Source organism: Spodoptera frugiperda, chromosome 7 (assembly GCF_023101765.2).
Source record: "Spodoptera frugiperda isolate SF20-4 chromosome 7, AGI-APGP_CSIRO_Sfru_2.0, whole genome shotgun sequence".
NCBI lineage: Eukaryota > Metazoa > Arthropoda > Insecta > Lepidoptera > Noctuidae > Spodoptera > Spodoptera frugiperda.
The window spans coordinates 11,294,128-11,582,485 of record NC_064218.1 but is presented as its reverse complement, the minus strand read 5'-3'; the positions used below and the strand labels follow the sequence as shown (position 1 = coordinate 11,582,485).

The following is a 288,358-nucleotide window of genomic DNA, read 5'->3' as shown; positions in this document are numbered from 1 at the left end:
TTTTTTAAACGTTGTATTTTCTCCTGTTTCGTGGTTGCATTTACAAACATACAATTTCACATAAACAAGACACCAAGTCATCCGCGACACGTTACACGGCAGCCAGTTGCCTAGTCACCGCGCCACCGCGCAGTCAAAGTCATATGATACCTTAAATTGAGGTTATCATAATAACCGGGAGATCAATTTTAACCTACTTTAAAAAAATAGATAGTGATTAGACCTCAGATAAACTGACTTATGAGTGAGTTTAGCGTTGTTTCACGTCGGTTTTCTGTGAGGCCGTGGTCGAGCCGGCCCATTCATGCTAAAGCATTGCTCTCTCACACTAAGACTGTACATTGTAACTCAAGTAAACCATCTTAATCAACTTAACCTAATAAAAATACCAATTTTATTGCAGTATAAACTAACAGTATTTAATTAAGTTAAATAACTGAACTAACGCATTTAAACCTCACTTGTTTAATGTATTTGTAAACGAAGTAATAAATCTTATAAGCAACGCAATAAGGCAGCAACTTGTCACCAACACGACTTCGAACCGATAGTAGTAATGCTATTAATAGCTTGCCAAGCCTCGAGGTATATTGGTCGTCTATACAACCATGGGGGAATTCCTTGAGAGGGAAAAAGTGTTAGCAATTTATATTCATTGCACTACTTTAAAGGCTCGTCCTTTTTAAACATTTTGTAGTTTTTTTAGTTTTCTAGTTACTACTAGCTATTTCCGCATGGTTTCACCAACTCTGTTCTTATTGATCGTGGCGTGATGATTGACCTATGACCTTTCTTGATAAAAGCGCTATCCAACACAAAAAGATATATACAAATCGGACGAGTAGTTCCGAAGATTAGCGCGTTCAATCAAACAAACAGACTCTTCAGCTTTATATATTAGTATATAGATTACTTTAATCTTTTACCCAAAAATTAACGCAAAAGTTATTTAGAAGATTTTTGACAGATTAGGTTTAAAGTTATAAGCCGGTAAACGGGTAGACCGATCACCTGATGGTAATCAATTGCAGCCGCCCATAGTCACTCGAAACACCACACAAGTGCATTGTCGGTCTTTTGGGGAATAGAATTTTAAGGGTTGTTAAGGGAGGGACACAACGAAATACAACGCAAGCGTTGTTTTACGTCAGTTTTCGGTGAGGTCGTGGTATCACTCCGGTCGAGCTGGCTCATCCAAGTCAGGTCCTGTCCTGTCTGTATGCCAAATTTAATCAAAATTCTTTTAGTATTTTCAGCGTATTAACTACTTTTAGTTATAATTTTATTTGTTTATGACGGTAAAATATTTTATTTAATCATTTTCAGTAATCCACTGTCAGAAGCTAATCCATAATTATTATAATTGCATTTAATTATGCATTATGTAAAATAAAATCGTAACTAATATTTGATTTAGGCATTTACCTTCCCTATTTTGTAACAATCGAATGTTATGTATACACTTATTTCTGCCTAACATATTTTTTCCTGTTTTTCTATTGTTCTATATAAAACAGATAGGTAAAACAAAGCACGGAAATTTAAATAAAATTAATTTTATAAACCAAATAATATTGCAATACAACTAGTGAAACTCCTTGCCGGAGTCTGTGTTTCCTGATAACCTGGGTGTCTTCAAGGCCCGAGTGAATAGGTTGCTTATGGGCAGACGTGCTACATCGTAGGCCACATCGTCGCTTACCAGGCGAGATAGTGGCCAAACATCGTCTCATGAAATATAAAAAAAGACACATGCTTCGGCACGAATGGGTTGGCTCGGCCGGAGAGAAACCGTTGTGTGACTGAGGTTACTGGAGGCTCAGTTACCCCCCTTCTCAATTACCGTTAAATTCTTAACCTCCAAAAGGTCGGCAAGACATTGTAACGTCTCTGGTATTTCGGGTGTCCATGTGCGGCGGGGATTGCTTACCATCAGGTGATTCATCTACTCGTTTACCGGCTTATACCATAAAAAAAATATTTCTTCAATAAATAAAAGGTTGATTGTTATTTTCTTATTGAACAAAAACAGAAGCCGTATCGTTCTTACAACATATATTGATCCATCGCGTCATTTGTATATGGTACGAAGAAAAACGTACGTATAAGAAAAACAGTTGAGTACTTCCTCTGTTTTTTCTTCGTAATATACTATTTCTTTGTATTTGACAACCGGTTTTCTTAAGTTTTCTTTCGTCTCAGCTATTATCCGATAAACAAAGAACTAAGATTAAATTTCAACTACTTCATTTATATTTATATTGCTGTAATTACTTTAAAGAAAGAATCCTAAAGACCATCACAGATAGAGCCCAGTAGGGCTAATGCCTGATCCCGTTTTACCGGGGCTCCGGCTCGAAAATCAGGAGTAGGAACTTTTGGTTGGGTGACCAGCTGCTGTATAACGTGTCGGGGGTTGTGAATGACCATTATTAGCCAGGAGTCAAGAATTTTGGTGGTGTTTCGCCCCCGTGCCTTGGCAAGCAGCCGTTGGTCCTGCGGCTGTGTTATGTTGTTACCAAATTTTACTTATAAGATACAGTCTATAGATTTGTTTCGTTAATCGTTAATCGAGGTTAAGTAAAGTAATTTTATTTTGTCCCTTACTTTTATGATTACTAAATCAACAAGCCAATCGTATCAATTTTGACAGACACTATTCGGAAGCAACTATTATAAACCTCTTTCATATTTCCTACAGCAAAGATATGTATATAGTCAGTTGCGAATTTACGACGACGTGTAATGTATTTATCTAAAAATATCATAAAACAGTATTACCAACTAAAACATGAAATGCGGTCCTTTGACCGACATTTGTATCATAAAGGATCGAATATATTTGTGAGAACGAACCACTAAATAAATATCATTCAATCTTCGTTCAAAGTTTATACGAAGTCGGAAGTTGTGTTGCGTCGTTGGAATAACATATAATACATCTTTATTTATTACGTTATTTTGGAACTAAGTTACTAAGCTGTTATACTATTTCGGTGTGTACCTAAATGATGCTGTTTTATGCAAGATCATTCAACATCATCATCATCATCAGCCTATAAATGGCCACTGCTGACCAAAGGCCTCTTCTCACATGCAGAAGGTTTGAGCATTAATCACCACGCTTGTTTCAATTCTGGTTGGCAATTTCCAACTTACAATTGGAAATTATAAGTATATCATACAGAAAACCGACATGGAATAACACTCGTGTTGTGTTTCGTTGGTGAGTGAGGTTATCGGAGGCCCAATTACCCTCCTCCCCAATCTTCCAAGCCCAGATTCCCCAACAACCCTTAAATTCCTAACCCTAATTCCTGGTGTTTCGGATGTACATGGACAGTGGCGATTACTTACCATTAGGTGATCCGTCTGCTCGTTTACCGGCTTAAACCTTAAAAAAACAAATTCAATTTTCAGGGTAACAGTATGACTACTTACCGAAAATTATTTTTAATCACTGCGCTTATACTTGGTAAACTACACAATGTAAAGTTTCATAAAGATGAAACAAAATGTAAAGTTATGTATGTGTGTTGGTTCTGCCCAACGGTCACAAAACTTGCCACTTACAAAGTTGATTTTCTTTCCACTCAAAAAACTTCCAGTTTCCCTCAAATAAAATGTCGCTACGTAATCAAACACTTGTATAACTAAAATATAAGAATATACCTTTTTGTGTAAACAGCGGCGTAGACTTAAAAGAAACGATTTTATTATATTTAATGGATCGAGTCGGTCGGTGGTCGGTATCACTCATGGTGGTAAGCGATGATGTGGCCTATAATGGACCATGTCTGCCCATAAGTGTTGTGACAAATTGACAGATAAAATTATAGATACACGTGGAAGAGTCATTAAAAAATGAATTCATATTTGTAAATAGGCTACAAAGGAGCAACATTACACATCAAAATTATAGTAACATAAAATATCAGTTATAATAAATAGAAAAAAAGAACAACGTGACGCCTTTTATCCCCGAAGGGGTAGGCAGAGGTGCACATTACGGCATGTAATGCCGCTATACAATGCACACCCACTTTTCACCATTTGTTTATAAGTCCCATGTAATAGGGGGTGAGCCTATTGCCATATACCGGACACAATTCCAGACTCCACTCCGTGCTACTACCGAGAAATTTTCGAAAAACCGAAAAAAGCCCAGTAATACTTTGCCCGACACGGGAATCGAACCCGAGACCCCTTGCCCGGTAGTCACAATTGCGACCACTCGTCCAACGAGGCAGGCAGTATAATAAATAGAAGATGTTTTAAATCATAAATGCGAACATAACATACCGCTCATTTTCATAAAAAGAAAAACCTGTAACACAGAATTTTGTGACAGACAGACAACAGAGTTGTCAGTACCCTTAGACAGCTGAAAACACAAACAACTTGGCAATATTGTAACATAATCCATCTTTATTTGTCTCCGGCCAAGTGATCTATGGTTGACGCGGGGAACATTATTAACACAAAGGAGTTTCATTTAGTTGATGAGGTTGTACTGTTGTTGGTTTATACGTACATACATATCGTCACGCCTTTAATCCCCGAAGGGGTAGGCAGAGGTGCACAATATGGCATTGCAATGTACACCTACTTTTCACAATTGATGTTTGCAAGTCTTATGTAATAGGTGGTGAGCCTATTGCCATATACCGGGCACATTTCCAGACTCCGTGCTACCACTGAGAAATTTTCGAAAAACCGAAAAAAGCCCAGTAATACTTCGCCCGACCCGGGAATCGAACCCGAGACCCCTTGCCCGGCAGTCGAACTTGCAACCACTCGGCCAACGAGGCAGTCTAGTCAGTGGTATATACGTATATTGTCAACGATTCGGTTCTGATAGCGTTTAGACGCGTTTGATATCTCTTTGCCAATGCAAGGCGATATCGTTAATCCATAATAGACCGTAAAAGAACTACGAGTAAGTATTATGATAAATTTCTTTTAAAATTTCAGCATGTATTTGATAATGAAGCTATGTCATTATTTATTTTTATCTATTTAACTTTATTAACTAGCAAACCTCGTACATACAGTAAGCTGCTCATCGTCGCCGCGTAAGTGCATGCTGCTCATAATGAAGAGTCCCTCTGTGACTCGAAACTAGTAGAGCTTTTCTCTATTAATGTACGTGAGTATACCGTGATGTTTAGTCAATTTAGTATGTCTCATGATAGTTATTATAAAAATAGACCTGCTTTAACTTAACTCAAACTGTGAAATACAAAACAAGCATTAGTTCACAGCGGTTTTCTGTTAGCTTGTAGTATAAGTCCAGTTAAAGCATGTTCCGAATATTGATATCCAGCTATATGGTGCCTCTTGATCCAGATAGACTACAGATTCTAAGATCTTTAGGAAAAAAATCTTAATTGGAATATTTCTTTTGATTAATTTAAAATAAACCAATTATTTCCAGGGGAATATGTAAAGTTACATAAAAACAATAAAATTGTTCAGATGAAATAATTTTATTCTATTTAAATACGGTATATATTTTGGTGAAATAATGTAAATTACATAAGAATACTTCACACAAAAATAAGTTTGTGATATAACATAATATCAATGAGTAAATGAGTTGCATATAAAACAAATGTTTAGAGAGACAATTTTACATTCATAAAATTTGCTATCATTATATAGATTGATATACAAATTTAGTAAAAAAAAAGTTATTCAATTATTCATACAATATTAGTTATATTGGTCCATTTAATTTTCGCAGAAGAAAGCGAGTTTGTAGTAACAGTGAACATCGTCCATTCCCCCTTCTTTCAACAAACTACCACACTTTTGATAGGCAGGGCTGTCCGGTTGCTGCCTTCCCCACCAGGTCGAGCTCCAGTTAACGTATGGCGGATACCTACCATAAATAGTTTTCCACCCATATGAGGTCAACTGGAGTCCGATAAAAGCTTGAGCATTCAATCCGTGCGACGGGTTCACAACAGGGCCAGAACGCGCCCACAACGCCAACATTTCCTAGGGAGAAACAAAAGGTTTAGTAAAATTTATAAAATGTCACTGTAGTTGATCATGTTTATAGGGTAAGGCTCTTTTGAGGGGGGAAATCATCCAATGACTTCTCCCGCCTTGGACGAGGCGAGAGGGAGTGTCAGACTCTTACTGACTAAAAACCACCCCATTTCTACTCCTGCTTTTCGAGCCGGAGCCCCGGTAAACCCGCTAGGTAGTCCGCAGCTCCGGATCAGGCATCTGTCCTACTGGGCCCCATGTGTGGTGGTCTGATGTCTCATTGAGGCGCGCGCAGAACGCGACTAGCCACTCCTCAAAGAGGGGACTTACCGCTGCAACGACAGCGAGCCCAATAGGGTAAGGCTAGCATCATACATATTGGGTAATCCTTAATAACTTTTTGAAGATTCGAGATTGAAATAGTTGCAACGTAATCGACACTTTACAGCGTTTTGCGTTCTAATTGGTTGGTTAATTGAAGCTGGCCAATCAGAAAGCCGAACGTCTTAAATGTGTCGATCGTGTTGACGTAAAACAAAGTGCTCGCACTAGGTTTTCTGATGTGAAAAAATAAAAAAATCTGTTTTCGGGATTGTCCCACCTTACATTTAGTTTACTAATAGAAAACTTCGATTCACTCATTTGTTTTTGAATAAAAATAAACTAAAAATAATAAATACTCACATTCTCTACCTCCTTGGAGGTTACGACAGCAAGATTTCCACCTTCCTGTTTGCAAATGTAACTGGCTTCATCGAAGGTGGCTGGATAACGATGGAATGTATATCTTGGTACATGTTCTGGCATCTCGTCGTTTAAACCCAGAACCACGGGCAAAAGCATTAAAAAAATATATTTATTCATTTTTGTTAAATAATATTTTCAAATAACACTCAAGCTTGACTGACTGATGGCTTGGCACTATGTGAACTGCTCAGGTTGTATGGCTTTATATAGGGTTTATAATCTGGATGACTACATCATTGTCAGATGTACTTACATACAATAGGCAAAATATCACAATAACCGATAAAGTATTTATAGATTATCCGTGTTCTAATGTACTTATGCATTGTATGTGAGGAAAATATATTATGAGGACAAAAATAATTTGGTTGTAAGTATTATTATAAAATGAAAAATAATCACTATCAGACTCCCACTCAAAATTCGAAAATCCGGAGTAGCCCAGCAATCCTTTGCCCGGTAATCGAACCCGAGACCCCCTGTCTGGCAGTCGCAGTTCCTACCCACTCGGCAAACGAGGCAGCCATCATTTTATTATTTCTATTGTAATTTGATTCTTTTGTTTTATTTAAATATTCTTCTTTTACCTACAACTTCAATTCACCTGACATTTATTTCTGTATATTTAGAACTGATAAATTACAGGTAAATTCCATTGTATATTATTGTAAATGTATAAATAAAATATTCTATTGTCATTAACATAATATAAAATTATGTACTTGTAACATAATAACTAATATAGAGACATTGTACGGGTCCTAACAATATCACGCTCAACTCTAACCTGCATCTTTCTATTTATCACACACTCACAACTAAAATTTTTCGAAAAAAATCTCAGTAGTAGCACGGAGTCTGAAATTGTGTCCAGTATATGGCAATAGGCTCACCCCCTATTACATGGGACTTATAACACAAATAGTGAAAAGTGGGTGTACATTGTATAGCGCCATTACGTGTCGTTATAAGCACCTCTGCCTACCCCTTCGGAGATAAAAGGCGTGACGTTGGTGTTGCTTTTTTCATAACTAACCTAACAAGACAGACACAATCGTATTTCTTTAAAAAAAAAACGTTGCCCCACATTAGGATTTTCTCCTGTGTCGTGGGTGCGTTTACAAACATACAAGTTCACATGCACATCACACCCAGACCCGAAACAATAATTTGTGGATCACACAAAGAGTTGCTCCGTGCGGGAATCGAATCCGCAACCCGTTGCGCGGCAGCCAGTTGCCCAGCCACCGCACCAACCGTGCAGTCAAATCACAGTATATCAGTATTTATATCACTAAGTACAATACTTTTACCACATTGCCTATTTGCTCTGTATACCATCGAGATCTCGTTTCAGCTACCCAAAGAGAGAGAAAAAAAGTGTGTCACAGCTAAAAAAAAACATGATTTATAGAATCAGATTGCACGTAAAATATCAAAAGGGAACATTTTCCTGTTTATTTTTTATAAGAGGTTGTTTCAACTGTGGGTGCTTTTAATTTGAATTTTTGTTTATGTTGAATCATTTCTTTTTCATAATCAGCCCGTAACTGTAGCATTGGGTAAAGATTTTTGACACGGAGAAGGAATGAGTATTAATCACCATGATTGCTCAAGGCAAACTAGCGATTTGATACTTGCAATTATGCGAAATTCATCAAAATAATAAAAAAAGGTATCGTTAAATCCCCGATTCCCCAACCACTTTGGTGTTCACCAATTAGTAAGCCTCAAAAGGCCGGCAACGAACTTGTAACGCCTCTGGTGTTTCGGGTGTCCATGGGCGCCGCCGATTGCTTACCATCAGGTTATCCGTCTGCTCGTTTACCTTTCATTATCATTATTACAGATTTTTCCTGTATGGTGAGTGCGTAATTTCAAATTCACATCAAATCAGGAACCACAATAGTTTCTTGGTAGTAATTATTGTCCTTAGGTGACAATTGAACTCACGACACGTTGCACAGTAAATCGCTTAGCTACTGAACCTTATGTTGAAAACCAATTAATCAAGATCCAATAAGGTTTTTTCTGATCCAAAATCAGTTCTAAGACTTCATGCCTACGATCACCGTCTTAATTCAGAACTTTTTTCAACGAAATAAATAAATCAATGAATTTCTCATAAGAAAGTCAGCAACGATATTTTCAGAACCCGGATAAAATTGAGATATAGACATGCTAAAATAAAACGTGATCCCATTCGAACTAAATGAGACGATACTTTTTCAATGTCCCAAATACATTGCGTGTTTGGTACTGACTTTTACACTTCGCGTCCCTTGTAACTGCGCAATGAATGTTGAAATTTAAGAGTCATTACCCGACTGCGCCAGAAGGAGGGTTATGTTTTTCGAGTGTATGTATGTATGTATGTATGTATGTATGTATGTATGTATGTATGTATGTATGTATGTATGTATAATTGTTTGGCACGCTCTACAGCCTAAACGGCTTGATGGATTTTGACTTGAGAGGTGTCGTTAGATTCGTATTTACTGTGAGAGTGACACTGGGTATATCAAAATAATAAAAAAACAAAATGGCGGATTTTTGGCGAAAAATTCGAATATTTCTCACTCTCTAGCCTAAACGACTTGATGGATTTTAACTTGAGAGGTGTCGTTAGATTCGTATTTACTGTGAGAGTGACACTGAATATATCAAAATAATAAAAAAAACAAAATGGCGGATGTTTGGCGCCAAATTCGAATATTTCTCACTCTCTAGCCTGGATGGATTTCCGCTTGATAGGGGTCGTTTGATTCGTATTGACTGTGAGAGTGACACTAGATACATCAAAATACAAAAATAATAAAACTAAAAAAAATTAAATAAAAAAGGTAATTTAAAAAACTAAAAAACCCGACTGCGTTTCTTTATAATATTAAAATGAAAAAACCCTAAAACAAGAAAGTCATCGTAAAATTTAAGCAGTCGGGACCCATTCTACAAAGCCATACGCATGTACCCATATTGAGAATGGGTCCCGACTGCTTAAATTTTACGATGACTTTCTTGTTTTAGGGTTTTTTCATTTTAATATTATAAAGAAACGCAGTCGGGTTTTTTAGTTTTTTAAATTACCTTTTTTATGTTTTAGTGTTGTTTACTGGTACTGGATGGCCTAAAAAGAAATGTATCGTTTAGTATTCAGTTCGTTCTACAGAAATACTCAGTGCTTATAATATTCGATGAAAACAGAAATCTTCCATTACAGCTCTATTTATTAGGGTTACAAGTTATAGAAAGCTTGCGAATAAAATTATCATGATGTCATTACTAGAATAGTCAAGCTGTTTTTAATTCTTGGATGGACTCGTATCAGATGTCTTGATGTCGATTTTCTTTTGTGAAAATGCTGCTGTAATTATTTATCATTAGTATTTTTTTAAAAAATAGTATATTATTTTGATCGACTTGGCAGGGGATGGGGCACTGCAGTGCCTACAGATTTTCATAGTTATTAACCGATTTCAAAACAAGGACGTTCTTAGTTTAACCTGTATGTATACATGTTGTGCGCGATTATTTCGCGTTTGGCTCAAATGATTTTGATGCGGTTTTTAAGATATAATTTTTCAGACTTAGGCGAAGGTTTTAGAGATGACTTAAAAATAGAAGGGGTAAAGAAATATGTAAAAACGTTTTCTCAATGAGTTTTGTCTGTCAAATAAACTTAACATGACGTCAGAAATAAATGGTTGGTTCTGATATTTATTGCATCTCGGTCTACGTATTCAAGAGATAATAAGCGGTTTGTACATTTTTACAACTATTTATTTCTTCAGAAGAACCTAATTATTACACCTAGATTATTTTCTACCTCTAGGGCCGTAACGTTTAATTAACAGAATAAAAACAATAGGTAATTGGACACTTTCATAACTTACACCAATCTCAATCCGAAACTTACCTTTCAACCAAAAAAATAAATAAATAATAAAAAACAAGCGGACATATTGGTCGTTAAAGCCTCGCATTTGCAATCAGACTTGAGGATCAGCGCCCAAAATCCACTAAAAAAGTACTTGTTACTTCGTTTTTATAAAACAAACTTAAATATACAGCCACCAAACCCAATATTCCCTTCGAAACCTTCGTGCTACAATTTAGTTTAACTGCAAATGGATTTGTAAGTTGTTTACGATTGACAAACTTCACTTTACCACTGAGCTAAACGAAAACCAACCTTAACTTAAGGGCAGAGTGTTTATAACAGTGGCATTTAAAAATTTGTATATCTGGATGACAATAGTACCAATCGAGACAATTCATGAATAAATGTATGAATAGATTTGGAATAGTTTTTGAATAAGAACGTCCGAGTGGCCTTTTTTCGCTATGAATATTGTTTGTAAAGTGATTTATGAATTCTTTCATTGATGCCTTTGGGTGCCCATTTTTATTTGGCATGTGGGGGTATGTGGGTCAGGGGTGTTCCAAGATTGATGTGGGAGCCTCCGAACGCCTGAGTAACTGTCGGCATGGTAATCATGGGGATTTTATTGTGTGTAATGGTGAGACTGGCGTTAAGGATATGGTACGGTTTTGCGATTGCGATTCGGTGGAATGGAAATGTTCTCTCAATTCGCATTTTTTGAAGAATGATTTTTATGTTTTTGGTTATGTTTTGGTGTGTTGCTTGAGTGAAGTTGAGTGTGTATGGGTTGGGATTGAGAGCTGAGTTGTTTGCTTTTTTTATATGGCGATTGGTTAATGTAGATTTAAAAGTGCTTTTAATGCGTTAATGTATAACTTCACATAAATAAGTATATTGTTTGAACTAGCAAACGTCTGTATCTACTACTCTACTCTACTCTACCTAGTGATGGACAGACTATTATTTAATTCTTTATTTGTTGACATTTCAAAAGTACTTATTTATAGTTAAATTGGAATAAATATATAATTTAACTTTGACTCGTAATCACCTCAAACTAAAAACATTAAATAGAAATAACATCCACACGTCTCTAGATGTCAAATTAGCAGAGAAATAAGTAGCTACGAGTACATGTATCTCTACAAAGCTATTGAAATAAACTTGTAAAAAGTTAGTTACTATGTAAGATCATCAGACACATAGGCTCAACGTGTTAGCACTTATTTTGATCTTTATTTAACTTTCTAAGAACTTATTAATGAGAAAAGTATTATAAAGAGTTTTTTTATCGAGTTTTTTATGTCGTTATATATATTCGAAATATAAACTTCTCATGTACTCATGTTCGTACATTGTTAAAAACTTTAGTAGCTATTTACAATTTATTTTGGATTTCTTCCTCTTTCTTACTTAGTTAGTGAAGTTACCAGAACGAGTGGGTGAATGATCGCCCACTCAATTAATTATTATGTTATCGGCTCACTCACGTAACTGTCTGACAAGGAACTCGACTAGTTTTAAAATATGCTCGAGACTTATAGCAGCATTCTGCGACACACGAAACTAGTCGAGATCCTCGTCCAACAGATACATGAGTATACCGATAACATTATAATTAATTTAGAAGGTCTCAAGAAAGTTATAATAAAATTACTCACCCACTCGTTCGAATCAAACCTAAGTAGGTATTATTTACAGTTTAAGTGTAGGTAATATTATTAGATATTTCAATTATCTGCTTTGGAATAGTTATTTTTCGTACATCATTGACAAAGAAACAAAATACCGTAATAAGGGTGTGTGTTTTCCACCAGAGATGTGCAATTGTGCAATGCAACTATGATACGAAGATGTAATAGTTAAGCTGTGAAACTGTGTGACAGTTTTCACTGATACTAAACTATATAGCTGTGCGAGGAAGATGTGCAGCTCAAGTATGCGATCGAGTACGCATCCATAGTCCGCATCTTACCATATACAAATATAGCTTGACTGAGTCCTTTTCCATCAGTGCTAAGCTATGTGTACCAATGAATATGATTGATGGAAGTCACAGCCACATCAACGTTACATAGCACGTCTCAGATGGAAAAGCACCCTAACAGTTACACAGTCAAAGTCAAAGTACAAACTTAAATTAAATAAACTGAACTAAAGTATATCTAACTAAATTATGATCTAAAATATTCACAATAAAATATCAATTAAAACACGTATCTCTAAACTTCATAATTATAAATTAATTTTAATGAACTGTTCGTTCTTGTTATCAATTCGAAATAAAGTCGGAGTCGAAATAAGATCGGGACTGTTCATCAAAAACATGTACTTCAGTCGACATAGTCGAAAACTTTGTAACACGTAATGAGGTGCTATGTTGCTGAAAGATATGAAAATCAGTCCTGTTATGTTAACACTAAGTAAATGCACTGAAGTGATTAATATTATTTTAACTTTTTAAATAAAAGTGTAGATCACTTTGAAATGAATAAGTGTGAAGTGAAGCCTCTACTAAATGACAGACAGACTCTTTTTTTTTATTTGATATTGATTTGCCTTGACATGACTTGACTGATTGTAGTATCACATCGTGAGAATTATTTTTGTCTCAAAAAGTGTTTCTCTTATTCTCAGTAATTTTTTTGGGTTCAGTGTAATTCAATGTAAATCTGTTTCTCTATTTACATGATAAAAGGAAGCGTTCCCTTCATGAGATTTCAGACATAATATGTTCAAAGAAATTAATTTAAAAAACATATTCAATTAAGTCAATTATAACCTGATTGTTAACCTGACTGATTCCACAGTAATTTATGTAAAACCACTGCTTTCGTAATGAAACCGTGACACAGGTATATTTCGTGTGATAATATCGTAGGTACCAACAGAAAAGTTACAACAGCCGGCTAGGGATGGCCTATATTCCACTTTAAAACAAATGTACGTAATTTAAAACTCTCTGGGGACCCATGAACAGTGTTGGACCTATTGCTAAAGTGCATAGTACGTGTAAGATGAAAATTGTGATCTATAGAGCTATTATGGGCTAGTATACTTTATATATGGACCTATATCTAGTTTTTGACGAATATAAAAGGTATTTTTAAGGGGGAAAATCATCTAATGACTTCTCCCGCCTTAGGTGAGGCGAGAGGGAGTGTCAGACTCTTACTGACTAAAAACCACCCCGTTCCTACTTTTGCCCTTCGAGCCAGATCCCCTGTAGACCCGCTAAGTAGTCCGCAGCTCCGGATCAGGCAAATATTAAAAAAGGTATAGGTTTTACTTAAAGTATTCCACAATGACGTCGTTTTAACCTTCAAAAAGGGCCCATTTTTGAAAAAAAACATTTTTTGTTAAATTAATCTTAACTAGTTTAGTCCAGCTATAGATTTGACTGCAAGACGCTGTTTTTTCTCGACTGTGATTGTTCAACTGATTAAAATAAATTGTGAGAGGGTTATTCTTCTTTTTTTTTTAACCAGAATATGATTGGTTTTGTTAGCTTTGGTTGGGTATTTTGGTAAAAATAAAATGTTATGTTGGGTTTGTTACCTATTCTATTGATCATCTTGAAAAGTTTAAAAGGTTATAGGAACTATTACAGTAAGATTAAAACTGTCTAATAAGACCCGCCTTCATAGTCTTGAATCTAAAGTAATACCTAAAACAGTGGCTATATAGGTAGCACGCCGACCCACTTACCTTTATTTCCACGTCACGACCTTGAACAGTATTTTTGTACACGGTGCCCTACAAGCCCTGTTTACCTCTAAAATGTTACAAAAGGACTCAAGTACATAATATGTTGTACATATATTATTATTATTCATAATATAATTATGAAAATCTAACAATTAATATTCGTTCAGTCTATAATATCAGTATCGTTGTTCGTGTGACACAGGGGAAGTTGCAAATGCGACTGCCGAGCATGAGACATAAGGGTTTGATGACCAAGTCAGACAATGAATTAGTAGAAGCTTTATCAGTTTTTAGAATATTTGTCAGTAGTAGCATGGAATATGGAATTGTGCTTGGTAAGTATATGGCAATATACCAGTTCCTATTACACGAGAGTTGGATAATGAAAGTATATTGTGTTAACAATGTATATTAAGTGGTTGAATTTCGACCAATGGGCGACCACTAGTACTAATAAGTACGTGTACAGTATAATGTATACTATATTATATGTATAATTATGTACGTGGTATTCATGTACAATTATTGTGCACCTCTGTTAACCTGTAGAGGTTAAAGGCGTGACAATATAAAAAAATGTTCTCCGTTGGCAACCCTACGGCCGTGCGAGGCCGTAATAAAACTTCAATACGTAATGAGATTTTCGCTCGCTGCGTACATACAGCAAGATTTTAATTTTGTTGTTCTTCGATTAAAGATAATATGAGTACGCTTTGTGCCAAAGCTTTTGGTTAAAACATTAGTGGCCTTATATTGGAACATGGTTTATTTGATCGGGTGCTCTCATTTTGTCCTTGTTTTCTTGTGAAGTGTATTAAATATTTCTTAAAAATGGTTAGGTGCCTACTATGTGAGTAGGCAGGTATTTGGTATACCTTTTTTTTTTTGAGGGGGATAAATCATCCAATGACTTTTCCCACCTTGGTCGAAGGAGAGTGAGTGTCAGTCAAACTTTTACTGACTAAAAACCATCCCGATGCTACAAGGGGCCAAGTTGCCCGTCGGGACAAGTTATAAAACTTCCTCCTAGTTTTCTAATCGGTAAAAATATTTATTTCAAATAGAACTATGTATACAGAAACATAATTATAATTGTGGTGACTATAAGATGACAGATCCCCAAATTAGCGCTAAACGTTATTACACAGTTTCATAAAAATTTACGGTTACATCAAACTAAAATTTTTACCCTCAAAACCACCAAAAAAAAAACAGTTGACAGCCTATAAAATAAAAAACATAAACAACAATTCACATAAACGAAGGCAAATGGAATATTTCACCTGTGAAGCAAAAGGCTGAATGTAACTGTTGAACAAACAAGCGGCCAAACAAATTCTGGGCTATTTGTACGCCTGGGGCGATGCCAACTTGGCTTGATCTAGCTGAAGATTCCCAAAATTTATGTCCACACACATTTCTTCTGGATCCAGGCTAAAAGTTCACCATCTCAGTAATAAAATGATAAAACTGTCGCGACCAACTTTTATTTGGGGAGCATCAAATTGGTCTGTGAAGTATAATTTTTTTTACGTCCTTATTAAGAGTTTAAAGGGTATAAAAATGTTTGACTTTATAGTCGATTCTCGTCTGTTATGAAAATGTTATGCGAATCGATCTTTTTACGATGAAATTTATTTTATCTTCTGCAGTGTTGACTGGTTGTGACACGTTTTAGTGTAAGTGCATTTTGGTCTGAAATACTGCAAACTTATCGCCGACATTTTTGGATGTAACATTGCAGTATTTTTTATATGGTCTTATCAAATTTACAGCAAATATATATTTAAAAGCATAATTTGATAACATGGTAGTGAAGAGTGAATATATACATAAAATGTGTTAATATATAACCCGTCAAACTTCGTACCAAACATTCTGTTGTCACCTTTTAAAGCTTCCCTGAACTTACACAAATAATTCAAGACCAAAATAAGCTAAATCGATTCAGCCGTTCTTGAGTTCTACCGACACTAACAAACATTCATACAATTCATTACAAAGTCGTCACAATTATAAAGACCGTGATAAACACTACGTAGTTAATCTTTCTTAAAAATATTTTTTAAACTAAGAATTATACGAACGAAATTTATGCGTAGGGAATACTTATCAGTTAAAATAATCCAAGTTTATTAATATTAGTATTAAAACGCCAACCTAATGTATTTTTATTAAGATAACTTAAATTATTTTGGTCAAAATATCCAAATTAAAATTCACGATGAACTTGGAGAATGAAGATATAAACACAATCTGACTGTCTGAACAAATAAATCTTCAAATTAACTCCGATGCGAAATTTTCGGTGAAAACTATTTTCATTTGTAAGATTTATGGTCCAATCTCTGGTGGCTAAGTTTTATAACTGGTTTGCAACAGTTTCTATTTATTTTTGTAAAGAAATTCGTTGTTCTTAGTATTTGTAGTTGTCTTAAAAAATATATTGTTATGAAATTTTAAATTAGGTACTGTCATTGGTCAGATGATATCGTTCCTATGTATATATTTATGTAAAATTCTGCTAAACTCTTCTGTGAATACAAAATTAACAAAAAGAAAAATTTTTTTCACAAAAATATTAATACTCTCATATTCTCTAGTTTCAATTTCAGTAATCGAAGTTATGAAAGCTGGATTACCATATTAAGTAAATCACTTAAATCTTGAAAAAGAAAAATAAGTTAAGAAAAAATTCTATACAAAAAGTTAATTCGCTAAGACTTTGTCAAGCTAATATTTGATAACTTAACAATAAGTTGGAAAAACTCGACATTTTAGAAGTCGGTCGACTAAATTTCGTAGCGCTACGGATTTCGTAGAGCGTCTACGAAGTTGCTACGCCGTAGTTTTTAATTTCTTTTAGTGTGATATGGAATATTTAGGATTTTATATTCTCAGTAGTATTATAAGGGCTCTTTCAATTTAGAAATTTTGTGTCGTACGAATGTCGTGCAGTCAAGTTTACCGAAATTTTGTGTCGTACGAATGTCGTACGTTTACCGTGCTGCTGGTTACAACCCGCTGTCGTGCTATATTTGCTGGTCGGCTAGTATGAGTCTCAAGTATGTATTTGGAATTTACCAATAGAAATTATTTATCATTACAAATTATATGCTTTTATTACGCGAATAATAAAACCTCTGCGGTATGTGTGGCAACAAAAAATGAAATGATTTAACTTTTATATTGGCCATATTTTTACAATAAAAATTTATTACATATTTTAACAGAATGAATTTTGTATCGAAATATCTTATAGCTTGTAAATATTTGGGATACAGGGTGTGTGCTCGACGTAACTAAGTACAATTTGGGGCACATGCGCTTGACCACCAATAAGTTTATATTTGCTTGCAAATGATGGGATCCGCTCCCTAGTGCCTCATGACCTTGAATTGACGAATGAAACAAAGTGGTGGGTAGCGTCGGCGCAAGTGCCTAAATAACATCAAATGCACCAATGACTAAGGAATTATTACAAGATTGCGTTCTTAAGCTGCGACTCTTTTCTATTAGATGAGACTATTTATGGAATATGGATTGATGTTTTTGCTGGGTTCAAGTAATGATCAATCGGATCTGTCCCTCACTGTACATTCCATAGCCACATTGTGTACCTAATACATCAGGGGTGGTAAGAATCAATAGGTTTTTACATGAATCAATATAAGTAGGTTCTTTGGTTTTTTGTCTAAGAAATTACAAACTTTTACAGAACGTTGCCCCATACAAGGATTTTCTCCTGTGTCATGGATGCATTAACAAACATACTTTTTCACATACACATGACACCCAGACCCGAAACAGCAATTGTGGATCACACAAAGAGTTGCTCCGTGCGGGAATCGAATCCGCTTGACGTGAAGCGGCAGCCGATTGCTCAGTCACCGCGCTAACCCGTGCAGTCAATTTATCCTTACATTGTATTCTTTGGAGACAATAAAATAATAAAAGTATAAAAAGATATGACACTATGGTATTTAAATCGTTTTTTGAATACCGTAGCGTAGATACGACTCTATAATGACTTGTATAATATTCCGATCTTTACCCTTATCTACAGTTCTAACAAAAACAACTTTTAATATTATTTTCTTCATATCCAGGACACAATGTAAAAATATTTTTATATACACACTAGCTTTCCGCCCGCGGTTTCGCACGCGCCTTTTTAAGGAGTTGGGGGCAGATTTGAATAAACACATTTGCATTTGATTTTTGGTTAGTTACAAATAATCCACATACTGATATTAATTATTCATTTTATCTTGAAAATTACGAAATTTGCCATATAAACTTCCACCCACCAATTTAAGAATTGGACCCCCAATTCTTAAGTTTTGAAATATCTCTCTATCTTCTTCTCTACATTATTCTTTATTTGTTTTGGCTGAACTTGAGTTTCGGCATTTCTTCTCAAAGTAGTCCGATAGGAAATGCCGGCTTCATTCAGTTATTTTAGACTATTATATTATATATTTGCAAAAATAAATGTCATTCATCATTTAGACAAAAGTAGCAAATGTAGGAGAGTGCTCCACCCCTATCTAACTTAACAAAAAAAAAAAAATTCTCCATCGTCCATGGGCGACGCTGATCGCTTATCATCAGGTGATCCGTATGCTCGTTTGCCCCTATTCCATAAAAAAATCATATAACCAAACAAACACACTTTCCCATTTATAATATTAGTACGGATTCCGAAAGAGTTTTAAGTGCAGAGCGTATAAAAGTAAAAAATACGTTGCGAGCACAGCTTATACATATTTAATCCTTCATAAAAGATACCGAACAAAGAATGTTTAAGTACGAATTTACACAAATTACGTTTAATGCCCTTTGTATGTAAAATGTTGCTCATCAATATAATTTTCCATAACAAGAATGAGGATAATGTGTTTTATTTTCGTCACTCATTTTGAGTTTAACTATAACAGGATATAATAATATTTATTTCACAGGGAAAAAAATATGTTAAATATATCAAATTAATTGTTTGCAGAAAGTACTTAGTTCCGATTTTGATATTATTATAACGGGTGTCCCAATAAGAACGCAAGATTTAAATTTGGCGGCATTCATTGTTTGACATTTGAACAAGTGTTATTTTTTGTTAGTATAAGGTACGAGGTTAGTAAAAATGGAGCGCTACACGATTAAAAATGAGCCAGGTCAAGCGCAAACAGTCAATCATGGTGTTCGGTATCGTAAAATGATAACCAGTCTTTTTGTACCTCGAATTGAAGAAATGGATTTGGAAGGCATGTGGTTTCCACAAGATGGCGCCACATGTCATACAACCAGAGAAACAATTGAATTGCTGCATCAGTCATGTCCCGGTCGTGTTATTTTACGTTTTGGAGACCAGAATTGGCCGCCTAGATCATGTGATTTATCACCATTAGACTTTTTTCTTTGGGGTTTCTTAAAGTCGATGGTTTATGCGAATAAGCCGACGACGACTCAAGCCTTAAAAAGGAAATTGGACTATTAAAAAATATATAAAATAGAATAGTGACTTTGGTTAGTTTTTCCCGCTGTTACAGGTCCTACCCCGTATATGATAGCGTTCACGATTTTCTTTATTAAATATGTGCGTATTATATATAATTTAAATCTTGCGTTCTTGTCATGACAGATATTAATCTATTTTTCCTGCAAAATTTTCCTCTAAGTAAATTCCGTCGCAACTACCAATTGAGTTTAGCAAATTAGACAATACAGATAAAATAAAACTAAAAGCAATATTTTTGGCTTCGATGCCGATAGTAGGTCAAGTCCCAAGCATTAATAAACAAAAAAAAAACGATGTACAGTTTTGATTTTCCTACAATGTATCAAGGTATAAACTACACAACTAACAATGATTAAACAAGTATTATTTAACCAACTGCAGATATTTATAAAATAAAAGAACAATAATAAGGAAAATATTCAGTGTAGCTCGTGAATAATTTTTATTCAATTCACAGCCGTGCCACCCCTGCGCAGCACGCATGCGGATTCCGCTCGTAATATATAAATGCAGCGATTGTGAACTCACTCTCAAGTCAGCTGAATGCAATAAAACATAGCGTGTACTACGTAACTGCGTTCGTATCGGGTTTGATATTTTATATTGACTTTTTTCCGCTCGTATAGTTAGAAAGAATTATTATTCTTTGAAGTCAGCTAAATCAATAAACACATAATGTACACGTAACCGTGTTCGTATCGGGTAATTGATATGTTTTCATAAATATACTTAGCTAAGAATAAATATTACATTGCATTTTTTCTATTGTTTAAGAAAAACAAGTTATGTAATTTAATGTGTAGTGGCAGCATTATGGACTATACATATACACTAGTCAACATTCCTAATCTTTTCGTAGGTATCGTATCGTAGATATGACCACAAGACTACGCATTTAACAGAAATCGGAAAACAGTGCTTTATGATCCAGCCAAACTATTTAAACTGTCAAAGTCACTAGTAAAGTCAAAAGTTAAATTCAACATCAAGGTTTTTGATAGTGAGCCAATAATGTTTCAGGTGAACTGGTGACAGATGAACTGTGATCTGCAACTAAACATTACTTTTTGTAAAAAGAGGTTGATGACGATGATATCAGGTGTAATGTTATGGTTGTAAAAAATATTTATGAATGTAACGCAAAATTATATTGTATGGTTCTTAAAATTTTCCTTACATACGTAAAAATCATTTCAGAACGTTTTCCTTTTACTGTCTGTACTTGTATTAACCCTTTGTTATTTTTTGCTTAGCTTAGCTCATTTTGCAAAAACAATTTCAATCCAAAAACCACTTAAAGATAGACCATTAGATGCCACACTTTTCTTTATAAAACGCTTACAGTGGCATCTCGTATGCAAATTAATATTTAGACGTTTTAGTTAGGTCCTCCTACTAAAAAGTTATTATATTTTGTATTAAAAAACTTTATTTTCTTTTCGCTTGTTTCATTAAAACTGAAACAATGAGACTCTTTAATAATGAGGTGAGCGAAACAAAGCTATTGAATGGGACCTTTTCTTTCAGACTTCTTTGCTAAACTGGCTTCTAGATTGTGCTGGCGTTTAATATTGTTTGAATTATATTGTGGTGTTATTTTGTATATAACAGTGAGTTTTTATTTGCTGGAAGTCATGGTGGAAGTGTTAAATTCATTTGTTATGTTATGTTAGTTATGAGTACTCTTGTGACGACACACGACGTCGAGAAGTCGCACGTAGACGATCGACGAGCAAAGCAATGGATGACGTTATATATCCTACATCGCATTGCACATATGAAGTTTACATGCGAATAAACATGGATAGAATATCCCAACCAATCCCAGTTGGGCAGTACCCATAAGACACGATCATTTCGCCTGGTCTAAGGATGCTCCTTTTCTTAGGGAACACTGTCATTGCAAATATTTTTGTATCTCTACACATTCCAGGCTCTCTACTAGTAAAGCATTTCCCCATCAAAAACACTAATACCTAATAATTTTACTCATATATTATTTTAAATAACAACTATGTTTCAAAACGTAAAACTTTACCGAGATTTCAATATCCCTTTCCAAAACCGACAATCAAAATCCAATCTTATGTCTCTCTACAAAAGATATACTATAAAAATCCACCATGAACTTTACGTCCTAAGTTAGGCCAACATCGTGAATAGTTGATGTTTCTATACATACGAAAGATCACTCCTTTATTACTCGGCGCTGAGAGGTTTTAGATTACGATCAATCGAGGTTAAGCTGCTGTTGTAGGGGATTGGAATTGGATGGGTCACTGCGTTTTGTGATCGCGATGTTGTAATAAGGCTTGTTCTATTCAAATTGTAGGGAAATGTATTTCTTTGTTAGGATTTTTTCAATTTAAAATTGTATTGTATATAAATACATTTTTCTTGCCAGTTTTTTTAAATACTTGGTGAATAGTGGTAATGTCACTGCTGACAAAGGTCTCTTCTCACACGGAGAAGGTTTGAGCATTAATCACCACGCTTGTTCAATGCAAGTTGACAATTTTAAACTACAAGAAAAAGTAGAGACAATATTTTAAAATTATTATTTACCAACATCCTTTACTGAAAACAGTATTAAAGTTACAGGGAACATTTTGCAGTACATCCACTGCGCTGTAACGTTAGCCACTGGACAAAGGGGCCCACAGGCTATAAATCAGATAGCATGCCACGACCACTTTAGATAATCCGTCACTTAGATTAATGTCTCCTGAGAGTTTTGTTATCTTTTATCTGAATACATATTTATGCTATGTAATATTATGGTTTGTTTTCCTTAAACAAGTGACCAGAGTGACTTGATGACTATGAAATAACTTGCTTCAAAAATGCTGGATTGAATGTCAAATGTTCGGTCCGTATTGCATGAAGGTTCAAAGTCAAAGTCAAAGCATTTATTTCAATTAATCCTAAATTAGGCACTTTTGAAACGTCAATTTGAATTGTCCGTCAGTCCGTCCGTCAGTGAAGCTAGGCGCTCGTTCCAAAGTGTTGCTTCGGTTATAACTGAGTCCCCCTATGTTATATGAGGTTTTTTATGTAAATTAATAAAATCCCGGTAAGTCTTTCACAAATCATTAGCAATTTTTAGGGTGAAATCATAAGCCTTTAAATGTATTGTAGGTACACGAAGATTTGGTAAGATATTTTTGAAATTCGGAAACATCAATAATACTTTTTACCCATTCATGGGCCAAATGTTTTTGTTCGTCGGTAGGCTTCATTGACAATCTAACAATAAAAAATTAAATATTTCATATTCTTAGATTTATTTTTAATGTTAAATATCTTGAAAAATTACAAAATATATAAAAGAATCAAAAGGAAAATTAATAATAGCGTGTTTTATTTAAAAAAAGAGAACATAATATATTAATTATTAATGAAAATTCTTAAAAAAGGCATTTACTTAAAAAACTAGTACTCTCTATTTGTTTTTTCTTTCAATAAATAAAATATCAAAGGGGCCATGTAATTGAATTCTCAAAAAAGATATGATCAAAAGAAAAGTTTTAATTAAAATTGACAGACATGTGTATCTACTCGTGGCTTGTATACATAATATATACGTTACTATAATAATATATATCTATGATATCTATGTGAAGTTTTAAATAAAGGCATTCCTTTTTTATCTTTTCAAATTGAATGCTTAATTTAAACGAGCTGAAATACCAGACTATAATCGTAATTTTTTCACATCCATGTACATTTTATTAATTAAGTTGAATATCAAAGAATAATGAGGTTCTCAGTTTGACCTGTAAGTATGTATGTTTGTGCGCAATTATCTTACGAACGGATTTTGATGCGGTTTTTAGCATAGTATTTTTTGGACTTAGAAAAGGGGTTTTAGGGATATTATCTGACTTAAAAAACATAGAAGCGGTAAAAAAAATAAGGAGTTTCCCTTTTACTAAAAAAAAATATATTTTTATCTAATTCACCCAACGTCTTAAGTTCGAAAGCTCTCATATTTTATTTAAGTCTCAAGAATCTATTTATAATAATAAAATCATCAACAAAAATGTTTCCTCTCCATAGTTAAGAACAAAAGGCGTAGTCAAAGAGATAGCTTCTAAACAGTATTAAATTTAATGAAAACACCAACTTGTGGCCCCGCCCCTACCATTGTTCAGTCAGGTGCAAGTTTCTGAGCACACTGAGTTCCGTATACCGTTGTATTAATTGTTTGTTCTTTGTTTGATTTATGTTTACGATAATATTGTTTGATATAGCATATTGTGTTTTGATTACACATAGTTGTTGCTAGAGAAACCTTCGAATGTTTAGAGGTTGTCTGGTGAACAAGTATTATTATTTTGTTTTAGTAAAATATGTACATGTACAAGTATTTGAGTAATGAATTTCATATAAACATAGACACTGACCAGAGGCCTCTTCTCACATGGAGAAGGTTTGAGCATTAATCACCACGCTCATTCAATGCGGGTTGGCGATTTCATACTTATATTTGGAAATTATAAGCCCAGGTCTCCACACAATATTTTCCTGTTTATCTGTGGTATCTAAATAATCTTAGAAAGTACGTACGTATAACTTGGAAAATATCACATTACCAACTGTACGGCCATTGGTGGGTTTCGAACCCGCACTGTCGTACATGAGAAGCGAGCGTCTTAAACCTTAGGGTCACTACGACTACTGACTGATTTATTTCGTGTTAAGGTTATTTATGACGTATGTATCTATCGCCAACTCAATATTCTTTCATAATATTGTTTGGCACATAATCTGTTAAAATATTTTGAGTTTCTTCACAAGCTTTCCGACAAAATAAAATCTGAAATAAATTGATGTTGATTCTTTTAAATAACAATCTTGTTTCTTGGTCTTGGACCAAAACCACTTGAGAACCCAAAAAACAAGACAACGGCTCTACTTCCATCAATGCGGTACTTTTTCGGCAAATTCGTGTAAAACAGGGGCCGAGACTCGGAAAGTTTGTTACGAGTTCTAGAGGTGTTCGCCATGTCTTAATACCCCGGGATTTTAAGGTGTTTTAAACGTACATTTAGAAACTCGAGTGATTTTTAATGAAAACCACCAGCTGATGTACTAAATATTATCGTTTCAAAAATGTTTCTGTTTTTTTCTCATTTTTTGTGCTTTTCTGTTGGTAAATATTTTAAAGTTAGGTTTGAGATTTTTTTTCGTAACTTAGTTTACAGGGCTTACTTAATAATTAATTAAAAATTTTGTAACGGTTGTTTTTTTCGATCGGCGTTTGGCCACTTTTTCGCCTGTAATCGGGTCTACGATGAAGCACTCTTGCCCATAAACAACCTCCATTCTTTGTTAATAAACCTAAAAATCATTTGGTTCTTGATCAACAACAAAAACAATAACACACTCTAAATACAAAGTCACCACATTCACCAAATCACACATTGACCTTGGAAAGCACAATTTAATCAAAAGGTCATACCGTATCTCATCCAAAATCCCTTTCATATAGATAAACGCAGCCCAATCAATCTTAGAGGCGACACAAACAGTTTTACGTTAAGCAGAATGGGAGGGTCCAACTAGAAGCTTAGTGAGGGTTCACTCATAAACAGAACGGCTTGTAATGCCAATCACAATTCGCAATAAAATTCCTCCGGCAATGAACTTGCCCTCATCCGTGTGGAGTACTATTGCTCATTGGTCGGGCTTTTTTGATTAAGCTGGAGACTACTACTAGTCAATATTTTCCCAATTATATTGGATGTAATAGGAGAACGGTTGAAGGTCGGTGTTTTCGCGTTATATATTGTTTTGACTTCCTCAATTATTATTGTTATTACTATGGAGGAGCTTGTTTGTATGTAGTTGACGTTGATATGTTGTTTTGTTGGTATTCGGAAGATGGTGAGCATCCCTTTATCCACTAGAGGGATACCAGATATGTAAATGTACAATAGTTGCGACGTAGCAATAATTGTATCGACTTTTAGTTTTTAATATTCATGGACATGACAGACATGCATCGCGTAATATCGGTTGCGTAACGTCAGAACAGACAAACGAATAGAAAAATACTTGACCGTTTACACTCAACCGATGATATGTTAGTGCGATCGATGATACGCTCGTACGCTTTTACGTCAGGTTTGAACCAACCCCATATCTGTCATTTTCGTGATTTCAAAGAACGATTGTATAACTATATTTTTATTAAATAAGGGTGAATAAAACAATTAATACTTATTAGTATTAGCCAGTCAGCTACAAAACATACATATATATACATAGCTACAAAAACAAAACAGTACTAAAAATAAAAATGAATAAAACAACGCAACATCAGAGAAACCCACATCCCATCACTTATCAGCCACTAAATCCAATTACCCGAGTCCTTCAAAGGTACATATAGACTCGAGTGTGTTATCATTCTGCAAGTCACCTTTTGAACTGAAATTCAGCCGAGTTCGTCCCTACCCAGATAGTAGCCCGCATCTTGTCCCAACTTGTCTTGATTTATTGTTCAGCTACGGCCTAGCTATTAATTTTGTCTACCTATTATCCTTATTTGACGCTCCCAATAGAGTTTGTTGAACATTTCCCGAAAAATAACTTCTCGACTTTGAAGTTTCGGTGTAGTTGTTTGAAAAATGATTTGTGACTACGGTGTAGTTATTGGGGTTTAGATTGAAGTAGAGTTCGATCGGTGAAAGGAAATTTTACTTAAATCTTCGTGTCAGTGGTATAAAAAATCGTCTGGTGTTCGGTATTCGATTTCTCTCCGATTGCCATCTATCATGCACATATTTCTTTTCTAAGCAAAAACAGTTGAGAGTTATCTACATTTTTAAAACTAACTACTAACTTAATTTTCAAAAGTTCAATACCAAAAAAGGCACTGTAAAGGCATTGCCTCTTTTCTGTACTTTGTCATATTGCTATAGTCCAAAAGAGTCACGCTTTGCACGCAAAATGTATTAAGGTCGCGCCATGCGTGCGGCACTGATGTCATAAATTTGAGCATCTGTGCGTATATTGCGTGTTACGGGAATAATATCGCATCATCATTATAAGACTATAAAAATCTGACTGAATACAAAAACTTTTATGGAGACCCCATTTACGAGTTAAAGGTCACGAGAAAATGTTCGAAAGGGTTAAGGAAGGGCTGGTAAAATGCTCTCTTTTATAATAAATTAATATTGCTTTTGTAACGCTGGTAAATAAACAGCTTTGTAGTTTTATAATCTTAATGTGTTTTACGTGGGAGAGCCATATACTTCGGCTCTAATGGGCCACGGCTGGAGTTATACTAAGGTCTCGTCGAAAACCAGATAGAAGCTAAGAAAAAGTAAGTAAATTACATAATTTTATTATTTGTTTATAAAGGACAACAGGTAATATAGTTGGTAGTATATAAGCACTACATATTCCTACTGAAATTTCGTCCTGTAGACCTGTGACAGGAAAAGTAATTAAGACATACGACATAGTGTGTAATAAAATACGGACATGATGCCATTGTGGACAATAACACTTATATAATAGTCAACTTCAAACTATTAATATAGCATATTGTCCTGTAGAGATTTGGCAATATAACTGCGCTGGCCCCAATCAGAAACAATTGAATAAAATCCCGCATCACAAAGCACTACACACCGCTTTTGCGTTTTCTATATTCATCAATCTTTTCATGCATGCTCGCCCGTTGTGGGTGCAATCTAGTCGTCTGTTCAACCCGAGTTAATATTTTTTTTTTTCACAAAGTACTGCATATAGAATAGGAAAAATGAACAGGCAGGTCGGTCGTTTTGTCCTTGGTGCATAATATCTTTTCGTGAACACCTACTGACACTTTTGTTCAATTAATGGTTAAAAGAAACCACGGCCGTAAAGAAAACCGACGTGAAACAACGCTTGCGTAATGTTTCGTTGTGTGAGTGAGGTTACCAGAGACCCCCACCCCAATCTTACCAATCCCCAATTCCCCAACAACCGTTGGCCCCAAAAGGCCGGCAATGCACTTGCCACCCCTTTGGTGTTTAAAGATAAAGGTTAATAAACCTAGTGCTAAATACTGGCTACAGATAAAAAAAAATAAATTGCTCTAAATCTATACCACATAAATATATATAGGGTGCTTTTAATTTTAAGAGAGTAAAACCTACATAAATTGAGTCCATTACCAGCGAACCTCCATTTCGCTTAATTTTAATAAATAACCTTACCTGCCCTAACCACGGTGTATAAACAGGTAACAAACCACGATCTTCTCCAATCCCATATAGCCGGGACCATGAATTTAATAATAATAAATTCTCACTTGTATGCAAATTCCAGCTCGTTACAAAATGGACGCTAAGCATGTTAAAATAGTTACATTCACAAAACACAACTCGTTAACGTGTTTCCTGTTTAGTTTGAACATGATGTATATTTATTAAAATTGCATTATTACCAAAGCTGAATATTTTTAATGATGCCATTTGTTTCGTGTTGTTATTGGACATTAATGTATGGTTGTAATTTTTATTTGTTAATAATTGTAAATTACCTACTGCCAGCCTCGTCGGTCGAGTGGTCACAAGTGCGACTGTTAGGCAAGAGGTCACGAGTTGGATTCGGTGCAATCGGCAAGGAGTCTGGCATTGTACCTAGTATATGGTATTAGGGTCACCCTCTATTACATAGGACTTATAACACAAATGGTGAAACGTACCGTAATGTGCACCTCTGCCTACTTCCCTTTGCAGATAAACGTGACGATACGATGTAAATAATAAAGAGCAATAACCTCTCATTGCGTATTTTATTTCCATACCGCATGAGTCGCAATGTAAATATTTCTTCACATGCAAATAAATATTGACTTTTTTGGAATGTATCTTTACCCAATATTACTATGGAAAAGTCAGATTTCATCAGATTTCCTAAACGGGGATATCTGGTGCTCTTTGGGAGGGAAAAGGGAAAGTCATACTTTAACACGAATGAGCCGGGTCGATTGGAGTGATATGACAGTCTCATAGAAAACTGACGTGAAACAATACCAGCGTTATGCTTCGTCGTCAAGCCGGTAACGCATATTTAACTCATTTAGTCCTGCAGTTGTTTATAAGTATTAACCCTTTATGCCACATTTATTACTCAAACACGACAAAGTGACTGAAGGGATTGAGATGAAATTTGGAACAGAGGTAGATCTGGAATAACACATAGGACACTTTCATCCCACTGTACCGCGCGTGAAAATTCTGGCAAATGCTATCAGTAAATAAAATACTACAAACATTATTAATTAACCAATAAACCCAAAATTCCATGGCAGTCCATTAACCAATTCATAAGAAATAACCTGTAATTTACATACATAATGGTTTTTACGGTGATTTCAATCCAGTGAAACCGAAGCATCACCACACAGCGTTTCATTAAAACAAGGACTTATTGGCGCAATAAACAATTTTAATTTTAATAAATTTAACTCTCAATGCTTTAGTGGTTTCGATTCGATGTGAAATTATAATTAAAACAAATTAATTTTATCTCTGTCAGTGGATAAATGATTGAATTCGTGTTTTAATTGTGTTATATCAGGTGCGTGTATTTAGAAAGTTGAGTAATTGAGAGGCAGTATTTGGAACATAAAATTAATGTCTATTTGGATTTATTATATGTTTTAATTGTTTAATACTGGGTTTTATTCAGGTTTTCGACAAATTCTCAATATTAGCTTAGAGTCTGAAATTGTTTCCAATATATGACTATAGGCTCACTCTGACTGCAGGTGCAATTGTAACTACCCTTTTCGTTATAAAAGGCGTGACGTTAAAAATCGTTTTCCTTACTTCCAACTATATTGTAAGCCAATTTGTATATACCATCTTATTAATCATCTTTGGCGTCATCAAAACCACCACCACAAAAGGTTTTTGAAACAAAAGATACAACTAAAATAATCGGCGAAAATTAAACTTAGTACAGACAGAAGCCTCAACTCTAAGCTAAAATATCTTTCTCAGCTTAGTGCAATATGAGTGCGAAATAAGGAATGCATTTCCACTATAACCAGCAGAGCGTGTGCACTAGTAATTTTTGTAGAGGAAACTTTTATGGAAATTGCTCCTCTAATACTTAGTAGCTGTTTTATACAGACGCAACATAATATCATGATCAGGTTTAGATTGCGGCAAGGAAATAACTACTATACTAGGTACGAGTATATAACAAATGTGCCGTAAGTTCGACTTTCATAGCGATGAACAGAGGCTTAAACGAATTTTTCTTAGAAAAATTATTAACTCCTGAGAGGCTAGAGAATTCTAAACTGCATACTGCTGAACATTTCGAAGACCAAAATACACAACCTTTTTTGAAGTCAGGGTAAACCTTCAAAATGAGCCTAGGTTTTTGGGAAAAAAGGGGAGGGAGTGTGGGATTTTTAACTTACTAAAGCTACCCCGATGGCCACCTTCATCACTTGTAAGGTGCATAGAGTAAAGCAGGTCTAAAAATAGGACATTTTTAGACTTGCTTTAGAGCTCCCGTAGTGCAACACCTGTTACTGCACAACCCTAAGTAGACTTGCGTTTCCCATGAGCCTCGCAGCTTAAGTTGCACGACAGCACGTGACCACTATACCTAAATTAACTAAAAACATCACGGTTTACTCACGTACATTCATGGAGAAAAGAGAAAAGCCACTTTCGAGTTACAGATGAACTCTTCACCACGGCAGTGTACGCAGATGCAGCGCCGTCGACGCATTTGCGCACACTGATTTTTTAGCTGATCTAGTATTGTCTCACGATAATTATTATAAAAATACTATATACCTAATCCGAGAATAGACCCCATTTTTTATTTATAGCCGTTTGCAACCACTAAACTAACGAAGCAACAATATTTTCATCAACCAAATAAACATGGCCACGGCAGATATTTTTATTGCTTCCCTACCCAAGCTTCATATGTGTAGCAATATTTTTTATTTTATTAACACAACGAAGGCTTGCATCGCATGTAATATTCATATTGTTGAAGATTCATACATTATCTGAATGCCATTCAATGCAGCTTGATTGCTTTCAGCTGGCAATAACTGGCCTGTTCAATAAATCATCAGACTTTGCTCGTAAAAAAAGAAAAATATGTACCTACCTATGTTGAAAGTAAATTATTGTTGACTTGTTTTTGAAAAGCATCTTTGTATTATGTTTCTGTGTCTTTTATTTTTGTTATCCTTCACTGCTGTAGAATAATAAGTCTTAAATTCAATCTTCTGTATATATTAAACTCTTCCGTCACTGAGTGATTGACTGACAGATAACGTATAGCCAAAACTACTGTACCTAGGAAGCTGAAACTTGGCATGTATGTTCCTTTAGGAGTGTAAGGGAGTATTAAGAGGATTTCTCTAAATTTACACGGGAACCGGAAAAATGTAAGTCATCTATTTATGCGTACGAAGTCGCTGGCAGAACCTAGTATATTATAAACTTTTAATTAGAATGTACAAACTCAGGTTACCTTGCGGTATTTTTCTTTACCGTATGTCACCCGTGTTTAAATAGTCTAAGAAAGTACATATAATTTGGAAAAAGTCAAATTGGTATTTGCCAGACTTCGCACCCCATACATGGGAATCGGTATCTTATGCCTCCGCCAAGACATTTAATATTAGTAATAGTATATTATTAGATACACTGACTCATGTAATTACATCTAAAGTCGTGGTGATCATTAGCATAATTGTATTGATGTTAATTGTGGTCAACTCTCGGGGCTAATTTTGGTCTGATCCTAAATTAGATCATTATATTTCATTATCTATTGCTAATCGCACTGTTTGTGGAATTTATGCTTTGGTTTTGGCAGTTGCGGTTTATCGTTTTATTTATTTAATTTGACTGGAGTATTGATTTAAGTTCATAAATAATATATCTAGCGTATTATACAATTGGTTATATTATTACATGGGACTTATATCACAAAAGGTAAAAGGTAGCCAGGTACCAATGTACAATGACATTGCGTGTCGTAATGTCTACCTCTACCTGCACCTTCGGGAATAAAAAGGCGTCACGAGATATACAATTGATTTTGATTCGCTACAAAATCAAACGTCGTGTTAGCGTTGACTTAAGACATACGTAAGACGTCCCGCTCCAATCTAGCAATTAAGTTGTTAATTTAAAAAGTTAACTTTAAATCATAATAATATATTTCATAGTGTGTGTATTAACACTATGAAAATAAAATTTCTTACAAAGATTAATATTTCACTTTTTTAAAGACTTTGTACGTAAATAAAATCTATAAAAAAGTCCATTATAAAATTATTTGTTCACTTCCCTGAAGAAAATCTCGAGTACCCAACTGATCATTTTGCTTGCACTACATTTTAATTAGAATTCCAATTAATCTCGATTTCTTTGCTCCTTGCGTTTCTCGCAGAAAGAGAAAGCAAATAAATTAGTTTCTGATAGTGCTACAATAAGTTTTATTTTTAAACGACACAAGATTTTATTAAAGGCTTTACTCTGTACTTATAAGTTTATAATGACCTCGGTGAGATCACACATATCCAAAAATGGCATACCTTCTTTCTTCAAAAAAATATGGAGGTTCTCCATTACTTATGCAGGTGGTTCCCTCTAAAGCAAAAAGTATTTTTGTATTAGGTAGGTTTTTTTTTATAATAACTATCGTGGGACATGCTAAATTAACTACCCACGCAGAGTAGGCTGCGCGACGTCGCCGCGACTGCGGACGCTGCTCATGATGAAATGATGGTTACGTAAAAAAAAATATGATGATTTATATTGATTATTAGAATTCATAATTACAAGCAATCAAATCCTCCAGCTTTGTAATATTACTATATTGTATAAACACAAGGTCTAGATTTTGAACCTCTAGCACTCTCTCATCTACTAAACTCAATAACCTAAATGCCAAAAAAACATATCTAGATACCTGCCTCGTTCCAGAAGAAAAAGTCAGAACATACTAACAATATTCATTGTTTAAACCATTTTTATATTTCCAAGACACTATAATCTCCATACCAGACATGTTCATATCATTTTATGTCCTGGAATTTAAATAAACATGTTAGTTTTATGGTTCTTTCTTGCACACCTGTACGGTCGTAGAACAGGTGTGTCTACCACACAATACAAATGCTATTTAGGCCATGAAAGTATACAGTAATGATAGTTTTATATGAATGAGATAAATATTGAACGGTATACTCAAGTTTTTTTTTGTTTCTGTATCCTTTTGTACGAGTTTGGTTTATGTTTAAAGTAATCGAAATGAGAGCGCGTTTGGCGTTTTGATTGGTTGGTTTATTCGAGTTGGCCAATCAGAGCACCAAACGCCGAGCGCCGAGCATCGCTACGACAATGGAAACAATTGCTATCAACTATATTCATTGACGAAACGACAGAGACAGTGAAAGAATAGCTCTTTCATAACAAAAGGATAATGTAGAATGTATTGTATGAAAAAAAAAATACTTACTCATAATCAATAATTTATATTGTAATCTTCAATGACAACTCTAAACCTCCCATTAAAACCGCGGCAGATACTTTTATAGCTCCTTTTTTCCATTTTTTTACATTCACTATTATCATAGACATAGAAATCGTGTCTTATGTTTAAAAAAACCAACATGATATTTCTTTTCTTAACAGTTCACTCACATCGCACCCAACTTCAATCTTCCTCAAACAAGAAAGAAACAAAGATTACGTCTCAATAAATCAAACACGACAAACTTACAGATCTGCCTACCCCATGAGACCAAAGCGTGATGAGTAACAAAAGCCGTGGCAGAGTGTACGTGACTCGAGTATTAATGGGAGCACCCTTGAGCGAAGGTCAAAGGGTTGCACCTAACATGTCTATTTCGGGTAAGGGTACGGATGGAAGAAAAACATTTAATGCTCATAGAGTAGGATTTTGCAGTTGGTTTATTTGTTTGATTCGTCTCATTGATGTTACTTATAATATTCAATATTCTACTACATAATATTTACAAACTTAAAAATATAAAATCTAAAAACCAACTACAATTTACAAAACATCAAAAAATTCATGGGTAGTAAATTGAAGGCTATTACTTAGCAAACTAAAGTAAAGCAAAGCAAACAATAGTTTTAAGTGAATCCTGTAACGCTTAGTTATATGTTATTATATAATATAATTTACGTCATTTTATTGAGAAGATCCTATAAGCTTTAGAACTCAATATACATACTTTGCTTTCCACAACTCAATCATGATCGTCCTTTTGCTTCATATTAACTCAAACTCAATACTTTATTGCTTTCCACATGTAAGACTTAGGTGGTAAACTTAACTATGACACAATGTGGACCCTGTCGGGCACAACAATACAAGTTTAGGAGGAACACACTTTTATATGACACTAAAAAATTAAGTACATCAAATGAATAATTACAGTTATTAAATTAATCAAATTATCAAATTAATCAAAGTAATTAGGTGTTATAATCATTGTTGAAATTATAAATAATCAAAATTAAAATTAAATACAAAGTCACTATCTTAATAACAGTCAACATAAATTATAATCGTAAACAAAAATAAAATTAGAATCAGTCAAAATAAATACAAAGAACAGTCAAATTATAATAACAAATGTAAGCACTACAAAACTTACACTAAAGTCCAAATTAAACCGACTAGGATATTATAATAAAAATAACAAATTACCCACCGATAGTTTCTACTAAAACTATTGGCCTATGAATTTATCATCAAGGTATTCGTCCACCGAGTAGTATATTTTGTCAATCAAGAATTTCTTTAACTTTCCCATAAATATACTAAATTTCTCTTCACTTTTAATGACTGCGGGTAGATTGTTGTAGAGTGCATTTTTAAACGTGAATTCGGTAAGTTTAGCCTGGAACGGTGTCTAAGTTGAAAGCGGGTTTGGATATCTTCGCGTTTTGTGTAAAATTCCTGATGTTTCCGTACAAATTTGCATGTTTCTAATGTGTATATACTGGGAAGTGTCAGAATATTTTGTTTTTTGAAGAATGGTTGGCAACTGTCTGTTTGTTCAATGTTTCCTAAGATTCTAATTAATTTCTTTTGTTGTATGAATAGACTTTGTGCATCCGTACTGTATCCCCAAAGGGTAACCCCATAGCTAAGCCACGCGTAGGCATAAGCATAGTAGGTGGTGAGAGCTGTTTGTAGGTTTGTGGTCTTTTTTATCTCACGGAGCGCGTAAGAGAATTCACAAACAATTAAGTTGCTACTCCAATGATAATAATGACGTCTATCTAGGTTTCGTTGTATCACATACCTAATTAATGTCTATTTAATTAAATCATCATCAGATTGCGTAAGATAAGAATAGATCATGATTCTATCTCGTATTATCGGAACCAGTTTTTCTCAATACAACATATTTCAAGATCACCTGCAAATTATAACCAATCTAGACAAAACTGTCGCGTCTCAACACAATTCTTTACTCTTTGCCGCGATATTAAGTGCTTTTTGTGTGGTATTGTTACAACCATATGTTTGACGTTTTCTCTTTTGTTGGTATAACAAAAAGCAGTTGTGTGTTACACGTGCAATTTTCTCTATAGGAAATTCAATGAGATTTTCCTATTTTAAAACGTTGGAGCAAATTTTATTTTATGATTGCTCCCGTATTGTTGGTATTTTATTCAGAAGTCACAGTTGTGTGTTGAGTGGAGCCAACGTGAACATGTTTTCTGTATTTTAAACATTGAGTATTGGGTCTCAATGTGGTTGGTATTAAATTAAACAAATCATTAAGTATCGCTACCTCGCTGTTTTCAGCGGCTTCAGTATCGTGTACTAAGTTACAGGCGACTTTTCAAGTTTATTATGAACCGGTAAAAATAATTATCTTTGTACATCCATACTTTTATCATTGTATAAGCTGGTAAAAGAGAAGACGGATCACCTGATGGTAAGCAATCGCCACCGCCCATAGACACCCAAAACACAAGAGGCATGGCTCTCCCGCACTTGATGTCATCCCATAGATTGTTGTTTCTCTTCTCAGTGTGATGTGAAAATTTATATTATTTTAATTTAATTAGTCTACACGAAAGTAGAAGCTGTGTAGATTATAAACAGTTTGTAAGTAAAATATAAATCTGTACTGAACTTTATGCTTAACACGTGCATAAAAGGTTGTAGTTTCCAATAAAACACTTTAACTTGTATGTAAAACGTACATACACTGGTGTTCTCTGCATTTATAAAAGTAAATAAAGCATTTAGTATCGCTACCTCGCTGTTTTCAGCGGCTTCAGTATCGTGTACTAAGTTACAGGCGACTTTTCAAGTTTATAATATTATTTACAGAAAACCTCACGCATGTCTCCCATGGGGGTAGGCAGAGGCAATATATTTATAATATTAATGAGTCCTTGATGATATTATGTTTTCAGAAAAAAAAATATGTTTCCATAGGCTAATACTATCTAATGTTTACGCCATAACTATCTTTACCTTGTATTCGTTTTGCATTAATCCTATGTATTTAGTCATCTTTATTGCTCATTTAATAATAAGCTGCCAGCCTCGAAATACTAACTACTAATAAATATCTATATCATTATCATCAGCCAGAAGACGTCCACTAGTATTATTTCTCTTAAACCCAAAATATATTAGACACCATAAAAACACCATCTTATGGTTTTTAATTTCAAAACCCTAAAACACAAAATGTAACAACAATAACTTAAACGAAACCGCTCCCCCCTTAATTTTAGCCCACAACATTGGTATGCAAGCCAATGAAGAAATCAAGGCCATTGTTGCTTCGAATACTAAAAAACAAAACAAGAATAGCAAAGAACGAAGCAATAATGAAAACCCTAATTTATTTCCAGTTCTTTGGAAAGAAACGAAGGAATCCCACTAATTACTTTTACATTTCAATCTTGTCCGATTGAAATTTATTGTTGCGTTAAGTCCAGGCTTGTTTTTGAAGGCTGTCTTGACCGTTAAAATATGTTTGAAACAGGATTATTTGGTGTAATGAAATCATTATTTATTCACATTTTTATAGTCATACTACTATTTGTGAGGATCGAAAACAATTGAAGTAATTATGAATCCAGTGACTTAACCTGTGCCTAGTTTTATAAGCTTGTATCTCTCTCACAAATACTATTGCTTCAAACTCATAGTAGAGGTACTGTATTCTATTAAGTGAACTTTGTGTTAAGTAAGTAAAATAAATGCTTTGACTTTGACTTTTTGTAAAATCGAACATATGTAGTTCTTAAAAAAATGCAATAAATTAAACGTCAAACCATATATCGATAGCCATATAAAGTATTCAAAACACAACAGCAATTTGCAACCTTAACACATTACACTAAAGTTTATTTCAACAACCACCGCCAGCCACTGCAGCACGCTGAACAAACACCGTTCTACATAAGATAGCACACCACTGTCTGCAATAACAGTTCCGAGGCACGGACCACAAGACAGACAAACATAGCTATGCCTACCCGGTCAAATTAGTGGTGTTGGACCGTCATCCGAGTAGCCCACGGTTAATTGCATCCGCCTAGATCCGGACAGATCCGCACATTTGTGATTAAAGTCCGTTTACATACCACAACCCGTAATTACGGGATCCGTGACGTGTCAACTTTGTTGGAAGATGTTTGCGTTAGTTTCGACGTTGGCCTGAGAGTCTGAGAGGCTGTTGAAGATGAAGTTGGGAGGAGTTGCTTTGAATGAAGGCGTCGAATTATGTTTTGGAGATGTGTCTGCTTTAACTGACTTCAAGTATGAAAAGATGTGTTTATACATTCATCTCCTTGGACCATAGAGCTCCATGGAGCGATTTTCTGGTATAAAACCGTATTTGTAGACAATAAAGAGGCTAGAAGATGATGTAGACTATATATTTCCGAAAGGTCGAGCCTAGTGGCAATGCTTTTGAAGAAGGCTATGGACGTACGAAATTGTAGTCATACATTCGTTATATCCATACCTATATCTTTATATTTAAAAGCCAATTACTGTTTGTTAGTTTCGCTAAAGCTCGAGAAGGGCTGGACTGACTTTGGCAGGGAAGGTTTAAAAAGTCGGAAACATGTTTAAGGTGGTAGAAAATTTTTCAGGGCCAGCTAGTAAATAATAATTTTCGTATTATGAACAAAAACTATTAACCCAATAACTGCGGTTGCTGAAATTGCGTGATTAGTTCAAATAAAATTAATAACCATATATTTAAATAAAGTTGGGCATTATTTAATTTATAGGCCACAAAATATTGCCTAACCTAATTACCTGTGTTTACACAAACAATTTGTTTTGGTTATTGTAACTTGATAACAGGCATTTTAGTCGTTAGATAAAATTAAATTAGATTTATTTTGTAAGGGGTGTTCTCGTTTGTTTTTTAATTAAAATTCATCAATGTTATTTTGATAGTTTTTTAATATGTCTACATTTTATACAAATATTGGTCACGAAATAGACTTAGAAGTCATGTGAGAAATATTTGTTGGAAGTGGTTGATTTAGTGACACGTATGTGTACGAGGTCCTTGTTTTGTTATTATTGTCCTAGAGCCATCAGACCACTATCGATATCTCATCTAGATAACCGGAGCTGCGGACTACCTAGCGGGTTTACCGGGGCTCGGGTAACGGGGTGGTTTTAGTCAGTAAGAGTCTGACACTTCCTCATGAGCAGCATTCCGCGATTTTCGTGCTGCTACCGGCGACTTTAGTTTCTCATAATAAAATTAATCCCAATATTCAATCAATACAAAATAACAATTAAATAAGTATGTCTCTAAAGTTATAATATAAACCCAAGCAATATTTTAAAACATAAATCTTGTTTCGATAACAAAATAAAAATCAATGTATTTCCATCGACCAGTATCTACAGGCTGTTATTATTTATTTTATAGGTTGAAAACAAAATAATGAAGCGCTATTCTTCGTCGGACGTGACAAATTAACTGCGGGCCGCGCGGCCTTTTATGGAGGTTGGCAGATTTTTCATCATCCTGTACGTGTGAAGTATCAAAATTAAAAAGAGAACTCTTTTGGGGCTTGTAAAGGCTTTCAACAATGATTATTTGCCGCTGTTTTTGTATGACACGCTCGAAAAGTAATGACTAGTTTGTATTGGTCTTTATGGTAGAATATTGTCGCATTGTATGTTAATGTAGAGATTTATATATTTAAAAATATCTGCTATGATTAAGTTTCAAGATAATATTTCAAGTTCGCGCACTTAGAGTCATTTAATGGTTACATAACTCAGTTCTTAGCAATTGTTTTCCATACAAAATAGTTACTAAAGAATAGTTTAAGTAAGCATTAACTGACTCTGAGTGTGGCAGTGAGACTAAAGGTTCATATTCCTTATCACAAAAGTAACACACAAATACTAGATCAAGTGTTATCTAGGTACCTACATGGTCGGCAAAAGATACCTCGAAATAACATTACAAAATATTGCTTAAAAATAAAACGTATTTCTACTGATGACGGACAGTCTCATCCTCCATACTTTTACGACCAAAAATCTATTACTCGAATTTCTCAACAGACAAAGTAGTCGATCTATCACTCCTACAATGTTTTAGGATATTAAATTTTATAGCAAAGTTTACTTACTGTTGAGGAAGAACAGCACTGAGCCCCTTGACTCGGTTTTTGTAAAGAAATTAAATTGGAAATTGAATTGTGCGAGTATTAGAGTTTCTCGAGGAAGTCATTCAGTGAATTGTGTGTGGGTAGATCAAGTAGATGCGACGGAAGACATGAATTAGTTACAAAGCAATTTATCTAATTGATCTAATTTCATTATGGAAATTAACAAGTTGAGTGCTGGTGGGATGTTGTCGCAATTCTTCCTGGAGATTTAACTCTTATGAGATGTGCTAGTGTAATTATTTAGTTGGTAAATAAATTGTCATTTAAAAATTATCCATATCGTAACAATTATTAACTGCCTTTGGATTTTACTGCTAGTCTATATGTATTCTTCACGTAAGACAGTCTGCCATAGTGTGCAGATGGTCGCAGTTTGAAAATGTTCCAATGTTGGTAGATGGGTTGAGATACCCCATTTAATAATGCTCAGGTTTATCAGAGAACACTGGTACTAAGTCTCCAATCAAATGGGTAGTCTTTCCAAAAGAGTAGGGATGGAAGAAATGTCTATTTATTCTACAAACCTACTTACTTCTATAAACATGGAAAATACGATAATCTGTTTACTGCTACTAACTACCCTTGCGGCAAAATAATCATGGTATTAAATTATTACTGAAGCCATCTTCCCTCTGAATAGTGTCGAGATCAATCTCAAAAGGGTTTGGATATCGCAAACAAAGGGCATAAACTAAATAAATTTCAACGAAACAAAGCTTCTGACGGGTCTGAAGCTGAAAACATAATTTTAATATCAACCCTTCAATGTTTAATTCAAGTTTTGTATTCTATTTTGGTGACAAATTATTCCTTTAGGAACTCAATATTCTTGGAAATAACGATCTCAATCTAAATCCTATTCAAAGACAGAGGTATAAAGTAGGTTTTTGATTGAAGTATATAATTTATGGGAATCTTGAAACGTCAAGACGTCATGGAGTGATGGAAGACTAAAATAGCTCGTAATAAGTAATTATATATTTATAAATATCTTAAATAGACTGGGCAGATATAAATATATATCGACATTTTGTGGGTAAATTCTAGAGAATTACGGACAAAATTGTAATTTACCGAAATAAATATCAATCTTAGAATCTCACGATGTTTTCTATGATTGAAAGTACAAACGATGTTGATGTTTTCGATCTTGATTAAATTGTCTTGTATTGATTACAAATGTCACCATCATCAAGGAGGAGTTGACGTATTTGACAGACGTGACAGACAGGCAATCAGTTTATTTTAACACATTAAAACAGTATAAATACATTCCCCAATCTTAAATACGTGTGTATTTAAGATTGGGAAAGGTATTTATACACTGACAATATACTTTCAACGTTTAAGAACAGTTTTTCTGTTGTCATTTGTTAAATTAATTTTATTAATACTTACCCGTCTTTGCTATTAGATTAATTTATGTACAACCATCCACTGAAAACAAATTTTATTGTACGTTGCGAGGCAACTGTAGAACTCTGACTCCTAAGTCACAGGTTTCCTCTAGTTTAGGAGGGAGGGTTTTATACATTTTATACACCTATCTGAAAGAAATGTCTAATATCCATATCATTATATAAAGTTTTAATTTTGTAACTTATTTCTAATATTGTTTTTTTATTACAACTTTACGCCTTTTATCCCCGAAGGGGTAGGCAGAGGTGCACATTATGGCACGTTATGCCACTGTACAATGTACACCCACTTTTCACCTTTTGTTTTATAAGGTCTCATGTAATAGGGGGTGAGTCTATTGCCATATACTAGGCACAATTCCATACTCCGTGCTACTACCCAGTACTTCTAATATTGTGTAGCAAAGATGGTCGGTATCAATAAAGCTATTTTATTTGATTATTTATTTATTTTACTTACTTTTTTTTTGAGGGAGGAAAATCATCCAGTTACTTCTCCCGCCTTGGGCAAGGCGAGAGGGAGTGTCAGACTCTTACTGACTAAAAACCACCCCGTTCCTTCTCCTGCTTTTCGACCCGGAGCCCCGGTAAACCCGCTAGGTAGTCCGCAGCTCCGGATCAGGCATCAGCCCTGCTGGGCCCCATCTGTGGTGGTCTGATAGCTCTTTGAGGCGCGCGCGGAACGCGACGCGCCGCACGCACGGGTCTGGATCTGGTCGGGCGGCGAGCTACCCTTGCTCGCCGTCCGCAGGCCCGTTATTTTACTTACTTAGGTATCTCTCTACTTCCTATTCCTATTCCTAGTCTCACAAGATCTACTGAATATTAATTATGATATTGGTTACTGTCTAGCATGTGGTAGTTTTGAAACATCGCTAGTAAGTCTTAGTCAAACTGAGTTATAGAATTTGTCAAATTCTCAGTCGTGGACCAAAGTTTTGACTAAGTTCTGTTGTATGCCGAAGTTTTCATTCACCGGCAGAAGATGTACGTCGTAAATTATTGGAGTTTACTCATGAAGCATGTATAAAGAGGAGATGTCATAATTGGATTTCCATTTGACAATATGCATGACACTTTAATACTGGCCCCTGTCTTTTTTGTCCATCGTTGCCAATTTAATTTCGTCAACATTTTAGTGTACCGCTTTCTAAGCACTTATAACCTATCTAAGACACCTTTTTATTCATCATTCATCATTGGGTACGGCCGATCCTTTTTTGTGTTACAGTGCACATTAAAATTATGGCATCTCCTCATTGCACTTGCTTCATGCATATACCAATAATTTATTGGTTAGTTACACATGTTAACACAACTCCGTAATCCTTGATAAATTTTATGTAACTGTAACGCATAAAATCACACTTTATATTCAAATTAACATTCGATTATTATTATTTATTATCATTCGATTTCGTTCAAATATATGAACAATTTCTGTGTGTGTGTGTGTGTGTGTATCACTGATTTAAATAAACATATCAATATGTCATTTTATTTGTAGCCCGCTATCGTCATTTCAGCCACAAGACGTCCACTGCTGAACATAGGCTTTCCCCAATAACTTTCAGATCGACTGATTGGAAGCAATCTGCATCTAGCGGTTCCAAGCACATAGCCTCTACTCGAGTATTCCCCAATTTTAGCATTGTAGGTTCTATAATAGCTTGTAGTTATCAGTCCATTTCATCGTAAAAATAGTCGTCATAGTGTTATATGTCTTACTAGATTATAACACAATCCAAGATTAGTTACTGATCACTATAACACAATGTTTGAAGGTAATTAGAAAGCCATCGTTCAGAACACATGGTACAGATGTTAATTTCTATCTGTTATTTGTAATTAACAATTACGCGAGGAAATTTGATTAATTACTGTTATATTACATGTTAATTGTTGTGTTATGATGTAATGTGTCAGACAAATACTGACTTTGATTGAAGGAAATTAGGTTGGATTTGTCAGTTTTGTTGCTTAATTATGTTATCAATAAGTGTTTGCAGGTGTATTAATAAATAATGTTAATCGTTTTTCTAGTTGGAGATTCAATTGAATTCTTTCTCAAGTTTTGTAATCTTTAAAGAAGCTTCGTAACTTCTCTTTTCCCCGAAGTGGCAGAGGAGCACGTTCCAGTACGTAATGCCACTGTACAATGTACACACATTTTTCACCATTTGTGTTATTATTCCCATGTAATAGGGGGTGAGCCTATTACCATATACTGAGCAAAATTCCAGACTCTTTGCTACTACTGAGAAATTATCGAACAACCAAACAAAGCCCAGTAATACTTTGCCAGACCCGGGAATCTAACCCGAGACCTCTTGTCTGCTGCCGCACTTGCGTCCACCCGACCAACGAGGGCAGCCTAAAATTTTCAATCCAGGAGAAGCGACGTAATAACAAAAATATTAGAAAATGTAAAACGAGTGACAAATAGGATGTTATAAAATCAACAAAAAAAAAACAACAAAAAAAAATATCAATCCTACAAACCCATACCGGATAAAAAAGGTACTACAACAAAATGAAACCATTTCATAATTCCACCAAATCTCTCAATAATGTATGAAACGACTCTTTACACAAATACCCCGATATTCAACGAGCGAGGCTTAAAACGTATCAAACGTAAATATACCCTTATCAAAGGCTACAAAATATTAAAACGAATAACTGACATGACCGGCTTATCGATAAAAGTGTTTGTAAAATACAATAAAGTCTTTGACCGCCCGTTGGGCTGGACATAAAACGATTACAAATATAGCAGGGTTTTGTTTGATTCTTAGTATGGAAAAATTTGGAAATTATCTAGAGGTAGATGTGAAAAGAAAAACTTCGTATAAACGTTCAGTTTTTTTCCTTTAAACATTTTGTAACTACTTATCAGCATAAAAAAGCCTACGTATGATAAGTCATTGTGGACCACATCCTAAATTATGTAACTACAAAGTTAAACGCCTTTTATACCTGAAGGGGTATGCACAGTATTACGGCACGCAACGCCGCTATGCAATGTACACCCACTTTTCACCATTTGTGTTAAAAGTCCCATGTAATAGGGGTTCATTGCCATATACTAAGCACAATTACAGACTTAGTTCTACTATTGAGAAATTTCCAAATTAAGAGTAATTTTGTCCGAACCAGGAATCCAACCCGAGACCCCTTGTCCGGCAGTCGCACTTGAAACCACTCGACCAATGAGGCAGAATCAACACTACAATCGCTTCCAAAACTAAGTAGTAAAACATAGTGTTCATCAAATTCACACTTCAACTGAATTGGATACTTTGTAAAAACGAATATTCGCCTAGATAATTCAACCCATTATTATATAGATACTACGGTACATATTAGATTGCTAGCTGGGTATCTACAATCTAGGTAAGTAGTATATAGGTATGTAATGTAATCTGATGTTAAAATATAGGTCAGAATGACAAAGCAATATCCCCCACCGACCCGAAATCCATGCAATAAAATCTCAGTGCCTCGTTGACGTCATAATGATAAAAAGAGGATCACAGAAAATAAAATATCATTGTAATAAATTGTTAAATAGAATTACTTAGTGACAAAATCGTCATAGATTGCAAAAATTACGCAGGTATAATTGAATAATGTCGAGCTGTGATGTGGGTCTAGTCTCGTTAAAAAAGGGACAAGTTGTGACTTGTTCGTGCAGAATTAATCGGCTTGACGGGAAAAGTCTGTGAGTCCCTGTGGGGGCCACAATTTACAGGCCTCTAGCAGCTCCGATTGAATATAGTGATAGAAATTATGAGCTACTTTCATACCGTGTTAAAGTAGGTAATAATATGGGAATTCATTTTGGTCAATCCTAAGAGAATCGTGAGTAAAAATTTAAAAATCTTAAGTTTTTGCTGTCGATGTGATGTCAAAATGTATGATCGCGCTAATCTTCAGAACTACTGGTTCAAATTAAATAATTGTTTTTGTGTTGGATTCTTCTCTTCCTCGTTTATTGAGGAAGGTTTTGGCGATAAAATATTGCGCTGCGATAAATAGGAGCCGAGCAGAGCAGATAAAACCAACCGGGAAAAGAACTACATAAATATCACTGTTACATCCAAGAACCAAAATAAAGTATCTCGGTAATTAGTAACTAATAGTGTCTATAAGGCAAATAATAGACAGGCAAAAGTCAGCGTTCCTTTCAATAATGTACCTTAATACCAGAGAACAAATACTACGAAATTACATCTCCATTACCAACACAATTACATTATAAATTAGAACAATCTAACACGAGTATTACAACTCAAAGTCCCCGTAGTTTTAACTGAACGGCTGAACGAAGACAAATGCTCCAATTTCGAAGTCAGTCTGAATGACGATTTATTAGACAAGGAGCCGGACATTACTTGCCGGTGCCCTCTCAATACGTCTCGATTTACAAGGCCGGTTACCTATGCATCAATCGTTTACAACCAACGATTTATTGAGTACCAATAAAGATTTTAATTGCAACAGAAATGTGTTAAAATAAGTAGAGAAGGTTCTTAAAACATTTTTATAGATTCTAGTAAATAACGCTATTGAAATATATTGGTTTTTTTTCTGGACTTAATAGGACACCGTCTAGTTACTAACTTACCTGATAGTCTAAACCTATTTTTAATCAATTTTCTTACTCTAGACACAAAAACGATGCACTGGTATTCAAAAATACTGTTAGTCGAAATTCTACTAATAATGTACTCCAAGAGAGTCACTGTCTTGCTTGGCATTTCAAATGCGTTTATATGATCTCAGCAACAGTCATTATTCTCTACATAACATGGTAATTTGAACAAATATGTCCATGTTCATGTCATTCACAATATAGGATGCTCACTATAAAACGTTATAGAAGCCCATAAAGTAAATGGAAGGGGTAAACATGGGGTACATTAGGTCGCTACTACGAAATAACATAAGATACATAACGTTCTTCGAACATCACCCTACGGGATTTTATGCTTTTTGTATACAGAAACAGGATGGCTCTCACACCGTTGTTTCTTACATTCTTAACTGTTGTATGTGTATAGTGCATAATTATTACATGTTCCTTCGTTTCCAGTTAAATGAGAAGAACCAAAAATAACATTAAGAAAGCAACGCTTTAATTCCAGTGTCATGTCATTTCATTACGCTGTTATACTTACTTTTTAAGTGTAGATGCATAATAAGTACGTATGTGTACTTCTCATATCACAAAATATGACAAAATTAAATGAGTTATTTAATTGTCTACAATATTAGCTTTTTAAAAAGTAAATAAACTATATTTTAAATCATTTTAATATTATAAATAAATTAATCATTTATTGACAAGCATGACAATTTAATATCATAAATGGACCCAATATTGAACCCTGTGGCACTCTTCCATCATTCTATTGCAATAAACGCCACAGTCATTAATAACTCATACACATAAGTGTTAACATTGTTACCAATCAGTAGAACTATTAGTTTATACGCGAGCGTTCACGCACCGAGTGATAAATGGTAAATGTACATATGCTGAACTAATAGAACGCCTAACTAAATTCAGCGAATAGGTCAATTCATCCAATGTGTTTTATTAGTACTACAACTACAGTCTGGGCCTTGATAATTACTGTTTGATTGTTGATTAGTTATTTAGAATCACGTTTGCGTAAAAAGTAAATAAATTTGTGTGGAAAAGCAACTTAAACACATTTGTGTCACAATATATTTCTTTACTAAACTAGTCTATAGATTTTTAAGGAGGGAAAATTGTCCAATGACTTTTCCCGCCTCGGGCAACGCAAGAGGGAGTGTCAGACTCTTACTGACTTAACCGTGAACCGTTCCTACTTCTGCTTTTCGAGCCGGAGACCCGGTAAACCAGGTAAGTAGTCCGCAGCCTAATCCTATCAGCATCTGTATCCTAGCAGGAAATATAATATAAACATAATATAGTAATTCTATAATGATAAATAATTTTACCATTATAAACGTACGAGGAAATCCCACTATTTACCAAATTCAAATGGGAGGGGGGAACAATGCTACCAATACTATTTTCCTCTTAAAATAGCAATTAGCTTTGTAGGTACGTCAGTTTAATTCTTGAAGCGTTACAAATATTCAATTACATTTCCTAGTAAACGAGGGCATCAAAGATAATCTTTACGTGGAAATCTTTTATGATCATCCCAAGTATATTAAATTAAATTAACTAACCTGTAAGATTTTTCATGGAAAAAGGTCGTTTTACAAACTAAGTTGGTATTTGGATAAAATACGGTAATAATGTTATAGTCACTGCATTAATCTAAAATCACAGTATGCATGGTTGACGTTGTGGTTGGACAACTGGTTGCCGTGCAACATGTAGCGGGTTCGATTCCCGCACGGAACAACGCTTTGTGTGATCCACAAATTGTTGTTTCGGGAACTTGTATGTTAGTTACCACACCCACGACACTGGAGGAAATCTAAGAGGGGGCAACGTTTAAAAAAACACCATTCAATGATTTTAATGTTATCAATATGTTTTTATGTTCCATCATCTTAAATTTTCTTTTTAGATTTGTAATTGGCATTTACTTCCTCTTTATTTATGTTTCGGGTAATATTGCAATACACTCACATTTTCTTACGTAGTACTTGTAGGCAAAAAGTAAATGGCTTCATTTCAAGAAATAAAAGGTAAAATACGTACGATACTTAGTTACTAACATATGTTTTTTTCTCACACGGTTACACGACTGTGTAACAGTATCCATCGGTCTGAACTCTCGACCGAAGCCGACAGGAAATTACCCCTCGCATCGCACGGTGCGGGAAAAATTTAACGATTGGTTTATCGTTCAGCCACTTGCTGAGTATTTGCCATTCTCAAGGTCAAGGGAATCAGGAAAGAAGGAAGGAAAGATGTTAGTTTTTTTTAACGTTGCCCCACACTAGCATTTTCTCCTGTGTCGTGGTTGCGTTTACAAACATACAAGTTCACATACACATGACACTCAGACCCGAAACAACAATATGTAGATCACACAAAGAGTTGGTTCGTGCGGATATCGAACCCGTTACACATTGCACTCCTGTCAGTTGCCCAGCCACCGCAGCAACCGTGTTGTAAGTTTGTTATGTCCGGGACCATAGATTTTTTTTTAAGTATTGAGCCTCACCTATTTTTTTTTTTTATAATTGACGGCTTTATTTGCAATAAATTTAAAATTTAAAAAACCCCGACACAAAAACTTAATTTCCCTTTAAAAATTAAAAATAATAAAAGAAACTTAATCTTAAAGTACCTAAGAATGTACTAATAATTCTAAAAAAATACGTCGCGTTGGGGGGGACCGCTCCTAATTATTTCTTACTTCTCTACGATTTTTTCATAAGTATCACATGCTTGGTGTTAACATTAAAGTAAATTGATGTTTAAGTACTTAACTATAACGCAGAAAATAGAAATATAGCGGCGCGGGCGGCGGTATGCAGTCCGTAGGTATTCATGCGGTCCCCCAACGCGACGTATTTTTTTAGAATTATTAGTACATTCTTAGGTACTTTAAGATTAAGTTTCTTTTATTATTTTTTATTTTTTAAAGGGAAATTAAGTTTTTGTGTCGGGGGTTTTTTAAATTTTAAATTTATTTTTTTATTTTATACTTTTTATAGGTAGGTTAGGTTAAGTTAGGCTTAGTATATTACATATACTTACTATAATTTCAATTCTTGTTAAGGTAAAGATTACATTCAAGGTCAAGCTCGTTCGCTTTGATTTTTTTTTTACTTATTAATTACTAGTTTTTGTTTCTATAAGTAGGCTAAAGATTACATTGGTGCAGGTTTTATATTTTTGTATTTTATAAAAATTTTAATTTTATTTTTAATTTTTTAAATATTTTTATATTTCTTTTAAATTTTTTATTATTTTTTTTTATTTTTGTTAATACGAAAAAATGATATCTTTCAATATTTTCTTTCAGTGCGGTTTCATTTGAGACCCCATCCCAGTATATTTGCAGACCTTCGGTTAATCTCCCGCTTACGTTACTTTCACTGTCCATAACTTTAAAACGGCTCAACCGATTTTCATCAAACATGTCTAAGAACACTCGCACATAAGTCCCCTTTAATACAAAAAAAACTAAATTGAAATCACTGCATCCGTTCGGGAGTTACGATGCCACAGACAGACAGACAGACAGACAGACAGACAGACAGACACGTCAAACTTATAACACCCCTCTTTTTGCGTCGGGGGTTAAAAATAATATTTTTAATATGAATTTTCTTTGAAGTCACAATTATATGACATTCACTGCGATCTACGTTTCATATATAATAATTTGAACTAGTGAAATATTTAAATTATGAACAATAAATAAAATTGTTAATCCTAAATTCGCGAATAAAGACCGATCTTTACAAAAAGCACAAATGAAGACAAACAGAGTTACAGAACTTAGTATGTGACTTGAAGATACTCCGAACAAAAAATAACGCCTACGATACATTCATTTTAATACCGAAACCCCGAAATAAGTAAATCGTAAACCCAAATAAATATAAGTAATGTAAAACAAAAATGCTTCTCAATTCGTGCATTTATTACTAGGGCTGTTATACCAACAAAATCCTTTAGTTTATAGCCGAATGAGTTCAGGGTTCTCACCTAAATTTGATTATTTAGTAGGGATCGGTTCGATAGTAAGGAATTAACGAACTAGCGGCCAAAGCTCGGTGTTACTCGGCTGGAGAGTAAATTATTGCGTACTATTTGTATTTTGATCGAATGTTCTGGAATGTTCTAATTAAGTCATTTGTTACAATCTGTTGTAGTTAATAGGTTGTGTTGATTGTTTTACAACAACACCGATTTTCACATTTTTTTTATGGAATAGGAGAAGTGTTTAGCTCCGCCCATGGTCACCCTTAGCACCAGAGGAGGTACAGCTGCGTTGCCGGTCTTTTAAAAAGGATAACGCTAATTTCTTGAAGTTTACAAATTACAGATTTTTAGCCAAATTTAGTCTAACTCTTATTTGGTCGAAAAACCACAAATAAAAACATAACATTGCAAAAAATTCAAAAAACAAAAAAAAAAGACACGACATATAAACAATAACTTCTCCATTTCCAATCCAGGCTTCTTTACCAGGATTTTTCCATTCCATTAGTCCGTAATAAGCCCAAGACTTTCCTAAAGCTAAGGTCTCGACCCACTCTTTAATGGGATTTATATTAAACAACCCTGCTATTTGGGGTTAAATGAGAATTTAGCCCCGTTCTTACTCGTTACGCACCCAATTTGCGTAATTTCACCGGAGATTAAGTTTAGTTTATTGCTTTTAATTGTGTAAATATGTATTAGGATTGCACCTTGTACCGGTGCTGCTTTGGCGAGTATGGTTTAGTATCGAGGAAATTGCGTTTCCCTGTGTTGTGACTATAATGTATGATGTTATGGGACGTGGTAATGGGATCTTGTTTTAATAAGTATACGTGATTGAAATTCTAAAGAGTCTGAATAATCGAATGTAAAATGACTACATCCTTGTTGTATTTTTAATCCAATAAGGATATAGGCGATGCGATATATTAATTATATGAAGGTTTAAGGGTGTCTTTTATATCAGAGATGTGCTATGCTACGTTGCTATTGATGCGTTTGGTATTTACTAAACATATTTATTGATACACATAGCTTAGTACTGGTAAAATAGATCTAACTAAGATAAGTTTTTATATTGAAAGTTGCGTGCTATATATGGCTTCTCTACTATCGATATATTGTATCTTCCTTGCACAACTAATTTGCGGCAGCGCATCTTCATCGCTACATAGCTTAGTATCAGTAGAAACAGTCACATAGTTTCACAGCATAGCAATTATATCATATCATAGCTACATAGCACATCTCTAGTGCAAAATCACTCTAATACAGTTAGATTAACAGCACATATAGATTCGATCAATAAATCTCACCTCATAAATCAAGGGACTCTAAAACCTTGTTACAACCCCCATCCCAATCAAGAACAGATAAAGTGACCTATACTTAAAGGGATTTTTCAAATCCGATATACAGCATGATCCTAAGTCGGCGAAAGCCATCAACACACAAGATACCGCTATCCGTAACACACGCCCCCAGCGTTAATCTTAATTCTGGGTTAAGTAAACTACGGTTAACAGTACGGTGCAATCCTTGATTACAGTTTAACTATAAAGCTGGGTTATGTTTTACTATTAACCCGAAAGGTGAACGTGGTGATTCGATTTTATAGTTATTGTGGATAGATTAATACTATTTTATTGTGTTGTATCGGTATCGGTGTTTGTTTTGAAATTTTTGACGCGTTTCGAATTACTTTGTTATTGAGTTTCAATTTGCATACTTTTAAGCTTCAAAAATTGCATTGTTCTATTTGAATATTATCAGTCAATGTAGTAACAGTAACATTTTGTTATTTACATCACAAATTAATATTATAAATGTGAAAGATTATTTATTAGATGTTTGTCCGTCCATGCTGATATTTACAGTCAGGATATGAGCTGACTTGATTAATAAGATATATTATATCCCACGGTAATGCAGGCGAAGCAACTAGCAGAAACTGGTAAAGAAATATTTACCAAAATAACTTCAAAGTCACCTATTAATCATTTATTCGTTAAAATAGTCTAAAAATAAACACACAAAAAACAATGTTAAGCAACTCCAAACTCCAAAGCGTTAATGAAAGAATCCATTAACGAAAATATACCTCATTATATTCCATAACATGAAAGCGTCAAGCCCACTGACAATCTCAGTTCCCATTCATACAAAACAACATAATCTGTGTTTCGGTAAATAGCGCTCTCAACACGATTGTGGGCAAGCCATTCGTTACGCCCGTCCCTACGGTTAATCTTAATCAAGGATTAAATAAACTGCAGTTAATATTACGGTGGAATCGATCGTTTTATGAGTTTGGCTTACTTTAATGTTTGTTTATATTTTGTTGTTATTGTTTTGTTCGATCATTAGTGTTCAATGGGTTTAATCATTTGGTTTTATGAAGTGAATAATAATTATATTGACACCGTGGCGTGAGATGATATAATTTTCACGAATGGGCCGGCTCAACCGGAGTAATACCACGGCCTCACAAAAAACCGACGTGAAACAACGCTTGCGTTGTTTCGTTGTGTGCGTTGTGATTCCCGAACAACAACCCTTAAATTCCTAACTCCCAAAAAGCTGGCAACGCACTTGTAACGCCTCTGGTGTTTCAAGTGTGCATGGGCGGCGGCGATTGCTTACCATCAGGTGATACGTCTGGTCGTTTACAGGCGAGTTTCATAAAAAAAATCATGTGATAGCTTCTTTTTTCTTTTCTATAGAATAATCTAGTCACGTAATCCTATACTATTGATGAGCCATGTAAGCTTTTTATTAGATAGTGACAATCAATTCTTAAGTATTTAAAAATGCCACGTCACGCCTTTCATCCCCGTAGGGCTAGGCGGAGGCATACATTAGGCACGTAATGCCTCTATACAATGTGTACCTAGTATTTACATAATGTACACCCAGTTTTTACCATTTGTGTTATAAGTCTCGTGTAATAGGGGGTGAGCCTATTGCCATATACTGGGAACAATTCCAGACTCCGTGTTACTACAGATACATTTTCGAGTAACACTTTGCCCGACCCAGGAATTGAAACCAAAACTACTTGTCAGGCGATCGCACTTGCGACCACTCGACCAACGAGGCAGTATCTTAAGAATGAAAAAAGTATTAAAAAAAAAAACAAGTAGTATCATGGTTAATCAACAGACACATTATACTATACCAAATTATTGGAAATACCTATTATATTAATATTACTTCAATAATTTTCAATAAAACATGCAGCACATTGCACGCACCGCTCACAGGGTTACAACAATATGGTATCTTAGACACATAACCCTTACCTTGACTATAGCTATGTAGGCACTAAACCGTCTATTCACAGCGTTATCAATATACCCCGATCATTTAGTACAGGGATCTATTGAACCGTCAGTGAATAGCCGTCTTTAGTAATCTAGATTAGGTTATGTTTGTCACTGAATAGGGGCGAGATTCTGGATTCTTTATTTTATAGAATTTCCTCAAGCTTTTTGCTTTCATATTTTCAATTATTAGGTTTTTTGATGCAACAAGCTCACCGCAGCCTCCCATACTAATGTTACTCCTGTAAGCCAGGATCTACTGTAGATACAACCAGGAAAATACTGGAACACTGAAGAACATAGAGTGCACCTGTGTTTGCGTACGCCCATTATAACATTTCCTATCAAGTCTAACTAGACTTGCCACTAAGATTGAAATCGATCGAAATTTATTTGTGACTAGTCTCTGTAATCTATCTGCCTATAGAATTATAAAACCAGAAAGTTCACGTTAGGCTCACGCAAAATGTTGCGATTTTTTTTATTGACAATTTTATTAAATCAGTCGGTAATGTATTTGACTCCGAACATCAGGAAACAGCAAAACTACTACTACATTGATGATTATGTCTTCATATTTGTTACAGAAGTAACTGTTTCTTCTAATATTTTGGTAATTTTGAGCTCATAAAATTAAATAAGATAGATTCTGCTCATAAAATATCTGCTAGCAATATTCCATTTTTGTGTTACAACAAGCTCCAGCCATTATTGCCTAATATAGTCACCTAAAGGCTAATCAGCGTAGAAAGCAATTTCTAACTTTAATGAAAGCTAAAGGTACTACCTAACGTTTACAGAAACCATATTTCACGTGTATGAGATAGCCTTTAGCACTAGACCATTACACGGAAATTTTGTTCAAGTAATAACCAGGAAACAACACGTTTAGTCATGCTTTGTTCCCGTCGAGACTAAATGATGATTTCTCGTGAAAATAGTATTATGCCTATGTGAATAGAAACTCTAAGAGGACTTGTAAATATTTTTTAGGAGTGCAATCAAAGGAGAATGGCAGGTTTGTATGGGAGTTTCGTACAGCAAAAAATTTTCGTGTTCCCGAATATTTTTGGGTTTAATTGGTAGTAAACATGATTGGAAAGCCCTATAAAAATTCTCAGATTTTTAGAAGCTGGGAGATAAGAGATATAGCCAGTTTTATGTTTGAGGTTAGGTTTGTCTATGGCCAATGGGAATATTCTGTAAATATGGATATTTTACAAGATTTTCATATTATTTATAAGGTAGAATATACATATAGTAGGTATGGGCTAGTAGAGAAGCTTGTTGTTAATAATATCAAAAGCACAGGTCAATCGCCAAGGTTAAGCAACCCTTGCCGACTTTGGTGTGTGGATGGGTGACCATCATAGAAAGTCTCCTTCGTGTTTCGGAAGGAGAAAGAGCAGGAAGATAAGAAATGACTTATGGAACATTTATCTTGTAATAAAGTAAGCTACTATCATCATTGTCAAGAGTTTGTTTCGCGTTGGCGTTGTATTTCGTTGAGTGAATGAGGTTACCGGAGGCGCAATTACCCCTTTCCTAACAACCCTTAAATTCCGAACCCCCAAAAGGCCGGCAACGCACTTCTAACGCCTCAGGTGTACATGGGCGGCGGCGATTGCTTACCATCAGATGATCCGTCTGCTCGTTTACCAACTTATTGCATAAAAAAGGTTAATTGCTTAAGCTTAATTGTAGTACTTTAGTAAGTTTATTCAGTTTGAGAATATTTATCTATAGAAGGGTGTCTCATTACTATTGAGAGGTGGTCCCAACATTACCCTTTGTTCTTTATCATGTGTAAGCACGAAGCACATAAACATTGTTTAAATGAAAAAGAATGTAGGAAGTTGATAAATTGACAGGAGAATTTACCCATTCAGTAGGGTGCTTAAGGAGTGACCTGTCCAGCAGCGGTCTACAATAGTTTGATAATGATTAAGAGCTGATGAAGTTTTCGGTGTAGGTAAATAAAACAACTTAGTTTTTGTAGGAATTTCATTTACTTTATTTTCTTATAATTACTTGATTGGTTCTTAATATTACTTCATCCAAGAAAGGGGCAGGTCGGCTCATACCCTCATGGCAAGCATAACTCAAATACCAAAGAATGCTCATAACATGTGAGCAGCATCCCACTGTTCTTAAACCTACAATACAATTACAGCAATCACTTTTGATTGTGTCCCGGCTATTCATATTTGTTTCTATGAAACTATGAAAACAAAATAAGTTCTAGGAGAAGAGTGGCAGGACTTTATTTTAGCTTGAAGCAACATAGACCATCTGGAACATAGAAGTTCAAATTGCATACTTGGCCTCAGCAAACTTCACAAACTTCATTAATGGAAGGTGTCTGTAAATAAATAACATTCATGTAATTCAAAATTAAGCATTTAGATATGATAGATATAAATTGCGCAAAACATGACCAGGCTAGAGAATAAATCTTGACACACAAGGATTGGTTTTTACTGAAGACCTTCCCAAAAATACTAAATATATTTATTGTTCACTGGAGTAGAGAATGGAAAGACCAGGATCCTTTTGTTGTTAGTAGAGCCAACATCATTAGTGTCTTACATTTAGCAACATAAAATTGTAATTGCTTTTTGCATTGCGTTTTTAGAAGCTAATTACTATAAATATGTTATTTCATATTATTATATACCTGCTGGTGCTCCAACAAACAAGCAGTGTTGTTGGGAGTAAGACTTTGACCACATACAGCACACATCAGTTCAGAATTATCACTTTTCTGCTGATTAGGTTCAACGGATTGAATATCTTCATTTAGTGAAGTATCCTTAGTTCTCACTCTTAACCAACACCGCACACAAGCTTTATCTTCAGGATGAAGCTAAAATAAATAATATAAATAAAGAAAAGCTTTCATTTAAACATACATGCTATTAGTGGAAAATATTTACATTGTTTTATTTCTTAGTTTATTTCAAATAAATAAAATACCGAATTGATAAAAGTTATAATACATGTTCTTATTTATTGTGTACGCCATTCTTTGTTCTTCTTCAATCAAAATTCTGCATTGCCTGATTCTTAGTATGGGTTGTCCACATACAACACAAACACTGATGGCCTATGTGTCTTCTCGGCATATTATCAGAAGAACATGAATAACTAGCTAGCTGCCAGCATTCATGGTAAACATGGTCATCTGGTGTAATCTAGAAATAATTAAATGATTTTGAGTATGGCTCACCATTAATCAAAATAATAGGTACTAATAAATTATAACAGTGTTATGCAAACCAAGTAAGGCAAGTAAATAATACATGTTACCGATTACTTATATGTTTATTTAGTGTGATATCACACGTAAAAGTTATTGAAGTTCGTAACTATGGCCCATTCGTACACACAATGTTATGTGGAAACTACTTACATCTCTAAGATATGTCCACAGACGAATAGTGTTGACGATATCTTCACCGTCATTGGATATAGCGTGTCTTCTTCTTCGGGACAAGCGAACATTGCAATTGATGCATTGCAAACTCGTCATCTATACATATAATAAAATCGTAGAAAAGTGCTGTCTGTACATTGAAAATAAAAATAAAAAAAATAGCAGGGGTTATTGTTATGTCGATGTCGAACCCAAAAATGTAATTAACTTTTTTTTTGTCTGTTTGTCTGTTTGTCTGTTTGTCTGTTCGTCTGTGCGCGCTAATCTCAGAAACGGCTGATCCGAGTTGGATGCGGTTTTCACGAATATATTGTGGGATGCTTAAATTTACATTTAGTGTTTGTTTCATGTCAATCGGTTCATAAATAAAAAAGTTATGTCAAATTAAAGAATCACGTCGAACATTCTATGCTTATACCATTAATCTCCGCAACTATTTGACGGATTTGGTTGAAATTTGGTACAGATATAGTTTAGAACCTTAGAAAGGACATAGATATATTTTTATTTCAAAAATCAAAAAATAAAAATAAGAAATAAATTATTTATAAATAATTCTATGTCGATCGTTACACGACTTCGGTTCATGTTATTGTTTTAATTCATCGAAAAAAGTAAATAAATAGTAAAAAGGTATGAAAAAAATAATATCAATATAATAAAACATTTAGTACAAAGAAAATGCTCTAACGGAGTATAGATAATTCTATGTCGATCGTTACACGACTTCGGTTCATGTTATTGTTTTAATTCATCGAAAAAAGTAAATAAATAGTAAAAAGGTATGAAAAAAATAATATCAATATAATTAAACTTTTAGTACAAAGAAAATGCCCGAACGGAGTATAAATAAATAATCCAAGTTGTCTTTATCCTCGATAGATGGCGTTGGGATCGAAATAGATCGCGCTATGGTTTCGTTACATTCATTTATTGGGTATCGGCCGAGCGCTTCGGTACTATCGTAGAAAAAGTGTATTATCAGTCGTATGATTATTTGTCTGTAGTGGTCCTGCTGTTTCGTATATTCTAAATTGGTTTCGTTGTATTTGTCAATTAATAAGTTTATTTGTTGGGTTTTCCTGGTTTTCTGGTTAAACTATTTAACGTAGGTTTAGTTTGATATCGATTATTAGTAGTTACTGTAGTTAGTTTTTTTAATAAAATTGTAAGTCTAATTTATAAATTAATTAGATAGATTAGATTTAAGTCGTTTCTTTTAAATTATTTAGTTTAAGCTTGGTTATTATAGCATAGAGGATAGGTTGTAATATAGTTTCTTTTTTAATTGTTATAAATTCGTAATTCGTAGCTTTCTTTAGTTTTAAGTTAGTTTAAGTCCGTTTTTAAACTATTTTTTCAATGCCCTAAGTGAGTATACATCTATTAAATTCAAACGCAGAGCTCATTATGTTGATTTTTGAAGAGTTCCCTGGAATATCTTCCACATCTCATTTTTGAAGAGATCCCGCGAGATCGGGAACTATGTGGTTAAAACCAAAAATTTGTCGGAAGTCACTATTCCACGCGAACGAAGTCGCGGGCAAAAGCTAGTTTTCAATAAAACACGTACACACAACACAATTAATAAAGCGTCCTTTCGCGAAAGTAGTATCAACAGATAAAGAACGGAGAAGAAGTTGCTCAACTCAACGTAAAAATGGCCAGATAATTGCTAAATTGTTTAGATGAAGTTACAAACTACAATCCAAAACAAAACAACGGCAAAAACACGGACAGACTTTGACAGATTAGGGATTTTACAAACCTGTCAATAAAAAATTGCCATTACAAAAAAAAATATTGATGGCAAAAATAATTCCTATAAATATAAAGATTCTATGCATATATATGCATTAATTATATATTCTAAGGTATAACGTGTAATTGGTTAATTATATTTACTGTTATTTCTATTTCAAAATATTTATTTATCATTTCGTACTTTCTGATATTTTATTAATGGCAACTAACTAAACATGTCTTCTACGTTTTGTTTCATTATATTACGTTTCGTTACTAAAATCTTTCAATTGATATATTTGCTAAACCCCAGCTTCTAAAAATATTATTTTTACAGAAAAATGAATGGTTTAGTTGCCTCAATAAGTGGTACAAATTTTATCAGGGAACACCAAAAAAAGTATGCTGTACGAATTCTGCCATTCTCCTTTGATTGTGCTAGAGAGATGTGCTATGTAGCTATGCTACGAAGATGTACTAGCTAAGTGTATACCGATACTAAACTATGTAGCTGTGCGAGTAAGATGTGCTATGAATATACGTCGCCGCAAAACAGCTGTGCAAGGAAGATGCGCCAGCTCGAGTATGCAATGTATCGATAGTAGGAAAGCCATCCATAGCATGCATCTTTCTATTAAGATGCTGACAAATTGATATATTCTACACTGCCAATACATTAAAAACTCAATTCACATGTTATATGTAAGAGCAGCAGTAATTTATAAAATTGGACAGTGGATAAAAATAAATCACTTTAGCAATATCTCAGTATTAGATCTAATAACTCAATAAGATTGATTAGGAGTACGCATTGGAAGCCCTGCTCATGTTACAATATTTACTTTCAGTCTTACATTATAATCAATCACATATAATTAATTGTTTTCTCGAGCAAATTGTGAAATTGTCCTAAATAAGTTAAGAATAACAATGCTATGAAACATCAGGCTACGAGCAACAGGAGCCGAGTAGAGTGGGTGAAACCGCGCGAAAGAAACTGATAATTCATAGATGAAAAACATGTTTAATTTTTCAACTAGCTAGTAGTTAACTAGAAATCTAAATAAATCAGTGTAAATATCCTTTATCGCTCTCTGACTACAATTTATCTTCTTCAATCATTCAAAATTCATCATCATCATTATCAACAATACCTGCTCCTGCCTCTTCTCACACGGAGAAGATGTGAGCATTAAACCACACTCTTGCTCAATTCGGGTTCTCTATCCATTTTATGCCTATCTATACATCTATTAACGTATAATCTACTCTTTGACAAGCATGTCGTGCGAATGACGTCGAGCATTGCGTCCGTGTGAATGAATGATTGTAATATTATTCAGTGAGGCTTTGAAACCGCACGGGTTGAATACTGCCTGTAGGCATAATATACAACGTTAATCTCTTGCTTGGTTTGTCCTATCTGTTATAATGGTAATTTTCGTATCTTGGTTAAGTTTGACTGCTTGGTGGTTTTTTCTTTTGAGATATTCTTAGAAGGATCATTTTTCGAAAGTTACTTATTTTCAAGGGAAATTGATACGATTGACCTGTAAAAGGGTTTGTTTTAATTCAAACAAACTTACTGAATCCTTCGTCGATAGTAAAACCGAATTCTAAAGAATCCATCACGACTTTAGTGTGTCAAAATTAATACAGAAGGTTAGATTATTTTCAATTAAAATGATACTACAACGCGGTTTGTTATTAATTGGATTATTAATCACTATGGTTGGCGATTTCAAACTTATAATTAGGGTATATAATCAGGTTCCCTCATCATGTTTTCCTTCACCGTTTGTCAGTGGTGTCTAAATAATCTTAGAAAGTACGTATAACTCGGAGAAGTCACATTGGTACTTGCCGTTGGTAGGTTTCGATATACCATATAGAATATTATAAGGAAGGAAGCAAACACATTGTTGTTATGTCTACCACCTACCTATACATGAAAACTTTTCTCCCACAATTATTCACGAACTCCTGAAACCTTCAGGCTGAACTATAAAGGCTGTTTATAAATCAACGAGGTACTAAAGGATGTTCTAATGTGGACATTACATTTGCATAAGTACTGGTATGTATACAAGCTTCATATCAATCTGTGCACCACCAGTTTATCTTGATCTCGCTTTCTTTAGTCTTTTAGAATGTTTGAAGGTCAGTTTATACTGGTTCTGTGTAGTTTGACGTGTAGTATGTACTCGTGTGGTTTATTGTTGGAAACTTGTTTATGGACCTACCTGAGAGGCTCGTGGAAACGAATTAGTAAATAGAAGTAATGGTAATAATATGTATTAAGGTTAGGAGTGAGTTAAAGGATTATTTTGGTGTTAAAGTGAGGTCAACTTGGAAAGATGTGCAAAAAACAACAATGGACTATGTCTAATAACTCTTTTCTTTTTTCTTATAAAGTTGCCTCAAATTAGGATTTTCTCCTGTATCGTAGGTGCCTTAACAAACACACGATTTCACATGCACATGACACCCAGACCCGAAACAATAATTTGTGGATCACACACAGAGTTGTTTTTTGCGGGAATCGAGCTACACGTTACCAACCAGTCAAACTAAAAACTAAAGAAGGGATGATTAAAGAAGAGAAACTGAATACGTTAAAGACTAATTATTTCAGTGGAGACTATCCAGGGGACTTACTCTTAAATCCAATTCCGATCGATTAACATTGATATTGTGAAATTTCATACTCTTGTGATGCAACACTAGCGCCCATTGTATCCCAAGGCGGGAAAAATGATTGGATGATTTCCCCGTCAAAAAAAAAGCGATCATTGCACCCGTGATGCGTGGATATTGAATGAACTAAAAGGTATTAAGTTGGGCTTTATAGTCTGTACTCTGAATGTTATTTTAACAGCAACAATGGAGGTTGTATATTTTTGACATTGAATAAATATTGAGATTTTATTGGATTGGAATTGCATTAATATCGAGATTGATTTCAAGAATAAGCGCCTAGGCCACGCCCAGATTGAGACCGATTGCGATTTATTGTCGGTTTACATACTTACATACTTCGGAATGCGTTCAATTTATAGCAAAGGCCTCACCGAAAGATGCGTGCTATGGATGGCTTCCCTCCTATCGATATATCGCATAATCAAGCTGCGCATACTCCTCGCACAGCTACAAGCTTAGTCTCAATAGAAACGGTCACAAAGTTTCACAGCCTTAGCTATTACATCTTCGTAGCATCTGGTGGAAAACCACCAGAGATGTGCTATGTAGCTACCTAATCCATGGTACTCTTAACAAAACAAGTGAAAAGCGAGAGTCATATTGTACGTGAATACCTTATTTGTTCCTTCTAAGATTAAAAACTGGCACATAATCTAATTCATCTCACAATATCAAACCTCTCATTATTCAATATCACCTCAACTAAAAAAAGAATCTACAAACTACAACTACCACAGAACATTCTACCCCGCAAATTGACAAGGAAATCGATCATACCTTGCAGTAGGCAGCCCCATTTGTTAGATAAAAGGTTATTATTAAACCCACTAGTTTTGGTATCAGCTGATATTAATTATAATTGCTGAACAATGATCTCGGGCCGTGTATTAGACGCGTGTTACACAAATGCAAATTACTTGTAGTTACTCGTACGATCAGAAAATGAAGGGTGGATTATTATAGCAATTTTGGTTAAGGTTTGGTTTCATTGTGATGAGATAGAGATTGTGTAGAATTAATTGCTGGACGGTTGGCGCAGTGGTTGGGTGATTGGCTGCTTTGCAACGTGTTGCGGGTTCGATTACCGCGCCGGCCAAAAAGTGACAATGGTAAAATGATATTTTCTGAGTTAAATGATTTAGACAGACCTCATGTAAGAATTATAATAGCGTTCACATTTTTTTTAAGTTTTGTAGCGCATGCCAATTTTTCGTTTTAGCATTTTTTATACGCAGAAATTGTTTCTTCAATATTCGTCTATCATGAGTAATAATTTCAGTTAAGTACCGAATATCTACTATAATTAAACATTATTTTAATAAGAAATCCCTTCTTCAATACCCGTCTGTTGAGAGTAAAATTTTCTATCCGTGTAGTCTATATTCCGTTTCTCAGTTTAAAGACAAGGTTGGCACGGAGCCAACACATAATTTAATAATGGCAATTCATTAATAACGCGTAATTAACAACGCAAGCAACGTAATCGAGATCTATTTGCAAGAAAATAACTTTCCTTATGTTTAAGAAAGAAATAAAACTGTACTTTCTTTTCCTTCTTTCTTTTACCTCTCACGGTAAGATTTATTTTACGCGTTAATTATTATGATAGAGAAACATTTACTAGCGCATTATATGGGAAATTAAATAAAAACATCAATACATGAACTAATGCCCATTTTAGGTGGTCACAAATGAGAGGGACTCCCAAGCTATAGATAGATAAGCTTTTAACAACATTTCGGTTTTCACCCCCTTACAAGTAACACCTCATAACTAGTATAAACTAGTATAAGTATAGAGTTGCCCTACACGAGGATTTTCTTCCATGTCCTGGGTGCACTTACAAACATATTATTTCACATGTACATCCCAGACCCGAAACAACAATTTGTGCATCACATAAAGAGTTGTTCCGTACGGGAGTCTAATAGATGGTAAGAACGACCATAAAATGTGCTTTTGCTTATTAGTACGCACATTAAACTACAAATTGTTACAACGTATCGGCTTTAGTATATTGATCGAAAATTCTTTGAAACACGATCATTCATTCATAACTAAAACCATTTTGAAATACGACTGTAAATAGGCTCATTTTCGCGTACACTCGGATATTGGGTGTCGAGGGAGCGCTCTCAAAGTCAATAAATAAAATATCTTCTCCTTTTTTATATATTTCGGGAAAATTGAGGAGTGACTGAATGATGCCTGAGTGGTTTGGGCGTTGCTTACTCAGTTGTCAACTTGCATCTCTGTCCTTTTGAATGTACCTACAGTTTATTCTTTGAAACAGTTTTGAGACTTAAATCCAGTTTTTGGAAACAGTTTTTAGTTTTTCAAAAGGATTTCTGTAGTTTTTGTGTGTTTTCGGAATACAGGAATCTGTGGATGTGGATAAAAACTGGTGTTAGCTTCTTTGTAGCAAACATTTTTTTGCAATTTTGAAGTATCCGTGTGAAATTCTGTTTTGGCATCATAAAAGATAGGACGTTAGATGATGGTACCAAACTCATTACCAAACCTACTATGGAAATGCTATCTTTGATATGATAGATCTTTTATGGAACTGTAAACCAGGATCTACAGTAGATACAACCATGAAAACACCGGAACACTAAAGTCCGGCGCGTCCCAGGGAAATGAATGACTTTACAAAAACAAAATTTTTTTTGTAATCATGAGTACAATCACGTGTTTAAATATCCTTGACTACCAGTCGCCCTAAATAAATTTTGCTACAAATTTTATACTCAAACAATAAATAAACTCATAACACAGACCCAACAATACACAGCAACGAAACCACACCTTAAATTGGTTCGTTCCAAAATTTAGTCAAGCATAAACATCCTTTAACTCTGTCGCTAATCCTGATATAGTGTAATTAGGAGACCCCTAACCCGGGAGATCCAAGTGGTTTCCCTTGTATGCCTAATGAGGTTCGGACGTACCGGATATATCTACCCGGGTGACTTAGATCGGATAAGGCCTTTTTTGATACCCTATTCATAGTTCAAGTAGGTTCTAATGTAATTAAAACAAAGTTAGGTCGCTGATAAAGTTGAAACAGATAGGATCTGTAGGACTTTGAAGCTTTCCCAGTGAATGTAATCTTGTGTGAGGTTGATAGAAAATGAGGACGAATTTTCTTTATGAAAATTGTGTGACTGTCGCATTGGTTGAGTAGTCGGTCACAAGTGTAACTGCCGGGCAAGGGGTCTCGGGTTCAACTACTAGGTGGGGCAAAGTATTAATGGGCAAATTTTTGAATTTTCGTTTTTCTCAGTGGTAGCACAGAGTCTGGAATTGTGCTCAGTATATGTATACATAACACATATGGTGAAAAGTGGGTGTACATTGTACAGTGGCATTACGTGTATGTAATGTGCACCTCTGCACCTCTGCTTAAAATAAACTTAGATTAAAATAAAACAAACCAAATTCGACGATCAATAGATTTATTTTCTTAAATAACTTCTTATATCATACTGTATTTACACAACCGTATTACATTGATAGACTATAAAAAAAATCAATATTCATAAAACTTATACTAGTCTTAAACTAAGTCATCGATGCAAATGACTTCATACTTACTTCAAATCGTTATAATAACTTTATATCTAATATTTTCATACCTTTTTAAAGTATTAATTTATTTATAAATATTCATTTTTCATTAAATTTTAACATAGGTACTAATCTAATAGTTATATCAAGTATTTGAACATAATAACAACAAAATTATAATTCTGGTTCCATATTATAACTACTTTATGAATATGTATTTACAAACGGTATTTTAATATTAATTAGTTTGATGCATTATTTCTCCTTTATTTGAGTCTTTCAATAAATCCAATTAAATCTTGAAAACGTTCAAAAGTCGACATAATCAAATTATGGTATCAAATTATGTGAAAAGCACTCACTTTGATTTCTCATTATGTTAGAAATATCTGCAAGAGATTATGATATTACGTCTATAATGTAATTACTATTTGATTTCTTCTAAAATCGCAAATTTGGTGTCTTAACGTAAAATAAATTTGCGTCAGCATTTTTCAACGAACAAAGAAATATTACTATGGTAACATCTAGATATAATAAAATGATGATTACTAGTTTCCATAAAAATATCTATCCATTTGAAAGATAGAAGCTGTTAGTTATTTATTCAATTTAAATAATGCATCAAACGTTAGTTTACAATAACTACATTAATATGGACTTACATCGTTTACTTCGTATCAATTTATATGTACATCGGACTTGCTATATTGCAAAGCAAGTTAAACAAAATCATGGCAGAATTATTATACATTTAAGGTCGTAGTTGATTGGAATAGGCAAATTCATATTGTTTGCCTGATATAGCAATCATTTTATTCAAGACCGAATAATTTTCACGCAATCTCAGAGATTTTGCGAAATACTTGCAAAATGTCTATAAATATTTGTCAGACCGAGGTAAAGTCCCTGAGGGACGCCTGTAGGTCAATTCGTTCTATGACCTCCGCATATCGCAGATTGAGTTAGATGTGTTATCCAACGAATTACATAGCCCAGACTGTGTATGAATTTGTTACTTAAGTATGCAGATTATATACACATGCTGTAAACTTGAGAATCTAAGTTCAGTTCACAGACTCAAAAGCCAACTTAAAATTAATCAACATGAACAATCTATTAGTACTTGGTTCACGTCAAGGGTTGTTTAACAAATAATTTATTACAAGCCTGTTTCACCCTTCAGTGATAAATTAAGATGTACGCTTTGAAGTAACTTGTCTCTAAAACGACGTGTCTTCGAGTGAAACTCTTGAATAAATAATTTCCCTGCGACAATTTTCAAGTTGAATTGCTTTTACATACTTTTCTTTGTAACGTCCATTAGATTTATTTTGAGATGGTTGGTTTTGCTTATGCATGACAAGGCTTGTTTTTGAAGTTTACTATAATAATCTTGCTGAAGTTGAGCTTAAACATACTCATACTAATAACTTTTAGAAACAACTTGAATTTACAATTAAACAATACTTTGCAACTTTGAACATGTTTTTTTTCATTATGTAGTTTAACATAAGATATTAAAGACAATCTTGTCGCCTATAAAAACAATATACTGAAGTTAGTTAATGGTGATTAAAAAAGTATCTTCAGGGTAATTTCCACGACAGTAATAAAAGTCTTGATGTTGTATAAGATAGTAGTTATAAGACAAAATGTATGTTAGTTGCTTGAGCCGTGAGGGAAAGTAATAAAACTTTGATATGACAAAACTTTAAACGGCCAGCTAAACTAATAAAAAAAGAAGTTAACAAAACGCTGGAAACTTACAAAAGTAGTGAGTCAGTTAAATATTAAAAAGTTTTTGTTAGTAAGAGCAATGAAGAATAAGTTTCTACCGCATTTAGTAACAGTAAGAAGTCTATTTCTGGTTCATTTTAAAGTTAAAGAGGCGTGGGCGTACTTGTTTCTCAGATCGAATACAGTAAAATTGTCGATTCTATAAATACAAGACCAAATTTCAGCATTGCGTTAGACACTAGGATCTAAACAGAGAGCTAACGAGAGTTTCTGAGCTATTTATACATAAAATCTGATATTACCATAGTGCAAAATATTACAAAACAGACAAGAAACCTATCTTTATCATAAGCAAAACAAAAATCCTTAAAATATTATAAAAGATATAAAAATAACCAACTAAACCATTTCAATTCCGTAAACACAATCTCTGATGTTACTTAATAAAATAACGAAAAAAATATATACAAAAAATCATAATGGCTCGTTGTATTTATCTCCGTATTTATGTTCCTAAATATGGCGAAGATAGGCCTCTGCCAAAAATAAACTAGCAGGAGGGGAGCGAGAACATGTTCACGCTCCGTGAATATTATAGAGTTTACGCCAATTTCGTCAATTTAATCACCGAGCCTATATTTAGAATCTCGGAACCTCTTTTTGATATTTACCTTAAGAGACTATCAATTATTTTATGTTTATTTTCCAAATTTTCCTTGATAGTTTGTTAATTTTATTGGCTTCTGGCGTATTTAAAGGTTTTGCTACTTCTAAAACATCGTACTTTGTCCTGAAAGACTTATCACATTTTCGAATCATATTTAAACTAATTCTCTTTTGTTAAGTCAGAAATTAATAAGTATTATTGTTGTGTCTTAGTAACATTAAATTCATTACTATATACTTTTTCAAATAAAAACTACTAATCTTACACAACACATTGATTTTTTTTTTAAATCAATAATGATAATTTGTCTTATTAAAAAATCTAAAATGAGACACCTCACCAACACGAGCAGTGTTATTAGAGAATAAGATTACAACTTCTGTTGCCATAATCAAATTAATAAGGAAATAGAAATGATAGCAAACACCAACCCATGATTGTGATTGGTCAATAATTAATACTGGCCAACACGTGATTGGTCAATAATTAATAGGAGGAACTAGCTATACGAAAAGAAAATTTACTATCGTCAAAATTGTACACGAAAACATGCCTAAATAAGGGTCATTATATTGCCCCATAATTATAACGCGCTTCATAATTTCTGCGTGACAGTATGACAAATCTAGTCAAATTACATGTTTTACGTGATAAACCACTGGTGAAAACACACCTCATTTCACGTTAATTAGTACGAAATATAAATGAATATTAGGGTAGTTCTTCAGAGACAAAATTTTCGATGTCTTTGGGAATATTTTTGAAACCAACTAACAAAACGGCATGTAATATTTTTTTAGTATAGTTTAGCTATATCAGTTACTAGGACAAATAATATTTTTTAAATAATTGCAGTCTAGGTACAAAATATTTTTTTTAAAGCTTGTTCTTCTGATTCATATGGTGTGTCCGTTTGCCATTTTCCGGAACAAAGTAGTCGATTTCGCATTTTCCCTTTGATACTTCAATATAAATTATAATTACATCGAAAGGAGATGAGTTGTCCTCTTCAAAAAAAAATATGCAGTCGTTATAACTATGTTAGTATGATTATAAATAAATAAATAAGAAGTGTCCGGCGTATAATACTGATTAATATGGCGCAAGCTACGAATGGCCATACTTTGTCGGGTATTAATAATGAGAGTCTGGCTTCCTGTGCGGAGGGAAACCAGGCGTGCAACGGACAAGCTAGGAGGCCGACGTGCGGCTGGTTGGCTTAGATCCAGGTGTTACTAAGGTAAATATCTGATTCATCTGTGTTTGGTTTACATGGCATCCTGATTACAATGCCTATTTTATAAAATTTACTTTACAGTTTTAAAACTTCAATCTATGTTTCGTGTGAAGCTTTTTGGTTATACATTCGTGTAGAAAAATGATAAGAATGAAGTCTGTATATACGATGAGTTATGCATGATTGTAAGCAAAATCCTGATTCATCTGTGCCTGATTCGTATGGTCAAAACCGCATATGAATCATAAAATAATGCTCTTGTTGCGTTGTTCATTTTTTTACTAGTCTTATTTTTAAATTAACTTAGCTATAAATGTTATAGCTACAATTTAAAAACTTTTTTTGAGGAATGTAATTAATATGAGTCTGAAATTGCTAATCCGCCCTGAGCAAGCGTGATGATGAATGCTCGTGACTTCTCTGTGCGAAAGTACTCGAAAATGGTATGCTAACAATTAAAATAAATACAGAGCTCATTTACATACAATTTTCAATTGTTCAACAGATTCATCTGTAACAATTTCTGATTCATCTGGGCAGAAAATATTCAAACGTCGATATCTCGAAAACTAATTTTTTAAAACGAGTCCCTCATTCGAATATACGTTATTTGGTATAACTATTTTCATATGAACACGTGTTACAGATCTTAAAGTGGAATTAAATTTTGGCCATATGAATCAGTCGAAGAATCAAATTTCGAAGAACTACCCATTACATTCATTACATATATTTTTTCATTTTGTCACCATAGTTTTGATAGGATAGTGTTTGATGGGATGAGAGCATGTCATGGCTTACATCATGTCGTATATTTAGACAATTTCCTTTTTTATGGGTATGCTTATTTATATGATTGAGATTTTGATTATGATAAGGAGATTATAGAAAATGTTCTTGGCTGTCTCCTTCTTTAATTTTGTAATAACTATCGTCAAATATCTAAAAATCACGGTTTTCATGCAACCTACTCTCAGTAGGATGCACGACGTCACCTCGTCTATGCACGCCGCTCATGATAACAAGCCCCTTTTACACGAAACCATAGTCTCTCTGCGATTTAAACTTAATAGAGCTCTTCTCCATTGATGTACATGAACAAACCACGAGTTTTAGTTAATTCCTCCTTCTATAGTTAGATTTAAGAGACTTTTGGAATTGAAGCCAATCCAGACCTCTTGACGTCACTCAAAAAACACTAATACGGTCTCCAAAACGTAACAACCTCATATAACAACACTTTATATGTAGTAACCCTTTACTCTCACTTCAAAGCAGATATTATTCGCGACCCTCAAATATTACTGACCACTAATACACAGTTCATTGAACTGACAAAAAGAAAAAACCTCGCATGCTATACGAGTATGTATTTGCGTTTGACGTTTTACGTCGGTAACATCGTCAATTGATTATTTATTTATGAAACAAGCTCGTTCGCCGAGTCTGACAAGAATACATCTAGAGATTATTGGAAGAATTCGGAAACCTATGAAAATTTAATCATTGTGATGTACGTTTACGTAATCGGGTACTCTGTTAGACTCAGTTATTTATTGAATGTGGACCTCCGGCTGATTACTTCTGCGTGATTCGGTTTAAGGGTATTAATATGGATTACAAAATCTACCTGTGATTCACGATTTTCCTTTCGCTCCATAGCATCTAGGCTATATTTCACTACCATGTATCTTCTCTGTGGCCAATAAAATCCCTATTTTAATATAACAACTTCCAGACCCATTCATATTTATTATTGTTTTATAGTTGTTACGCAGCCAGAACCTCTCACTCGTGAGACCTTCACTAAATCTTCAGCGTAGAAAGTCGGAAACGTAAATAGAACCGTAAAACAATAATAAATAAAGTTCGTTTTTATTTTCTCATATAAGTTTAGGAATGGCTGGCGAAAGTTACGTACTTACATTGCCTGTGATATAAAACTTGAAGACTAGGTAAGTTACAACTGGCTAGTAAGTTTTTACATAATACTAAATTACTTTGAGATATTACAGATGATGACAATGATATCATACATAAGAATGGGATACAACAAACGTCATACATTAGAAGTAATTATTTTACAAAATGTTCAATTTACGTAAGTGTCTCGGAATTCGAAGACGACTAAGGGACTTAAGATGAACTTTGTCAAGTTCCAAATGTAGAAAGGAGAGGGAGCGTCAAGTCATATGAATATTATATTACTTACAGGAACCAAATGATTGGTTAGTTGGAATTTTAGTACTTTCCCTCTTCAAAGAATATAATTATTATATAGCTATGACTATAGATTTGTCTTGAGAATATGAATTGAAACTCCCTTTGCTTTCAAAGTTTTAGTAAAAACGATCCGTATTACGCTTACTCAAGGTATATATTACAAAAGTGTCCAGCTGTTGATACTAGCAGCCCATGAGGGTCACGATGACGCTGAGGAGGGCTGCTGACAGAGGGTACTGGAGACGGAGCTGGCCACCATGCTGCATGGCAGCTGGGTGCTCACCTGGGAAAGAAGAATATTGGTCAGCATCTCCAAAAGCAGTGGGAGAATATTTCAACACATTCATATTTCAAGGTCATTGGATTTGGATCCTATTATTCTTTATTTTCTTCTGTCACAATTATCTTATCATCAATGAAGAAATAGAAATTGGAAAAAATGTGGGTAAATCAATGCACTTATGCTTAAAGAAGATTAGGAACATCTGGCTAAATAACTTATTTCTGTAACAGAAAATCATTCTTATGACAAGAGCATTAGGGATTTAAATTAATCTACTTACCGCTCAGAACATGGACGAGTACAGATCTCGGATTAGCATTAGCAGGGGCGCAGGTGTATCTGCCGGAGTCAGGGGCTTTGGCCCTTTGTACCAGGAGGTGTGACGTGGTCGTCTCCCCTTTCTCAGTGATGACTGAGACGCCTCCACGGGGTGAGTCGTAGTTGATCTCCTGTGGGCAAATTGAAAGGAATTTTTGGTTATTCAATTATCTTTTGAAGTTAAGAATTTTGATTTCTATAAACTATTCGGCTTGTGAATTACTAATTACTTTTCCTTTTAGAAAGTTCTTACTTTCATCTTCTGAAATTAATACTTTGGGTGCTCACCAGAGATGTGCTTTGCTATGTTGCTGTTGATGCGTTTGGCTTCCACCAAACGTATTCATTGGTGGAAGCTAAGCACTGGTGGAAATGGACTCAACTAGGATTTAGGAATAAAGCTAATTTATGTCTGTTATTGACACTCGCAGCATTTCACTTTTAAATTATCTACTTTTTACACCACAACGCATACGAATGGTACAAAAAATGTACCTACATCGCTTTATTTTTCGAACACAAAACGAAAACTCATACGCGAAAACTCGAGCTATCTCGTAAGTATTTTAACCGTTCCAATTCACCCATCAAAACGTGCCTGAAATTCACTGAAATAATTTTTGGAAGTGAGTCGCGGAAATAAAAAAAAAAAACTAAAAGCGGGACTTCAAATTTCACGATGCTTAGAATTTGAGAAATAGAACAAATAGGCATAAACGGCTTCAGAGTAAAATGAAATGCGAACAATGCTTCGGTAACGTATATGAATTTTTTTCAGGAATGTTTCGCCCTTTTTAACACGTTTTTACTGTATGAATTTTATATCTTACTTCCTAGAAGGAAACTGGGCAATCAATTTATACATTTTGTATAAAATTGTTCTTCATTTTCATTGTTAAAATATCCATTTCATACAAAATGAAGTACAATTCTAGTCTCCCTGCTATTACAGAAAAAAACAAAAAAAAATGTTTTATCGAAAATTTTTCAGTAGTAGCACGGAGTATGAAATAGTATAATAATATGGCAATAGGCTCACCCCCTATTACATACGACTTATAACACTAATTGTGAAAAGTGGGTATACATTGTACAGTGGCATTACGTGCCGTAATGTGCATCGCTGCCTACCCCTTCGGGAATAAAAGGCTTGGCATAACATAAAAAAAACCTAAAAAAAAGATTAAACTAAAATTACCATATTTAACTACCATACTCTAATATAATAAGCACATTATGGTTAGTTAATAGATATAACCATTTAACCCCACTATAAGTAAAACCTCATTAGCAAGTTACTCGTTTAGCATAAAATTATGAACTTTATGAAAGCATCGTCTATTAAGTTGAAACCTGTGCATTAGCGGTCGTTAAAAATCACGCGCACCACTTTATTAGGTGTTGCAATCCAGGTTACGTTAACTAGCTACTGTTATACTTAATGGATTGGTTTTACTGTTAAAGGTTTTAATTTTAACTAGAAATGTGAAAAAGAGAATGATGTTACATTTTTGTTCTTAAAAAAATCATTGCCCCACACTTGGATTTTCTCTTGTGTCGTGGGTGCGGTTACAAACATACAATTTCATGTCCGAAACAACAATAATTTGTGGATTACACAAAGAGTTGCTCGGTGCGGTAAACGAACCCGGCCTTCGCGTCAACCGTGCAGTTGGAAATTTTTATGCTTATTATCTGTAAAATGGTGAACATTATTATTAAGTCCAACGTACCTAATTAGGGAAAATCCAGTTTTTGCACGTTATCGCGTTACGCATCTAACCTTCTTATTTATTGATTAACTTAAAGTACCCAATCAAACCGCCAAACGTCGTAATCGTGTCGAAAGCATTAACGTAAAACGAACTCGAATTAGACACTCTGATTTCGAAACTGACTTTTGCTGCAATAGTAATTTTACCCGATACAGTGACCAAACTCGAGCTCTCTTGTTCAGCAGCCATTCTTACGAACAACTAATGAGGTTGCTACTATAGTATAGTATCTGTACTTAAAAACATCGGGCGAAACAGTAGCGTTGCACCGTTGCACGTTGCAATGGCTTCAGCAAATTGGAACTCATTTAGAGAAAGCGCTCTGCGTTTGACATGAATGCTGTATTTTTCGTTTTCAACGTTATTGCAAAACAATAAGGTTGAAATTCCATTAAAGAAATGTAAGAAATAAGGGTAGCTTGATGTGCTGGCATCTGTTTTCGAACAATTCCTTTGAAATAAGAATTGGAGTAACTAGCTCCTATTGTTACACATTTTTCTGTATTTTTGAAACTGATGTATCTTTGTGTTGTGAACTATTTTAGTTTGAACCATTTGAACGGTAATGTGTGTGGATGTGTATATAGATGGACGTTATATAAATATGTTTTCTTTATCTCCGAATACATTTTTACCATCCAAGCTTCTTGACTCTCCTTCTGTTATATGGGGCTCAAATAAAATGACTGCACAGTTGGCGCGGTGGCTGGGCAACTGCCTGCTGTGTGACGTGTAGCGAGCTGGATTCTCGAGCGGAGCAACTCTTTGTGTGATCCATAAAATTTGCCTCCGCCTTGGATGAGGATTGTTAGACTCTAACTGACTAAAAGCCACGTTCCTACTCTTACTTTGAGCCGGCACCCTAGGTAACCCGTTAGGCAGTCCACAGCTCCGGATAGGGCCCTACTGTAGCTCCGAATCGGACATCAGCCCTAATGTTACATAACGGGTACGCAATTCAACAAACCATACAACAATGTCATCCAAATGTCGACATCACATAAATAATTTACTCCCAACGTAGTTACATCGTTATTGTTGAAAATTATTCAATTAAACTAATTAATGCTCCTTCCAGTAAAATATAATCTCTATCAACTCTGAGAAATCATTTATTTAATTAATCAAATTAATTTCCACGTCACAATCAGTGCTCGTTTACGAGTCTTTAATTTTTGGACCGTTGCCAAATGAATAAGTTTGTACTTTCATGGGATATGGTATAATCATGTTTATTTATTACAGTTTAGATTACTTTGGGTTATGAAGACATTATTTTTCATATTTATTTTATGGAGTATCATTATCATACTAATATAATGTAAATGTAAAAGTATGTAATGCTGGAACTAGTTCTGCCAGTGTCTAATACCGGGGGATATAAAGTATTCTATAACACATATTATGCATGACACAGGGTATGATCTCAGAATTTTCAATCTGAAAGTTTGTTTCGTAGTTTCAGCGTAGTTGATGTCCACCAATTGATGGATATCCAAATATCCAAACAAACAAACTTTCACATTTATAAGTGCGAAGTGTGATATTGTTTTGAATACAATAATCCAATATCCAATACAATGACGCAGCCTATGATCCACAATAAAGATATTGGTATTGAAATTAACAATTATACTTTTGTCCAACAGTGAATGGCCTTCCAGCTGACGCTGATGATAATACTGTTTTAGAAAGATACGATCATGTTCGATTGCTTTAAAATCTTTGAAATTACATGTTCCAGCATGTAAAAGGATTTTAAAACAAGCTCTTATTTAAAAGACAAGTTCCTACGACATTCAGTCGTGGAACTCTTAACACTAATTACATAATTTCCTCAAGTATCTTCTTCAAGTAAATATTGTTGCGACGTCACAGTCTCTCGGCCTCAAAAGGAAAGCTGGTAATAAAATATTCAGAGAGACCAACGTACATACTAACTGATAGTATAAATGAAACAGTGTGTTTGTGTGTTACATTTTTGTTTGAGAGCCAGTGACCTATTAATGTATGTTCTTATGGATTTTACCCCAAATACTTTTAGTTGCAGTTTATTTTTGATAGCTTTTGCCCGCGACTTCGTTCGCGTGGAATAGTGACTTCCGGCAAATTTTTGGTTTTAACCACATAGTTCCCGATCTCGCGGGATCTCTTCAAAAATGAGATGTGGAAGATATTCCAGGGAACTCTTCAAAAATCAACATAATGAGCTCTGCGTTTGAATTTAATAGATGTATACTCACTTAGGGCATTGAAAAAATTGTTTAAAAACGGACTTAAACTAACTTAAAACTAAAGAAAGCTACGAATTACGAATTTATAACAATTAAAAAAGAAACTATATTACAACCTATCCTCTATGCTATAATAACCAAGCTTAAACTAAATAATTTAAAAGAAACGACTTAAATCTAATCTAATTAATTTATAAATTAGACTTACAATTTTATTAAAAAAACTAACTACAGTAACTACTAATAATCGATATCAAACTAAACCTACGTTAAATAGTTTAACCAGAAAACCAGGAAAACCCAACAAATAAACTTATTAATTGACAAATACAACGAAACCAATTTAGAATATACGAAACAGCAGGACCACTACAGACAAATAATCATACGACTGATAATACACTTTTTCTACGATAGTACCGAAGCGCTCGACCGATACCCAACCAAATGAATGTAACGAAACCATAGCGCGATCTATTTCGATCCCAACGCCATCTATCGAGGATAAAGACAACTTGGATTATTTATTTATACTCCGTTCGGGCATTTTCTTTGTACTAAAAGTTTAATTATATTGATATTATTTTTTTCATACCTTTTTACTATTTATTTACTTTTCTTCGATGATTAAAACAATAACATGAACCGAAGTCGTGTAACGATCCCATAGAATTATTTATAAATAATTTATTTCTTATTTTTATTTTTTGATTTTTGAAATAAAAATATATCTATGTCCTTTCTAAGGTTCTAAACTATATCTGTACCAAATTTCAACCAAATCCGTCAAATAGTTGCGGAGATTAATGGTATAAGCAAAGAATGTTCGACGTGATTCTTTAATTTGACATAACTTTTTTATTTATGAACCGATTGACATGAAACAAACACTAAATGTAAATTTAAGCATCCCACAATATATTCGTGAAAACCGCATCCAACTCGGATCAGCCGTTTCTGAGATTAGCGCGCACAGACAAACAGACAAACAGACAAAAAAAAAGTTAATTACATTTTTGGGTTCGACATCGACATAACAATAACCCCTGCTATTTTTTTTATTTTTATTTTCAATGTACAGACAGCACTTTCCTACGATTTTATTATATGTATAGATAGGACGAAAATCAAACACAACGCAAGCGTTGTTTCACGTCAGTAAGGTCGTGGTATCACTCCGGTCGAACCGGCCCATTCGAAGCATGGCTCTCTCCATATATATGGTCCATCCAGATGAGATATTGTATTGATAATGGCTACCATTTGATATGTGGAAGAATTTTGTTTGTTTGATAGACTAGCCTTTGACTATCATGGGTGAAAATAAAATAATCATAGACCAGTGATTCTAAACTCCCGTGTTGAAATATGTTCATAAAATTTTCCTTGTAGTTAGAATTAAGTCTGAACATAAATAACAGATATAGCAATGTAAAAACGACTTGTAGAAACACAAATTATTGTGAGCTATGTTGTAATAATATTACAGACAGACACAGGGGGGAGCGTAGTACAACAAATCCCTGTAAATGGGTTAAAATGTTTTACAAATGTACTGTGAAACCAGATGTTGTTTAAATAGATTGTTTAAACATTTTATAAACGGTACGACTTAATCCGTTTTTGCGCATCACGTATTTTCTCTTTGTAAACGGTTTGTGTTTACAAAGCAATTTACGTTTGACTGACTCGTTTAGTCTAGTGGGTGGAGATGGAGGATGCAAGGTTCTGTGTTCGATTTTGGTGATGGGTTCACCTGTATTTGAGTCTCAATTTGTGTTTATTGAGCTAGTAATCTAAGCTGGATGTATTATGTTATTCGAGTTTCAACAGCAAAGTTAAGTTAAGCAACATAGCTAAGATGTCAAGTGCTTAACGCAAAATCTTTTCGAATTTATACCGACCTAGGAGCATAAGCATTGATATTTTTGTTCTATAATGTTATTTATTCATCTCATTACATGTGTTAAGTACCGTTTTCGTATTAAGAAAATAGTATCAACACCTAACTACCGTACTAACTGTCTGTCGTAACTACCGTCTGTCAGACTGTCTGTCAGTGAAGCTAGGTGCTCGTTCTAAAGTGTAGTTTCGAATAGAGAAGAACGAGCAAGAAACTCCATTGTTCCTCTTTAAAAAAAAATATTTTTTTACAATCTAAAATATCCTACAAATCTATAATAATTCTATTATTCAATACAGGGAAATATGAAAGCCAGAAGTTAAACAAGTCATACAAAGATGGCGGCTAAGTTCAACGACCTTTATACACAAGTTGATTTGAATTCTTGCCAGTGTCGTGAAAAGGATTGCCAAGTAATCAGATGTCATTTGTTTTTATTGCTACCGCGCTGCGGTTTGAGAGTATGGAAGTATTTTTCTTCAATTTTCTGTGTATTGAGTATTGAATCTGATTCGTTTTCTAAAACTGTGACCTAAGAGACGGGTGCACGCTCTACATTTTAATTTTTAACTGCTACCTAACATTCAGAGAGAATGTTTAGGAGGATGGGATACTTAACCCAACAATTAACTGGTCATTTAAATTTGAACTTTAAATCGTATGTCGTATGATATATTTCATAACGTCAATACAAAAAAGTTAACACGTTCACTGCGTTACGGGAAATATTTGGTTGTAATTGAGTCTTGCTCTGTGCGGCAGCTAGTTGTCCTGGTTTTACTCTCCGTGCGGAGGTGATTTATTCAAGTATTCGTTCAAGTAAAAAAGAGACACCTATATTCCCGATGTGCTTACTTATAGTGTATTCAAATTTAAGAATAAAAATGTACGGGAATTATTTTGTCGTAACGCACAGAAAGGTAATTATTGTACAATAGTGCGATACGGGAACTATTTGGCCGTATTCTAAACCCCGTACCGCACTGAACGTGAGCTTCATTTAGTCATAGTGCTGTGCCTAGTCAATACGATTTTACAGAACGCGATATTCTACTTAAAGTTCCTATTAGTCGTGATTATGCAGGATGTTATGTAAAGAATTATTATTAAGGATTATCTCATTTCATGGTATGGCACCTACTACTCTTATTATTTTTTAAGTATTTTTTTCTGATGATTAGATTATCAAGTAAAACAAATAAATAATTATATAAAATAAGAAGTTACTGTTTTGTTAATGTTTGTTAAAACAAGAAGTTACTGTTTTTGTTAACAATTATTACTTTTATTACAAAAAAGGTTTTGTTGATAGTGTAATACTCTAATAAAAAATAATGAATCTAAAACAAAACAACGTTTTTGTGATACCCCATCCCTAGCAACACGACTGTTGTATGCGCCACGACAAGTATTTTCCCGTAAAATCAACCATTTTTAAAAATACCTGTAACTTTTAAAATATTACTAAGAACCCCGTGCTACTGCAGCTGTGTATACACAAGGATGTAAACTATGTATTGGTACAGAAAAAAAAATCTGCTGAAGAGTTTCCATGTCTCTGTGGAGGTTTGAAGTCAGGACTACATACGGGAACATAGACGTCGTAACGCACATCAGGCAATCTTGATACGGGAAGTATGTGACTTGTACAGCACTGGAAGTAAGTCTTAATTTTGGGCAGCCGCAGTGAACGTGTTAAGGGTTGCCGAATCGTATTTGACACGCCCACGCGGTCCATGTGCGTACTGTTCGTCCACGCCGCACAGCAAGTCGGGCAGCGGTAAGCTGCCTGCCAGGCGCAATGAAAACATCGTCGCATCGCACGCTTGCAGCTCGCAGTCAGTGCGTCGCAAGCACGCTAGCAGCTAGCGGTACCCAAAATTTGAAACCATGTCATGCTAGAGCCGTGCTAGTCATATGTGATGAAAACCAACCTGATTGTTACCATCAACACCTATGTGCTAAATATAACCAGACTTGAGTCGACCAGCTTCAAATCTCCCTCTATACAAACCTTGTCACGCACATTATAATTTCAAGGAACAAAATGTACCAAAAAATATGACACACCATCTCAACACATAAAAAAAATAAACCTAAACAGAACTGAACCTCATAAAACCTACTAACGGCCCTTTTATATCAACTTTAAAGTACCAGGGCATCATCGCTTAAGCTACACTTAAATTTAAACGTCGCTTTTGAAATAACAGCACCAAGTGGCGTGGCGTACGATCGCTCAATTTCGTACAAACTCGACGCACATTTGTACTGCGCCCCTTCTGAATACTAATAAGGAGGTTATCCGATGAAGGATTTACTGTGTTATATCAAATGGTAAGCTTTAGATTTAGTTTCGCTCTCATATTTGTATTAATCAGAATAGGAAGAGTAAATAGAATTGGGAATGTAGATCAAGATGGGATTGGGAGATGGATTCATTTGATTGTGTAAGAGGATTTTTTTTCTTATGTATTGTTATTGTACATAATATACGAATGTGAGCAAGTATATCTTTAGTCTTTCAAATCTTTCAAGTTCTGCACAAGGATTGTGGGTGCTATTTTTAGGTCGCATAAAGTCTAAGTTTTAATTTCCACAATTTTTTGGGCATGTAACCAAAACTTTCATACAAAACAAAACAACAATTTTATGAATGCATTGTTTTTTCGGAAACTACCAACACGTATGTTTCGTACCGAATTGTGTTTGTTACGAAAATAAAAAAGCATATCACGACAATATGGGACACTTATTTTTCGAATCTGCAGAAAATCTATACAATTCCCAATTCAGTTGGAAAAAGGCCAAGAGAAAGGTCAGATGGCCTTAACAACAAAGCAAATAGTTTAATATAGTTAGAATTTACACTCAAAGCTCGTGGAAATAGAGAAGAAACGTTTAAATAAGGCGACAGAGAGGCGTCGATCCCTCAATTTGGTGTGCGAAGCTAAATTTGTTATGCTGCCATCGCAAACACCGCTCGTTGGATGTTTCACCCAGGAACATACGATGTATTTGTATTGATTGGGTGGGAGCATCTTTCTGTTTTCAATAAGGTGATTTCAGTATAGCGTTGTAATGTTTATTTTCTACAATTATCGATACTAGTATTATAAAGCTAAAGAGTTGAATGACTATTTTGTGTTGGATAGTCAATTTATCAAAGAATAGGAGCCGATCAACGATATCCTCACATTGGAGGTAAACTCAAATCACAAGTGTGTTAAGTAAAACCGAGTTAAGAATAACTTAATAACCATTTCACTAATTCTAAGGTCCAATCCAAAACCTCACACTAGTCAGACAATAATTTATAGTAGTGATCGAATTACAATAAACTATTTTAGAGTCCTTTAGAATCATATTCACAAACCTCAAAACCCGTTACATACATTAAAAATTGCAACGAAGTAATTTTTTACATGAAAATCTTCGTTGTCAGCTGCGACCATTTTTTTCTGAACAACGTTATTTATCTTCTGAGCCTGTTGACAGTGGAGATAATTTCGCTGACGCCAGACCCTCGGTACAAAATCATGGAATTTTAAGGTCGCCACGTTGCCTTGTTTTGGGGTCAGATTGATTAATGTTATTATTGTTATAATATAGTCTGTTTTGGATGTAAGGGTTAAGTTTTGTACGAGGAGGACTTAGTTAATCAGAACTTTAAAGGAGTGATATAAAAAATTATGTATTCTGGTGGTAATTATGAATTGGGCACCCACCTTGGGCGAGGCGACAGGGAGTGTCAGCCTCTTCCTGACTAAAAACAACCCTGTTCCTACTTCTGATTTTCGAGCCGGAGCCCCGATAAACCCGCTAGGTAGTCCGCAGTTTCGGCATCAAGCATCATCCCTACTGGGCCCTATCATCGCAATTCTATAGTTAAAACACTAAAAACTATTCTAGATTCTTTTGGCTGATAATTTTAGAACACTACTCTCTCTCTCTACTCACTACTCCAAAAAACCACAAATAAAAAACCCTTACTTTTTTGAGGTCGGTAAAATGACCAAACTGTGGACACTAACTTTAATAGTCACCTCAACCAAAAGGTCATCAAATTCACTCTACACTTATACCAAAAATCGTATTTCACACGTGTGCTACATTCCACACAAAATCCAACGTTTAATTGGTCTAAGTACCACTAGATGCAATTACTGTCGCCTTTGTCATAGGAACTGGTTCAAATATTCCGGTATACGCAATCACTAAGCCTGTGACATTTAAATGACACATACGTGCTATTTTCGATAGGCAGAAACACATTGGATGTAACACCGAATTTTCGGCGAATATTAATTATGATATTTGAAGAGAAATGTTTGATTTTTCATTGAATATTATGCTTAATTCACAGATCAGACTAAAGATTTTATATGTGTATTGAAAAGTATATACAATTAGTCAACGTTCTAGTACGCAGATAAAATAATGATAAGACTCAATACAGATACAGTAACCATTACCAAACAAGATCCAGTTTCGTCAAAAGCTTCCAATGTTTAGTACATTTACAACTAATTGCCTTTTTTCTCACATTTAAATAGCTTATTTATTTTTAGAATAGATACATAATGATATACTCAATTAATCTATAGTTTCTTACCTGTGCACCAAATAACCTGTCCAAAATTGATATAAGAAACTGCAGTCGAAATAATGCAGTTTACTTAAATGAAATACAATGAAAAGCCAACGGCTCCTATAGTTTCAATAGCAACTAATTTATTTACCAGTTCCGAACTGGCTGATTCAATCAACTGATATCGTACAACTGAATTTATGCTAATTGGGGACAGATGTAAACTGTTCGTGTATTAATAAATGTTATAAACAATTGCTCTACACATACATTTCTAGTGAATAAAACTGAATTGGCGAATGGATAATTTTGTTCTATTGTTGATTTACTAGTTAGTTTAATAATGCAATTAATGGATGAATAATTTTTAGAGTGTTAATGTGATTTGGTTGCTTTTAAATTAATCAATTATAAATATCTGCTGTGTGACTTTTTCGACTTATATCTACTTTCGAAGATTATTTAGACACCACTGTCAAACAGTGAAAGAAAACATCGCAAGGAAACCTGGGCTTATAATTTCTAATTATAGATTTGAAATCATCAACACGCATTGAGCAAGCACGATGTTTAATGCTCAAACGAAGGTGAAATGAAGGTTCATCTGCGTAGATACCTACAACCCAACCCTAATTGACTTATGTTCAATTCAAGTGTAGATTCTCAGAAATTCAAATGAATCACATTTTCGTTGTCGCTTAGGTATACTAAAAATAGTTTTCGTATTGGGACACATATAAATGTTTTACGTCATTTCAGGAGACGCCTTAATCGTAGATGACTAACTGCCGTACTGAAAGTCATTTAATGATTACTTAACCCAGTCCTTAACAATTTTGACTGCACGGTTGGCGCGGTGGCTGGGCAACTGGCTGCCGTGCAACGTATAGCGGGTTCGATTCCCGCACGGAGCAACTCTTTGTGTGATCCACAAATTGTTGTTTCGGATCTGGGTATCATGTGCATGTGAACTTGTATATTTCTAAAGGCACCCACGACACAGGAAAAAACCTAATGTGGAGCAACGCTTTAAAAAAAATGCTTTTAAAACAAAATCATAACTAAAGAATAGTTTAAGTAATCATTAATTTTCTCTGAGTGCGGCAATATATGGTGTAAGTCCTTACCTCGTCATTATGAGTCCACCGAATGGCTGGAGGTGGCTCCGGCGAGTGCTGCACCACACACGTCAGGTTGATGGTGCTGCCCGTGTTGATGAACAGCTCCGGTCCACCCAGGATTGTCGTCAGGGGCTCTGCTTGAAGAAACCACTTGGTTATTTGAGGGACCAAATACTTAAAAATTATTATAGATCTCTTATTGGCTTTTTTGGAGTAAGGTTATACACCTATTACAATATGGCTTATTCGTAATCGGATGATTATAAGCCTCTCTTGGGATTCGAAACTAGACGAGCATACTCTTTGAGTATTTTAATCCGTTTCACGTTGAAGTATTTACGAAAAACAAAACTGTGATGACTAGAGACAAGAAACTAATAATTAAATTCGTGTCCTAAGGGTATTTGAATTGTTAAGCTCTTTAACTCTTTATGGGTAAGTTATCTTGTTCTTAAAGAACAGTACGGTGTCCTGAAGATTTCACCCTGTTCTTTTCTTTTTCAACAAGACATAACTACAGTCCTTTAGAACCAGAATGCCATGGACGTTAGGAAGTAACTTCGCCATTACCTTTATTAAATCCTTGATTTGACCCAATGATTAAGCATTAATTATGTTCAATGTTTACTTTAAAAGCGAGTTTTGTAAGTATTTGTCCTTTTCCCGGTACCATAATCAAAAGGCGAGCAATTCTAACTTCTTAATAAGGACAAACGCTTTAATATCAATCTCGAAACGTAAAGGGAATTATTTGTTTACGGTAAACAAAAACTTGGGAACACGATGAGCTACTTAAGGCTACTGAGAGGGCTCAAAGATGAAACTTTTTGCTACTTCGAAATAGAAATGTTAATATTTGATTACGTTTTCCTAATTTCACTGACTTGTCAAGTGATTTAAGTTTGATTGCTTAACTTCAGGTCAATGTCCAGACTAAGGAGATACACGAGTTTAAAATTCCGAAAAAAAAACTGCAATGTATTTTATATGAATGCCTCGTTAGTCGAGTGGTCGCAATTGCGACTGCCGGACAAGGGGTCTCGGGTTCGATTCCCGGGTCGGGCAAAGTATTACTGGGATATTTTCGGTTTTTCGAAAATTTCTCAGTAGTAGCACGAAGTCTGGAATTGTGCCCAGTTTATAGCAATAGGCTCATCCCTATTACATGGGTCTTATATCATAAATAGCGAAAAGTGGGTGTACATTGTGCATTACGTGTCGTAATGTGCACCTCTGCCTACCCCTTCGGGGATAAAAAGGCGTGACGTTTTTGTTATGCATGTATTTTATATACTGTACTTCAGTTCTTTTAAAAAGGTGGTCAAGAGACTTTATTACCTATCATTGTTACCTCTATCACCGCCAAAAACAGCATTCTATATGAAAAATAAATTCAAAAACGTTTCCAAAGTCTGGCATCGATAAAAAATGGTCTGCTTCTCATATTATCGATATGCACACGAGCTACCCCAACGGTACGTCGAGTCCGCACGTATTTTCGTCCATCACAAAAGGTTCGTTAGATAAGGTCCGCACAGACCGTCGGACGCAACTTAGCGTACAGTGACGTCATTTCATATTCATAAGCTTCGAGAAAATATTGAGCTACAAAATCCAGTCATCGGTTTTTGGTAGTTTAGTAAGGTATTGTGTACTCTGTGTTGATGGTTTTATGGGCGGTTTTTGGATAAAATGGAGCAAATGGTTTTCGGTTGAGTTTAATTATTGCTGCATTGTGTTGATGTTGATTAAATGGGCCATTAAGTATAAGGCTTGCTAAAGTCAATGTACTAAAGACTTATGTGATTTTAATACAAATCACCTTATAAAAAGCCAAAAAATTAAAACCCATATTGAACAGTATAAAAACAAAGGTCGAAAAAATTAAAATACCCTTTCATTTTTATCCAAATCATACCGAAAGAGCTGAAATATAAAAGTCACTATGAAAATGTGAGGCCACGCTAAATCAGCCTGTCATTTCTCAAACCGTTTTTTCTTCAATTAAGCCATTACAAGCAGTTTTGAATGCGAAGAAAATTTCGAGAAAAAAGAAAACTAAAAGAGAATTTAGCATTTTAATCTTTTATTCCATTAATTGCTTAAGAATTTCCGCGTTTTTCAAGATTCGTTTTTGTATAATGAGTGATTTTTATTTCTTAATGGTGGTAGCTTGGTTGTATTGTTAAGTTGTTATTAATAGAAGGTTCATTCAACTTGTTTTGTAGTTATGATTGATAATCTATATAAATTGTATGAATTTTTCATTTACCCACTTTGTTTTTCAAGGTCATCCGTATTAGGAACGAGTAACAATACTGGGTATTACATTGATCTATTTTTAAAGGTGCGATAATGTTACGTAACGCTAGCAGCCAATTTTCATCAACCTTTTATAAATTTTAAGGAACCAGTAAGCTAAGATAGATGACATCAATGACAATGACGAATATTTTATTTTTGATAAGTGTAAATCGTTCATCCGTGGATTCTCCTGCCTTAGACGAGGTGAGAGACAGACTCTTGCTGACTAAAAACCACCTGTTCCTACTCCTGCTTTTCGAGCCAGACTCCGGGTTGACAAATGACACCTAACAGAACCAGCATGGTGCTAGCTGAGATGCTAAGTCACGATAAGAAACTATTTAGGTTGCTAAAAATAGTCATAAGTATATCAATCCTGAACAATGAACTCACGGCATAGAATTCTCTAGTACCAAAACATGACAGACCTTTAAACTAACCACTCTCAAACTCCAAATACATGACTTTACCAAACATCTAGAAATAAAACAAAAATAACATCTATTGCAACTACAATACGTCACCAATTTCATAAACATGTTCGAATTTCTTCCAACGAGAATGTTCTGGAATTTTCTGGCTCAGCTCCATAGGGAGCGGTTTGACAGGTTCCCCAAAATGTTCCGCTCAAATCGACTGTTTTATGCTGTATGCATATTTCTACCATTCCTTTCAACGTTTGAGAGATAATGATGAAATGTTTTGGCGTAGAAATTGGTGCGGATACAAGGGTAAACGTTTTTGAATTGGTTTGTAGAAATTCAATATAAGGTACTCGTATGTAGCTCAGAATAAATATTGTATTTTATTTTTGACATTATTGCAAAAGTCTTTGTAGTTGCAGGAGTTATGGTTGCCAAGAAAAATTCAATACGAACGATGATTGTAATTTTATTGTTCATGTCAGTTAAGTTGTTCAAGTCAATACTTTTGACTATCTTTAGGAGCCGTTCAAGTGTTACATAAGTTGTATGAGAAGATAAAAAGGTTTTTGTTGTGATTATTTTGGATGACATGAGGGTAAATCTAAATTATGTATATGACATTGGTAGTTATTGACTATTTTACACGATTGGCAACTTTTCATTTTATTTTTTGGGGAAACTCGCGAATATAAACGCAAGCCTTTAGGTAGTCGCATTAGAACTGAGGAGAGAAGATCTTTGCTTATTTTTTTATTGAAAAAGGTAAATCTGATCGTGTAATATTATTTTAACACCCCTAGTCAAGAATTAGAACTGAAAAGTGCATGAACTTTGAGTATATATAACTCGTACACAAAACCGGCTTGAAGTTATTAATATTCATATTTTTATCTTAATAAGGGAATTTAAAAGGAAATACTGTTTCGTCGTAAAAATCTAGCTGTTAATATATTTTACAACCGTGCTTTGACGACTGGAGATTAAAATTACGGTATGCGTTCCCAGTACTTAATTCAGTTACGATCTTTTTTATATCAAAGGGTTGTGAGTGATGCTGATGACAATGATCAGCAGAAGTTCCTACTGCTCCCCTCCTGTCTCTAATATCCTCCCCTGATAGCAATAGCAATAGACACAAAGAGGTGCTATTTGGAGTAAAAAAATAGAGAAAGAATGCAAAAAAAAATGTATTTGAAAAAGTCCAATAATACTCATACATACATACATACATAGCCAGAGTGAGGTAGGCAAAGCCTGTGGAACGCCAATTGATACGAATCTTACATACTTCTTTCGCTTCATCAACAGTCATCAGTCTTTTCATGCATGCTCATCGGTTAATGGTACTTTTAATTTGGCCCTTCTTTAAAATCCCAATCTGGTTGATATATAAATCCCTCTTTTTATTTAGCAGTAGTACTTGTAACCACTCGACCATCGAGGCAATCATAATGACATTCTTATTTAACAAAAAACATTTTATAAAGATCATCTTTCAGCCTAACATTCATTAAAGTTAATGAATGTCAACAAAACCGTGTATAAACAAAGAATTAAGAAATATTTACGTTCCGCCCTCCTTAGGATCAGAAACGAAAATAAGGAAAGAAAATTTATATATTGTCACCTTTATAAAATTAAGAATTTCGCTTGTCGTCTTAATATCGTGCTGGCGATAGAACAAGCTTATCAACAATTTTATGTTAGTAATGAATTCGCTTTTTTTTCTTCCGTAAAAATACTTTGACACTACATAAACAAGGTGGCCTTAGATATTTCCCTGCAAAAGGAATTTGTCTTATTTTTTCTAAAGCTAAGCCTGGAGGTCCTCATAAATAATGCCCTAATCCTGTGTCGCTAGAAATTCCCTTATTTTTATTTTGAATTTGTGATTTTTATTTGTATCCCTTTAGGCGAATGTTTAGGCATTCTGTAAATTAGAAAACAAATGTTCTTTTTCGTTGTTTCTTTGTATTTTTGTATCTTCTTTCTTTGCTGGATATTTTCCAAGTAAATTAGGGTCAGTGTTGGATCTTGGTCGTTTGTTTCGTATGATCGTGGCTGCTTTTATATTATACATTGCTTTGCCAAATTATTATATGTATGAAATATGTTTTTGTTAATGAGTGATAATCTTAATTTGATTTGTATTGCATGTGTCATTTGATATACCTACTTTTTTAAATGGCATGTCAAAGTGTTTTCTCTCCTAAACTTATATTGTTATGCCCGACAGGGTCCACATTGTGTCTTAGTTAAAACCACCTAAGTCTTACACGTGGAAAGCAATAAAGAATTGAATATTGAGTATTATTTATTATAAGTAAGTCTCAATTAGTATTGCTATTTCAGAAGACTCTAAATTTCCTTTATCCCCCAAAGACGGAAGCTTTGCTTTTAATTCAATTAGGTACTAAAAATGTTTCCGAGACGAATAAATTAAATATCTCATCTTATTTAACGCGGAGTTTGCGAAACATGACAGAATAAGTGCATGCAAAGCTTTCGCACTTTGATTTTAATGAGGTTACGTAAAAGATGCTCGAAAATTATTGCTACGAGAGAATGTTCTTCTTTATTCAAGATTCGGAATAGTAAATGCAAATGTTTTTATCATTACTGTTAAGGTATTTGTGATGTTTGTTGTTTCTGAAGGAATTATTCATAAATAATACATTGTTAGAAATATGAAGAGTGATATTTATTTTTATATAATGTAAAGTGTGTCGTGTAATATATAAATGTGAAAATTTGTCCGTCAATCACGCTAAAACTGCTGGACGGATTATGATCAAAATCGATACATAGATAGGGTATGAGCTGACTTGGGTAATATGATATAAATTTTTATCACACACGATTGAGGGCAAGGCTATAGGTATGAATAGAACAAAAATATAGAACTGTAGACAGAAGAGTACCCTTTTCTAATAAGCGTCTTAACTGACGGATATAAAGTTGAAATTAAATTAGCATAGTTATCTTGGATTTTAGTTCGGTACTAAATCTAAAGTAGTGACATAAAAAATAAAGTTAATCTTATACTTACCGACGACTGAGAGGTACATCCTGTGGCCGATAGGTGGCGTTGTACCGACTTGGCACTCGTAAATGCCCGAGTCGCGGCGTTGTGGAAACCTTATCTGTAAAAATATGAGTTTCAGTAACCAAGATAAGCATTTTCAGTTAGGTCGTTTCGGTGAACATTTTAATTGCGAAAGCGAATGAATATTGGGTAATAAGTTTTACTTTTTGTTGCTTGTTTGTGAAAAAAGTGTCGAATTGATAAAAAAATGGTACCTTCGTGTAGTTAGGTACGTAATTAGTATAGTTATTGATACTTTATAACAATGTGAGAATTTCAAATTCGGTAACACATGTTTATTTATTCTATTTCGAAGCTTCATTAAATGTGGGAGAGTCTTGCTTCGGTACGAATGAGCCAGGTCGACCGAAGTGATACCGCGGTCTTATAGAAAACCGACGTGAAACAATGTTTGCGTTGTGTTTTGTTTGTGTGAGTGAGGTTACTTTTTTTTTTTTTTTTTTTGAGGGGGAAAATCATCCAATGACTTCTCCCGCCTTGGGCGAGACGAGAGGGAGTGTCAGACTCTTACTGACTAAAAACCACCCCGTTCCTTCTCCTGCTTTTCGAGCCGGAGCCCCGGTAAACCCGCTAGGTAGTCCGCAGCTCCGGATCAGGCATCAGCCCTACTGGGCCCCATCTGTGGTGGTCTGATGGCTCTTTGAGGCGCGCGCGGAACGCGACGCGCCGCACGCACGGGTCTGGTTCTGTTCGGGCGATGAGCTACCCTTGCTCACCGTCCGCAGACCCGCACTTACGGTGGCCGGAGATCGTCACGCGATCCCCGACGCCCAGAGTGTCTCTCGCGACGGCTGGGGCGTGAGGAGGTTTGTTCCCTCACGCGCCCCGCCTCCTCCTTAGCTAGCATGACTGCTTCGCAGAAGGAGGAGACGGCATCCCAGTCCCTCTCGCTCCGCACCATGGCCTGAACCAGTGCCGGGCGCGAGAGGTCGCCGTCGCCGACCACATCCCTGAGGACTTGGCGGTGCTCAGCCCACGCAGGGCACACCGCCACTGTATGTTCTACAGTGTCCTCCGGGCGGTCCTCGCAGTGATGACACCCGGGCGTTTCCTCCCGCCCAATAAGGAACAGGAACCTACCGAAACTGAGTGAGGTTACCAGAGGCCTAATTACCCCTTTTCCCAATCTTCGCAATCCCCGCTTACCATCAGGTGATCCGTCTGCTCGTTTACCAGCTTATACCATAAAAAAATCATTACTCGGAATTCTTTTCATATTATATGACTGAATTAATTCAACTAGGGATATCTGAAATATCATGTTTACTATCTTATATTAATTTCTAAAGGTCAAATGATCGACACGAAACTATTGAAGCGTAAGACCCTCCCTATAATAAAAGTTCAAGGTCAAAAATAATAGCAGACTCGAGTAGTTTACTACCAAGAGACAAAGAACTAAATCATAATTACTAACAACTTAATAAATGGTCTTATAGAGATAATAATATGATCTTATGATCATAGGGTCGTTAGAGAATAAATATTGTTGTGTTCAAGGGCAAATGATGTCATATACGAAGTCAGAACTATTCGAAGGGTTAGAACATACACGAGTAGATTATAATGATTTAAAATTGGATAAGTTTTGTTAGAAAGGGAATTTGCAATTATAAATGTTTAGATATTAGGTTTAGACAATTTTATTGTGGTTTTAATCAGTTATGTATATAGTTCAAATCGCAGGTAAGGTTTTAGTCGTAGTTATTGAGGCAGTTTTCAAATTGGAAAAAGAGAATACCAATCAAAAGTGTACTCTATGCAAATGGAGTTAAAATGTTATTCATCATATCAATTGTAAGTGTGACAAGAAAGGCGAATGTCTGACATTATTTGTAAGTTTTGACATAGTTTTTGGCATGAAAGACTACTACCTACTACTTCTACAAACTTCAGACTTAATCAATCGGTAAGATAACATAATTGACAAAATAATTATATACTCTGAAAATACTTAAAACACGACTGAAATAATCGAGGAATACGTCAACATTCATTCAAAAATTACCTGAAAATTCAACCAAAAAAAAAAACACTTCACGTAAATATTAAAACCGGGAGTGTGTGATCATCCTTACACGCTTTTTTTTTTTTTTTTTTTTTTTTTCAGGGGGAAAATCATCCAATGACTTCTCTCGCCAGGGCAAAGCGAGAGGGAGTGTCAGACTCTTACTGACTAAAAACCACCCCGTTCCTACTCCTGCTTGTCGAGCCGGAGCCCCGGTAAACCCGCTAGGTTGTCCGCAGCTCCGGATTAAGCATCAGCCCTACTGGGCCCCATCTGTGGTGGTCTGATGGCTCTTTGAGGCGCGCGCGGAACGCAACGCGCCGCACGCACGGGTCTGGTTCTGGTCGGGCGGCGAGCTACCCTTGCTCGCCGTCCGCAGACCCGCACTTACGGTGGCCGGAGATCGTCACGCGATCCCCGACGCCCGGAGTGTCTTTCGCGTCGGCTGGGGCGTGAGGAAGTTCGTTCCCTCACGCGTCCCGCCTCCTCCTTAACTAGCATGACTGCTTCGCAGAAGGAGGAGACGGCATCCCAGTCCCCCTCGCTCCGCACCATGGCCTGAACCAAAGCCGGGCGCGAGAGGTCGCCGTCGCCGATCACTTCCCTGAGGGCACGGCGGTGTTCAGCCCACGCAGGGCAGACTGCAACCGTGTGTTCCACCGTGTCCTCCGGGCGGTCTTCGCAGTGATGACACCCGGGCGTTTCCTCCCGCCCAATCAAAAACAGGAACCTACCGAAACTCCCATGTCCGGTAAGCACCTGCGTCAGGCGGTAGGTGAGGACGCCATGGCGCCTCTCTAGCCACTCCTCAAAGAGGGGACTTATCGCTGCAATGACAGCGAGCCCAATCCTTACACGCTACGATTCGTATTACACACTCCATATCTCATGGATTGTGGCTCCGGAATATGTCATCTCATATAACAATGTTGTTCAAACATTGACGAAGAATAAAGACAGTGCGGTATTCGTAAAGAAATTTTGCGACAATATCCCGCAATGGATCCAATATGGAAGACATTTTTCATCAAAATTTGTGTGTGACAATTTAACGCGAAATGGGAATGTAATTGATTCAGTGAAATCATTGTGTGGAATTTAATATTTGTGTTTTAATAATGTTACTGGTATGTAGTCTTGATATCTTCTAGATTTATGTCTCATTGAATAAGGGAGAGTAAGTTTAATTCATAATACTTTTAAACTTATAACAGAAGAGACGTTTACGTCCATTTGAAAACGTGTTGTAATTATTTGTAAGTCAGGTAAGGTAGGTAGAGTTTTTTATTTTTCTTTCTACCTTTGTTTTGAAACTTTTAACAAATGTTACGCCAATTTCATCGTGACTTTATCTTATTACATAAAACTTACAAAGTAACTAATGAGTAAACTAGTATTTTCTTAAACAAATTCTGTCCTAACTCTTATTAACTATCAGCAAATAAATCTAGAGGCGATACCACAATCATCATATCATTTCACGTGATGTTAACAAATCCTTTTTCTTCGACTACCATCAACTTATTTAAGGTGTTAACGCGTCAGTGATATCCTGTTACTTGTACATTAGAATACAATGAATGGTTGTATTGCTTACTTATGACTCAACGGGGCTGGCATGTTCTACGAATAAAAGCCCCTAAAATAAAAATAAAAATATAATTTCTCTTACCTTGAGTATCCAATCCTCAGTGTGAGGGTTGTGTACACTGATGAACCTCTGGTCTGAGGTGTACGTCATTCTGCCTGACGTCAGCAAGTGAATGTCACGATGTCGAATCCATGATACCTGGGAACACAATTAAATGTTAATAGATCAACCAATAAACCAACCTTGCTCAATGCGGGTTGGCGATTTTAATTTAGAAATTATAAGCTCAGGTTTGTTCACGATGTTTTCCTTCACCGTCTGTCAGGCGAGAAAGAGATCGTAGTATCAAAGATTAAAGTGCTGCTAATATCAGTTCAATGTGGATAACTCTAGCCGGTTCTCTCTTACGAAACTCGTAGATAGATTGGGAGAGTAAAGAAAAATGTATTCTACTCTGCTCTCACCACATGGTTCATTTCATAGTAAAATATTTACTGAAACTGAAAAAAGAATAATATTTACTGAACCGGTAGAGCACTATCAAAAATACTAGATATCAGAAGTTTGTACCAAGCATTATAGTAAGATACTCACCGTCCTGTTTCCAAGATCGTGGACCCTGCAGTTCAGTTGTGCAGTTTTCCCAACTAAGGCTGTCACATTCTTGGAGTGTGGCACGTCGAAGCGAGGTCCCCTTTGTGTCAACCCTAGGTCTACGTCCGTGTAGTCCAACTCTTGTACGGCGTCTGTGTTCAGGCCATTTGTGTTGTCTGTGCACCCTGTAGGCAAAAAAAAGATATTAAACATATATATTTACCGCCGTACTCAGAGTTATTTAATGGTTACTTAACCCAGTCCTTTGCAATAGTTTTCGGAAAAAAAATTGTTACTAAGGTGTAGTTAAAGTAAACATTTAATGTCTCTGAGTACGGAACTTGAGTTTCATGCATGTTAATTTTTATAATCTCCTGAAACGGTAGATAGAGGTAAGCATTTTTAACTAGTTGTATTAATTATGAGTTCCTTATAAAAAAGGGGTATGCCGGATACCATAATTAAATCAAGCACAATTCCACTTACTGTTACTGAGAATATTCTGAATACCGGTAAAATCCCAATAATTCTTTGCATGACCAGTAAATCAAATCCATACTCGTTTAACAAAAACTAAATATCGTGACGTTCATTTCGTAATATCAGACCCTTCTTCAAAAGAAAATTGTATACAATTTTATACAAAAAACTTGTTAACAAAGTAACATTTACTTGAAGCACAAAATGTAAGCAGCGCATCGCTTATAAAAACTCATCACGTGGGGTACAGGAAGTCAAGTTGGGGCCACTTAAGTTACGAGGATGAGTCGAACTTGTACACTCTTCACAAACTCCACTATGTAAGTGCCTGTTATAGTGATGTGAGCGTGTGACGAAGAATTTTTGTCGATACTATTTTATGTGAACGTCATACATAGTCTAACTTACTTTATCCAGTTATGTATAAGTAAATTCCAAGTAATAGGGGCTGAGTCTATTGCCATACACTGGGCAGAATTCTAATCTCCGTCCTATTATGGAGAATCCATTCGGCAGACACATTTGCAAAAACTCAACCAAAAAATTATTCAAATGGGTCAATCTCCAAAACGCGATTACACGAATACTACATTCGTGTAATCGCTCTGGAGTTTTTAGATATAGATATGATAATGGTAATTATTTATCTCACAGAAAATAACAAAAAAATATATTTGAATATCATTAATTTCAATGAGATAGATAATAGATAGATAAATATTATTATCTGAAAAGCGCCAAAATGATCATACGAATATACCCGTTTGGGAGATTAACCCAAATGTATTTTTATAACCGTCATAAGGTTACATGAAACAAACCTATTTCCTAACAGCCATTGAATCTTATATAATCAAAACATAACCTAATTCAAGGCACACAACCAAACTGGGACAGCTCAGACTAAATTTTTCGAACCAGATACCTAATTATTTGATTTTGTTCACGTTCCCACTCTAAATCTTACCTCCTTACACAAAGAAATTTGAATTTAGTATGTAAATGACATTTTAATGAAAGAACGCAGCGCTCTCAGATAGTGTACCCAGTGGTACTTTGTATACCTAGCGGTACTTTATATACCTAGCGGTACTAAGTATACCTACCTAGTGGTACTTTGTCAACTCTTTCGCTAACTGCTAGTGAAGAGCTAATTAGGCGTCTCGGTTATTAGTGAACGAATGACGAGGAATTTTAAGCTTTAATTTGTTTGAATAATGTAGTTTGTGCATTTCGTTCGAAGAAGTCTCTTTAATGAGAGTCTGATGTAATAATGTAGATAGTGAGTTCAAGTCTTATTAGTGAGTTTATATCGATATTTTGCCCGATAATAAATAATCAGGTGTTAATAATTATTATTTAATACCAAGTTGTGTTGATTTTCTGCATCAATGAATGACTTACATAATAAGTCACATTAAAATTGTTACAGCTGTTTTTAAAAGCGTGTGAACGATATGAGTGTATTTATACGAAAACTTAACTACAAAATTGTGACTAAGAATATAAATCATTATACTAATCGATACAAATGTGGAAGTTTGCGTGCATATGCGTATGTTAGTGACCTTTTCACTCAGAAACTACTAAAACGAATCTGTACGAAATTTGACACAGTGATAGATTATAGTCTGGAATAACACGAAGGCTACTTTACTAGAGACTTACTTACTTTAAAAGAGACTATGACCTCTGAGTTTGTTTCGGCATCTTAAAGCAGTCCGATAGGAAATGCTGGCCTCATCTAGTTATTTTAGAGATTGACGTGTAAAAGTGTTATCTTGTAACCTACTTGCAAAAATAAATATCATTTATCATTTTGTTGCCTCCTTTGACTCGGGTGAAGCCGCGGTCAGAAGCTAGTATAGCAACAAATGATTACATAATCCTCGTTGTATTATACAACACATAGTGTTCACAGAAATTGGATCATGTCTTATTATTGGGACTAATAACGTAACTGGCAAGAAATGAGGATTCTAGGCGGAGTATGTATTCCTGGGAGAAATCAGTTGTGATGTAATGAAATTGGATGATATTTGATTGTTAGGATGTATTATAGGAACATCTCTTGACAATGTTCTAACATAATGTTTAGTTTACAAAAAGTAGAAACATTTATGTACATTTTTTTTGTTATAAGCCGGTAAACGAGCAGATGTATCACCTGATGGTAAGCAATCGCCACCGCCCATGGATGTCCGAAATACTAGAACAAATGCGTTGCCGGCCTTTTGGGGAATCGGAAATTGGGAAAGTGGGTAATTGTGCCTTCGGTAACCTTACTTACACAACGAAATACAACGAAAGCGTTGTTTCACGTCGGTTTTTCTGTCTTTCGAAGACACAAGGTATTTCGACATTGGTATAAATATTTAATATGTGATTTTATATTCAATGCTCAATTTAAAATTGGTAAAAAATATAGTTTCCCTTTATGAAGACGAACATATAGAAGTCTATTACGTTATATCTATCTAAGAGTGGACTTTTCTTTGTAAATACAAAAACATACTCTATATAACATCGACCTTTACAAAGTATTTTCACAAAACATAAAGCATAGCAAGCAAATAAATAAGAAATATTACGTTCAATATACGTTCTATTGAATTTCCTTCGAACATTTCAAAATTCTATTCTATTCTATTCGGTGAATAAAACAAGAATTCGGTGCTACAGGATGGCAACATAACAAACTAAAAATACAATAGCTACCAACATTGTCAGGACGTCGCGATAAATATCGTGTACAAAGTTTAATATCGAAGACAGTGCTGCTATCTAGCGAACAGTTTTGTCTTCGTAACATTATGACATTATGGCTGGCAAAGACAACTATTGTTTGTTTTGAGTTATGGAACTAATTTCTGCGAAGTTTTCGACTCGAGTCCCAGTTGATATTTTTTGGATAGTGTGTGTGTGTGTGTGTATTTTGCACGCTGTGATTAGTGTCGTGGCTTTTGTAGTGGGTGTAGCTATTCATATTGTTGGCAACACATTTTGGCTGTAGTACGATTTTCTTTAGCAAAAACTTAGTCATATAAAATCCTGAAGTGACATAATATTAGGTATTGTAATATTGTTTTCTCCAAAGCAAGGAAATGTATTTTTACCTATGTCTATTTTATAAATAACTTTAAGACAAAACTTATGCAGCAACTAAGATGAATTGTAAAAGTATTTCAATGCTAGCATGCTCCCATTTGAATGCATTCGCATTTGTCGACCTCACCTAGATTTTTATACAATAATTTTGACGTGTTTGTGCTCCTTTGTAGCCTATTTAACAAAAATAAATTCATGTTTCATTTAGTACCACCAAAAATAAAATTAGCAACTCCTAAAAAAATACAGAAAAGAAATAACAAAACGGAAAGATCAGGCAATAATCCAACATTATTCGAAAGACTGAAATGACATTATGCCATGATCCATTTTAATCAGGCCCCAGTCAAATTAACGGCCGTTTCCGAAAATCTCGTTTTAGATTTGATGAAAAAAATGCAAGATGGCGGTCGACAAGATGGCGACGAGACTTATAGTCTGAAAGCTACTGAACCTTCAAATAGACTTCACCTTGTAAGGCAAAAAATTAGGATGAAGATTTATAACTGGCTAATAGTCACGATCTGAATGTACTATGTGAGCTACACATCAGTACCTAACCAATATAAACTGACCGTTGAATGCGTAGAAAGATCATGCAAAACAAAATCATGAACAACTGTTTTTTTTTAAATGGTGATGTGCAGGATTGATAACTTTTTTATATATTTGATGGGTCGAAGTTAGGCCGTTGTTTCGCCTATTGGTAAGTGTTGATACGGCCTACTATGGAACACGTCTGCCCATCTATTCACTCGGGCCTTAAAGGTACCCAGGTTACACCCATCAGAAAGCCCCGGCAAAGAATTTAGCGTTTGTAAATCATTATTCTACAAATTTCTAGCCTCGCAAGACAGACTTTATTTGAAAGGTTCAGCAGCTCTTAGACTATTTAGTAAATGTCCTGAAGATTGTGTTCTGTTCATTCGATTCTTTCGAAGGGATCAAGGTTAAGGATAGTCCGGTGTGATGAGAAAGTTAATTAAGAGAATTGTTATAGAGGGCTCATAAGTAATGGACATAATGTTGGCCCTGCTAATTGGAAGTGGGACCTCTGGGAAGTGACCATACTCGCCTAGTGTGTAAATGGATCAATATTTTTGGACGACTCGTACAAACGTGAGATGTTTTCGCTGAAGTACTGAAATGGTTAATGGAACTTCTTATTTCTGTTTATTGTATTGGGTTTCACGATTCGATATTGTTTAGTCTTCGTTATTGATAAATTCTTGAGAGAAAAAAGAATTCATCTATGTATGTAATTTATGTTTAGTTAAAGACACTGAAATTATATAATATCTCATGCTTCATGGCACGATTTGACAAACTTATATTATTTATAACCTATTGACATTAAGGATTTGTTTCACAATGTCTAGATAGCCGCTATGTATCAGATAACTTTGAATTAAGAACATAATTAGTATGCAATAGCTGTCACATAAGTTTATCGAGCACTTATACGAAGGTGGTGAAACAGGCGCTAAGTCCTATAAAATGTATTACGTCTTCCTATATATAAAACTATCACAGAAAAACGACATTTATGCGCAAGTCTATTCATATTTATATTCTCAGTAGTGAATAAAAATCTTAAATGTAAGGATATAGGTGTCATTTGCGAAGCCCTCAGGCTAATCGCTCCCCTCCTCAAGTGAGCGCCCTAAATGCTCACTCTCTTTGCTCCGGAAACGGTGTTGAGACCCCTTGCTAACCTACCGTACATTTATATGTAGACGTACGTATATATGTTTGTAGTATGACTAGGTGCTTCGTGTTTCTATGAATTGGGGTTCTGTTAAGATATTCAGGGATATTTTATTTGTATTTTTTTAAATAACGTTGCCCTTCTTTAGGATTTTCTTCTGTGTCGTGGGTGCGTTTACAAACATACAAGTTCACATAAACATGACACCTAGACCCGAAACAACAATTTGTGGATCACACAAATAATTGTTTCGTGTGGGAATCGAACCCGCTACACCGCTCCAACTATGTAGTCAAGTAATGGTTAGTTTCTATAGATATTGCATAATTGTTTAAGTGCTGGTATTATTTACTCAATTGAATAGAACTTCCTCCTTTTTGGAAAGTAGGTTAAAAACAATATTTTTGTTATATTTTTATTCTCATGACAGTCGCTTATATAAAATGAAGTTTCACTTTTTTACTCTCTTATTTACCTACCTATCCATTTCAACGTTACGTCAAAACCCTCGCAAGCCAATAAATAACCCTACTTTCCATTTACCTCGCAAATACAATTGAATATCCACAGAATATCAATCTCAGTCAATAGAACATAATCAGTAAAAACGAAATTTCAATTCCTTAATACGTCGAGACATTGAAGTGACGAGCCTAGCTTAAATCGAAAACATTATCAATCGAATCGTTTGAGCAAAAAAACTTTCATTCATCACTTGATCAGTGATCGCTCACCACTTATCTTACTCGATACCTAATCCTCCTTTTCATATTAACAAACGCTCTTCCCTAATGAAACACCGTTGAGAATTGAAAACGATTTTTGAGATGAAAAATATGTCAGTTTTCCGGGAAATAATGTCGACTCAATAACAATGGCTCGCTTATTGAAGGCTTTAAACGAGGTCAGGCAGGGAACAGCTTAAGTAAACGACAATTTCATGCCGCTAACGACTGACAAAGAATTTGGGTGAGCTTAGACGGAGCATTACGTCACAAGTCCCTGTAAGCTGCGTTTTAGACGTTCACGTAATCAACTAAATGCTTTATTGTAATGTACCTACGGCGGAGATGTCACGTAATGCCTCTCGCGGCTCCAATATGTCTTCTATCGATGTATTTTGAGGTTTATTATCTTAGTTTTTTGGTTGAAAAACGATTGAAGATTTAAAAGTGTTTAAAGTGTCAGGCAATAAGTCTTCTATCGATGTAATTAATGTATTAATGAAAACGATTGCAGATAGTTAAACGTGGCAGCTAGCAGCGTCACATAATGCTGCTTGCGGCTGTCTTTTATCGATGTATTTTAAGTTTCATTGCCTTGGGTCACTATAAAAGAGTTGCTTCATGGGGGAATCGAACCCGCTAAACGTTATGTGGCAGCCGGTTGCCTATCTACCGCACTAATCGTGTAGTCAAAACAATGCATGGCGAGTTTCAGTTTTGAGATAAAAATAGACTACACATTTAAAAGTAACGGAACAATATAGCTTCCACTGACTTAACTATCCGTGCTAATACTTCGTGGTTTCACATAAATAAAGACCCCTTCTCACCTGTGCGGCTGACGAGTGCCAAAGCGCCAAGCGCCGCGAAGAGGAAAGCCGCAGACATCGCTAGTTCACGTGTCCATGCATAATCCCACTTTCACGGCTCAAAACACCCTGTATACACGGCAGCCTGCGAACAAAAATGAACCTTATTAACATACATTTAAAGTCAATTTCTACCTTACAACGTAACAGTAATATCCGCAATAGATTTTGCACTCTATACCAAAGTAGTTAAGGTTGATTTTTCAGTGTGCTAGTCGGGTGTAGTGTGACTATGCGTGCGGTAAAGGTAGGATACTGTTTTGAGGATGACATGAATAGAATATGCGAGTCATGCTATTATCTTTTTAGTTCGTAAATAGGTTTTATACATGTATATCACGCGATATGGGTTTTTTGAAAAACGTCGCGGGGATTTGCCCTTACACTATGATCACATAATGGATATCTTTAGCCATAAAGCCTTTTAGTTCACAGGTAAAGCGGCCATTTTGATTCAGTTGACGTGAATTTAACTACCGGGTACAAGATTGGTGTTTCTTGCTCGTTTTACTTCATTCAAAGCTATGGTTTAGATCGAGCTAGCCTAGCTTCACTGATAGACAGACTGACGGACAGTTAAATGTTGCGTTTGTTTCAAAAGGGCTTAAATAAGGATTAATGAAATAAATTGACTTTGATCACCTTTTCTAGTAAAACATCTAGGGTTTCTAAATTCTGAGAATTTGAAATTCCACAATAGAATTTTTTGCTAACAAAAAATAACAAAATTCATAAAGTTCCAGTGAAATCGTACTAAATGATTATTTTTTCCGAGCAAAGCTGTATTCGATAGCCAGTTAACAATATTAATCAAATTTAAAATCATACAAAATAAATATGAATTAATAAAATTGAGTGCTATCAAAGTAAATTCATTCGTTGAACGTTACAACTTTAAACAATCGAAGCATTTTAATTAATAAAATGATGGTTCGAATTCAATCCACATGCGTAAGAATTCATATTGCTATTTGGAATGTGTTTGTTACCACTATTTCGGAATTTTAGCATGCAATTTAGAGATTTGTAACTAAATGTATAATTTCACACGTTCCTAATTAATTTACATGAGTTCTGAGGTTGATTTTTGAAATAGATTTTATTATGGAATAATTGGCAAACGAGCAGACGGATCACCTGATGGTAAGCGATCAGCGGCGCCTATGGACACCCGCAACACCAGAGAAGCCACAGGTGCATTGACGGCCTTTTAAAAATGAATACGTTCTTTGCTTCGATTTTTTTAAACTTAAGTTTATAAACTGAAATATTAATAATGAAAAATTTCGTTTGTTTTTATATTTGAAAAAAATGTAACTTGAGGAATTCATTTCCATATTGGATACGCCCGGTGAGGCGCGTCAACTGGGATCCGTGAATTGCTTATGATCCATGCGTGAACTACACTGTAACATCTTGCTTTAGCAACTGATTTATTAGAAACTTCAACATCATTTTCTTGAATTTATGAACATCACAAAATCAAAAAGAATGCGAGATAATCCATTAATAAAAAAAAGCAAAAATATCATTCGGAAAATATAATTATCGGCATCAAAAACAAAACCAGTTTCACAAAATAACACCCTATAATTTGCAATAAGACGAAAAAAAGGAAAAGGTAACCTCGAAAATGTCAACCAATCCCCATTTACTGAGAAAATAACCAATAGTTTTGGTCCCTTCGAAAAAAACGACGAACGATCGATGCCCCCATGTATTTTGTATTAAAGCCATTGAATATGGACTTGTCCGGGGAACCACGGGTGAATGGGGACCCTAATGAGTTTATTCAATAGGAACAGACTTCAATGTGCGTAAAGCGAGGTCATTATGTAAAGAGGGACATAAACCAACTGAATGTTTGGGTAGAGTCTCCGATATTGAGATTTTAATGGTCACCATACTGATATTGACGTCATATCTATGGCTTATTAGGATTGGTTGTAGCGTTTCAATGGCGGTCTATGGGTTGTGATTATCATGGGTTTATGCTTGTGATGTTTTCAGTATCTGCCTCGTTGGTCAAATAGTCGCCAGTGCGACTGCCGGACAAAGGATCTCGGGTTCGATTCCCGGGTCGGGCAAAGTATTACTGGGCTTCTGTTGAAAATTTCTTAGTACACGAGTCTGGAATTGTGCCCAGTATTATGACAATAAGCTCACCCCCTATTATATTGTACTTATAACACAAATAGTGAAAAGTGCGTGTACATTGTATAGCGGCATTATGTGCCGTAATGAGCACTTCTGCCTACCCCTTCAGGGATAAAAGGCGTGACACTGCAGAAAAATCTACACGATGTGGGTAGTGCACTATTTATTAAGGGCTTAGATTTCAAAATCCCAACCAGCTTTTTAAAACAAGACTCTATTTCATAGACATTTGAGTTCAAATTCGAAAGACGTATTACGAAGAGGGTATACCTTTGCGTTCAAGTTCATGAAATAATTGGATTTCTTTTGATGGTTTATTTAAACTTGTAAAGAAGTTTTTATTTCAGTATCATTTCAAGGTTTCTCTTCTGTCTCGAAACTTAACGACCGTTTAATTGTTCTATTCCTTTGAACGCTACCTGCCCTTACTTTAGGGAAAGTTTACAAAAACCTTGAATTTTTCTCTTTGATATCTGTTACACAGAAATTGTTGTTGAATTGTAAAAAATTAAAACTATTCTTTTGTTAAAGGTTAAAATTACAGACCTTTAAGGTAAATAAATATGCCTACTAGGTTTTAAAACGTAGTCAGTGAATACAGGTATATTATTAACTAGCTTATGCCCGCGGCTTCGCCGCATAGATTACGGTTATTTTAACTAAAAGTAAACTAAGTTATTCCTTGGTACATCAGCTACGTGCCAATAAAGATCCCATCAAAATCGGTAATTTTTATATTACAAACAGACCCTCATATTTTGTTTATTAGTCTAGAGTCTAGACGAGATTAATTTAAACTTAAAACACAATTGAACACATATTATAAGAATGCTTTTCCACCACAGATGTGCTATGTTACTATGCTATGTAAATGTAATACTAAAGCTGTGAAACTATGTGATCACTGATACTATGTAGTTGTGCGAGTAAGATGTGCTACGAAGATGATCAGCACTCGAGTATGCGATGTATCGTTAGTACACACATTCATAGCACGCATTCATATCACGCATTCATAGCACGCAGTATTCCATATAAAAAACATGACTTAGCTGAGTCCGTTTCGACCAGTGCTAAGCTATGTGTACCAATGAATATGATTAACGGAAGCCATACGCATCCATAGCAACATAGCACACCACATCTCTGGTGGAAAAGCACAATAACAGTAAAATTTCACTCTTCGAACAATTCAGAACAAGTTAAAAAATTCTACCACTCGCCACTCGAAGTTTCGCCACAAAATCCGATTGTCATTGTTTTTTCATCGTCACTAATTATAAAATTACGTCACTTTTTAAAAGAAAATGGCCAACTAAAGTTGATAGCACTTTGACCGACTTTGAGGGAAGTTTTTTTTTGTTCGTAACTGTCCGGAGTTGGGAGGTAGCCAAGGGGGCTAGAATGGTACGAGTTAGTTCATTAAGTGAACTATAAGTAAAACAGAAGTGGTCTTTCTACAATCGATCAGGAAAACAATTCGAAGATTCCACTTTAGAAACTTTTATTTCAATAGCAGGCAATATCATAAGAAATAAAATTAACTGTTAATTTTCTCTCTTATATCATTTGCTATCATTTGCACTTAATGAACTAACTCGTACCATTCTAGCCCCCTTTGCTATTAAAAACTCATAGTTTCAAAGGTAAAAATCTCATGATGATAAATTATGTACTTAATGGAAAATTGTATAATGCTTATAACTAATGACCACTAAAGTAACCCAGTAATCATGGAAACCGTTAATCATTTAACCGAGGTATTTTTGCGTACTACACAAAATTATCTTTCCCAAAACTCGCATTCAATCATAATCAATCAAGACAGGCGTCCACCGCTAGACACAGACACAATCAGCCCTTATTACAAAACAACAACACAGCCCCAACCGGATTCCAAGCAAATATAAATCATATGCAAATGTAATTAAGATCCCTATTTCGTATTTCTATCTCTGTAGTACCAACGTATCGTATTAGATACGAAAATGTTTACAAAATATTTCTTAGTCATATATCCCAAAGTTATCTCCGTTTGGGTCCAACTTAATAAAGGGTTGACGATGCCATATGTGAGGCTCAGCATCCCTAATACGTACTAGGGTCCTCCATTTGTACTAAAACATGTAGAACAGCCTTTTTTGTAATCCTTAGCATTATTATTCTTTTCCCTAAATCATAGTTGTACTCACTATAAAATCCAATATGAACTGACCTTTGTCTTTATAAAAAGTTTCGGGACTGGGAGGTCAAGTTATACTGGAGGTTTTTGGCTGTCGTCTGTATATTACATATGAGAGCATTTCGTATTTAAAAGACCGGCAGCACATGTTCCAACCTAAATTGAAACCAAGACCGCAATTACGTAGGCATCAAGCTAATAAATGGCTTCCAAGAACTGAATAATTGGTTTTTTCCATACCGATTTTGGGATCAAAGCGCTGGAAAATGTAGCAGCTGCTTCTATTTTTATGCACGGTTGGAGCTAATTTAGTTTTCTCTTTAGAGTGAGGGGAATAGAGTTCTTTATTCGTTGGCATTCAGCTGTTTCATACAATATTTGTTTTACCTATAGAGGCTGTTTGATAGATGTACGCCGAATAAGTGTACATTGCGTGGTCATTGACCTCCAACCCATATATACTTAAATATACATTTTGTTTTACGTAAGTTTTTCAAAAGCAGAAACTACGTTTTACTTAACATAAAATGCTACAAAAGAAAAAAAGATAAATGGTAATAGTAATAGTAAAATATTGACATACTTTCTCGACTCCTTCATTTTGTCAAGAACAAAATGTAGTACTGGATATTACGATTACTACTTCAATGGTTGTATAACTATTGAGCTTATAAATATTGAAATTCTTTCAGACTTGCCTAGACTTTCAAGTACACCAATTCTGAATAGTCATAGTATTAAATTCAGACTTGAGTCAATTATAAATAACTTCAGCCTAGTTTCTGATAAGCAAGATACAATGCAAACATGTTTTATACATCACAGTAAAAACTACATGTGCTCATTAACCAAACAACGTTCATCTCTGTAAAAGGAGCACACATACACGTAACTTTGCATCCAACAGCAACGCCCACTCACAAGAAATATGCCACAAAACCCTCACGTCTCTTCAATGGGTCCCAAAATAACTGAGACTACAAACTTTCAGCTGTCCCACTTCTATCTTCGAGCACAGATCTAACTTGGCTGCAGTTCTTTAGAACTCAAGTTTGCAATTGAGAAGTTCATCACAAAAGACTGGGAAAAGATATTTGGGCCAATGTTTGTGGCAAAAAATGTTCTAACGATGTTGGATCAAAATGTTTGTCCAATGTTCGAGACAGCGACTGAATCAGTAAGTATTGAACCAGTTTCAATCTAATTTCGATGGATGGAATATAATTTCCTGTTAGGTTTTTATATTTTCTTTTCTAAGATTTTAGTCAGAGTGGATGTAAAAAGGAAATCTTATTGAAGTTTCTTATTTACATTATTTACTTATTGACTTTAATGTTTACTTTTGGTATATATATTATGTAGGTATACTTCAGTGGAGTAATAAAAAATTAAACAAATTATTTGTGATAGAAAATCTAAGTTTTGTGATTTAAACACGTCTTTTCAAAACAAATTTCTAAAATGACCTTAAAATGTCATCTTTGTCTAAAAGTACATGATGTATGTATTCAATAACTATTATATAACCACTAAACTCCAAACATTGCTATCAAATTCACCCGTACGTATACAGACATGAAACCACAAATACTGCTACGCCTTTGCTACGAAACCGCTACGGCGTAGCTGACGTCACGGCTACGCCGCTACGCGATCGTATCAATTGGTTTTGTGCTGCCTCACTTGTATTTACTTTCCGCTAGTAGCGAAATTCGTTTATTTCTGATACCGTACATAGATACTCGAACTTGATATAAAAACACATATTTACCTCTCTCTCTCTTATGTATAAAACTAAATTGTGTTTGTCCGACTTATATTTCAAGATCGGATTTGAAAATAATTATGTAGCGGGACGTACTTAAGTTAGTTTTTCTAAGAAATGCTTGTGTAACGTATTCCGCTATTATATTTAATGATGTCGCTAAGAAAACTTATTGGAGTTTATTGGAAATGAGGTAGAGATGCTTCTACTAAGAAAATATTTTGCCCACAGCATGGGAAAAGCGACAACTATGTACTACTCTAGTTGTATCTAAATAGATACAACATTGCTATCAAATTCACCCGTACCTATACAGACATGAAACCACAAATACTGCTACGCCTTTGCTACGAAACCGCTACGGCGTAGCTGACGTCACGGCTACGCCAAGAAAAACTATATAAATAGTAAATACTATGATATTATAAATAGTAAATACTATGATATAAATAGTAAATACTATTTATATAGTTTTACTTCTGGCTACGATGATCAATAATTATGTCAATTTTTAATTCCACGTATCATCTGAAAATATTATGTAGATAAATCAGTCAATACAAATAATTTGTCCAAATTGAAGATCTAACCAGTTTTTCAAAGCAGTTGCATTTCACAACTCCAGATAAAAAAAAACAACATAATTATACACAGTACAAAACTACACAAGGCAACCACATCTTAAAGGGCCCCAGCCTCAATTTCGTAACATTCACAGAATTTGGCAACAACGAGTCTTTCAGACAACTCATACGATATTAAAATATCTCTCTTTGTATTTGCCAAAGGCCCATTGTCCTTGTTACAAGGGAAAACTGTAACATAAATATGGAATTGTATGTTTGTACACATCAACCTACGCCAAACCAGTGTAAGCTGACCGTGGAATGTACAGAAAGGTCTTATAAAGCGAGACCACGATAAACTGGTTTGTGTAACTTGATGTGAGGCTGTATGTACACATGGTAAAATAGTTTAGTACGTCTGTGAAGGCTGAGGGCCTTCTTTGAGCAAATTGGGCTATGTTTACCATAGTGTTTGCGAATGGCCTGGGTGAATAATAGAAATTACTGAGTACATTTTGGTGTAGTTCTAGTATTTATACTCCTAATGGGATGATAGAAATATGTAGGTGCATTAGTATAAACGTTGGATTGCATTGTAAGTCGATAGGGTAGCCGGTAAATCCACTAGGTAGTCCACCTAGCGTATTTACCGGGGTAGCCCCGGCTCGAGGATTAGGAGTAAAAACGGGGTGGTTTTTAGTCACTGAAAATAGACACAAATTTTGTGTCAACTTTTTTACCGTGTAGTCAAATATCATCATCATAATCATTTATAAATCATGACAATCTTCTAAAATCATAAACCTTCTTTTAATATCACAGGGGAAGGTTTTGGCTCGTATCGATATAAACACACTCACATTTGATTATATTTGTGTATGTGTTGTGGGCGCTTGTCGTTCTAGATATGATTATTGTATTACACACAGGGACTGATAATATCAATACTTGTGTATTTACATGTCATAATGTATTCGAATATTAAATGATAACTTCACTCGGCTAGTAGTTATTAAAGTGGTATCTAGATTGATTTTGACTTGATTTTTAATCGACTTTAAAAATGAGAAGGATATGGTATATATGCATGTTTGTCCACGATTATCTCTGGATTGGTTAGACAGATTTTGATGGAATTTTCAGAAAAGTGTTTACATTTAGGAGCAGGTTTTAGATTGTTAAATAAGAAGGTTGGAGTCGTTTTTTTTTAAAATATAGTTTAATGAAAATTATTGAAATGAAATATACAGATTTTTGAAATCAAAGTTCTATTTAACTGATGTGAATTCAATACCATTTCAAATTGTATGCTAAAATTGCTGCACAGAAAATTTCATTTGACAGTCACGTACTATTCAAAATTCCAATTTTACTGCAAAACAGCAAGAGACATAGATTGGATTTTATTTAATTCTACCAGAAACCAAAACAATCAACGTAGACGAAATTCAACTCAAAGCACAATCGAACAATTGAAGTAAAATCACCTTACCTAAGCAAGAAGCAAGTAGTCGAACAAAGAGACACCCACTAAAATATCAAACAGTTTAGAGAAATCGTAGGTACTATTGGAAGATTCAAGTAGTTCAGGGCTCCACTAATATTGGACCGTTCAAACGACAATCCGGAGCTAAGCTTGTAAGCTTCAAAAGAGCTATTACTCGGAGTGTTTAGATCTCTCGGCTCCCAATAGAATATTTGAACAATATCTTAATTTATTTCAAGTTTTAAGGTCTCTGGTGATTGGTTAGAGTTAGATAACTAGATATTGATGAGTAATGGTTTAATAATAATATCATAGTTTAATAGTAATTAGCTTTAACCCGCGACTTCGTCCGCGTAGACTTGATGACTATTGACAGAATTTGCGTTTTTAATTTATTTCTTAAATAAGAGTAGCCTAAGTTAGTCCTTAGTACATCAGATATCTGCCAATAAGTCCCATCAAAATCGGTCCAGCCATTTCAGAGAAAAGGCAAAATAAACAAATAGACAAAGAAATAAAAAAGTATATTGTGGTTTATGTGTTGTTGGTTATTTAAATATTACAAACAGATACTTCAAGTTTATTTGTTAGTTAAGATGTATTGTATTTCCATACATATTTTATTTCCCAAAGGGTTTGTCAGGGAACTTAACGTGGCAAGTTTTTGACAGTTGTTTTAGAAGTATTTTCAATGTTTTTAATAGTATTTAATCAATAACTGACACGTCACAAGCTTTAATCGCAATATATAGTATCTATCTACAAATACAGGATGTGATGAAAATGTTGAATTCAAAATTCAACGTCCCTTTTTTCAAAAGAAACTGTTAGTTTGACCTGTAAGCTTTGAATCAAACACTCTATTTATGATAAAGACTTGTTGGTCTGGAGTTTCTTGATCGTTCTTCTTCATTCGAAGCTACACTTTAGAAAAAGCACCTAGCTTCATAGACGAACAGACGACAGCTTATTATTTCTATATTTGTTGACATTCCAAAGTACTTATTTATGGTTCAGTTGAAATAAATGATTTAACTTTGACCTTGACTTTGACTCAATATTTTCAATCATGTTTTAAGTTATGCATGTCTACGTAAAATTGCATTATGTAAAAGGCGTTTAAATTTCAAAAGGCAAAAAAATCAAGAACCAATTTAAAAACGATTTCCTAAACACTTTTATCTATCTATCTATTTACAAAATCGAAAGATTAATCCACGGTTTAACAGAGAGCACAAATTGGCGGATAAAATTAAATTCCCCCTTTTGCTTTTCTATTGCGTTTCAAGTGCCTGAATGCAATCACAGGGGTACCGAGATTCGATTCCCGGAACAGACAAGCGGAATCTTTATCTCCGAGGAAATAAATTAGTTTTAGTTGTTGTGGTTCTCCGTGGAATGAAATGTCAATGGTATTAAGAACTATGTTTTTTTTTCTCTTTCTTTTCTTTTCTATTCCATTTCCGATAAGAAGACTGAAGGATAACGTGGATTGAGCTCCTTTGTGTTGGGTAAATCTCGGCTTAGTTGATGAGCTATAATGGCCCGCTAATAGGTATTGTATGCAGATCTCAGATAGGATGGTGGTGTTGTAGTCTTGAAGTAATTGGTTTTACTAGTTGTGGTCGTGGTATTGATGGATTGCATAGTGGTTTTTAAATAAGCATGTTTAATTTTGTTTTTGTTTGTTTTAATAGTAAGTTTTTAAGTCAAATTGTCTATATTAATTATATTATGTTATCAGCTTACTTACGTAAAAATCGTTACTAAGAAATAGTTTAAATAATCATTAAAATGTGTCTTTAAGTACGGCAAATAATAGTTTTACTAAATATTAAATGTCGCTGAATGCGGCACACAGAGATATCATTAATGACGTATTAATACTAATTATTTTACATATATAGAATACAGACATTTAACAGCAAGACAAAACCTAAGAATGTATACTGACTTCTCAGCAAAAGGATAAAAATATTGGATTTTAAAATGGGATCAAATTAGGTGGGTTTATTCACAAAGTCGGTTGGCTCTCGATGTTTTGAAGAGATCCTCGAGTGCATTGCGGGCGAGCTCTTGAATCATGTTATGCTGATTCCACTTATTCCAATAATAAAAAAGTTGCTTTTCTGTATGTACAAACCGTACTTATGTATACCTGTGGTACTAATTAATCATTATTACGATTAATTTCAGAAATTGGTATGTGGCGACACTCTGACAAGTGACAAATGACAGATGACAGAAGTCGCACATAGACTATCGACGAGCAAATCAACGGATGACGTCACAAATATCCTGCATCGCACATATGAAGTTTGCATGCGAATTAACATGGATAGAAAATCCCAACGTACAACAGTTGGGCAGAAAGCCCGCCAGGCACGATCACCTCGCCTGGTCGGAGGATCCTCCTTTTCTTAGGGAACTTTACTCTCTGTTCCCTAAAGGTACTTAGGTCAAACCCCGATCTCTGCTTTTTGAAAAAAGAATCGATGTAGTTTCTTTCTCATTCTTCTTCATTCGAATCCACAGTGGATTTTGAGCTTCACTGACAGAGACTGTCGAACAAGTCGATTTGACGTGTCTAAAGTGCCTAATCAAGCATTGATTGAAATAACTGTTTGGACTTCGATATTTACTTTGAACTTTTTACATTCATTACTTAATATTCTAAACAAAATACCAACACGAAAACTTATATACAAATTATAATAAAATGTATTAACAAAAAATGTTTTCTTCGGACAACAATTTACATCTTAACGCGCCAGTGTCAATGAACTTATGACTTTCAAACAAATTCGAAAAAAAAAGTTCCAACCACCAAATTTACATATACGCCAAAGAATTTTCACTCTTAAAAGGGAATATTCTAGAACCAAATTACTTTACATTTGTATATTGAATATGCGGTTTCGGACCTCCAATATTTACTTAGAGGAAACGTTTTAGACCCTACAAAGGGACAAGGCTACGGAACCTTTGTAGAAGAAATGTCAAATTAAGTCTGCGAAGAATTTTCACACCGCTCAGGAGCCTATGCAAACATAGAATTAATTTATTTTTGTTGAATATGTATGTACGGCGGTTTCGCGTTCACAGGAAAAGGGAACTTCAAGTATAAAGCTCGGTTTGTTAAATTTTCTAGGTCGTTGAATAATATAACTGCTTTTATTTAAGAAAATATTCTTGGAAAATTGAGGTTTCATAAAAGTCAATCATGAAGGAGCGGTGTTGTGAAGGATTTATAGGCCGTGTAACTTACTCTGTGAAGCGTTGAAACAGCCACTTTTCATCAAAATAATTAATTTTGGTGTTTTTACGACGGAACCCGCCAAGTGTTTGTGTACATGACGTCACATCATGTTACAACGCAACGTCACGCTTTCTATCCATGAAGGGGTAGGCAGAGGTGCACCTGTACATAACGGCACGTAATGCCAAAATACACCCATTTTTCACCATGTATTAAGAAGATGTAATAGGGAATGAGGCTATTGCCATAATATGTACACAAAGTCTGGAATTGTGCCCTATTGGGCTGCTACTACTGAGAAATTTTCAAAAAACTGAAAAAAGCCCAGCAATACTTTGCTCGACCCGGAAATCGAACCTCAGACCCCTTGCCTGGCGGCAGTCAGCACTTGCGACCACTCGACCAACGGGGCAGTCCTGTTATATTACACTACAAAATTATTCATCAACGCAGCAAAGTAGCAATACTACACTAACGTAACATACATACAAAAAATAACTTTATTACAAAGACATATGGTCGAACTCGTAACCAACTTGATTCTTTTGTAAGTTTAGAACTGCTTAGATATGTAACAAAAATATAGGGCACACAAATCAAACAGTCCACAGTAGAGCTGCCAGAAATGTTCCATATCATAATAGACTATAAATTTTATTGTCCATTGAAAATAAAATAAATAGCAGGGGTTATTGTTATGTCGATGTCGAACCCAAAAATGTAATTAACTTTTTTTTTGTCTGTTTGTCTGTTTGTCTGTTTGTCTGTTTGTCTGTTTGTCTGTTCGTCTGTGCGCGCTAATCTCAGAAACGGCTGATCTTGGATGCGGTTTTCACGAATATTTGTGGGATGCTTAAATACATTTATAATCTTCATAAATAAAAAAGTTATGTCATTGAATCACGTCGAACTTTATGCTTATACCATTAATCTCCGCAACTATTTGACGGATTTGGTTGAAATTTGGTACAGATTAGTTTAGAACCTTAGAAAGGACATAGGATAGTTTTTAATTTAAAAAATAAAAATAAACGTTAAATTTCGTTACATTCATTTGTTGGGTATCGCCGAGCGCTTCGGTTGTTGTGGAAATAGTGTACTATAAGTCGTAGAATATGCTGCATGGTTGCTGTTTCGTGTATTCTAAATTGGTTTCGTTGTATTTGTCTAGAAAAAGTTTATTTGTTGAGTTTTCCTGGTTTTCTGGTTAAATTATTTAACGTAGGTTTAGTTTGATATCGATTATTAGTAGTTACTTAGTTAGTTTGTTTAATAAAATTGTAAGTCTATAATTTATAAATTATTAGATTTAAGTCGTCTCTTTTAAATTATTTAGTTTAAGCTTGTTATTATAGCATACAATAGGTTGTAATATAATTTCTTTATTATGATTCGTACGTAATATAATAAGCTTTCTTTAATTCATTTTAAGTTAGTTTTCATCTTAAGTTCGGAAAGATTATAAATTTCTTTAGTTTAAGTCCGTTTTTAAACTTTTTTTCAATGCCCTAAGTGAGTATACATCTATTAAATTCAAACGCAGAGCTCATTATGTCGATTTTTGAGGAGTTCCCTAGAATATCTTCCACATCTCATTTTTGAAGAGATCCCGCGAAATAACTATGTGGTTAAAACCAATTTTGCCGGAAGTCACTATTCCACGCGAACGAAGTCGCGGGCTATAATAAATCTTAGAAGGGTCAATTCTGCTCATTAAAAATATAGAAAAAATAAATAGCAGGGTGTTACTGGATCGAACCAAACCCAAATATGTGATTACATTTTTTTTGTCTGTCTGTCTATATATGTTCAGGCATCACGTGAAAACTAACGGTTTGATTTCATGAAACTTGAAATTATGTCTTATTATCCTGGACATAAAATAGGTTACTTTTTATCCTGGACGTAAAAAAAATCTTTATTTTTCAGTTTTATTCTGCTCAACAGCAGTAGCTCAATAGAATCTCCTTAATTAGGCCGTATTGGGGTCCAATAGATATTTAAAAGATGTCATTGTCAGAGTTACTCAAAATGGAGAAATAAAACTTCCACGCGAAGACCGACATCCGCGCGGACGGAGTCGCGGGCAGAAGCTAGTAATAGACTATAAATTTTATTGTCCCACTTTCTTATCATATTCATATTATACTACATTGTAACTTTCATAAACCTACACTTAGATATGTCGAGATAGTGACGCTTTATGCTGAGAAAGCTATGTTTTTCTTTTATGAAGATACTAGTACATACTTTGATACTATCTTTATTTAAGAAAAAAGGTATGTCATTTCTTATGTAACTAAAACTCTATTAGTTTATATAATTACAGAGTAATAATATACCCTATTTGTGCATACAATTATGTCTATTTAGAATATTTTTTTTATAATCTTTAATGAGATCTTGTTTCGATTATTAAACATCACGAACAAAACGACACATAACCAAAATAATAAATACACGCACATGACTCGCTCTCCTATGAAAGTCATAGACAACAGACAATAAGTATTTGCCTTGCCTTTAAAAAAATAACTATATACTTTAATTAATCTTAAATATAACTTACCAAGCTCATTAATCGTACAGCCAGAGAACACATTCACGTGCCATTTTACGAAACAACCCAACAATAAAGTGAATCAATTTTCCTGTGACAACTGTTAAAATCAACATTCCTATAATTGATGTTAATCCTGTCTCAATACGACGGCCGGCTTGCACGGGAACATCCAATGAGATTCACATTCATTCATTAATCCTCGAATCAACATGAAAATCCGATTAAAAACTTCACGTCATTATACGAAAATTTAAGCTGTGTGTGTTTTTTATTGTAGTGTGTTTAAAAGTCTTTAGAGACTGGTATTTTGTATGGTATAAGCCGGTAAACGAGCAGACGGATCACCTGATGGTAAGTAATCGCCGCCGACCATGGACACCCGAAACACCAGGGGCGTTGCAAACGCGTCTCTGGCTTTTTGGGGGTTAAATATTTAGGGGTTGTTTTTGTTGAATCGGGGATTGAGAAGGGGGATAATTGAGCCTCCGGTAACCACACGAGGTAACACAACGCAAGCGTTATCGTGTATCACGTTGGTTTTCTGTGAGGCCGTGGCATCACTCCGGTCAAGCCTGCCCACTTGTGTCGTAGCATGACGACGACACGAGTGCTGTTCATCACTGTTATGTAGTATAAAGAAGTAATATTCTATACAGTCGAATGCACGCTACACTCTCATCTCATTCTCCTGTAAATACGTTCGCCAAAAGTTTCATTTCTATATACATATTGTCACCTCGACAAGTAACTATGTAGTAATACAGAATCCCACACTATCGAGGTACTATTTACACTATCACTATCGACACTATCTATAATTTAAATTAGGTCCATTAATTTAGATGTTTACAACGTACAGGTACAAAAATGTGTACACAGGTAACATTAAATTTCATAACACGTGCTCAGTAAAACTCGGATCATAAACGCAACCTTCGGGCGTCTATAAATTAAATAAAACACGTCCATTTTTACATGTACTTAAAGTGGCTTTTTGTATAAATATATTGATGACATGTAAAGTTTAGTAATGTTTTGGTATTATGTAATATTTAAAAATTTTGTCAAAACAGAAATAGAAGTACAAAATTCTTTCTTTAATAATATAAGCTGGTAAACGAGCAAACGGATTACCCCATGGTAAGCAATCGCCTGACACCCGTAACACCAGTTGTGTTACAATTTAATTTATGGAGTCGGGAATCGGGGAGATTGGGAAGGGCGGGTTATTGATTGATGATTCGTTATTTCACGTCGGTTTTCCGTGAGGCCGTGGTACCACTCCTCATGTTAGGGACAATATTAATTAATCAAAATCAAAGCAAAAGTATTTGTTTAGAATACATTTTTATATGACATTTTAACCAGGCAACAACCACTATATTCCATAAACAAATTAACAACTACACCCACAAAAATTCTCTCAAAATCCTAACAAAGAACCAAACCATTCGAAAAGACAGCCCAAACCCAGCCAAGCAACAACAATTGACAGCCACCAGCCTCCATCAATAACACCGTCATAGTATCATAAGTTAATACAAATACAACGTCTTCAATTCACAAGTAATCCGGTCTCCCATTCAGAGTAACGTCGTTTGTCATAATACGACAATAAATGGAACAAAGAGGGAAGTTTTGGATTTATTCTCGGTTTGTTTAGTGGCTCCATTCCTGAGATTAAAAGCAACGAGATATGATACACCGGTTTGTGTGTTTGTACTCATTTTTGTGATGTTGTGTCAATAACTTTGTTGTGTATTGGGTGGTGTTTGATTACTTAAAAACAAGTTAAAGATAATAATATGTATCTGCCACAAAATTTTGGTGCAAGATTCTACTTCGCAAACATACAATACACGTATATAAGTGTACATTAAATGTATAAAAAGGTGTTAATTAGGTTAATAAAAGGCATTAAAAGCTTAAGTATGGGAAAACCATGCTGCGGCACGAATGGGCCGGCTCGACCGAAGTGATATCACGGCCTCACCGAAAACCAACCATAAACAATGCTTGCGTTGTGTTTCGTTGTGTGAGTGAGGTTACCGGAGGTCCATTTACCCCCCTTCCTAATTTGCCCAATCCCCGATTCCTCAAAAACCCTTAAATTCCTAACCCCCAAAAGGCCGGCAACGTACTTGTAACGCCTCTGGTGTTCCAAGTGTCATGTGTAATTTCATAACATTCTTTTTTATCAGGTGATAAAAAAAAATGAAATTTAATTTAAAATTATGTTTTCTTCTTATACTTGGAACACGTTGCACGTGTAACACAACTAACGCAAGTTTTTATCCGACGAGAACGCAGGCGAAAGTGCAAGTAAAGGCTAGTGTTATGATAACAAAGGCTTCCTTTAATAAAGGAACTATCTAAAGGAACATATTATTTAAAATTTAAATAAGCTGTCAGTGCAAATAGCGAGGAGGAAATTACGATCGTCGATCGTAAACAACAGTGTAACTTAATCTATCAACAGGATTTAGGAGTAAACAAAATTACATTGTTGTCCTCAAGATTACTTCACGATGTTCCAGAACCTTCTCCTTAGTAAACAATTTTATTTTCTTAAATACATAGTAGTATTGTGAAAACAGATTAGTTCTACGATCCGAAAAAAAAAACTTAAATATGTCTCAAAATTTTTTAACGATAATCAATTCAGTAATCTTTTATGGAGTTTATGAATTCCAACACCATCAAAATGATTAAAACAATAAATTAATATGTAAATCATACTCTAGTTTTGTATCGAGAAGAAAGACATTAATCCATGAAGCGGAATGAATGCAATGTGACTATAGGTTATCAAGATAAATACATTAAACCACGAAGTTAGTGCAAAGAGGAGATGGCATAATGATTGTGCACGATGCTCAGAAAATAGCACATTAAAATGTCCACAATTGGCAAGGTTATTGTAGTATGGGACCGCTAGATGGACCATAGAGAGGGGCGTGGTTTGTAATGTCTCGCGCTCCCCGAAAACTGTCATGCATTATGTTAAAGAGAAATCCAGTTATTAACTTTATGAATTAAACTTACCTCTAACGACATATCTACGTTAGATTATTACATTTCTCCAAATGATCACAAAGAGACGACAGCCAAAAACTTTCATTTTCTAAATGACTTAAAAAAAGAAGAAACAAATTTCCAGTATCAAGCACAGTGCTCATTGGTTTTTCGTTCAAACATACACAAGACAAAAGTACAGTAATTTTGAGAGTAAAAGTAGGCACAAAAAGCGAAAAAAAAACGAAAATTTACGGCGACATAAAATCTAGGCGTAAAAAAGATAAATGTCAGATGGCAAATACAGGGAAGATTAGCAAAATGTTTCTGTTTTGGTCAAAAGGAAATATATATTTTATCCACCTTCTATTTAGGTGGATTTTGTGTTGCTATAATTAAAATGGACGCTGTACAGGCTATTTTAATTATCAAGAGTACCTGTGTTCTGGTTATAAAGCATTAAGTGTTGTCTGGCTTCCATATTCTCTCGCAGAACATTAGTTTTATCATGCATACGTCATATTTCTTCGCTAGAACTAATTATTTTTCCTCTCTAGATGGAAAATTCTTATTTATCCTTTCCACGTGTAATATTTTTACCTTTTATTGTTGTTAGAAGTGGCGGAGACTTTTTCTACGGTAACAGTAACTTGATGGATGGCTTTCAGTACATCAGTGGAACAAACAATTTCAGCTTAGAAAGTCTAGAAATCAGCCTAGTTTTTTGAGCTGTGTCTACGATTTAGGTTCACACGATTTCAACAAACAAAAATCTCTTTTTACACGAAGTTTTTGTGTACTTTTGCTTGACATTTCCAAGCAAGCAACTTATAATCTTATGCTCACTGGTAAAACCATTCTGCTTGCTTTACCTACAAAGCCAGACATGATGAAGATGCTTTAGAAGTTTCTGGCTACCAGCACAGACACGGACCTTCCTAAACTATCTCAATCGATCTATATTAATAACTGAACTCGCCAGTTCCTGAGACCAATCTAAATTATGCACTTCTGTGGGAGGAACTTCAATAGACTTGTCCGACACAATACTCTAATAATTGGATCCATGGCGAGCTAGGGCGTGGATGCTTCGCGAGATACTTGATCGATTGTATCTCTAACCTCCGTTGTACGTGAGTTTATTAGCTGTTGTCGAACACAAAGTGTGCGTGATATGTTTCTGGACTGTTATTTGTTCTGTTTGTCTGTCTGATTGGCTTCATCTCGCCGAGTTCTAGTATGATTAAAAATGTAATTGGTGAAGTGATCGTTTGGAGAGATACTTGGTATGAACATACTGAATTAGGATGATTTTCCACCAGAGATCTGCTATGCTATTTTGCTGTGGATTCGTTTGACTTTCACCAATCATATCCATTGGTACACTAAGCTTAGCACTGGTGGAAACGAAATCAACTAAGCTACGTTTTCATATGGAAAATGCCTGGTATGGCTAGCTATGTGATGGCTTCATAGAGCTGCGCATCTTCCTAGCATAGCTACTTAGCAAACAGTCACTACGTAGTCAAAGTATTCTCAAGTACATCAAAATGAGTTAATTCTCCAATCTTGTACAAACCAGATTGTAGAAGTATCTAATTTAATATTAAATGTAAATTAGATGTAATTTCTAAACAGTGATCCAGACAAGATAGGACGATCAATCAAAAATGGTGATAATTTACTACACCATTCAACGTAATTAAGCGTCTCACATAAAATAAGCTATATCAATCAATTGACAAAGATGATGACATGGGAAAAATGTCAGAAGAACCAAAGTTCCTCTTCAAACTTTGGAGCTAATATAAAATCTTTGGGTAGATAAAAAACTGCCACATATTCTTCTTACGTTACTCGTACATTTGGGCACTCCACGATTCATTAATCATGTTTAGTGAGTCCGATAAAGTTTTTTTTATCCATTAAGTGTCCAGTCTAGACTAGATAAATTCTCTAGTAAATGCTGGCTGATGGATATAAAAAATAGGCTCAAAGCGAATAAAGTTTATTGCCGTCCAAATGACTATCGAGACAATGAATTTATTTTGATTATTTCTTAGTTTTATTATAGGATAGGGTCTTGTATTCTCAATTTTCCAAATTGGTATTTTAATCCTATACAATAAACCAAATTGAGTTTGTTTCTTAGTAAAGAAGGTTTTAATAAGTCTGCGTTTGGCCACCAACCCGCTTTCTGCCAGAACGGCGAAGCGAAGATGTGGCCGAAGATGAAGTACACAAATTTAAATAGAACATATTCACTCTGACCTTGAACAAAAGAACCTTCACAGGAAAAATAGAAGCCGGCAGATTGTTCCATAGACCCCACAGTCTCTAGTATTTATATATATAAAAAATCACATAGTCACCTATATACGAGTATATCACACCTAAACTTGGTGCTACAATTTGTGGATCAATTATTTCGTGAAAAAACCGAACCTACATATTATGACGACACAAAGAATCATTTCGTAAGGAATCGAAGCCCGTGTTTTCTCGAGTCACTGTCACGCCAACCATGCGTACAAATTGATCATATAAGATAATAAGATATAGTATATATCCCTACATAAAGAACAATTTATACACTATTAGTTACGGTTTCACTGAAGTAGCAATAAATAAACCGCTAGAGTATCGTAAGACCTAATTAAAAGTTTGTATAAACAGGAGCTATTGGATTTCAGTGCTATAGACCCCTATTACGTAATATCAGTACTGATGTGTATGTCTAGGGTCGCTCCTAAAATCATATAACTCTTGATTTCGTCATTAGTTTCAATCAGTATGCAAATAGCTCTGCTCAATGTTCTTGGAAAATTTGTGTCTATTAAAGACAACGTTTTTTAAAGTTTATTGAAGGACTTTAAGTGTGGAAGCTACATTTTGGAACGAGCACCTAGCTTCACTGACAGACAGAAATACTTTTTATGTAAGGGGGAAAAATCATCAAATGACTCTCCCGCCTTGTAGGAAGGGGAGAGGGAGTCTAAGACTGTTACTGACTACCGTCTTGGACGAGGCGTGTCAGACTCTCACTGACTAAAAACAACCCGTTCCTTTTCTCGCTTTTCGAACCGGAGCTCCGGTAACCCGCGAGGCAGTCAATTCATCTCGAACTCACATCAACTACTTCACAAATTCAACGTCAAACGGAGCTAAGTTTTCAAATAAAGAGATTAAATTCTACCTTTCCCTTACAAGTAGTGCTAGAAACAAACAAGAAGATATCGACTGAAGAAATCGAATACAGCTGGAACGGAGTCGCTCACGATCAATTGAAGTAAAAGTCAACGGTATACTTGGCTTCACATCGAGCTATACAAAACCAGCTTATCTTGGTCTCGCTGTGTATAATCGTTCTGCAGTTGCAACGGTCAGTTTATACTGGTTGTGTGTAGCTAAATTTGCGGCTTTGTGTACGTTGTATAAAAGTACATCTGCACTTTCTAGATTTAAGTGGTTTATAGTCGAGTGTTGAGTTACGATGTTAGCTGTTTATATAACTTTCCTTTTTAAGATACAGTTTATTCTGAGGTTTTTATTCGTTTACAAACATTACAAGTATCAATAATAGGTCTCCCAGACCCGATATTACAACTAAATTTCTGGATCTGTCAAAGTGTCAGCTCCGTGTGGAAATCGAACCCGCTACCCGTTGCTCGGCAGCCAAGGTGCCCATGCCTACGGAGAAGAACGTGCAGTCGTTCCATAGATAACGTATGTTTCAATCATGTGTACATTCCTTTTAGTAAAATATTATAAAATATAATCTTGAAATGTTAAAATTTTCTCATAAGTCAAAATCATGTCCTCAAGAATTTTATTACTGAGAGATAATGAGGATCAATATTAGATTTTGAACTTTACCCTAATAAGGTTAGGGTCGGCATTGAATATTAAATTTATACTATCGCAAAATTATTTACACTACCGTACTTAAAATTTTGGTTCTCCTACAAAAAATTGAATATCCAAACAAAATCGAACATCGAACAATAAACTCAAAATATCAAAACTCGTAATAACTTCTAAGTACTGCATAGAACCACGAAAACCAACAATGAAAACTAATCACTATTTCTATTTACTTAAATATCTAATTTCAACTTCAAAAGTCTTCAATACAAATTACAAATGAACCCACATTTGGAAACTTACGTTCAAATATCAGATATGAAAGTTGGGCAACAACTTCAAAACATACTGCTATGTATGTACTTACTTTTGATAGCGCGAATAACAAGTAATGCTTAGTTTAGACTAATGTATGTATTATTTTGATTAGTTTCTTGTTTCCTAACTAGTTTGGTTTGAACTTGTTGGGACAGCTGTATTCAATTAGTAGACAGAAATATATTTTGTGTTATGGACTCGGTCGTTGACCTGTGTTTAGAGGTTTGTATTTGTTTATCATCAATAGGACAGAAAGAGATGGAAATAGAATTCCATAGCATATTTTTAAGGAAGTAAGTTCTATAGTATGCTGTTCATGGTAGATAGGATAGGTTCACCCATAGGTGGTGCGAATCGCTTGCTATCAGGTGATCTACTAACAATACAATATTTTTTAGGTGTTGACTCGGCGGCTCCCGCAGCTCGAATCGAAACAACATCTCCTCAAGATGCTTCGTGAAGGAGCAAAACATAATATGATTATGTCAAGCGTTTTGTTTGTGTCGTATGTGTGTTTTTGTGTTGCAACACATGTTGCACAATGTTGCATTTAATTGCGCAGCACGGTGCACCTCGTGCTGCACACAATGCATGCTGAAAATTCATCTACAATGGTGAAAATACATCTACCATTTACCTAATTACCATCTGCCAGTGGTTTCATCTGCGTTTTTGTGGGATACAGTTCTTTTACACATCATAATCTACTTTAAATTTCATTCTGATCCCTTAAACAGTTTTGGCATGATTGAGTAACAAACATACACACAAACTTTCGCATTTATAATATTAGTAAAATTAGAAGAATGTAGAAGAAATATGATAGATATATTAAATTTAAATACTCTTTAGATATTTCTGATATTTCAGTCCAATAACCTTTGAAAGCTCACAATACAGAATTTAAAAGATAGAAGGTTAAATTAAAAACAAATTTATATTAGCATACAAAGCATTCTAGACTACCAATAAAGAAAGCAAATGTTAGTTTTTTTTACGATCCCCATTATATTCGTATCAAACAATGTAAAAGCAATTTGTGTTATAAAAAAGAACATTGAGCTTTCTTTTAAAATTTTCACGGTCATTCACTTCAACACATCATGATATGACGACTTTTTCAATCAAATACGTCATTTTTATTATAATCACTACATAGTATAAAACAAAGTCGCTTTTTCTGTCCCTATGTCCTTTTGTATGCGTAAATCTTTAAAACTACGCAACGGATTTTAATGCGTTTTTTTTTATATATGGAGTGATTCAAGGGGAAGATTTATGTATAATACATGCATATGCACACAAAGCGAAGCTGGGGATGGTCGCTAATTTTATTATAATTCTCGTGAGATTGTCTATGAATGTCTATGAAGAGAATTATGATGTTGTCGGCTTACTCACGTTACTGTTTGTCTACCAGTAGCGCCACAGTTGCCTTATCGAGAGTCACGAAATGCTGCTCATGAATATGAGCTTCGCTTCCTTAGAGCATGGCTTGAAACTCGTCAAGTTCCTCGTCAAATAGTGACGTGAATAAGCTGATAACAGAGTATTTTTTATTGACCAGCAAACACAATATTATTAATTTTAATTAACTTGTAGGAATAGGTCATTTCTATTTGAACACTTTTCACAGAATTTCCTGACTGGTTCAATGCATTACACTATATTATATTACAATTTTTATAACAAGAAATTCTCAGTAAAGCCTTTGACAAACTTATCATTTAATGGAATACTTTTATTTAGCACTTTTTAAAATACAACTCTATAAAATAGTAAACAGAGTATATTTTTGTTTATAAATAGAGTTAGTCAAGATATCCTATCTATTAAAATACACTGCAGTACTGAATAACCCAATCAATGTAAATTATACCATAAGCTTATGCACAAAGGATTCAAACTGATATACCGCTGGGATTAACCAGTACAACTATTTCAATACAAATTGAGGGCAATTATTATGAGATAGAACAACCACTAGTCAATTGCGAATCGAACTAAATAAAAACTATGTAGAATTTATTTACAGAGTCATCTGAATAATTTATACATATAACATAGACTTCAGAAATGTCGTGGTAGCCCAGAGTCTTAAAACGCATGAGCACATGAAAGTTCTAAGATTTTTTGATCGAGTTATATGTATTTTCTAAGCATACATCACTGACTAATGGTGAAGGAAAAATCGTGAGGAAACCTAAGCTTATGATTTTTAATAAAATTAAAGTTTGAAATCAGCAAGCCGCATTGAGCAAGCGTGATGATTTATGTTCAATCCTTCTTCGTGCGAGAAGAGATAGTATGGTCAGCAGTAGCCACTTACAGGCTGTTGATGTGTGACGTCATAAAATACTTGTAAGTACGGTGGAAACATCTAAATCGTACTAACTGATAACAGAATCTTTTATAGCATACAATCGTTATTAAATTAGCTTCAATTAGTAAAGCAATGTATCTTTTAATTATCTTTTACCAATACCTATTCAATCACAAGTTTCCCTAACCATTAGAGCGCTTTCAAATTAAACGTTTGTCCAGCGTAGGCGTTCGATAACATATGCGTCGTGCAGACGCCTCGCTGGCGTCGCGTTGTCGCGGGATCAGTATAGTGTAGTGTAAATGAATACGCGGCGTTAGCGCTGCAGTAAAGCGGCGTACTGCTTGCTACTCTTTTACTGCGGTCCGAAATCTGCATGGCGCACATGATAGGACTAGGATACGCAAGGTTTTCGGGCACCATTCCGAAAAGCAGGAGTAGGAACGAGTTGGTTTTTAGTCAATAACAGTCTGACACTCCCTCTCGCCTCGCCCAAGGCGTGAAAAGTCATTGGATTATCACTGGATAATTTTTCACCCCTCCAAAAAAAAAATACAAAAAAGGCCATACTCCCACATACTATTCACACGAAAATGATAATAAAAAATCTGTATACTAGAACGTCAACTCTCTACAACAGACTAATATGTCATCCAGAATGTTCTATGACACATGCCCGCTTTACAAAACCTTGATTTACGAAAACATTAAACATTCCCTCAGACAACTTAGAACTGTTAGTAATATATAGACTGTTGGCCTAGGACAGGGGTTCTCAAAGTTTGTTCTAAATATTCTAAGTCCTCATCGTGTAAAGAAAATAAAATGTTTTATACTTAAATGTTTAATTTTACTCGTAAAATTATGACAAATTGCGTTTCAGAAATTACAGGAGTTTAAAAACTAGCCATAGCCACCACTACGGAGCTGCGGGTCAAAAGCAGGAGTAGGAACGCGGTGGTTTTTAGTCAGTAATAGTCTGATACCCCTTTCACCTCGTCCAAAGCCAAAGTCATTGGATGATTTTCCTTTCTTAAAAAAGCCTAAGACCAAATTAATAAAGAAGTTCTATAATGAGATGAATTGATGTATAAATGTTTCATTTATTATCATCATTAAAACAGTTCCAATTGATTATCGTTGCATTAGCATATTAAAATGTACTAATGACGATAAAACAAAAATTATTAGTCATAGAACATGACAAATACTACTATTTACATAAATACAATAGCGAAATATAAACACTGCAAAATTACAAACTGTAGTTTAAAGTTTGAGAACCACTGGCGTAGGTAATAAATAACACGGATCTAGCCCACGTATTACTTGTAAATACTGGATGTAATACGACATTATACCTAGTACATACATTAAACATAGTACTTTTGGCCATAAATAACCTTTGGGAAATGTTCTTTTTCATACCAACTTATGGAAGCGACAATTTTATAAATGAGAATGTTATTTCATCTTGTCGTAATCATTATTTAGTGATTATCTAGACTGATAAATTACATAGGTATTTACCACAAACATGTGGTGTATGAAGCATGCTCGTTTAGTGAGTAGAATATTATTAGTCTCATTATATCAAGTACAATAATAATTTTAGATATCTTAACTACGAAAGAAAAAATAACCCTCCTTCTGGTGCAGTCGGGTAATAGAGAAAGATTAATTTCCCTTTGCTAAAAACAAGTGTAATGAACACGTTACATGTTCTTGTGCCAATTTTGCGGCAAAATGGGACCAGTTCACCATGTGCAAGACAGAACCTTGTGATGGTTGCTGGGTGGATGATGGTTGCTTCGATTGATGACTAAATGTCTTGCGGATGAACAAAGCCACCATATGATATTTTCAAAGTTGGAAACGTATATAAAATAGGATTTGATTCAAATCACATGTTAACTAAATTAATAAAATCTGTATGAAAAGAGGCAATTGATTCGATATACATCTAAAATATTCAATACACAATACAAAAGTCATATCACCCAAAACAAAAAAATAAAACATAAATCCTTTAAAAAAATCATAAAACATACATTCATATACAATGGTAGTAAAAGCCATCGGTTTTAAAACTAAACTATGCAACTGATTTGAATAAAATGCATTGTTACCGCGATCGAGGCACGAGTGACGTCACTAGTAAAATGGAAATCAAATATGGCTGCCTTCAAAATAAAATGTAAAACGAACCGATTTGAACAAACATTTGTCGTTGGAGTTTGCCGCTAAAAATGTGGGACAGTTTAAATTTTGATGGGCGAATGTAGGTGTAAAACTAACCTGAGTTAGGTATACATATAACGTATATATTGAGATTTGTTTTGTGTACATTTTGTGGAGTTATAAATAAAAAGACTTTTATTACAAGTATGTTTCTACGTAAGGTTTTCCATTAATAATTAAGTCATTCAAATACTTTTCTTACCTTTTGTAACAAAAGGAAATTATGACTATAATTATGTTATTCAACTTCTTTATATTAAGGAAACCGACTTCAAACGTTAAAGTGCTAACTTCCAAGTCGGTCAGGTGATCATTCATTTGATGATGACGAAAACCTTCAACTTTTTTTTTTAAGTACAACGTATTAGTAGGCAACTTTTTATCCCTCAGGAACATGAGCGAAGCTGCTGTTACAAGCTAATCTAGAATAACTTACGAACTAGATAGCATTAAAATTATGTAATAGAAATACATACAATACCTACAAATCTGTGTTCTAAATTGGTAACATGAATCGATCAAATACCTTTGTTTAAAATCTATGTAGATGTGTACTGACTGATGTTAATTAATGACAGATATCGAACCAGCCTCGCTGTACTACATGAATAGCTGGCTTGCCGCTTGTTCATTCATCTAAAGTATTGAATTGTGTAGTCAAATTAAATTATTATTGTACATCTGGGAATATTTTGTATTTACATCAATTTTTTTGAGGGTGGAAAATCATCCAATGACTTCTCTTGTCTTGGGCGAGGTGAGAGGGAGTGTGGAGTGTCAGACACTGACTAAAAATCACCCCGTTCCTATTCCTGCTTTGATCCGGAGCCCCGGTAAACCCGCTAAGTAGTCCGCAGCTCCGGAATGCTACAGCCTCTAGATATCAGATTTTAATTTTAATTTAAATTGTAATTGAGAAGAAAAACAATGAATTTAGCAATAAAGAATCAAATAACCGAGTATTACAGGCGCGGTGGATTCAAAGCAAATATTTGTGTGGTCTGCTAGCGAAATATTTGTTCAAATTCTGACTATTTGTGCATTTGACTCGTATTTGAACTGGCCCTCAAATATTTAGCCGTACAAAGCTTTAAAGTATTTCGAATGTACGTTTTAATCGAAATATCATTCCGACTTTTTGGTACGTATGTTATCTGGGTCAATATCATAATAATTTATTTTTTTTTTTTAGTCCTTGTCTGCCAATAGAAAAATGATGAGGGCAAATCCTCCGCTAACGTCGGTCACCGGTGACCGTGGCGTTTAAAGTGTCAATGAGAATAATCGATCTAATGGTAAGCAACGCTTGCATTGTGTTTGGGCTTTCAAAACACCAGTATCACGTGTACCAAGTATTGCCTAATTTTGGAGGTTAAGAATTTTAGGGATTGGGGAATCGGGAATTAAGGTTAATTGGGCCAAAAATTGCTGTAAGTCATAATTTTCCCGTATCTTTATTTGAAATTATTGTATTTTAGATAGCAGGTGTATCACAGAATATTTAACACTACAACAATGTTAAACACCGTAAATTAATGACATACTATGGTTAAGACTTCTCAACGAACCTCATCAAGTTTGTATTAACAAGTTATTACAGGTTTACACCTGTTCCTGCCAGGTTGAAGTATGATGAAGTAACGGAGGCTTTGTAATATGCTCGTAAAATTTTTACTCCCTTCCTGATGTTACCGTGAAGTTTGAATATTAAATGTCGTTTTATGATAAGCGTGGTGTAAGTGCAGTTTGTTTAGTTACGGTTTGTTTTTGTCATGTTTACATCTTGCATGTTACATTTCTGAATGATAAGTGGAAAGTGCAACAACAGTGATTATATCATTGTATCTATATAGATAAAATCGGAGTATAATGGCAATTGAATTAGCAGGTAAAATAATATTTTATAACATTCATAGAACCATCTTGGAGCTGCAGACTGCCTAGTGGATTACCGGACCTCCGGTTTTAAAAGCAAGAGTAGAAACGGAGTGGTATTTAGTCAGTAATAGTTTGTCGCCCAAAGCGAGTGAAGAAAAGGATAATTTTCACCCCTTAAAAAAAAAAAATCAGATTGATAAAACCATGTCCTTACGATGAAGGAGAATCCTAGTGTAGGGTTCAAGGCCTATAGAAATGCAATGTGTAGTTTTTTTTACAATAAGAATTTTTTAACTTTCTACGTTTAGAAAATTTTAATAATTTGCATATTCAATTATGGTATGTTCCAGAAACAAAATAAGATGACACCAATTTTTAACAGAAATAGTATCCCAAAAATATGACACAAAAGTATTCTAGAGAATATTTTTCAAACACTCCTTCCTACAAGAGAAACACAAATAAATATGTACGTAGTACACTTAAGGCTTACTACAGAATTTCCTCCTGCAAAATTCACATATCTTTGGCCCACAAACGTATGCTTTTGCGTCGTAGAGAATATTTTACAGTCGTGAAACTTTCAGCCAAGGAACATATATCAGCTATATTCAAATTAAATAAGCTATAATTTTTAAAAGTCTGGAGTTATGCAGTTACTTTCATATAACATGCATTCGCATAATGCGATGAGGCTGTGTGTGAGAATTGTGAACTTTTTATATCATATTCTTATAATGTGAATTTAAGATGGTGTGAAAACTTTGTGTGATAAAATTCTTTCGTGGTTTTAAATGTCGTTTATACTGATATAGAGTTGCATTTTGTTGGAATATTTTATGCAATTTAGTTTTAACTCTTCTCTCCGCCAATGAGACTTTTGAGATGACGACTCCAAATAGTTTCATTTGCTTCTTACTACATGATCATTATTATGAATAGTTCATGATAGTCCACTACAGGACTATTTACCTCCTTTACACTCATTTGGGTTGAAGTTCTCATTACTTAGTCTCTATCAAATGTTTGATCCCATATTCTGCTCTTACTACACAATACCTACGGGTAGAACAGGATTAACCATTCGGAAAGTGTCACTAGTTATGAGTAGAATGTATATTTTCTCTTTATAATAGACATAAAGTAAATGATATAATTCAACCGCAATTTAAAACTTCAAGCTAAATATTGCAACGAGCAAACTAGTTGGCGACCGACCTGTCTTTTCAAAGTATTTTTTCTTTCTTTTAAACAGCTTATTTCAATAGCTCGCTACACGAATAGCGCGAGACGCCACAAAAGTTTTAAAAGTAAAATAAAGGAAATAACTGAGTCATATTTCACTTAAATGGCAACATCTGTTGCTATTTATGCACAGTTATAACTTTACAACGTTACGGTAAATGTACTTGCATTAAAAACATACCGTACACATTGGCACGGTTGCTAAATCTCGACGGAATTAGTAGGAGTGTGTGATTTACAATTATAATTATGGGTCCTGCGCAAAGAAATATTGAGTGCTTTTCAGTTTTTTGGAAATTCTCAATATTAGTACGTAGTCTGGAACTGTATTAGGGTATGAAAATCAATTTATTCGCTATTACAGGTAGGGATAATAATCTCAATTCCTAATACACAGAATTTTAAACATAACTAGTCAATACTAGTTTCCACCAGAGATGTGATATTAGCTACATAGCATTACCATAGCTATTCTACGAAGATGTAATAGCTAAGCTGTGAAACTATGTGACCGTTTCCACTTAGACTAAACTATGTAGCTGTGCGAGGAAGATGCGCAGCTCGAGTATGCGATGTATCAATAGTAGGGAAGCCATACATAGCACGTATGTTTCCATATAAAAAAAAAATACAAAGCTTAACTGAGTCCGTTTCCACTAGTGTTAAGCTATCTGTACGATTGAATATGATTGGTGGAAGCCAAACGCCTCTACAGCAACTCTGGTGGAAAAGCAATTTTAAACGGCAAAATGTTATGTAATTTTAATGACAATAGTAATCACATCTGAATAGTCAAATAGCCATCTTAGAATTTTCTTTTATTTCTCGTGTCAAAGTAAATTTAAGCTCTATTGTATGAGTACATACGTGAATATCATATTCAAAGAACCTTTTGAAATGGTCAAGAACGAGAAAATTCAATTATGTATTTACTTTATGTTTCTACGTATATAAAACTAGCCTACCCTGCGAACGTGTTTTTTTAATATTTCATTTGCGCATTTTCATTTTTTTTTTTCGTAAGAACCTTCTTAATTCAGAAATCATTTTTTTCTACTCAACAATTTTAGAAATAAAAATCAATTAACAAAAGAATTAACGAAATCGATTCAGCTGTTCTTGTGATTTGTGCTTAGCAACACATTTAAAGATCCATTTTTATAGTATCACAGTAATTTTCCTACTCCTCTTTTGAAATAACTTATTGTATGTTAAATAGTTTCCATAAAAAGTGTAAATGAGGCTTTTGAGTGATCTTTATAAGTAGGTACTAAGTTGGTACTTCAACGTTCGTTTGATATAAAAAATATAGTAATTGAATATTTTTCTCTTTGATGTATATAAATTAATAAAAATGTTAGTTTTCTAAATGGACGTCTATATTTTTATGATACTTTGAGCCTGGTTTTTGAAAGATGGGAAGATTATTGTACATTTATCTAAACTCTTATTTAATCGTTTTTATTTTTTAAGGGCTGATGCCTGAGCCGGAGCTTTTTTTTGAATGGAACGAGCGCGCCACATCTTTTCATACCGCTGCAACTCCTGTAAGCCAGAATCTACAGTAGATACAACTATGAAATCACCGAAGCGGCGGACTACCTAGCGAGTTTACTGAGACTCCGGCTTAAAGTGAAACAAATTCACAGCAATATCGAGCAATGTTTTAAAATAATACCTATAATGTATACTTTCGTAAAAAAATCACAGACAATAACATTAAAGGCACCCATAACCCGACATCTAAAAGTTAGTGAACTATGAAAACTGCTGCGAGGGGCAATTTGTTAAACTACTGCAATTTGGTGACACATCAAATGTTGATGGCACTTGAAGAAAGTATCGAGATGTGTGTTTGATGTGGGGACAATAAAAGCGTGATTATGTCTCCTAATCTGTTGCCATTTGTGAGAGAAGCATACATTAAAATAAATAGTTACATTTTTTTTGAAAAACCCTAATGGATTAGAATAAAAAGTATAATTGAGTAATTCACCAATGGTATTGTAGAAGAAATTGCCATTACTAATTGCTTTTGCAGAGAAGTAGGAGTATTAGGCGTGGCTGTACATTAGTTCTTTAATTTACTTGTAAAAAAATCATTATTACCTCACATTGAGTTTTTCTGTTACAGTTTTTTTTTAAGACATAAGGGCCATACGAGCAGGAGCGTCTCTTGATGGTAAACAATTCACACCGCCCATGGAAACCCGCAACACCAGAGGAGTTACAGGGGCGTTGCTTTCAAAGAGGAATATGCTCTTTTCTTGAAGGTCGTATCGGTTTGGAAATACAGCCGACGACAGCTCATTACACATAGGCAGAAAGTTTCGTGAGAAGCGCACAGTTTTGGTATGCTTACCATCTATAGTGCTGTCGTGTAATGGCGCGATGGCAAAAAATATGAGCGTGCTTACAAAAATCACACGCGTGTTACCAGAGTACAACCAGAGTTTACATCTTAGGTCAAATAATGGCTAAAAAGTATTTTCGATATCAAAATGTATCGAACTGTCGTACTAATAACATTTCCTTCAACTAGCAACTTTTAACAAGAAATAACAAGCATAAGTTAAAGAAAACTAGACCATAAAATCTTTAAAATAAAATCGAATTCAGCTACAAAATATTTGATATTAAAATCCGTATACAAAATGTTACATATCAAGTTTTATCCGCAGTTCTGTATGTATGTAAACCGTTAAGTTTAAAGTACCCATTGAGATTGGGATCCAGCATTGGATAACTTGCGCACCAAGTGCATAAAGTTGCACATTCGTTATACATCACCGTGCAAGTTCGGTCTTAGTTAATCGTAAGTTTCACTGAACAAGCAATGTATAACAAAGTCGATTCGTTAAGGAATATAAGTAGATTTCTGTAATGTTCACTGGTGTAAACCAGTTAACGAGCAGACGGATCACCTGATGGTAAGCAATCGTCGCAGCCCATGGACACCCGAAACACCAGAGTCGTTACAAGTGCGTTGCTGGCCTTTTGGGGGTTAGGATAAGGGTTGTTGAGGAATCGGAGATTGAGAAGGGAGTAATTAGGTCTCCGCTAACTTGTATTCCAACAAGTCAATTTATTTTAAAGTAGATGACTTCAAAATTTAAAGAAGAAAAAACACTGAGAGTTACAATTACTTTTCAAGTACAAACATTGCATATAATAAAAGAAAAGAAAAGGTGTAATCTACCAACGAATATAGACAATTTTAAAAATGATTTTAATTTAATTTCGTCTCAAGATGAAAGTTCAAAGTTAAATTAAAGTTTCTGAAGTATTATTACAAGTTAAAATCTTAGAAACTTAACGAGACACAATTGAAGTCTTAATATTATGACGGTTTAAGTTCTTATTGTCCTAGAAAATAAATTAAATGACCCGATTTCAAGTTAAAATGTGTCAAGAGGCTTGGTAATAATCAGACTTATATAAGTAAATAAATAAAGAGGTGTCTATAACGTTATAGTCACTCAATTGATTATTATTATGTTTTTCGACTTACGTTATATTTGAAGAGGATCTCGATTTGTTTCAAGCCATGCTAGACTCAGATTCATGAACAGACACACGACGAGACGACTGTCGTGCAACAGTAAAAGTTTTAGTCGAGTTCCTCGTCAAATAGTTACGTAAATAAGCCGAAAAAAACACTATAATTGATTTACTATGTCTCACAAAAGTTATATAAACACATTATAGTCACTCTTTGGTTGTGTCTTCAGTGAACTAATGAGACTGAAATTGATTCCTGGATTAAGACATGGCCTTGAAAGAGTAGTATAATTTAAGTGCGTTTTTACCTATCCTTTCGTAAGTTAATGAGCATGATGTTATAATTATGTAATTACTAAATTGAACGAAGCACTCTTTTTACCACCAAATATCCTGATTACATAGAATTGTATCATTTGAATATATTAATTCATCGAATTCAATGAAATACTCGTAATGACAAAAGACTAATTGATAATTGAAATGATACGTTTGACCTAAATGTAAATGTAAAATCACCTAAAATCTAACCTTCCATGAAAAGGCCATTAAATTAAATCTGATACATGGGTATACTATGTAAATCTCTAAACGTGTATCGTATAACATGATCAAAGCAAATAATATTTCAGGACAAAATTTCCATACGTCTAATGTAAGTGATACACATGAAGGGTCCAAGGATGGTTCCTTGAGGGACCCCTTTTAGTGGGCACCGATAAATCAAACCCTAATGGACTGTGTAAGTGTGTAAGCCTCTGGTAGGGTCTGGACGCATAATATTTTCGAATTTTACAGTAGTAGAGGACGGGTTGGACCGAATATTGATGGGACCCCATGTTGACACTGTAGTAAGCATTAGATAGAATGATTGAGTAAAAATGTGAAAGTATTCTCTTGTTCGCTTCTTGCTTATTCATTGAGTCCCTTTTTATTGATTTTGTGTGTGACTTTGTGATAAGAAATGTTTTTAAAGCTTTCAACAATATTGTTACACGAACAGTGTTAGGCAGATTATTTTGTAATGTTTAAGAAATTAAACGTTGTAGTTTGTGTTATTCTATTGTTAGTTATTTTTATGAAATTTAAACATGTTTAGGTGTTGTTTTGTAATTAATTCCTCTGTGGGCTTTAGATAAAAAAATACTTTACAAAATTTACTGCTATGTTACCTGATACTTTCTGTTAATCGTTGCTTTGAAGTTTGGCTTACCTGTGAACAAAAAACAATATATAAATATATTTTATATTTTTCTTAGATAATACAAATTTAACACTTCATTATATGCTCTTTCGCCCGCTATTCCATAAAAAATATAACACATACTTTCATTTCAACATGAATCATAATTATATTCCGGCAAAATCCAATTCAATAATGTAGCCTAAATTCCCATTGAAAAGCAAATGCATTTGAATTATGTTGGTGCCTGTATAAAATCAATTACTCATGCCGCACACGTTAACAATTTTTACGCCAATATCCGAATCCCAAATATATTCAAAACACGTCAAATTGTAATCAAATTCGACACGTACTAAAAGCTAAAAAAATCATCATTCATTCGGTTGGTCTTAATAATGCATGCAAATCTGTTCACCATGCTGACAAAAAAGAGACCTAACGCCTTTCCCAACAAGATTCACTTTCATATGGACCATACAGCTCCCAGAACATGAAACCCAGGAACTTTTGTTTTACATTCAACGCTAATTAATGCCACTTTCGACAATTTACGTTCATTCACATTTAATATTAAAAAGGATTTGGGACCCAGTTGTTTTGAAGAGGGCAAAAGAAAAACTTTCCATAAGGTTCACCCCTTAAACGAGACTTGGGTTTAAGTGGATGTTCCACGTAATATGAAAAGTTTGACAGTTAGCGACAAAAGTGGAGTAAAAATTGCCCGTAAAAACTATGTAATGGTGTTAAAAAAATACTGGAACATTGCCGTTGTAATGTTAGATAGAGTTTTCGAATTGCTATTCGAAATTACTGTTTATGAGAATTATAACCTCTAAAAGTTTTTATTTCATTCGAGTTTATTTGATTAGGATTTACTATGATCTTGTACGTAATTCCACGCCTATCGCTGTCTCTAATGGCAGAAACATTAAAACGCCATTTGCTACGAATCTGACATACCTCTTTTGCTTCATCTCTGGTCGTCGGTTAAAGGTACTTTTAATTTGGACCTTCTTTAATATATCGCCAATCTAGTCGCTATAATTATGTTTATCTAGGGTGACCTCTACCGACAACCCCATTCATATCCGCATTATATATTTCTTTCGCAAATCTGTTATTATCCCTTCTACATGTTCAAACCATCGTAACGTATGCTCTTATAATGAGTTTAATATCGTGAAAAAAAGTTTACTGTAATTAAACAGTTACCCATTGTTGCTTCTGGCTTCAATTAATTATGAGATTTAAGTTTAAAAGTTAAATAAAATACCGGAATTGCAAACAAAACATGCAGAACTCTTCCTTCTAAGAAAATTGTTTACAACCCATTCAGCAAGCTACTCGTATTTACATTATAAATAGCCTTTGTCTTAAAAATAAAGAACAGAAAATAGAATAATTAACGAAACTCAAAAATAAAACAATACATTTTTAATTAGAATACAAAAGAAACAACGCCAAATAAAACTTGTAAACATGACCCAATTATTAAACAATGACCCTCAAAAAACCCTCCTTTGTCCTTTAAGCTGAATTTGATTAAATCATTTATACCCTTAAATAACTTAATATTTTACTGAACCAAAATAGCATAAAAGGGTCCCTACGACGAAATTAGGTAAAGTTTCCGTTGAACCCACTTTCTACCCCGTTGGGGGTCGAATATGAAAAAAAGGGAATTATTTTTAAATAGGTTACGATGCAAGAGAGGACGATTTTCCAGTGTTTCGGTTACGGTCCATAGATAGCTAATTATATCACCCGTCTAATCAGAGGTGTAATGTTGCATGGTGACAGAATTTATTTTTAATCAATAGAAAAAGGAGAGCTGTATTATAAAGAATTAAGGTTAATTTAAACTAAAAGTTTTGAGATATTAAGAATGAAGTGAAACATACTAAATTACGACGTCATGCAACCTATTGCCTACAGCCAGCACCAGCGCCAACTTACGGTCTAACCAGTAAGCTGCAGGATGTCGCCGCGGCTACGCACCCTGCTCATAATGAAGAGTCCCTCTGTGACTAGAAACTAGTAGAGCTTTTCTCCATTAATTTACGTGAGTAAACCGTGATTTTTAGTTATATTAATTAAGTAAAAGAATACATAGAATTAGCATTTCTGAAAAAGTATAAGAAAACTAAAATAATCGTAATACTTCCTAATTGAATACGTAGTAGTATATTCCAATGCATAGCAAGTTTTGAATACATACAGTTAACTATACAACACTTTCATACTGTAGAAATGAACTATCGAGTAAAACTTTTACAATGGCTGCTGCAATGCAGTTTTAAGTGGTATAGAAGTCAAAGAATTTCATTAGAAACTTTATCCATAAGGAATTTTGTAGTTTTGTTCTGCTGCGTTCATTATCAGGTGCAAAACGTCAATTGCTGATAGCTTGTTCTTTAAGAAGACCTTAGCCACAATTTCTAATACTAATAGGAATTGGAATCCTAGCTAGAGGATCAAAACAAGATGATAAAAGATTAGCATATTCTATTCCTGACATATTTTTTTATGGTGTGAGCCGGTATACTAGTACACGGATCTCCTGATGGTAAGCAATCGCCGATTTCCATGGACACTCAGATACTAGAAGTAGGTGCGTTTCCGGCCTTTTGGGGGTTAGGAATTTAAGGATCGTTTAGGAATCGGGATTTGGAAGATTGGAGATGAGTAATTGGGCCTCAGAACATAACTAACACAAACCCAACGGAAGCGTTGTTTCACGTCGGTTTTCTGGGAGGCCGTGGTATCACTCCAGCCAGGCGAGCCAGCCCATACGTACCGAAGCATTGCTCTCCCACACTTGACTTGAATTTCGTCCATTTCAAAACTAAAAAAAATAAACTTCACTCATCCGCAGCAGTTTACATTCCATATATTTTTAACCACTTTTTTAATCAACACGTTTAAAAAAAAAACATATCTAATCTGGTCCCATCCTAACCTCATTCACAGAGGCACTAAACATACGTATCCCAAAGTTTCGCTCATTAAATGGAACGCTGTAGTCTACGGTAATATCATAAGCTATTAGAAAAGATTGCTCCACCGCCGTTACATCCAAGTACTTGATAGGCCACTGGGGTGGGATCTAGTGAATGTTTTCTGCAAATACAACATGATGCCTGTATTCCCTTGAGAGCTGATGCTGTAAATGAAAAAATGGTATAAAAAATTGTTCAAAACTAACTTCTACCAGCGGTTTTGCGCATGGTACTAGGCTTTATGTATATAAGCTGTGTTATCCCAAAATAAAGTCTACCTCTGTGCTTCGGGTCTGGATGTCATGTGTATGAGAACTGTGAACTTGTACGTTTGTAAACACACCCACGACACAGGTGGAAATTCTAGTGTTAGGCAGTTAAAAAAAATCTCCTAAAATCCAAATTTCTGACTTCTACCTACAGCCTGTCATGTATGGACATTATGACAAATCCATGTCTAGAAGTCCTATCGTTCAACAATGAATCGGCATAGCCTGTTGATAATATTATTAAAACTGATTCAAGACAATAAAAATTATTAAACTCATTCGCTCCTTCCTCGTTGTTGTCATCACTATAAAAGCCAGTAACTCCTATTTAAGGAAACGATTCAAAACACTTCATTCCACGAAATGGGCCATCAAGTGACATTGTGGTTCAAGCTACAGTGACTAAAGTAAATGGGGGTGCTTGTAGAGCAATGTTTGTATGCACATAACAATGTATATAGATATTACTTGTATATATTCTGTTAGGTGTATACGAAACCAGTATTACTGACCTTCAAATCTAAGGAAAGATGATGTGAAGCGAGACCATAATATACTGGTTTTTATATTGCTTGATGTGTTACCGTGTAACCGTATATAGGGGTTGATAGTAGTACATTGTTGTGACATGACAGCATTGTCATTATGTCTGTCATTCGAACGTGAAGGAAAGGAAAACATGTTTACCTTATTGCAAGAAAAGGGGTGCGCTGTTTATACAGGGGGCAAAGGATATGTTTTTATTATGTGGGACCTATAAGGTACGCGTCCACTAGGACTCCTACATCGTACGCATCGCATGTAGGCATTGCTGGATGATGCGGTCCGTGCGATACGGATTGGTGGACGCAGTTGTATGAGTTTTTATACAAGACAAACTAGTGCGTTGCGTGCGATGCCGGCGATGAAAGGACCGCTTATCTTTAAGCTCGCTTTGTATATTGTAATTTAAAATAAAAATTCTATATGCCAATGAAGGCTTATGAAGTCAAACAAATTGAGCAAAAAATACAAAATAATAATATATCGTGTATTCTATTTCATAGTCCAATTATTGAAAGTGCAATTTGCAAACCATCCAGGGTTCATTTTTCATTCCGAATTTTTTAGAATATTAAAATGGAATTCAAATCGACATAATTTGATACTCGATATGAGCTATCACAAAATTAATAAAATATACAGTATGGACTTTGTATTTTGCAACGTGACGCCTTTTACAACTCCAATGTAACAGCCGGTGGGCCTATTGCCATATTATTATATTGGACACAATAACTTCCGTGCTACTACTACTGAGATTTTATTGAAAAACCGAAAGATTTCCAGTAATTCTTTTCTCGATACGGAATCCAACTCGAGACCCCTTGCACTCGACCAACAAGGCATTCACTATAAACTTTGTCCAATCTATTATTTAATATTATCTCTAAATCTTCATCTCAATCATGAAGAGACCCATTCTACAGACGAGACAAAAAGAAATACAGAATCTACTAAAACAACAAAGCCGTTAGAATACATGAACCTCTAAAAAACACAGACGACATACTGTCGGTAGTAATTTAGCTAAGTCCAAATAAAAGTTGGGTAGACATGTAGCATTTTGTGTAATCCCTATGTCTCCGAACCTTTCCAGACGCTGGAATTACTGTCTGGAATACTCCAGATTATTCCAGATTCAACTGCGACGTCTGATGTTATTCCATAATTGTTTTCGTTACACGATGTATTCTTTTGATTAAAAATTTTATTTGATATATACAATACAATATTTTTGTTAACGATATAAAATGATACTGGTATTGTTTTTTTAATTATATTGAAACAGTAGAAATAAATTACACCATTTTTTTTCGATCGTTAACTCATTGTAAGCACGATTGTTGGGCAGAATGACATGTAATGTCAGGGATTTCCAGAACGGGTAAAGTGTAAAGAGGGTGATAGTCAATTACTGAGCGCACTTCCAAGATTCCTTGCTACTATTGAGAAATGTGCCACTACTGAGTTCTCCGACCCGAAAATCGAACCGTATTCCCGAATCTGATACAACCTTCAAGTAAAGTGTATTCCTTATAAAAGGCTGGCAACACACCTTTGCCTCGTCTGGTGACGATTGCTTACCATAGTTGACTATGTTCGTTTGCCGGGAACAAAAAAGTTAGTAACTTTACAAAAAAAATGTTCCAACAAGCCAAACATTTCAAGTAAGCTAAACTAATCAAACAAAAGCACAAAGAAATTGGAATGCATAGTAAGCCCAGTCTTCATCAATAAGCAGAATTTCTTTAGCAATGTTCCGAATAAACTCAAGAGCTATGCAAATCAATCTACATAGAACCAAGTTCAGTTCAACTCGGAACAAAGGAGAACTGTTACGGTCGAGTTCAGGCAGTTCAACTATTATTTAAACTTAATTGTTACTTAGGGTAGCGTTTCTTTTGAATCTCATGTATTAATCTGGACGGTAATGAGAAATGTGGTTTTGTTAGCTTGTTTTAATTAGATTACGTTTCAATTAGGTTGTGTAGGAATATTATGTATGTTTATCTTTTTGAGTATTTCTTTTGTTAATTGCTGATTCTCTTTTTAGTTGTATGAGTATGCTGCTAAATGAGTGTCCAGTGTTATAAATTTTCGTGATCATAGAAACATTATAAGCGTCGTATCTACATTAAGTGTTGAAGATCAGATCCACATATTGTACTTGTGTGACATCATTTTATTCATTTTAATCCCTAGGATAGTTTGTTAAACGTTTCGTATAATTTCATGGTCAAATTGCATTTTAGGTTTGACACATGCTATGATATTTGAATTTAGGTTCGTCGTTACGACATTAGCTGCTGGACACAATTTCTCGGTATGTTAAACATCATGATAAATATATCCTCCTTCCTCCTTTCTACAGCCCATTACATCCAAGCAGGATATAGGCCTCCTCCAATGCACTCCATACACTTCGGTCTTTTGCCTTCCTTTCCACATCGGACCTGCGGCTTTCGCGATATCAACGCTCCATCGAGCTAGCGGTTTCCCTCGGTTCCTGTGGCCCGATCTTGGTCTCCAGTCAAGCACCTTTTGGCTCATCTTCCGTCCTCCCTACGGCTTATGTGCCCGGCCCATACTTACTGAGGCTACTCTTTGAGCTATGTGTATGTTTTGTTCTCCTTCTGATCTGTGTTCCTGATCCTGAGTGATACCCTAACATAGCTCGTTCCATAGCTCGAACCTTAAGTATTTCCATGGCTTCCACTGTGAGGGTCCATTTCACAACCGTACGTCATCACGGGGAGGACGCAAGGTCGTACACTTCCGCTTTAAATAGGGTTTCCCTTTCAGGACAAGTTTATTGAAGGCGCCCACCTAGCCTGATCCGCCGCTTTATCTCTTCCTTTTGAGCATTTTTATCGGGGAGAGCATTTGACCTAGAAATGTAGTGTGGAACTCGCTGTATTTTTTGCCATTTACCTCAATAAAAATGTCCTGGGTCCAAATTGGGTTTTATTGATATTCATTTTTAGGCCGATTTTACACGAGGCTTGCTGCAAGTCCTCGAGCATACTTTGAAGATCTTCTACATGGCTATAATAGCAATATCGTCAGCAAACCTTAAATGTGTTAATTTCCCTCCGTTTATATTTATGCCTTTGGGACCATCTATAGTGCGAAACATATCCTCCAGTGCTGTCAACAATTTTGGCGAATGCAGTTTACTTTACGAGACATTTTAATTGTTGTCAACTCATGCAGGCTTATTTGTAGGGTAAACTTGCTGTATAGATGACTATGAACATATCGATCAATCGCTAGTGCATGAACCATACAGCCCAATGTTCCACTGAATCAATGCCTTCTCATAATCAAAAACCCTACGAACCGATAAGTTGTACTCCCTACATTTCTCGAACAGTTCATGGTGAAGTGTGATCAACTGTTGAAAATTTGGAAACCCAGCCTGTTCTACTTGCGCAGTCTAGGCGATTCAAGTTTGACATCTACTTTGTGAAAAGTTTATATATGTGGCCTAATGATACATATGGGCCTGTAGTTTGCGATTTTAGCCTTATCTCCTTTTTTAATTAATTATGGCGTTTTTCCATTCATCCGGAGTAACTCCCTCGTGGATAACTTTGTTAAATAGGACCTGTAATTGTTTGAGTATAGCCTTGCCACCGTACTTTAAAAGCTCACTTGTAATTCCATCTTCCCCTGGGGTCTTTCCTGACTTCATTTTCTTCAGTGCATTTTTTATCTCATATATGCTATGTCTGGCAAGTCCTCAGTGAGATGACGAATAAGCTTGGCTCTTGGAAGAGTTCGATGGTATCAGTTCCTCGGTCTGACTGGAACATTTTGTGATAAAATTCCTCCACAGCTTGAGTAAGCTGGTCTATCGGTTACTGTAAGTTCCGTCCTCCTTTGTTATCATGTATCTGGGCATTTCATTTTGCAACTTTCTTCTGAACACTGTTGGGCCGCGATCATTTCTCTATAGTGTCTTTAATTGTTATAGTTGTTCTTCCTAACGTCATGCCTGATAGAAGTTCTAATTAATTTATTAAGATGTTAATTTCTTGTAACGATTTTGAGGAGTAAGGTTTCTTCTTTCAATAAGTTCCTTTGTAGAATCACTGAAATCGTGCCATATTTCCCTCTTCGACTCGGTTTTTTCATCGCCTTAGCTACATCTGTTATCGCCTCATTGATGTTTTTACTATTTCGTTCACTGTCTCCCAGGGGTAAAGTTTCAAACTTGCATTCTAGCTTTTCCTCGACACACTTGTCTCTGATCTTCAATTGACATAGTCCCATCTTTTCGGCTTGTAAATATATAGATGCTAGAAAATATCAGTACATATATGTAGGATTGTAGGTATACCAAAAAATTAAATATTGATTTCCAAACTAAATTGCCTCAGTAATTCAACGCATTCCATCATCAATTGACCAATCAGTGATCTAATTAATAGCTCCATTCACTTGTTAATTGGTAACATTGGAAACAAATTAAACACTAAGCGCTACTGATCGTAACAAACGAATATGAAACTTTTGTAATACAAAATATCGATTGGAATTCCTTTTGTAAACGTACTTCCATTAGAGTCCAATTTGCATTGCATTAAACTTTGTGTTGGATGTTTATGGTGTACTAGTTTTTGCCCGTGACTTTTTACTTGTATAAAAATTACGGTGTACTTTGTTTCTTTGCCAACGTAGGTATTTTGTTTTAATTAACACACAATAAAGACAGATAATAACAAGTTACTCTTTCCTATATGGTTCTAAATAACTATTAGATCAAACAGTCACCTAACAATTATATTTTTAAGCGTTCTTTTTTTTATTTTTAATGTGTAAAAAGGTAGGTACAGTGATATCACTGCGCCTTTTTATTTTGAGGGGAGAAAATCATGCAATGGCTTTTCTCGACCTGGGTAAGGCAGACTCTTACTGATTAAAAACCACCCTGTTCCTGCTCCTGTTTTGAGCTTGAACCCCAGTAACCCTTTAGGTTGTACGCAGCTCTGGAGTATCACTGTACCTTGCGTATTCATATTTCTTAAATTCAGAACTAGCAAACTTTAACATACCTATGACCAATTATATAGTCGTCACCTACGAAATCACTACCAAAAAAAGATTTGTATCACATTTGACCATGAGTTTCTTATTGTTAGCAACACAAATAATGGAAATATCACAGTTTATTCTAATGGCCTACTGACCTCACACCATGGTATGATTAAAGTTGAGTTGACCTGTACAAATAATAAACACATAGGTAACTTGTTTTAATAAAATTGTAGGTTAGATGAAGTCAAAGTCAGATTGACTCGTTCGTCGAGTAGCCGCAAGTCTAGCTCCCAAGGGTGTCTGATTCATTTCCCTGGATAGGAAAATAACTATTCTATTTGTATCGTGCTAAGTACGAAGTTTGCATTTGTGCCTGATATTTGGCGATATAGGCAATATACTCATCTTCTATTACCCACACTATGAGCCCAAACTCATAATATTATCTAGTGAATAATGGATAGTGCATTGTACGTACAAGTGCACCACTGTCTACCTCAATAGAAATAAAAAGATTAAGAGATTCAATGAAACTTAAAAAGGACGCTTAAAGGTCAAAATCACCCTAAAATTATATTTTGGTTGTCCTTCGAAATAGTTTAATTCATAGAACTATTCCATCCACATACATATTATAATATGTTTAGTTGTGGTTAAAAAGGTTCCTAACGCTTGAGCGTCCGCCAGTATTTTTAATAATAAACGAAAGTCAAACAACAAAAAACAATAATTTATACCACCCTTTCCAACCGTTTATACCGCAACGACCTTCCAACTTAAAATAAAATAATATTTTTTTAGAACCAAACTAGTCCCTCATAAAATATTTCAAGCGAAAAAGGACGTAAACTGTATAAACATAGAAAAACTTTCGCCGCCATGTTGAGTTCAACCGAAGGCCTATTTCATTATAAAAACATAGAATTTATTTTAAGGACAAGAGAAATTTTGATGGTCCATAAATGTGTTAGGAAAGAACATTAAGTTCTTAGCGAAGTGTCCCCTAAAACAAGACAATGTTGAAATTTTAACGCACAAAATTCTAAATTCTAATTCTGTAGTGAATTTTAATAATTGTGTGAATTTATAATTTTATCGGCTCGTAAATTTAAGCTAGAATAAGCTAATATATGAAATTGTATGTTTTGTTTTTGTTTCAAAAATGAAAATTTATTTAACACACATTATTTACATAATACCTTTCGGTGCCTGAACGAGGGTACCAGTAACGTTTTGATAGCACCGTGTAATAGAGGTGAACTTATTGCCGTACACCGAGCACAATTTTGGTCTTGTTGCGTATTGAAACTCATCGAAAAACGCTACGCGTCGCGGTTCTTTCTTCTTTTTTATGGTATAAGCCGGTATACGAGCAGACGGATCACCTGATGGTAAGCAATCGCCGCCGCCCATGGACACTTGAAACACTCTTTGGCCTTTTGGGAGCAAGGAATTTAAGAATTGTTTTAGAATCGGGGATTGGGAAGGAGATAATTGGTCTTCTTCTTTAATTTGTAGAAAATCTGTTACTACAATATTTTACCCTTATAAGTCACCAACCTCTATCTCTAAAATCACACACACGCATATGTGTGACACTAACAAACACAAATGAGAAGTGATTACACGACACCCTCACGTATCACGCCCACCTCACGAAACCACAATAAAAACCAAACATCACTCACGAACTCCATCAAAACTTAATTACAAGAATTCGTACCCCACAATACAGTGTAAATGTAACCTTTTGTTTCAAAAAACAAGGTCCAGAAACCTGTGTACATTAGAGCATAATACCACGAAAATAACCGACTGCAAATAATGTGGGACAGTGTTATTTTGACAAAAGATTCTGGAATACGGTGTGACGTCATTGCTGCCACTATTTTTGTGTTTTGTCCCGAATTATATGCGCTGTTGAATCCCTTGTTCTAGTTAGTTTAGTTATAAATTAAGCTAGAAATTTTGGAAATGGTAGAATATTAATTTATTTTAAACTATGTATAATTTTTGTTCCATAATTAAAACGTCTTTGTACTATAGCTATTCCATATGAAAAAGAACGCATAAAAGTTAAACACTAAGATTTTCTCCAGTATCGTGGCTACGTTCAAAAGCAACCAATTTCATACAAACAGATGGTGGATCACACAAAGATAATTGCCGAAAAAAACTAACAAAGGGCTTAATATGTGCGAGTTTGTTTTATGTTTAATGAGTTCATTGGAGCCGGCCAATCACCGCGCCGAGTGTGGTCTCGTTTTGACCTCGTTAAACATAAAACAAACTCGTAGAAAACCCTCAGATCAATTATAAAAAAAAATCTCTTTCATACTCCACTAGTTACACAAACATTAACCCACGTATATTTTAATAATAACTACATATTTATTCGACAAAATCAAAATAAAATTAATAAAAGATCAACACAATAATTTTATTCAAACAAGTAAATCCTGATAGGTAAACATTTTCCCGAATGATATAATAATACAAAGTTTATTTGAATAGGACTAAGAAAATAATACAAGTACCAACGTACTTTACATAAGAAGAAATTGAATAAATATTTTGCAAAGAAATATTTGTATAAAGGTAAATAATTTAATATGTAACAAACATCTGAGATTCAAAGCTAAATACAGAAGAAACGATAGTAAAAAATCTCGTTGAAACCGTAATAACATAAATTAGCAAGAGGCTTTTTATTCCCTGAAGAATTAAATATAAGTATACGAGTAACCATGGTTACTACACAACCACTTCTTGGCCATTTCACTGATAATTTCGCCCCTCAAAAACATGGCTATATCACAATAATTACTTAAATAACTTAAGATTCTAATTCCACGTCAATACTACCCTAACTGGATCTGCGGGCTGCCTAACGCGTTGCCGGGGCTCCGGTCCAAGAAGCAGGAGTAGGTATGAGGTAGTTTTTAGACTAAGAGTACGTACGTAGGGACACTCCCTCTTGCCTTGCTCAATGCGGGAGAAATCTTTGGATGATTAGTCAACCTTTAAAAAAAGGCTCAGCACTATTTATAATTAGTTAATACTTTGGCTAATAAAAATAACCATTTTTTGAGGGACAAAAAATCATCAAATAAATTTCTCTATACTACATATTCATCTCTTTTATCTAACAAAAAATCTTCTTTATTTCCCCTTCTACTAATCTATCATTCATGGATATCCCAATATTGTCATGTTCCCAAGCAAGGATAACACTGAACGTCTCGGACGTAGGACCTATAATCAAGTTGTGGATGCTGAGAGCCGAACACTCAGAGACGCTACAATGAGCGATCTCCAAGGAGACCATCGTAATCACCTAAAGACTTGGTAAGTGGGTTACAGATTATGTTAGAGCCATGTTCCCAATACTTGGAATAAGAAAGACTTATTAAATGACTTCTCAGAAATTCTCATTACACATTTTGAACTTTTGAATTTCTAAGATAAATTTCGAAGTTCTGATGAAGCTAAACTAAAATGAGTCTTATGTGTTTGTGTCTTGTTTTTTATTTTTATGTGTTTTTTTCTTGTTATGCTAATGACGTGAAGTCGTGAATGAATGACAAAATCAAGTAAAATTTGTATAAAAAAATAATAATGTCGAGTTTTAAAATTATGTTTTATAATCTTCGGGTTTAGAATTGTAATTATTCTGTAGTCTTAAATTTTAAAAGCATTTTTAGAATAATATAATATTTTTAGAAATGTATCTCGCTATTTCTATAAATGAAAGTGATGTAGAACATTTCTACTAAAACTAATCATATATCTGCACAATCAAGTTCACCTAAAACCTAGCGATAAACAGCAAAGACGAACGCTATAGGCCTATCACCAAGACTTATTTGTTCAAACCAAAAGCCTAAAAATATAAGAAAATCCAAAAAAGATCCCAATCAGAATGTTCCAAAGCGATGACTTTATCAATACCAATAAACGGAACCATTGATAGTTAACGAAGAAATTTTCTGAACAATAAAAGATGAAATTGTGTTGTTTTTCTTGGCCCTAGACTCCATTCAATATATTTGAGTGATACATTGTCTGGAAAAATAGATAGGTATTACATGAAATTGGATTGCGGTCAACACGATTCCATTTTGCGACTTGTCTCGAAGATATTCCTGCAAAAATATGTATTAATATGTTTCTGATCGATAGTGCGAGATAAAAATAACTATTATCGAAATAGAGAGATGAAAATAGTAATTAAAGATCTATATCAGATTTCGATTCGAATCGTCTCGATTGTAATAAAACAGATGTAACGTATAAGAATTATTTTAGTAGGTTAGAACAAAATAGAGAACGCAAAGTAAATTGTATTGTAATGTATACCAATCTATTTCGGAGTACCATTCAATTGAACGCCTTTGAAATAACCAAGGAAAGGAATGAAATAGTAATTAATAAAGAATTCCGAAACAAGTCAACTAAACGAGAGGCATCTACAAAGCAAAAACGTCTGAATGTAATACCATTTAGAAAGAGTTTATTTAAGCAGAAAATTGACAACCAATGACAAAAATTTCTCGTTACGATAAGAATAATAACCGTTCGCCTGAGTGAAAATGAAATATTTATTATTACCCAATTTAGAGGCCCGAGTTTCATTGAAATTATTTTCCAAACTTGTCATGGTAAATATTGTGAGCTCAATAACCATTGACGTAAAAAAATATCGTGTAATAGGCAATTTTGTGGAATAAAATGAAATATGAAGAGGTAATATGAATGTAGGTACAGAAAATATAAGTACTTGTAAATCAAGACTCACAGTAAAAGGAGAAATAGAAAACCAATAGACAAATAAAGATCTCAAAACAGTATTAGGATTTCTTCGGTATCTACTTACTTATAAATCATAAGTCAATGTTAAGCCATTAACTTTCTCCTAACCTCATAAAGTACGGTAGTAATTTCAGTTGATTTTGACTCTAAAGGATAATGTTGACATACATTTCCAGATATAGATACTTAAGTTTTAACTAGACCATTGTAAAACGATTAAACAGAAAAGGTTATTAATGGTTAAAGTTTAGATCAAACCCATCCAGCAGAGACAAAGACACCCGAACTGGCCTGGTAAGTAAACTAAAACACATATAAGAATAAAATAACGTTATAGAATAGCAACGTATCTTCAAGTACAAGAGCATTAAGCTATAAAACACTTAAAAAGTCCAACGTAAGCCATACAACGGTCCAGTAAACATTCTTATTTAAATTTTCACAACAGCTGACGTCGACGTCAGCAGTTCTAAAACGGCCACGTCGCAAGTCCACCACACGAGCACATTATATGTTAATCAAGGCAGAGTCCCGGTCGGAATTAGTTGGCGGCCCTTGGGACAAACATTGGACACCGCATTAACATGTTTATAGTGTCTACACCGGGGACCTTTCAACGGCCAAGCCACATGGGCACGCCCGAACAAGTGAGGATTAAGGATGTCATTCCTCGCATCGTTCCACTCGACTCGGCCAAAGACTAGAATAATTTACAAGTACCCGTTGTTTCTGTGATAAAGGGAGCATGGGATAATGCTGGGTAAATAATTGAAGCAACAAAGAATTATGCTTTTGGAATCGCTGAAGCTCGTTAAGTATTCAGAGATTTGCTAATGAAATGGTTTCTGAAGATTAATTTTAGTTTTGGTTATGATAAATGCATACGAGTAGTTCTTTGTCTAAGGACTTAATCGTTAAACGAATCTCTTTTAAAATCACAATCAGAATCTGTGAAAAACATTATGCTATTAAAAGCCAATCTCTATAGAAGTCAACCTCGCTGAATGTCGCTTTACCTCCCAAATCTAACACAGCTACTAATGAACCCATAACCACACAAAACACATTCACACAAACATCCAAATAAAACGTTCCCTCGCTTAATTTAGTACGAACAAAAATGGTGGCAATTCATAAACAAAACGTGATTGGTATTGCTGCAATAGGTACCTGGTGAAAGCCTTTAGTAAACTCCGGTGCTATTGCTTGGCTCCAACCCCTCGTTTAACTTTTAGCGTCTCACCTCCTTGGAAAGCAGCCAAGAGATTATAGTTTGCCATCCTGGGAAATTTAGGACGTCGCTAAAGAAATTTGCAGAGTAAATAATGTCGAGTTTGGGAAGTGAGCGGATTTATGTTGGATGGTGGAGTAGTTCTTTTTTTTGGTATGTAACTTGATACGTTGATTGTTTGCGTTTTATATTGAATTCGGTTTGGAGTGGTTTTAAAATGCTGCAAGTTTGCACGAGAACCTAAATAAGAAAATAATAAGTAAGAGGATGAATTGTATAAGTAAAGATACAAATGAAAGTGAATTATGATTTGTTATTTCAAACACAATATCTAGGTAAAACCATTTCAAACACAATATCTAGGTAAAACCTTTTTAACAACAAATTTTAGCGCCTGTTTCACCACTTTTATAATATAAGTACCCGATAAACTTATTATATGAGTATTCGATGAACTTATGTGACAGATAGTTCATATAAAATATTACGTTCTTAATTCTAATTTATTTGAGACATGGCGGCTATTCACACGGTGTGAAACAGGCCCATATATAGTGTTGGTGCTGATTATAATCCCTCAGGATTTAGATAGATATATTTGTCAATTAATAAAACACATTGAAAGTTTCTCAAAAAAATTGCCGAAAAAGACAATTAGTCCAATTAACGAAATATGCACTCTCCGTAGTCATTAAAGGCTCTGTCAGCGAATTTTTAATAAAAAAAATGTCAAGCGTTTTATTTTAAAAAATAGAAAGGGAGTGACGTTTATTGGGATGACGTAAAATTTTGCTGTGATTCAGACTTTTTACAATAGAGTGTGACTACTAGTCAAATTCAGATATTGATTTTGCAAATGGCGGATTTTTAAGAATTAAAATTGAAAAAATACATACTACAAATACTGCACGGTTGACGCGATGGTTGGCAAGCTGGCTGCCGTGTAACGTGTAGCAGGTTCGATTTCATTGATCGCAGCGTGTTGGATTTCCGCAAGGACCAACTCTTTGTGTGATCCACATATTGTCAGGTTGTCAAAATTTAGGTACTTGTTCTTTCTATTAAGAAAAAACTTTCGTATAACAACACCAATTAATGTAAAGATCAGATCGAAATCACCAAAATGCGACCAAAGTTTAGCAGAAGGCTTGTCTAAGTTGAGGCTTCGAAAAAACTAATTTGAGAAGGGACTCGGGTTGAGTTTGTATTGGACGCGGTCAGTGGAGAGGTCATTTAACTTGTAATAACTTTGTTGAAAGTCAAAATGGTATTATGTCAGTTGTCCCTTTAATTTTGTTTTGACAATAATAACCAAGGGATGGAAGGGTTTGTTGTTATGTAAAAGGATCGATCGATCTGGGAATTGTAGCTTGGCTTGGCTACTTAGATTTTATGAGTGTATGTGCATTTAAGGACATACAGAGATGTCCTTGCTTAATTGGGTACAGAATACTTCAATAACGTATTGTTATTATGATTTATTTGCTGGTATTTCAACTTGGACTTGATTAAAGTATTTTCTGGGTTTTTGTTCAGTATGGATTTTTAAAATCTTTCCTGTTTGTTCTAGCTAATCTTTGAAATGGCTAGGCCGATTTGAACGGGACTTTTATTGGAAGGTAGCTGATGTACAAAAGAGTAACTTAATATGTACGTTGTCTACTTACTTTAGATTTATTTATTTTATAAATATTTTCAAATCTTCCCAATCCTCGATTCTCCAAGAACCCGTAAATTCCTAACCCCCAAAAGGTCGGCAACGCTCTTGTAACCCCTCTGGTGTTTCAAGAGTCCATGAAGTCATTATTCTAAAATAGACATAATCGCGGGCAACACCTAGTAAAAAATAACAAAATTGTAACTCTTTCATTATAACGTAACAACAAAAACAAATATTATTATAACAACATAACAACAAAGACAAATGCACCAAAATATGTAGAACAGAACTTAAACACCGAACAATGTCTAAGAAGGTGAGTTAAATAAACCGTACAAATACAAAATACCTCGGTTACACTTGAAACAGTGCGGGGTTTAGTGCCATTTAATCCAGCCGTATTATACTTCTAAGCGTAGAAATGTTAGCTAAGAACTCACTAGTTTATGTCACACGAGAAATTAATATTGCCACAAGTTTGTTCGTGAATGTAAAGGAAATTTTAATAAAATGGTGTCCGTAGCTCTTTATACGAAGTGCTTGTAATTAAAACGTTTATGTCTTAGTTTTTTTTTGCTGACACGTTAGGTCTTTGAGTTGGGTTTACATAGAGTGGTTGGCTGTTTTTTCCTGGAAGGGTTAATTAAAGATATATTAATAGGCTGCACGGTTGCCGCGGTGGCTGGGCAACCGGCTGCCGTGGAGCGTGTTCGGTTCCCGCAAAGAGCAACTCTTTGTGTGATCTGCAAGTTGTTGTTTCGGGTCTGGGTGTTATGTGTTGTTTGTAAACGCACCCACCACACAGGAGGAAATCCTAGAGTGGGGCTACGTTAAAACTGGCTATTCTAAAACGTAGTTGTTCCTTTTATCAAGTATAAATTAGAGATTATAATTTAAAATTTTTAATTAACTATTCACATTTAAATAAAAAATCCGAATAAAGAATTGCTTTCAAGTAATCTACATAAGTAAACTAGAAGATACTCACTTGTAGCAATAGTATTCGTTACGTCGACTTTTCAAATAAATTCTCAAGTTTAGCATTGTAATTAGTTCTTGTCGCCTACTCAAGACCGAATAATAAAGAAAGAGGTATTTCTTCTTTACGATTATGTCAGAACTGTTACACACAACCGGCAAATTACTAACGGCAGAAGTAACTGCAGCTATTGACGCTAAAGCTGCAAGCTGTCGATGCTACAACTGCAACTGTCGATATAGGTTGACTGCTGCCGATTGTCGACGCGTCAGCGGTTGCCGTCGACGCCTCAACGGCTGTCGCCGACACGAGTCGACGGCTGCAGTTACTCATACCTCTGCCGTTAGCAAGATACCTAGAGCGCTGGTGTGTAAAAGCTCTTAATAGCAGATAGACTATTTCAATGTACCTACCACGTATTTTCGGAAATTATAATAAATTTTAAACATAACAAAACCGAACTAAGATTAACAAACTCTTTCTGAGCAGAAAGTAATTAAAATGTCTTGGATCTCGGTAACAAGTTTATGAACAAACTTAGTTTCTTGTTTTATTATAATATTGGTTTTATTAAAGAACATTTTCGCGAAATATGTTAGTCGAGTTTACCTTAAAAATACCAATTAACTTAACCCCCATTCGGATTTACCTGTCTAAAGTTTTTAGGTTATGAAACTTTTGTTTTTGCTTTAATTAAAGGCAAACTACATAGTTAAAAGTTTCTTTTCAAGATAATAAACAGTGGTTCTACATAAAAATTATTGTATTCTAGATTTTTTTTGTTTCTTCACGCTTTTTATCTTCGAAGGGGTAGGTAGAGATGCACATTATGACACTTAATGCCACTGTACAATGTACATTGTTCACTCACTTTTCACAATTTATGAGGTGACAGAATGTAAGCAAAGTAAATTATATACATTGCTAAATAAATACTAAATATTATAAAGTATTTGAACATACTGTAAATAAATGGCAAAAAAATAATAATAATTTAAATTTAGAATAATTGTGATAAAAAGGTTTTATTTAAATCAAGAAGTTATTTTAAGAAATAAAAATGAACAAAGGTAGTTGTGTCGCTTGAGAAAAACCTTGACTAGACAAGTATTGTTTTAGATATTTTTTTTGTTACGAAAATTAATAATTTTATTGTTGGTTTTAAAATGCTAACAATATTTTGAATGATTTATAATATAAAGATAATAATCTAATAGAAAAAAAATATGTGCCTATGTCAGGTAAAAAGAACATTAGAATTGAAAACGTTAGTATTAATAATATTTACCATCATAAAAAGTCACACAGAAAACCAACGTAAAACAATGCTTGCGTTGTGTTTCGTTGTGCGGTTCCCCTTCCTAAAACTCCCAATCCCCAATTCCCAAACAACCCTTAAATTCATAACCCCCAAAACGCAATTGTAACGCTCCTGGTGTTTCAGGTGTCCATGGGCAGCGGCAATTGCTTACCACTGGGTGAAATCGTTTACCAACTTACACCATAAAATAGGTTTATGGTAAGAAATTGTATAGAAGTTATAAAGTGTCAATGAAAAATATCAGAACAAAAAACATAAATAGAGCGTTAAAATAAAGAAAGCTTTTACAAAACCAATTTCAATTTCAAACTTGAAATTATGAGAAGCACTTAAAAATTCTTCGTAACACGCTTAGTACCCAAACAAGAAACACCTGAATACCATAAATAATTTCGTCAACAAAAATCCGAAATAAACAAACAGAATCCTTTAAATTCGTAACAACATTTTTTTGGCCTACAAAAAGAAGAAAAATGTCGGAAAAGTTGTAAAGGAGTTGAATTCTTTAATAAAGCAGGTCTTACAAAAGATTGCCGAGTAGGGTGATGCCGATCTGGAGCTCTGGACTACTTAGCGGGTTACCGGGGCTCCGGCTTGAAGAGCAGGAGTAGGAATGGGGTGGTTTTTAGTCAGTAAGAGTCTGACACTCCCTCTCGCCTCACATAAGGTGGAAGAATACATTGGATAATTTTTCCCCTTTCAAAAAAAGAGTTTAAGTCTTTGACTGCCAATAGAAAATTGTTTAAGGGAAATTCTCTGTTAACGTCGGTCACCGGTGACCACCACGGCGGCGTTCAACGTGTTAACAAGAAAATCAAAATAAGTGCACATTTATGAATTAAAACATTTACAACGAAATTTTGAACTCACTGTGTGGACATACTTCTGCAGTGAGTCGGCAGTACACCTGCTAGTGACACGGGTCGTGTTGACACAACAGACTTTCACTTTAAAATATTACCATTGAGAGAGAATGTCAGACACACTTTCTCTCTTCTCACCCAAGGCGGCAGAAATCATTAGACGATTTTCCCCTTAAAGAAAAGGGTCTTACAAAAGGTTGCATTTTTATAAAACCGTGCACAACTACTAATGAAATCTACATTGCATATTACGTGGATCGTGTCGGTCCAACGCTTGTTGCATGCTAAGCAGACGATTATTTTTGTAATTATTTCTAATATCTCCTTCACCAAGTTGATGAAGAAACTTAGCTCACTTATTGGATATTATGTATGCAAGATGGCGATCCCCAGAGTTTAATAAGCAAGTAACGTTGAGATTAATAATGCTTTCAAGTTTTTTATGGTCTAAGAAAATGATGATGGTAATTTCGTTTTGTTTAGGAGGCACATTAATTTTTATGATCGCTTTGAGGAGTAACAGTACTTGTAGAATGAAAAATGTGAGATGTTTTGTTTTTGTTTTATTTAATACTTAAGTAGAATTTCGTGAAACAAATTTCAACATGGCCGTATTCCCTGTGGATGGTGACAGATGTTCTGTTTTTAAGTTTAAGTGTTTCTTTTATACGCTTAAAAGTATCGGTATTTTCTTTAAAGAGTATTACTAAGAGATTACTCAGTTTATATTATAACTTTCGTGAGATATACTAAATTTACAGTTTAAACGCCGCGGGGTCACCGGTGACCGACGTTAGCGGAGGATTTGCCTTCAACAGTTTTCTATTGGCAGTCAAAAACTTAATTGTTAGGTTTTTCGGGTTATTCACGTGACTGTTTGACGAGGAACTCGACTACTTTCAAGCCATGCTAGAGAGAGAGAGCATAGGTATCATTCCGCGACACACAACGTGGCGATTGTTATTTATACAACATAACAGATTATTTAGTTTCTACCATTCTTATACAAAACTCTGACTTTCTATCATTCTTATTCTAAAAACACATTATATAGGTTTAAGTGTTCCAAAAACAACTCTAAATACTAACCTCTAAGAATCCTTTTCTAAAATTCAGTCACAAAGTTTTGACTTACAAACTAACAATTTCCAAAACTTTAATAATATAATCATCTCATTTTCCTTTCGCATAGACGTGACTAGAATTTACATCTGAAACTGTATATCTATCTCTTTCACTCACTCTTATATTTACTTGTGGTACATATATTTTACTGGAAGCAAGTACGTAAATCTGTGTACCTAATTCGCATAGCAAGTATCCCAGAATGAGCCAATTGTTCATGTCATAAATTACACCAGAAATTATTCATGGTTTTTGTTGAAGTCGTTTGCATATTATTTAAGTTGTTCTTCTACAAAATTATAGCAATACATTTGTCTTTTGACTTCAACCTTATATTCGTTTATTCTCTCAAAAAGATCTTTCCTAGATCAGTACCTAAAGTAGGTACAGAATTTTCTTTTAAAAAATAAAATTTTATGCAGTCGTAAGCGATAAACTAACCAGTCCACTTATTTTACGACTATGCTAGTGACGGACTTATCTAGTATTCATTTAAGTTTTATTACTTTTGAGGTGATCACTAGAGCTGGTGGCTAACACCTTGCTAATGATCTGACGATCGCAAAATTTACAACCTATTTACCTGAATGTCATCGCTCTTGTTAATTTCTGCAAGACGGTGAGCACATTTCCGAATAGTCAGCACAATTTCAGTATTGTAATTTGGCCATTCAGCCAAAAGGTAGTGAAAATTCCAACTTTATTGATGTTTTCTCTGAAGAAAACGCAATTTTTCCACACCCAAAACCTTAACATGCAAACATTTCAGCTCACTGTAATAGTAAAATTTCTCTAACTTAACATAATCATCTCATTTTTTGTCAAAACGTGACTAGAATACACAAGTAGAACTACCCTCGTCTGAAACGTCTATCGTAAGCATTCGACTGTTTCTAACATAGAAAAACAAGTCGACACAACATTTTCTGGCCCCGCTAGAGGGCGCTCGCTTTGTTCAGCCCGTTTTCTGATTACGTCTAAGTGTATTCTTGGTTGAAAAAAACGTGACTGTCATTAGGGCTTGATTTATTGCGACGACACTAAAAGGGTTCCTCAGGGGTCCTTCTTGGGCCCTTCGTCCTTCAAGACATGCGTACACATGTTTCGGGTAAGATCTGGACTGACACTTATTAATGTGTTTTGGTTTCACTTACAATATAGTATGTAATGGTAGTAGTATTTATAGTAACCGAGTAATGGAGGTTTTTGCAGTCTATTTTTGGAAATGTTTCAGGGTTAATGTCTGTTTTATTACATTTTATTTATATGTGTTTCCGTGATAAAATAAAGTGATACTGATGAGCAAATTATTTGTTGCTTAGTTGATAATGTAAGTGTATGAAACTGCCTGCACTATTGTAGTTTTTGCGTCATATTGGTTTAATTGCAAGCGACTGCAACATGTAATTAGTTAAGTTTTTCGATGATAATGAACAATTTATTGGTGTAGGTTAAATGTTGATTGTAGACCTGTCCTGTTTAGATTTTTTTTTTTCATTAACTTTTCACTGTATCAACCAGATAACTTCTAACACAATAATTATATTTCTTTCTTTTCTCTTCTTGATCTAATGTCACGCCACACAAACAACAAATTCTTAAACTTCACTCTAACTTCACCAACACCATGCATAACATCTAAAAACTATACCACCATAAACACACTAAGCAAAACTTTTAAACCCCATTTCAAAAGAACATGATTGTCCGCACATTACAAATCTTCCAAAATTACCCAAACAGGAGTAGTGCTTGAGAGCATTTTCTGCACTTAGCGTTTATACTTTAGCACGAACGGAAACGAGGCATGTCGTGCAATGTCGAGCACGGTACGTTAAACATGAACAGCTAACGTTTAAAAGATTTCTTCAATGGACTCAGTAAGGAATTTGGAACGTCTAAAAGTTTTTAAAAAGTAAGTACCGTACAGTTTTTGTTGCACGTGTTTCGGTTTGAGTGTATTTTTAGCATGCTAGGTTAATTTTTGAGTCTGAAAAAGTTGGCATCAAAACAGTTCTTTAGATCTGAGTTCTTTTTTATTCTTTACTAAGTTTAACATTATGGCTCTATTCAGCAATAGAGTCAATTTCTTTTGATCATAGAATGAAGAAAATGAGTTTGTTATTTTTTTATAGAATATTCTTCAGCTCCGCCCATGGAGTCCACAGTTGCATTGCCAGCCTTTTAGAAAACAATAAGTTCTTTTCTTGGAAGTTTGAAGGTCGTATCATTGTAAGTTAAACAAACCTCATAATTTCTGTATAAATCTTCACATCTCCTGTTTCAGATGATAGAAAATTATTTTAACCTAAAAACATTATTGCAATCTAAAATAATCTGTCCATTGAATAACTTTTATCTCTATCACTTTGAAGACACACCAAAAATTTCACCATTACTTCCTCATCTACCAAACAGGTAAATTTATGCAATCCTATCCAGTATTAATAACAATCCAATCAGGTGTTCTCTATCATAAACTAGTGCTACGTCCACCTCTGTAGCGATATAATATCGGGCGCTGATGATGATGCGTATCACGTTCGCAGCGTGTCATGCAACATTATTGGTTGGGGATATGCTAATTCGGTCGCTCGTTGCACCAAAGGATTATCAAATGCCAACATAGAAATAGTCGAGTTTGGATTAAAGGGGATTATGTTACGGGATGTTTGGATGCAGTGCGGTATTATTGAGATTATAAATGTCCTATCCATTTTGATTTTGGTTTTACTGATGAAGCTGTTTATCTTCTTTTTCTGTTACAATTGCTAGAATAGGCTAGATGACAAATTTTTATTTTAATATCCCTCTTGTTAACGTAAATAAAATTTTAATTTTCGTACCCCGTCATCATCCCTATTGATTGCTGACAGTTGGTATAATTTTCTAATGTTGAAATTACCAATGTTTAACATGTAAATGAAAATTAGAAGCTCTTTTTGATGTTCAAATCAATGGTATAACAATGACAGTATTGATTTTCGTGTTTCAAGTATGACTCGCCTTGATTTGCATCAGATTAATCCACCACCTCCAAAGCATACTAGACCAGGTATAAGTATAACAATAATGAAAACCAATCCAAGTTGACTTCCTCGAATGTTACGTTCACCTCGTTATGAAGAGGACCACTAATGACGTATGTGCGTGTAAGTGCGCCATGGCCCTCCAGGGCGCCCTCTACTCAATGATCCTCGATATTTGGAGATGGAAAGCACAAATAATGAGTTTGGTAACACTTATCCATATGGTGTGTGTGTTTGTTCTGTGGGGTGTTTGATTTTTTGGTATGAATATGATCTGAAGATGTTGCATGGAAAAAATCGCTATAATACATAAATTATATTACCTATATCAGAGATTGATAGTGCTTCTCTTTTCTTTCAGTTCTATTATTATGTCTCTTAGAAGTTATGTAGCACATAATTGAATTCCGATTGAAAGTCGATGTTTGGTATTAAGTAAAAGACGTACCAATACTAAGTATTGTCGTATTATACGAGTATGTTTATTTTTCAACACAAAATGCTTGCCTTCCCATTCACCCACATATGCATTTACATTCCTTCGAAATTAAAATATTTCCATCATATCAGTACCAAAACCAATTAACTTGAGAACAGCATCAAGCTGAATTTAACCTTTTGTTTGTCAGGTGTTATGTCATGTATTATGCAAACAGGACAATTGAGTTAATTCACCAGCACTCGATCAATTATGCAGCTACCGAGGTCACCCAGTCATCATTCAATGTTCACATACAAACGTCAGTTGGGAATGAAAGTTAGCGCTGAAATGTACAGGGACTGTTGTTTTGATTTTGTCTTATTTGTCTATCTAGTATTCTGTTGATTGGATTATAAAGACGCGTAATTTTAGAGTGATAAATATGCAAAATATATTGTGTTTTTTTATGGTATAAGCCGGTAAACGAGCAGACGGATCACCTTATGGTAAGCAATCGCCGCCAGCTATAGATACCCGAAACACCAAAGGCGTTAAAAGTGCGTTACCAGCCTACTGAATGTTTGAAATTTAAGGATTGTTGGGGAATCGGGGATTAATATGATTGGGAAGGGAGGTAAGTGTTGTTTCTCATCGGTTTTTTGTGAGGCCGTGATATAATTCCAGTTGAGCCGGCCCATTCGTACCGTAACATGGCTCTCCCATGCTTAGAAGTTTTCTACTTTTTAATATAATAAAATAAACTTGTTTCCTACAAGTTGTTATCAGACATCTCTTCGTATTTGGTAAAAATCTAAAAAATAACACACTTAAATAACTTCACTTAATAATAAAATATACCTTAGAAGTATTGATCATGACCACAAAACTACCCAGACAATATATATAAATACCAAAAGAACAGAAAATAAAGATACATTTCACTAAAACAGTGACAGTGGACCGAAATGAATACACCGCCCACTGCCAACATAAAATAAACAAAAGAAATGGTAATATTTACAGGAAAAATCAAGTTCAGTAGATGTTAAGATAAAAATAAATAAACAAGTAACTAGATTTTGTTCTACATTATTTATAAGAAAAGGTCACGGGTGAGTTACTAAATATTTTAAATCAACGATAAAATGTGCTTGGTTAGAGCCGATCGGAGCGTAGAAACCCCAACTGGCTTGGAACCCTAATCGAAGGCCAATAGATTGGGGACTAGATTCACCAATTCTCTTGTTTTATTCATCCGTTCAAGTTGAAACTGTGTTGTGTAGTCTTTTTTTTCTAATGGTTCTAATTGGTGAGTGATGTTTATGAATTTAAGAGAAAAACCGAGTGTGTATCAGCGTTATTTATTTATTGATAAAATTTTATACTGGATACAGAGCCAAGGAGCAAGTGAATCGTCTGATGGTAAGAGATAAGTCCCTCCTATGTACAGACGAACTGTAACTCCTATAGGAATGGGAGAGCCATGCTTCGGCACGAATGGTCCGGCTCGACCGAAGTAATACCACAATCTCCCAGAAAACCGACGTGAAACAATGCTTGCATTGTGTTTCGTTGTATGAGTGAAGTTATCGAAGGCCCAATTACTCCTCTCCAATCTTCCCAATTCCTTATTCCTCAGCAACCCTTAAATTCCTAACCCCCAAATAGCCGGCAACGCGCTTGTAACGCATCCGCAGTTCATGAGTGGCGGTGATTGCTTACCATCAGGTCAGGTGATCCGTCTGCACGTTTACCGGCTTATACCATAAAAAAAGTTCCACTTCGTTTCATAACTTTCCTTATCCAATCCATTCTACTATTCATTATACAAATTTTCTTCTACAACAAAAGTTTAGAACATTACAAAAAATCAAACACATCTTCGTTTTACACAAACATTCCATTTACAACGGTATACCAAATGACAATACCTTATATCCGTTTGTAATTCGATTCTACAGAACATGATCTGATGGAGACAGAGATTCAATTTGATCCGAGCGTTTGCACCGACATTGTAAGCAACGCTCGCTATTCTAGCCTGCCTGTATTCAGATATTAATTGACTATTCCTACTCAAAATACGCTTTGCTAGACATGATACATTTATCTAAGAAGCTATGGGTAGAATAGATAGAACCCGTTATAATGAATTCCAGATCAAGCGGTTGGAAAAGACTTGCAACTAGCTAAACTCAGACTCATATTAAAACATTTCATATTTTGTAACGTTAAGTCTGAATACGTGCTATAAATACAGTGCTTGAATTTATAAAATGTCTCCAAAACATAACACAAATGATCTGTTTGACAGTTACAATCATAAATGTCTATAGATTAATTAGTTTTCAGATTCACAAGATATATATGAACTGTCTCGATTTCATCCACTGCCATAAATAGGTATAGATGAGTGGCATCACACAGCACAACTAAATAAAGAAACAGTTACACTACACACTTCTTATAATAACTCTTTATTACCACACATATTCACTTACACAATTATAAGAAGAGCAAACACCAACCGCACAAATACACATCACATTTCTCACAAGAGAAGACGAAATATCTACGAATGAAGCCAAAAAAAGTAGCGAAACGTAACCTCGACTTTGACAAATCAGATCGTCGTAAATAGTTTACCTCATAATATGGTTATAGGAAACCTTCCTCAAGTCTATTGGATTTGCCGATGGCACGGAAGTATACTATGGTACAGAGAATATGTGGAGCAGATGTGTTCTCCGGAGATATTATTAGATTTGTTAACAAAGATTTTTATTTTCAAATAGATACGAACATGATTTTATTGTAACTTTCGTGAGACATACTAAATTAATTATTATGTTATCGCGTCGTGTATCGCGGAATGCTGCTCATGAATATGAGCCTCTAGCATGGCTTGAAATCAGTCGAGTTCCTCGTCAAAACATTACGTAAGTAAGCCGATAACATAATAATTAAGATACGAACATGTTTATTGTTTTTGTCCAAATAATGTTGGTGTAAAATGCGTTTTTAGACCAACAAGGTGTCGCACTACCAAGCGGGTTTACCGGGCTCCGGCTCGAAAAGCAGGAATAGGAACGGGGTGGTTTTTAGTCAGTAAGAGTCTGACACTCCCTCTCGCCTCGCCCAAGGCGGGAGAAGTCATTGAATTATTTTTCCCCCATAAAAAAAAACCAACAAAACATTATAAACAGTCATTATTTGAAACTACATGACGTTAATACAAAAACTGGTAAGAATTTAAAATAAAACTACAAAATAAAAAAGAATAGACATAAAATTAAACCATTAAGAAAAAGGTAACAAGAAAGTAAGTAACAATATTCTAAATAGCTCTTTCGAAATGGTTCCTAGGAGAACAATTAAAGCATATTGTTAAAGAAAATTGAGAGAGATTTAAAAAAAACTTTAACACTATTAACGCAAAATAAATCCTACTAAGTACCGCACTTGACTTTAGAAATCCTTTTCTAGAATTCTAAAGTTCTCACGAAGCTACAACTGGACAAAGGAACATAGAAGTGTTTGAGAAAAATACAAGACGAAGTATAAATTGAGGATAAGGAGATACAAATAATGTTGAGTACAAAATATTTTTAAATGAGTATGATGTATACAATTTTCTTAATAATATAGATACTTAAATGTTTTTATAGGACTCTGAAGAAGTGGTAACCAAAACTTTTTTTGTGGTTTTAGCCGGCAAACGAGTCTATCACCTGATGGTAAGCAATCGCCGCCGCCTATGAACACCCGAAACACCTGAAGCGTTAAAAGTGCATTGCCAGCCTTTTGGGGGTTAGGAATTTAAGGGTTGTTGGGGAATCGGGGATTGGGATGATTGGGAAGGGGAGTAATTAGGCCTCCGGTAACCTAACTTACACAACAAAACATAACGCAAGCGTTGTTTCACGTCAATTTTCTGTAAGGCCGTGGTATCACTACGGTGGAGCTGGTCCATTCGTGCAGAAGCATGGCTCTCCCATACAACATTAAAAGATTTGGTTAGGAGGATAGAAACAGACAAAGATTAAATAAGTCATTCGATACTAATGTTAATATAAAACGAATGCTGATGATGAACTAATCTAATTTTCTTCACAGAATAATCAACAACATTTTAATGTTGATATTGTTGAGACTTGGTCACAATTTGGTCGAAAACTTTATGTTTTTTAAACTATTTGTAAATTGCACAATTAGGAATCAAATATAAATCCAACCAACGTTCGACTCTAATTTATGTTTAAGAGTTAATTCTTGGATCTAGCCTTACATTGTTCAATTCATCAACATTAGCTCCTGACAGGCTGGGGTCTTGCCGTGAATTGTTATAAATTACTGACAATGCGATTTAGACGTCGCTTGCAGAATTTGCTTAAACATTTTCTCTAGGCTTTAGTTTGAGTTCTGCAATTTATATCTCAGTCTTCTTAAAGCTGGTCAACTAAAGCGACGTTAACATACTATTTCCAGTCTTTTTATATATAAATTTCATGATACTGTTCCGTACAGGTAAAATATAAGAAAAAAATATGACAGACGATACTGAAACCTTACATTTATAGAACACTGAACCACATATACAAGGATAATGAAATAGTATCAGCTATTGATAGCGATGTCAACCTTATTATTAATATATACTAGCCACATACTTACTACACTTTTTAAGGTTTAAAATCATCCAATGTCTTCTCTCGCATTGGACGAGGCGAGAGGAACTATCAGACTCTTACTGATTAAAAACCACCCCGTTCCTACTCCTGCTTTTCGAGTCGGAGCCCCGGTAAATCCGCTAGGTAATCCGCATCTGCGGAACACTTACTACACTACCCCCACAGGCAACAAACTAGTCATAAGAGAGTAAAATGTAGAACATTCCAAGACGAGTCTAATCGACAACTAAGTCACTTATGTCCACCTGACCAAAAGTAATTAAGTTAGGCCCTCACGAACGATGACAACGTTAAATTACCAAAATTCCAATCAATATAAACCATTACTATTCCGAACACACGCAAAGACATTCAGCTAAATCCATTATAAGTTTGTGTTCCACACAATTACAAGGCGACAGAACTTATGCTAGGACACCTAACTTCGTTATTTAGTTCCCAAAGTCTTAAAACCCAAAGGTCCTAATGTTAATTTCCAAATCCTGGGACCTCAGTTCTAAGGCCCAATGTCTAGAATATAATATTTCGATTATTGTTCTGGAATTATCAAAATGGTCTGAAGAGGATTCTGATGTTATTAGAATACAAACAGAGAGATTTTGGGTAGACAGTAAAATAAGATTTTAGATCAATTATTGTTTATAATTTCTGTTGCTTGTGTAGTGTAAGGTTAATATCTTCTATACTACAAAGTGTAAGGAAGAATGGTTATCAATCACTGTATTGTCTACTTTGATCTTGTTGCTTCAACAGATAAAAATGTTTGAAAGGTGATAATTCTCATTTGAAGAATTATAAATTTACTAAAATCCTTGAACATACATCAACAACATTTTAGTGGCCACTGCTGACCATAGGGCTCTTCTAGCAAGGAAAAGGTTTGAGCATTAATCACCACACTTGCTCAATGCGGGTTAGCAATAATTGCAGACCATAATTAGAAATTTTAAGCCCAGGTTTCCTTATGATGTTTTCCCTCAGTGGTAAATAATCTTAGAAAGTACATACAACTCGGAAAAACTCACATTGGTAGTTGCCAAGCATCAGAAACGGGTGCCTTAAGCCTCCGAGACACCACGACATCCTCGAACACTTTATATTTCTTAATTCTCATAGTGTCTCGCCCATGGCTTAGCAACACAAACTTTCACATACTGAGTTCATCAACGAAAAAAAAAGTAATCTATACCATGTTTAGGAAATTGTGTTCCAAACAAGGAAATGTCAGTAAGAAAATGCGCAATATTTTGATCACGTAATAAAATCAAGTTTCGTATCTCCCTAAAATATATAAAATGAGATTTTCGTACGTTGACAAGAAAACATAGGGTTGTGAAGCCATAATGCTGAAAGTACATGTCCTTACCAAACTGTATAACGCGAGTTTCTTCGCATTATACATAAAAAAAAATACGCGTATGTATTGTACTTTACATGGGGTGTTTTACTTTTCAAATAATTTTCCAGTGTTTGTTTTTTTAGCTCGGTCCAATAAGAGGAATGGCACGTGAACTCTTGTTTGAATATGTTAATTATGAGCAGAGTTTGAAGTTGTTCTTCAAGAAATGTTGTATACAACAGTATCAGAATGTTCTCGTTACGTATTTTCGAGTGTTTGTCAATGTTCATGTGAGGAGTTTGTTGTCTTGTTACACAAAAGTTTTTGAATGCGCTTTGCTCTTTCATTTAAATGTGTTTTATGCTGTAATTGTTTGTTCTTCGTAATGTTAGGTATGGAGTTCTTATCTAAGCATTGTTAAGGATGAATGTTGTGGTGATTTTGTTCTGATAGGAAAGGTAGCCTTGTAGGTATTTGAAGAGTACGATTTGTGTAAAGTCAATATTTTCTATACAAAAAGTAATTTGCATCTTTTTACCAAGTAGGTATCAAATATAGTAATTAATACCAATATATTGTCTAGTCTAGATTATGTAATGATTAATATCATGGTAACCTGGAGGTTTAAGACACCCGCTTTTCATGCATAAGGGTGCGAATTCGAAACCTGCCAGCGGCACGTACGTAAGATTATTTAAACACTATTGACAAGCGGTGAAGAAAAACATTGTGAGAAAACTTAGGCTTATATTTTTTGTAATTATAAGTCTGAAATCGTCACCTCGCATTGAGCAAGGGTGGTGACTAATGCTCAAACCTTTGGAAGAAAAGGATTTGGGCAGCAGTGGCTACTCATAGGCTGTTGTATTAGTCTAGATTATTCACTCCATGTTTTCCAAAACTATAAACCGTTAACCTCAAAATAAAAATGAATTAAATTAAACCATTTACCAATTACAATTTGATTCAGTTACATTTCCATGTTCCGAGAATGTTTTCGAATATGAACAATAGCCAATCAGTATGTACTATACAGTATACAACGAGTATTCTTTATGAATGCAACAACAATTTCGCCCAAGGGTATAACTCGTGCATCTGAAATATTATTCAACTACAAACAGATGAAAATTACGTCACAGCCCGATGTCTGTCGTTGAAATCAGTTTTTGCTGTAATCGCCATAATTCTCCTGCCTGCAGATTGAAATTTAATTAAAATTTTCCATGCTTAAGCTCTTGTAGGCGATTTCTGGAACCGTATTGATTTTGGCATTAAAATTAATTAATTGAATAACATTTTTGTGAATGACGTTGTAGTGTGTGTACCGACATTTTTAATACGGTACTGAAATTACAGTTTATAGGCTGTTTTATTCATACTTTATTTTTAACCGACTTCAAAAACAGGAGGTTTTCAGTTTGACCTGTATGTATGTATGTAAGATCATCTTGCCTTTAGCTGAACCTATTTTGTTGTGGTTTTCTGTGTGGTATTTTTTAGACTTAGGAAAAGGTTTCATTATATTAACCGACTTACAAAATGAAGGTTCGACTTTAATTTTGAAGGCAACCCGAAGGAAGGAAGGATCTCCGAAGTCTATGTATGTACACCTCCAACTCCATGTCTTCTAATTATCCAGCTCCTGATTTTAGCAGGAAAGTAAATCAATCAAAATTTTTGCTTAACCTAAGAATCTCCCTCATACCTCATACCTTACAATCAAACAATCCAATTCCAAACCACAGCACACGTAAACCATCACGTACAATAACCAACAAGAAAATCGCTTACTAAGAAAACAAATATCAAATAAATATTTGTACCGAAGTCATACGTTCCGTTTAACAATCTTCGCACGTCGTGACTTCAACTAACTAGTTTACTTGTTTATGTATTACGACGATTTCTGAGTAAAGGTTTAGGGTCACTCAGGAGTGGGTGAGTCGAAAGGGTACCAGGTGAGACGTATGGCTCTAAGGGTCAATACTCAACTCTAACTCCATTTGTAGGTCACACAAGTCATTGGACAGCATTTATTGCTTTTTGATGAGTCGTTATTGAGTTCTTGAGACGTGAACGGTATATGAGAGGACTTAAATTGAAAGTCAAGTCTTGTTTCGTGACGCGTTTGGGCAATGAAGTAAAAAAATTGTTTCGATATAATAAACCCTAAGTCCTCAACCTCACAATCCTGCCATCAAGCAAAAACGTCCAAAAATAGCCTTTACAGCTCATAAAACTGCTCAACCGAAAAATTACATAATCGCATCGAAAAAGAAAATAGCTTCAAATAAATCTTATAAGATACAATTTTAGATAGCCAATGCTCTCTCCGTGGGCGCATGAAGCCCAAAATTGTTTCAGGCCAAAAATGCTTGAACCAATTACACGTGAACTTATTTCTCGAGCCATTAAAGCTTTAGAACATAGTTCAAGGATCGTTGAGCCTTCGTTAATGGTAGATCATGGAGTTCGAACTGAGCCCAAAGATGGAAGGAATGAGAAAAGTTTTTTGAAGAATTTAGACTGCGTGGATTTGTGCCGGTGATTTAAGCTTTGAATAGATAATATAATCGAATATTATATTGAGATTGAAAATATTCAATGTGTTAAAGTGTATAGAAAGAATATGTATAGCAAAGCCACAATTGTCAATTGGTTATAAGCATGGGCTACCAAGGACATAACGCAGCAAGCAACGAAACAAAATAAATGAAGACATATAGTGAACAAAATCAGAGGAAATTACTATCTTAGAGAAGGGAAAAACTTCAAGAACGGAATTTGAATCAGACAAAGTACATCCAAGGATTTCCTTTAACCAAAAAACATCACATAACAAAAATAGCTAAGAAAGAACAATCTCCGTGGCACATAATATAATTACATTAAGAGAGACAATATGGTACGGAAAACAAAAAGAGTAAGTATGTCAGAAACACAGGAAAATAGGAGAAAGGACGGATGTTTATGAGGTACTGACACTCAATTGTGATGTATGGCAAATATAATACAAAAGCCAGGAATAAATGTTGAGTATTATAATCATGTATTGCAATAAATTAATGTTGTCTTACCTTCTATGGTGTGTTTAGCTTAGCTTCGTCGTAGACCTGGAAAGAAGCAAAAGGATCAATTAATATTCGGTAATTTTTCTATGTTTTAGTGGCCGTTTAGAGACTGATATGATGAAAAAATACCCAGAAACGATTGTAACTGACAAGTTTACAGAATCACAATTATAAGTAGTGATAGAACAACGTAAAATAAACGACAAAAGTAATTGTACAATATTGATACTTAATTATTAGCCCATAAGACAGTCGTAGAAAATGCAGGAGTTATGGCTAATATATTTTACTCTGCCGTCCCAACAATACAAAATACACAAGAAGTTAACTAATAATCACGGTTTTCTCACGTACATTGATGGAGAAAAGCTCTACTAGTCTGCGCGCGTTGCTAATGATGAAGAGACCCTCCATAATTCGAAACTTGTAGCTTTTCTCCATTAATTTACGTGAGTAACCCATAATTTGCAGTTAATTAAGTATGTTTCACGATAGTTATCATAAAAATATATAGACAAGAAGTTGGTAAGAAATTAAGTAATAAAAACTAGAATATAACATTGCAGAACTCGGAAACAGCAACTAAACTAAAGTTCACAATACTAAATTAACTCAACACTATAAAGGAAACAATTATGTTTGTGAATCACAGTTAATTATGGCCGTAGTAATAGTAATGGCTGAAACTATAAACCAATCTTGTAATAACATTTCTCCCCGTTTATTATGCAATCAGTTGTTGCAATAGCCGTAATATAATTGTTTCAATCGACGAGGCGGTAATTAGTCTCCAAAGATATTATAAGGCTTCGGTATAACTTCTTGGTGGACGGAACTTCGAGGAACTTGATACTTGCTATTATAAAGCTGACTGCACTAAAGGTTGGCGCAGTCGTTGGACAACCGACCGCCGCGCAAGATGCACGGGGCAACTCTTTGTGTGATCCACAAATTGTTGTTTTAGGTCTGGGTGTTATGTTTATGTGAAATTGTATGTTTGTAAGCGCACTCATGACATAGGAGAAAATACGAGAGTGGGGCAACGTATTTAAAAAGAAAATTAAAGCTGATTTCAAAATCTTATTGTAGACATTACTTAGTTATACTAAAAAAACATGCAATAATTATCACATCATACTGTATTTGTAGTGAACCTATTGCATATCAAAACCAACCAACCAGTATGTGTTAGTTATATTAAACCTAATCTTCCATTTCATAAGATCCAAAATCAAATCACCTTTTGCTTTGGTAGACATTAAATATGCCTACATAGACATTGTTCAGAAAATCACCCCCTATAACAAAAGACGAGTGCACGATAAGCCGTAACGTTTCTCTTAACTTTTTTTATCAAAAATATTTAGTTTGAACAAACTTCCTTATATTCTTATTAATCCCTGGAGTTACTCCTTGATCTTCCAAACTCCATTGTCTTTGGAGAATGTCTCTCGAGCGGCTATCAATAACTTTATGTTTCGAATAACTGGGACATCGACTCTCAATCTATCTATATGACATAAAATGGTTTGTCCAAACTCACATACGGAGTATACTATCTTTTGATAGTGTTGAGTCGTGTAAAGATCTTCGGAATACAGAAAACAAGTGTAGAACGCATTCCTTCTAGTTTGTGGGAGTTTAAAATTATATCATTTTTGGAAATTCACTCCTTTAGGTTAGGTAGTCAAGTCAGTCAAATCATTTATTCCAATTAAACCATAAATGGTTAAAGGTCTGTATTTTTGAAATATCAACAAATAATGAAATAAATAACAGTCTGCCAGTCTGTTCGAAAGTGGACAACGTCATATAGGTACACCATATTTTATTTAAAATGACACATGCTGAACTGGTCCCATTTCACATCGTCAAATCTCTGCATAAACTGTACCTACTTTTTATTTCTTTTTTTGCGTGTGAAATAAATGTTTTTTTTCTTTTCTTTCATATTTTATTACATTCACCCCATATAGTCCCTAAACCCACGCAGACGGACTCACAGACAAAAACCTATCCTATAAAGGGTACCCATAGTTACGTCACTAAAATTCGTGTCAGCAGAAAGTGCCGGTATAAGACCCGGTCCGGCACGCCGTTGTGGAAATCTCTTAAAATAATAAGGAATGGAAAGATGGCGGAACGGTTCGGGAACGGTTCGGGGAACGGTTTGGGCTTGCATTATTCATTGTAATAAATTGGAGTTACCCGGCTACAAGGCATGGGGTTTGTTGCTAGCTTATGGGATTTTTGTATGGGTTTTTGGGTAAGTTATAAAGTACATTTATGAAGGTTGTGTCCGTTTTCTTGCTTGTGAGTTGAGTGTTGGTAATTTTTCTTGTTGATTTTATGTTTGTTTATGAGATTTTTTGTCTGTTTCGTTAGGCGAGTGCTAGCTATTGCGACTAGCAAAGATTCGTCTCTCGTGTTGGGCAAAGTATTACTGCGCTTCTTTCGGTTTGCTGAAAATTTCTCAGTGCTAAGTACGGATTGTGCTCAGTATATGGCAATAGGCTCACCCCCATTTACATAGAACTTGTAACACAAATGGTGAAAGTGGATGTACAGTGTACAGTCGCAGTACGTGCCATAATGGGCACCTCTGCCTACTCTTTCGGGAATAAAAAGGCGTGACGTTACGAAATTAAACGTTGCCAAATTAAATTTTTGTGCTAAAATACCTAAGACAGTATTTATGATGAGTTTGAACAGTCAACAAAATCAAATCAACGAAGAAGCAGTTTTGAATTAGATCAGTCTAAATATTTAAATTCGTGATTCTAAGTAGAGGTAATTAAGTTCAGCATTCTTCGCAAAACATTGACTTCTTACTTACAACAAAGCTCGCTAGATCAATAAAATACTAATCAACACTCTATTACGAAGAATAATTCAATAAAATTGATTGCGACTACAGTCTACAGTAACACGAGCCGCTCTTTCATTTGCTTTGAATCGAAACAACATTCTCTGAAGAAATCGAAGACAACTTCTCCAATAGTGATCCAATCGTAGATTCAGAACTTTCCACTCGGAAATAAGTTTTTATAGCACCAAATTATATTCACTATCTCTCCCTTTATTTCCCGATAACTTAGATAATATTTTGATACTTTATGGATCGTTTATTTCGGAGTGCGACCGTTCCGGGTGACTAACCGAATGATTTGTATGAAAATCCCAATTGAAACTGAAATTTCTACATAAAATAACGTTGGAATTTCTCGTTCGCTCATATTTCTCGGCTTGCGATTTGGATAGGTTACTTTTCTTCTTTTTCCCGATTCTTTTTATCGATAAGATATTTCCAGCTACAAGGATTTAGATGTACGGTCGTTGGTTTTCTTATATTCTCGATTTTGTACCGAAAATCTGAAGATTTTTAGGAACATAATGATATTTTGTTCAAGCTTTCGTATTTATTTGATTAGTAATCTTTATAAGTGTTTTGATTTAAGCCGTATCAATCAACAAGAGTTGTATCAATACAACTGTTCGTTCCAGATTCTACAGTACGCGACTTACATTTTACATTTTTTTAGTATCTAAATCACACTAATATCACAAAATAAATGTGAATGTTTGTTTGTATGGATTTTTGTCAATCACGCTGAAACTAATGAACGGATTTTGATAAAATTTGGTAAGCAGACAGAGTATGAGTTAACTTGGGTAATTAGATACTTTTTATTCCGTGTTTCTGCCATCAACAGATGTCCTTATTATACAATATTATAGTTTGAACAAACATTGTAATTTGTATGTGAAAGAAAACTTCATCCACCTTCCAACCATTAAACACAATAAGCAAATCCACCACATATTCCGAGACCTCAAAACACAGACTGGAATCGATTCCTTTGATAAAATTCCAACACTCAAACAAAACGCTTTGCACATAGCAAATATTAGGAATCCTTTGGTTGTGGCCGTTTTTGAAAAGTTGCACGATTTATGGGGTTGAAATAAATCGTATTGTTACACAGATATTGATAGGATTTCTATAGAAAAGGCCGCTCTTTTGGTGTCAGCCATTCGGCCTTTCCTATCTGGTGTGACAGAGGTTTTTGTGCCCACAGATAAAAGGATATCATATTGTCATATCATATTGTTGTTTGATACCCATGTAACACGTGTTCAGGTCCCATTTGAAAATGTTTTTTATTAGTTTCGAAGTAATTTTTGGTGGTTTGTAATGCGTGATTTACATCCTAAATACGAAAGGTTAAAGTTTACTTTTGATTGTATGTTTAGTACAATGTTGTTACTTAGTTATTATGCATAACATAACAATGGTTTTACCTATGAGCGTCATCTTCCTTGACTATCCGACTGACGAACAATAATTTTATTTCGATTTCCTTCCATTTCAATAGAGAATATTATGGATTCATTGAAATCAATCCTCGGCCACATCTTCGCTTCGCCGACTTATCAACGTTAAAAATGTATGCAATGTAACTTAAAGTAAGAGAAACTGAGTAGATCCATCTGCATGTCAATTAGTTACATAATTCCTACAACCTGACAAAATAAACCTAATTTTATAATATCTGACTTCTATTCAGACTTCATACATTCTAATTTCAGAATTCTAATTTACATTTCCTTTAAACAATTCAAGAGTATTTAATTAAAGAAGATGGTAGTCATAACATTAAAGCATTGAGCGTAGGTAGCGTTAAAAACCTGGCAATTCTATAAACAAGGCAAGTCAAAACAAAAAGAATTCTATCACTAAAATAGTAAAGTTAAAATTTTATTGCAAAACTTCAAACGTTTTCAAAGTATAAAATACAAAGTATCAAAGAGCTAGAAGCGACTGTCGTGAGCGCACTTGTTTCTAAGAATCTACATTAAATGGTGTCTCAATATACGCACAAATTAGACGTCTGAACTGTTTCCACCCGTCCTTGTATCCGTGCTTAATGATGTCACTTCCAGTACTTTGATACTCCGTGAGATTGAAATAGCTTTTCTTGGAAAACATTGATGGGGACCGATTTCTATAATACTTTGGGTCTTCTCTACATAAGATGGGTTCGCCATAATCTTCACACTTGGTAAGTAGACTGAAGATCGCAGTTAAAAAAGTTCAGGTATATTAGAGAGCGCTGCTACCCAGTCGTCAGTAAATTTGCAATTCTTTTATTTTCATATTATTAAAACGTTGCCCCACACTAGTATTTTCTCCTTTGTCGTAGGCATAAACATACAAGTTCACATAACATGACATTCAGACCCAAAATAACAATTTGTGGATCACACAAAGAGTTACTCATTACACGGGCATTCCCAGTTTCTGCGCCAACCGTGCTGATAGGCCGTAGGCATTGCTGATTATGCGGTACGTACGATGTGGATCAATGGACGCAGTATGCGATTCCATACAAGACAAACTAAAATCCGTTGCGTGCGGCGCGTCCGTTGCGTACGATGCGAACAAATGTAGTCACAATTGTATCCGTCTCTGTTGTCATTACTTTGATACTAAGTGAGATTTAAACAGCTTTTAGCGAAAAACATTGACAGTTACCCGCCGCCATATTGAAATAAGTACTGTGAATGAAATTAAATTAGGCATGAAATGTTCTCGGCTCGTTACTGATGTGTCTTTGAAATTGTTGCTTATTTTATTACATAATCGTCTTTTAAGTGCCTTTTTATCAACTTGGGAGTTGCTTTTATTCAAATATTTCCTTATGAAACAAAATAATGGAAAATTTTCTAAGTACAGCTAGAATTAATCTGGCGTAATGGCTTCTAGAAGTAATGATTAGTTTAATTAGGTATTATTTAATTTACTTGAAAACCAGACACTTGTTTTTGTCAACTACGGTTATGTCATCTTCTAAAAGTTACTTAGCTTGATCTAAACTAGCCCCTGTACTGTCAGGTGTCTCTTATGCATAATAGTGAATACTGCGGCCTACGGCCATTATAACTTATTTATTTTGACAACTTACTATTATTATTTGGATGTTTGTCCGTCAATAACGCTGAAACTACTGAGCGAATTTTGAAAGAATTTGGTATACATACAGGGTATGAGCTGACTTGGGTGATAGGATACTTTTTATCCCACGAGAATTCAAGCTACTAGCAACGAGTATTGGTTAAAAAATTCTCTATTTGCATCAACACAAGTATTAAAAAATAACCTTAAAGCCGGTGTACCTACCTCTAGATTTTTAATACCACATCAAGCAAACACACTTGCGGTTTTACGATCCGCGTAACAAAATATGGAAACATTGAGACGAAGATGTTTTTCATTGTTTTCTCCCGTCAAGGGACCTTACGAAACATGAATATAAAATATATTTTTATATCTTCCGCTTCGCTTTAGTAACGCCTTGTGTGTAGTTAAAGGTTTACGGATACTGACGAACAGTATTGAGGAAATGTGTTTGGAGTTTTTTTTTTTTGGTGTCGTAACATCAAATTCTATGTTGCTGTACCTATATGTGTGAGTGTTTGTGTGTAAACGATATTGCATGCTGGTAATGTTTGCAATTGATTTAACTCCAGAATTTTAATATTATAAATATCATAAATGTTATGATTCTTTGTGTCAAATGTAAGGAGTTTCGTGTTCGGGTAATTTCTAGTAATACCACGCAGTTTGGAATGAAAATTCTATATAATTAGTTTTAAAAAAGTAGGTAATTAGTAATAATCTGTAATTGGGCTCCGTTTTTAGCAATAGGTTAATTTACAACTCGTAACATAATTGGAGGACGTTTTCTTAGATTCAAACATGTGAGATGATATTTTTCCTTATCGTTACTTCTTGAAAAGTGGGGGACTTATTATGTTTTGGGTTCAGTGCATGGAAAAGAGGTTAATTACATTAGTAAATACCTAATTCAGGGTTAAAGCAAGTTACATAGATACATGTAGAAAAGACGTCACAACTCATATTGACAATACTTACAATAATAATATCATCTAATCAAGGAAAAGTAAGAATATCGTGTACAGACAGACATTTCATTTCTATTTATACACACGTCTGGTAGGTAATATTAACAGAAACCTACATAACGAGATACTTAATGAATTTCTTGGTGATGGATTAGACGTGAGCCCGTCGGCTGATGAAACACCCACGTGATTGAATCGGACACAAGTGCTAAGTAACGTTCGTGTCGATTTGTTCCGAATACACTAAATGAAGTATGTGTATCTAGAGGTTTGTAATTAAAGAGTAGTAGTAATTTTGATATTTTTAAATGTTTCTTGATGCTGGATCATCTTGGATGTTGGTAATGATGATGCAGTTGGATAGCTACAGCCGTGCCAATCTACAGCCTCTCTACGTAAGAGGGTTTGCAATAATCTCCACGCTTGATTCTTTACTCGTAAGAAGACTAGAGTAGCTGTGCGATAGTAAGGAAAACATTCATAGTACGCATCCATAGCATGCATCTTTCCATATCAAAAACTTAGCTTAACTGAGTCCGATTTCACCAGTGTTAAGCCATGTGTACAAATGAATATTTCGACACGTCCTAAGTATAAGTAAGTAACTGAAAAAGTTAAATTTTACAGGAGAGCGAATTTAAGATTGCAAAAATTATAAATTGTCATATCTTTGTCATTTTAAGGATCTATGGTTTGAAATTTGGTAACTGAGTTTAAAATTAAGTACAGTTTATGTTTACAAGGAAATTTTGTTTGTAAAGGTTTATGGTTTTGTTTTATAACACATAGATAATTTTACTCCGGTCTTAGAATGTATCAAAATACTCTAACTGCCACATCCACACTTTTTCAATGGAATATTTATCGAATATTTTACGCGATATCCATGGAATAAGTAGTTAAGTGCCTAGATACATTTTACAATTAAAATTGAATCCAGTGTATAAATGTGTAACTACGTAGATACACACTTATGCACCGGGAATGGCTAAAATTCCATAATAATTATCATTAGGACTTACCTTGTCTAGGTGACGAATAAATCTCATTTGGTGGTGACATGGTGAGATTCTGTCGCCTTTTAATTGCATTTTGCTTTAACGATACTAAGAATTTATAGCGTTCACTATATTAATAAAATATAACGCACCGCTCGCGCGTGCCGCTCGCTGTTACCGCGAAGAACTGAGCGAGCGGCAGATGCCCGCACCCCGCGTCTCGATCCCCCCGCGTACTACTATTTAACTGGAAGTTACATATTTGTACGTTGTATTTATTTCCTAGCTAATTCAGATAAATACTTATGCGTCTGAAAAAAAACCATGTTCGGCTGTTACAATTTTTTTGATATTTTTTTATTGGATAGATACAGGTACGTTGAAGCTAAAAATGCAATAAAAACCATTTCGTGTATCTGGCAGATACATACTTATACTTAGCGGGTGTCGATTTATTCGGAGAGTGTGCGGGGGAATTGCACAACTTGATTCCCCCTAGTCCTTTTCATCATCGAACCACAAGACAATCGGCGAGGCGTCACCGCTTCATGGTAGATATCCCACTCGCACGAAGCGCTTCGCTTCAAGCTTCCTTGTGCGAACTGCTAGGGAGTGGAACTCCTTGCCGGAGTCTGTGTTTCCTGATGGGTATAACTTGGGTGTCTTCAAGGCCCGAGTGAATAGGTTGCTTATGGGCAGACGTGCTCCACCGTAGGCCGCATCATCACTTACCATCAGGTGAGATAGCGGCCAAACGTCGACCCATTAAATGTAAAAAAAAAAATATATGATTGGTGGAAACCAAATATATTCACATCTCTGGTGGAATTCCTCTTAATTTTTTATCAATATATATGTCGGCGCAACCACATCAATTATCCAGAGAAAGTAGAATAAGTTTGGTTAATTCACTTGATTGTCCTAAAAATCAGTTTATTAATCATCAGTTGATTATTTTAAGTTTAACACGATGTAAAATTAACGTTATCATTGTAATTTCAATACTTAACCTAAAACTTGTAAGCACGTGCTCGTGCGCCGAGTCCTATAAATACGCCCGCACTGTAGGCAATCGATGCAGTTGCACTCCGATCGCCGTACAGTACGGACCTCTCTGGGAGTTGAATAAACTAAGTTTACAGTACTCGTGAAGTTTTTCTAAGCCCCAAAATGGGTGACCATCGTGAGAACAACAACTGTGACGTCAGCAATGATGACGTCACACTTTTTCAAAACACCACGTAGATTTCTCCTTCGTCATCAGAAGTGGGATTGCAAGAAGCCCTTACCCCAGCCGCTTCATCATCAGCTCTTCCACCTGATCAACTGGAACGAATCAACAGCCGCAAGTACATCAAAACCACGACCTGGAGAGTGAAAACAAGCCACCAGAATAAACAGATAAGTATTGCATGGTTAATTACTCTTTTCAAATTTCAAAAATTCTAAATTAAACTCCGAGAACTCTACGAGACCCTCCGAGAAATCTACGAGACCCTCCGAGAAATCTACGAGACCCTCCGAGAAATCTACGAGACCCTCCGAGAACTCTACGAGACCCTCCGAGAACTCTACGAGACTAACAACTAATTTATAATGAACAGAAATCCTTCTCAGAGAAAATACTTTCTTTGCCTACAGGTAATCACATCACAACATAACAAAACCAACGAGAATCACCGAGAACCTACGAGAATCACCGAGAACCTACAAGAATCACCGAGAACCTACGAGAATCACCGAGAACCTACGAGAATCAACAAAAAAATCAACGAGGCTGGTGCAGAGCGCGCACCGCCTGTCAGTATGGCCGTGTCGGCGCAACCACATCAATTATCCAGAGAAAGTAGAATAAGTTTGGTTAATTCACTTGATTGTCCTAAAAATCAGTTTATTAATCATCAGTTGATTATTTTAAGTTTAACACGATGTAAAATTAACGTTATCATTGTAATTTCAATACTTAACCTAAAACTTGTAAGCACGTGCTCGTGCGCCGAGTCCTATAAATACGCCCGCACTGTAGGCAATCGATGCAGTTGCACTCCGATCGCCGTACAGTACGGACCTCTCTGGGAGTTGAATAAACTAAGTTTACAGTACTCGTGAAGTTTTTCTAAGCCCCAAAATGGGTGACCATCGTGAGAACAACAACTGTGACGTCAGCAATGATGACGTCACACTTTTTCAAAACACCACGTAGATTTCTCCTTCGTCATATATTATGTTCTTTAAAGTATTAAGTTAATTTTCTTGTAATGATTTAGTGTTAAGATTATAAATGAATTATCTTAGGTGTGTCTTTTTGTGCGAAATCCATTAAACGGTCTGCTGAGCTTAGTTTTATTGCAAACTAGATATATATTGTGTTTCTAAATGGGTGTTTAAATACCAGTTGTATTATTTATGTAATATGCATTGCGTAAGACTAAAAATTAAGAATATTTTAGATATTCTTAGCAATATTATTGAACTTTTTTTATTTTTATATGAAATGAGCATACGTATCACCTGTAAGCAATCGTCGCCGCCCATGGATACTTGAAACACCAAAGGCGTTACAAGTGCGTTGCCGGCCTTTTGGGGGTTAGGAATTTAAGGGTTGTTGGGGAATTGGAAATTGATAGATCGATCCAGATACTCTTAGATGACATGTTCAAACCAAAAATTCGATATGTTCACACTAAAGCCCCATCAAAATGTCTATCTCTAGATCCTAGATAATATAACATAAATATTTTTCCTCTTAGCATCTTAAAGGAATCTAAAATATTTTCTTATTCGAGCAGCATCGTTAGTTACCGCTGAAAGAGAAACTTTATGTTTGTTAGTACTAACTTAAGCAAAACCTAGTTGCAGGTAATTTTATATACCTAGGAACTCGAGGAGACTAATACAAATGAAGCAAGTTCTTCTTTAAAATTTCATAGAACTTAAGTTCCGAGTTGGTCTTAAGAAAAATCTATAAAAATATATAAAGAGATAATGGTAGACGTAAACTTTGTGCAGGTTATTTTTCAAAGGAATTTCTAGAAGTCAGGTTTGTTATTACATTGCCATAGGGTCGAAAATTGCAAGAATTATGAATTCCGTCACATCACACATCACAAATCAGCCTAAAAGTGCCCACTGCTGAGCAAAGGCCTCTTGTCACGCGTAGAAGCAATGAAATTCCATAATATTGAAGATTTCGTCTGTGTTAAGGTTTTGACTGCCCACAAATACCGTTGAAAGCAAATCCTCCGCTAGCGCCACGCCTGTCACTTTTGTCCCCCATCACGTTTAATGTGTTAAAAATATTTGCCATTTCTTTTTTAAGCTCAGAAATTAACCCTCATTATCTTACTCGATAACTCATCCATATACATTAACGCCAAAATTCTCATAATAAAGTACCTATATTTCAAAAATCCAAGATTTTGAGAATACACAATAGCTACCCTATAGGTAACCAAAAGTACCAGGGCACTATAAAAGCAAAAAAATACTCGTACAATACATACATTCAATTCGTAATTCAGAATGTCACATTCGCCAAAGCCTTTACTGGAACGTTTCTAAGTAAGCAAAAAGGAGAAAGTTTAGGGAATTCGTGATGTTTTCCTTCAATAACCTTTAGTGTACGTGAGAGGAATGAATGCTCCTGTGTTATTATGGGAGCCTGGTATCTCGGGATTAGCGTCCATAACTGTTTAACCCAAATGTCCTGACTATTTTTGTTCGTATTAATTTTACCTGTATCTTTGTTTGTGCTGTTGGTTTTTTTTTTTTTTTTGAGGGGGAAAATCTACCAGTGTCTTCTTCCGCCTTGGGCGAAGCAAGAGAGTGTGTCAGACTCTCACTGACTAAAAACCACCCCGTTCCTTCTCCTGCTTTGAGCCGCAGCCCCGGTAACCTTTTACGTTGTCCGCAGCTCCGGGCTGTTGGTAGTGTCATGGTTGAGGAAGAGGTGCTAGGTTCGATGCTCGGTTCGGACAAAATCTTGAACAGTATTTTTCTTACTTTCTTCTTTTTTACTATGAGCGTATAGACTTTTTCGTTGAAAATACGATGTTAATTTGTCATTATATGCTCCACAATATTATGTAATTATTATATTTACAAAAATTAATGAATGTCGTATTAATTTTAGTTGTTTAATGAGGTTCATAACATTATATAACTGTCATGAAATATGCGTTTCATTCCATTTTCGTGTTTTTGCCTATTTCATTAAAATCTCCTGTTATACCATATTTCACCAAAATCTGTTTATAAAATTGATATGATGAAGAGTTTAGAGGAATCATACTAATGATAGCATTTATTTTAAACCGGATTAATTAGCACCCACTACTAAAATACGAACATAATTTTAGAACTAGTGCTATTACTGAGAAATAGACTTGTACTATATTTATAAAACTACATCTGAAGAGTTTGTTTGTTACACGATAATTTCCGGGACTACTGGATCAAATTGGATGATTATTTTTGATTTGCACCTGAGCAACCGCGTCGGATTAGCTAGTATATAATACAGAGAGAGTAGCATACATTAAACAGAGAACGGGCAAGCAATGACTGCACGGTTGGCGCGGTGGCTGGGCAACTGGCTGCCGTGCAACGGGTAGCGGGTTCGATTCCCGCACGGAGCAACTCTTTGTGTGTTCCACAAATTGTTGTTTCGGGTCTGGGTGTCATGTGCATGTCAAATTGTATGTTTGTAAACGCACCCACGACACAGGAGAAAATCCAACTGTGGGGCAACGTTTTAAAAAAATGTTCTTTGATAAATCTGATCTTTCAGAAACCGCGATTTCTAATCCACCTATGAGTAAAAAATTTGAAATAACCTGTAATGTAAAAGACCCAGCCCCTTGTCAAGCAATAGACAGTGACGAATTGTATAAGCCTACTCGGAGCTGCGGACGACCTATAACGGGTTACCGGGGCTCCGGAACAAAGAGCAGGAGTAGGAACGGCGTGGTTTTTAGTCAGTAAGAGTTTTGTATCTAGCTTCACTGACAGACAGACTGACGGACAATTCAACATGACGTTTCAAAAGTGCCTAATTTAGGATTAATTGAAATGAATGCTTTGACTTTGATATTCCCTATCGCCTCACCCAAAGCAGAAGTCGTTGGATGATTTTCTACCTCAAATAATGAATTATTAAACATGTTTTGTACTGAATATTGTTAATAATAATCTACCTACAAGCTGTTTCAGTGAAACAGCCTATCACGCACACTTCGTGTTGATCTGCCTCGATAACGCTTTCAACGAACAAGTAGCCATTAAACTTCTTTTTTTTCCCTTAATTAATTAAACTCATAATTTCCATAATGAGTTTTAATAAATTGAACCTGTCATTCTAACAGGCATTGTTTAAAATAAACGGCTATAAAGTGACTTGCGAAAAAAATAATAATACAAATTTAAGAATAATAGATGAAAAAAAAAAATTCGTTCCAACGATTTTCCTCCCCTCACAGTGTTATTTTTCTTTCTTTTACAAAATTTTGAGTGTTATTAGAAAGTATTTCGAAAATATATCTTTCAATTTTATATAACAATGGTTTGGTAGAGAGAATTCGAACAAAAGCGTGAAAAATTCCATTGAAAAACTCCAAGTTCCTCGTTTTATCGCTAACAAAAGGTAAACAAAGGGGAAATAAAGAAAATAAACCCATGAACGTTGAGTGTTCTAAAGTACAGGTTTAGCTACAGCTTCATTCAGCCTGTCACTTGTGTGTCATCCACTCATCTTATTGTTTTTGTTATTGTTTCACATTATGCTAAACAGAATACCAAAAGCCATAACAAAATCGTCAAAACTAAATATAGGTAATTTCTGTATCATTATGATTTTAAGTTGCTTATGTGTGTACAGTCCCTAACTACATTATTAGATGCACCTGATGGTGCCTGATCTGGAGCTGTGGACTGCCTAGCGGGTTACTAGGACTCCAGCTCGAAACCAGGAGTAAGGACGGGGTGGTTCTTAGTCAGTAAGAGTCCCTCACGCCTCGTCCAAGGCGGGAGAAGTCATTGGATGATTTTCTCTCCTTAAAAAAGGGCCTGTATGTGTATGAATGTCTATCCCGATATTAGAATGAGTTAGCATTTTGTCATTTAGCTTCCAATCAGAAGAAAGTACACCTACTATGATCCTTATAGTATGAAGAAGTCATAATAACCGCAGTTCCATTCACCCCTTTAGACAAATAGGGTCTGTTAGCGCATTATTTAATGAAGCAAGTTATAATTGCAAATCATGTTGTTGCTACTCAGACAAAATTAGATAATATGTCTAAAATATATGTCTAATTTTGTCTGGTAAATATTATTTTTGTTATCACACAACGGAATCATAATAAAAGAAGTAGGTATTAAGTTGTTTTTTATTATTTTTTACTTCAAATTTTTATATATAAAAATAGCAACAATATAAAGTGTAGGTAGCTACACTTTATATTTATATGATGCAATTTAAACGAAATATAAGACAAGATTATATTTTTATATGCAACATGTTAGACAGGCAACGTTTTTATTCTTTTTGAGTTAACTCAAAAAGAATAAAAATATTTTAATAAACTAGAATATTCCTAAAAAAACTTTTTGTTTTTTTTTTGAGTTTTACACGCTACAGTGAATTTACGCAAACAGTTTTAATTGCTTTGTATTACATAAGTAATTATTTTTTCACAAACCTGTGACTGACAATATAATGCATGTTCTCATGTCTTGTTCACAGATAATAATTTTTAATTCATAATTAAACAAGCAAAGGGAATTGTTTTTTTATGGAATAAGCTGATAAACGAGCAGACGGATCACTTGATGGTAAGAAAACGCGGCTCATGGACAGAAAACCGACGTGAAACAACGCTTGCGTTGTTTCTTTAGTGTGGAAAAAAATGAATTAAAAAAAAATAGAAGAAAATAACAATATTAGTGCCTTTCTGGTCTAATAGAAAAATAAATAATTTTGACTTTGACTTTGAGAATCACATATAAACAGATATGATACTTAAATGTTAGTATATCTCACGATAGTTAGTATAAACATTAATTTGTCATCATTCATCAACGTCACGTCTTTTAACCCCGAAGGGGTAGGCAGAGGTGCACATTACGGCATGTAATGCCGCTATACAATGTACACCCACTTTCACCATTTGCGTTATAACTCCCATGTAATAGGGGGTGAGCCTATTGCCATATACTGGGCACTTTTCCAGACTCCGTGCTACTACTGAGAAAAAAGCCCAGTAACACTTTGCCCGATCCGGGAATCGAACCCGAGACCCCTTGTTCGGCAGTCGCACTTGCGACCACTCTACTGACGAGGCAGTCAAAAAAATAATAAATTGTGTATATCAAAAACCCCACACGTCAGTCAAACCGTGAGAAATCGTAAATAATAAATATCAAAAACCGGTAGTGATGTAGCAAATGTAAAACAATGCGACATTATTTTAAATTTATTATATGAAAACAACCTTTGATATATGTATTGTAGCTATTAATATGTTTAAAACTATTTGTACAGTTGTGTACAGATTTGTGGCGTTGTAAATTATACAAATTGTTTAAACAAAAGTTTTAAATAAATACTTTAACAATAGAATTTGTTAAGGTTGAATATTCATTATTTTATTTGAAGTAATATAATCTAACTCGCTTCTTTTTGGCAAGATCTTAGCCTATAAACTGTCCCCAGTGCATGGTAAAAGCCTCTTCTTATTTCTTTTTTAATGGTATAAGCCGGTAAACAAACAGACGGATCACCTGATAGTAAGCAATTGCCGCCGCCCATGGACATCCGCAACACCAGAGGCGTTATTGTGCGTCGTATTATGTTTCATATCAAATGAAACGAGTGTTTTGAATACACCTGTACATTGTAAGCCTACGAAAAACAATGACGATATAAACATTATTTTTTTAAAATTTAATTTCAAGTAGTGAGACGTAATTTGTATATTAGGTAATTGAATAAAATAAATACTACATAATTTTAATTAATAAATTTTACTTGCTTTTTCCGCGCGGTATCACCTGCTTTGTATACATATACAGCCTATTATAATCTTTCTCAAAAAATGAACTATCCAACATGAAAAGAATAATTCAATTCGGTATAGGTAGTGGTTTAGGCGCAAGGAACATACAGAAACGTGAATTAATTTCATGTTTATTTATATAATTTCTCACCCACCGCACGGCTCGTATTGGTCATAGCGTGATATTTTAGCTTATAACCTACCTCAATAAACGTAATATTTGCCACAAAAAGATACAAACACAATTATACAAATCGAACCAGTAATTCCGGAGATTAGCGCGTTCAAACAAACAAACATTAATACTTACTAGTCTGCCTGCTAGTGGACTTATGAACTTTAATACGACAGGTAATGAAAATTAAATTTGACGCAAGCAAACCCAGGTACAGAGCCAGTAAATCAGGCTTGGTATAAATATTGTCACTCATACAAGTTTTAGTCCAGTTGTCCGTCTGCAGTGTTATACGTTCAAGTTTTTATTTTTTTTATATTTAGTGCAAAAATATTAGTTGTGGAAATATAAAGAGTGGAATATTTTAGTGTTATAGTGAGTTATCAAAGGTATTTTGTTTAGTGTGTTGTTTTTAATAGAGGCTTCGTAATCGATACGTGTTGTGTTACGGTACGGCTGAATTTAATAACTGACCTATTCAAAATATATGGATAAAGATTCATTATTTATATTATAATTATTTATTACGGCAGACAATTTACTTCGCTTTAATAAAAATAGTCCAGATCATAATCCTGAAATTGATATTTGAAATCGGATGTTAGAAAAGTAAACACCGTAGATTTTAGAATATAATAGATTTATCGTGAAAACATGAGTATGTGAAATTGTATGTTTGTAAACGCATCCACGACACAGGAGAAAGTCATAGTGGGCAACGATTAAAAAAAATAGAAACAATAAAAATGTAATTATGTTTAGATACATACAATAATTTAGATTAATTAACTATACATACCTTTTTATACTTGCATATATTCTACAAAAGAAGCATTTTATTTTTGATCTTGATTTAAAAACACCGATATCTATGTATGATTGCGGTACTCAGAGTCATTTAATGGTCACTTAACACAAACCTTACCAATTGCTGTCGATACAAAATTGTTACTTAGGAATAGTTTAAGTAATCATTAAATGACTCTAAGTTAGTGAACATAATTGGAACTTACACATACAAACACATAGGTAAAAAAACTGAACTTAACCTAATCTTCCTTTTTCAGAGGCAATGGCCAAAACATATAACAATAATAATTTATAGAAAAATACACATAAAATGAACGCGACGTCAGCTGTGCTTGGAATTAAAAAAATACAAGGAGCCTTGAAGATATTGGCAGCGTTGCAGCTGACTGCATACTTGTGGCCGCAACAAGCCCAAGTTCAAGGTATACCTCTCTTAATAAGTAAGTTAAGTAGAAATAAGAAACATGGCCGCCAAGTAAGTATCGATCTTTATCGGTCCTTATTATGACAGTGAAAGTCATTCTGGTTAAGTTTTTTTTTCTGATTTTGATTAAAATAATGTGTCTGCCGCACAACGGGTTTTGGGTTTGATTCCTGGGTCGGGCAAAATATTACTGGGCTTTTTTCGGATTTTCCATATTTTTTTTTCTAAAAATATATCTACACAAATTCAAATTAATAGCTGAAATCGAGCGTACGTCACTTCCGAACGATTAAACTAAATTTGGTATTTTTATGTATGATTTAGACAATAACTCGAATATTATAATACTTATGATCTTTTTTTTTTTTACATTTAATGGGTCGACGTTTGACCGCTATCTCACCTGATGGTAAGTGACAAATAATTGCGAAAATTTCATAATTAATCCAAAATGCTGAATTAAATTTCATCACAGATTAAATGCAATGAACCACGCTCTAAGCAGAAAGGCAAAGGAACATGAATAAACATGAAAAACACTAATATTACAAATAGAAAGTTTGTTGGTTTGTTCGTTAATCATGCTAAAACTATATAACGAATTTTGATGAGATTCGCTATACAAACAGGGTATGAGCTAACTTGGGTGATAGCATACTTTTTATCCCACGTAAACGTAGGCAGAGCCACTAGCACATGTAATAAATAAAAATGTAATTGGTTCATAGATGGTGCTTGTTTCGACTACATCATTGTCGGCGCTGGATCAGCGGGCAGTGTGATAGCGAACAGATTGACGGAGCTCGACAAAGCCACAGTTTTACTAATCGAAGCTGGTGGCGATCCTCCTGTTGAATCTGTAGTAAGTAACCATTAACTTATTCACGTCCAATAGCCAACCTGTAGTTGCAAAAGTAGTATCTATACTTTGGAAATAAGGTCTATAATGACACTCCATTATAGACCTTATTTTCTGTTGACCTTAAGTTCTCTCACCCACTGGTGAGAGTTAAGATTTAAATGTGTGCATTCTCTTTATGTAACTGTTCAATAAGGATGGAAAAATACCTTTAACTTTTTTTAGGTCTTCAATAGGAAGAGTCGTAAAAAGAACCCAAAAAAATACGACCTATTTGAATAAAATAACAATAAATTCAAATGACAATAAATTTTAACACAGTAACTTCTTAAAAAACAGACAGATATACATGTCAACTGTCATTACACCAATATGAAGTAATTGCTTCGTGAATCGATCGTGTCTTCCCAGTTATTAGTTAATAACGACTGCGAGCAAATAGCATAGCGTCCTAGAATTGACTATAACTGCAATCTATCGTATGGATATGCTTATGCATTTCTATGGTTATGCATACTAATATATCGTAGCAGGTCAATCTACATTAATTGATGCAAAGTATAGTAAATGAATTTGAGACACCCATTTGAATTATGTATGTTGAATTACTTATCTACAAATAGTTGAATCCCGTTTTTCAATAAAAGTCCTGTTAAAATCAATCCATCCATTTTAGGGATCAGCTAAAAAAAACAGGTAAAAATAACGTATGTATGGCGTATGTATGGTGGTGTAAAAACAGGTATTTTCAATATTACAAAAAGTCACTCCAATTTTATTTTTAGTCTAGATAACTTACTACTTAGGAGAATCAAATTATCATGTAAATGATTTTAACAAATTGATTCGTTGAATTAAAACCAAAGAAAAACAAATAATTTTAACATCGGTAACGTGATTATCATACCACAAATACGTACATAGGTAGAAGGTCGTTTGCTAGTATCAGTGATCTTGGTTTATTATGGCACGAAGCCCATGTATAGCGTCGAACTAATTGCTGGACACCGGGAAAATTCTAACCTCTATTAAAAGTACTTGTTCTACGAAGGAATTAGCTATCGAAGCTCCCAATTAATATTTTTCCCATCAGAGGATCTAAATCAAAACCTCATTTATACCATTTGTAATTTTTTTATGGTATAAGCCTGTAAACGAGTAGACGGTAAGCAATCGCCGCCGCCCATGAACACCCGAAACACCAGACTTGTTACAAGTGCGTTGCCAGCCTTTTCGGGGTTAGCAATTAGTAGGGTTGTTGGGGAACCGGAGATTGGAGAGGGGATAATTAGGTAACCTCACTCACACAACGAAACCCAACGCAAGCTTTGTTTCACGTCGATTTTTTGTGAGGCTGAGATATCACTACGGTCAAACCGGCCCATTCGTGTCGAAGCATGGCTCTCTCACACTTAAAATTCATTATTCTATATTCTATTCCAGATACCAGGATTACTACCATTTCTAAAGAACACAGAAGTGGACTGGAATTATGAAACAGAGAATGACGGATACAGTCAACAGTACCACAAAAATTATGGAGTAGAACTTACGAGAGGGAAAATGCTGGGAGGATCTAGTTCAATCAATTTTCTAGCTTACACCAGAGGCAACTATCATGACTTTAACAATTGGGCCAAGATGACTGGTGATGAATCTTGGAATTGGGAGAATGTTCTTCCGTATTTCAAGAAAAGTGAACGTCTAGTCGACCCAGTCATGCTCCATTCCAGTGCTCGTAGTTTTCATGGAACTGATGGATATTTGGCCACAACCAGGAAATATAATGAAGAGGTTCTGAAATACTTCGAAGCTTTTCAAGAAGTCGGGAACAGAATCGTCCTGGATACAAATGGTGACACGCCTCTTGGTATAACTGAATGCATGTTCAACATTGATAATGGTGTCAGACAAAGTACAGCGCAGTCATTCTTACATCCAATTAAAGATCGGCCCAATTTATTTGTTCTCAAAAACACGTTAGTATCAAAAATCCTCTTCGATGAAGACAAGAATGCTATTGGTGTGGAAGCCATATTAGAAAACGATGACGTTGTACAGTTTAAAGCTGATAAAGAAGTTATTGTATCAGCTGGTGCCATTAATACGCCGCAGTTACTAATGCTTTCTGGTATAGGGCCAAAAGAACATTTAGAAAGTCACAATATACCAGTTGTTTCTGATCTTCCTGTTGGTCAGAGTCTACAAGACCATATCATGGTTATGATGGCCCATAAAATGGGTAAATCACCTCCACCAAAACCTGTAGACTACTCATATATAGGAAGTCCATTGATGATGGGATACACAAGTTTGAACAAAAGTAAAAATTATCCAGACTACCAATCCATTAACTTTATCATGAACGACCCAACTCCTATGTTGCAATTTTGTTCTTTTTATTTCTCTTACATCGATGAAATATGCCAAACATTGTATGATAAAAGTATTGGGAAAGAAGTATTATTTAGTTTAGTGATATTGTTATACCCAGAATCTAGAGGAAGAATATTATTACGAAGCACAGATCCAAAGGAGAAACCCATAATTTACACTGGATATTATTCAGATCCTGTAGATTTGGAAAGGCATGCAATGTATGTGGAAGATTTTGCGAAGATTCAACACACAGAGTTTTTTGAAAGCGTTAACGCTGAAAGAGTTGAGCCAGAAGTGTGTGGATGTGAGAACAAGTATTCTACTGAAGAATATTGGAAATGCTATGCGCTATGTATGATGGTGTCTGGGTACCACTACTCTGGGTCGGCGGCTATGGGAGTGGTGGTTGATTCTCGTCTTAATGTCTTTGGGGTCCAAAAGCTTAGGGTCGCGGATGCCAGTGTAATGCCAAAGATTACTGGAGCCAATACTAATGCAGCGACGATTATGATTGGAGAACGTGCAGCTGATATAATCAAAGAAGACCTTTTCTTAAGGTCTAGATGTTAGATTTAGCTAATTGTTTATTTATATGTCTTTGTTATATTTTTAATAGCATTGGACGTCAAATGAGGCGGATTACCTGATGGTAAGCAATCATTACTGTCCATAGACACCCGCAAGACAAGATTCAAGGCAAGTGTTGTTTCTTGCCTCGAGCAGCCCATTCGTGTCAAAGCATGGTGTAAAATAGTTTATTTTTTAACTGTGCCGTTGAGATTAACATAGAAGTTATGACGGGGCCGATGTGTAGTGGTCGTTTAGTCAAATTTACTGTTTTTAATATAATATAAATATTTAATGATGTTGTTTTCTTTTGTTTTACCTATATCATTAAGATCTGTGTGTCCCCTGAAGAGGTGAAAGTAATCAATGCTTATGTTTGAATATGAGATTATATCAATCTCACATGCTGTAAGGATACACCAGATACAAATTCGTAATGTTTGCTGTTACCTAAAAATTTTTGAAAAGAAAAACTCCAACCTACTCCAAAACTATTTACAGTGACGTAACTACTCGAACAATAAAACACTTAGTAATACCGTAAAATATTTAATTACTTAAATTAATTATAGTTTTTACAGTCAAATGCCTGTACACTTAGTACGAGTTTGTTTTACGTTTAAAATAATCAAAATGAGAGCGCGTTCGACGCTCTAATTGGCCGGCTTGAATAAACCAACCAATCGGAACACCGAACACACTCTCGTTTCGATTACTTTAAACGTAAAGCAAACTTATACTAAGGGTACTGTTAGCTGATAATAATGTGTTTAATGTGAAAGATAAAAGGTCCAAGTTAATTGTTGTTTATACTCTTCACACAATCACTAGTGACGTCATTGTTTTTACGATTATTTTTATGTACGGTGTTTTTCCTAAACACCTTTATTTCTTCCTGTACTTACCTATACCAATAAGAGTCGGTACTTTCACTGTCAATTTCTCGACTAATCGATTCGAATAAAGAAAATGATCGGTTGGTTCAATGACTGGTTGATCAGCTGCCACGCAACGTGTTCTGGAGCAACTCTTTGTGTGATCCACAAATTGTTGTTTCGGGTCTGGGTGTCATGTGTATGTGAACTTGTATGTTTGTGAACGCACCCACAACACAGGAGAAAATCCTAATTTAGGGCAATGTTTCAAAAAATTCTTTCTTTTACCAATAAAGATCTTATTAAGGACAGTTACTTTCATCACTCTTGCACCATGCTTAATGATATGGTTTACTTTATTATAACTTCACGTTGGTATTTATAAATATTGCAAGTAATAAAAGTATTAAGAAAGGTCAGGTTAACTTGAAACAGGTTTCTTGCATAACGTAGACAATTTTGAGATCATTTTGTCTCATTCAGATCGAAATTTCCATTCACATTTATTCCTTAGTTCAGTTATTTATATGAAATAATGAATTTTATACAAGATTCAATTCACAATTCATTCACAAGACGTTCATTATTGTGTACTACTAAACATAAAAGTATCCGGTTTGCTCTACTCGCTCATAAAGGTTTAGAATATAATGCAAAACAGTATTGATTTCAACCACTAGAACAATGAAATGATGTTTAGTACATGTCTATTTTAGTGGTCTAAAATCCTTGTTTGACCCTTATATTTTCTATTTTAGAACTGTCAGATTTATATCATTGACCAAAAATTATTATCCTTGGCCCTTCCCAGCTTGTTCGTATGAGAACTACTTTCTGCTTTCCAATGACTGATTGGTCGCACGCAGTGACTGGGTCATTGGCTGTTACGTAATACAATACAGGTAATAAACACTTTGTATGTTTTTTACTCCTTCAAATCAAAATTACTTAAGGGATCTGGATGTAATTTGGAATAAGCATAGATTATATAGTCTGGAATACATAGGCTATTTTTTTATCTCCGTTATTATTCACGAGAATGCAGGCGAAGGCGCTGGAAGATGCTAGTTATATCATAAATAGGAGCAGAGTGTACGAGTCTATATACATAATAATATAGATAAATGCATTTGATGATACCGAACAAAAATCTCTGTGAGGAGTATTGTTTCCTAAAAATAAACAAACTGGTTCTGACACAGCCTGTATTCATTCATGTAGACGATCGTGCATTAAGATAAAAATGTTTTACAAAATTATTAAAGATAAGATCTTGCATTCCAAAATAAAATGCCAAATTATTTTTAACTTAATTAATATGCATCTTAAGACTTAAAGTAATTATTTTTACATGGGTTACAAATTACTTTAACACATTACCTTTAACAGTAACCTTTTCTACCCAAAATCGTAGGTATAATTTACCCAAAACCTTTTTATGGGACGTAATAAAAACGAGGAAGACACTTATATTTTGAAGGTATATAACCAGCCATAAACGATCGATAACAAAGTCATCGACCCTAATTTATTCACTATAAAAATAAATAAATTAAAAACTTTATAAAGGTGTAAACACACCTATAAATATTATGTTGTTTAATTGAAGATAATAATTATAAAATAATATCAACTAATATTGTAAATACAAATGTAGGTTAGTTTTATCCCTGGTATAGCGCGGGTCGGAGCAGGAGTAGGAACGGGTTGGTTTTTAGTCAGTAAGAGTTTAACACTCTATCTCGCCTTGTCCAAAGCGGAAGAAGACATTGGATGATTTTCCCTCCTTAGGTAAAAGTTGGTATATAATTCACGACGGACGTTACTCGATATTATCAATACTGAACTGAATGTTTAGTGTAGTCCCGCCCTAGGACGCGTTTTCAGTTTACCACATACGATAAATCATATCAAACATTATAGAGTAGCCAAACTTAATTAAGGTTGCGGTTTCAGTAAGTAAGGAAAAGCGGAAAATAGATATTGATATGATAGAAGTCCTCTAATAATCCACATTATTGTCGTCTTTACTACATTATTCTTGGACATGTTTAAGAAATTCAGTAGAAAAAATTTAATCAGTTAATCTACAGTAGAAAACATGGAATTGAGTGGCTGGCGTAACAACGAACGGAGTATTCGACAGAACAAACTCTAGATAACTGACGCTAGTTAAAAGTGTGAATAGAAAATTGAATCTATCAGTTTGACATAAGCTTTAATATCATTTGTTGTATGTCACTGTCTTACCCATATACATTGATTTTAGAGCTATACGCATCATATTGATCTAACATTAACTCGCCACGCTACCACCTATGACTAACTCAACGCTACGCCTATCACTAAAAACTATCTTTACAATTTTATAGCCATCTACGTAATTACTATCCTATTAACTGTTTATTACCTTTATATAACTTTATCTGTATATAAACCAGGAATAAATGTTACTGCGGTAGTACTGAAACCATAGGCTTATAGTCAATAGTTTTAGTATAGTTAGCGCTAGGTAAGTTTTAAACTTGTGTTATCTAATATTTGTTTAAATGAACATTTCATTTAACTTTCAAATTTAGCTATAAAATCTAATTGGTGACCCGAAATTAGTTTATTTTTAGTGTGAGAGTTTTATTATTATAGAAAAATGTATATTTAAAGAAATTGAATATCTTATTTTAAAAGTAATCCAGTGATCTCCGTTTTTTATGGATGCGCTTGTTACACGTGAAACATCAATAGCTGAAAAATAAACTTTATATTTCGCTTTGTATTAAAATAATACGCGTAAAAAGTGTTTACAAAACCACTGGACAACGTAAATAATAATTTGGAACGATTTCTTTAACTTGCATTTAATAACATTTTTAATTTGTCACAGAAATAGAGAACAAATCAAAATAAAATCAACTTTAATTCCAGGTAACACTTAGTATTTTCCAACAACACAAAATAGAGTACAATCTCCACCATGGAGGCGATATCCCAAGCAGTGGCAAGGTTCACGCGTTCGCGGAACATTCTGAGCATGCTGACGTATTTGAACCTGGCTGCCTATTTATGGCCGCAGCCAGCCAACATGGACATCAAAGGTAAGTTACATTTTCTAAGTTTTTTCTACGGTTCTTAACTTATTACCGTTCGTATTAACCACATCTTCATTCTGATGACGTTATATCAAAATGTAGCTAATATTTACAACGATTATACTAAGACATACCACTACTTAATTTACACACACAGTTAAATTTTCTTTTGAAGTATACGCTTATTAAAAACTAGGGATGATTATCACAATCATCATAAAAAGCGTATGGAGGAAGGCAAATATATTCTTAGTTACTTTTAATTAAATTAAAATCTTCATTTAGATAATTTTTGTTATGTGTTTAATGTTATTATGATTAAGACCTTAAGGTTAAGAGTGCACAGCACATAGTCACAATTTTATTGTAATTTATTAATGTACAGCTTACAAATACATGATTGCGACTATCATTCTGTATTGGACAGATATTATAACAACTGAGGGCAGTTGGAGAGCAAAAATCGTTAGCGCCTTTGTCGAATAGAGTAGTCACCATGACTTAGTCTCTTAGATAAGGCAGAGGGAGTCCATCAAAATAATAGATTTTGGAAACCAAGAACAAAATAATATTTTTCCAGGTGGTGAAAGTTTTGACTTTCTGATCGTGGGAGGCGGGACGGCTGGATGTATAGTTGCAAGTAATCTGGCGCAGATGAACGTCAGTGTCCTTGTCATAGAAGCTGGCTGCCAACCCCCTATTGATACAGAGGTAATTTATGTCTTAAGAAACTAGAAATAAGGCCCACTCTTAGTCTAGCAAGTTATGTTATAAGCCCCATGTAATAGGAGGAGAGCATAATTTTGACATGAAAGGGTGTAAAAGATTTATAAAATTTAATAGTGTATTAGATGATGAAATTAGGTGCCATACAAAATTCAGTGTACAAGAAATATCTTAAAAAATATTTTAAACCAATTATGAGAACACGCTAACAAATAAAAATCACACAAAATGTCAATGCTTGCAAAGTATAATTTATTTATAATTCAAAAATATTATCACATTACATTACAGATCGCAGGATTGTTTCCGTTCTCGAAAAACCGTGAGTTTGATTGGAACTTCACTACTGTAGAAGATTCAACTAAAATATACCACAGAGGAGGAGTGACAGAGGTCGAGCAAGGTAAAGTACTCGGTGGATCATCTATACTTAACTACATGATCTACGGTACTGGTACCTGCAAAGATTATAATGACTGGGCAAATATAACCAATGACTCTAGTTGGACTTACGACAACATATTCCCACTCATTAAAAGAACCGAAAAAGTAATTGATAGACGTATTCTCCAATCACCTGATGTAGCCTACCATGGAACACAGGGTAATATTGCACTGAAAAAGTACCATACTAGCAAAAACGATGGATTCTATGAGTCCTACAAAGAAATGGGATATAAAGTTTTAAACGATATCAACGTGAAAAATCCTATCGGATTTACTCCTGCATATTTCACTATCAGTCAATCCATTAGACAAAGTACAGCCTACGGATTTATAAGACCTGAGAAAGACAACCCTAATTTGAAAGTCATGTACAGATCACTGGTAACAAAAGTTTTGTTTGATGATAACAAACGTGCTACTGGAGTGGAGGTCCTTACAAAAGACGGGGAAACGATAACTTTGTACGCAAACAAAGAGGTAATTGTTACCGCTGGACCAATCAAATCACCTCAGTTGCTTATGCTCTCTGGTATAGGACCACAGGAACAGCTAAAAAACAATAAAATTGAGGTAATTTCTGACCTACCAGTTGGACAAAATCTTCAAGATCAACCAACGAATATCATAGTACACAAAATGGGGGTGGTAGAGCCTACACCACCAAGAGACCCTCATCAATTCCCAGTCAATGTCATGGATGGTAGGGTAGCCATTAACAAATGCCAAAACTATGCAGACTATCAAGTTTTATCAGGAGTTATGACAAATCCAACACTGTTTCTAGAGATCTGTCTCTTCTCGTTCACATTTACTGATGAAGTTTGCGGCCGTATTTTGGAACAAATCTCTGATCATCAAGTGCATTTTATAACGCATAGACTTTTGTATCCTGAATCTCGAGGAGAGGTAAGACTTAATTCTACTAATCCTGAAGACAGTCCCATAATTGATCCAAAGTACTATGCAAATGAGGATGACTTGGAAAAGCACGCTGAATACATTGAGCATTACAATAAAATTGTGAACACGTCTTATTACAAACGACTTAATGCTTCCTTTGTGGACCCTAAACTGGAGTCGTGCGATGGTTTAGAAGTGGGATCTAAAGCTTACTGGAAGTGTTACACAATAGGTATGTCTACTACTCTACACAACTACGTGGGAACCTGCGCAATGGGATCTGTGGTAGATTCCAAGCTTCAAGTGAATGGTGTTAAGAATTTAAGAGTTGCCGATTCCAGTGTTATACCTAAAGTAATTGGGTCCACGGTCCAAGGAGCTGTTATGGTGATTGCACAAAAAGTTAGTGATTTGTTAGAAGAAGAGTACGGTTTGTAGATTCAATAAACACTGATGTAAAAATATTTGTTTACTTTTTTACACTCCTGAAAAAATATATCACTCATTAAATAATCTACAACCCATAACCAATCATGTAGATACAGATGAATGCTATTCTGTCAAAGTGCATAAAAACCAGTTATGGATTATTTAATGTATTTTTGGCTCAACCTTTTAATAATTTGAATCCAGCTAATAGGAGCCGAGGATAGGGGGAACACGCGAAAGTAGCTAGTATATAATAATAGTAAAAAAAAAACCAATGAAGTTAAATCTACCGTAGAGTAGCGCACTCGTACTCTCAATATTGTTGTGATCACTCGCAGTGTAGACAAGCGAGAGCAATATCGCTCAATTGGTTGCAGCCATATTAAGCCAAAGTGCTCTTCCCATACTAAACCTTTATTGGTACTTTGCTACTGTCCTACAAATGAAATTAAAAAGTTTAAAGTTACTATGTGTTTGTTTTCTGTGGGAAATGGAATGAGAGTCACTAAAAGACTGTGTAGTGAAACATTATTTCATATAGATACATTGTGTTTTTGGTCAGATCAGAGGTAGTAATACGAATACTTTGATTTCGACCTCTAATGAGATCTAATTCTATGAATCGTTTTATCACGACACAGAAATATGAAAGTCATTCAATCGTCGTCGTTAAAATCTTTAAAATCATATTTAAGTATGTTAAACTGCAAGGTTGGCGCGGTGGGCTGACCGATCAACCGAAAAACCTTAAATTGCATCTATCTAACAAATAGCAACTGCTATAAAATGTAATTTTTTTCTAGTACCTTACTCAACTTTAAATATTATCCAATATCTACATACTAATTTAAACTGTAGCATAACTACAACCAGTCCTTTGGAATATAAACCAAATAAATTGAATATAACTTACCATAGTTTAGTACAAAACAATATCATACCTCTACAATATTGTCCCCATATACGTGGTTACACATACAGCTATATAAAACCAGTATAAAATGATCTTTGAATGTGCGGAAAAACTATTTAACGAGAGACCATGATAAACTGGTAATTCGTAGCTTGATGGCGCACCTATTTCCCCCGTTATAACTCTGTTATGCTACACTTTATTTCATTAACCGTTGCTCCAAAGCCTCGGTATTAAGCGACATGTAAAGGAATTTCCCAGCCACTCTCCTTGTCAGGTATTTGTTTTAGTTAGCGATAAACAGGATGCTAAGTGAATTTGGTTTAAAATATTTCTATGTGATGGTTTAATTTTCGATCAAAATATTTTCATTATAATAAGCAGGTTATTCAGAAAGTCTACATGATATGTTAACATTTGTTATCCACAAATTGTTGTTCCGGGTCTAGGTGTAATGTGTATGTGAAGTTGTTGTAAACGCACCCACGACATAAGAGAAAATACTAGTGTGGGGCAACGGTTTTTTTGCAATATATACCCATAGGTCGAGTTTTCTTTACGTTTAAAGAGAGTAAAGAATGTAAAACAAGCTGTAACTGAATTGGACAGACTTTCATACCAGACTCTCTTGGTAACCTATTTACTCACAAAGATATATAAGATACATTAGATTTCTTCTCTGAAAGCACTCATTTTTTATTAAGATCTAGTAATGAAGCAGACAAATAGGCAAGTCGCAATAGTAAAAAGTAAACGCATACACTCTTTACTTAGTTAAAACTAAGTTTAGCGTCTATAACTTGTAGATATTCAAAGCGAATACTAGAGCCACAGTTATCTTTTAAACGGATATTTAAAATGATAATGGTCAATAAGGATAAGGATAATAGCTTGACTGTCTCGCTTTTATCTAATTAAACGAAACTATTCAGTGTCGGTATAACACTGCTACAATTTAATATACCTAATAAAAAGTTATCAACAACTTTATATACAACTGAAGTAGACGTTTGATACCATTTTTGTTCTGTGCACTCCATAGCATTTGTTTTCAAAGAGACTAATTTTAAATCCAAATGAAAACTCGTGGAAGACATTTGAAAATAAGTTTTTAAACTGACATGGTCACTAACACTAATATTAGATTCTAATGTTATTTGAAAAGTTGTTGAGAAGAAAATCGTTATAATGGATGCAGCTCAAGCATCGTCATATTTCCGAGGAGTGGAGGACATCTTTAGGATGCTGGCCATCCTGAACTTGACTGCTTACCAATGGCCACATCAAGCATGTGTTCAAGGTAAAGTACATTTATAAAAGAATTGTCTACCATGAAGAAGAGATAAGCTGACACAATAAAAAATTTCCAATTAATTGAATTAAAATTTGAAGAATCCCTTTGTAATTCGAAACTAGTACTTTTCTCCACTATGTTTACGCGGATCAACCGTTATTTTTAATCAATTTAATATGCCTCACGATATTTATAATAATATCTATAGGTAATAATTTCATTATAATGAGATCAACAAAATTCAGTGAGTTATACACTCAGAGACACAGAGGATTTCAATAAACTATTTATTTTATTTACTTATTTATTAATAAAGAGACCAACAGCTTCTGTATACATTTCAATAAGGAACTAGAACGGAACTTATAACAATGGCACTAATAACCTAGGTAATTTTAATTACAGATGGATCAGAGTTTGATTTCATTGTGGTTGGTGGTGGATCTGCAGGATGCTTAGTTGCCAGTAGACTGGTAGAAACCAGAAAAGCTAGTGTGTTACTTATAGAAGCTGGACCATATCCGCCACTGGAGTCAGATGTGAGTATAAAATTTCATTTTTAAACCTTACTAAAAATACTCGTAACAACCCATTCTTTTTGTAAAGGAATACAAGAAAATGTTAAATATTTTTTACATTTCAGATGGCTGGATTATTTCCTTTTCTATCAGAGACTAAGTATGATTGGAATTTCACATCGACTGACAAGGAATTGATTGCCAAGAACCATAAGAATGGTGTTATACACATGTCTTCAGGTAAAATGTTAGGTGGCTCTAGTTCCTTGGGCTACGGAGGCTATATACGAGGGTACCCTCATGATTTCAATGAGTGGGCAGCCATTACTAATGATACATCTTGGTCTTTCAAATCTGTATTACCGTTATTCAAGAAAAACGAAAAGCTAGTTGATCCTAGAATCCTTAAAACAAATCATTATTATGGAACTAAAGGCAAGATAAAAATAGGTAAAGTATATTACAAAAGAAACCGCCCATTCTTCGATGCTTTAGAAGAACTTGGTTATAATTACCATTTAGATATAAACCCGGATCATCCTTTGGGATTCACAAATATTATGTTCACTATGACTGACAATGAGAGGCAAAGTACAGCTCACAAATTCCTAAAACCGCTTAAAAATAATAAAAAATTACACCTCCTTGTAAATACTCTTGCTACAAAGATAATATTTCAAAATAAAACGGCTGTTGGAGTTGAAATATTGACTGAAGATAATAAAACACTTATTGTTAAAGCAAAAAAGGAGGTCATTGTTACATGTGGTAGTATCAAAACACCGCAGTTGCTGATGCTTTCGGGAATTGGGCCGAAAGAAGAATTGAAGGCTAAACACATAGAAGTGATATCCGATTTACCTGTAGGAAAGAACTTTCAAGACCACGTCAACGCCATGCTGGTCTATAAAATGACCAAAAGTTCTTTAGCTAATAATCTCGCTAATCCTAACAAATATCCTTATGTGATATTTGACGGTTATGTTGCCCTTAACAAATCCCAATGCTATGCAGACTATCAAACTATATGTGTTCATTTTGGTCAACCGTTAACGTTTCTTGGTATATGCTCGTTCTATTTCAGTTTTGACGACCAACTTTGTAATACAATACTCAAAGGAGCTGACAACAAGGAAATGTTTATAACATTTATTACTTATCTAAACCCTGAATCAAGAGGAAAGATTCTTTTAAAGAGCACTGATCCTCGAGACAATCCTTTGATCATGCCACGATATTATTCAAAAGAAATAGATATAGAGAAACATGCTTCTTACTTGGCAGACTTTAATCGTATTGTGAACACGACATATTTTAAAGAGGTGGAAGGTGAATTTATAGATCCTCAGTTGAAGGCATGTGAAGGTTTGGAGAGAAATACTATGGAATATTGGAAATGCCATGCTATTGGGACAGCTGATACAGCCCATTATTTTGTTGGTACCTGTTCTATGGGAGCTGTAGTAAATTCTCGATTGCAAGTGTATGGAGTAAAAAGACTGCGCGTCTGTGATGCTAGTGTCATGCCGACCAATGTAAGAGCAGTAAATGGAGCTTCGGTGATGATGATAGTTCGTAAGGCCTCCGACATGATCATTGCTGATTATGGTTTGAAGTAAATTAAAATGTTTTCAATGAATGTTGCTGCGTCTTTTATTTTAACTTTAATTTTTAAGTCTCACCTTTTTATTCTTTACAAAAACAGCAATTAAAAAAAGAATGAAATAGATAATTCGGTAGGTTTTTATTTTATACGCTCTTGACTCAAATAGATAAATTGTAACAATTTTTTTTTAAAAAAATTGTTTGCTTTTATGAAGCTGTTTATCTATTATGCCTACTCCTACACCTTTATGTCCCTTTTCGGGTCTTAAGCAAATGTGAATTGCAGCTAAATCTGTTACCATAAATACACCGTAAGCAGTTCAAGCTAATTTCGACCATAAGCTCCACAGTTAGAGCGTAAGGTCCGCTGCGGGTAACATAATTTCCGACAAACCTATATTTGCTTTTGGAACTGTAGTCGTGTCTAGGGACCGAGCCGCATAGTTAAATTTGTTTTTTAGTGTTTCTATTTTTTGGGATAAAAAGTACCCAGTGTTATGCCCAGGATATTAAAAATAATAAAATTATACCAAGTTTCATAGTAATCGGATGGATAGCTTTTGCTGATGCGTGAACATACAGATAGACAGACAGACAGACAGACAGACAGATATATTTTTTAATTAAATTTTTGGGTTCGTTGTCGACCTAGTAACACTTACACACAGAATTAAACTCTTCTACAGTTTAGATAAACAGCTTTATCAAAAGAAAATTATTTCTCTAAAAAGGAAAAAGAATTGGTACACTTTATCTATTTGCGTCAAAAGTATATAAAATAGAAAACCTGCCGAATTGAAGTGCTGTCAGTAAAGGATACAACATCCAAACTTCATGGTGGCTTTCTTTTGGAAAAACGTTAAGAAGATGACATAAATATTGAATTATCTGAAGAAGGATTTAATGAAATTGTTGGAAAGTAAGCCAAAATCATGAATCCATCAGAAGCGGTGTCGTATTTCAAAGGAGTGGAGCAAATCTTCAATATGGTTGCTCTCCTCAACCTGACTGCATATCAATGGCCGGATCAAGCGTGTGTTCACAGTAAGTATATTTATTATATTGTATATTGATTTTTTTATAGTATAGTCAGTAAACTCAGACGGGTCACTAAACTTGATGGTAAGCAATCGCTGGCGCTTATAGACACTCCGAAACACCAGAGGCGTTACGAGTTGTTGCCGGCCTCTTGGGGTTAGGAATTACAGGGTTGGTGGTGCATCGGGGATTAGGAAGAGTGGGCCTCCGGTTACCTCACTCACTCAACAAAATACAACGCAAGCGTTGTCTCACGTCGGTTTTCTGTGAGGCCGTGGTATCACTCCGGTCGAGTTGGCCCATTCGTGGCGAAACATGGCTCTCCCACAAAAAATGTGTATTGTGAGTTTATTTCATTAATCTAAATGTTTTGTGACCCTGCCAAATAGATTTCCTGCCGTTGATAATAATAATAACACGAACCAAATTGTTTTATTACTGGATCTTTAATTAATTGGCTGCATCAATTGTATTTTGTATGTATTTTTTGCGTTCTTTATCAATACCTACCTAAAAAGCAATTTGTTTTCCAAAAAAACGTATTAACACTTCATCAATTAATTTGATAGTGGTTAGCTGAACTGTATATAAAAGTAAGACTTACCGAATTGTGCATCTCATTATTATTCCAAGCTATAAGAAAAGAGTTTATTTTGTGACCGTAATGGTAGCTTAGTTTTAATACTATGAAAGTTGACTTACTGGGAATTGGTAAAAGAAGGAATTAAAAAAGTGATTGGAAAGAAAATCTGAATCATGGATGCCGCTTCAGCAGTGTCCTATTACAAAGGAGTGGAGCAAATCTTCAATATGGTTGCGCTCCTCAACCTGACTGCATATCAATGGCCTGATCAGGCGTGTGTTCATAGTAAAGTATCTTAGTTTATTTTATTTACTTATTACACAATAATGTTTTCTTTTTTACACACGATAAGCAACCTACAGTCTGTTAAAATTTAGTCGATATTCGATTGAAAATGATGTAATATCTTTTGAAAAAAGACAGTATGAGCTATTGCCGTCTTTGGCATCATAATACAACAATTTCAAAGTAATTTTACTTACATATAGAAATGTATTATTTTTTATGGTATAAGCCGCTAAATGAACTAATAGATCTGGTGTGTCACCACAGTTACAAGTGTATTGCCGGCCTTTTGGGGGTTAAGAATTTAAGAGTTGTTGGGAAACCGGGGATTGTGAAGGGGAATTTGTCACTAAGGGCGGTAATTATATTGACAAGTTACTAAAGGGTGGTAATACAGTGTAGTCCCTTTAGTACGACTTCGCATATAGCGACCAACCGTTTTTAGCGACGAAAGTTTAGGCATTTGTTTGGTTTTAGTATAAACTTGCATTAATAGACATTCGTTTATTACGACTCCGCTTACAACGACCAACCGCTTTTAACGACCGAATTTCACACATAATTGTCCGGTTACAACGACAAAACGACGAGCGTTGCCGTGTTTACAAATAATTCATAGAAAATAATGAAATAAATGATTAGCTATCTCAACTATCGCCCCCGCGCGCGCCTCTGATTGGAAATTGACTGTTTATTTTATGGCAGTACGTATTTGTAGGTAAATCAAGTGACGCGATAAAACGCGAATAAAACCAGAAATAAACAAAAATTACAGACCATTTGCATTAAATTTAAAGTTGTTAGAATAGATTTACACTTCCATATAAGAAAGCGGTACATTATGTACGTACATTACACATCCTTACATAATTTGAATAATTAATAAATAACTATTTTGATTAAAATGAGTTTTTTTATCTGCTCATCACCTAAACGGGCATTTAACTGTAATATTTGTTACATAATTATATAAAAAGAAACTTTTTTCTGTTCGTTTAATACGACTTCCGGTTAGTACGACGTAATGTCACCGGTCCCTTGGTAGTCGTTATAACCGGATTCTACTGTATTATAATTTCAGATGGATCCGAGTTTGACTTTATCGTGGTAGGCGGTGGATCAGCAGGATGTATAGTTGCTAGCCAACTTGTGAAAACAGGGCGAGCCAGTGTGTTGCTTATAGAAGCTGGACCATACCCTCCCTTGGAGTCTGATGTGAGTGTATTTTACCTGAACTGTAACAAAAATTATGATCCACTTTCCTTGTATCTAGTAATTTCGATGTTATTCTTATTTTTTTCAATTAATATATCGATTATTGTTGTGTTTCAGTTGGCTGGATTATATCCGTACCTAAAAGATAGCAGATACGACTGGAACTTCACATCAACTGAAAACGAATTAATTGGAGAGTACCACACCAAAGATGTCGTACACATGTCTCAAGGCAAAATGCTAGGAGGTTCCAGTTCTCTAGGCTTTGGCTGCTACAGGCGAGGATACCCTCATGACTACAATGAATGGGCAGCCATCACCAATGATACATCCTGGTCCTATAAATCTATAGCTCCATTATTAAAACAGAATGAAAAGCTAGTCGATCCAAGACTCCTCAAATCAAACCACTATTATGGAACAAAAGGTAACATAAAGTTGGGTAAAGAATATTACGAAAGAAATCGTCCGTATTTCAAGGCATTAGAAGAAATTGGTTATGAATACCATTTAGATGTGAATCCGGATCATCCTCTTGGATTCACTAATCTTATGTTCACTATAGGTGATGAAGTTCGACAAACGCCAGCTCATAAATTCTTAAAACCTCTTAAAAATAATAAAAAATTGCACCTACTTGTAAATACATTAGCTACCAAAATTATATTTGATGAGAAGAAAACGGCTGTTGGAGTTGAAATATTGACTGAAAATAATGAAAAAGTTACTGTTAAAGCAAGAAAAGAAGTTATAGTCACGTGTGGTAGTATCAAGACACCGCAGTTGTTGATGCTTTCGGGAATCGGACCGAAGAAAGAGTTGGAAGATAAAGGCATAGATGTAATAGCGGATTTGCCAGTAGGAAAGAATTTCCAAGACCACGTCAACAGTCTTTTATTCTATAAAATGACAAAAAGTTCTTTAGCAATGAATCTTGGTGATCCACACAAATATCCTTACGTGATATTTGATGGCTATGTCGCTCTCAACAAGTCTCAATGCTACCCAGACTACGAAACGATTTGCATTCATTTTGGAGAATCACTTACATTTTTGGGCTTGTGTGCATTTGTTTTCAGTTACGATTATAAGATTTGCGATGCTATAAACAAGGCAGCTGACAATAAGGAAATATTTATGACATTTGTCACTTATTTGAATCCTGAATCGAGAGGAGAGATTCGTTTAAAGAGCACTGATCCTCGAGACGATCCTTTAATTATGCCACGATACTATTCAAATGAAATCGATATAGAGAAACATGCATCTTACTTAGCAGATTTCAATCGTATTGTAAACACGACATATTTCAAAAAGGTTGAAGGTGAATTGATTGATCCTCAGTTGAAGTCATGTGAAGGGCTGGAGAAAAATAGTATGGAATATTGGAAATGCTATACCCTTGGAATGGCAGATACAGCTCATTACTTTGTCGGCACTTGTTCGATGGGAGCTGTTGTAAATTCGAGACTGCAAGTGTATGGTGTCAAGAAGCTACGAATTTCTGATGCGAGTGTTATGCCGACTAATGTAAGGGCATTGACTGAAGCATCAGTAATGGCTATAGCTCGTAAAGCTTCAAATATGATCATTAAAGATTATGGATTACGATGAAACGTATGGATTCAATACGTTCAAATTTTTTTCCAAAGTCCATGGACAACACTGCTGTGTTTTGATGAATAAATATAAACTATGTTTTAATTTGATTTTCTTTTGAATATACTTTACTAAATACATTAAAATTGTTCGTTTTATTTTAGTTTTTAAGCATGGTAATTTCTATTAGTCACAAGTGGATACCAAATAGAAGACCGATAAAACCAATTAATTTAATCTATCAATCATATTTATTTCACTTTCCTCAATTATGCTACATAAAAAAATGTGTCTATTACAAATTTTCAGTTGGTATTTCTAGTTATCTTGTCAAAATTATTCGATTAATGATAATTTTCCCCATTCTGTTAAGTTTATAATAAAAGGGTCTATGTAATTACGGTACCCTTTTCCTTTTCTCCTTCATTGATATTCCAAATATTAAGTTATTTATCAATCCCAATATTTCTTCCTTATATACTAGGAAATGACTTTACATTGAGATTTTCTCTATTTTACAAACACAAACACACAGCCTTGAATCGAAACCGTCTATCTTGGTTCGTTGTCAAATGGTAAAAAAGTTTTGACCTAATTAATAAGGCACCTACAATTTTTAACCGCTTATTTTAACACCAATTTTTTATTATATTTAATTTTCCAAACGTTTTATGATACTCTTGATGTTATCTATATAAAACTCTTTATGAGACATGAAACTATTTCACTAACGTCATAGTTTAAAATTTAATTAAAAAAAGACTCGTGTATCATTGAAAATTCCATTAGCCCAATTTAATTCTAATTCGTTATCGTTACAGAAGAAACAAAATGTCAATTCTTTAAAAAAAAATGCATACATGAGCCTTATATAAAAGGAGTAGGTAGGTAATCAGCAGTCTTGTTTTGACTACCTTTTAGAAATGTCTTAGAATTGTTTTTGAAGTAAAGATTAAATGATGACAAGTTTATAATTATTTGAGTAATCAAATGACAAACGCAACTTAATATTGTTATTGTATTCAAATCGTTTTGTTTCTCTGGAGTTAGTTTCAAATATGAATTCGTCTAGCGTCGTTTCTTATATAACACAAGTCGAGAACGTTTTCCGACTGCTTTCTCTACTCAATCTTACTGCATACGAGTGGCCGAAGCAAGCGTGCGTTAAAGGTAAGTAGGTACTCTATCTTTTATTTTAATTAAGGATTTCAAAGATAAGTTATTTCTATAAAATAGCGGCAAATGTGGGCCGTGTGTATTCATTTTCTGCCTGTGGCCTTAATACTTAATCTTAAAATTATTGTAATACCAGCATAATACTAGTGTAAGATTTTTTTCTGCTTATCTTTTTTAATAAGTTGGTTCAGCTGTTTCTGAGATTTACGCTTCGCAACACATTAAGCGATTCATTTTCGTATTATAGATTGGATTTGATGATACATTTCATTAAAATTAATAATCTCAATATTGCTTAAATTGATCTAGAAATAAATGCAACTCTTTATACTCAATTACTCAGTCACCAATCAGACATGTAACTAACGTCAGACTGAAAAGTAATTACAGTGAATATAAAAAATAATGTTTTTTTTTTTTTAGATGGATCAACGTTTGACTTTATAGTAGTAGGCGGTGGAACTGCAGGGTGTCTACTTGCTAGTAGACTTGTGGAGACAGGGCGGGCCAGTGTATTGCTCATAGAAGCTGGAACATACCCGCCTTTAGAGTCAGATGTAAGCATGTCCATACATTTTGCTTTTAAACAATAGAATAGCTACTTAAACGAAAAAGACGATGTCACTAAGAATTTCGTTAATATCTGTACTTAACTAAATATTCATAATTGTTTTAATATTGCAGATGGCAGGCTTATTTCCTTATCTAAAAGACAGTAAGTATGATTGGAACTTCACATCAACTAAAGATGGTATATCTGAAAAATATCACAGAGGCAATGTCATACACATGTCACAAGGAAAAATGTTGGGTGGTTCCAGTTCCTTAGGCTTCGGATGCTATGGGCGAGGATATCCACACGATTTCAATAACTGGGCAGACATAACGAATGATCCAAATTGGTCCTACAAGTCTGTCTTAAGATCATTCCAAAAGATTGAGAAACTCATCGATGAAAGAATCCTTAAAGTAAAGAATTATTACGGAACCAAAGGAAGAATTGAAATTACAAAAGAGTATTACAAAAGGAATCGTCCTTATTTCGATGCTCTTGAAGAAATGGGTTATAAGTATCACTTAGATATAAATCCGGATCATCCCACTGGATTCACTAATGTCATGTTTAGTATCGGTGATGAATTACGACAAACGACTGCTCAAAAGTACTTAAGACCTCTCAAGCATAACAAAAAGTTACACTTGCTTATAAACACGTTAGCTACCAAAATTGTTTTCGATGATAATAAAACTGCGGTTGGCGTAGAAATATTGACGGAAAACAATGAAATAATTACCGTTCGAGCAAAAAAAGAGGTTATAGTTACAGCTGGTAATATCAAGTCACCGCATCTACTGATGCTTTCGGGTATCGGACCGAAAGAAGAATTGGAAGCTAAGAATATCACAGTGATATCTGATTTGCCTGTAGGTAAAAACTTCCAAGACCACGTCAACAGTATGTTGGTTTACAAGATGACAAAAAGTTCTCATGCACACAGTCTCGGCGATCCTAATAAATATCCGTATGTAGTATTTGTTGGCTATCCTGCTTTAAACAAAACCCAATGCTACCCAGACTATCAAACAATTAACGCACACTTTGGAGACAGTTTAACATTCTTAGCCATATGCGCATTCTTCTTTAGTTTCGACGACACATTTTGCGATTCATTTAACGAAGGCGCTGATGGCAAAGAAATATTCTTGACATTCATTACTTACTTGAACCCTTTATCGCGAGGAGAGATTCTCCTGAACAGTGCAGACCCTCAAGACTATCCTTTGATCATCCCAGGTTATTATTCGAATCCGATAGATATAGAGAAACATGCAACTTATTTGGCTGACTTTAATCGTATAGTGAATACTACATACTTCAAGGCGGTTGATGGTGAATTTGTCGATCCTAAGTTGAAGGCTTGTGATGGTCTAGAGAGAGGTACTATGGAATATTGGAAGTGTCATGCTGTTGAAACTTCAGATACAGCACATTACTTTGTTGGTACTTGTGCTATGGGCACTGTTTTAGATTCAAAGCTTCGAGTAAATGGTGTCAAGAAATTACGTGTTTGTGACGCCAGTGCTATGCCGAACAATATCAGAGATTTCACCCAGGCGTCTGTAATGATGATAGCTTATAAAGCTGCTGATATGATTATTGAAGATTATGACTTGAAATAACAATGTATTAAATAAATACTGTTTGTCATATAGTTTCTTTTTTTATTTGATCGATCGACGTTTGGCCATTAACTCACCTAGTCGTAAGCGATGATGCGGACCAACAATTGGGTACCATAAGCAAAATATTCATTCGAGTCTTGAAGACACTTTATTTAAATTTGAGTACGAACCTAATTAGGACCTTGTTACGAGTATCATAGAGCTTAATTTGATACAAATAAATGAATGCCATTAAATAATCTTTTATGTTTTTCACAATAAATTGTCTGCTATCAAATACAATGTAAAATTTCCATTTCAATAGCACGCATGTCTTGTTGAACGAGTTCGTTATCGATAATTTAAAAATTACCATTGGTCCTACTTTTATTTTTTCCGAAGTATTCGTGTTATTTATGTTAATTTAGTTTTTTGTTTTATGTCATCGACATCTGCAAAATTCAGTTTGTGTGAGGGGATATAATTGAATACAGGTTGCAAGCGATGGTTATCTTTAAAAATAAAAACCTTATATGAATCTATAACAGAGAACATATAAGAGCAAATTATTGTATCATTGTTCTACTAGTAACAAGAAAATGTTGAAGCAAAAATAAAACGATTGATAATTGTCTCGACATCGCGTCGTCGGCAGTATGCCTAATTAATTCCACGTCACAAATAAATTGCCAAAAGATAACAGAAAGCAGTAACGTTTTTATTATTATAGTTCTTTATTCAAATTAAATTTGAATAACGTCTCGAAAACGTTATTAAAATACGGACCATTGTCTCATCTTGAACGAACATTAAAATTCCAAAGCTGAGCCTTCATAATTTATTACCGAACCACCAAATATTGAAGATGGCACTTCATTTAAGAACAAAAGAAGCGAAACTTTCGCAAAATTATAACACAAAGACACAAATCTCTGAAGAAATCATAAACAAGTCATCATTTATGGTGATTCGGGGGTATCAGATATCATTTTTCTCAAAGACTTTTAGACTCTTAGTCGATAAATTTTTCCTTGACAACCGCAAATTTGATATTATTAGAAATGAGAGATGCTTGCTCGTGTAAAAGCTTCGAGCAATTATTAACGGGCCATCTTATAATTACTTTGGCACGGGAAAAACAAAGCATGGATTTACGCCCCTATACATATAATTGTGATCTTCAGAAATAAGAATCGAGCCATCCTTTTTGTTCGTATAATGCTGATACATTTCTGATTTAGTTGGTACGTTTGTTTTATTTATAAGTTATTTTCTTTTCCTCGCAAGTCGAGATATTCCCGGCGGTACCGATACTTTTATTGATACCGTTTGAACGAAACATAACTTGTGCATTCTCGTGGAAGTAGTGACCGCCTCTAGCCTAGAAACTATAAGGAAATAGTTACTCGTTCCCTGAGAATCTGAGTTTTGATATTTATAGTTTGTGAAATTCGTTTGGCATTTGTGAAGTTTTATTTGAAATACTTTAACACAGCTAACTTGATGTTGAGTTCTTGTGGATTTGAAATAAATATATAGGTGCTGGTTATTTTGAAAGTTTTGTACGTCTAAATTAGATACTAATAGCTAACTAGAGGAAATTAGAGTAGACTGTCACGGCCTGTCAATAACTGAAGAAATGTATGATCACACCTTTTTATTCCCGAAAGAGAAGGCAGAGGTGCACATTACGACACGTAATGTCACTGTACAATGTACACCCACTTTTCGCCGTTTGTATTATAAGAGTGAGTCTATTGTCATATACTGGGAACAATTCCACGCTCTTTGTTACTACTGAGAAACTTTCGAAAGACCAAAAAAAAGCCCAGTACTGCTTTGCCCGAGCCGGGAATCAAACCCTAGCCCAGCAGTCCCTCTTGCGACCACTCGACCAACGAGGCAGTCGACCAAAGACCAAGATTAAGTATATAATATGATTTTTCATAAACAGACCCACAAAAGATTACATTTTACAATTACTCCCAAGCTACCAGCAATAACAATAGCCATCACGACATTACTTTGAAACTGATGTAATAAGTACTCTTAACCCAATTTCCACTTCAGAATCCCATCACCAAAGATCCATTTAATTTAATTCAATGTATAAAATCCTAACAAACTTGTTTTAGCAAATTAAAATAAACGTTAAGGGGAGCACATTTAATTAAGGGGCGTGGAATAAGATATTAAAATTCACTTCTAAATTGTGTTAAAGATTGAACGAGATTGATTGTGAAGAAAACGGAAAAACAACGAGGGTGGGAATTGCAAAGCAATTTGATCTTTGATTAAAATTTATTTGTTTGCATAGGGACAGAGCTGTAATGTCCCTGAGGCTAGGGCTCCAGTAGAGCTGTTTGCTTACTTAGCAGATTACCGGGGCTCTGGCTCGACGAGTAGCAGTAGGAACGCCTTAATTTTAAGTCAATAAGAGTCTGACACTTCCTATCACATAGCCTAAAGAGGAAGAAGGCAATGGATGATTTCCCCCTTAAAAAACCCTAGGGACTTGTCTAGTTTGTTCCACTATGTAACTTGGCGCCCTAAACACTTGCTTAGGGCGCTAGGTGACACAAGGGCACCGCATCGGTTGGCATGGACACCCAAAGCAATAGAGCGTTACAAGTACGTGGCCGGTCTTTTGGGGGGATAGGAATTTAAGGGTTGTTGGGAAATCAGAGATTGGGAAGGGGGGTAATTGGGCCTCCGGTAACCTTACTCACACACCGAAATCCAACGCAAACGTTGTTTCACGCCGGTTTCTGTGAGGCCGTGGTATTACTCCGGTCGAGCCAATTACATAAACAATTAACAATCTCACCTGGCAAAAAAATACAAGCAATATAATTTCAACGCCATATTTTTCTGCTTATTACAAACCACGTTCCATTATCACTTAGCATAATTACCTTAAAGGAAGAAACAAAGGTGTTTCCACTTTCAGTTCACATAAAGACGATAGAAACCAGACCTCTAATGTAATAGCTTAACAAAAGGTACACGAGTAACATTATACTAAAAAGATTAAAAAGAAAAATACCCAAAAAAAAATTAAAAAAGAAAAGTTTTCTGCAAACAAATGATCCTAATATCACACAAATGGCAGACTATTATATCTTACAAGTATCTATAAAATTTCTCTTAGATTATAAATACTAAAAGCTGTTAGAGGATAATAGTCTCTACTATCATTTACACAGAATACAATTTGTGGTAATATAACTTTCTAGGTTAAGATGATGAATGATAAATGGTATTGGAGGAAAAACATCTTTTGTGGGAGATTAACAGTATTTTTTCCATTATATGATTTGATATAATATTTCATGGCTATTTTTAGGATTACAAATAACATATTATTTTAGTTATATAACTAAAAATAAATAAGGATCAATGATACCTGCCTAATTGCGCAAAGACCGCCCAGCAACTGTTTAACTAGTAACTGCAGACTACCTAGCAGGCTATTGGCGCTCCAGCTCGAAAAGCAAAGTAGGAACGAGGTGGTCTTTATTTAGTAAGAGTCTGATAGTCCCTCTCGCCTCGCCCAATGCGGGAAAACTCATTGGATGATTTTTCCCTCTCAAAAAAGCAACTGTTCTACTCGCAATGTAACATACCGGTAAATCATTTTAATTATTGTAGAGCTTTGATGATGATAATTTAATGTGTTACTCTACTTTCATACACCTAAAATTGTTTTATGGCAACGCCAACTTTTATCCAAATATATCATGATTCCCACATAATGAAAATCGTTCCTATACTCATATACCAGATACAAACAAATCTACATTTCGTGCTATAACTGATAAACTTTCGAAAAAACCTCAAATACACTTTGGCTGATCCACAAATCGACCTTGACACCATTTCAATCATCACACTCATGTTGAAATAACAATACTCACTAGTGGTAAAATAAAATGGGTAGGCTGGAATCCTATGGATCAATCTTTGTCCAGGCCGCAATCTGAGAGACGTTGGCCCATACATCACTAGTTGCGCCCTTGTTTACCCAAACAGATTCCTTACATAACATTCGGACGAGCGATACGTTTTTGTTATACGAATGAATTGGAGTTTATTTAAGAAGTATGTGAAAGTACTATGATTGTGACTACGGAGTAAGATATTAAATTCGTTCTTTGCGTTGAGTAAATCATTATTTTTATTTTGGGGGCTCTGGGGCTCCGGATCGAAATGTATGAGTAGAAACAGGTTGGTTTTTAGTCAGTAAGAGTCTGGCACTTTCTGGTATTGTATGATTTTCTCCCATCAAAAAAGCATATAATTATCTTTAAAATAAACAATGAATAACTTACCTAAATCATGACGGTTCATCAGCCAGTATATACCTGAAAAAAGAAACCAGAATAATAAGTTTCAATAGAATCTTTGTATTGCGTGTTTACTGTCGAATAAATGCTATTTCTTTATTTTCGTTCATTCTTACTTATTCCACCAAACTTCTTGAAGTTAAAGAAAATCTCACCCATCCACAAACGGACCTCAATAACCTAACTTAATACTCATAACTGGTACAAGTCTCAAATGTAGACAAAACCACATGAAATAATATAATTTATCGATGTAATCCCTAACTCAGAATTGAATAACATAACATGTCGAGTGGGTTTAAAGCTCATTTAATATCTCAATTATGCGGATTCAGTTCCGGTAGTTTTGATATAAATAAGTAATTAAGGATTACAAGATTATGTATACGGGGTTAATGTGTTAAATTCGGTTTAATACATTTGAGTAATTGAAGGGGATAACTAATAAACATGCTTAATATTATAACACCTGGTGTTTGTTGGGAGTAGGTGTATTGCCATTTTGATGTTTATTTCACATTGACGGAATGACGGGTATAATTTTAGATCCTAAGCCGCCTGAATCAATTATCGAATCTGAGGTTTCAAGTTTAGCACAAGAATTTATGACATCTACCTGTTCACCTAATCGTATTTTTTTTACAAAATAATTTTACTATCATCAGTCACTATTGTTTTTTATAAAGCATTGCTCCCTACTAGGTTCATCTCCTGTATCGTGAGTGCTTTTACAAATATACAATTTCATATACACAAGACACCTAGGCTCAGAATTTGTGGATCACACAAAAAGTTGTTCCGTGCAGGAATCGAATCCTCTACACGTTGCATGGCAGCTACCGCGCCAAACATGCAGTCATATGGTTATGGTTATGGTTTGACTAGCTACTTCCGCGCGGTTTCACCCGCTCTGCTTGGCTCCTATTGGTGATAGCGTGATGTTTTATAGCCTATAGCCTTCCTCGATAAATGCACTATTCAACACAAAAAGAATTATTCAAATCGGACCAGTAGTTCCTGAGATTAGCGCGTTCAAACAAACAAACTCTTCAGCTTTATAATATTAGTATAGATATACAATGTAACTTTTATTATATTGACTAAGCGACAGACAGAAAACATATAACTGAAACTACTAATCTACTAGTTTCAAGACAAAAGTCTAGTCCATTGTTTTAATATGAACGAAATCAATATCTATTGCCTAAGCATACATATTTCTATGAAATCATTATCCTATGTACATTGTATTATTCTTGGAAACTAAATTACGATTTATAATAAAGGACCTATTAATAAACATAGTTCAGAACGATAAAGACTTAGACTACCTACGCCCTACGCGTCACAACAGATGATCATAAATTTAGATTACTCGAAATAGATGCGCAAATTTTGATTACAGTTCTATTTGTGAAATTGTCTCTTTGAAATAGTATTTTATAGGATTATTTAGACAAGGTTTTGCGGGTACCTTATCAGATTAAAACCAACCTTTCGATATTTACGGTTAGACCGAATAGACTCAAATGTCTTAAGGAATTAAAATATTTTTAAACATAACAAGAAATGAGAATGTAACATTAAATTCACATATTTAAGACGAAACTGATAGACTTTCTCCTTCTCTCTATGCGAATTATGATTAGCACACTCTCACACACACATTTTTTAACCGACTTAAAAAAAAGGAGGTTCCAATTTGACCTGTATGTATGTACATATGTTCGCGATTATCTCGCGCTTTAGTTGAACAGAGGTTGATGCGGTATTCAGTATAGTATTTTTCAAACTTAGGTCAACAGTTTTAGATAATATTTTGCTAACTTTGAATCTTGTCTTATTTCCATACAGTGACCAACCCATTGTAGTGTCTAAAATTTTTTTAAAATTTAGCCAAACCAGTACAATTTTTACTGAAATATCGAACCGAACCAAACAGCGCAACGGCTACTCGCCTACAATTAACAATACACCTCATATTAAGCAAAAACAAGACCGATATTATCTCCTATTCCTAGCTACCATGTTCACCACACCAAGAATATCTTATATCTTATGTACATTTGAGTGCAACAGTGATGTACTGTATGTCCATTACTTATGAGACCATTATCCCTTTCCACTTGGCTGGTCTTTACGACTTTATGGGTCCCGAGACGGTCTTAACGACCGCTGAAGATAAAGCGATATACATCTTTATGCTGTTTACTCTTATGATCCTGTGTATCAGCTAATAGCTTGGGGTCTGTATGGATTTTATATGGTAGCTCCTTGCTTTGTAAATAGAATGACCTTTTAGAGTGAGTATGTAATTGAGATGGAGTTCTTAATGAAATAAAAGCGTAAGCAATTACAATTGCCTCGTTAGTCGAGTGGTCTCGGGTTCGATTCCCGTGTCGAGTAAAGTATTACTGGGCATTCTCGAAAATTTCTCAGTAATAGCCCGGAGTTTGGTATTATGCCCAGTATATTGCCATAGACTTATCCCCTATTACATAAGACTTACAACACAAATGGTGAAAAGTGGGTGTATATTGTACTGGCATTACGTACCTGAATGTGCACCTTTGTCTACCTCATTAGGGATAAAAGGTTTGATAATACGAGAGCAATTACAATTGTGCTTACAATGATTATTTTTAACAATTCCAGAAATATAATCTAGATATCTTTTGTCTTTTTAAGAAGCTCTTTGATTGGTACCCAGTTGGCAATGATACAAAGTCTTGTATAGTGCATACAGTTTGACAATAGGCTCGCTTTTTGGCAAGTAACATATACATTTTAATGGAAGGATACCCTTTTAAATCAAACAAAACAAAAGGTTATAACATTTTGACCTTACAGACAATAATAGCAGCATAAAACATATTTATACACGGTTGTATGAAAAAAATGTTCATAAAAACGATCGCCCATCTTTTGAAAATTATCATAATATTTCGTTCAATACCTCTGTACTGGGGCGTCGTTGTTTCAAACGGATAGCATTAACATAATGCTTTGATGTGGAAACGAAACGATGAGAGAGGAGCTCGCTGCTAAGTAACATTGTATGGTCGATAAATTGCTATGTTCTAAACTTAGTTTGGTGGTTTTTATACAAAAATTTTCTTCATAACTATAAAAGCCATTATTCTATAACTTTCGTGAGATAACTAAATAACTACATACAAATAACGGCATCAAATGCCACATCGTGTGTAGCGAAATGCTGCTCATGAATGAGCGCCTAGCTTCACTGACAGACAGACTAAAGGACAATTTTTGACGTTTAAAAATTGCCTAATTTAGGATTAATTGAAATAAATGCTTTGACTTTGAGCCTCTAGCATAGCTTGAAACTAGTCGAGTTTCTCTTCAAGCTGTTACGTGAATAAGCTAACATAATAATTAATCATCATTCTACCAAAAGACATCCAATGCTGATCATAGGCTTCTCCCGATGAGTTCTAGATCTACTGATTACGACATAACGTTACGTAGGCAGATGTGAATCCAATTTTCATCAAGAGCACCACGTTATAGGAGATGGACCTAAAATCTAATTTCGGACACAATATTCCAAATTAAAGCCTATTTTGCCTTATACGTATACCTCGCTCAGCTGGCACACTAGTGATGACTCGAGTAACGAAGTCATCATAAGAATTCCACTAACAGTAAAACAGTTCAAATACTAAAAAACAATTAACAATGTCACCTTTTTTTTTTTTTTTTTTAGGGGGGAAAATCATCCAATGACTTCTCCCGCCTGGGGTGAGGCGGGAGGGAGTGTCAGACTCTTACTGACTAAAAACCACCCCGTTCCTTCTCCTGCTTTGAGCCGGAGCCCCGGTAACCTTTTACGTTGTCCGCAGCTCCGGATCAGGCATCAGCCCTACTGGGCCCCATCTGTGGTGGTCTGGCTCTTTGAGGCGCGCGCGGAACGCGACGCGCCGTACGCACGGGTCTGGTTCTGGTCGGGCGGCGAGCTACCCTTGCTCGCCGTCCGCAGACCCACACTTACGGTGGCCGGAGATCGTCACGCGATCCCCGACGCCCGGAGTGTCTTCTGCGGCGGCTGGGGCGTGAGGAGGATCGTTCCCTCACGCGCTCCGCCTCCTCCTTAGCTAGCATGACTGCTTCGCAGAAGGAGGAGACGGCGTCCCATTCCCTCTCGCTCCGCATCATGGCCTGAACCAAAGCCGGACGCGAGAGGTCACCGTCGCCGATCACATCCCTAAGGACACGGCGGTGCTCAGCCCATGCAAGGCACACCGCTACTGTATGCTCCACCGTGTCCTCCGGGTGATCCACGCAATGCCGACACCCGGGCGTTTCCTCCCGCCGAATCCGAAACAGGAACCTACCGAAACTTCCGTGTCCGGTAAGCACCTGCGTCAGGCGGTAGGTGAGGACGCCGTGACGCCTCTCTAGCCACTCCTCAAAGAGGTAACAATGTCACCTGGCACAGCAATACAAGAAATATAATTTCAGCGCATTATTTCTCTGCTTATTACAAAGATTACTGCTGTACCTATTCACCCCGTTTTACCGTATCCACAAAAATACAATAATAGTAGGCTAATTATTATATTTAAAAACTTTGTACGAAAACTAATCACCGAAAACTTTTTCTTACCCAATTCCCGACCACTTTATATTTCACATTCTACTTTACTAAAGCATTCTACAGTTCTGAGTGTGCATTCATGAAATAGAGTACAAACGTACCAACATTACGATGTCATTTAATATGATAAACCGCATCCGAGGAGCGAGGGAGTGCATTGTCGGGCGTAAGATTTGCATTGCTGTAGTATTGTGAGTTTATTGTTTCGGTACGGTATCTGTTTAATGTTTAGTAGTAATACCGGGTTTTGTATAGGTATTTGTTATAGGGACATATTATCTGGTTTTGTTTAAGTGTATTGCTATATGTTACAATTATAAACTTCAGTTTTAAGAATCTGATTAAAAAATAGTATGTTTTTTACTTGCTCTAGTCTCCATTTACTATAATGAGAAATAAGTTAAAGATATTAGTAATATACACTTTTTATGTCTTTATTAATAACGTACACATCATATCAACAGCTTATAAGTGGCCACTGCTGACCAAAGACCTCTTTTCACACGGAGAAGGTTTGAGCATTAATCACCACGCTTGCTCAATAAGGGTCAATCACCTACAATAAATTATCAATTAATATAAAATTGTCACAATACCGGACAACTGCATATAACATTATTTCCATCATAACAGTGGCAGATAGACAATTAATTAAAAATAATAACATTACAATCTCGAATGCAACAATTCAAATTAAACCAATTAAATGATGAAATTGGTTAAAACTGAAATCCTCAAAATATTAATGATTTACAAATAATTATAAAGTATTGTGATTAACACCATCACATGTAAGCAGCTTTCATAACGATGTAATTATATTAATTAATTTAAACTATAATTTAAAAAAGAATCGTGGAATGTGTTGCTGATCACAACTGCCTAGCGGGTTACTGGGGCTCCGGTTCGAAAAGCAGGAGTAGGAACGGGGTAGTATTTAGTCAGTAAGAGCCTGACACTTCCTCTAGCTTCACCCAAGGCGAGAAAAGTAATTGGATGATTTTCCCGAATAAAAAAACTCTAATCTCTGGAACAGCTGAACCGATTTCGCTAATTATTTTTTTGTTGGGTTTATTTTGTTAGAAGGTTCCTATTATAAATAATCTAAGCGCAAAAAATGCGGTATATATTCAAGACTTTAAAAAAATATGGTAAAATAAAAAAAAACTGAAGTTAGTATATAACCTTGTCTTCTTCATACTTCAATGAGTGCAGAAAGTTATCTTGAAAATAAGGTTTTTAAAATCAATTTTTAATGCAGGACATAATAAATTAAAATTACGTTTCTTTTTCTACATAAATCTAAATATAAAATTCTAAACTTGTGGTTCGATTTGTAATCATCAGCTCTATTATCAATTTCCTAATCTCAGAATCAACAAGCAAACCAATTTCAAATCAAATGATATTCAAACTAATCTTCGATACAATAGAATATAAATTACATCAAAAGCAAGTAAAATATAAACTACACGAGTGTAATCGGACCTTCTATTACGTTTCAATTAGTACGGAAAGTCATTTCAAAAGCTAATATAAATTCTAATTGTTACAATTGATTCGTAGAAACAATATCTGATTTAGTTTTCCTCTTCCTAGCTTTCATTTGATATGTTATTAATTTATTGATACTATTGTCAGTCCTTTTATCCCCGTAGGGGAAGGCAGAGGTGCATATTATGGCACGTAATGTCGCTACACAATGTACACCTGCTTTTAACCATTATAAATCCCATGTAATTGGTGGTGAGCCTATTGTCATATATCAGACACATTTCCAGACTCCGTGCTACTACTGAAAATTTTTCGAATAACCGAAAAAAGCCCAGCAACACTGCCCGACCTGGGAATCGAACCCGAGACCCGGCATTCGCAACCAACTCGGTCAACGAGGCAATCAACATTCATTTCAGCAACCATTCAACCAACGAGTTCATTTTTAAAAAAACACATCTAAAAAATTCAAATAAACAAAACAAAAAAATTAATAATGTGTTTTTTAAACGGAACGCTCCGAATTGTTTTCGCTTTTGGTCAACAAAAGTTAAATGTAAACGGATGTGTTTTGTGGGTTACAAGGTTCGAGACAATGGGGATTTTCATGGCACATTTACATCGGATTATGGCATCGATAATGGCCCTGTTATGTTTATATTTTATCAAATTCTGTAACTTTGTTTAATTTTTTAGGGGACGTTAGCATTATTATAAGATTTTTTTTGTAATGTTCGTGCTTTATTTTTTGCTTTTCTTTTAGGTTATAATATTTGCTTTGCCAGAGTCTGTGTTTCCTGATAGGCATAATCTGGGTGTCTTAAAGGCTTGAGTGAATAGGTTGCTCATGAGCAGACGTGCTCCACTGTAGGCCGCATCATGAATCATGACTTAACACCAGGCGTGATAGCGGCTAAACGTCGACCCATCAAATATAAAAAAGAAGCAAAATACGTATTTTTTACTAAAATCTCCCGCTAAAACCAAACTGATAAGGTAACCTAACAAGTCTGGACTTACTAAGTTCCTTTAAAACGAAAAGAAGAAAGAGAAAACAGAATCAAGTAATACAATGTAGGTAACATTGATCAACTGAACCCTTGATATATCTGACTATACATAACCGTAAATAATTTCTGCATAGTGTTGATAAACAATTATATTATTAAAATACTGATGACTGTTGATGAACCGAAGGAGCAGTTGGCGTTCCATAGTCTCTGCCTATCCCCATGGGAGACAGGCGCGAGTTTTTGTACGTATTTATTATAAACGTATTCACAATAGCTACATATACTTTATGTATAAAAACAAGCTATATCATTTACAGAAACACACTTCAAAAACACAAACAAACAACTTATTTCATATACAATTTATACACATGAAATAAATGCAAATAATATGATATTGTTTACTACAAAATATCACAACAATACCCAGTTCTTTGTTAAAATTTAACACAAAATTATGTACAATTTAACGGACCGGCGAATTGTATAAAGCAATGTTTTTCCTAACTAAATTAATTATGTGTGTTAGTTTTTAACTAGTTCAGCGGTAAATGTGGTGAAAGAAGGGTTATTTTGTTAGCTAGGGTTAACTTACTTTATGTACGGTCCCATAAATATTTATCTTTCATCTTACTATATACTATGTGAATACTAGCTTCTGCCAGCGGCTTCGCTCGCGTTTCTGTGGGATAAAAAGTATTCGATGTCTCATTTCAGATCATAATCTAACGTTGTTTGAAATTTCATCCCGATCCCTTCAGCCGTTTTAACAAACTGCGTTTATAATGCGAAACTTTGTGAGATTGTGTGTATGTTTGTCACGTGTCAATCACGTCAAAACGGTTGAATAGATCGGGATGATATTTGGAACAGGGGTAGATTGTGGTTTGAAATAATACATAGGCTACTTGTCACCCTACGATAGCGCCAGCGAAGCCGCGGGCTGAAGCTAACTGTTTCTAACTGGCAATGAAATCTTATATCGAATTGGCAATTAAATTAATAATATACTTAGCAGTATAGTCATAGCCTTACTGTCCTATATTTTAGTACTGGTATCGTAATTGATGAATTGTAGGTGTAACTAATTCAGTTAGATTGGTTCAGGTAATCCAGTTAAACCTACTCATATTGTTACTATTGAAAAACTTAATACAGCTTAAACACCACTGGCCTTTTGTGTAATAATCAAGAACCCTTTTCTAAAAATACGGCAAAAAAAATCAACTTTTAGGTTTTACTTATATCCATGTTAAAGGCATTCGACCCAAAAGGCAACGGGAAGGAAAATAAGCGGGCTTAAGAGTTATCAAACTTGTACAAAACAAAACATAACAAAAACCATTTTGAAAACCAAAAAAGGGATCGTCGCCGACTAAAAAAACACATTTTCTCTGGACCTTTTTTCGTAAAAAATAATGCTCTAATATATCCCTAAAAGACGAATCAAGCCTACACTATTTTTTGTAGGGCGACCATCGTTTTTCATCTGGGTAAAACCGGACACTTTTTATTTGGACATTTTAAATTTAGGACTTGTATTTAAATGACACAACAGTGTATGTTTTTCTACGAAAATCTCTGTGGGTGACATTTTGTTGTTCTTTATTCTACATTCTATTCGTTTAGGTATAAAATTTTTAAAATATCTATCCTGAAAACTGACCCTAAAAATTTGTGAATAAGCAATGTACATGTACGTGTTTTTACTCATATCTATGTTAAAGGCATTCAACTCAAAAGGCGGTGGAAAGAAAATAAGCGGGCTTAAAAGTTATCAAACATGTACAAAACAAAAAAATATTTTGAAAATCGTCGTCGACTAAAACTGCTAACAAAATCCAAAACTTACGTTAAACCAGATAATCAGCCCAGTAGGGCTAATGCCCGATCCGGAGCTGCAGACTACCTAGCAGGTTTACCGGGGTTCTGGCTCGACAAGCAGAAGTAACAGGGTTGTTTTTAGTCAGTAAGAGTCTGACACTCCCTCTTGCCCACCCTGGCGAGAGAAGGCATTGGATTTTCCCCATTTAAAAAAAACAGATGATCTAACTTTGATCCATCCAAGAACTACAACGTCAATTTCATATAATTATTAAAACTACCTATAGCCATAATAGAAACACAACATAACACAGTTTCTTGTTTCTATATAAAGTTTAATAAATAGTAAAGAGCGTTAGACCGTCAGTCCATTGGCAATTAAGACGTGATGAGGCTGTGACCAGACATTACTGAGCGTTATTACAGTGGCCATCTAATATATTGCGCTAGGTATTAGTGTCCTTGTTTAGGCTTTAATATATTCAGTAGGCGTAATACCTAAGGTATGACAACCTGGAATTTTAGGTTAGAAGGTGATGAAAGTGTGTGGTATTATTTTTCTGTGCTATTTTTGTAACTCATATTTTCATTAATTATTATGTTATCATGGCTTACTTACGTAACTGTTTGACAAGGAACTCGAGTTTGAAGCCATACTAGAACCTCATATTTTATGAGTAGCATTCCGCGACACACGACGCGGCAATTTTTTTCGCGATTGATTGATTGATAATTAATTTAGTGTGTCTCACGAAAGTTATAATAAAATCATATTTTCATGTCTAAATTTAATGAAAAGGCTACCAAAATATTGTTTAGTAATTTCTTTCCAGTAAGTATCTAATTGAATTTGTAATGTTTACTAGAAAAATAATTAGATTGTTTTGCTTCAACGGCGCAGAACGTTGCCTTCTTTCATGGCTATCTTAGGTTACCTTAAAAAAGGTTCCTATTTAGTTACCAGGATATTAAATTTGCCATTTTAAGCTTTCAGCCAGAGCACTTAAGTCTAAATTAGGAAAAACAACATCAAAGTAGTAATACACTCTCAGCTCTATTTATTACAGTAAGTTTTAATACCAAACACGTGCCTGCCTACGCCTGGAGCTGAAATTAGAACAAACAGGGTTGATTTCACTAATCTCAGTTGAACCGTGAGTTAGTATTTACATAGTTAATTGAAAACTGTAACTTCTTTGTGTTACTTGTGATTATGTTAAGCTTTACATTTTAATTCATTTGTACGTTTTACTCTTACCTGAAACGCTTATTTGTTCTATACACAAAAATAAAGCTCCAATTTCGGTCAAAATATTAGCACATTTTTAAAATTCAAATACTCCCGTTATCGCGGAATCCGAAAATTGTAACCAAACCCCTAAAAGCCCCATTAATAAAACCGACCACCGAACAAAAAAAAAACAACAAAATAAATCATCTTGAAGACTGTCCCGCGTTTGTTTTAAATATGGCCACCCTCCCGACATCTCGCATAAGGCCGCGACGTTTTTTTCCAAATGACAAACGGCCTGGATCCCTCAACCATTTGTCGTGGGTCCATCCTCATTGGACATACAGATACCTTTATTGTGAGCGATTTTTCAAAAAACAAAATATATTTCATCTCTTATTTCCTATCCCACACAGGATTTATGCATTGGGTTATGCTTTTTGGCGTAACCCTGAACGTGGTGGATTGAAAAGATTCGGTTAAGGTCCGTAAATGTACGTATTCTGAACGCAGCTGCCTGGGAAATCGATTCGAAAGAGTGATGTTCGTAATCCCGTATTTTATGCCCCCGATGTATCGAAACATTTGCGATTTCAACGGACCGGTTAAATGTTGGATGTTACGATCGGTACGTATAATGTTTTTGAATATTTTATACCATACATAACTTCGTGTATTCCTGGAGGAATACTTGTACATTATTAGTATTACGTTTAATATTTTGACTGCACCGTTGATGCGGTGACTGGGCAACTGGCTGCTATGCAACGAGTAGCGAGTTAGATTTCTGCACGGAGCAATTCTTTGTATGATCCACAAATTGTTGCCTCGGGTCTGTGTATCATGTGTATGCGAAATTGTGTGTTTGTAAACGCACCCCGTATGCCAACCCGCATTGAGCAAGCGTGGTGATTAATGTTCAAACCTTCTTCGTGCGCGATTTATAGGCTGTTGATGTGTGTTGATATGAATCGCACCCATGAGACTGGAGAAAATCCTAGTGTGCGGCAACGATTTAAAAGAAAATAAATAAAGATATCATAATACAATGTTTAATAAAAAGGATTTATCATTATTCTCTACTTCAATTTGCCCATTTAAAGTGATGTAATCTACTGGCATTATCATCATTATCTGAGAGACGTCTATTATAGAACCAAACAAATTGAAGGTCCCCCCTTAGTCCTCTACTATCTACTATCTACTTTACTGACATAACTTGATGTCATTAATGAGCAATTACTTCAAAATATTATACTATAAGGTAGAACGAATAAATAGCAACATGACATCACACACTGACAACCAATGAATCTCCATAAAACAAGCAAAACACCATCTGAAGCATTCACGGATGATCGATCCTTCAGATTTTCCAAATCACTGATTGTTCTATCTGAGAATGCTAAGTTGATTTTATTTTTATCTGTGTGATGTAAATGTGGGGCTGAGAGGGATCCTGCTCATGTCGAATATGACGGGTTATATTATTGTGAATGAATTTTAAAACAGTGATGTTCTCATATTATTAAAAAAAAATGTGAAAAAGAATTATTTTTATTTGACAGCATTGTATTAGAGTTATTGACATCTAATATTATTTATCACGTTTTCCTAGAAGGAGTAGGAGACGGTGCATTTTGACGTTTCAAAATCAAAAAATATTTTTATTAAGTTGCTCTACACTAGGATTTTCTTCTATGTTGTGGTTGCTTTTACAAACATACAATTTCACTTACACATTATACCCAGACTCGAAACAACAATTTGTGGATCACACAAAATGTCAATCCGGGCGGGAACCTGCTACAAGTTGCGTGGCAGACTGTTACCTACTCACCGCACCAACCGTATAGTCATTAGTCATCAATTATCTAATTCTATAAATCTTTCTATACTTAGTCCAATTGACAGAAAACCACAATTTACAAACCACTAAACAAAATTAACCCCCGAAAATACTGCAAATAATATAAACATAACTCCGACTGACGCAGTGGGGTTATAATAAACAGGGAAGACAAACAAAGAAATCGGTTGTCAGAAACAGTCGTCACGGTAATCAGAGAGTCTGACAACGGATTTAACGAAGAATGTCTTCTCACCCCTCCAGAAGGAGGGTGTCACTCACCAAAGCGTAAAATGACATCGACATTCAGACAAATCTGGTTTAGACTTAGTGTCGACTCCACACTAGTTGAAATGAAAAAAGAAAAAAATCAGGGAATGACAATAAAAAATCTTATTTCAGTGAATTTATCTAGATTTCGGTGTTAAGGTTTATCTCTGGGGATGAATAAAAAAGATTCTTTGGATTTTCGAATTTTAAATTTTTTGATGTGAGTTGGTTTTTCGTAGATGGTTTATGATCTTGTAATTTTGATTTATCTTCTAAGTATATTGCATGTATTAAGAGCCTGTCCGCGCAGCAAAATAAAATTCACGCAATTTTTTTCGCACTGTGTCGTCTTTGATTCATGTCACAATTTTTTAACCGACCACGACCAAAAAGGTTCTCAGTTTCACCTGTATGTATGTTTGTGCGCGATTATGTCACGTTTAGCTAAACCGATTTGATAAGCTTTTCAGCATAATTTTAATTATAATATTTTTCAGACTTAGGAGGTTTGAGGTAAGTATATTACCCCACCTAAACAAATGGAGGTTCGCAGTTTAACTTTTGAAGGCGGTTCTCTTTTTTAAATTATTTTGGTAATTTTTAACTCCTGTACGGATACTTCCATAAAATTCAATGTGTTACAGAATCATAACCGGCTCTAGGTCATACGCCGGCATACGCCGACATATGAGCTAGGTCCAGGTAACACACCAAAACTCTAAACCTAAACGTCACATTATATTCATAAGCGTATCTAAGGAAAATATTTCATCCCGAATAATTTTAGTGTATCCGAGAATTTGATATTTCGCAAACCTTTGTGCTATGTGACAAGGGTGCTAGACTGAATGTTTGACGAGTTATGAATATGTATTCCTGCCATTATGTCACTTGTAATAAAGGCTTTCATCTTCTATTTTCCAGGGATCACTTTGAAAGGCTTAGTACGGATTTGGGCTCAGAATTTGATATGTTTTTGTTTCCCCTCATTTGTTGTTTTTGTTTGTCGAAGAATTATTCTGTCTTGTTGAGTAGTTGGTCTTGTGTTTTGTAAACACGAGAACTTAGGACGTTGGTTTAAAAATAAAAAGGCTGTATATAAAACTAATTGGTAAACTGAAAGAAAATGTCTTCGTCATTAAGTCCACCATGTGTGTATTATATGCATCAATAACTATTTCTTCAAATAATCTATTTTTGTAAACATAGTAATATTATAAATGAGAATATGTACTAGTTTTTGGTACACACCTGACTTAGGTATGGCAGACTTTCGAAAGTTAAGCTATGCAAGACTGTTATAACAAAAGACATTATACCATGTCCAAAAGACAACCCTCAAGGGAAAACAATAGTTACATTTTCACGTTTTTGCGTATAGATTAGATCGGCAGCGACCACTGACCCTCAGGTGAGTTTACTTGTTTGCCATCCAATAAAAATAAATCAAGATCGCGCCCGGATTCCCCCGAGGCGCATGTATATTTTGCCAGTTATGTTAGCCCCGTGTAATAGGGAACGAGCTACTACATTAACCGATTTTCGTGATAAAAATCTGTTTTGGTCATCCAAAATGTTTTGTGAATATCTGAAATATTGAAACTGAGCAGTTACTGTTGATAGATGGTTCAAATATATTGGGTAGAGTGGATGGTATGGTGGATGATGTGCAACACATTATATCTGAAAGCACAAATTATAAAGAAACGAGGGAGGCATTGGTGCAAACATTTCATCTAAACATATAAAACCAAGGCTTTTTTTCTTAATATGAGTATATTAGCAGAACCAACATCGGTCATTGCAAAGTTTATCTTGGAAAATATGTTTTTGCACCAATAACACCCTCGTTTTTCTTCTAGTTAGTCTAAATTTAAGACAACTATTAATACGTTTTAAGTCCTTACTGTGTGTATATTAAGTTATAGAATAGTACAATGGAACTGGCATATATATGTACATTATGTATAAAAGTTCGTAATTAAATAAAGAAATACGAACCCTAAATTCAACATGGACTCCCACACAACGAATGCCCACGCTGCATCAGTTCTTTAAGAAAACAAAGAGGAAATCGAATAAAGTTCCCTTCTTACAATAAAGGAAGTTCTAGTTAGCGAGATTTTGGGGTTAAAGCGAGCAAGTTAACGTCTGAAACTTTAACCAGTAGTTAGAACCATGAAGCAAGTACGAAGTTTCTGCAAGTATTTAAGATCGTAGTAACAGATGCATTAGGCATGACTGAGTTAACAATCAGGGATTTTGGTATTTATAATTTTTTATCGACTTTAAAAAGAAGGTTCTCAGTTTAATCTGTATGTATGTGTTTGTGCACGATTATCTCATGTTTAGCTTTGGTGCTGTTTGCAGCATACTATATTTCAGATTTAGGAGAGAGTTATTAGGATATTATTAACTTAAAATAATGGAGACGGTAAAGAAAATTGATTGCAATTTGTGTGTGATATTTTTTTCACAATCACGTAAAAATGGCGGAAGTAAACTGGATGAAATTTGAATTTTTTCTAAGCTAGTTTTTAATAATTTGCATAACATTGACGCGTCTGTTGTTTAGCGAAGAGAAAGGTAGGATTTTTTCCACTTTTTATTAGAGAGTACAATATACTTTTAAGGGTAACAATAGTGGCGAGTTTATGAGCTAACACTTAACATTTATGTTCTAGAATTAAGTTGTAAACGCTATAGTCTATTAACAGGGTCTGCTATGCCTATAGTGTCTAGATACAGATCTGAAAGCATAGATAGCCTGGACTATTATTTGATGTCAAAATGGCCTAATGCCTATAAACTTTTACAACTGCAACAATTATTGTGATTTCATCGTCAGTAGTTACGCTTTTTACCTTTCGGTCGACCGGAATGATACCGGCCTCACAGAAAACCGACGTGAAACAACGTTTGCATAGTCTGAGTAAGGTTACCAAAGGCCCAATTACCCCCCTTTCCCAGTTTTCCCAATCCCCGATTCCCTATCAACCCTAAAGCCAACAACGCACTTGTAACGCCTCTAGTGTTTCGGGTGTCCATGGGCGATTGCATACCATCAGGTGATCCATCTGCTCGTTTACCGGCTTATAACATAAAAAAAACAGTTCTACAGGATATAAACCCATGCTTGAACAAAGAGCGAAGCGTTTATGTCTGTAACCATTAACACAGTTACATAAAGTTGGCTAAAGGTCAGTTGTTACGTGGTCCCGTTAGAAGCTTTAAGTGATGTCAGGGTTTTAATTTAAACGTATTTATTTTGTTGGCAGTAAACTAACGTGGCTTCGGCGATTTGGTGTTTTATAGTTTTTTTAGAGCTCTTTTTTAGTACATGGCTTTGCAGGGTCTACTAAATAGAGTAGCGCGAAAATGGATAGGGAAATGTGCATGCATATGTTTTTAAAGATTTGGGAATTTCGGGAAACCGTACTTGGCATTTTTAATATTATTTTTCAAAATCTTTGCCCCATAGGATTTACTAGTGTATCGTGCGGTGCGTTTAAAATATATATTAGTTCGTCCTCCGGTAACCCCACTCACGCAACGAAACACAACGCAAGCGTTTTTCCACGTCGTTTTCTGTTAGACCGTGGTATCACTCTGGTCGAGCCGGCCCATTCGTTCCGAAGCATGGCTCTCCCACACTTATGATGAATGATAAAGTAAATCGTTCGTAACATGAGATATACTATGATAATAATTTACTCAGTATCAATTCCAATCCATTAAAATGACAGTACAAAGCGAGTCGAAACAAAAACCCGCCATTACACGTCCCATTGAAAACAAAATGGCGGACACAAACATGGCTTCGATTTCAACAGGAATTTAAATACAGATATTAATTTATTATATTTTACAATAAAAAATTAACAACTCTTTTTTTATTATACACAAGAATTTATTTTTTATGTTTTTTGTTGGAACAATATATTTTAACTAGCTGATTTTACAATTATTGTGTTATGAATTTTATTTTTTAAAGTATTGTTGGAATTTTTGACAGAAATAATACTATTAATGTGAGCAACAGATTTTTTTAGTTCAGATTATTTTTTAGGTTAATATCAGATACAAAAGCATACTATTTATCGTACTACTACCAGAAAATATATCGAAATATATACAACTCAATGGCGATTGACTGACTGACATAGTGATCTATCAACGCACAGCCCAAACCACTGGACGGATCTGGCTGAAATTTGGCCTGCAAATAGAAGTTATGCCGTGATCTTTTAAACGCGAGCAAAGCCGCGGGTTAAAACGAGTAATAATTATATACACACGTACTAGAAAAATTTAAGTTATAATGTTTGATCTTAACGGTAATAAGAAGGTTAGAACTGGTCCACGTGTTGATCCCCAGTAAATAACGTACTCTATCACATTTAAGCCCAATTTAGGACAACAGCATTTAGTCTAAAACATATTAAAGAAAAATTCTGATACTTATAATAAACTCCGTAAAGATCTTGTAGAACGTTCCATTTTAGTTTACTAAACAAACATTACATTATTGAGCACAAAACAGCGGATATTACTTAGCTACAAAATCTTCATGTCATAATACTATTATTAAAGCTTGTAAATATACAAGTAAAACATAAAAATGGCGTCTAAGGCTAGAAGAATTTTCCATTAGACGATTATTATTTGCTACGGAATTTGCAAACGCGTGGGAATATTGCTTGGGATATACTAAGTTACTGTATGTATGTATACATGGTCCAGTCAAGAAAACATGATGTCCATATTAGTTAAACTATAAATCGTATACGTCACAATTTTTCGTCTCTGGAGGAGTAAGCAGAGGTGCACACTACCAGAAATGTGCTATGTAGCTATGCTATGAAGATGTAATAGCTAAGTTGTGAAATTATGTGACCGTTTCCACCGATACTAAGCTGTGGAAGGAAGATGCGCAGCTCGAGTATGCGATACATCCATACCACACATTCATATCACGCATCTTTCCATATTATAAAAAAAACATAGCTTAACTGAGTCCGTTTCCGTCAGTGCTAAGCTATGTGTACCAATGAATATGATTGGTGGAAGCCAAACGCATCCACAGCAACGTAGCATAGCACATCTCTGGTGGAAAAGTAGCCATAAAATCACTATTTCATTGCACACACACCTCCGATTTTGATCACTGAAAAGAGTAATAACTAGCAACGCAACGTCATGCCTTTCATCACCGAAGGGGTAGGTAGAGGTGCTCATTAGGACATGTAATGCCGCTATACAATGTACACCCACTGTGGGTGAGCCTATTGCCATATACTGGGCACAATTCCAGACTCCGTGCTACTACTGAGAAATTTTCGAATAACCGAAAAAAACCCAGTAATACTTTGCCCGACCCGGGAATCGAACCCGAAACCCCCTGTCCGGCAGTCGCACTTGCGACCACTCGACCAAGGAGGCCAAAGAGCAGAGTAATAACTTTAGGTACATATCTGATTCTCCCTTCAGGGAACAAAAACTCATAATATTAAGTTATATGTAATAACGAGCTCACTTCTGTTATGAATTTTTAACGTAGCTTCCGTAATGCACGTCAGGCTAACTCTTCTGGGAAATTCACGCTGTTTTGTTAGCAAAAGGTAACAGAGTAACTAGGCCTTTTGTTTCTTATAAAAGTCTTTAAGCATTAATCAACACGCGTAACGTATCAGAAATTAATTATTATGTTATCGGCTTACTCACGTAACGTTTTGACGAGGAACTCGACTAGTAGTCGAAGTCCTAAACCTCCGAGCCACCACGAACAACGATTTTCAATCTATCTTCCTTAATAGAAAAACTCATATTATCTGATGGGGAAGTAAAAAATTATCATCGTTTTCATATACATACGATACAGACCAATAAAGAATTTAATGAGTCACAAACAAAATGTCATGACATCTAGGCATCATAAAACCCGAACACATTAAGTTATACACAACAAATTTATCATGGTCTCGCTTTGTATGATCTTTCCGAACATTTACCGGCCAGTTTATACTGGTACGTATAACTTGATATATAGCCGATGTTGTACATCGATTGAGGACTGAGTCACTGAGCTAAAGATAGTTTATAGCTTGGATCAAAATTATGTAATGAATGGACAATAAACAGTAAACCTTAGTTTAATTCAGTTGCTTTTTATTATGTCGTGGTGGCCTGGAGGTATAAGACGTCTCATGTGGGTTCGAAACCTTCCAATGGCAAAGAACAAACACACCAATTACGCAGTAGTTTAAATGAAAAATAAAAAAATAAAAAATATCACAAGCGTTTGCTAAGATTATTTAGACACGCACTGACAAATGAGATGAAGGAAAACCTCGTGAGGAAACCTGGGCTTATAATTCCCTGTTATATGTTTGAAATCGTTTGAGCAAATGTGGTGATTAATGCCCAAACGTTGTCCGTACTTTTTCAAAATCCGTTCAATAGTCAGCGTGATTGACGAACAAAATCCAAATATTGAAACAAAAAAACTTTCACATTTATAATATTAGTTGTGATTCAAACATATATTATTTCAATTAAATACTTACCTAAGTTACCATCAAAAGCCCCCCATTTAAACACCATACACGTGTCATTTATACTTCATTGCCCCATTATAATTATTTTTACATGTACTTCACCCCCATCGAGTTGAATAACACGCACCCAATTAGGGAAACCAGTCGAGCACTCAATAAAAAATACAAAGCAACAATGTTTATCTTTTATCTTCACCCCATAAACCCCCATAAATAGCCATCCATGAATCAATAACAATAAGAAATCTGTACAGACGCCATATTGGGAAGAAAAACAGAATACTTTTCCTTGTACATCCTTTTTTATTTCTCCCTTTTAGTGCTGTTAAATTATTTCTTTCCAATCGATAACTCGAGTATTGCCTATAAACGCGAACTAACGAACAATGAGAGAGGTCAATAAAAATCGGTAAGGTCTTATAAAATTGATCGGGAGCAACCCTAGTCCCTTATTAGGGTACCGTAGAAGGAAAATTTGTGATAGAGAAACGTTGAGTGATTTCGGTAATAATTTTTGTTCTTGTTTTTTTCATGGTATGGTTAGATTTATGGGGAGGTATTTGCAAAGGGATGGTGGATGCAATTTGTTCGTGTCTTGTTTATGGGATTAATGCTTTAGCTGATTATGTTTAGCATCATGATAATTTTCAGTGGCGTAAAAAAGGGAGTAAATAGGTTTCTTAAGGGTCGGCAAAGCACATTTAATGCCCCGAGTGTTGCAAGCGTTCAAGGTAACCCTTTCCATAAGGTGTCCCGGGTGCTTTCTTGCCACCGTAATGTGTATAAAAAAAAAAAAATACAAGTTTTTTAAATACTTTTAATTTATTTATTTTGTTATAAAATTATTTATTAAATTACCTTTTAATTCAATAAATTCTATTTTAAAACAATCTCGTAATCAACCTTCGATTACGAGATTGTTTTAAAATAGACTAACTCGAACCCCCCCCCCCTAACAATATCTATAAAATAAAATATAAACTGACCTACAGAGCCCAACCTCACGCGGGATATTCTCGTCACTAAAAGTCCCAAATTGGGTCGACATAAAATGTTGGTATCAGTCAAATTTATGGTGTTTCGATGAGAGACGCCGAGATAAAAATGATGTCTGAGACAAAAGGCTGCTTGTTTTGCGATAAAAAGACGAACACGGGTGATTGGGTACTAACTAGACAGCTATAAGAATTTAGTGCCTTTAGCAATATGAAGGTCACAAAAATATAATTTAGTTTTTAAGTAATATTAGGAACAACAACGTGACTCTTTTTATTCTGATAAGGTTTTGACAAGAGTTTTATGACACTATCGTAATCTCAGATTCTGTGCTTCGCCAACAACCCAGTCTATACAGGGTGTTTGAATTCGACGTATTCCTCTCGGGAGGTGAACAACTAATTTCCTACAAAAATAGCCCTGAGGTCCTTGGGCGGAAAGTGGCTAGTTTCTGAGATATTCAACATTTTTGGTTTTGGTAAAAATATCCCGAATTGATTACAAAAACATCAATAAATAAAAAAATACTGGTTGGATTTTAGTTATTTTAGTTCAGTTGCCAATATATCAGTTATTATTTATAAATACTAATAATGGCAGAAATATCATTCGTTTTAAAATAGCAAGTAATTTTCTATGAAATTTTGTTTTGGTTCACTAATTTGGTCAATAGATAACTGGATTTATTTCGAAAAATATATATGACACTAAGCGTACAAACTATTAGAAAAACTTCCTTGATTTATTAGCTACCCAGAAACGTAAAATTATTTACAATATTCCCAAAAACAAATAAATTAATTGATGATAAGTAGAGTATAAAGAGAAAGCGCAATTTTAAAAACATCTTAATTTGCAAAATTTTGTTCAAAATGATCTTCCCTACGACGTATACATGCTCGAACACACTTCCTTATCCCTATGACGTTCACTCTTGGGCTGAATATGCGTTTTATTGCGTAATTATCTTCAAATCTGTTTCGGAGAAGAATTACGATACACGGCCAATTACGTCTGTATAAACAAGGGACTTCATGTAAAAATCAACCGGCGTTAGGTTCTGGTCATTGTGCATGCCATATAGTTGGACCGCCCTACTAATCCAATGCCTGAGAATCAATGTTTTCGACCATTGCCGCACAGTAGTTCGATAATGCACTTGACAATCGTCGTGTGGATTAAATTCGTCAATCAAATTAATAAATTAATTCAATAAGTTAATTCATCTTGTTTCTAAATTCAAATTTAAAACAATGACCCTAGCACATTCCTTAATTTTTTTTCGCAATTCTCACCATTTAAATTGTTGGATGAAAAGTAGGGTCCAATCAAATAATTAATTATGATACCCATGCAAACATTTGAATTAAAACCGCGATGCGCTAACGATGGTTTGCTTTTTTCGGATTTCGTTGACTTTTTTGTGGCTAATATTGGATATTGTGATAGTTTATCCAGCACACTATCGAACTACTGTGGGGCAATGGTTGGATACTTTGGTTCCCAGGCGTTATATTGGCACGGGGGTCCAACTACATGGCAAGCGCGGTGTCCAGAATCTAACGCTGGTTGATTTTTACATGAACTCCCTTGTTTATGCAGAGGGAATTGGCAGAATATCGAAATTTTTCTCCAAAACATAGTGACGAAATAAAACGCATATTCAGCCCAAGAGTGAACGTCATAGGGATAAGGAAGTGTGTTCGGGCATGTATTCGTCGTAGGGAAGATCATTTTGAACAAAATTTTGCAAATTAAGATGTTTTTGAAATTGCGCTTTTCTCTTTACACTCTACTTATCATCAATTAATTCATTTGTTTTTGGGAATATTGTAAATAATTTTACGTTTCTGGGTAGCTAATAAATCAAGGAAGTTTTTCTAATAGTTTGTACGCTTAGTGTCATATATTTTTTTCGAAATAAATCCAGTTATCTATTGACCAAATTAGTGAACCAAAACAAAATTTCATAGAAAATTACTTGCTATTTTAAAACGAATGATATTTCTGCCATTATTAGTATTTATAAATGATAACTGATATATTGGCAACTGATTAAAACTAAAATAACTAAAATCCAACCAGTATTTTTTTATTTATTGATGTTTTTGTAATCAATTCGGGATATTTTTACCAAAACCAAAAATGTTGAATATCTCAGAAACTAGCCACTTTCCGCCCAAGGACCTCAGGGCTATTTTTGTAGGAAATTAGTTGTATTATCACCTCCCGAGAGGAATACGTCGAATTCAAAGTCACCCTGTATACCAAATTTTATCAAAATCCGTTCAGTACTTTCAACGTGATTAACGGAAAAACATACAAACAAACAAAGTTTCCCGTTTATAATATTAGTGTGATAATAGTATTTTACAGTTGACTGGTTAATCGTTTTTTTATTTTTTTATTTCAGAACTCAAGACTAATCTCTTTGATCTAGATTCAATGAGGTTATCGTTCATCAAAGATGAAAATCTAATTCAGATACTTATTTCCGACCTAAAAAAGAAAATACCTTATAATTCCAGGTATAAATTTTTCTTTAAACATCTGATTCTGTAAGACGAATATAAGCAAGATATATTTGAAATCGTTCATTCAGAAATATTGCTTATTCGCTTGTAAATAATCTAGAAAATCTAAGTTATTACTTCAAATGGTAAATAAAAATAGACTACCTAGTTACCGAAGGACCAAAAATCTTTAGGTCCTTAGATCATCGATCCTGTTTGATTCCTTTCAGTCATACGTGAAGAAAAAAACAAGTTTCTTTTTCATTGAAAGAAGACTGTAATACATTTGTAATGAATTCTATACAATCAAGGAAGCTATACTTTATCATCTGGTAGACACTATTAAGTGAATTTGCAAAAAAAAACACACTAGTGACTCGTGGGGTGTTTGACGTTTCAAAAGTGCTTAATTAAGGATTAATTGAAATGATAATTGAAATAAATGTTTCGATTTTGATTTTGTTACGAATGTCCAAGGGCGACACTAATTGCTTACCATCAGATGATCTGTCTGCTCGTTCCATAACATATCTGAAAGTTTCACTCAACCCAGAAAACGAATCTGAAAGGATCTGTATGCTTTCTGGATAACAAATGGCTGTTAAAGAAAATTGTGGCGGCACATGACAAGTGACAGATGACAGATGACAGATGACAGAAGTCGCACATAGACGATCGATGAACAAATCAACGGATGACGTCATAAATCCTGCATCGCACATATGAAGTTTGCATGCAAATAAACATGGATAGAAGCAAGCTCGCCAGGCAAGATCACCTTATCCTCCTTTTCATAGTGAACTTTACTCTCTGTTCCCTAAAAAATAAAACATTATTTTCAACAGACAAACTTAGGTTTAAAGTGTATCTGTTGACCTACCCATCTATAGTATAGTCTCTGAACCTGATATAGAATTAAGTAAGAGGGATCGATCAGTTATTGGAACCCAATTTACCAGGATGAGATCTGTCGAAGGAACAATTTGATGAAAAAGTGATTTCAATCAGCGACTCGTCTTCTTGACGTGGAGTATAATTGGCAAATTGTGTTGTTAACCTCTGTGCCTGTGGCGATTCACTGTTCGTTGGTTTTCACTTATTTGATGTGAACGAACAATTCAGAGAGAATTTAACGCTGATTCGTAATCATTTTTCACATCTCGTATTCAATGGTAATAGGCATTTCAATGGTGATCTGGTAGATTATTTTGTTGGGTGGAGTTTTAGAAAAGACTCGGTTAATATTGTAATGGAACTCAAATTAATATAATGACGCGTCTGTCCATAAAAAGATTGTCTTCTACAGTAAACTCCTTTTCGACGCTCAATTGATATTTATATAAGATCCAAAGCTATTAATGAGTAACAACTAACGTTCTCATTTATTACCGAGAGTTTCTATGAGTCTCTAGGATCAATTCCAAGATCTCACACTAGATAATCACAATCCCAGAACACCGCAGCCAAAAGATTCAACACAGATTCAGCTGACGCTGCAACGCGAACAAGTTTTACTTCCACCAAAGCGAGAGAGAACAGATTCGAGCACAGCGTTCAATTTGCTTTTTCTACAAAAAAAAAACATATCTAATCCACCCACGTTCTCAAATAAAATGAAATAAAGCCAATTTTCACCGAATTTCCAGTTAAAAGAGGACAGCGATAAATCTTATGGAGAATTGTCTACGTTCGTAGTTTAATGTTTTGCTCCGATATCACTTTTGGGTAAGCGAGAGCTAAATAAACTTCGAACATGCTGTATTTTGGGTACTGGTATACTGCCATCGGGTACTGACAGTATTTTATTTAAGTTAGTTTTGGCTCACAGTTTTGTTCATTGTCAATCTATACAAATATTATCGAAGAATTTGTTGGTTTAAAAGCGGTAATCTCCGGTTCTTCTTGTTCGAATTGAATAATAATTTTTGTGTTCAGTTGCTTTTTAGTCGTTAGTTTTTATTTATTTTTCTATGTTTTTTTTTCTTATGTTACTAATATAATTTTAAGTTGTAGTCATAGTTTTGTGCTGGATATCGAGAGAGGTGCTATATAGGTTACAACATCACGCTAACATTCAGCAAGAATTGAAAAGCGGGTAAAATCGCGCGACAGCAGCTGTATTACATCGTAATGTTTTCTTTTTCATCTAGAATAAAATTTGAGTTTAATATTCTTTATACCATCAAGAATGTGGGAGGCGGTGGTATTATATATATTTTATGTTATACATCCATTCGTTTGTTCTTCAATATTTTACCGACCACATTATATACCCAAGAAACCATATAAAATACTTTTTCATAATCCCAAAAACCCTTCAAAGGTTTCCAAAGATTTATTGAAATGAAATTCATATTTTCTTAAATTAGTTTCTAGGTATTTCAGACCTTTCAGCCTCATGAAACTTGATATTGTTCAGTCTATTACCACTGAAATTGGTTTTAGACCTATTTTTACATGAAAAGTAATTTGATATAACTTTGCCAATACTTCAAAAGTCAAGATCGACTGAAAGGCGTGTTTCAGTAATGTTTTACAGTTTCAAAGAGTTACCTTACATTGTGGTCCTTTTTTATCTTCAAATTTTTACATTTCATGTCTTTAGAAGATAAAATGAGATTTGTTCTCAATTTTATTATTTCGTTTCAGAAATAGTTTTCAAAGATATCTTCTTATCTGGTATTTAGATATGTTTTATTCGGATTTCTAAATTGTTAACACTTTTCGATACATTTCACTGATTCGTTGATGTAATTGCGTAGTTATGGGTTGGTATTTATTTTTAGATATAAACGAAATTGTTGATCTTTTGTATCAAGTGGAGCATTTATTATAACAATATTTTTTTAAACTATGTCCCACACTAGGATTTTCTCCTATATCGTGGGTGCGTTTACAAACATACAATTTCACATACAAATGACACCCAGACCCGAAACAACAATTTGCGAATCACACAAAGAGTTGCTCCGTGCGGGAATCGAACCCGCTACACATTGCGCGGCAGCCGGTTACCCATCACCGCATCGCATTAATCAAATATTACATAAAAAATCTCTTTATGTTGACCTTGACTTTATGACCTTGAACACTTCAAATTAAAAAAAATACAAGGTCAAAAACAAAACATACCATATATAAATAACCTAAAAACCTATATTATTGACCTCAATATCAACTCAAAGTCATTTTAAAGGCTTTACTAATAACTACAGTCACTTTCGTGACTGAGTGACCGACCTCTTAGTTTCGGTGACCAATTACCGTGCCTCCTGCTGCTGACAGCCTAATTTAATCTTGGCGTCCTTTTCAATCAGCCTACCTGTAGTTACGACCTTTGGCTCAAACGATTTAAAAGGTTTAAGTCGGGAGTGCTCGTGAAGTATGTTCGTAGGTACTTTCGTTCAAAGAAATGAACGTTTTTATTGGTTTATTGATGTGGTTACACAATGTAAGTTTTGGACTGTTTTTGCTTAGAAAATGTGGGTAAAAAATGTACTTCTATGGTATTTACTTACTTGTCAAAAGTTACTATGTTTATAGTGCTTAGTCTGGTTGCTATGCGAGGAGCATAATAGCAGATGCTGCTTACTGAATAATTCATAAATGGTTTTTTGAAACTAAAACCATACTATTTTTTTCTTTTAAAATCAATTAATTCTCTCTGGGTAATAATTTGTAGTTTGAACAATTGCTATGCAAAGAGTATAATTTCAGATGCCATTTATTAATTGTATAAATAAATTTTATTAATGTATGCAAGACCAAAAAATATATGACCATGACTCAAAAATCTAATTTCTTTCTCTAGAATCTAGTATGAGCATTATTTGAATAAAAGCAAAATGTCTATAGTAAGATGTTATTTATTTCTTCTTGAGTGGAAACCTAGTCTTCAATTCAATTTTGTCGACGATACGATACTTTAATAATAGTACAGAAGGACCAAGGCCTATCGAACAGACCTCTGACATCATTTTGACATTGAAATTGTCGGTTCTGACAGTTCGTGATAGTTTTGTTAATTAAAACGAGTCGTCATGGTGATTGATTGAATGACTTTCTACAACCAAATTAAATTGAAATCTCATTCAATTTGAGAAACCAGTTAATATTGTCGAAATGAACTCTCTTTTGTTTTCATCCATTGTATTTTAACCAGATTTGGCCAATATCAGTATTTATAGTAACCCACAAATTATAACACGAAAAATAATAAGAAATCTTTACAAAATAGTAAACTTCAAACATTAAAATCAATATATTTCTATGTGTTTTCTAGCATTAGATATTATGTTCTGGCAAAAAGCCTATGTATACAAGGAAAACGAATATACATAAGCATCATTTAAACTCAAAAATCCGTCACGTAAAATATTGAATTACTCATTTCCCCATCTATTTGATGTGTCAACCAATGTAAATACGGAATTGTTATATAATTAGGTAAATTTCCCGAATCAACAATTGACGTCACCAGCATTCCCGTTGCCATAGCAACCGTTTCCCTTATCCCATTACCATAATTTCATTTCAGTGTAAACTTGGTAATTGGCATGTTCCAGATATAGAGAAAATGGGTTCTATTCTCGGTTGTAACAATTTTCTTATTCGTATTTTTGTCTTCGAGATTGATTCTTGAAATAGATTTTTGAGATGTTATAAAATAATGTCTTTGTAGTTTTATTTTTAGTAGCAATGTCGTTATGTTATGCTACTGAGAGCGTCAGCTGTGTAAGACATCTGGGTATCGACTCAAAGGACCAAGGTCAACTATCTAAAATATTACCTATCAAGCATTTTTATATTGTATTAGGATCAGTACCGTCATTGGTCGGTTTACTTGAGCCGGCCAATCATGGCGCCGAATACTCTCGTTTCGATCGTTTAATCTTCAAACGCAACACGACGTCCCACTAAAACCGTGGCAGATAATTTTTTACACCCTATGGTATAAAAATATTATACTCTGCATAACTATATAATCTAACGATTGTAAATGATGGATCACTAACTCAAATAAAAATATTATATTAACTATCACTTTTCCTAATGAATAACAGGTATGGTTATGGAAAAGCACTGCAAAAATAAGGCCGAAATATCAATATCACTGTTCACAACAAATAACAGGCATAGTTATGGAAAAGTACAGCAGAAATATAAAAAAATGGTCCTTTAACAACACAATAGAATTCCTTCGCCCTCTCCATACAAATTTATAATTTACAAAATCACTTACTCCGGGTGGCAGCCGTGCAAAACACTCTCTTACAATAAAATATGTATGCGACTTCTTGTACTCGTAAGAATTTTTCGTCAAATTCCGCCTTTTTTTCTCGCATTACGACGGATTGAAAAACTTAAGTGCTCTTACGAATTATTTTATGTAAAGATTTTGCAATGAAAAATGACGGTTACAATGTAAACAAGCCAAGTGCTTCAATTTCCTAAGTGGAATAATCCCAGCTCGTTTTCTTACAAAGGACCATTTATATTTTACTTTTTTTTCTTTACATTTCTTATTTGACCTTGAAGATTTAAATATTTTACATGTTTGAACTGGACAAGTTCCTTTATATTTACCAAGCTTCGTCCGATATTTATACTTTTTAATTGTATTCGAGCAGATGGATCATCTGATGGTAAGCAATCGCCGCCGACAATGGACACCCGCAACGACAGAGGGGCTACTAGTGCGTTGTCGGACTTTTGGAGGTTAGGAATTGGGGTTGAGGTTGTTGGGGAAATGGGGATTCGGAAGATAAGGAAGGGCTTTTCGGAATTGTAAAAAAATATATAAAACGAGTAATACCTTACTGAACCTGAATAAATAACTAACGACAAATAATACTTGAAACATTTTTATAGGATTGAAATAAAATACAAATAATATTTCTTTTATCTCTTACCAACACAATCACAGACGCAATAATTTTTAAACGCAATAAATCACACCCAGCATCATCGAATACAAAAATTCATTCGATAAAACAAATAGAGTACCTTTTAACCAAATTTTCTTTATGCAATAGTAGACTTAAAACAACAATTACTCGCAGGGAAGGTTACAGTCATAAATCAGGAGCAATATCTCGTTTTTATGTGTGCAATAATGATTGCATGCATTCGTGGCTCTGTGGGGCATTAATTTTCATTGCTCCGCTGTTTGGACCGTTAATATGAAATACTGCTTCGCATTGTCCCGAGATGTTGCTAGTAAAAACTTCACTAATTTCTAGGTACTGCGCTGTGGAGTCTTTTACGTGAGTCAGTAGTGTTTATCATGGCCTTTTGATGTAGTGACTCTAGCCACTGGGACTGGGAGTATGTCGTGTTTTGAGAAATGTAGTGTGTGTAGTGGGTTTATGTTTATTTAGAGGCTTGATGGCTGTTTGTTTTATTCATATGCATATGTTTGTTTTACTCTAAATAGAGTTGATTTTTGAGAAATGTAGTGTGTGCAGTGAGATTTTGTTTATTTGAACGCTTGAAGCTGTTTTATTTTATAAATATTTAAAGAGGGTTGATTTTTGCGCTAGGTCTTGCAGTTTGCTTTCACGTTTTTGGAAAGAAAGAAGTCGATTTTTAAAGTAAAAAAAAATAGTCCAATATTTTTCTCGCATTTATTACAATCAGATATGAGATGCGTGGATTGTATCACATTCATGACATGATCTAATGTTAGCACCCTTACTCACTGATTAATAACAAACCAATGCCATTACTTCATCATTCGTTTCCATAAATAACACGGTAAAAGTGTAATAAATGATGACACGACAATCACGTCATGCAAAACTGCAACGTTTGAATAAAACATTGTCGCAGGTTTTTAAAATATTTAAAGCGGCAACCAGTTCATCACCGCAGGATTTGGCTTTGCCACTCTGTCGCCTGTGGCTGCGGTCAGCTCACTTTACGTTCAGCTGGTCACAGTTCTAACACAATCTAACCAATCAATTTAAACTTTTACATTTAAATTCCACATCCAAAAAATATCTTCATTAATAAAATTTCACAGAATATCTGAATAAAAAATATGTATAGGAATATGAAGCAAAAATAATAATTCTTCGAAAATATTTTTTATTTGCTTTTTCTTTTTTTTTTTTGACGAACACCAAAAGCCTTTTCGTGGAACACAGGAAGATGGAATGTCAAATTGACTATTATTCAGTGTTGTTTTCCGTTTCAATTTGTGAGTAAAAGCATTCGGCAAATATGGAAATATAAAATGCGCCATGCCTGCAAAAAATCATGAAGACAAAATAAAAATAAAATGAACTAGTGGAAACAAGTTCACAAACAGCCTTTTTCAAAATGACGTATTTATAGATTTTACCGAAAACAAAAGATCTATAGCCAATTTACCATCCATAAGGTAAGAAAAGAAAGGGCACAAATTAACTTCCCATAAAAACTTTGATCATAACAGGGCCAAATGGTCCACTGTTACTATCTACTAACACAGGTCTACTTAAAACTATGTCCTACCCTAACTCTAACCGTATTCGGTACTCGCACTCTCATGCATGAAAAGCAGGCGTCTTAAACCTCCGAGTCACCACGACATATTTCCAAACCAACTCATAGTACCCAAAAACTTCATCAATATAAAAAAAAACCGAACCAAACTACATCACACTACATTCCACTAGACTTTTATTACTTGGTACACGTGCGATGTCTCCAAGAATTTATCAGGCTGCGAGTAAATTAAAACCTTCTCGTCTTGGTCATTAGGTTGTTAATGTAGATACATTGCTCAGTTCGAAGGAAATTGCTTCGAGAAGATTCGAATGTGTGGGACAAATAATTTGTTAGAGTTTCTAGGTACGTAAATAGTGCTGTTTTTATGTACGAGTAATACTCCGTTGTGGGTACCATCTAAGTGGGTGTTGATATCTATCTACTCCAAAAACTGAAATTTATTTATTATTTCTCAATAATAACTAACACAAGAAACAATAAACTGTGAGATAGATTTGATAATTTAACAACAAAACACAAATGCTACGATACTTTTCTTAGTTATGCTACGAAGATGTAATAGCTAAGCTGTGAAACTATGTGACCGTCTCCACCAGTGCTAAGCCAGGTTTACTAATAAATATGATTGGATGGGCCAATCGCATCCACAGCAATGAAGCATAGCACATCTCTGGTGGACCAATTAATAGATAAAGTTAATCAAATAGCACAAATACGTGCCAAGATAATTTTCACTTCTGGCACCTTCGAAAACATATTTTCTTCAAAACTGTCGTGTACAATTTGTATGAAAATTGGTTACCATTTCTTAGAACCAGATTGGTGTTAGATACCAAAAACATTGACTCGTAACATTCAATTTAGGACATGTAGTATTTTGTGATGGAAAAACATAAAATCCTGTGAAATCAATTTAACAAAACTACTAAAATATTGCCTGTATATGTTTGCTTTTAAGTAGATAAATACATAGTAAATATTTTCACATATCTTCACCATTTTGTGCACTTAAAATAAAAAAAAAAAACAATGTTTTAAATGTTCCAAATTCTTTATACTCAAAATCAGCTACGCTATTTAACCCAAAAACGTACATTTCCATATTTATACCCATCATTAAGAGATTATCATTACCGCTTCAAAAACCCAAAACAGCTTTCCCCATTATTTTTTCTCATCGCCCTTTGAAATGTTCACAATCTTGAATTTATTACACGCTTCTAAATCTCCCATTAATAATCACAACAAATAAAATTTTCTGTACCGACTTCATTTTCATAGATTTTATCATTCCCCTTGTGTGTATGTCATTCCTCAGGGTCGCATTCTTGGTCCTCCGTATTTTTTGTGTACAAAATTCATTCGTTTGCTCACATTTTTATTGTAAACGAGTAAATAATCATATTTGTTGGAGTATTTTTGAGGGTTCACAATATATGGGGTTTATATGGCTTTGGTACAGGGCGCAGACCTTGTTATGGTTATAAGAAAATCTTTATGTATTACTTGTTGTTACCGATTTTCAAGTCTTCAGTATGTCGGTCTTATCATTAAGTTTATTTTTTTAAGGTAAAAGCCGTTAGCAGCCCATTGTCATAAATAAAATGCTGTATTTTTTTTTATTATAATAAATAAATAAAATAATAATAATAACGACGTGACGGATTATCTGATGGTAAGCAATTGCCGCCACCCATGGACAACCCGAAACACCAAAAGCCGGCTTTTTGGGTGTCGAGAAACTATGGGTTTTAATCAGGGATTGGGAAGACTGAGGAGTGGGGTACGGTTTATGATGTGAAGTACTCATCTAAATTCGTGTCAGTTCGTTCATCTTCTATAACATGGGATATTTATAATTCAGTTTTACACAAACCTATAAACAGAATTTGAATATCCCATCAACATAATAATATTGTTATTACAACATTATATTTAGGTCAATGGTTATTATGAAAAAAGATTGCTCAAAGAGAAATTGTGCCTAAAATTTCCATAATCAGGTCATCCAATCTAGATAAATGATAAATGATAAATGATAAATGATATTTATTTCTGTAAATAGATTATAAAATAACACTTTTACACGTCAATATTTCAAATAGCTAGATGAGGCCGGCATTTCCTATCCGACTACTCTGAGAAGAAATGCCGAAACAAACTCAGAGGTCATAGTCTCTTTTAAAGTCCAGACAAAATCAATTAAAGATGTCGGAGAACCGTGCAAGTTTATTCTGTAGTGGTCTTTTGAGGAAAGAACCACAGCAGTTTGAGCGGACCTGTTCAGATGGCAGCACGCATGTGTCAGTTTACAATGAGCTCAGCTGACGGCTGTTGCTGAATGATCCGACGAACAATACCTACCAAAAGAACATTTGGGTAGGCCACACAAATGCTCACACTGTCAGAATATAATTAACTAAAAGTGAAATGACTAGGCAAACTCTCGCACGGTCCTCAAACTAACAATTTTAAAAATAATATGTGAAAACAAAAAAATATCGAATGATATTAATGTATATCATGTCAAATTGTATAAAAATGTAACTTGTGTTACAAACATGTCAACATGACCTGTGTGGACATTATAGCGGCTCACTCCCAAGCCTGACTATCATCTAAGTAGTCTTTAATTTTATAAAAAGCTTTACTATACAGTTTTTCTTTAATAACATTTTTAAATTTATTCAGGCTCAAACTTTGAATATCGCTGGGAATTTTATTGTAAAAGCGTATGCATTGACATCTGAACGAACCACTTATTTTCTTAAGTCTAGTAGTGGGAACAATATATTTGTTTTTATTTCTAGTGTTTATATTATGTATATCACAATACTTTTTGAATAAATTAATGTTTTTGTGAGCATACACTACATTTTCATAAATGTATTGAGAAGGAACAGTCAATATATTAATTTCTTTAAATAATTCCCTAAGAGAGTGCCTCGGACTAAGATTATAAATTGATCGAATGGCTCTTTTCTGCAGCACAAAGACAGACTGAATGTCAGCAGCATTTCCCCACAGGAGGATACCATATGACATGATACTATGAAAATAACTAAAGTATACTAATCGCGCTGTATTTACATCGGTCAAATTTCTAATTTTTTTAACGGCATATGCTGCAGAGCTGAGTCTTTTCGACAACTTATCTACGTGTGGAGCCCACTGTAGCTTAGCGTCCAGAGTTATACCTAAAAAGACAGTAGAGATTTTTTTAAGTGCGGCTGAGCCATGCTTCGGCCTGAACCAGCTCGACCGGAGTGATACCACGACCTCACAGGAAACCGACGTGAAACAACGCTTGCGTTCTGTGAGTAAGGTTATCGGAGGACTTTAATTACCTTCCCAATCCCTAATTCCAATAAACATTAAATTCCTAACATCCAAAAAGCCGGCAACGCACTTGTAACGCCTATGACATTTCGGGTGTCCATGGGCGGCGACGATTGCTTACCATCAGGTGATCCGTCTTCTCGTTTACCGGCTTATACCATAAAAAAACAGACGAACAAACACTAACGCAACCCTTATATTTTTAACATAATCAAACTTTACGTGGGTACTTCTGAAGTGTCCCTACCCCACATTTTGATGGCTCATAAATTTTAGAATAAGGGCCTGTAAAGCTGTCACTGACAATTTAGGATAACTAACTATAAACCTAGAATAGGTAAAAGTACTTAGTTTAAAAGAGACTGCATGTAAAAAGGGTGATTCGTTTGAAGAGTTACGACATAATAACTTTGAAATGTACTTTCTAATATTTGAATCTGAATTATCGTGACTTAGAGCTCTTTGTAGACAAAACATCTTATTGGTGTATTTGAAAACTTTATTTGTATTTCAGAAAACTATTAGATCTTTGATTTTAAATGATATTTGTTTTTACAAATAGGTTACAATGTAACTCTTTTACACGTCAATCTTTTAAATAACTAGATGAAGCCGGCATTTCCTATCGGACTACTATGAGAAGAAATCCCGAAACAAACTCAGAGAGCTAAATAAGCTGCTTCTAGTTTCTCTTTCTAAAAAAACCATGGTATATATCAAAATAATACAACAAATTTTCTCAAACTCATTTAATTTAAAGCCGCACATCACGAACAAGAAAATCCCTCGATTTATTCAGATGTACCCGGAAAAATCCGATCTGACGGGCAAGTAATGCAAAATGCGGGCTACCACAGAGAGTGGCCAGGTTCCCGGATAATTGTTCTTTCACGCACTTTACCGCAGTTCCGGGATAGACCTCTCGTGGAGAGGATGTGGGGAGGGCCACAATGCGCAGACGAACGGCCATAGATGGTAACAGAGGAGGAGGAGGGAATGTAAAGGATGTATTTACAGTTGTATGGTTTTGTTGTGAGATGTTCTTTGTATGAATTGGCTGTCTTTCTTTAGTGGTGAAGTTAAGATGTATTGTTCACAATTTGTAAAGTTGGCTATTATATAAGTATTGTATTGTATTTAAGTTTTAGTTTACGTCATACCCCTCATTCTAATGAGACAGGTTAAAATATGACCGATATAAATGTATAGACTTAGCGTCTGTTTCATCACCTTCATATATGTGCCCGATAAACTAATAGTAATAATTATGTGACAGGTAGTACATACAAAGTACGTTCTTAATTCAAAGTTATCTGATACGTAACGGCTATGCAGTCATAAACCAGTCTTAAGCATAATCTAAACTCCATGTTCTATTACTAAGCATTTAAAGAAATAAATTGTTCCATAACATTTTAAATACTCAACGTTGTATTGTTGAGCTTGTAATCAGTAGTCAGAGGTCTGAGAATAGTCGTTTTACTAATATATAAAACTACAACTCCACCAATTTAATATTTCACCTCATTTCAATGTTTAACAAAAGTACAATTTTAAAGTTAAAGCCGTCTAGGTACTTTGTAAGAAGAACAAATTAATTTAAAAACTAGACATTACTTATGGGCTCTTGAGAGAACGTTGTCGCTCCGAAATGTATTAAATAACATTATAATAAGTAAAGTTTAAATACTTGTAAGTACAAGTAAGTACTGTCAAGAACATCCAGTAAGAAATTAATGTGTGGTAAATTTACTTTAGTTTATACTTAATGAAAAGGTTTTATTTTTGTTAAAATATTTTGTAGTCTAAGTATAATGAATGAAATAGTTAAAAGTTTAGTTGTGGTTTGCGTTATTTGAAAATGTATGATTTTTGTTTAACTAAGCCATCCTTAAGCCATCATGCTGTGGATGCGTGTAGCTTCCAACAATCATATCAATTGGTACACATAGCATAACACTGGTGGAAACGGACTCAGCTAAGCTATGTTTTTATATGGAAAGATGCGCGCTATGGATGTATGCATCGTATACTCGAACTACGCATCTTCCTCTCACAGCTACATAGCTTAGCATCAATGAAAGCAGTCTCACATTTCACAACTTAGCTATTACATCTTCGTAGCATAGCTACATAGCACATCTCTGGAAGAAAAGCACCTTCAAACAAACTTTTTAATTAATAGCATCAAAGCCAATATTCTACACATGACATATGACACAATAGCAACTAAAGTACAATGAAAATCAAAGCAAATTCATAATTTTACGACAGTTTACACGCTAAGACGCCTATACGCGTTCCTGTAGATATTCTGTGTATGACAGAGAAACCCGTCTTTTGTTCGGGCGCCTTCCGCAAGCTCCATTGTTTGAGATCGACCGCCATGATGAAAAATAAAACATGTCTTCATATTGTTTTAGGTTGATTTTACATGTATGAGTTTATGTACCCTTTATACATAATGTAAGGATATTAACTGCCTTCAGCTTAGATGAAATTGATTTCAGGTATAATGTTCAACGGAGCTGCGGATAACCTCGTTACTGGGGTTCAGATCGAAGCTAGAGTAGGAACGGAGGAGATTTTTATTCAGTAAGAGTATGGAACTCTCTCTCGCCTCACTGATGTTCAATTTGCGGATAAAATAAAGTATTTTTGGTTTCATAATCTATAATATATAAGGTATTCTAAATCTATCTGCCACCGCTTTAATGGGAAGTAGTGTTGTGTTTAGCAATGAATATGTAAGAATTCTGCGATTCAGAGAAAGTATTGTTTTAACATTCGTCAATAGATGGTATTTTTTATTTGAGGCCGTTTTCTGAATCACGATGTCAAAATTTATGTCAACCCCAGCTTAACCCTCCTGATGATATCCAGGGTTAATCAGTACCATTGGAGTCTAAAATTGAGAATCATATTGAATTCATCTCTATAATATCAGACTCTTTACAAACAAAAAGTGATTATTATATTATTTACTGAAATTATATAATTACGAGCTCATTTCTTCGGAGGGCAAAAGGATACCTTTTTCCCAAAAGAAATATGTCAGCTACTATTAATACTTTTAGACCTTTAACCTATATAATATAAATATATACTAACAGACCTTAAATACCCAATTTCAATAATAAAATACTGTTGTACATTGACCCTTGTTTCACAACAAAACAATATAGAAGCCTGGAGCTACGAACAAAATCCAGAACTTCTAAATGTGTGTCCTATTCATCGTACGAACTTACTTTTAATTAGCACGATTCATGTTCATCTGTTAATGAAACTAGGTATGTGGAAATTTTACTCAAATGTAGGTACTACTTTTGTACGTTTCTAAAAACCTATTTTGTTGATATGTTTTTTCAGATACGTGATGTCAGACTCTATATTGAAATTCTACAGTTCTTTTTTAATATTACGATTATTATACTACTAAAATTTTATGACGATTATAAACGTTAGCATCCATAGCACGCATCTTTCCACATCAAATACTTAGCTTAGCTGAGTCCATTTCCACCACTGCTAAGGTGTGTGTACTAATGAATATGATTGGTGGAAACAAAACACATCTACAGCAACGTAACATAGCATATCACTGGTGGAAAAGCACCCTTAGGTTGTTCAAATTGTCAGTAAGTAAATTAATAGACAATATCATCAAAATACTTCATGAAACCATAATAAAAAAAAATCTTAGTCCATAATCCGCCATTTGGACGCTGCTAGTAAACAGTAGAGCATCCCATCGTTACTTAATATTAAACTGAACTATGAAATTCCATCCCTTTAAATAACAGGACCCATATAAAACCCATGTTTTATTAAATTCCATGGCAAAGCGAAAGTATTCCCTTTGGGCCCTTTTTTATTCAGGCTCAATGAGGTCCAAGGGCCAGAGGGAATAGCCCTCAAAACATTTTGGGTTAGCTTACTTAGATATTGGTGAAATATTGAAGTACGGTATAGACTGTTGCTGCTTTGTTAATCCAATTGTCTTTGAATATATTCTTGGCATAGATATCCAGGTTTGAAAAATGGTGCATTATTCTTAGATATGGAAATCAATGAAACAATGAATTTATTTTTGTAATTAGGCTACAACAAAGCACTTTTACACGTCAAGATAATTATAAAAAAATCTCCGAGATGCGATCGGCATGTGTACTTAAAATTAAACAACAATTTGTCGATCACACAAAGATTTGCTTCGTGCGGGAATCTAACCACACGTTGCACGGTAGCCAGCCCAGCCAACGCGCTTACCATACAGTCAGATGCATATTCAAATGACTAACAGAAACATTAAAATAGGAAGTTATAAAAAATACATGCGACGGGATAAAATAATTCGTACGAGTACCTACACGGTAGTTTTTTAAACGGACAATCGCCTAAAAGGTTGTGTACCTATTGCTTAAATAAAAAATGAACCGAAATGTATATGTTCGTGAAAAGGTTCCGGTTTTCCGTGTATTTTTCATAAAAATAATGTTTGATTGGATATCTTTTTCCCAGTGTTTTTCTTTCGTTACCTCTTTGGACAAAATTACCTTTTTATTGAAGGGTTTGGTTTACAAAAAAAACATTTAAGTACTGTAGTGTGAGGTATTGTGTTCCATAATTGGCCAGAGCTGCGGCCTATTTAGCAGGTTTACCGGGGCTATAGCTCGGTACTGGGTTCCATAGCACACGTTACAGGAGCTGCGGACTACCTAGCGGGTTTACCAGCTCGAAAAGCAGGAGTAGAAACGGGGTAGTTTTTAGTCAGTAAGAGCCTGACACTCCCTTTTGCCTTGCCCAAGGCGGGTCATTGGCTGATTTTACCCACAATAAAATGGTATAATTAAGAAAAGTTACTTTGATTTTGCATTTTGATAAAAATATCAGTAGATAATATTATACAAGATACAAAAGTCTGAAAATTAATAGACCTTTGTAACTACACTAAATACACACTTTAATGAATAGAAGAAGACTTATAAAGAGTCTAGACTAGACCTATTCCAAGTACTCCAAAAAGAAATAGGCCGTAATGTAAAGATGATCATGAAAAACATCTTCGCCTATAGTTTTTGTATGTCGTAAAAGACCAATGAATGAGTTTCGTAGTAATAAATTACGTTTAATACTCCGCACGAGTCTCGGCGACGCGCCAATACTAATATTAATGACATTTCATAAAGCCGTGGACTGGATTCATGGCCGACCAACTGATGGGAACCGGGACTTCTGTTTACATTATAGCAATAACATAAACATTGGAACTGTTAGTACGATTTATATTATATAAGGTGTTCTAAAAGTATCTGCCACGGCTTTAATGAGAGGTAGTGTTGTGTTTGAAGATTACAATAGTAATTATAAATTATTAATTATGAGTAATATGTTTTTACATAGAAAAACATCGATGTGTGCCTTTGTTAAAAAAAGCTATCTCTGCGTTTACCTGGGATTCGGATCGAAGGGTAGAAGTAGGAACAGGGTGGTTTTTAGACAGTAAGAGTCTGACACTCGGGAGAAGTCATAGGATGATTTTCACACCTTTAAAAAATCTGTGTCTCTGTCGCTTTCTCAATGGAAATAATTGCTATCAATCGTTTTTCCTGAAGAAGCGACGCAACGTGCGTATTAAGGAACAACTTTATGTAGAACAGAGTCAATATTTATGTAAGTTTTTGTGTTCTCAAATTGAATTAACTGGTCCGGGGTACGAAATTTCTTCACAATTGCAATTTTCTAATACAACCTCTCATTAAAGTCGTGGCAGATCAATTTAGAACACCTCACATATACATACTTGTATACGACAACACGAAGCCTGAATATGCTCAATGTACAGTATCTATAGTGTAAGCAGGTGGCAAGGTTGTTCGGTTTAGAGACTAAGGAGGAGGTTTGTCCCACAACATGGACGTCTTCTGGCTGTCGATGTAAGGGGTCTAGGCCTTTATCCCGTAGAGGATGTCTTCTGACTGTCGTTGATGATGATGGTGGTAACGATAGTATTATTAAGATAGGTTTTCCTCCTATTACATTATATTACATTGACTGCACGATTGGTGCGGTGGCTGGGCAACTGGCTGTCGTACAACGTGTAGCGAGTTTAATAATTCTCACACAGAGTAATACTTTGCCTGAACCAGAAATTATTGTTTCGGGTCTGAGTGTGTCATGTGCATGCAAAATTGTATATTTGAAACCAATACAGACCAAGTTTTACACCAAATCGTCTACGTTTGTTATAAATAACAATTCTGTAGCTATCTTATTGTTAACCACTTCGATATTCGAAACCAAAATATCATCCAATTTTATTATATCACATAGCAAAAAAACGCTCATCACATACATTTTCTCCTGCCTCGTCACATCAAGACCCCAAACTTGTAGGTCACACAAATATTTGTCGGGAGATTGAACCCACGTACCTACATAGCGTTATATCGACCGACCACTATGTCAAACATATCGACGAATATATAATATTATTGTAACTGAAAACGGAGTAGTGTTATTGTAACATCACGCTTGATATTCGTGAAAAGGGATAGGTAGAGAGAAGCAGTTGACCCAGTTTTCACCTGTTATGTTATTGTAGTAAGTAGGGAACATTCTGGCATATTTTGGAATAAAAATTTTCCAGTATTAAAATATTAATCAAAAGAATCTTACTATAAACCAAAAATTGATGAAATATATTTCAAAGAACAGAAAAAAAATATATAATTAAAAGTATTTTTTTTTTCATTCGTTGTTTAAAATCGTTGTTCCACACTAGAATTTTCTCCTACGTCGTGCGTGCGTTTACAAGCATACAAGTTCACATACACATGACACTCAGACTCGATTTTTGGATCACACAAAGAATTACTCTGAGCGGGAATTCAACCCGCTACACATAGGGCGGCAGCCAGTTGGACAACCACCGCGTCAACTATACAGTCATCTGTACATATTTCTAAAGTCTCGCTTGCTACACCTAGTTAATTCAAACAGCTTTAGCTCCAAACATAATTAAAAAACATAAATCAACAGTTTCCCAAATAAAGTACAAACAGAAGCAAATAAAAAATTATTACCTTTTGGTACACTGCAGCGAAAAACAATTAAATAAACCTCCGAACTCCGATTCTTTTGACACCCCTACGATTTAAGCCGCAAAAAAGCAATTACTGCCACCCCTTAAATCTAAATATAGCTGAACATATGAAACATTTGATATATGACCGTAATAAATATATTACGTAAAAATCGTTTCAGGCCTAAAACTGAAAAAAAGGCAAAATCGTCTGTTTCATTATGTAAGTAGAAGAAAATTTGTTTGTCCGTCGTTTTGTTTATTATATTGGAAAAGTTTGTAATGTAGTGCTAGATGTTTAGGGTTCGTATTTCTAGAAAATACTAAGTGTTATTCATACATAACAGTCTATAGTAATTCACTATTGGACAACAGGCCTCTTCTACATAAGAAGGGTTTGCCATAATCTCCATTCTTGGCATTGGAGATTATAATTTATAAAAGTCAGGTATATAACGAGTAAGTGTGGGATAACCATGCTTCGGCACGAATGGCCCGGCTCGACCGGAGTAATACCACGGCCTCACAGAAAACCAACGTGAAACAACGCTTGCGTTGTGTGACAGAGGTTACCGGAGGCCCAATTACCACCCTTTCCAATTCCCGATTCCATAACAACCCTTAAATTTCTAACCCACAAAAGACCGACAACGCACTTGTAACGCCTCTGATGTTTCGGGTATCCATGGGGGGCGGCGATTGCTAACCATCAGGCTCTATGATATCGCGACATAAAATACATAATATCTGTTTTTGAAATATTACGATTGGTATAATGAAACAACGTAGCAAATAATATCAGTAGTTACTTTTACATATTGTTACACACTTTCCTTGAATAAAAAATAAAACTATTGTGCCTACTTATATGTGTTCCCAAATAAAATATATAAACTGTTAATGAAAAAATTTACACGCTCATCTATAGGCACATTTAGCTAAAACAAAAAAGTACTTTATGTGGATACCTACATAAAGTACATTTTTGTTCAAACTTTCAGTCCGTTTTCATATTAGATTTTTCTCTCAACAAACACGTGTCGTGTTTTTTGTTTGTTTCGTTTACAAATGACCTCGAAAGGGAGTAGGGACCCGTGATTGTGTTCATTTCATTTCCACGGGTACCTAAAACAAAGTGGCCAGCGCAAATTGACATTATTTATACGATTCTCCGAATATCAGTGTTGATATCGAAATTTTACATTTTGTACGAAATTTTCATCGTATTTGTATTATAATAAAAACGTTTTTCGATAAAGGGTTGAAGTTGTACTCGTATTTAACAGTTCGAATTTCCAATTTCGAACAAAACGCCCTCTAGCATACTGTCCCTAATATAGTATGTTCAACATTTTACGGGGTTTGTCCGTAAAAACAATTGAAAATTATTTTCCGAAATAGAAAAAGTTTTAATAAAATTTTTGCGGACCATTATTATGATAACCTTTTGGTATGAGATCGGAAAGACTTTGTAGCGTTTTATTTTTAATCTGAAACAAAATATCAACTCGTATATGGAGTGTTTTTTTTTTCATTCATGTTTTAATAAGCGTTTTTATACAAACCTTACATAATTTTTATTTACTATTTGATGTAAAGGAAAGCTCAAAGTAATTTTCGTATGTTATAATCAGGATCAAACAACTTTCACCATCAAAAATCGTTTGAAAAAAAAATCTTACAGCGAAAATTTTTTATTTATCTGCAATCTAAGAAATGTTCTAATTGGCGGATCAAAACGGTCGGTTAACGAATCGAGAGATCTTCAAAGCGATTCAGGAGCCAGTACTACCTGCGTACAAGTTGATTGGCTTTTCACAAAATGGTTCGAGGAACGACAAAAAGGACTCAAAAGGCACGGTTATGTTCGGACGTGTGGATCGTCTAGAATGCATTGCTAAAATCGGGTGGCAAAAACAGGAGTAGGAACCGGGTAGTTTTTAGTCAGTAAGAGTCTGACACTCCCTCTTGCCTCGCCCAAGGCGGGAGAAATCATTGGATGATTTCAGCCCCTCAAAAAACAAAGAGATCCTGGTGTGTGATATTTATGTAACTTAATTTTTTGTATTAATTTAAGTAAAAAGTTAGTTTTCCAATTTGTCAAAGATTCAAGTTAAGATCCCGAATTATACTCAATTTATGATGTAACTGCTAAAATGTAGGAAAAAAAACAAGTCTCTATAAATTATCATGTTATTGTTATATTCACGTAATTGTTTGACAAGGAACTCGACTATTTTCAAGTCATGCTAGAGGCTCATATTCAAGAGCAGCATTCCGCGACACGCGACTGTGACGCTGCTACGGTGGTTACGTGAATAAGCCAATAACATAATATTTAATTTAGTATACCTCACAAAAGTTATAAAAAATATGTTATGGTATTTAATTTATATATTATTTTAACTGAATTCGGTTGAAACCAAAGACTTTAATTCTCGGACCTAATTCCAAGAACTTATTATAATTTTGTGTAATTATTATAATATCTTGTCTAGCCCACGGTATTTTGTCTATAAATAGAATATCTGATATAATTGGAGCACCTTAATATAGCAGCATAATAAAAAAACATATAAGGGGCTTTTAAAGAATCTGCCACGGCTTTAATTGGAGGTAGTGTTGCGTTTGAAGATAGAAGGATAGGAGATACTATAGTAAATATTAAAGTATTCATTATGAGTAACTTTTTCACATACAAAAATAATCTACGAATAAGATTGTTATGAAAGAGCTACCTCTTATCTCTTTCACGTAAAGTCGATGTAAGTCAATTTTTATTTAACTGCTTTATGTTTTCAAATTGAATTAACTGGTCCGGGGTACGAAATTTCTTGACTATTGTAATCTTTCAATACAACACTAGCTGCGGACTACCTAGCGGGTTTACCGGGGCTTCGACTCGGAAAGCAGGAGTAAGAACGGGGTGGTATTTAGTCAGTAAGAGTCTGACACTGCCTCTCTCCTTGCCCGACAGGCGAGAGAAGTCATTGGATGATTTTCCCCCTTAAAAAAATACAACACTACCTCCCATTAAAGTCGTGGCAGATATTTTTAGAACACCTTATATATCGTCAAATGTTTTAAAGTATTTCTAGAGAAACGTGCGTCAAATTTAGATGAGTATACGAAGCCTAATGAAACCTAAGAGATGTTATAATATTAATTATTTTAATTGTATGTTGTTACTCAGTACTTCTACTAATTGAGAAGAGTGGAGTTATAATTTTGTTAGGCAGAAAATAAACAAAATTATTAAAGCATAGCTTTATTTTTATTATAATTTTGTGAACACGTTAATTAGTTGTTTTGATAATGTTTGTATGAAATTAGAGAGCTGTCTACTGGATATATGAGCTGTTGTAGTTGTTTGTAAACTAAAATAAACTGTATTGTTTACAGTGCTTACATTTTTAATTATGTTATTAATGAATGCACGTAATAAGTGGTCTCTTATTTTTATAATATTTATCAATAGGATATTTGACTGATTTGTATTTTAAAGTCCGCCTCTCTTATCTTAAAATATAAGACACGTATTTTTTATTTGCTTATGGAAACAAAAACTTTCTAGTATCACACATCGATTTGAAAAATCGCATAACGTCACTTCTAGGTGCATTTTATACGTAGAAATGACGTATTTGCACCCACTTTTAAACTTTGATTCATTTTGTCTAAGAGTTGTTATCTTATATGAAATTTGATTGCCTAACTGACGGACTAAATTGATTTCTAAGTTTCGTACCCCGTCATCATCCATATTGTAACAAATACCCAAAAGAGCCTTAAACACAATGTTGTAAAAAATAAATAAAGGTGATTCTCAAAAACGTTATTTTCTTCCCTTTTAAATGAGAGGATAATTTTCCATTCTATTTAATTCCCCTATCAATAAAACATCAAACTCAAAAACGATTCGACAAAAAACTTGAAGCGATTTCAGCCTTTACAAGATTGAATCTTAAAAGTGGAACCCCTTGCTCAATGTCAAACGACCCACGTAATTCCAACAAACTACAAACTCGGTCCAAACAACGTCCATTACGTAGTCGGAAGGAATGAACGAGTTGTAATCGGTTGAGAACCAGCAATGGATGCGGCACGTAGCGATGGAATGGTTCTTACAAGTTTCGAAGTAAGGGGGACGTTTGTACCAGCCCAGCCGGTCGGCGGGGATATTTTTCACAGTACTTTTAGTTGGGGCTTTAAAAACGGCGATTTTAGATAAAGAGATTATATCGTTCTCGGTTCATCAATTTTCTAAGTCCGTTTCTACAATTGATGAGTCGAGTTTTGAGCTTGTTTCGTAATGGGATCGTTTGAGTTTTCCTTCGAAAATGGATTGCCACGTTTTTTGTGTCTAATGTTTGTGTATGACTGTGCAGTTTTGGGAAATAGTTGAGTGTATGACGAGGATTTTGTGCAACTAAAGGGTTGGAGTGGAAGGATTTGAATTCTGCTTGATAGGGACAACTCTATTTGATTGGAGTGGTGCCTTTTTTAGTATAAAATGTATGTGTTCTTCTAAAAGAATGACCCATTATTTTATTTGTTGGATCCTTTGTAAGCTTTCGGAGTTACTTAGAGCATTATTTATTATTATTTTGTTGTGCTCAACAATTCAATTAGATCAATATCACTTCAGTTTTGATGTTACATTTTGCAAATGAAATAAGAATATAGTGAAAGATGGTACATTTATTTGCTGACATGACACCAATTCAAGCAAAAACGTGGAGGTTAGAAGAGTACACGAAAACTAACTTATGTTCAAACACTAACAGAATCTAGTCTCTAGTTTCCAAGCCTCAGGCTACAAGAGATTTCTATCTGTGACGGGTGCAGATGACGTAACACGGCTTTTTGTGATGAAATAAAAAAATATGACGACGTCGTCTAGAGAAGTGAATGATTCTCTAACGTAATTTTAGGCGCCATATTTTCCACTAGAACGATTAAAAGTCATGATGGTGTTTTAAGGTTAATAGGGCATAAGATAGTCAAATGTTTGTTATTTGTTTTATTAATTTTCTATGAGGGGTGTCAGACATTTTCTGACTAAAAACCACCCCGTTATTACTCCTACTCATCGAGCTGGAGCCCCGGTAACTCCCCAGATAGTCCGCAGCTCCGGGTTGGACATCAGCCCTACTGGGCCCTCCATCTTCAGTTATTTTCATTGAGGCTTTTAATTGATAAGAACTGATAACTTAAAAATAAAATCAACAACCAACGAAAGTTTAGGATCAAAAATGTCAGGCCTACTTTCATCTTCGTAAACCCTACACAAAAATTTTATCAGATCACATATGCGGAGTTGGATCTAACAAATTCAATTCCTATATTTTTCGCAAACAAAACATAAGCAGGAGCATCGAAATTCATTCTAGATCCTTTAGTAATACCTATTTTCTATCTCCCATTTCTTTTTCTGAAGAAAAGAGAAAAAATAGCAATTTCCCTAACCAAAAACTGCGCATTGCTTCATGACTGGGGCATGCGGAGTGACAAATATTCCTTTTTCCACATTTACAATTCAAAATGGTGGGTTTATAGTCTTTTTGGCTTGATTTACGCGGCACGATGTTAATGTTATGTGTCTGATTCGGAACACACATCTATATGGCTTGGCTTGTTAACATTGCTTTGTGTGTTTGCCAAAATATGCAGATAAGGATGTTCAATGTTTTTGTGGTTTGGGAATGTACATAAGATGCTTGTTGGCCGAGTGGTTTGTTAATCAAGGGGAAGGGTCTTGAGTTGAGCTCCATATACTGGAAGGCTATTGGGTTATCCTATTTTGGTAAATTCTTAACAATATGTATTCTAATTTCGTTGCGGGATCCATGACAGTTATCCATATCCCTTGGACGCGCCAGACTTCAGAGTTCCGATGTTTTCATGTATGTATCTACTGGTTTGCAGTAGTTGCGACGGAATGGGAATAATAATTGGGATTTTTATTTTCTGAAATCGCTGTTCCTTTTTGTAGAAAAATTTAAACAATAGGGATATGGTACCTACAGAATTCACAATACATGTTATTTTTCAGTTGCAACGTGAATAAGACTGCATCTACAACTTTACAATCTTTATCAGGATTTTTGGAGGATTGCCAGTTTTCAGAAAATATTTTAACATAAAAATAAGAGTCTCAATTTTGTCCTTTTTGGAAAAACATTGGGAATTTTTGTCAATTCTTTTTTATAAATTATTATGTTCTTAGTGAGAACTGACGCTAATATTTGCAGCTTTAATATTGCGTACATTTACGAAAGAATTTTAATATGTTACTAGTTGACTCATAACATATCCTGCTTTTTAAAAACTTCGCAGCTTAGTAAAGCTAGGACACAACGTATTAGAGACAAAATAACACCTAGACAAAATTACTTCAGTGTTCTCACACTCGATCTTATGTGAATGATACGAGCTAAGAAGAAAGGTCATTGACCAGTACACTCAAAAATAATGTTTTTCCTTCAGTCACGTGTCTCACTTCTACGTATATATGAATGGATCTAGACACTTTTATCTAAGGTCGGTAGATTCAGTTGCTGAGTAGCTTCTTTCAGTTTAAAATATACTCGTATATAGTCAGTACTTTTAAGTATGAAACTTTGTAAACTGCTACTTCAGTCGAGTGGTCGTAAAAGTCATTGAGCTATTTTTCGATTTTTCCAAAGTAAAGACTATTAAGAAGACTTAATAGTCTAAAGCAGTGGTTGCCAACCAATCCAATAGTCCGCAGAAGACAACGTATAGTTCGTAAAATGGAAAACAATGCAAAGACTACACCTGTATTTAATACATTCCACGGATAAAGGTAGGATAAACTTATGTCAAAGGAGACGATTTTTTACAAGAACGAATCCAATCATGACTTTTAAGAAAATTTCATTAAAAAAATAATAGTAATAGTGGTCCTTGGTCAAACAAGAATGATAATAAAATTGGTTCTTGACCATGAAAGAGTTGGAAACCCCTGGTGAAAAGTGTATACAACAAGATTGTAGTACAATAAACTCACCTCTTATTATGAGTGAGTAAACTAAAATTAAGTAAGAGTAACTTTAGAAACTTACCTAATTTATTGTAATTAGCTAGCGTTTGGCCACTATCTTGCCTGGTGGTAAGCAAAGATGTGACCAATGATGAAGCACGACTGCCTGCAACCGAAAAAAAAAGAATTGAATGAATTTGTGTACTCAGGGGTAATTAATTGCTGAGAATGGCGATTTCATTGTCCATATTTATTATTTTTTATGTTATTAGCCGGTAAACGAGCAGCCGAATAACCTAATGGTAAACAATCGCCGCCGCCTTTGGACATCCGAAACACCAGAGGGCAAGGGCGTTGCTTTTAGGGGTTAGGAATTTAAAGGTTGTTGGGAAATCGGGGATTGGGAAGATTGGAAATTGCGCCTCCAGTAGCCTCATTCACAAAACGAAACACAATGCAAGCGTTGTTTCACGTCGGATTTCTGTGAGACCGTGATATCACACCGGTCGAGCCGGGCCATTCGTGCCGATGCATGGCTCTACCACAATAATTGATAGACTTATTTTTGAAAATTTGCTGTTATCATTTCTCAGTATCGTGTTCATTAAAAACTTTCCTTTAATTTTGAATGGGACAACATAACTAAACTCTCTTTTGTCTACCCTTCCCGTTATTACAGACAGGGTGTTATATTATGTTCCGTACATTTCATTATGTAAACGTTCACATTCTCAGAATAAAGTATATATGTATATTGGTACACATTTGTGGATCGAAGAAGTGTCTTATTTTCCCTGTAATCGTACGTTTTGGCTGGTCCAAGTAATCATTTGTGGAATTTATCGAGATATCATATCGTTTGTGTCTACCGTGTTATTTTTTCGGCACATAATGACTGTAGCGACCCAGTTTTTTGAAGATTGGATAGTCAGGTTTGTTGTCATTATTTTAGATATGTAATGGACTTGTAAATAGGATGTAAGATTGTACTTTTTGAGGGTAAATTATGTTAGGTCAACATTTGATTATAATTTTCATGAAACTTACTAAATTAATTATTAAGTTGTCGGCTTATACACATAACGCGACAAACGACGCGGGATACTGCTCTTGAATATCAGCCTCTAGCATAGCTTGAAACTAGTCAAATTCCTCGTCAAATATTTATACAGATTCTCAATAACTGCATTAGAACTGTGCGACACAACACCAGACCAACAACACAAGAGGAGTTACAAATACGTTGCTGGACTTTAGGGGTATAAGTTATAGGAGATGCCTTTGGTCCTTTTTTACCTTATCATATTATACTTTCAAAGCACTCGAAACCACCCAATCACATTAAACTAATCTAACCAAATGAGTATAGAGTATCAATAAAATCTAATTATACTTTATTGAGACATTATTTATGGTCTATATTATTATTGCTACGGATTTTACGATAGGAAGCCATTAGTATATTGTGAACACTATCATTATACAATATACTTGATTAGAGATTATACTGAGGTTTGTTAAAAATACATTAGTTTTTGTATGAAAAGTACTTGAGTACACTCAAGGCTTGATATATAATTATGAGTAGTTTATTATAAGAGTGGTTATTATGTCGTCCAATGTTATTGTTATCTAGTTTTATGAATTGATAAATTGAAGGAGCTTTCTATATTGAAAATTACATATTTCATTATATTTATTTCATTATATCTGTGATTGAAATCGTGAATCAGTGACTACTCCCGAAGGTTGTAGGCAAAGGTGTATATTATGCCTTTTATCCTCAATGTTGTAGGCAGAGGCGCTACGGCCCGTAATGCCACTATACAATGTACACCCACTTTTCACAATTTATGTTATAGGTCCCGTGTAATAGAGGGTGAGTCTATTGTTATATACCGGGCACATTTCCAGACTCCGTGCTACTACTGAGATTTGTTTCAAACAACCGAATGTAGTCCAGTCCTGTATAATGCTTTGCTATACTAGTGAAAATTTTATTCTCCTTTACTCAACTTTAATAAAATACGTTGTTAGGTAGGTTTCATTGACTTCTTGAAGTGGCAATATAGGGACACGTCCTAAGTATAAGTAAGTAACTGAAAAAGTTAAATTTTACAGGAGAGCGAATTTAAGATTGCAAAAATTATAAATTGTCATATCTTTGTCATTTTAAGGATTTATGGTTTGAAATTTGGTAACTGAGTTTAAAATTAAGTACAGTTTATGTTTACAAGGAAATTTTGTTTGTAAAGGTTTATGGTTTTGTTTTATAACACATAGATAATTTTACTCCGGTCTTAGAATGTATCAAAATACTCTAACTGCCACATCCACACTTTTTCAATGGAATATTTATCGAATATTTTACGCGATATCCATGGAATAAGTCTTAAGTGCCTAGATACATTTTACAATTAAAATTGAATCCAGTGTATAAATGTGTAACTACGTAGATACACACTTATGCACCGGGAATGGCTAAAATTCCATAATAATTATCATTAGGACTTACCTTGTCTAGGTGACGAATAAATCTCATTTGGTGGTGACATGGTGAGATTCTGTCGCCTTTTAATTGCATTTTGCTTTAACGATACTAAGAATTTATAGCGTTCACTATATTAATAAAATATAACGCACCGCTCGCGCGTGCCGCTCGCTGTTACCGCGAAGAACTGAGCGAGCGGCAGATGCCCGCACCCCGCGTCTCGATCCCCCCGCGTACTACTATTTAACTGGAACTTACATATTTGTACGTTGTATTTATTTCCTAGCTAATTCAGATAAATACTTATGCGTCTGAAAAAAAACCATGTTCGGCTGTTACAATTTTTTTGATATTTTTTTATTGGATAGATACAGGTACGTTGAAGCTAAAAATGCAATAAAAACCATTTCGTGTATCTGGCAGATACATACTTATACTTAGCGGGTGTCGATAGGTTATATTGTCATAAGAGTAGGTGTGTTTTGTAAAAATACAAGTTGAACGGAATAAAAGTAGACAATAATATTTTATTTGAATAGGAATCTGATAAGATAAATACACTTCTATTGTAATAACAAGAGAATTGAAATTTGATTATCGGTAAAACCATTGTTTGGATACATAATAATTGTTATATTTTATTTTTTATCTCCAACAATACAAAATATATTTTTCTAACCTTTTGAACTCAGTGAGGTCAGATTTATTAGATACTAGCTTCCCCCGATTTCCCGTTAGATAAAAAATATCCTATAACCCAAGTCAACTCATACTCTGTCTATAAACCTGTGGCGACACAACTGACAAGTGACAGATGACAGAATTCGCACATAGACTATCGACGAGCAAATCAACGGATGACGTCATAAATATCCTGCATCGCACATACGAAGTTTACATGCGAATTAACACGGATAGAAAATCCCAACGAACAACTGTTGGGCAGAAAGCCCGCCAGGCTGATCACCTCGCCTGGTCGGAGGATCCTCCTTTTCTTGGGGAACTTTACTCTCTGTTCCCTAAAAACCAAATTTCATTATAAGCCTTTCTGTAGTTTCAGCGTGATTGACGGACAAACATCTAAAGAAACAAACTTGCAGATTTATAGAATTTGTGTGACTATCTAGAAATAAAAATGTACAGGCACGAGTAGTTCAATGTACCTACTCAAATCTGTCAAGCAATTTCGTGGAATTTAGGTCTTTATATCAAAACAAACCTACTTACTTTATTTTACCGAGACCAAACAGAAAAACGACTCTAAAATTTACCGATCGCGGTATCAATAGGTAGATTTAAAATAATATTGGAAACCTGAGTGTAACGTCGAGCCAATTTTACTATTTTCATTGAAACAGAATTCAGTTTGAAACTGTAAAATAGTTGGCATTGTTCCCAGATCGTTGGTGTGTGACATAGTTTATTTTAACCTGATAATTCCTTCATGTCGGCATTTAATTAGGTTATTTTTTAGGTTCAATTATAAAATGATTACACTTTTATATTAACTTTACAATTATATAAAACAATTATTTATATTTTTGCAACGCTCAAAATTTCGCGCCACGCCATAGTGTTACCAACACAATAATAATAATAAAAAAGTATAAAGAAACATAAACCATAACCCATAGACAATTATCAGTAACTATTTAAATCTTATTTTTAGAGAAGTATTAATTTATTAAAAATTATCAGAATTAGTAATAACTTTAATTATGTGAACATTTTATGTTTCCATAAATATGATTAGTTTACAATTGGTTAAAGGTATTTTCCATATTATTGTTAGTGATTGGTTTCAGTCGTGATAGCTGGAAATGATATTACTCGTATTGTGTTTAAATTCTTGTTCAGATAAACAAATATTTGAATTATTACTTAGGTAAATTAATTTAGAATTTCTCGGTAATAGTCCTATGTAGTAGAGTTTTAATGTTATTACGCAATTAATATCTACAATGATATTAAATTAATAACGCGAAACTTATAACGTTAATTAACAAGTGTTATATAAACTATTGAAATTGAAATATATGGAGTTTCTTACTCGTTCTTCTCCATTCGAAGCTACACTTTGGAACGGGCACCTAGCTTCATTGACAGACAGACTGACTGACAATTTACGAGACGTTTCAAAAGTGCCTTATTTAGGATTAATAGAAATAAATACTTTGCCTTTGATGTATTTCAATCTTCTAAAATTTTCTAAAACTAGAATGAACAAACTACGTTTTGGTACCACGTTTTAAAAAATGTAAGATAAGATTAAAGCATACGTATTGTTAATTGTATATTAATCATGTATACAATATAATCTGTATGTATTGTTACATAACATATACTAGCTTCTACCAGCGGTTTCGTATGCATAGATAGGTGATTCCCGTTACTATAGCAATTCACAGAAATCCTTTCTAAGAGGAGTGTAGGGGAGTACACTCCTTAAGGAACATACATATCAAGTTTCAGCTTCCTAGATCCAATAGTTTTGAGTATGCGTTGTCTGTCAGTCATTCAATAACGAAAGTTTTATATAATATAATAGAATATTAATATCAGAAAATTAATAATAATATCATCTTACATGCAATAGTTTTGACTATGCGTTGACTGTCAGTGAGTCAGTTAGTCATTCAGTAACAAAAAAGTTTTATATATTTATACAGAAGATTACTAATACGTGTTACATCAACGTCAACCGGTCCACTATGAAAACAGGTTAATGATGTGAAAATTGGCTTGGGACAAACTGTCCGGAGTACTGTAATCATTTGTAAATATTTGTAGAATAACTAGGTACTACATATATGTTACCATTTCGATTAATATAATATAATATAATATTGAATATCGACCGTTTCCTTCACATTAAACGCCATGGGGGCAAAAGTGACCGGCGCTAGCGGAGGATTCGCCTTCAACTCACTTTTGTTGGCAATGTATTAATCCAGAAATTTCATAAAGTATTTTGTTGTTTGTCTGTTGGGTTAAGCAAAAGGTTAGTTATCATACCGTTTTTTTAGACAACATGTTGACTTGAAGCCGGAGATAGAAAACTACAATACATTTATTTGGTCACAACTTTTTTGGAGAGAAAAAAAACTAGGGAGTGTCTCAATATTATTTAGTTTATTCGTAGCTACGCAATACGGACGCAATGGCTGCTAGTGTTGCAACTCAAGAGTACAAAATTTCACAATATCAATGTCGATCGATCGGAATTGGATTTAAGAGTAAGCTCCCTGATCCGCGGCCCCCACGGTGTAACGCCTGTTACGGCACATCCCTAGGGAGACTTGTCACTGCCCTGGTAAGAGTCGAATTAGGGATATACATTGGAGAGAGACAGAAAACAGCACTCTCTGATAAACCTGATCCTTAAAACTGCGATTTCCAACACGCTTACCAGGCGAAGCGGTAATGGAAAACCGACTTAGGGTGCTTTTCTACCAGGATGTGCTATATAGCTATGCTACGAACATGTAATAGCTAAGCTGTGAAACTATGTGGTCGTTTCCACCAATACTAAACTAAGTAACTATGCGAGGAAGATGCACAGCTCAGGTGTGCGATTTATCCATAGCAGGGAAGCCATCCATATCCATCTTTTCATGTAAAAAAACATAGCTTATCTGAATCCATTTCCACCAGTGCTAAGCTGTATGCATCCACAGCAATGTAGCATAGCACATCTCTGGTAGAAAAGCATCCTTATGTAAAAGAGACCCAACATGTATAATATAGCATTAGAATTTCACGAGTAACTATAATATAGCTTTGGAATTTCACAAGCTGTTTATGAGAGAGACATTTTTATGGATATAAACACTTCTGGGAAACACAAATCAGAGCTTCAATAACAACATTTTATTATTCTCTTTAAACTCAATTATAATATGACCTTTTTACATGATCGCTTCCTGTAAAAGTAAAAAGGAACAAAGGTTTTGAAAGTATCAAAGGAAAATATGTTTTAATGTTAAATATTGTCAGAAGACAGAAAAAAAAACAAAGTGATTACTTATGTATTTTTTATTGTTCTGATTTAGGGTCGGTTCATATCCAATGTGAAATACGTCGAGCGTAGCATCAGTCGTACTGACGTATCATCGGATGAGTGTAAACGGTCAATTGTTTTTCTATACATGTTTATGTACACCGTAAGTGCGGGTCTGCGGACGGTGAGTAAGGGTAGCTCGCCGCCCGACCAGAACCAAACCCCTGAGTAGCCCTCAAACCACCTCAATTGGGCCCCAGTAGTAAGAGTCTGACACTCCCTCTTGCCTCGCCTAAGGCGGGAGAAGTAATCGGATGATTTTACCCCTCAAAAACAAAATGTGCATTGAGCAAGCAATGGTGAAACAATGTTCTAACCTTCTCCATGTGAGAAGATGCCTTTGGTAAGCAGTGGCCAATTATAGGCTGTGATGTGTGTGTGTGTGTGATGTGTAAATATGTATTTTATTTAAAAGAGCTCAGACCTCTACCATGATTGTAGAACTCCTTTTTGTATAAGTAATTATTGTTATCAAAGAAAAAAATCTCGTAAACTCCCATATCCATAGTAAATAAAAAAAGATAAATAAACAACACTGTTTAACAATTCCAATGTACTCATAAAACAATATCAGTTCAACTAAAAACACACACTGTATATAACATCAGTTACACATGAAAATATCTTACATTCAATTGATCCAAATTCTGTCCGGGAATTTACAGCTTTCCTAACTTTTTTTACGGGATTCGGGATGGTTAAATCCGTTTAGGGATCCGTGGCGGTGTTCGGGAAACGGGTGTCAATCCGTCAGTACGTTTTGACTTAGTGTTAGTTAAATGGTATGTATGTATGTATATAGAGACTGATCATTTAGAATGTTTGTTTTGGTAACAATAGTTGCGAAGTCATTGCATTAGTGTTGGGCTTTGTGTTAATCAAGATCAATGTTCCGGAGATTAGCGCGTTCAAATAAATAAACAAACTCTTCAGCTTTGTATATTGGTATAAATGAGAAGTCCAGTAAATAAAGTATTATGTTATCGGCTTACTCACGTAACTGTTTGATGAGGAACTCGACTAGTTTCAAGCCATGTTAGAGGCTCATATTCATAAACCGCTGCTTTGTAGCAGCGCGACAATCTGTGTGTCTCGCAAAAAGCCGACTTAACGAAAAAAGCCGATTTTACGAAAAAGTACGACTTCTGAACAAGGGGTCTCGGGTCCGATTCGGATTTTCCATAATTTCCCAGTAGTAGCACGGAGTCTGGAATTGTGCCAAGTATATGGCAATAGGCTCACCTCCTATTACATGGGACTTATAACACAAATGGTAAAAAGTGAGTGTACATTGTATAGCGACATTACATGCCGTAATGTGCACCTCTCCCTTCGGGGATAAAAGGCGTGACGTTGCAATTGAAGAAGAAAACTTAAACTATAAGTAGCCAAAACGTATTGCCCTTTCAATATTGTTCGTAGACATAGACTTAGTAATTACAAGCTACATATATCTAATTCAGTTTGTCAATTAGGTATAATAATAGATGTGTATACGAACAGGTGATCAGGCCGCGGTTTTGCGGATAATCCCCACATCAATATTATACATTAGTAATTTGCCTTACTGTATCCCATTGTGGGTTCGATGACCTTGTGATAATGTATTAGAATAGGTAATGAGAGAGTCTATATAGTTTTGAAAATTATATCAAATTTGTTGTCGAAAGGATACTTGATTCTTTATTGTATTCTTTATTTCATTTAAGAGTCAGTTATGGACCCCGGTGGTCACAGTTTCGGAAGCTTTCGGATAGTTTACAATTTTGATAAAAAAATTCATATTTGTTTTAGAAAAATCAATGGTCTTCCCATTGATTTTAACCTCCAATATTTATGTCGAGGTACCTAAAATCTTCTCCTAACTCTGAAAAATACTATGCTGAAAACTGCATCAAAATTGGTTTAGTCAAACGCAAGATAACACACCAACATACATACGAACAGGACAAACTGAAAACCATTTTTTTTAAGTCGGTTAAATATAGACACGATTTTTCACAATTCCTGTAAGATCATAAACATTTTAAGGAACCGCAAAATTAAAATAGTTATTTTTTAAGTTTATTCTCACAAAGACTCATTATGTTAAAACCTACAATCACATACTAAAACTCTCACTAACAACCCCAACCCAGTTAAATCACAGCTTCTTTTCTATTACCCCCATTCATAAGCTTATACAAAGCAGATAGCTCATAAATAAATAGCTCACAGAACGTATAAAGCAAGCTCCGCTCACACTTGACCTATTTTTTATTTCCTTATAAATAAGCATGGTAAATACGATGTATACAGCTGTATAGATTTGCCCATAAAACTAGATAGATTGCGTCATTTTATCCCTTTCTAAGCTACTTTGTATACGCAGTGAATATCCCGCGTCCAATGCCTGAATGAGGTCGTGTTGTTTGGGGCATGTATGTAAGTTAACTAAGAGATTTTGGAATTGATGTGTTGTGTTAAGAATGTCTTAATTTTAATGACTTAATAATAAGGTGGGCCAATACAAACGTGCGAATTTTCAACGACACGCCTTTCATCCCCGATAGGCTAGACAGAGGTGCACATTACGACACGTAATGTCGCTTTTTCACCATTTGTATTATACATAAGTCCCATGTAATAAAGGGTGAGCTTATTGCCATATACTGGGCACAATTCCAGACACCGTGCTACTACTGAGAAATTTTCGAAAATCTGAAAAAAGCCCAGTAATACTTTGCCCGACCCGGAAATCGAAGCCAAAACCCACTGTCTGGCAGTCGCCCACTCGACCAACGTGGCAGTCGATAAACGTGCGAAATGTCATGTGTAATTTTTATCAGGTCTCTCGCTCACACTTATGCAAGTTTATGCAGGAATCAATCTCGACAATGACTTTTTAAGATCATTATACAGAAATCGTAAACGATAAAAGTTCTCTTTAATGGCCATATCATATTTATGACCAATAGCTAAACGAGTCTCCCAAGATATAATAAAAAATACAACAATTCCCTAAAAAATGTTAATTAAGAAATGAAATAACACAGATAGGCTATACAGTATACAAGGCACTTCAATCACAAAAACCACGAAACAAAAAAAAACACTGGAAGCGACCAACGCAATCTATCAACCGTCAGCAAAACAGTCACGCGAAAAAGACACGAACAAATTAGGTACAGAACCCGCACATTGTCGGCTTTGTTTGCCACGACACTTGAGACACGACAGTTTTTACTCAATCATCAATTTTGAATTAAAAATAGGATTCTATTACTGAAACTGTTGAAAAGTGTGTCAATAAGGTTTTTTTTGTTTGGCAAGTTTGTTCGATAGTATTAATAGATACGTATTTTTTATGGAATAGCGAGGTCATGGATTATCTAATGGTAGGTAATGGTAATTGATCAGAGTCATTAATGGACACCTGTGACAAAGGAAAAGTAATAGGTACCTACATTTTCGATCATATAGGTAATATATAAGTTATCAGTGGTTGGATAACCTATCAGTACTAATAATAGTTATTTTTTGCTTTTTAGGTGTATCTTTTGTTGTGTTTGGTTTTTTGAAGTCGATTTCGTAAACGCAGATTTTTTTACAACAACAACAACAACAACAACGTCACGCCTTTTATCTCCAAAGGATGCAGAGGTGCACATTACGGCACGTAATGCCGCTATACAATGTACACCAACTTTTCACCATTTATGTTATAAGTCCCATGTAATATAATGAGCCTATTGCCATATACTGGGCACAATACCAGACTCCGTGCTACCACTGAAAAATTTTCGAAAAACCGAAAAAGCCCAGTAATACTTTGCCCGACCCGGGAATCGAACCCGAGACCCCTTGTCCAGCAGTCGCACTTGCAACCACTCGACCAACGAGGCAGTCTTATTAATTTCCATACCCCGTCATCATCCCTATAAATAGGTAGGTTGGCTAAATCACTTTCTTTACCCAGTTTCAAACTAAACAGCTGTATCTAGTTTACTTTAATCGATCGGCACTAAGGCCTTTGTTCGCAAGTACTTCCAGTAATTGATACTCAAATATCCATTTGTGCTTACACCGCGAAGTAATTTGAACATAATGCCTATAATGAAATGAATTGAAAATTCAACCGCAGCAGCTGTTAGCTGTTCAAATTCTGATGGTTCTAAATTTTGCTTCGTTAGTCGAAAAAGTTGTATAATGGTTGAAAGAAAGTATACAGCTATGTTTAGTTAAATATAAGGTGTTCTAAAATTATCTGCCACGGCTTTAATGGGAGGTAGTGTTGTGTTTGAAGATTAAGACAATGTTGTACCGCGTTAAATAAATAAGTAAAGCCTTCTCTCAGCTAGGAACATTTGTTGAGCGACATGTGTCCCAAGAGATATCGGGCGACGTCGGACGACATCGCTGCTACATTGTTGATTTTGACTGTGCGGCAAAGAACAGTTTCAACAATGTCGCGGCGATGTCGCCCGATGTCGTAAGACATCGTCCGATGTCTCTGGGGCGACATGTCGCTCGACAAGTGTCTCTTGTGGCGACGAGGCTTAATACGCAATATCTTACTAATATATTAAATAAGAAAATTTGTGAGTTTGTATGTATGTTTGTTACACAATCACGTCAAAACGACTGAAAGGATCGGGATGAAATTTGAACCAAAGTTATATTATAGTCTGGAATAACACACACTACTTTTATCCCACGGCAACATAGGCAAAACTGCGGGTTAAAGCTAGTATAATCATTGAGAAAAAACAATTAACTATATTGTAATTAAGCTCCGCTGCAGATTGCATTGTTCACAAATTAATGCAAAGCTAAAGGATTAATTAATCGTAATATGCGTCATGTCCTGTCACAGCCAACTGTTTAGAGGCCAATAACTTGGCACAAAGTCACAGTGGAATATATTATGAGTCATGAGGATTATATCATGTCTGGTACATACAGGTGTAAATTGAATAAACTTAGCTAGATTAGCTTAGAACTGGTTATATGACTCTCTCGTTGGTCGAGTCGTCGCAAGCTCGACTTCTGGATAAGGGGCCTCAGGGGGCAAAGTATTACTGAGCTTTTTTCGGTTTTTCGAAAATTTCAAAGTAGTAGCTAAGATTCTTGAATTGAGCCCAGTATATGGCAATAGGCTCTTCCCATATAACATGGGACTTATAACGGGTTTCGGGTGTCCATGGACAGCGACAATTGCTTACCATCAGGTGATCCGTCTGCTCGTTTACCGACTTATTCCATAAAAAAAACACTGACACTAACAATTTAGTTGAGACTCAGTGCTGACCCCAAAATGTAATGAGAAGTAAGCCATTAGGCTTACATACTTACGTATAACAATACCGATACTATACTCACAACAGACACACTACCTTACCAGGAATAAGAGACGTAACACTACATTATTTCTTTTCATATTTTCTCAGAAACGTATTCGAGTTACCTTGTCAAAGGATAAAGCTCAAAAATGTATGCAGCAAAACTGAAGAATCGATTAAAATAATTTACATGTGGCCAGGTAGAGTATGCATAGTATATCCAAAATTCAATAACTGTTTTCCTTGAAACCATCACGAAGTAATGAAAAAACTTTACAAGTTTTTCATGATATTTACTTTGTATGATCTTTCCGTAGATTGGACACTCAGTTTATACTGTTTTTATAAACATATTCATAGTACTATGATGAAGTATTTCCGAGGTGAGAACAGGAGTTTCCCAGAATGAAACTCAGGGTTGGAATCGAAATTTCGTATGATTTATTTGCAAAATGTTCCTACCTATAAATACATTTTACCTTAGCCCCTTACACACTAGTATACAAATGAATATTTATTATTTAACCAATAGCAGCACACGGTTGAGCGCAGAATAATGGGAAATCTTACAGGTTCGACGGGTTTCCATGTAATTCTCGTGTATATTCTTCATTTCTTTCGAAATTAACACACACAGTAACAAGTAATAAGTCAGTCAGTTATTCACGGGCCCTGCTATACAGAATTGTAATATTCTGTAGACTTTTGGCTCTTTCGGATATGTTGTAAACTGCTGCTTCATTCTGTTTTGGTTTTAACAAAAACTAATAGCGTGTTTGTATCTCTAACTTATGGTCCATTTTATTCTTCATGAATGATTTTAATCGATTCTGATTTCTCATTGGCACTCTTCTTTCAGAGAAGATCACAAAAATGCCCTTCTGAATTGAAGACTAACCTTATATGGCTCTGAATTGAAGACTCATAAGGCTTCACGATAGAACAGCGTCCACAAACTAAAATAGACCCTAGAAGATCTAATTTCCTCCTGTGAAACGTTTCTCGGCTACTGGATGAAAAAATACGCAAGTGTTCGTTACGACCTAATTACAGAACAAAAGTTTGATGTTGCTAACTTTAATTAACATTGCTGGGTGCCTACATCATTGGAAAGGAGGATTTTATCGAGGCTGTTTTGTATAAGAGTCAGTAGAGGAGCTTTGAAGGCTTGGTGGTGAACTGTGAAAAGGTTTCTTTTAAAGATACAGCGTGTGGACTGTCTAGTGGGTTACCAGGGCTCCGGTTTGAAAAGCAGGCGTGGTGATGGGGTGGTTTTTAGTCAATATGAGTCTGACACTCCCTTTTACCTCGATCAAGGCGAGAGAAGTCATTGAATGATTTTCTCAGTTCAGAAGGATTCAGCATTCATCACCTTGTTCGATGCGGGTTATCGATTTCAAACTTATAATTAGAATTATTAGCCTAGGTTTCCTTACGATGTTTTCTTCCACCGTTTGGACAGTGGTATCTAAATAATCTTACGAAATTGAAATCATAATTAAATTAAATTAATAAAAAAATATTTACTTTAAATAAGGAAACTAATTAAATGTATAACAACCCTTTTTAAATACTCACGCTTAAACCCTCCCACAGTAATCAAAATCAAGATTAAAACATCAAAAACCTTCCACCGAACCTCGCTACCACACTGTATATCGAACAAGCTTTTAGTATTCCATCCCAGTCCTTGCTAACAGCTCGAATAGCTTTTATCTTGGCTAAAGGCTCACTTTTACACCAACCACTTGCCAAATACTGGAACATTATTGCTAATTCGTTTGAGCACTAGATAGCATACCTAAGTTGATGTATTTAGGACAAAGTTAATCTTCAAACTGCTTTGCTGATGGAGTGGTCCCGGGCATGACTTTCGAGTAAGGGGTTTTTAGTCTGTCTGCTGAGCTGAGTAAAGTAATATTGAGTTTGTCAGAGATTTCAAAACTAGTACTAACACAGAATCGTCCTATATCCTCTAGGGTCCAGAACGACTACTCTAAGGAGACAAATGTTAAGCAGTCCTATGTCGAGACAAGACTATTTATATAGGGGTGGTAATTAGTGAAAGCAATTATAGCTCAAGTTTCAGGTTTGAATAAACAATTGCTTAAAGTAAGTCGCTTGAATAAAGATAACTACTTACTTAATTTATAAAAAAAATATCGTGCAGTATATGGAAATGAAATGTTATTTATATACCTATTTTTTGTAATAATTCTGAACGCCAATATCGTCTAAATTACTAAATTAAACATCAAACAGAACTTTATTTATTTTATCGAATAAATAAATAAGTAAATAGTCGCTTCATAGGTAAATATTACCTACAAATAATAATTATTATCGTTTGTACAGTTAGATACCTAATATTTATTTTAATAATCTTTCATTAGAGTCCCGATCATATAAATATACATAATTACTGGTTTGATATCTCTAGCTTAATTTATTAAAGAAATATATCGAAGTGAAGTATATTTAGGACTTTACGATGCTTTTCCATAAGAGATGTATGTAGCTACGCTACGAAGATGTAATAGCTAAGCTGTGAAACTATGTGACCGTTTCCATCGGTACTAAGCTATTTAGGTATGCAAGGAAGATGCGCAGCTCGATTATGCAATTTATCGATAGGTGGAAAAGCACCATTAAAAAAGTGTGTTTAGAAGAAAGTACAAAAAAAGAATTGTTTTGTGCTTACAATACCAATTAGTATGGAAAATTTTCTACTCCTCTCACCCTTTTATCTAATACAGTAAGTAAAAGTATACACAATAATGAAGATTTTTTTTATATCCCAACCTATATGTAAAATTCAAACGTAAGTTTGTTTGTTGGTTTTTTACGTTATCATCGATCTCAAAATCATCATCATCAACAACAGTCTATAAGTGGCTACTGCTGACCAAATGCCTCTTCTCACACGGAGAAGTTTTGAGCATCAATCACCACGCTTGCTCAATATGGATTGGCCCTATCTATAGCTCCTACAAAAACGACTCCATCAACGCGATACCACTCAATCATAATTACAATCCAAAGATAAATCTTACTAACAACAAAGTAATAAAAAAAAGTAAGAGAAATTGCTTTAAAAAACTAATTTTGTTTCTAGTTAATTATCACAAGAAAAGAAATTAATGTTGTATACAGGGGAAAATTTGAAAAAAAAAACTTCGCTCGCCGAACGGATTCTGTGATTAATCGTGTTGCCACGTTGAATCTGATGAGATTTTGAATATTTATTCAGTCGCCCCCGTATTTCTATTGGGGTGGCCCCTAATGGTATTATTTCTTTATTTTTCCTCTGGCTTCAGAATTAGGTTACGATTGAGTACCTGAGTTGCATGTTTTATTGATGGAATGGGGCTACTTTGATGGATTTGTTGATATTGTCAAAGAGTTAGGGAGCTTTTCAACAGAAATGTACTAAGTAACTATGTTACGAAAATGTAATAGCTGTTAAGCTGTGAAACTATCTAAGGCGAGTTGATTGAGAAGGCATTAGATTTTCCCCCTTAAAAAAAAGATGTGAAACTATGTGAGCGGTCAATAAGCTATGTGGCTGTTGTACTTATATAATACATAGCTTAGCTGAATCCGTTTTCACCAGTGCTAAACTATGTGTACTAATAAATATGATTGGTGGAAGCCAAACGCATTCACAGCAACGTAGCATAGCACATCTCTGGTGAAAAGGACCCTTAGACTCTTCGAATTTCAGAGAGAATTGACAGTAAGTATTGTTTATGACAAAATTATAAGTATTGTACTACGCAACTCTAGACTGCGCTAGCATATCCCACATACCTATACCAAAATAAAATTCAACACCAAAATCCTACAAAAAACTTTACAATAAAATTTAAAAAAACAAGACTAATATCAACAAAAAACCAACACCGCATAAACATCCCCAAAAAAGCCCCATTCGCAGAATTACCCCATTTTGTCTTAGCACAAAAACATGAACATGACCTAAGTGGGGTCTTATTCAGCTCAAAACGACTCGACCCCTAAATGTACCGTACAAAGGATTCTCCATTCTAATCCCAATTGTTTATCTAACATCCACAATAATTATTATCCTCTAGTAAGCACTGTGGGCGCTATTATTGCCTGATAGTTGGCTCTAAATTATAGCTAGAAACAACCCCTAATACTAGATACATATTTTATTGTTCCACACATAAGGTTCATTTTGCCACGTATGCTAGTTTGGTGAATTAGCACAAATGGCAATGGTTTAATATGAATGTTTGTTAATAAGGTTCAAAACAGATTGAGGTTTAATATTGGTCTTTTGAAGTTATTAGCAGCTGTTTGGATCGAGGTCGCGGATTCCAATTTTGATAACACAAATCTGCTATCAGGTAGTTCTGGGCCTAATTCAACATGGTGTAGGTTGAACTTTGTTAAAAAGTAAACTAGGATAAATCCTGAGAAATTATTCCTACTGTGTTATACTGTAAGTATCTACTTAGTAAAAAATATTATCAGTTAATTTGCATTCAACATTTGTTCAAAGATATGATTAAAAAAAACTGTCCCAAAAGCCACCCATTGAAGAAATACCTTAGGTGTAACAAATTACAAGAAAACCATAAACCAGTTTTTTTTAATGAAACATTGTCGAACACTAGCTTTTTTTTTCTCCTGTGTCGTGGGTGCGTTTACAAACATACAAGTTCACATACACGTGACACCCCCCGACCCGAAACAATAATTTGTGGATCACATAAAGAGTGGCTCCGTGCGGGAATCGAACCCGCTATATGTTGCATGGCAGCTGGTTGGCCAGTTACCGCGCTAACCGTGCAGTCATATTCCATATACCATAAATACCAAAAGAAATGAAATTACTCAACCGCCCGATTCAACAATTCGCACACCAACCCAAAGATTTTAATCTCCCATTGAAAATCTACATAAAAAGCACCATTAATCCGCCATGGTATAAGGAAAACAGTTTAACGCATTAAGCAGAAAAAAAGAAAGAGTCTTTTGGACCATTAATAAAACAACATCACGTCGTCTCTTATTTCTTAACAAGGTAAGGTTCACATTTGCCTTACACGAAAAAAGTGCACATTTTCGATATACCTAACATAAACTTTCATATTAGCTTTATACTAACTACTAAACTCATTGTGTGATCCACAAATTGTTGTTTCAGAACTAGGTGCAAGGTGTAGGTGTAGGTAATAGGCGAAATTGTATGTTAGTAAACGCACCCACTACACAGGAGGAAATCCTTAATAATTATATGTACGTTTTTCTTTTACGTTTACGTTTTTCCAAAAATTAAAACATGAAACCTGTAAATCTTTTAACGTGACATAACGCTAATTCTCTTGATTCTCAAAAAGGTAGCACTTTTCCATGTAACATACACTTTCACTAGTTATGTTATGAGACTCATGTAATAGGGAGTGAGCATATTGCCATACGTAGTCATAAATCACTAGATACATTTCCAGACTGCGATGTTAGTGTGAGGGTATTGCCAAGCATAGTCACACACACACAAGTCACTTGATATATTTCCAGACTTCGCGCTCTTACTGAGAATTTTCGAAAACTAATTTATTTACCAGGAACAGAATCCAAAACCCTATACTAAAATTCACATGCAGCCTCTTACTCAGTAAGAGTCTGACACTCCTCGCCTAGCCCAAGGTGGAAAAAATCATTGGATGATTTTCTGCCCTTAAAAAAAAGCTTCTCAACTAAAGATCCAGTTTAACGCGTTAAAGAAAAATACGAAAGAGAGGTGTCTCTCCGATCATTAATAACATCGCACAATTGGAAGTTTCGAGAACAATCTCGATTTGTCGACGCGAATTCATTAGTTTAGCTTTGATACTAAGACATACATTAGACATAGTCAAATGAGCCATCTGTGTTCTGTGTCAGTTTCACTCTGTGAAATGTTACGTTTTAGCCGGATTAGGAACTGGGATTTACGATGAATGTCAATGTCGAAATCTAATTGTGGCAATTAGATCATATTACGAGTAGTATATAGTTGTGACTATCTACATAATGTACATTGCAACTCAAGTATTTAGTTAACGTTAAATTGATACATTAACCGATAAATATTTCTTTGAAATAGAATATGAAGCGAATGCACTCTACGGAGTTTGATGATCGTAAAATACTTGCAGGAAAACGTATTCAAACCTAAAATATCTTCACTGTCTATGGCTATACCACTCTAATATTTTGCCCAGCCACCGCACCACCTGTGCAGTCTTTATTCCTAGATAGCTAGTTTCACAGTATCAGTTAAGTAGAATTTCTATTTAACATTTACGTAAATAGCAGGAATCAGTATCAAAGGTAGTATAATTCTAGCCTATGATATGACTTTTAATATAGCTGAAAAAGACTGGGTTTTACATCCAATATAATGTGAATTTTGGTCCATAAAACGCTTGTTATTTTGTTCTATTTCTCTCAATCTCTAACACACATGAGAATCACATGAATAACACACAGCAACGTTTATCAATTCATAGTTTCTCTAATGAAGCTATCGCGCGTCGTCTGACGAACAATTAACTTGGATTAGCCGCGTCGACTAATGTCTTATTACTTCTCACACTCAGACACTGCGTGCGTTAGTACTCACTATTACTACTTGAAATTTAGGAGGATTCGTGTTAATACTATATTTGTTTGAGCGTGTGTGTGTGTCTGAAGTTAGGTCTAGTATTTTGTGACTAAATTTAGGTATTCTATAAGCGTAAATCTTTAAATTCAACAATGAGACGTATTGTTGTCTGTTTTAACAATCCTTATAGGTATATTTCGAAGTATTTCAGACCCTCTCCGTCTTTAATAAGAACACATGATTGATGAAATGAGAGTTAGTAATCACTGCCTACCTGATTCTAAACCTAGCGACTAAAATTACAACCTGTTACTTACTGAAAACCAGGGGTTCCTACGATTTTTGAGCCGGTGTCATCGGTAAACCCGCTATGCTGTCCGCTGTTCCGGATCGCGTCTTCAGCCTTACTGGGGCCATCTCTAATGGTTTGCTGGCTTTTTGATTTTCGCATGGAACACGACGCGCCCTAGGCACGGGTCTCACTTTTTCGCCTACCATTCTAATATAGCACTAAAACTACATCCTTTTATGTTATTGATCTCTTAAACACAAAGACTAACCCATACAAATTCCAAAACCAAAAAAAAAATAGTTACAATATCAGCCCAAAACTCGAACACACACTCTCACGATAACGCAGCAAGCCATTTGTAAATGCAACCATTACTTCACAAGATAATCCCGTTTATCCACCTCTGAGGTTTGCTGACACGAAATTTTCAATTAGGAAAATAGTAGTGTCGGATACAGAGGCCCGGGAAGGCACGCAAAGCCGTGTGGTGCGCGGTCGTGTCGGATTCCCGTCCCCACGGGCGTCAGGGAAATGCATGTGTTTATTTGCACACTTCATATCTTTTCTAGCATCTTTTACAGTGTAGGGTTAGAGAAATATTGTAGGAAATTGAATAGAGTACAAGCTATGACTTGTTCGTTGGTCAATTCTATTCAATAGTACCTCTACCGTGGTCAAATTTTACAACGCCTATACCGGTCACCTGTGGAACTAATATTTGCCATACCTACAAATAATTTACATCGTCACTAATGACTACCAACAAATACTATTGCTTCAAACTTATGGTAGAGGTACAGTAAGTAATAGTCTTCTTCTAGACAAGGGTATTGGTTTTTTCCTATGTAAGGTTTTGTTACAATCAACACGTACAAGTTTGGCAAAGGGGCTGGATCGCAATTTAAACGATAATAATCAAAAAGCTGTTCTGTTCGGTCTGTGTCAATTTATAGTTACTACGTCTATAACGTTTCTCGATAAATTGACTATCCAACAAAAAAAAAAAATGGCCAGTAGTTCTGGAGATTAATACGTTCAAACACATTATTCGGCTTTATATAATATTAGGTACTAGCCTGCATTTTAGAACACCTGTGAGAAAGTTAAAAGTGTTGGGAAAATGTATTCCACTCTGCTTTTACCTCTTCGCTGGTCGATTGAATGTTATGAAAACACTGTAATTATACCGTCTTTATGTAGTTTTTAATAAAAACTAAGTACACTGTAAGTATGCTCCTGCCTACGCCTTTAAATAGTTTATTAAAAAAAAGTTGACCGAGTCTTAAGTCAAATACCAAGAAAAGACTATTAAAATATTTCAAGCGAATCTGTAATTATTCTACGTTTACCTATTTAAAAACGTTATACTTTTTAGAATTATACTTATAAATCATATTTTGATTTCGTCATTATTTAAATGAAAAGGTACGAGATGTACTCAAAAATTTCAAATCCAATTTAAAAAGAAAACAAATTGATGTATTATTGTACCTATTATATGGAACTTATAACACAAATAGTAAAAAGTGTACATTGTATAGCGGCATTACGTGCCGTAATGTGCACCTCTGCCTATCCCTTCGACAAAAGGCGTGACGTTGCATCCGTTGCAACAAATAAATGTACTATCAAAAATACTATAATATTCTATTCAAAAGCATAACACACTGTATCATAAACTTTCCACATAAAATCGAATCAAAGCATCGAATGTTCTGGAAATTCTTTCCAATTGAAAGTCCGCTCAAAGCAGTTACCGTAAATCCTTAAGATCAATGAGATAATACCGACATTTGATATCCAATCCGATGTTAAATATTTATATAACACATCTTACTTGTCAAAGTGGCTCAAACCCAATAAATATTGTATTAAGATCATTTCTTTTAAGCCCTTTCTGATATCAATCGGATTTGGTTACTTGTTATAAGTATATTAAGTCTCTTTTTAGGATGTTAAAAGTAGAACATAAACAAAGTGTGTGTTTCATTTTTTATTATTGTAATAGATAAGTAGCGTTTTGTTATTCAAGAAATTAAAAAGCTAATAAAATCAAAATCAATTGCTGTTCGTTAGTCTCGCTAAAACTCGAGAACGGCTGGACCGATTTGGCAAATTAGGGAAGGTTTAAAAGGTGAGAAATTAATGTTTGAAGCGGCACGAAGTTTTCCGGGTGTGCAGTTTAATAAAAATTTTGAAGTTTACAATTTTTTGTGGCATTACATGCTGCACTGTGCACTTCTGCCTACCCCTTCAGCGATAAAAGGCGCGACAATACTCACAAACTCTTGAAGTGTAATCAAATCTAAAAAAAAACCCGTTTTTGTATAATAACTCAATATGAATAATTGAATTACGATGTAGAGAAAAATGTAACGCGTTATTTTCATTTAAAATATAAATAAATAATCAAACAAATTGTCAGTCGAATTGTATTGAACAAATATCATACGGTTGACTTATAATCATAATTTAAATAATAAAACAGTTTTCGTCCAACTATTTAAAACTTAAATATTCAACTTAAATATAACACATGTAACTCATGTCATAATTAAATATTCATGTGTTTAATAACATTGTAAAGCCAAAATAACCCGAATGCATTATTATTATTGAATAACATAACATTAATTTCGTTCAACCAACCACTTATAAATGCACAGTGAGATTATGTTGAAAAATAAATTAAGTGAATAAATTTTATTGGCGTAATTTTAATAATATAAACTATTCAACGTTTTATTTAAAACTGTGAATATATAATAAGTTCAATATTTAAATAATTATATAAAATTATTTAAACATTTACTTAATAGACGTAAGAATAGTTAAATACTGTTCCATTATAGCGAATACCGCTTAATTATTCGCAATAAAATCGCGAGAAAGAGCCGATTAAAAGTTACAATGATCGTCGATTTCGTGAAACGAGTCACATACCTACATTATTGTTTTCGCACTCGATTATATCGGTCGGATTATATTTCGTAACTTTCCTCATTTAAATCGATTACAGCTGTACCTACATTCGTTATTTATTTCACGTAATTCCAACACAGGGAATTTATTCGAATCATTTTAAACTTAATTTAAATGTGTCAATACAATTCGACACCCATTTGTCTCGTATTAATAGTTTTACAACACTTTTTTAGCTATTTTAAGTTTGTATTTAATGAATAACACCAGTATTAAAATTAAATTGAAATTGACGTTAAGAAATACCATTAAAAAACCGGTGCGACGGAAAAATCTAGAAAAAAAATGCGATAAAATTATTGAAAAAAACACTTTGACTTACATGATTGTCATCCAATATTTTTTGCACATACACAGACACTCACACACACAACACAAGCACTATAAAAATCGATGTTCGGTTTTTTTGGGCGCGCTTTGGGCGGGCGGCGTGCGTCGGCAGGGCGGGCGGGCAGAGACTGCGGCGGAATCGCGAATTGGCGCTAGCGTCGCCTACCCGATCTCCCGGGGAATGAATGGCGATTTTCTTTCAATAATAATTCATTTTTTAACCTCCTCCGCATAAAATAGCCTGTGAACGATGTGGATTCGGGAATTCATTCTAACGCAATGAAAATCAAACGATTTTGTTGCTAAAGAGTTTTGGTAATTTGATCGTACTGCTAACGCCATCTCTTGGTTGAATTTGGAAGTAGCCAGCGGATATAACTGTCAAGCTTTTCCCGCTTGATTAGCTATTTGTGTTTACTCCCATAGGAAATACGAACGTGGCGATACATCTATACATATAATAAAATCGTAGAAAAGTGCTGTCTGTACATTGAAAATCTATACATATAATAAAATCGTAGAAAAGTGCTGTCTGTACATTGAAAATAAAAATAAAAAAAATAGCAGGGGTTATTGTTATATCGATGTCGAACCCAAAAATGTAATTAACTTTTTTTTTGTCTGTTTGTCTGTTTGTCTGTTTGTCTGTTTGTCTGTTTGTCTGTTTGTCTGTTTGTCTGTTCGTCTGTGCGCGCTAATCTCAGAAACGGCTGATCCGAGTTGGATGCGGTTTTCACGAATATATTGTGGGATGCTTAAATTTACATTTAGTGTTTGTTTCATGTCAATCGGTTCATAAATAAAAAAGTTATGTCAAATTAAAGAATCACGTCGAACATTCTATGCTTATACCATTAATCTCCGCAACTATTTGACGGATTTGGTTGAAATTTGGTACAGATATAGATTAGAACCTTAGAAAGGACATAGATATATTTTTATTTCAAAAATCAAAAAATAAAAATAAGAAATAAATTTTTATAAATAATTCTATGTCGATCGTTACACGACTTCGGTTCATGTTATTGTTTTAATTCATCGAAAAAAAGTAAATAAATAGTAAAAAGGTATGGAAAAAATAATATCAATATAATTAAACTTTTAGTACAAAGAAAATGCCCGAACGGAGTATAAATAAATAATCCAAGTTGTCTTTATCCTCGATAGATCGAAATAGATCGCGCTATGGTTTCGTTACATTCATTTGGTTGGGTATCGGCCGAGCGCTTCGGTACTATCGTAGAAAAATTGTATTATCAGTCGTATGATTATTTGTCTGTAGTGGTCTTGCTGTTTTGTATATTCTAAATTGGTTTCGTTGTATTTGTCAATTATTAAGTTTATTTGTTTGGTTTTCCTGGTTTTCTGGTTAAACTATTTAACGTAGGTTTAGTAGTTACTGTAGTTAGTTTTTTTAATAAAATTGTAAGTCTAATTTATAAATTAATTAGATTAGATTTAAGTCGTTTCTTTTAAATTATTTAGTTTAAGCTTGGTTATTATAGCATAGAGGATAGGTTGTAATATAATTTTTTTTTAATTGTTATAAATTCGTAATTCGTAGCTTTCTTTAGTTTTAAGTTAGTTTTCATCTTAAGTAAAAATTTCTTTAGTTTAAGTCCGTTTTTAAACTATTTTTTCAATGCCCTAAGTGAGTATACATCTATTAAATTCAAACGCAGAGCTCATTATGTTGATTTTTGAAGAGTTCCCTGGAATATCTTCCACATCTCATTTTTGAAGAGATCCCGCGAGATCGGGAACTATGTGGTTATACTTATAATAAATCTGTAGAGAGGTCAATTCTGTACATGAAATATATTTCCAAAATAACTATCAGCGGGTGATTAGTGATCGATACTGACGCCAAAAATGCAATCAGAAAAAATTTTGTCTGTCTGTCTGTCTGTCTGTCTGTCTGTCTGTCTGTCTGTCTGTCTGTCTGTCTGTCTGTCTGTCTGTCTGTCTGTATGTTCTTTATAGAAATAAAAACCACTTGACAGATTTCAACGAAACTTGGCACAATTGTTCTTCATATTCCTGGACAGGTTATAGTATACTTTTCATCACGCTACGATCAATAGGAGCAGAGCAGTGAAGGGAAATGTTGGGAAAACAGGAGAACTTACTCCATTTTTGAAGTTTCCGTCGCGTGTGCAGCCTTAATGGTTAAAGCTACACAGAAATCATGTATGACGGAAATATTCTCCTTAAAATTGTTTAAAAAATATTCCACGACAGCAAATGTCTATCTTTTATGGTTGACTCATAATAACACGTATAACTCCCGATAGCTTAGCAGTTCGGAGCTTTCTGATTATATTTGTCTACTCTTACGTTTATAACACTCTCATTCATTCATTCATTCATTCATATTATAATAAATCTGTAGAAGGCTCAATTCTGTACATTGAAAATATTGAAAGAATAAATAGCAGGGGGTGTTACTGGATCGATACCAAGCCCAAATATGTGATTAAATTTTTTTTTTCTATCTGTCTGTATGTTCAGGCATCACGTGAAAACTAACGGGTCGATTTCGATGAAACTTGGTATAATTATACTTTATTATCTGATACTTTAAAATAGGATACTTTTTAAGCTGGAAAAATACGTAGAAAAATAATTATTTTCAGTTTTATTCTACAGAACGCGAGCTCAACAGCAGTAGCTCAATAGAGGGATCTCCTTAATGATTATGGGCCTCGCCGTATTTGGGTCCAAAATGTCATTGTCAGAGTTACTCAAAACGGAGAAATAAAACTTCCACGCGAAGACCGACATGCGCGCGGACGGAGTCGCGGGCGGAATTTAGTATATTTATGGGAAAGTTAAAGAAATTCGCTAGTTTCAAAATAAATGTGAAAAATGTACTCATCTTGCTGAGTTCGTTGACAACTTTGGATGAAATTCTATTTTGTTTTTTTATTATTTTCATTTATTGATAACGAGGACTCTTATTACTTTTACTGGAGAATTTTTATTTAATTTTACATATCTACAGTTTTGAGATTAAAAATACTTTAATATCCGGAGCTACGGACTGCCTAGCGGGTTACCAGGGCTCCAGCTTGAAAAGCAGGAGTAGAAACGAGGTGGTTTTTATTTAGTAAGTCTGACACTTCCTCTTGTCTCTGCCAAGGCGAGAGTAGTCATTGGATGACTTTCTTTGAAAAAAAAGGCAAGTTATTATGACTCAATTAAGCTTTTATAAATAGTTTTCCTAAACGGGAATCGAACTTAAAACCACTGGCATGACAATCACATGACCACGCAGTCTTCAACAAGCCGTTATCAAAGTCAAAAGTCAAATTTATTTAAGTCAAAATTATCTTCAAACAAATCTTACATTATTGATGCAGTTTAAGCTTACACAGCTAAAATAAATGTCTAGTCTGAAATGTGTTTCGCTGCACGATTCCACGTAGCAACGATAGATCAACGGCATGACAGGTGAACTTTATCTTAATCTAGTTAAGTACGAAAATGGCTTGATACGAGTAGTAACATTCAATTTATATTGAAAACAACTAGGTATTATAGTAAATTGGTGTGTAATTTGAAACTATCGGGTTAGTCGAGCTATGTTTGTTTAATAAAGAAATATAAAATACTATTGAAACTTATCTATATGAGACATACTAAATTAACTAAAAATCACTGTTTACTCACGTAAATTTATGGAAAAAACCTCTACTAGTTTCGAGTCACAGAGGGACTCTGGTTTTTTCATTAATTTACGTGAGTAAACCGTAATTTTTAGTTAATATCTACATAAAATAAGAACTTAAATAATATAAAAGAAAAATAAATATGTACAATTTCAAATAAACTAAAACTTTAAGAATAAAAGTACCAGCCATTAGTTGTTTAAGTACTAGAGAGCCTTGTTGGTTATGTAGTAATGATAAAGCAGATAATGACTCATAACATCATACACATTTACTTTCGTTATACGATTAGCAACTTTTCATTTGCATTTTCGTGGATTCCTGCAAATATAAACGCATTCGTTTAGTTACTCGCTTTAGAATCGATTAGGGGATATAAAAACATAGTTAATGAAAAAAATTACTTTACATAAGTATAGCAGGAAGGGGCAAGACCTTTGCTTACTTTTGCTGATAAGGGGGAAGGGGGTCAATAATTACAATAAATCTGCTTACATAATATCTGAACGACTCCAAAAACACGGGCTATCAAATCGATGGACAAAAAAGTTTGTAAGTAAGGACATCGGTTATGGTCATATTGTCATATTGGTCATGTGTCGCGGAATGGGGGTAATGTCGTCATAAGTTTTTGGGACACATATAGGAATGGGTTGCGATACGATAGGAGTGTATTTTGGGTTGATTCTATTATGGCATTTATATGAAAAAGTGGGTTAAGTATAACTTTTTTTTTTTTATTTAAAAACGTTGGCCTCACACTAGGATTTTCTCCTGTGTCGTGGGTGCGTTTACAAACATACAAGTTCACATACACACTTTTCTGTAGGTAAAAATATTTTCTAAGATACAGTTCAGGAATTTATAAAAGATGATAAGTTAATTTCCAAATGTCAAGAACAGTTTTAGTTTCTACTTATTATATTATACATATTTTTTATGATATAAGCCGGTAAACTAACATACGAATCACCTGATGGTAAGCAATCGCCGCCGCCCATAGATACCCGAAACACTAGAGGCGTTACAAATGCGTAGTCGGCCTTTTGGGGGTTAAGAATTTAAGGGTTGTTGGGAAATCGGCGATTGGGAAGATTAGTTATTGGGTTACCGGTAACCTCACTCACACAACGAAATACAATGCAAGCGTGGTTTCACGTCTGTTTTCTGTGAGGCCGTGGTATCACTCCGGTCGAGCCGGCCCATTCGTGCCCAAGTATGCCTCTTCCACACTTAAGAAGTACTGTTATATTTTTTATTCAATTATGTAATTTACTCATATCGGTCTGACAAGGCATTTATTGCCTTTTGAAAACACGCAATTTTCCTATTTCAGAAATGAGCTTGTTTCTATACACGTAGCACTATTCGCTAGTTTGTGCTATTGACATTGGAAATTACAAAACGGAAATAGATTACATATTTGGCCGAATCGAGAATCAAATACGATATTTAGTCATGGTTTAAGAATTTTAACTATTATTTAACAAAAAATACGTGTTATTCTGATATTTTTGTTACGAGTCCAAGTCCTATGGTACGAAATCGTACATTCAATTCTCATTGGACAAAACTTGAATTCGAAAATTGATTCCCCATTGAATCGAACTTTGGACTTGCCGGTTGCTTTCATCTGAAGTCTGGAGATAAAGTAGTTTTACTCATGATTTTGTTATGAGATTTGTGTGACTTTAGTTTTTAATTATTTTCTTGTTATATTATATACATTACATAAAAAAACTTATTATCCAAAGGGGTAGACAGAGACACTCATTACTAACAATACAATAGAATTCTAGATATTATTTATAGATTTTTAGTTTTACTATAAAGTAAAACTAAAAATCTATTGTAATGTTAGTTAAGCATGGATTTTCGCAAAGTAACGCCTGACTCTATTCTAGTATAGAGACACTTATATTAAAAAGTAGCAACTTTCCATTCATTACAGAAGTCATACGACGAGACCCCTTAATAACATTATATTTTTTTAATATGTAATAACCATTTAAAGCTGGCACCTGTAAAAGTCTCTTACGCAACTTCAAACCCGAGACTGTACACTCAGCAGTCGCAATAACAGCCATTAAATGAGGCATTTGAAAATGAAAATGATCATAACAATATCTCTTAATGATTATATTTCCTTGCGCTATAAAAAGTTACAATACTCCCGGATATGACAAATGGCTGCCTAAATTTCAGCCGCCATGATTAATCTTTTAGATAAACGGTCCTGTGATACACACTGGAGATAAGAATTAACGATATTTCGGTTTCAAAAATAAGGCTAGAGTTTTATTTGTCATTTCATTTTGTAAAAGCTCGTATTTTTCATATGTTTTTATTGTTTCATGATTCATATTATATAATATGTGGCCCAATTACCCCTCATCCCAATTCCCCAACAACCCATAAATTCCTAACCCCCAAAAGGTAACGCATTTGTGGCACCTTTGGTGTTTCGGGTGTCCAATTGCGGCGGCGATTGCTTACCATCCGGTGATTCGTCTGCTCGTTTAGCGACTGATACCATAAAAAAAGTAAATGAAAATTATCCTACTATACATAAATCTACAGTACCATACGTAAAATAAGAAATATATCAAGACATTTCCTATACCGAGAATTAAGAATCCCTTACTCAAAATTCGTGAACACAACGCAATGGTCAAGAAAATCGTTACCAGTCACTAAGGACCAAGTTGGTCCTTCGACACACAAAATCAAAATATAAACCAATGTCTGCCTGTGGTCCTTCAACCCAGTGTGTGAACTAAGACAGTATAAAAACATAAAACAATCGTCACTAACCGACTTCGGCAAGTATAATTAATGTGCGATAAAGTTCCCAACGAGCGTGCCTATTAAAAGGACCATTAAAACTGAGGGATTCCCAGATATTTAAGGGACCGAGAGATTTCGGGATTACAAGGCTAAATTACGAAACATCTGGAAAAATTATTATCTAGATTTTCAGTTTTTCGTCTAACTAAAAGTAATTTTCCTTTTTGTTAGTAGATGATAAGAGTTATTTGTCTCACGGAGATTTGTGTAGTTTAAGTGTTTTTGCTGTGAATTTGTTTTTAGGTGACAGACGTAAGTACTTAAGAGGTAAGTGGACTTTGTTGTATACAGGTAGGTAGACTTTTCCTACTCCTGCTTTTCGAGCAGGAGCCCCGGTAAACCCGCTACGTAGTCCGCAGCTCCGGATCAGAGGTAGGTAGGCTGGAGCTACTATAATTACACGTACATTTAATTTCTTTCTTGTATTTTTACCTATAGTAACAAGAACCAACAGACTTACAAAAAGAACATAAAAATTCTAGTCTCCTTTACTACTGATAATTTCATATTTAAACGAACAGATCACAAGATCTACCATTCAGTCGTACTTACAAAATATTTCTCAGATAAAGCAATACGGTAATCTATTTTTAGCTACACATATTTCTTCTTCCCAAAAATACGTATTAGCAAAAACATATCCTATTGGTATATTTATATCCAATTGATACGAATCTCATCGTGCCTAGATCAAAGAAGGTAACTAATTCTAGATTTTTATTCCAGATTCAGATTAATCCGTCCCTAGGTAGTCTAGCCTAAAAATAACAAAAATGCTAGCTCGATTTTCCGACTAAATAAACTTAGTTAAGACTGGATTTAGCGGGATTTATTTTAATTTGTTTTGCTAGCTCGTGCCGTGGGGTTGCTTGACTTTGTATATTCTAGAAGATCTATTATTTTTTAGGGAATAGTTTGATATTTTTATCATCAAAAGGAAAGTGATCAATACTACTTAAAGTTGTTGGGAGTTTGGAAGTCACAGTTTACTCATTTTCCATGTCTATCAAAGGACAACAATATTTCAAAAAACTAACAAAAAGCACTCAGCCAATCATCAAACAATGTCACATTCACGACATTGTGTGATGGCTGAGTTGCGTCGACTTTCGCGAGTCAATGGCTGAGAGACCCAGAAGTTGACAGAAAATTACAAAATGTCCACAAAACGCCAAAATCCCTTCACATCACATGTTAAGCCAGTCAATTTAACATCCCAAGAATGAGATAAAAGCATGCATCCGATTCTCAAATCCTTACAAAATCAGTGGAGAGCTTGACAAGTTGAGACTGAGTCTCCGGTCTCACAGTCTCTTACAAATTGGTCTTTTTAGCCTTTTTCCACTCACTTGCGCTTTACGTTCGTTTGATCTAATCTAATTAATAACTTAGTCATGTGTAACCATGTTTTGATATTCATAATGTCATGTGGGTGAGTTCTTTGAATGGCTGGTTGGATATGAAAGGTAGGTTTGGTCTCCAATGAGTTCAAGTCAAAGTAATAATTAAATTACAACATTTATTTGACTTTTGATTGCGTTATGGATTCTTGGAATGTCTTCAGGACTTGCGTAGAGTGACGGATCGATCCCGATTTTGGTCGTGAAACAAACTTGTTTAATATTTTTTGTGTAGGTTCTTGTATCGATGTGCTTTTAGCTATAATGTTCCTA

The 288,358-nt window shown here is 34.8% G+C and overlaps 7 protein-coding genes across 11 annotated transcripts; 5 read left to right on the top strand and 2 right to left on the bottom strand.

Moving 5' to 3' along the window:
• Positions 1-5,665: 5,665 nt before the first annotated feature.
• On the bottom strand, positions 5,666-6,932 carry LOC118266186 (hemolymph lipopolysaccharide-binding protein). Its single transcript, XM_035579581.2, has 2 exons — positions 6,682-6,932; positions 5,666-6,003 (listed from the first exon to the last, which is right to left on the bottom strand). Exons 1-2 carry the CDS (start codon positions 6,859-6,861, stop codon positions 5,734-5,736), a joined length of 450 nt encoding a protein of 149 aa, XP_035435474.2. The 5' UTR covers positions 6,862-6,932; the 3' UTR covers positions 5,666-5,733.
• Positions 6,933-64,331: 57,399 nt separating this feature from the next.
• Positions 64,332-280,290, bottom strand: LOC118265753 (zwei Ig domain protein zig-8). 3 transcript variants are annotated; one of them, XM_050695126.1, is made up of 11 exons: positions 280,160-280,290; positions 258,155-258,238; positions 210,767-210,799; positions 166,397-166,432; positions 99,407-99,530; positions 92,556-92,740; positions 92,043-92,159; positions 88,306-88,399; positions 82,534-82,661; positions 70,866-71,034; positions 64,332-70,585 (listed from the first exon to the last, which is right to left on the bottom strand). In XM_050695126.1, exons 5-11 carry the CDS (start codon positions 99,462-99,464, stop codon positions 70,485-70,487), a joined length of 852 nt encoding a protein of 283 aa, XP_050551083.1. In that variant the 5' UTR covers positions 99,465-99,530; positions 166,397-166,432; positions 210,767-210,799; positions 258,155-258,238; positions 280,160-280,290; the 3' UTR covers positions 64,332-70,484. The 3 variants fall into 3 exon arrangements, with proteins under 3 accessions (XP_050551083.1, XP_050551084.1, XP_050551085.1); XM_050695127.1 differs by lacking the exon at positions 210,767-210,799; XM_050695128.1 differs by lacking the exon at positions 258,155-258,238.
• Positions 182,798-187,829, top strand: LOC118265750 (ecdysone oxidase-like). Of its 2 annotated transcripts, none has more exons than XM_035578865.2 (4): positions 182,798-182,933; positions 183,612-183,776; positions 184,507-184,640; positions 186,081-187,829. In XM_035578865.2, the coding sequence occupies exons 2-4, from the start codon at positions 183,665-183,667 to the stop codon at positions 187,584-187,586; spliced, it is 1,752 nt and encodes a 583-aa protein (XP_035434758.2). In that variant the 5' UTR covers positions 182,798-182,933; positions 183,612-183,664; the 3' UTR covers positions 187,587-187,829. The 2 variants fall into 2 exon arrangements, with proteins under 2 accessions (XP_035434758.2, XP_035434760.2); XM_035578867.2 differs by having other exon boundaries at positions 182,823-182,919.
• On the top strand, positions 190,923-194,081 carry LOC118266266 (ecdysone oxidase-like). Its single transcript, XM_035579666.2, has 4 exons — positions 190,923-190,970; positions 191,381-191,550; positions 192,125-192,255; positions 192,562-194,081. Exons 2-4 carry the CDS (start codon positions 191,430-191,432, stop codon positions 194,053-194,055), a joined length of 1,746 nt encoding a protein of 581 aa, XP_035435559.2. The 5' UTR covers positions 190,923-190,970; positions 191,381-191,429; the 3' UTR covers positions 194,056-194,081.
• On the top strand, positions 196,081-198,401 carry LOC118266253 (ecdysone oxidase-like). Its single transcript, XM_035579653.2, has 3 exons — positions 196,081-196,259; positions 196,659-196,792; positions 196,897-198,401. The coding sequence occupies exons 1-3, from the start codon at positions 196,148-196,150 to the stop codon at positions 198,388-198,390; spliced, it is 1,740 nt and encodes a 579-aa protein (XP_035435546.2). The 5' UTR covers positions 196,081-196,147; the 3' UTR covers positions 198,391-198,401.
• On the top strand, positions 199,174-203,242 carry LOC118265752 (ecdysone oxidase-like). Of its 2 annotated transcripts, none has more exons than XM_035578872.2 (3): positions 199,174-199,420; positions 201,364-201,497; positions 201,615-203,242. In XM_035578872.2, the coding sequence occupies exons 1-3, from the start codon at positions 199,309-199,311 to the stop codon at positions 203,109-203,111; spliced, it is 1,743 nt and encodes a 580-aa protein (XP_035434765.2). In that variant the 5' UTR covers positions 199,174-199,308; the 3' UTR covers positions 203,112-203,242. The 2 variants fall into 2 exon arrangements, with proteins under 2 accessions (XP_035434765.2, XP_035434764.2); XM_035578871.2 differs by lacking the exon at positions 199,174-199,420 and adding an exon at positions 200,035-200,282.
• LOC118265751 (ecdysone oxidase-like) lies at positions 204,009-206,485 on the top strand. The gene is made up of 3 exons (XM_035578869.2): positions 204,009-204,266; positions 204,696-204,829; positions 204,957-206,485. The coding sequence occupies exons 1-3, from the start codon at positions 204,155-204,157 to the stop codon at positions 206,451-206,453; spliced, it is 1,743 nt and encodes a 580-aa protein (XP_035434762.2). The 5' UTR covers positions 204,009-204,154; the 3' UTR covers positions 206,454-206,485.
• Positions 280,291-288,358: the final 8,068 nt, after the last annotated feature.

Bases quoted from the DNA above. Each gene is read 5' to 3' on its own strand.
- LOC118266186 (XM_035579581.2), bottom strand. From the start codon at position 6,861: ATGAATAAATATATTTTTTTAATGCTTTTGCCCGTGGTTCTGGGTTTA. The intron at 6,004-6,681 runs GTGAGTATTTAT...GTTTCTCCCTAG, and splicing joins CCTCCAAGGAGGTAGAGAAT to GAAATGTTGGCGTTGTGGGC.
- LOC118265753 (XM_050695126.1), bottom strand. From the start codon at position 99,464: ATGTCTGCGGCTTTCCTCTTCGCGGCGCTTGGCGCTTTGGCACTCGTC. The intron at 88,400-92,042 runs GTAAGAGAAATT...ATATTTTTACAG, and splicing joins CTGAGGATTGGATACTCAAG to ATAAGGTTTCCACAACGCCG. The intron at 71,035-82,533 runs GTAAGGACTTAC...ATTTGCCCACAG, and splicing joins GGTGGACTCATAATGACGAG to GAGATCAACTACGACTCACC.
- LOC118265750 (XM_035578865.2), top strand. From the start codon at position 183,665: ATGAACGCGACGTCAGCTGTGCTTGGAATTAAAAAAATACAAGGAGCC. The intron at 183,777-184,506 runs GTATACCTCTCT...ATTGGTTCATAG, and splicing joins GCAACAAGCCCAAGTTCAAG to ATGGTGCTTGTTTCGACTAC. The intron at 184,641-186,080 runs GTAAGTAACCAT...ATTCTATTCCAG, and splicing joins ATCCTCCTGTTGAATCTGTA to ATACCAGGATTACTACCATT.
- LOC118266266 (XM_035579666.2), top strand. From the start codon at position 191,430: ATGGAGGCGATATCCCAAGCAGTGGCAAGGTTCACGCGTTCGCGGAAC. The intron at 191,551-192,124 runs GTAAGTTACATT...ATATTTTTCCAG, and splicing joins AGCCAACATGGACATCAAAG to GTGGTGAAAGTTTTGACTTT. The intron at 192,256-192,561 runs GTAATTTATGTC...ATTACATTACAG, and splicing joins AACCCCCTATTGATACAGAG to ATCGCAGGATTGTTTCCGTT.
- LOC118266253 (XM_035579653.2), top strand. From the start codon at position 196,148: ATGGATGCAGCTCAAGCATCGTCATATTTCCGAGGAGTGGAGGACATC. The intron at 196,260-196,658 runs GTAAAGTACATT...TTTTAATTACAG, and splicing joins ACATCAAGCATGTGTTCAAG to ATGGATCAGAGTTTGATTTC. The intron at 196,793-196,896 runs GTGAGTATAAAA...TTTACATTTCAG, and splicing joins ATCCGCCACTGGAGTCAGAT to ATGGCTGGATTATTTCCTTT.
- LOC118265752 (XM_035578872.2), top strand. From the start codon at position 199,309: ATGAATCCATCAGAAGCGGTGTCGTATTTCAAAGGAGTGGAGCAAATC. The intron at 199,421-201,363 runs GTAAGTATATTT...TTATAATTTCAG, and splicing joins GGATCAAGCGTGTGTTCACA to ATGGATCCGAGTTTGACTTT. The intron at 201,498-201,614 runs GTGAGTGTATTT...GTTGTGTTTCAG, and splicing joins ACCCTCCCTTGGAGTCTGAT to TTGGCTGGATTATATCCGTA.
- LOC118265751 (XM_035578869.2), top strand. From the start codon at position 204,155: ATGAATTCGTCTAGCGTCGTTTCTTATATAACACAAGTCGAGAACGTT. The intron at 204,267-204,695 runs GTAAGTAGGTAC...TTTTTTTTTTAG, and splicing joins GAAGCAAGCGTGCGTTAAAG to ATGGATCAACGTTTGACTTT. The intron at 204,830-204,956 runs GTAAGCATGTCC...TTAATATTGCAG, and splicing joins ACCCGCCTTTAGAGTCAGAT to ATGGCAGGCTTATTTCCTTA.